The sequence below is a fragment of the Macaca fascicularis genome, chromosome 1 (assembly GCF_037993035.2).
Source record: "Macaca fascicularis isolate 582-1 chromosome 1, T2T-MFA8v1.1".
NCBI lineage: Eukaryota > Metazoa > Chordata > Mammalia > Primates > Cercopithecidae > Macaca > Macaca fascicularis.
The window spans coordinates 199,296,887-199,540,679 of NC_088375.1; the positions used below are offsets into that span (position 1 = coordinate 199,296,887).

A 243,793-nucleotide genomic window follows, 5' to 3' on the forward strand; every position below is an offset into this window, starting at 1 on the left:
TGAGGTATGGGCTAAGAACAAGGGAATGGGTTGAAAGTCTGCATAAGAACTAGGTCCCTTCCATAACATACACAGGGAGATAATGTCTTCCATATCTTGTCAAGAGTGGGAGGTTTTATCCTAGTTAAAAAGTGAACCAGGCCAGGCACAATGGCACATACCTGTAGTGCCAGCTAGGTGGGAGCGTGAGGTGGGAGAATGGCTTGAGCCTAGGAGCTTGAGACCAGCCTGGGAAACATAGTGAGACCTTGTTTCTAATTAAAAATAAATAAGGCCGGGCTTGGTGACTCACACCTGTAATTCCAGCACTTTGGGAGGCCAAGGTGGGAGGATCATGAGGTGAGGAGATAGAGACCATCTTGGCCAACAAGGTGAAACCCTGTCTCTACTAAAATACAAAATATTAGTCAGGTGTGTTGGCACGTGCCTTTAATCCCAGCTACTTGGGAGGCTGAGGCAGGGGAAATCACTTGAACCTGGGAGGCGGAGGTTGCAGTGAGCTGAGATCGCACCACTGCACTCCAGCCTGGCGACAGAGCAAGACTTTGTCTAAAAACTAACTAAATAAATAAATAGGCCAGGCGCAGTGGCTCACGCCTGTAATCCCAACACTTTGGGAGGCTAAGGTGGGTGGATCACATGAGGCCAGGAGTTTGAGATCAGTTTGGGCAACATGACAAAACCCCGCCTCTACTAGGAATACAAAAATTAGCTGAGCATGGTAGCACATTCCTGTAACCCCAGCTACTTGAGAGGCTGAGGCACGAGAATCGCTTGAACCCAGGAGGCAGAGGTTGCAGTGAGCCAAGATTGTGCCACTGCACTTTCGCCTGGGTGACAGAGTGAGACTCTGCATCAAGAAAGTAAAAAAAAATTAAAAATATATATTTAAAAACCCACCAAAGTTACTCAGGAGACTGAAGCAGGAGGATCACTTGAGACAGGGCATTCTAGAATGTGGCAAGTTATGATTGTGCCTGTGAATAGCCACTGCACTCCAGCCTGGGCAACTTAGCAACACCTCATCTATCTATCTATATATATATTTTTTAAGTGAACCAGGGATGCTTCAGTTCAGAAACACCAGGCACAGTGGAAAGCAGGAGACAGATGTCATAATGAAAACAGGTGTGTTAGGAGACAGTCTGAACAATAAGCCCCTAGGCTCATGAGACACAGTTTGTAGAATACTGATGGCCAGGTGAATACCCACCCTCTCAGGTGGAGACTAGAGGATTTTTTACTAGGGAAACTGAGTAAAGAAAAGATCTTTAGCCGGCCATGGTGGCTCACACCTACAATCCCAGCACTTTGGGAAGTCAAGGTGGGCAGATCATTTGAGGTCAGGAGTTTGAGACCAGCCTGGCCAACATAGTAAAACTACTCTACTTTCTACCAAAAATACAAAAATTAACCAGGTGTGGTGGTACACGCCTATAATCCCAGCTACTTGGGAGGCTGAGGCAGGAGAATCGCTTGAGCCCGGGAGGCAGAGGTTGCAGTGAGCGAGATGGCACCACTGCACTCCAGCCTGGGCGACAGAGCAAGACTCTGTCTTTAAAAAAAAAAAAAAAAGACCTGTAGATACTGAGAAAGAGATCAGACAAAATGGAGAGAAGAGAGAGCACAGAAATAATAGAAGAACATTTCTCAGAGGTAAAAGACATGAGTTTCTAGAACAAAAAGACTTACCCAAAGACCTACAAATATGATATATAAAAATATGCCCAAACCAAGTCTCATTTGCATGAAATTTTAGATGGACAAGGATGTAGATAAAATACTTAAAGTTTCCTTACAGAAAGGAGAGGGTGCACACAAAGGATAGCGTGGAATCAGGAATGGCAATGGACTTCTCAACAGCCGTCCTGGAGCAATGCCTTTAAAAGTCTAAAGAATTTCGGTCGGGCGCGGTGGCTCTTGCCTGTAATCCCAGCACTTTGGGAGGCTGAGGTGGGCCGATCACGAGGTCAGGAGATCTAGACCATCCTGGCTAACACAGTGAAACCCCATCTCTACTAAAAATACAAAAATAAGCTGGGCATGGTGATGCGTGCCTGTAGTCCCAGCTACTTGGGAGGCTGAGGCAGGAGAATCGCTTGCACCCAGGAGGTAGAGGTTGCAGTGAGCCAAGATTGCGCCACTGCACTCCAGCCTGGTGACAGAGCGAGACTCTGTCTCAAAAAAAAGAGAAGAATTCCTATACCATTCAAGTTATAAGTCAACTGTGAGGGTAGAATAAATAATTATCTGAAATACAAGTTATCAAGATTTTACTTCTCATGAATTCTTTTTTAAATTTTTGAGACAGTCTTGCTCTGTCGCCCAGGCTGGAGTGCAGTGGCCCAATCTTGGCTCATGGCAACCTCTGCCTCCCGGGTTCAAGCAATTCCTGTGTCTCAGCCTCCCAAGTACCTGGGACTACAGGCGCGTACCACCACACTTGGCTAATTTTTATATTTTTAGTGGAGATGGGGTTTCGCCATGTTGCCCAGTCTAGTCTCGAACTCCTGACTTCAAGTGATCCACCTGCCTCAGCATCCAAAAGTGCTGGGATTATAAGCATGAGCCACTGTGCCTGGCCCTTCTCATGCATTCTTTCTCAGGAAGCCAGGAAAGGACATGCCCTATCATACTGAGATAAGGATGTGCTTCACTAAAATGGAAGACTAAGCCAAGAAAGAAAAGATGTGTGGGATCCAGGAAAAGGGGACCCAACCCAGAAAAGTGACAAAGGGAATCCTCTGAACAACTTCTGTGCAGAAGGCCCAGAGGGAGATGGAAGGCTCCAGGTGTCCTTAGGGGAACAAAACGGGGCAATTAATAGATTGCCTGATGTGTTTCATCATGTGGAAATTAGCATTCAGAAGATTTTTACATTCTATTGAAGAGTTGGGGATGAATTCATGATAAAGATATGGAAAATTAAGAAAATGGCAGAAAGAAAAAAACAAGGTCATTAACATAAGGAAAAACAAAAAATCAGCACAAGAAAGATAATGGAAGATTAGTTTCAGCAGTAAATCATGTGTGTGAAATCAGTAAGGCCAACACCGAATATTGATTTGACAAAAAATTATAATGTAACTATATTGGAGTGGTGGAGAAAGGAGAGGAGTGGGAGTGGGGTGATATAAACTATTAAATTATTATCTTACATAATAAACTAAGAACAAGCATTATAAGCATATTATTTTGATATTCAGAGGTAAATACCAGTAGGCAGAGCTCAAATGGTTTTTGTTTTTTCTTTTTGTTTTTGAGACGGAGTCTCACTCTGTCACCTAGGCTGGAGTGCAGTGGTGTGATCTCAGCTCACTGCAACCTCTGCCTCCCGGGTTCAAGTGATTCTCCTACCTCAGCCTCCTGAGTAGCTGGGACTACAGGCATGTGCCACCACACCTGCTAGTTTTGTTTGTGTGTGTGTATTTTTAGTAGAGATAGGTTTCACCATGTTGGTTAGGCTGGTCTCGAACTCCTGACCTCAAATGATCTGCTCACAGCCTCCCAAAGTGCTGGGATTACCAGCATGAGCCACTACATCTGGCCTCAAATGTTTTTGGGGTTGCTTTGGGGAGTGAGACTTGATTAGGATATGAACTGCTGTTTTTGTAGCAAGACTTGTAGTACTAGTTTGCTTTTAAAAAAATGTACATGTATTGATTTTCTTAAAAAACAAAATGTAGCCTATTATTCAGATCTCCAGAATATTAAAACGCAAGAGTAGAATGTAGATTAAATGCAAACTCCAGGCCGGGCGCAGTGGCTCATGCCTGTAATCCCAAGACTTTGGGAGGCTGAGGTGGGCGGATCACCAGGTCAGGATGTCGAGACCATCCTGACTGACACAGTGAAACTCCGTCTCTACCAAAAATAAAAAAAAAATTAACCGGATGTGGTGGCAGGTGCCTGTAGTCCCAGCTACTCAGGAGGCTGAGGCAGGAGAATGGCGGGAACCCGGGAGGCGGAGCTTGCAGTGAGCCGAGATGGCGCCACTGTACTCTAGCCTGGGTGACAGAGCGAGACTCTGTCTCAAAATAAATAAATAAATAAATAAATAAATAAATAAATGCAAACTCCAATAGGTCAGGGAGTCTTGTCTGCTCACTGCTCTAGTATAGAAGTCACTCAAATAAATACACTGAGCACTCAATAAATGTTATCTACTATTGTTCTTTGTGTTTGTCTTCAGGGTACATCCCTTCATGCTGGAGCATCAGCATTGCTTCCTATCATGCATATGCATACATGTACACATATGCACACACATATGCAGGTAAGCCTCAGGGCGTATTCCTTCAACAAGTACTTGCTGAATGAATTAAGAATGATTCCACCAGGCAAGCATTGTTGCCTCATTTTGCAGATGAAATAAATGATGTCATATAGCCTATAAATGGAATAACCAACATTTTCAACCTTGGCCTTCAGACTCCAAGTCTTTTTTTTTTTTTTTTTTTTTTGAGACGGAGTCTTGCTCTGTCACCCAGGCTGGAGTGCAGTGGCCGGATCTCAGCTCACTGCAAGCTCCGCCTCCCGGGTTTACGCCATTCTCCTGCCTCAGCCTCCCGAGTAGCTGGGACTACAGGCGCCCGCCACCTCGCCCGGCTATTTTTTTGTATTTTTTAGTAGAGACGGGGTTTCACCGTGTTAGCCGGGATCGTCTCTCGATCTCCTGACCTCGTGATCCGCCCATCTCGGCCTCCCAAAGTGCTGGGATTACAGGCTTGAGCCACCGCGCCCGGCCCAGACTCCAAGTCTTATGTTCTTCCCTCAACAGCCAGCATCTGAAGAGTTGTAGAAGCACAGAGCTGAGAAATCACCTAGGTAGGCTGTGGATGACAAATGGCCCTCTTTGATTGGAAAAGAAGAGGGTTTGTGCACAGGAGAAGTGGGCGATGACTCTAGAGATGTGAATGCTTGTCGGATGGTGTAGGAGGGCTTTGAAGTGAAGTGAAGTGAATTATTCCAAAGCATCGGGGCCAGGTGCAGTGGCTCATACTGTAATCTGAGACATTTGGGAGGCCAAAGCAGGAGGATCACTTGAGGCCAGGAGTTCAATACCAGCCTGATATTTAACATAGGAAGACCCTGTCTCTACAAAAACATTTAAAAATTAGCCAGGTGTGGTGGTGTGCGCCTATAGCCCTAGCTACTTCAGAGGCTGAGGTGGGAGGATTGCTTGAGCCTAAGAGTTTGAGGCTGCAGTGAGCTGTGATTGTGCCACTGCACTCCAGCTGGGATGACAAAGCAAGACCCTGTCTCTTAAAAAAAAAAAAAAAAAAAAAAATTGACAAAACAAAAAACAATAACACAGCCTGTGGTGTCTGTCCATGGTGCTGACAGGAACCCCTATCCCATTTCTTCAGCATGGAGCCAAGCCCACTACATTCATCTGCCATCCCAGGCATCCTTAAACCCCATGGCATCTGTCCATGGTCTTGACCACAATCCTCATTTGCCACTACAGCTCTAGTGTTCTATATCAGAGCTTATAATTCTTAGTTACACTCTTTATGTATAGAGACTCAAGATAATGTTTCCCTCTGGGTGTGGCATCAGAGACCTTCAGTGGTCTTGCAATGCCTAACTCTGTCAAGGCTGAGGCCAAGCTCTGGTAACAGATGGCCTGACAAACTTGGGGCAGAAGGCCAGCCATCAGTAGACATGTCCAGGTCCCTGGGGAGAAGTCTGGCAAGATCAAGGCAGGAGATCAGGGTTAGTGCCAACTGGGCAGAGTTCTAGCCTTGGAGGGACAAGAGGGAAAACTAATGAAGGAAGCCTGCCATGTGGACTTGGTACAATTCGAGGTATTGGAAGAGGTCCTATTCTGGCAGGCACAAGAATGTCAGAACACTCCCCCGATACCATGTGCCAAGCTTAGAAAGAACCTCTATGTCCAGATGGACCTTGGTGGTCTGATGAATCTGAGCCTGTCTGGTTCCCTTGCTGTTACTTGACAGTTCACTCCCCCAAAGGCAACCCAAAACTATGGGCTGAGCTTCCTTGAAGGCAGAACTGCCCCAAGTCAGGGCAAACACTGAGGCTCTTGCTGTCACTTGTCTTCAGCATTCAAATGATGAAAAGAGAGGTGGAAGTGGAACCAGATGGGGGTCCCCAGAGCGGGTGCCTCTTGAAGACAATGGACAGTCCATTTCCAGCTAACATTTTTAGTTTCTACTATGTGGGATCCACAAGTCTCAGCCTCCCAAAGTGTTGGGATTACAGGTGTGAGCCACCATGCCTGACCTCAACAATCTACTGAGGAAGGTATTTTTAATCCCATACACATAGAGCAATTGGAGCCCAGAAAGGCAATGACTTGCCCAAGGTCACATGTTAAGTATGTGGCAGAGTCCCTGCTTTTTTCATCTTATGATGTAAGCACCGAGCTGGACCCTGCACCCACTCACTCACACGGGACCCTCCAAGAAGGCAGTGCCTTCCTGAAAGGCCATCTGTCCTTCTACCAGCTGCAACCAGCATGGCTGAATGAGGTGGGTACCATTTATGCCCCCACCTTTGGTTGGATGCAGCTAAAGTGGCTCTAAGCACCCATTAGTGCTGGGGTTTGGAGGAGGTCTGGAGACTTCAGGTGGCAGGGAGGGGGAGAAAACCTCTGTGGAGGGAAGAACCTGGTGGGAATGGGGGTGGGAGAGGCATGGATTCCTGCTGCTCCCAGAACGATTCTCACCTGCCAATCGATGGCTGGAGACTCACGCAAGTGCTAATCAGCTCCATTGACACACTCAGGCTGGGGCTACAGTCCATTTTCACATGGAATGGCAGATCGATTCCTCATTCTCTGCAGTCCACAACCAGCCTCATCAGGCCATCTGTCCTTGAGAGACTGAGAAGCTGGTTAACTCTCTGCACCTCTGGCCACCTGTGAGCTTTGCCCTTCTCTATATTCTCCTCCAGATACAATCTCACTCCCCAAACCGTTGCCAGGCAGAGCAGTACAGCGGAACTCCAGGCTGGGAGTCCAACAGGCCTGGGTTCCACTCTTAGATCAGCAGCTAATTGTGTGACTTTGGACCAGTCACTTCACCTCTTCTAACCTCAATTTTCTCAGCTGTGCAGCAGGGATACAAATGTCAGCTCTGCAGGGTTTCTGTGAGGACCCAATTATAGTTAGTGAATGTAACGTGGGGAAAAACTGCAAAATGTAATTAATATAAATCCCAGGCTGCTGCTCCTTGAATAGGTTCTTCCCCAAACCCAGCCCCCTACCTTTCACCTAAAGCCCTATTTTTGAGTTCTGACAATACTGGGAGTGCATTGCTGTTGACATAAATCTAGGAGAAGTTGTCTCCTCTCTCAGGTTATGTTAAATGACCAAAAACAGCTCTTGATCCCTTGTTTTCCTGATATGATCAGACCTTCTAGTGGGGACCTCCGAGTTCTGGAAACTGAGCTTAGAAGCAGCAGAAACCAGGTAGGCAGGAGCTGGACCCAGCTAACCCAGGTGGAGTGCCTGGTAAAAGGGTGTTTCTAGGGCTCTGGGTAAATTTCTAGTTTTACCTCCTACGCTCGGAAGTAAAATCCCATCCATATTGACACACATATACATTATATCATATATATCTACATACACCTATATATAATTCTTTTGAGACAGAATCTCCCTCTGTAGCCCAGGCCGGAGTGCAGTGGTGCGATCATAGCTCATTGCAGCCTTGAACTGGGCTCAAGTGACCCTCCAGCCTCAGTCTCCTGAAGAGGTAGGACTATAGGTGCATACCACCACACTCAAGTAAATTTTTTTTTTTTTTTTTGAGACAGGGTCTGTATCTGTCATCCAGCTGGAGTGCAGTGGCACGATCACAGCTCACTGCAGCCTTGACCTCCCCAGGCTCGGGTGATCCTCCCAGCTCAGGCCCTGAGTTAGCTAGGACTACAGACATGCACCACCATGACTGGCTACTTTTTTGTAGTGATGGGGTTTTGCTATGTTGCCCAGGCTGATCACAAACTCCTGGGCTCGAGTGATCTGCCGGCATTAGCCTCCTAAAGTGTTGGGATTACAGGTGTGAGCCTCAACAATTTTTTAAAATTTTTCATACAGGCAGAGTCCTGTCATGTTGTCCAGGCTGGTCTCAAACTCCTGGCCTCAAGTGAATCTCCCGCCTTGGCCTCCCAAAGTGTAAGGATTATAGGCAATAACTACCACGCTCAGCCCCATGTTCACATATATTTTGACAGTACTCATCAGTTTTATTTAATTTCAGAAAAGAAGACCACGTTCTAGAGATGCTCTTCACATTCTTCCCATACATATTCTCTGCCAGAAGGCAGCGCCTTCTTTCTTCCTCAATCCTATTCCCAGTCATAAGTGATTATATAGGAGTAGGAAACATTTGCCCAAGCTGGGCCAATCAGATTCTTTCTAACTTCATGTGCACTGTGGTAAAGAGGAACTAACCATTTGGAGGCAGCCATAGTAGTGCATGTGAAAACAGAGGAAGCCAGTTTACTGAGAGGAGACTGGAGCAGACGTGCAGATAAATGCAGAGGCAAGAACTCAGGAGGCCCTGAGAGAGCAATGTGGGGAGCTGCTCCATGATGACTTTCTAGTTCCAGAGCATATCAACTGTATTTCTTTGTCCCTGTGTTGGTCCACTATAAACAACCTTTTATAAAGCTGACTTGCAAGCATTTCTGCTCTGTTAGAGTCTAATAGCCAGACTCTAGCTAGAACAGACCCAGAGTGTGAAACTGCTCCTTTAATTTTTTTTTAAACTAGTATTAATATTGACATGTTAAGTGGACAATTACAAACACTGAATTAGAAGCTGTTTAGCCATGGAACAGGTCTTCTAAAGTGCTTCTGAATTAGTGTCTGCACTAATTCAGTGTGTCTGCATACTGCATCTACCCTGGGGTTAGATTGCCACTCATTTATTCATTTGAAAAAGTATTCAATAATAATACTTGATAGCAATTACTATGTTCCAGGTACCATACTATGTACTGAACATACAATGGGAGCAATATAGTCTGTGCTTATTTGCAGCTTGCTTTTTAATGGGCTAACCCTAAACACATTTAATTTAAACACATTAATCAAATGATTGAAACACATACATAATTGATATCTCCTAGGAAATGTTATACCTGCATTCACATATGAACTAACTCATTTAATGATTACATTATCCTATGGGGCAGATACTATTATCTTATCTTTTTTTACATATTAGAAAATTGGAGGACAGAGAAGTTAAGTAACCTGCCCAAGGTTACACAGTTGTTAAGTGGCAGAGCTGGGATTTGAACCTAGTCTGCTCGGTGCCATCACCCATACTTAACCATCACATCATACTCTCTCTCAGTACAAATGAATAACACTCTAAGGTCAAGGATGAATCTGAACCAATTCCTCTGTTCTCATGTAGGCCCATTTCCCCAGATGAGGGCCAGGAAGCTGAGCATATCCAGCCAGTTACTAAGAGTGACTGAAGGGAGCCGCATCAGCTACCTCTGGCGCTAGGACAATGCATGGAACTTGGGCCCAAGCTACTGGAAGGGAGCTCCAGTCAGTGCCCATCCTACCCTGAGCCCTGCACAGCCATCTGAACTCCCCAGACCTGCCAGATTTCTGAGGTCTTCAGAGAGATTCCTGGCAAGGGATGCCAGGTCTCATGGCTAGCTGTTTGGCAAATGCCTCCAAACACAGGGTTGCCCTGCCCAGGGCCTGCATCTCCTGACTGTACTTTGGGTTCTTTCTATTCCAGAGCATCCATAGGCAGCTGCTCTGATTCAGAAGTTTTCTCACATCCACGCCTGTCTCTTCGCCCCATTTCCTGACTGCATCATTGCTCACTGGGATGGTGCTAACAGCCTCTTCATGGGTCTGCTGGGGCCAAGTCTCTCTCCTTTGAATTCTTCTTTTTCACAACTGCTACAATGAACTTTCTAAAATACATGCCTATGTCCTGCTCTTGCTTTAAAAACAGTGGGTCCCCTTAAGATATTACCATTAGGGGAAACTGGGTGTGATACTGGAACTGTCAGGACTCCTTTGCAGTTTTTTATAAACCTAAACTTATCCCGAAATAAAAAGTTTGTTTAAAGAAGTAATGACTCACCATATCACTTACCCTGATACTCAGGATGCTGTGTCAAGCCCCCGCCCCCTGCTGCCTTTTCATCATTCCCTGAGGGTGTCATCCTGTAGGAAACCTCAATACCCATACATTGTTTGAAGTGCTTTTCATACCCTTAACCTGGTAGCCTGATGAGCCCCTAAACAGTTGTATTTATTTATCAGACATGAATAGAATTTTTAACTATGTATGAAGCACTTAACAAATAACTCATGTGATCTTTACAACCATCCCATAAGGGAGCTACTATTGTTAACTCATTATGCAGATGGGAGAATTAAGGCATGCACAAAGAAGTTCAGTAACCACACATGCCCCAAACCACACAAAGGTTGTATTCAAACCCAAGTAGTGTAGATCCAGACTCCACACTCTTAACGAGGACACTGTGCTTGCTGCCTTTTCAGCTTTCAGAGTTCAGCTTAAGTATCACCTCCCCTGGAAGCCTTCTTTGATTCATTTCCAGCAAAGTTACTGTCTTCTCCACTCTGAGATACCATATCCCTTTGTATATACATTCATTTATTCATTCAGATGCTCATTCATTCAATATTCATCAAAGCATATATACTGAGCTCTCACTATGTCGTATCATTTTTCTAGGCACTGGGAATCTACCCGTCTGCAATACTCCGTGTAATCCTATATTGGAATGATGTGTTGATCTCTCTCCCACTCTGGACTATTTCTTCAAGCTGTTAATCTTTGTAGCTCCTTTAGAATCTTGCACAGTACCTACCATGTGGTTTGTCCTCAGTAAATGCTTCACAGGAATAAATGAATAGTTATCAAGAATTGTGATGACAGTAATGATAATGTCAACCATTCAGATGAGTCTAGTGTGTGACTGGGACAGTGTGGGCTGTGAGCCAGGGGCCAGGTACATCATCAGAGTTGAGCCCTAGGCCAGGAGGCTCCTGTGGAGATGACAAGTGCCTTCTGCATGTAGCCCAAGCCATCTTTGTCACTGTGATTATATCTGCCATTAGTGTTGGTGTTATGCTGCAGTGTGACAGGTGCCAGCAGCAGACTGGCTTGTCACACTTCCTCATGGCAAGAGAGGCATCAGGGAGGCAAATGCTCCTAGAAGATGAGCAGCAAGGAGGACCAGACTCAGGCTGAGCTTTCTGCTGTGAGTCTCAGCAATCCGAACATCAGCTCTGGGTAGCTGAGGCCAGGGCACATTTGCATCTCTGAGGTTCAAAGCCCTAGATATATTAAGCATGGGATATGGAGAAATGGGATGCTATGGAGCAGGAGTCACCACATTAAAGGACCGTGAGCAAGAGGACTCATCAACTTTCATTGGATGAGAGCCTGAGTGCATGATGGGGTAGTTTGGGGTGGGCTCCATGGAAGTTGGGTTTGAGGTGAGAATGGAGGGGAACAGGTAAGGCAGAGCTTAACATGGTCCTGAATGCCTTCACAGTCCCATACCCTGGGAGGAGGCATCCTAGGCTTTCTCATTCTATATAATCTCTTTGGATACCAGAAGTCAGAAGACACAAATGATACTTCAGATGTTTGTGCAGAATCCTCTTACGTTCTCTATGACTTTTCCTGAAGGATTCCAGAAGTACGTATTCAATGATTATAGGTTTTCTATGTGACTGGAATTCTCTAAAAGTCAGGTCTATTTCCCTGCCTCTGGGCAAGTGGTTGAAACAATTATAGATGGCAAATAACAGTTGTTTGCCAGTGAGGTGCTTGGTGCAGTCAGTTTCAGACCGTACAACCAGTCTCCGATCATGGACCACTTCAGTTTTACTGGGTCTGCATTAGCTCCTGTGAGGCCTACAAGTGTTGTGTTTTTGGTCATCAGCAGAGGTGACTGCCCTGATCCCTGGGGATAATGCAAGGATTAGGAAGGTGCCATTTGTCTGAAAGCCCCTGGGATACTGGAGCCTGCTGCTGAAGACATCAGGCAGCCCTGATGCTTGCGTTTTAGGCCAACCACACACTCCAGGGATGAGGGGAGGCAAAGATGAGATATTCTAGGGAGAGATTTTACTTTCACGTGGAGAAGCTAAAGCCTAGTGTGCAGTGCAAGACCTAGCCGCAAAGTTTATCCAATCTCTAAGCCCCTGATTTTCAGTTAAACTTCTTTCTGAAAATTGGCTCCCTTCCAAAGCTTCCAAAGCTTCCAAACTTCTTTTTCCTGGGTCAGTACTGGGGAAGCAGGAGAGAGAGAATTTGAAATTAAAGAAGGTTATTTATTTATTTATTTTATTATTACTATTTTTTGAGATGGAGTCTCGCTCTGTCGCCCAGGCTGGAGTGCGATGGCCCGATCTCGGCTCACTGCAAGCTCCGCCTCCTGGGTTCACGCCATTCTCCTGCCTCAGCCTCCCGAGCAGCTGGGACTACAGGTGCCCGCCCCAACGCCCGGCTAATTTTTAAAATATTTTTAGTAGAGACGGGGGTTTCACCATATTAACCGGGATGGTCTCGATCTCCTGACCTTGTGATCTGCCCACCTCAGCCTCCCAAAGTGGTGGGATTACAGGTGTGAGTCACCGCGCCCCGCCTATTTATTTTTTTTGAAACGGAGTCTCCCTCTGTCGCCTAGGCTGGAGTGCAGTGGAGCGATCTCGGCTCACTGCAACTTCCGCCTCTCCAGGTTTAAGCAATTCTCTGCCTCAGCCTCCGGAGTAGCTGGGAGTACAGGCGCGTGACACCAAGCCCCGCTAATTTCTTCTATTTTTAGTAGAGACGGGGTTTCACCATCTTGATCTTGGCCAGGCTGGTCTTGAACTCCTGACCTCGTGATCCACCCACCTCAGCTTCCCAAAGTGCTGGGATTACAGGTGTGAACCACTGCGCCCAGCCTAAAGAAGGTAAAAAATTATCTGTTCTGGCTCTACTTCTCTAAGACTCTGCTTCTATCACCTCGAGGTACTCTGGGCTACAAAGGATATTGCCTTTCAGGGTACTCATTCCAAATCTGCACAATTTACTCATTTGTACTTTACTCTTTCTCCAGCTGCCCCCAAAACACCCTCACCCATCCCTGGCCGTCTCCTTTGCCCTGCTTCTCCAGTTGAGGCTTTGATGGGCTGCCTTCCCCTTTCCAGATGTTGGTTTGCTACTCTTCCTTCCATCTGGTCTGACCTCCCTCTGGCCCAACTTCTTCAGTGATGGACTTCCTTCTGATACAGACCTGGGACCTCCCACACTGATAGGTGGCTCTCATAGACAGTTCTTACCTGGCTTTGCTTGGCCCTTTGAATAACTATTGGATGGCTCTGGGGCTTGATCATCTTTGAAGGTGGTGAATAATAATAACATTTATTGAATGCCAACTGTATACCTATAGGAATGAGGCTTAGCACTTTAGTTTATCTCGTTTCATCCTTACAACCACTCTGTAAGGTAAGAACTACCATGATCATCTCCCATTTTATATCAAATGAAACTGAGACTCAAAAGTGTTGACTGGCCAGGTTTGGTGGCTCACACCTGTAATCCCCACACTTTGGGAGGCTGAGGCAGGAGGATGGCTTGAGCCCAGGAGTTCCAGACCAGCCTGAGCAACATAGTGAGACCTTGTCTCTACAAAGAATAAAAAAATTAGCCAGGTGTAGTGGCGCCCACCTGCAGTTCCAGCTACTTGGGAGGCTGAGGTGGGAGGATCCCTTGGGCCCTGGAGGTTGGACCTGTAATGAGCCCTGAATGCACCACTGCACTCCAGCCTGGGCGACAGAGTAAGACCTTGTCTCAAAAACAAACAAACAAACAAACAAAAAAAGGCCGGGCGCAGTGGCTCAAGCCTGTAATCCCAGCACTTTGGGAGGCCGAGACGGGCGGATCACGAGGTCAGGAGATCGAGAACATCCTGGCTAACCTGGTGAAACTCTGTCTCTACTAAAAAAATATAAAAAAAACCACTAGCCGGGCACGGTGGCGGGCGCCTGTAGTCCCAGCTACTCGGGAGGCTGAGGCAGGAGAATGGCGTAAACCCGGGAGGTGGAGCTTGCAGTGAGCTGAGATCCGGCCACTGCACTCCAGCCTGGGCAACAGAGCGAGACTCCGTCTCAAAAAAAAAAAAAACAAGTTGACCATCTTGGTGAAGGTTTCCCGGCTAGTAAGTGGTAGAGTCAGGACTCAAATTCAGGCTTCTTTTATTTCCAAATACAAGCTTGTAACTACCATGTTGCATTATTTATCCAAGTTGGAGGAACTGAGTTTTCTGGAACATGACAAACATCACTGGTGAGCATAGACCATTCCATGGACCATCAAGATATACGTGTTTGGAAGAAAGACTCCTTAGCCGATGCAGAAGGTTCTAAATAGAAATGTGATGAGGAAAGATGAATGTCCAGACTAAAGTAAAAGTAGATCCCATGAAGGACAAAGATGTGATAAAGGCGCTTTGTAGGAAAGGAGGAGGCTGGTCATTCATGCAGAAAAATGCCTGTAAAGAGGATTTTAAAATGCTGCATATGACTTTAGGTGTCTAATCATCCATAGAATATGGATGATAAAAAAATGAACTTATCATATTACCCAATCCGGGTGTACAAACAACCTCAGAGGTACCACGAAGACTTTGTAGAACGGGGCACCTCCCTTTAGCACGCAAGGCAGTGTTTTACGCAAAATGGGCCTCATAAGGCCAAAACCTTGAGAGATGGGGCCTGTTCCAGAGGGACAGCTAGTGTATGTCAGATGCAAAAGAGGAGGCAAGGGCAGCACTGAGAAGTGAAGCCAAGCACAACTAATGAATATCAGTGGTTCAACATCAAGAGCAGCTTCTGAATCAAAGGTAGGACCAAAGAGTAAAGCTAAAGTCACCGAGGGTCCAGTCAGAAGATGTCAAGTGACCCGGCTATCACTGGCTGAAGAAATGAGGCAGGAGAAATGGAAGCTTGAGGAGGAAGGGGATGGTCATTTAATTAACCATAATTCTGGCAAATGATGTCCTGCTAGCATGAGACTGCTTCCTGTCAAGCCGTGGACTGCTTTAAAAGTGCTGACTTGGGCCAGGCACGGTGGCTCACGCCTGTAATACCAGCACTTTGGGAGGCTGAGGCGGGTGGATCACAAAGTCAGGAGATCAAGACCATCCTGGCTAACACGGTGAAACACCGTCTCTACTAAAAAATACAAAAAATTAGCCAGGCATGGTGGCGGGCGCCTGTAGTCCCAGCTACTCGGGAGGCTGAGGCAGGAGAATGGTGTGAACCCAGGAGGCAGAGCTTGCAGTGAGCCAAGATCACGCCACTGCACTCCAGCCTGGGCGACAGAGTGAGATTCCGTCTCAAAAAAAAAAAAAAAAAAAAAAGTGCTGACTTGCACCTAGCAATGGAAAGATGTACCTTGTTCCAAATAAATGTATTTACTGGAAGGGATGGTGTATAAACCATATGACAAGAAAATATACCTCAGTAATGGGTGTGAACTTTACACAACACTCATGTGTAAGAAGTGGCACATTTTTCTACATTGTGTAAATATAATTTAAGCCCTCATATGTGCTGGTTAACAGGAAATTAAATTTCAGAAATATTTCTGAGGGCTGTCCCTCTCCCTAGGATTGATTATATAACAATTCTGAACAAAGAACACTGGCTTGGATTGGGTTCCCTAGAAGCAGAGTTTGAGACAGGGATTCTTGTTCAAGTGATTTACTAGGGGAGTAATTTCTGGAGGAAGGGTGTGGGAGATGCAGGATTGGACATGGAGTAAAATGTTTGCAAGAATGTGATCTCAGCTGATTCTACAAGAAATATCTGGAGCGCAAGCTGGACCATAAAATTAGTTCCCCAGTGAGGCAAGAGAGCCCGTCTTTTCTGTCCCTGTGTCAATTAGTTATTGGTCAAGGTGGGGTACAGCCTCCCAGGTGAGGGGAATGAGAATTTTCCAGAAGAAAGGGCAGTAGTGAGTGGTTGTCAATCAACACAACTGAAGGGTGGTGCACTGATAGATCCACTACAGTCCACACCCTGCACCTAGCAGCTTCACTTGCTTCTCACATTAAATTCACTTTGTCTAGGCATAGCTTCTCCTGCATCCTGGTTGGTCACAGTTTCTGAGAAAACTTACAAGAGGAGGGTTTATGGAATGAAATATAGCCTAGGCTGTTGCACTTGGTCCTGAGCTGTAACTGATAGTCATCATCTCCCTATTCTGCCATTTAGACTTTCCTGATGACTTGGCCCACACTCTCATTCTCATGTTGTCCCGGTCACCAGACCCTTGTCAGGCCATGGTTGCTAAAATTGCCCATTTATAGTTCAACCAGGCATGAGAATACCAAGAGATGTTCCAGCGGATCACCTGACTGCCAGACAGATTCCCTTCTGCCCTCGTTAGGCAGCAGCAGTCCTATCTCCTCATGAGGATTAGGGTTAATTACTCCTGCCAAATTGCTCATGCACTTTTACCTGTGCCCTCTGGATTTGCTTAAGCTTCATCCAAGATATATCACATCCATTTTATGATTGATTACAGCTGGGGCCACTTGACATTTATAAGTTGGTGAGTTTGTCAGAATCCAACTCAATACGGAAAGAAGAAGCTACATGGCCTTTTAATGTGCTATGGTCAGACACTCAGTTTCTACAGGATGATACGCCTTTGAAGTTTGAGGTACAATTCTTCCATTGTAAATTAATAGAACTTTCATCCGGCATTTTCCTCTACCAAAGATACTTCTAGTAACGTGTGATCAGCTAAGTCAAATGACCCAAGCAGCAAGGCTATTTATATTGCAGTCTGCTGCTGCTGCACAGCTCTTTCTTGCTCTGGGCACACTCAAAGCTGGCAGTCTTCCACATGTCAATAGATGAGACTACCACTCAATGTCCAAAACAAAAAACACAAAGCCTAATTTATTGCTCACATAAGTATATACTGGTCAGGCACAGTTTCCTCTAAGAAGAGCAGATTGCTAATCTTAGAGTTTGGGGAAAGCATGGAATTCAAGGACTAGTCAATTTTCAGAGGCATGAGTGGGTTGATATAATCTTTAGAAGTGTGGTTACTCAGGTGAGACAGTTCATTGGTTGACATTCAGAAGTATGTTCACTGGAATGAGTTATATCCTGACTGGCTTTTAGAAACAAGGAGTTGTCACTGAGTGGTTTGCTTGCAAAAAAAGTGTGGTCACTGATGTTTGTTGTTGATTGATTAAAAGGTTTTAAAACCAGTTCTGGTAATTACTTGTTATTAAGGGCATGGAATTCTCATTTATTGATTAGATGGGTTTAAAACAGATTCTGACTTGATACCATGGCCTCAGAAAACAGTCAGTCTTTCCATAAGAGTATAGGAATGTTTAACTTCTCGATTTTCCCTTTTGGTCTTCACTCAGCCAAGGCTTTCGGAAAGACCAACAAAAATTATCTAGATATTTACCATTATTGTTGATTTTCTCTGAAGATGAAGGTTCATTTGGAAAGGGCTAATTTTTAGTTCAAGTGTCAATCAACATGGTTTTATCCTGTTTTTGTCTTTGAGTCATATACTGAATCATCTGTCAGGGCAGCAGCTGTGTAGATGCAGATGACTCTAGACAACAGATATCAAGCAATGTGAGAAAATGACTGGAAATATAAGAAGAATCTGAAAGGCATTCTGGACACATGGCACAAGATTTTTCAAGCCTAAGAAAACATGTTTAAACAACTCCTTGAGTCTACCTTAGATAGCTAGGTTGTGTTTTCTTTTAGCTTATATGTAAATTGTTCCCTTTAACCTGGGCTGTTAATCTAAGTACAAAATGAAATCAGGGACTAGATTTTGTGCATCTATGATGTAATCTCTGAACCTCTTCATGAATTTGTTTTTCTACTATATAAGAGGTTCTTGCTTAAGGAATTTAGATATAGCAGCCTGTTAGCTGAGGATACGCTAAAGCATTTCCTTTCACTTCTACTATCTCCTTTACGGTAGGTCTCTACCTTTATCAACGGTAATTTCTTTGGGTAGCATCAAGCCATTAAACATACCAGCTCCCAGTTCATATATCTGCTCTCTTATTTTTAGCAATTTGACATGCCTAGAGAGGGTCACATTTCAGTAAGTTGAGTTGATTTGGCTTTCGGTCTAGGAATTGAATTCTACAAGAGCATGGACTACTGTATTGTAAGAGAATTAATATAGCCTAGAGGAAATATCATAAATGTATACCGTTTATTCCATGTGAATGCAAACTACTTCTCATTCTCCTTCTTGAATGATTAAGAAATAATGCATTATCAGATCAATAGCTGCAAACCACGTACCCAAGATTGTATGATTCTGCTCTAGTAATACCAAATCCAACACAGCAGATGTAATGGGGGGCTATTATTATTATTATTATTTGAGATGGAGTATCACTGTCTCCCAGGCTGGAGTGCAGTGGCGCAATCTCAGCTGACTGCAACCCCTGCCTCCCGGGTTCAAGCGATTCTCCTGCCGCAGCCTCCCAAGTAGCTGGGATTTACTGGCATGTACCACCAGACTCAGCCAATTTTTGTATTTTGAATAGAGATGAGGTTTCACCATGTTGGCCAGGCTGGTCTCAAACTCCTGATCTCAGGTGATCTGCCCGCCTTGGCCTCCCAAAGTGCTGGGATTACAGGCATGAGCCACCATGCCCAGCATGGGGCGGTATTATTTGTAATAATTCATCTAGTCTTTACATGCGGCAGATTGGTCAGTTAAATGGAGTTACGATGGGACAACCACCACTGAATCCTTCACATATTTGAGGATAGCATCAATTTCTGTTAATGCCCTAGTACAGTATTATTTTCTTTTTTTTTGTTTTTTAGTATTATTTTCGAAATAGTTTATTGAGATATAATTAACATACAATAATATGCACATAAAACATTTTGACATATGTATACACCTATGAAACCATAACCATAATCAAGATAATGAACATATCCATCACCATCCAAAAGTTCCTCATGTCTGTTGCATCCCTTCATCTGAACCCTCTCTTCCTCTTCCATCCCCTGGCAACCACGGATCTTCTTTCATTATAGATTATTTTGCATTTCTAGAATTTTATATAAATGAAATCATACAGTGATTTTTGTCTCTTTCCTTCACTCAGCATAAGTGAGGCTTATCCATATTGCTGTGTGCAATAGTTCATTCATTTTTATTGCTGAGTGGTATTCCATTGTATGGATACCACAATGTGTTATTCCGTTGATAGGCAAGACTCTCTTTCTCCGTCTTTTCCAGTTTTTTACTATTACAAATAAAGCTGTTAGGAACATTTATGTACAAGACTTTGTGTGTCTTTAAGTTTAAAGTGGGTATCTAGTAGACAACATATAGTTGGGTCTTCCTTTTTCACCTTATCTGAAAATTTCTGCCTTTCAATTGAGGTGTTTGGACCATTTATATTTATATGATCACTGGTATCACTGGATTTAAATCTACTATCTTGCTATTTGTTTTCTATATATATATATATATATATATTTTTTTTTTTTTTTTTTTTGGAGACGGAGTCTCACTCTGTCACCCAGGTTGGAGTGCAGTGGCATGATCTCAGCTCACTGCAACCTCCACCTCCCGGGTTCACGCCATTCTCCTGCCTCAGTCTCCCGAGTAGCTGGGATTACAGGCGTGCACCACCACACCTGGCTAATTTTTGGTATTTTTAGTAGAGATGGGGTTTCACTATGTTGATCAGAATGGTCTGGATCTCCTGATCTCGTGATCCGCCCACCTCGGCCTCCCAAAGTGCTGGGATTACAGGCGTGAGCCACCGCGCCCAGCCACTATTTGTTTTCTATTTGTCTCTTTTTTTTTTTTTTTGAGACAGAGTCTCGCTCTGTCACCCAGGCTGGAGTGCTGTGGTTGGATCTCAGCTCACTGCAAGCTCCGCCTCCCGGGTTCACGCCATTCTCCTGCCTCAGCCTCCTGAGTAGCTGGGACTACAGGCGCCCGCCACCTCACCCGGCTAGTTTTTTTGTATTTTTTTTTTAGTAGAGACAGGGTTTCACCGTGTTAGCCAGGATGGTCTCGATCTCCTGACCTCGTGATCCGCCCGTCTCGGCCTCCCAAAGTGCTGGGATTACAGGCTTGAGCCACCGCGCCCGGCCTCTATTTGTCTCTTATGCTTTTTCTTTTCTTCCTTTTTTGTCTTCTTTCAGATTGAGTATATTACTCTATTTTGTTTTCTGTTACCACATAAGCTATAACCCTTTGTAGTATTATTTTAGTATGTTTGGGGTTTATTGTATACATCTTTTACTGACTACTTTCAAGAAATGTTCTACTACTTTATGTACTGTATGAGAACTTTACAGCAGTTGTATTCCAATTCCTCCCCTCCTGGCCTTTGTGCTTTTGTCATTCTACATTTCACTTCGAAATACATTATAAATCCTATAATACATTTGTTCTGTTTTGTTTTGTCTGAGACCGAGTCTCACTCTGTTGCCCAGGCTGGAGTGCAGTGGCCTAATCTCGGCTCACTGCAAGCTCCGCCTTCTGGGTTCACACAATTCTCCTTCCTCAGCCTCCCGAGTAGCTGGGACTACAGGCGCCTGCCACCAAGCCCGCCTAATTTCTTTTTGTATTTATGGTAGAGACTGGGTTTCACTGTGTTAGCCAGGATGGTCTCGATCTCCTGACCTCGTGATCTGCCTGTTTCAGTCTCCCAAAGTGCTGGGATTACAGGTGTGAGCCACCACGCCTGGCCTACTTTTTGCTTTAAACAATTCTCTTAAAGACATCCAAATCTCTCTCTCCCCCTCCCTCTCTCCCTGTTCCCCTTTCATTGGAAACAGAGTCTTGCTCTGTCACCAAGGCTAGAGTACAGTAGCACAATCCTAGCTCACTGTAACCTCAAACCTCCTGCCTCAGCCTCCCAAGTAGTAGTAGCTAAGGCATGCACCACACCAGTTAATTTTTTTTTTTTTTTTTGGAAGTGTGATCTTGCTATGTTTTCAGGCTGGTCTTGAACTCCTGGCCTCAAGCAGTCCTTCTGCCTTGGCGTCCCCAAGTGGTGGGATTACAGTTTGAGCCACTGTGCCCAGTCTTCACTTTCTTTTTTTGAGATGGAGTCTCGCTTTGTCACCCAGGCTGGAGTGCAGTGGCGCGATCTCGGCTCACTGCAAGCTCCGCCTCCCGGGTTCACGCCATTCTACTGCCTCAGCCTTCGAGTAGCTGGGACTACAGGCGCGCACCACCACGGCCGGCTAATTTTTTGTTTTGTTTTTGTTTTTGGTTTTTTTTTTTTTTTTGAGACGGAGTCTCGCTCTGTCGCCCAGGCTGGAGTGCAGTGGTCGGATCTCAGCTCACTGCAAGCTCCGCCTCCCGGGTTCCCGCCATTCTCCTGCCTCAGCCTCCCGAGTAGCTGAGATTACAGGCGCCCGCCACCGCGCCCGGCTAGTTTTTTGTATTTTTTTTAGTAGAGACGGGGTTTCACCGTGTTAGCCAGGATGGCCTTGATCTCCTGACCTCGTGATCCGCCCGTCTGGGCCTCCCAAAATGCTGGGATTACAGGCTTGAGCCACCGCGCCCGGCCTTTTTTGTATTTTTTAGTACAGACGGGGTTTCACTGTGTTAGCCAGGATGGCCTTGATCTCCTGACCTCGTGATCCGCCCGTCTGGGCCTCCCAAAATGCTGGGATTACAGGCTTGAGCCACCGCGCCCGGCCTTTTTTGTATTTTTTAGTACAGACGGGGTTTCACTGTGTTAGCCAGGATGGTCTTGATCTCCTGACTTCGTGATCCGCCCACCTTGGCCTCCCAAAGTGCTGGGATTACAGGCGTGAGCCACCGCGCCCCGCCTGCTTTCTTTCTTTGATGAATTGATGGCACTCAGCAATAGCCACCCAATTCTTTGGTCCAGACAATTACTGTTTTTCTCATATTTCTCAAGTGTCCAAGAGTTTTTCAGTTACTGCATCCCTTTCCACCATAACCTATCCCAGTTAAACACAGGTGAAAGTCTGAGCTTTCACCTGCTGTAGCACTGTTACAGGAGGTCAGGAACTGTCAATATTCTTTCTACTGCCAGCATTGGTGTCCTCGTCATCTTCCAGCTGGTGAGTGATCTCACTCCAGAATCTCTTGGAGACTGCTTTCTATGATCACTTCTGGTGCCAAATGTTTTTTTAGTTTGAGTTCCCTAGAAATGAACCAGAATGAGGGTGCTAGTTCAAGTCATTAATTGTGGAAGAGCTCTCAGGAGAAGCGGAGTTAGGAAGCAAGATAGGGTAGGGGGAAAAAGTTAAGCAAGAACTTGGTCTTGGCTGGAGACCAGCTTTAGACTGATTCCACAGGGATACTCTTGAGGACAAACTGTATCCCACTTAAATTCAGGGAACTTATCTTTTATCCCTGTGTCAGTCGATCAGTCAATCACTGGCAAGGAGTGGGTATTGGCGAACAGCCTCCTATGCAAGGGGGACTCCTATTTGGCTGAGGGAAATTCCCTGAAGAAAAGGGTAGTTGTAAGTTGTTATCAACCAACATTTATAACAGCTGGGAAATGGGTGCCCAGGTAGGTGAAGGGACTATGGGCACTATGGGCAGGGCATCAACAGTATGCAGTACAGTAACTGTCCTGAATGTTAGGGATGCGCCTCTGATCTCCAGTCTACCCTTGTCCCAATCCTATTGTCTAAGCTCACATGGTCTTTTGAGGGTGAGCTACACTGATGCTTTTATCTCAAGCTTGGGCTTGGGAGTCTTGGCAAGGTTGGTAGCTTCCACATTATGGCCATGTTCCCCAACACTGCAGTCATTCTTCATCAAGTTTCTCCCAAACTCTCGCAGAATACTCATGGTACCAAACAGACCTGCATCTTTGTCCCATCTCAAGGGAAACACAAAGCAAACCTCTCTTCTGAATGCCTCTTTTATAAATAAGAAAACTGAGGCTCAGGGAGGCTAAATGAATTTTGCAACAAGGCTGAAAAAGGTAGAGCCGGGACCACACTTAGGTGTTGACTTAGAGGCCTTCCACTATATCAGGGAGGCAAACTATGGTCCATGAGCCAAGCCCATCTTCCCTCTTCCCCTACCTGTTTTTTAAGCAAAGTTTTATTGGAACACAGCCACGCTCTCTTGTCTATGTATTGTCTATGGCTGCTTTCACACTATAATGGCAGTTGTTAGTTGTTAGTAGTTGTTACAGAGAGAGTATGACCTGCAAAGTCAAAAATATTTGTTATCTGTAAATATTTTGGCTACATTATGCTGCTTCTGGGAACCTCCACAGACTTCTAATTCTAAGACTCAGTTATTCTAAGACTTTAGTTAGAGGAGGGATTCTTCCTCATACTTAGTGACACAGCACAAGGTAGGTCTTGAAAACCTACTTTCTTCTATACTAACAAGAAATTAGGGCAGCTCTAGTGCTACTTAGCTAAAGGAGATTTCAAAAAGTCCTGGGGAGAGCTGGATGTGGTGTCATGTGACTGTAGTATCAGCTACTTGGAAGGCTGAGGCAGGAGGATCACTTGAACCCAGGATTTTGTCTCAGAAAAAATAAAAATAAAAAAGCCTGGAAAGAAAGAGGGATGAATCAGCTTAAAAGATAGTCCTTAGGCTGGGCGCGGTGGCTCACGCCTGTAATCCCAGCACTTTGGGAGGCCGAGATGGGCGGATCACGAGGTCAGGAGATTGAGACCATCCTGGCTAGCACAGTGAAACCCCGTCTCTACTAAAAAATACAAAAAAATTAGCCGGGCGAGGTGGCGGGCGCCTGTAGTCCCAGCTACTCGGGAGGCTGAGGCAGGAGAATGGTGTGAACCTGGGAGGCAGAGCTTGCAGTGAGCTGAGATCCGGCCACTGTACTCCAGCCTGGGCGACAGAGCGAGACTCCGTCTCAAAAAAAAAAAAAAAAAAAAAAAAAAAAAAGATAGTCCTTAAAAAAAAATAATAAAAATACTGTGGATCTGCCAATTCAGAAATCTGCAGCGTTTGTGAATGAATGAATATTGGTATGTACAAAGGAAAGGTCTGGAAGGATACAGACATTTGGTGGGTGGTTACCTTTGATGGAAGCAAAGGTATTTAACTATTTCTTCTATATTGTTTGTGTATGTGTGTATATATAGTATAACTACGTACTTTTTGCAATTAAAAAAACACACAAACATACACAATGAGAGAGAGACCTACCCCCTCCAAGTGGTATTTAAGAAAAGAATCTTTCTAGAATGATGGATGCAGCTGTGTTCATAGTGGATGGTTGACTTAATGACCTCACTTGCCCCTGGCATTCATCCCATGATTAATAGGCTGCCTCAAACTCCTCAGGCTCTGTGTTCCTTTATGAGCAGGGAGCTGGAAGAATCATTCAGAATAAAGTAAGTATTACAATTTCTGCAGAGGCAAACGAATTGCATAGTTGTGTTTGGAGATACAATTGCAACTCTTTTCCCATTTCTCAATAAGCTAATATGAAGACTCAGTTGTAGATGTCAGAAACCCAATCAAGAAATATTTCACCTTTTTTTTCAGAATTGCTTCAAGATATAAAGGAATGGCTGGCTTTTTTTTTTTATTAGAAAAAATACAAATAATACATGAGCATTGTAAAAATTCAAACAATACTCATGTGTATAAAATAAAAAGTGAAAGTTCTCCCTTCAAATTACACTCACCAGGGTAATAACTGCATATAATTTGACACTAGAATACCTGTAAATAAGTATTTACAGGTATTTCCATTCATTTTCAAATATTCATCATTAAACAAAATGGCATCAGGCTACAGATAAAAAAGCATTTTTATTTTCACTTAATTTATCTTGGGCCATGGAATATATAGGTATATTTAGATTCATCTCATTCTTTTTATGGGTGAACAATATTCCACTGTGACTGTCCAATTTTTTTTTTTTTTTTTTTTTGAGACAGAGTTTTGCCCTTGTTGCCCAGGCTGGAGTGCAGTGGCGTGATCTCAGCTCACTGTAACCTCTGCCTCCTGGGTTCAAGCGATTCTCTTGCCTCAGCCTCCTGAGTACAGGCGCCTCCTTCACGCCCAGCTAATTTTTTGTGTTTAGTAGAGACCGGGTTTCACCATGTTGGTCAGGTTGGTCTCAGGTGATCCACCCACCTCGGCCTCCCAAAGTGGTGGGATTACAGGCATGAGCCACCACACCCAGCCCAACGTCTCCACTTTTAGACATGTAAGTTGGTCCTCTTTTGTGTTGTTTGTGTTGTAGTGCTGCAACACTAAATATCCTTTTTTTTTTTTTTTTTTTGAGATGGAGTCTTGCTCTGTTGCCCAGGCTGGAGTGTAATGGTGTGATCTTGGTTCACTGCAACCTCTGCCTCCTGGGTTCAAGCGATTCTCCTGCCTCAGTCTCCCCAGTAGCTGGGATTACAGGCGCATACCACCACGCCTAACTAATTTTTGTATTTTTAGTAGAGACGGGGTTTCACCATGTCAGCCAGGCTGGTCTTGAACTCCCGACCTTGTGATCCGCCTGCCTTGGCCTCCCAAAGTGCTAGGATTACAGGCGTGAGCCACTGTGCCCGGCAACACTGAATATCTCTGTACACAAATATTAGGACAGTGTGTACAAACATGTCTTCTGGACATATTCAAAAGGTTATGCACACTTAATTTTAACAGATATTAAAATTGTTCTCTATAAAAAGGTTGTACAACTTAGAACCTTACCCCTAATTTATACTTTCTCATTGTTTCTTATTTCACATTTTCCTAATTACCATCTAGGTTGAGGATATTTTCATATTTATTGGCCATTCGTGTTGCTTCTTTTGTGAATTGTTTTTCTTAAGTCTTTGGTCTTGTTTTTTTGAGACAGAGTCTCTCTCTGTTGCCCAGGCTGGAGTGCAGTGCTGCAATCTTGGCTTACTGCAACCTCCGCCTCCTGGGTTCAAACAATTCTCCTGCCTCAGCCTCCCGAGTAGTACAGGCGCCTGCCACCACGCCCAGCTAATTTTTTGTATTTTTAGTAGAGATGGGGTTTCACCATATTGGCCAGGCTGGTCTCGAACTCCCGACCTCTTGATCTGCCCGCCTCGGCCTCCCAAAGTGCTGGGACTACAGGCGTGAACCCCCGCGGCCTGCCGGGTCTTTTAAAAATGATATTGTCTCCCCCTGCCCCCCTCCCATTGGTTTGTAGGAATATCTTCTAAGTTATAGATATTAACTTTTTCCTTTTTTCTGTCTATAAGGTCCAAAATAGTAACTATTTCTACAATTGAAACATCCTCAACTTACATTTATTGTGGAGCATGAGAATGACTTTCACCACATAGAGACTTGTAATCTTATGTAGTCAAATCTGTCACGTCTTTTCTTATACTGCTTCTTGGTTCCCTGTCACACTTAGAAACACATCTCTTCCAAAAATTACAAAAAAATTTTTTACTTTTTCTTCCATGTTTATATCTTTTTTTTTTCTTTTTTTGAGACGGAGTTTTGCTTTTGTTGCCCAGGCTGGAGTGCAATGGCACGATGTCGGCTCACGGCAACCTCTGCCTCCCGGGTTCAAGTGATTCTCCTGCCTCAGCCTCCAGAGTAGCTGGGATTACAGGCGCCCGCCACCACGCCCCGCTAATTTTGTATTTTTAGTAGAGACGGAGGTTTCTCCATGTTGGTCAGGCTGGTCTCGAACTCCCGAGCTCAGGTGATCCGCCCGCCTTGGCTTCCCAAAGTGCTGGGATTACAGGCGTGAGCCACTGCGCCCAGCCGATTCTTACATCTTTAATCCAACCATATATTATTTTTGTGAAGGATGGAGGTAAGTCTCCCCTCAAGTTAATTTTTCTCCAATCTGGCTTGCAGGAAAGGGGTTTCTGGGGAGATTTTACTGAGCAACGTAGGGAAACGGCTGCCTGGCGACCTACCCCTTTTTGACACCCACACGTGCTCGGCACCTTACATACACTGCGTGATTTTATCCTAAAGCGAGTTTTAAAATCCCAGTGCGTAGACAGAGAAACTGGGCGTCACATAACGTAAGTGACCTGCACAGTCGGCGTCGGAGGAGACAAGCGCCGAGCTCAAGGAACCCGGCACCGCGCCCGCTTTCCAACCTCTCGCGACAGTTGTACGTCATTCGAGAGCGCCGTGGAAGTCGCGCAGCCGGCGTCGCGCCAATCTTCGCTAGTAGGTGCTGTCTCACCGGTGAGACCTGGAAGCCGGCGAGTCTCGCGCTTTGTCGGACCTGCAGCCCCTGGCCTCCCGCCACCATGGAGTACCTAATCGGTATCCAAGGCCCCGACTATGTCCTTGTCGCCTCCGACCGGGTGGCCGCCAGCAATATTGTCCAGATGAAGGACGGTGAGAGGAAGCAGGGGAGGCCCGGCCAGGCCTGGGGTGTCGGGGCGACCAGAGGGAGTTTGTCGGGGGTTGAATGTGTGCCAGGGAGGATCGAAGAGGTGGAAGCCGGCCTGGCCTGCCCATACTTACTTAATTAATTACTTTATTTTTTTCGAGATGGAGTTTCGCTCTTACTGCCCAGGCTCTAGTGCAATGGCACTATCTCGGCTCACCACAACCTCAGTCTCCCGGGTTCAAGCGATTCTCGTGCCGCAGCCTCCCGAGTAGCTGGTATTATAGGCATGCGCCACCACACCCGGCTAATTTTTGTATTATTAGTAGAGATGGGGGGGGTTTCTCTGTATTGGTCAGGCTGCTCTCGAACTCCCGACCTCAGGTGATCCCGCCGTCTCGGCCTCCCAAAGTGCTGGGATAACAGGCGTGAGCCGCTGTGCTTGGCCTTTTATTTATTTATTTATTTATTTTTTTTAAATTACGGAAGCAACAGGCAGACAAGTCTGGGGCCTTGGCATTTGCTCCTCCCGGGCTCCTAGGTCAGTGCTCTGCTCTGGCCTTCGCTAAATGCTTCTTGCTTGGTGAGAGTTGCCTAAAGGGAATCTGTTTATAAATGTTTAAGCGCCTGCCCAGAACCTGGCTCTCTAGATCCCCGAATCTCTTATAAAAGTTTCCTGTTGTCGCTAGTAATGAGGTTTGTTGGCGACATAAGGTGGGATCCTGGGGACAGTCAGACTGTGATACCAGAAGCTTGTCATTTTCTTTCCGCTGCCCGTATCTCCCGGTGGCTCCCGATTCTTCTTTTTCAGCTTTCCAGGGCAATGGCTGCCAGGTTTTCCTTATATTTAAGTAGTTAGTTAATGGAGTTAGGAGATTGGAGCCCTGTCATTTATTTGCCTTATGACTTTGATTAAGTTATTTCGCAGTGCCCAGATTTCCTCATCTTTAAGATTAGCAATACCAAACTCACAGACTTGTCGGGAGGATTGAGTAAATGAGTTATGCGCAAATCCTTCGCACTAGACAGGTACTTAATACTAAGCATACACAGGTGCCCAAACATTTGTCAAATGAACATTAAGTCATCTGAACCAGAGCTTAATACTTTTTCAACAGTAGCACGTCTTTGATCAATTAAGGAAAACAAACTTAGATTCTGCAGGAAAAACAACCAAAATCTTCTTAAAATTATGTATTGAGTAATTTACTGTAGAGAGACGGTATAGTACAGTAGTTAGGGGCAAAATATCTGGACTCACTGCATAGGTTGAACCCACGTTCTGCCTCATGTGACCTGAAGTAAGTTTCTCCAACTCCGTGCCCTAAAGCTAGCATCTATAAGGTGGTGATGTAATAGCACCTATCTTAAAAGGTTAATGAATTGATGTAAATCGCTTAACACAGCACCTGATACTTTATGAAATTCTATGATTAGTTTGTAGAAGTTTTGTTTGTAAGCTAGTCCTCCCAAAGGAGTGAATTTGTTTTGAGAGTAAATTTGTCCATTATTTTGAATACTGAGGTCTTTGACAAGCAAGTGATTTTAGCATTAAGTCATGTCTAGGTAGAACAATAATCATTACCTTTACAGGTCTTTTGTTTCATCCCAAAAATGTATGTGAAATCACATTGAAAAGAAGAACGTGCTTTAAGCCTACTTATGTACACAGTACTTTTAGTCATTATAGGGGATGCAGTATATTACTTATAACCCATAGAAGAGTCCAAGACATTAAGAAAACAAGGAAATAAATACTGCAAGATGATTTTATGTGGTAAAAGAAGTATTACTAGTTAGTATTAGGTTGGTTTTTAAATTAATGAGTTCAAGAGCAAATCCTAAGTAATAAAAGAATGATCACTATGGTATGGGAGAAAGACGAATTTGAGTTAGTTCTTGAAAAATAGTTGGAAATCATTGCACTCCACACATTCTGATTTTCCCTGTGGTCTTTCCTGGTATAAAAACATTTATAATATAAATTTTAGTATTGTATGATGACTTTATTTATTTTTGAGATGGAAGCTCGCTCTGTCACCCAGGCTGGAGTGCAATGGCGTGATCTTGGCTCACTGTGACCTCAGCCTCCTGGGTTCAAGCTATTCTCCTGCCTCAGCTTCCCGAGCAGCTGGGACTACAGGCACCCGCCACCACACCCGGCTAATTTTTTTGTCTTTTTTAGTAGAGACGGAGTTTCACCGGGTTAGCCAGGCTGGTCTCAAACTCCTGACCTCAGGTGATCCACCTGCCTTGACTTCCCAAAGTGCTGAGATTACAGGCATGAGCCACTGTGCCCGGCCGTATGATGACTTTTTTCTAATCATTCATTTAATGATGGAGCTTGTTTAGAGTAGGCAAGAATGCTGCAAAATAATAACCTTCTGGGACTCCTTTCTCCAAGTTTAAATGATAATACAACTTCTAATCAATTGTCCAGTATATCACTTTGTATAAACATTTTGATACTATAGAGTAGACATTTGCTGAGGACTGCCACCTTATTAAGCGGTAACAACTTGTGGTTTGCTTATGTGCTGCATTTCATGTCTCTTCTCTTGGCCTATGTAGAATTGCTTTTAAGTTACTCGGAGTACTCCAGCCCACACAGAATTCTGTCTTTTCTGAATTCTTATAGCATGTATGATCTGAGCTACATTATCTAACACTGAGTATCATAATATTGGACATGTATATAATTCATTAATTTTTCTCACTTGTGAGTTAGACAGGGGTAAGTGATGTTACTAACATTTCGCACATCTGGAAACTGGGGCTTAGAGAGGACAAGTAATTTGCTGAAGTTCAGAGTGCCAAGTCCACGTCATAACCAAGGTCTCTTGGATTCTAGTCCAGTTGGTTTTCCACAGTATGACATGCTAACGTTGTTCATTTTGTTGTCCATTTGTTTCATGTATGTGGATCTTGTAAGTTCCTTGTCAAGAATCAGAAATTCCCCAGAGCTACACAGGCAGTTTCCTGTACAACTCAGGGGTCTCTTAGTATCTATCTCTTGTGTTTTTATTAAATATGTTGCCTTCTGCGACTCATTGGTCATAGTGTTTAAAAAACATTTTTGGCCTTGTATTAAGCTAATTTTAAAATGGAACAGGTTACTGCCTAGATTTTTAGCCTTTCTTCTAAGTGTGACATAAGTTCTTTGTGAACAAGCTCCCCCCTCAAATAAAAATAGCTTTTTTCTTATTTTAATGATATTGCCAACTTACTGAATAATGTTTTCTTATAAAAGTGAGGCATATTAAGTATAGAAGTTTTAGGAAATACCGATAAGCAAAAAGAAGGGAACAAAAACTGCCCATACTCTTACCACTGGCAAGCACTTAGCATATACCCTTCTGCTCCTTTTTTTTTGCATAGATAATATAAGCGAACGTTTTTCTCTTACTAATAAGTTTGCAAACTAACAGTCTTTAATGTAACCTGTACAACAAATAAAAGTGTGTTTGTTCAGGAGTTTTGAGGCAATTTGGTGCTATCTACAGGTGCATTTTGTGTGTTTTTTCCCTCCAAGTCTAAGAAGCCGTATTACTGGTATCTACAACTCTGAAACACTTGTAAAGTATTTGACAGTAGCATTTTGTTCTTTAAATCCTATTAAAGGATTTTGACATTTCAGAAGCTTTCAAACAGGAAACATGTCTCCCAGGGAAGATTATTCAGCACTATTTGAAAAATGAAAAGTGAAAGTGAGAGTGAGATAGGAAGATTTAGGCCTTTTCTGAAGCTGCAGACTGAATGTGGAGTTTTCTACCTTAGGCAATAACTGTAACCTGAATATTTATCTATCTAATCTGAATGAGTCTGGTTCAGCTAGATAAGATTAGAGTATTAGGATTTTTGTGAGGTATTTTAAGTAGCTTACTGTCAAAATATTCACTAGAATTTTTGCTTTGGCAATCGTTTTAATTTTCTCTTTTTCTTTGGCAATGGAATTTGTTTACTTTTTAAAGTGATTAATATTCTCAGTTGATTTTCTATTCTTTCTTGAGATGGTTCCTTAATTTTAATTGTAGCATCAGTCCCTTTCATATATACTTTTGTGTGTGTATAAATATAATAACTAACATTTGTAGTTGTGGAAACATTTTAGGGCTTTGTTATCATGAGCCTAAAGATAATCGCCATTGGCTGGATTCCTTCAGTTTTTTTCTCTTCTGTTCCTTGCATTTCAAATGCTTTTCAATGCTTTAACTTGTATTTTTAATTGGTAGCTTTCATGTATATTCTTCAACTGAAATTGACACTACACAATATGCTGATGGTTTAACATGAAGAATGAAAGAGATAAATTGATACCATTACCTATTAAAATCTTCTAAAAGCAATGATTAGTGAAATTATTCAATATACAGTCGTCCCTTGGTATCTGTAGGGATTGTTTCCAGAACCCCTGCAGATACCCAAATCTATAGAAGCTTAAAGTTCCTTATATACATGGTATAGTATTTGCATATTACCTATGCAGATACTCCTGTGTACTTCAAATCATCTCTAGATTATTTATAATACTTAATATGACATAAATGCTATGTAAATAGTTGTTATACTGTATTGTTTAAGGAATAATGACCAGAAAAAAAGTCAGTACATGTTCAGGATAGATGCAAGCATCTATTTTTTTTTTTTTCTGAATACTTTTGATCCATAGGTGGTTGAATTGTGGATTCAGAATCCACGGATATGGAAGGCCAACTGTAGTAATTAATAAACCTGTTTATGGTTGCATAAATAATGACTGTCAATTTCTGTTAAGGCAGTTTCTAACAGTTTTTTTTTTTTTGAGCAGATCATGACAAGATGTTTAAGATGAGTGAAAAGATATTACTGCTGTGTGTGGGAGAGGCTGGAGACACTGTACAGTTTGCAGAATATATTCAGAAAAACGTGCAACTTTATAAGATGCGAAATGGTGGGTAAGACTTACGAGTTTTGGTTGGCATATTACTAGTTTACTAGGGCTGCCATTACAAAAGTCACAGACTGGGTGGCTTAAACAACAGAAATGTGTTTCTCACAGTTGTGGACGTTAGAAGTCAAAGATTAAGGTGTTGGCAGGGTTGATTTCTGAGGCCTGTCTCCTTGGCTTGCAGGTGGCCATCTTCTCCCTGTGTCTTCACATGATTTTTCCCTCTGTACTGTGTCCAGATTTCCTCTTCTAAGAATACCAGTCATATTGGATTAGGAACTCATTTTAATTTAATAACCTCTTAAGGATCCCTTCTCCAAATACAGTTATATTCTAAAGTACTAGGGATTAAGACTTCAACATATGAATTTCTGGAGGACAAAATTCAGCCTATCACAATTGGTTTGTCTTTAAATTTGAACTGAAAAACAATATTCTTTAAGACTTATGTGGTCATATTTTCATTTCTGTGTTTAAGAAGTTGTCCAGACCCTAAAGATTCTAATCCGTCATAAAAGATTTTCTACAAAAATCCTAGAGCAGAGAACTATTGTAACACTAATAGTTGGCAGTTATAACACCATCGGGCTGACGTGATGACTCACACCTGCAATCCCAGCAACTGGGGAGGCCAAGGTGGGAGGATCACTTGAGACCAGGAGTTTAAGACTAGCCTGAGCAATGTAGTGACACCTCATCTCTACAAAAAAAAAAAAATTTTTTTTTTTTTGAGATGGAGTTTTGCTCTCATTGTCCAGGCTGGAGTGCGATGGCACAATCTCAGCTCACTGCAACCTCTGCCTTCCAGGTTCAAGTAATCCTCCTGCCTCAGCCTCCCAAGTAGCTGGGATTACAGGCATGCGCCACCACACCTGGCTAATTTTGTATTTTTAGTAGAGACAGGGTTTCTCCATGTTGGTCAGGCTGGTCTCAAACTCCCAACCTCAGGTGATCCACCCACCTCGGCCTCCCCAAGTTCTGGGATTACAGGTGTGAGCCACCACGCCCAGCCTGCCACAAAAAAATTTTTAAAAATTAGCTGAGTGTGGTGGCATGCATCTGTAGTCCTAGCTACTCAGGAGGCTGAGGCAGGAAGATCGTTTGAGCCCACGAGGTCGAGGCTGCAGTGAGCTATGATTTTGCCACTGTACTCTGGGAGGCAGGAAGACTCTGTCTCTCAAAAACAATTTTTAAACCAACCAAAAAAAAAAACTAACACCCTCTTGGAGGTAGGGATGGTAGTATCAGACTTTTTAAGTGTTAGATATTTCAGAGGAGGCCGGGCGCGGTGGCTCAAGCCTGTAATCCCAGCACTTTGGGAGGCCGAGACGGGCGGATCACAAGGTCAGGGGATCGAGACCATCCTGGCTAACATGGTGAAACCCCGTCTCTACTAAAAATACAAAAAACTAGCCGGGCGAGGTGGCGGGCGCCTGTAGTCCCAGCTACTCGGGAGGCTGAGGCAGGAGAATGGCGTAAACCCGGGAGGCAGAGCTTGCAGTGAGCTGAGATCCGGCCACTGCACTCCAGCCTGGGCGACAGAGCGAGACTCCGTCTCAAAAAAAAAAAAAAAAAAAAAAAAAGATATTTCAGAGGATGTGGTTTGAGTTTAAAAGTATCTGAATCCGGCCAGGCACAGTGGCTAACAGCTGTAATCCCAGCACTTTGAGAGGCTGATACGGGAGGATCACTTGAGGTCAGGAGTTTGAGACCAGCCTAGGCAACAAAGCAAGACTCTGGCTCTATAAAAAATAAAAAAACTAGCTGGGTGCAGTGGTGCATCCCCATAGTCTCAGCTACTCAGGAAGCCGAAGTGGGAGGATCGCTTGAGCCCAGGAGTTCAAGGTCTCAGTGAGCCGTGATAGTGCCACTGCACTCCAGCCTGTGTGACAGAGTGAGACCCTGTCTCAAAACAAGCGAACAAAACAATCTGAATCTCAGCATTAAAAAACCTAAGTAAACCTTGGCTTTACTATTTTTTATGTGATAAGTCATTTATTTTCTCTGGGCCTTTATTTTCCTTATCTCTGAAATGAATTATAATACTAATGAATAATACATATGTAAATGTTCTGTAAACTTAAAGTATATTGTGTAACTAACTGTAAGTATTTACTGTGTCTCCAAAGGGTTCTACCTTACTCTCTGGTAGGTTTCCTTCTAGAGAGATAATTAGGACTTTTGTGAAGTATTTTGTGAGCTCTCTCTGGGGCTAATGAACTGTTATCCACTGGGAAAGCCTCCCTAGCAAACAATCCTAGCCACTAGGCCTCTGATCCAGGAACGTTTGTAGTGGTGGTCTGGCAGAGAAAACCTTGTTCAACTTACTTCACAGTTCAATAACAATGTTATACACTGCACTGGTATAATATGGAGCTTTGAAGGAACTTAATTTGAATATACTTGCATGTGTAAAATGACCAAAGATCTATTCACATGGTTTGGGCAGTGGATTTATCATTTGTATTCAATTCCATAAATATTTTTGAGGGCCTCTTCTATGGTAAACATTCTGCTTAATACTTCAGAGAATTCAAAGATGAATAAGGCTTAGTCCCGACATTCAGGAACATAAAGCACATGGTACTTACGTTTACTCAGGTTTAGAATATTTCAAGAATTCTGCTTTTTTTCCCCAGTGGTTCCACTTTTTGCCTGCATAACAAATGAGGCATGTCAGTAATGCTTCTGAAGTCCATTAGGTACTGTATTACTTCACTGGCTGTCCTGAGAGAGGAAGAGGAGTGAACAAGAGGAGCAAGAGTTGTTTGTTACTTGGGTTTTAGGGTCTAAAGTCAGTGCACAGAACAAAAACTGTATTTGGTTAAAATTGCCAAGTACAGTTTTGTGTATGTAACTGTATAGAGATTCTTATATAAGTTAAAGAACTGAACTAAAATAAGGGAAAGAAAGAGAAAATCTATATGCAGATAATCAGGCTTGACTTTTCTGCCTTTAGGATAATGGTTAGATCGTTAGAGATGTTTAAGGGGTTAGGTAAAGAATTGAATAGTATTCCCACTTGTCCAGGTTCCTTCTTTGTTTTTTTTTTTTTCTTTTTTGAGTCAGGGTCTCGTTCTATTGCTCAGATTGGAGTGCAGTGGCGCAGTCTCAGCCCACTGCAATTTCCAACTCCTGGGCTCAAGTGATTCTTGTGCCTCAGCCTCCTGAGTAGCTGGGATTACAGGCATGCACCACCATGCCTGGCTAATTTTTTGTATTTTAAGTAGAGATGGAGTTTCACTATGGTGGCCAGGCCGGTCTTAAACTCCTGTCCTCAAGTGATCCACCCACCTGGGCCTCCCAAAGTGCTCTGGGATTACAGGTGTGAGCCACTGTGCCTGGCCTCTTTTTTTTTTTTTATCTTTTTTATTATTATTTTTGTTGTTGTTGTTGTTGTTGTTGAGACAGGGTCTCACTCCTATTGCCTAGGCTGGAGTGCAGTGGCACAATCATGGCTCATTGCAGCCTCGACTTCCCAGGCTCAGGTGATCCTTCTACCTCAGCCTCCCAACTACCTGAGAAAACAGGTGTGTACCACCACCCCTGGCTAATTTTTATATTTTTAGTAGAGACGAGGTTTCACCATGTTGCCCAGAATGGTCTTAAACTCCTGGGCTCAAGTGATCTGCCTGCCTCAGCTTCCCCAAGTGCTGTGATTACAGGCATAAGCCACTGCGCCTGGCCAAGGGTTGCTTTCATTATGATTTAATACGCACTAATAGACCTGTGAGGATAAAGTACAATAATACATGTGAAAACACTCAGCATGGACCCTGAAACATAGTTGCTGCTCAATAAATATTTGTTAGGATTTTAATCTGAATCTCTTCTAATTTGACAGTGGTATTTAAAATGTCGTAAGCAATTACTTAACCACACTGCTGTGTGTCTTTCCGTACTGACATTTTCTGTGTGGGCCCACTGAGTTATGGATCATTCTTGTGCCTTTTGGCACTGGTCCCATTCTACAGGGGGATTAAGCTCCAAAGTGAATGCATTATTACATGCACATCTGATGCTGTTCCTCTGGATTGTACCTTTGTTGGTATGACAACATTTATTTTTGAAGTTTTAACACTTGAGATACTCTGTTTTTAAAAATATTGCAGAATGATGGAAATGTTCTTTTCCTGTGGCTTGTACTTTTGAAAGTCATGTTATACTTCTTAATAAAGTTACATTAAAATTCTTTTTTAATAAACTATGACTCAGAGGTAGTCCTAACTTCTAGCCTCTCTTTTCCCAATATCCTTTTTGTTCCTATTTTCATTTTTTTAGGGACAGGGTCTTGCTCTGTCACCCATGCTGGAGTGCAGTGGCACAATTATAACTCACTGCAGCATTGAACTCCTGGGCTCAATTGATCCTCCCCACTCAGCCTCCTGAGTAGCTGAGACTACAGGCAGATACCACCATGCCTAAAAATGAAAACAATTTTTTTTGAGATGGGGTCTCACTGTGTTGCCCAGGCTAGTCTCAAACTCCTGGGATCAAGCGATCCTCCTGCCTTGGCTTTCCGAAGCTCTAGGATTACAGGCATGAGCCACTGTGCCTGGCCCCCAGTATCCTTTTTAAAATAAACTTTTAAAAAATTGGCATCTAAGACATCTTTCTTTTTTTTCACTTCCTGTGTATTTGTGTCCCTTCTACAGTGGAAAACACAGTGTGTTGATGAATGAATCGTTTAAGAAAGACTGCTACAAGTTTCATTCCACTATAGAACTGGTTCTGTTTGTGGCCAAGAATTGCTGTCAGTACTAACCAGCTATTTCATAGCTGTTGCATGAGGAAAGGGACTAGAGTAGGATTGTACCCCTCAGTCTATATGCTTTGTTTACTCTGAGTGTACAAAAGATGGTGGGCTTTAGGAAAAAGGGTAGTGAATAATTTGGGGCACTGTTATTCCTTCTGCTTTAAGTATGACTCTTTATCTCTTCTACCAGGATATGAATTGTCTCCCACAGCAGCAGCTAACTTCACACGTCGAAACCTGGCTGACTGTCTTCGGAGTCGGGTAAGTAATATATCAGACATTGTTAGATAAGAGCAGAAAAATCCTTTGTGCTTCTTTTACATTCTCGTTATATATGAATAGTATTTTTGCTCTTTTTTGGCCTTCCAGAACCCTTCCTGTTGCTACTTGTTCATTCTTCAGTTCAACGTCTTTGTACACAGTTGTTATTAATAGTTACAGCCCAAAGGGCAAATATTCATTCCCAGAGAATTGGTTGGGACACACCAATATGAAGGCCAGTGATAACCTAACCTTTTTTTTTTTTTCCCCTAAAACTGTTTTTTAGAGCAGTGTTAGGTTCACAGCAAAATTGAGAAGAAGTATAAAGATTTCCCACATTCCTCCTCACCCACATGTGTAGCATTCCCCATTATCAGCATCTTCCACCAGGGTGGTACACTGTCACAAAGGATGAGCCTACATTGACGGTAATCACCCAGGTCCATAGTTTACATTAGGGTTTACTCTTGCTGTTGTGCATATTATGAGTTTGGACAAATGTGTAATGATAAGTATCTACCATTACAGGATACGGAGTATTTTTCACTGCCCTAAAAATCCTTTGTACTCTACTTATTCATCCTTCCCCATCCCTGCAACTCCTGACAACCACTCATCTTTTTACTTTCTCCATGGTTTTGCCTTTCCCATCATGTGATGTAGTTGGAATCATGGATTATGCAGCCTTTTCAGATTGGCTTCTTTTATTTGGTAATACACATTTAAGGTTCCCCTATGTCTTTTCATGGCTTGATAGCTCATTTCTTTTTAACACTGAAAAATACTTCATTGTCTAGATGTACTGCAGGTTATTTATCCATTCACCTGCTGAAGGACATCTTGGTTGCTTCCAAGTTTTGGCAATATGAGTAAAGCTACTGTACACATCCATGTGCAGGTTTTTGTTTGAACGTAAGTTTTTTTGCATAAATACCAAGGAGTGTGATTGCTGGATCATATAATAAGAGTACATTTAGTTTTTTCAAAGTATTTTTGTAGCAAACCATATTACTTAATAGCTGTGGCTGAAAGTCTCTATGTGTTAGTGAAAGCAGAACTTTGAAAATAATAATTCAGATGTTTTTTATTTTTATTTTTTTTGAGACGGAGTTTCACTCTGGTTGCCCAGGCTGGAGTGCAATGGCGCGATCTTGGCTCACCGCAACCTCTGCCTCCTGGGTTCAAGTGATTCTCCTGCCTCCATTTCCCGAGTAGCTGGGATTACAGGCATGCGCCACCACGCCCAGCTAATTTTGTATTTTTAGTAGAGAGGGGTTTCTCCATGTTGGTCAGGCTGGTCTCGAACTCCTAATCTCAGGTGATCTGCCCACCTTGGCCTCCCAAAGTGCTGGGATTATAGGTGTGAGCCACCGTGCCTGGCCAATAATGTGGATTTTTATCTTGAGATTATTTATCTGTGTTTCTCTTTTTTTCTTTTATTTCTTTCTTTCTTTTTTTTTTTTTTTTTTTTTGAGACAGGGTCTCACTCCAGTTGCCCAGGCTGGAGTGTAGTGGTGTGATCTCAGCTTACTGCAGCCTCAACTTCCCAGGCTCAGGTGTTTCTCCCACCTCAGCCTCCCAAGTAGCTGGGACTACAGGTGTGCACCACCACACCTGGCTAATGTTTTGTGTTTTTAATGGAGGCAGGATTTCACCATGTTGCCTAGGCTGGTCTTGAACTCCTTTACTCAAGCAGTCTGCTGGCCTTGGCCTTTTATAGTGCGGGGATTATAGGAATGAGCTGCTGTATCTGGTGTACTTACCTGTGTTTTTCTATGACTTTTTCCCAAAGCATACAGCATTGTTCCTCCTTGCTTATTCTAGCCTTGTTGCCATTCTAGAGCTGTCTCAATTTCATCAACAGCATGTTAAAAGATGCAACACTAAGTTAGGGATTGAATGCATTAAAGATTGTGTTGGATGTGCTAGGAAAGTTCATATGGTTGCTAAAGGTGTGCGTTATTCCCTTCCCACAGGGACTAAATAAATAGAGCCTTAATATGTGACCTTACCCCCTGTGCCTGTTTACTCATCTATGAAATGGAGATAACTTCCTAACCCCACAGGACTGCCAGGAAAATGAATGCTTGTAAATAATAATATTTAACATTCATATGACTTTTGCCCAAAGCATTTTGCTTAATAATTTAATCTACTCACTATTCCACTGAGAAAGATAGTAGTAGTTAATTCTCTATCACTGAGATGAAGTGAAAGGCATAAAGTGGCAAAGGGACTAGCTCCAGGTCACACAGCAGGTCAGACAAAGCTAAAATAATGGCGCCATAATTATTTGACTATTCTGCCTTTAGTTCTTCAGTAGTATTTCTAGAACACTGGTGCTATTCATGTTTTTATTATGGTTTGAGTTTTCATCTGTACTTGCTTAAAATAACAAGTTACTTTTTTAAAAGTTACTTACTACAGATCTATAAAGCAGTTTATTTTCTAGTGCCTAATAATCTTGGACTGATAATTTCTCAATAAATAGTACCTCTCAGTGCTAGCTTTGACCAAGAGCTTGTACGATCTGAGGGATCATGAAGTTTGAAGAGAAACTAGAGACATGTGGGATTGAGAGGAGGCAAATTTACATACATGGTTTTGACCTGGATGAAAGATCAGTAGTCTTTTCTTAGAAAAATAATAATAATAATAATATTTATTTATTTATTTATTTTTCTCTTCCAAGAAAATCATTGTCACCAAGTGGTCTTTTCTTCACTCCTCCTTAAGAAAAGAAAATGGGTCAGATACTAGCTTTTCTGTCACCCAGAAGTTCCTGTGGTGTTCAGCATTCTATGGTTTGCCATGTACAGTGTTCCTCTGACTTATCAGGTAGAACTGGAATAAGAATTCCAGCTTTGGGCACAATAAATACTGTGTCATAAATATTGCAGACATTAAGTGAATTAAGCTCCTTTTTGGAATTGAGATAAGAATAGCGATGTGCTTCATGCAAATGCAGTGAATCCGGTTTAATCTTCTCCTAGCAGAAATGTTTGATGTCTTAACAAATATCCCTTGTAGACAGTGACATGGGGCTCTGGTAAATATTGACTGCTTCTGCCTGAGCTTCTCCATTAGGTCCAATCTCTGCTCCCCCATCTCCTTATCAAAGTAGATTCTTAGTTCTAAAATATGGATTTATATTTTAGTCATTTTATTCTGGGAAGAGAGATGATAATTTGTCAGTGTTCCTAATAAGTGCAAAGTCACCAAATTTGGTATATTTACGTGGTCACACCAGTTGGCAGATGTGACTCATTTTGGGTCAGCCAGTTACCATGTATAACTTTTGTGTCTGTAGCTCAAATTGTTTGATTTCTAATTTGCTCTGTGTATGTGTGGTTGTTTGGTTGGGTGGACTTTTACTACCTCCGAGTATATAATGAATCTTGCATAAACTGGTTCATTAAGATGTAGGCAATTTAGCATTATGGTTAAGAGCATAGTCTCTGGAATTGGACTACCTGGGTTTGAATATTTGCTTACTGATTTACTAGCTGGATGCCTTTGGACAAATTCTAAGCTTAATTTCCCTGCTTACCAACTTCAAAAAGTTATTATGAAGATTAAATGAGATAATAATGCAAAGCTCTTACTTAGCACATATATAACTGATTAATCACTTTTGTTTTGAGACAGGATCTCACTCTGTCGTCTAGGCTGGAGTGCAGTGGTATGATCACAGCTCACTGCAGCCCCTTGACCTTGCAGGCCCAGATGATCCTCCCACCTCAGCCTCCCTGGCAGCTGGGACTATAGGTGCATGCCACTATGCCTGGCTACTTTTTTGTAGAGATGGGGTTTCTCCATGTTGCCAGGCTGGTCCCGAACTCCTGGGCTCAAGCAGTCCTCCCACTTCGGCTTCCCAAAGTGCTGGGATTGCAGATATGAGCCACCATGCCCAGCCACTTTTGTTTTTATGCTGTGATTGCTGTTTGGTGAATAAGTTAGTTTTTCATGAGGTATAATTTGTTGTGCTTTTTTTTTTTTTTTTTTTCTTGGAGATGGGTTCTCGCTCTGTCACCTAAGAGGTGGCACAATCACAGCTCACTGTAGCCTCAACCTTCTGGGCTCAAACACTATTCCCACTTCAGCCTCCCAAGTAGCTGGAACTACAGGCACAAAGCCACCAAGCTGGTATTGATAGGGAAAATAGAAGTAAAATAACATTGTACATATATTATGTGCTAGGATTTTTCTAGATCTACACAGTCCAGTATGGTAACCAACTAGCCATATGGGGCTATTTAAATTTAAGTTAATTAAAAGTAAATAAAATTTAAAATTCAGTTTCTGGAGGAAAATCTCCTGGTGGACTTTACCTGAATGCTAAATCAACTTTTATTTCTTAAAAAAAAAATTCTGTTCCTCAGTCACAGCCAAATTTCAGGTACCCAGTAGCCACAGCTGCTGTATTGAACATCACAGATATGGAACATATCCATCATCACAGAAGTTCTCTTGGACAGTGCTATTCTAAATACTTACATATGTATCTATTATTAAGTGTCCTTATTATGACACCATAAGATGTGTGTTATCCCCATTTTACTTACGAGGATGTTAAGTATTTCTCTTATATATGTTTCCAGAGCATATATATAGTATGTTAAAGGGTAAGTTAAGATTCCATCTTCAAATATCAAACTATTTCATGCTATCTTCTTTATTAATTAGTGGACTAATGTACCAATATGTTTGTGCATTTAGGGGAACATGAAATGTTCAGTTTTGTTAAAATGTCAAAATTGCACATAGTATTATATAGATAACTTATGAATATTTGTCCATTGTACGTTTTCAATAAGTGTTTGCTGAATAAGTGTCATGCAGCTAGGTCTACATATTCTGCTGAGAATGTTAATTATGCATTTATACACTGGAAGGAAATTCTTAATGAATGGAATACCGGAAGAAGTATTCTTAATAAATGGATGTTAATTCGTATAGGAATTAAAGGCATGAAATCATCAGAAGACGAAAAAAGACAGATGGGGGAAAAATTCAGAAGCCTTCATTTTAGTTGTTTATTTAAATGCATATGTACATTTAAGATGGTTTCTTCTTGTTGGTTAGACCCCGAAGAGCAGAAAAAGGGCTTATATTATGCTCAAGGCTTACTTGCTTAGGCCAGGCATAGTGGCTCATGCCTGTAATCCCAGCACTTTGGGAGGTCGAGATGGACAGATCACTTGAACCCAGGAGTTCAAGACCAGCCTGGCCAACATGGTGAAACCCCTGTCTACTAAAAATACAAATAATTAGCCAGACGTGGTGGCACACACCTGTAATCCCAGTTACTCAGGAGGCTGAGGCAGGAGAATGGCTTGAATGCAGAAGGTGGAGGTTGCAGTGAGCTGAGATCGTGCCACTGCACTCCAGCCTGGGTGACAGAGCAATACTCTGTCTCCAAAAAAAAAAAAAAGAAGGCTTGCTTTGCTCAAATTCTCCTTACAGTTTGACTAATGTCAGAGGATGAGGAGTTACGGAGCTGTTTCTTACTTAAAATGAATTATGTGTGGCATATTTGGTGTAGCCCATCTGAATGCCCTAAAATTATCTCCATTTAACAGATAGAGAGACAGGTATAAACCAGGCAAATCTGGTGTCCTTGGGAACGTGAAATTTTGTGGCAAGGCTTAGAGTAGGATGCTGGCCTCCATGATGTGTAATCTTCAGGTTTCACTGCCACACTGGCCAAAGAGTTTTCATATAACTTTTTCTGAAGTGTTTCATAAGCCTTTGGTAATTTATCTTTTTATCTATTTACTTGTAAATGCTTAGCAAGTAAACAGTAGAAATAATGAGTTGAAAAGATACCCAGCCTGGTGTTGTGGTTTTCAAACTTTATTCTTTGAAGCTGCTTCAGGATACTCACCAAAGAAGACCAGTGTGCAACGCTTTTTTTTTTTTTTTTTTTTTTGAGATGGAGTCTGACTCTGTTGCCCAGGCTGGAGTGCAGTGGCATGATCTCAGCACACTGCAACCTCCATCTCCCGAATTTAAGTGATTCTTCTGCCTCATCCTCCCAAAGAACTGGGACTACAGGCGCGCACCATCATGCCTGGCTAATTTGTGTATTTTTAGTAGAGACGGGGTTTCAACATATTGGCCAGGTTGGTCTTGAACTCCTGACCTCGTGATCCACCTGCCTCGGTCTCCCAAACCGCTGGGATTACAGGCATGAGCCACCGTGCCTGGTTTTTTGTTTTTTTTTTGTTTTTTTCTGAGACAGAGTCTTGCTCTCTCACCCAGTCTGGAATGCAGTGGTGCAATCTCTGCTCACTGCAACCTCCACCTCCTGAGTTCGAGCAATTCTCCTGCATCCGAGCAATTCTCCTGCGTCAGCCTCCTGAGTAGCTGGGATTACAAGCACGCATCACCATGCCTGGCTAATTTTTGTATTTTTAGTAGAGATGGGATTTCACCATGTTGACCAGGCTGGTCTCAAACTCCTGACCTCAAGTGATCTGCCCACCTCAGCCTCCCAAAGTGCTGGGATTACAGGCGTGAGCCACTGTACCCGGCCAGGAGTATATGAAGCAGAGCTAAAGTGCTCTGCTTCATATAGCTCAACTCAACTTTTATCTATTTGATAGATAGGAATTCTAGGTAAAGTTTTATTTGAAAAGGTGCTACCACTGTTCCCTTACCACCAAAGAGCCCTGCAACAGGAGGTTTAATACTAACTCTGCTGTGAGTTAATTGAAAACCTTGGGAGAAAGCAAGCATTTAATTGGATGGTTTTTAGGCTTTCTTCTAGCCCCCAAATAGCATGATTTAAAAATCTCATGTCAAGGCCATAACCAGACTTGAATTATTATTATTATTATTATTATTATTATTTTTAGTGAAAGGGAAAGAATATGTAGGAAAGGATTTCAGGTCTTAGTCATTTCCAGCTGTGACCGAAGCTTATCCCCACACTCTGGCCTTAATTCAAGGGTGTTTGATCTGATTAGTACTAGGCATGTATAGCGTGCTCCTGTCCTAGAAGAATCCTGTTGCTTTGAGCCTTCTATTCTGACCATGAGAATTATTCTTCTCACTCCTTAGGTGGCTGGCACAAAGACATCATCTGTTTATTGGTATCAGTGAGGTCATGTGAACAGATGGCCCAGGTGAAACCCTGACTTTGCAAGTCTTGTCCCCTGTACACTACCAACCGTTTGTTACATGTGATTGAAATATCACTAACAAGGGTAGTTTCACATGCTTTTTGGCACATGTGGTTAGCAGGATGTGACATGACGCAGCACTGCCTTCTCCCTCCATGTGCCGTCTCCCTTGAGGCCTCATCTTCTCTACTTGCCCCGGTCTCACCCATGCCGAGGCTTGCCTTCAGCTCACCTGCTCCAGATGGGCGGCACAGTGGGAGGACACTGGCAAAGGCAGATGTGTTTATTTTCCGGAGACAAAATGTTGTGCTGCTGCAGATGGCAGTGCCTTGGAGCAAGTGGCAGCCTTTGACACCGCTGCCACACAGCCTGGGCATCCTGACAGACAGAGCCAGCTTACTTTTGGTGATGGGGAAATTCAAAAATACAAAACAAAAACAAAAACCAAGATGTTCATTATGCAGCTCCTGGACTTTCAGTGCAAGCAGCAGACCTTTTAGCAAACCTTAGTCAGCTAGTGAGCTAACTGTGAATTTTCACTGTAGGCCAAGAGTTATATGTCCATTCATTACTTTTGTCTCCCAGCCTTAACAGGACATAAAGTTAAAAACTGGAAACAAATGATTACATTTAGATGAATATTCAGTTTGGTTCTGCAAAACATGTGTATCCCAGGTCACATCTCACAGAAGTCTCTTAGGATTGGGGGTGGCTCATGTTGGCCCCGTTGGAGATACTGCTGTTCTATTTTTGGTGGTCATTTTGATTATCCAAAGGCCCAGAGGCAGATGTGCCTTGAAGCTGAGGTGTCTCAATTAATATGACAACACTTTGTGCTTATAGTGTTTTTCTACTAGGAGGAGTAAGCATTCTGACAGCTGCCCTTTTAAGCAGTATGCTTATGTATTTGTTAAGGCTTGACTAAGTCCGTTAGGAAGACAAAAGGCTGGCTGTTGAATCATTACACTTACCAGGCTCCTAAAAAAAAAAATAACTTGGGAAGATTCTTTGAAAGTTACTGGCTTTATCAGAAAATTTTTTTTTTCTTTTTCCTTTTTTAATGTGCTGTTTTTCCCAGCCCTAGCTGATAGAGTTAGGAGTTTGCAGGTGTAAAGTCCTCCCCCTCCCCTTCCCTGTCTCTCTTCAGGGGGTTGTATGTGAGAAGGTGTTGCTTTCTCACTCAGAGAACATATATGTGCTACCCTGTTGGATGCCTGCTGCAAGCACAGAGAACCCCTGTTCTCATTGAATGGAATAAGCCTGTTGGATGGCTGGAATTTTGCAGCCCCATAATGCCAACTTTTCACTTAAAGCATCTATCCACAATGGGAATGAAGCAGTTTATGTGCTTGGTCTAGATTTGTATTCTTTTAAAACTCGTGTCTTAAAAATTTGTGGTTTCGGCCGGGCGCGGTGGCTCAAGCCTGTAATCCCAGCACTTTGGGAGGCCGAGACGGGCGGATCACGAGGTCAGGAGATCGAGACCATCCTGGCTAACACGGTGAAACCCCGTCTCTACTAAAAATACAAAAAACTAGCCGGGCGAGGTGGCGGGCGCCTCTAGTCCCAGCTACTCAGGAGGCTGAGGCAGGAGAATGGCGCAAACCCGGGAGGCGGAGCTTGCAGTGAGCTGAGATCCGGCCACTGCACTCCAGCCCGGGCTACAGAGCAAGACTCCGTCTCAAAAAAAAAAAAAAAAAAAAAAAAAAAAAATTTGTGGTTTCCTATTAAGGTTTGGTTTAAGCCTAAAGCAGGAGAGTGCTGTGTCTGCTTAGTAAGAATGTGCTTTTGCTTTTCAAATGTTTACTATTAGAAGTGCAGATTTACCCCCAACTTTTAAGATTGCTTTAAATCACTTTTATGGCCGGGTGCAGTGGCTCAAGCCTGTAATCCCAGCACTTTGGGAGGCCGAGACGGGTGGATCACGAGGTCAGGAGATCGAGACCATCCTGGCTAACACAGTGAAACCCCGTCTCTACTAAAAAATACCCAAAAAAACTAGCCAGGCGAGGTGGCGGGCGCCTGTAGTCCCAGCTACTCGGGAGGCTGAGGCAGGAGAATGGCGGGAACCCGGGAGGCGGAGCTTGCAGTGAGCTGAGATCCAGCCACTGCACTCCAGCCTGGGCGACAGAGCGAGACTCCGTCTCAAAAAAAAAAAAAAAAAATCACTTTTATGTGGGCATGCCCTCACACATACTCACAGATACAAACACATACAATATCCTGGCATCTTGGTGCCTCTTTTTACCTGCCCTGGCCCAAGATCATGTAGGAATATGAATTCAGGGGCTGATCCCAACAACCTCATGGGGCTTTCTTGACTCTCTCCCAAAAGAGTTAGCTAAAATAAAGGGCAGTGGGAAGGCTTTTCACAAGGGGAAAGGTTGATTTTTCTGTTTCTTGACCTGAGTTACATGTATATTTACTATGTTCATTAGCTATACCATGTATATTTTATGTGTTTTTTTTCTTCTTTTTGAGACATAGTCTCGCTTTGTCGCCCAGGCTGGAGTGCAGTGGTACTGTCTAGGCTCACTGCATCCTCTGCCTCCTGGGTTTAAGCAATTCTCCTGCCTCAGCCTCCTGAGTAGCTGGGACTACAGGCGCCCGCCACCACACCTGGCTAATTTTTGTATTTTTAGTAGAGATGGGGTTTCATCATGTTGGCCAGGCTCCTGACCTTGTGATCCACTCGCCTCGGCCTCCCAAAGTGCTGGGATTACAAGCATAAGCCACTGCGCTTGACCTATTTTATGCACTTTTATGTGTGTGTGTTATTTCGTAAAAAGGTATAAGAAAATGAAAAGGAAGACTAAAAGGGCAGGAAAGCATATTACTTTTTAACCTAAAAATAAAAAAAAGGGGGGCCAGCTTTACCATTACTTTTGAATGTAGACAACAGAGCAAATAGGATTAACTAGATTGGAAAGAAGAAAGGAGATAATAGTCTCTGAGTCTTTGTAAACTGAAATGATCCAGCAGAATTGTGGACTTCCTTTTCTGATGCTTCCTGATGGATGTGGTTTCTTACAGCCAGGATGTTCCATACCTGCTGATTTTCATTCAGCCCGTCTCCAGCCTGCCTTGTCCTTGGGGCTGAGGAAACAAAGGTGCACACCTCAATGTGGGCCTTCGGATGGGGAAATGGAGAAGTAAACTGTCAGTTGCACTGCAGAGTGACAAGTGCTGAGATAGCCATATACACGGGATACTCTGGGAGCACAGAGCCTAACCTGAGCCTCAAAGGACTTGCTGTCATGAAGGCAGAGATGAAACAAAAGGGCAAACTGAAAGCACAGACCAAGGTGTTTGAGAGTATTTTAGGTTAGGTTAACAGTAATTTGTTAACAATAGTCAGGGCAGGGATAAATACTTCTCTGGGCCTCCTCATAAGTTTATCTGTCATGGGATTCTGTGTACAAAATAGGACTCTACTGATTAAAAATAAACATAAATTTATTTATTTATTTATTTTATACTACATACATAAAATTGATAATCTAAAGTCAGCAGGGCACAGTGGCTCACACCTGTAATCCCAGCACTTTGGGAGGCCGAGGCAGGTGGATCACCTGAGGCCAGGAGTTCGAGACCAGCCTGGGCAACATGGTGAAATCCCATATCTACAAAAAATACAAAAATTAGCTGGGCATGGTGACAGGTGTCTGTAGTCCCAGGTACTCGGAAGGCCAAGGCAGGAGAATCGCTTGAACCCAGGAGGCAGAGGTTTTAATGAGCCAAGATTGAGCCACTGCACTCTAACCTGGGTGACAGAGTGAGACTCTGTCTCTAAATAAATAAATAAATACAAGCAGTGGGTCTTTCTGGAAGCCTGTTGGCTAAGAGGGGGTTAGCATGATCAGATGAGATTGGTAAGATCATTAGCTCGTTGGCTGTTCTTTGATGGAGCATTCGGGGAAAGAATGAAGGAAGTGGGGAGACCAATGAGGGGCCTCCATGTCAGTTAAAGCTGTAGCAGTAACTTTGGTTGGACCTGGGGTGCTAGTGGGGAACACTGTTCTAATAGAAGGGCTCCTCAATAGTCTTTTCCTCAGAATTTCCTTAGTACTCTATGGACATCTGAAAACATATACCATCATGTATAGTCCTAAATACTCTTTTCCAGAAGACCATATGATTTATTAGCTCAGAGAGATGAATCAGCTTTGATGTTTAGAATTCATAGATTAGATATTCGTGGATATGCTTAGCATGTACAACTTAATATATGCCTTATAGTGTGCAAGCCTGTAGCAAAGCATGGCTTCTGCATTTGAGGTTTTTAAAAACTGACTTAACGGTATATGGAATCTTAAATTTTCCTAGAAACTGCCAGCTCATGAAAAAAAGGAATTCAAGTGGCCTTGTTGCAAACATGGTGTTGGTTTTATCATTGCACAATCAGCAATTTTATTTTGATGTTATTTGGGGGGAAGCAGTATTTTTGATTAGCAAGTAAAATTAATGTAGAAAACAAATACTGTGTTAACTATTTGGTATAATAAGGCATCTGTGCCATGTTGCATTTCAACTCATTAAATTTCTAAACTTCTAATTACGATAAATTACAACTGTAGTAGGAAAACCAATCAAACTTGGAGTCATTGATAGCTTTAGAGAAGTAAAATTTATAGTAACTTTGCAATTACCGAGGAGACCTTTAAAATCTAATTTAGTTAAAAATTGAAATATACACAATATTTAAATTTTTTTGGTTGTAAAATTCACATTTATTGGGCACCTACTACTTAGCAAGTCTTCTTCCAGGAACTTTAACACAGATGAGTACCTTAATTCCTCACAGCTCTGTCAAGCAACAGTACTGTCCTCCACATTACAGATGGGGCACTCGAGGCTCCCAGTGGCCTATCTCAAGTAACACAACTGTAAGATGATAAAGCCACATTTGATTTTCATTGCTTTGTCACAAAAGTACATGCCTATCTTATATGACTTACGGCATTTAAAAGCAGAGTTTATCCAAGTAGTAATTTAAAAGATGTTTTTCTTTTAAAGTTTAAAATATTGGGTTGTAAATACAGTAACATTCCTGAGCTTAAGTTCAAGAACTCAACCATTATATGAGTTTTTACCAGTGTATTAAGCAAAAACATTTGAACATGAGCTAATTGTTATTAAAGGAAAACAAAGACAATTTTTATGTTTTTATTTTGGATTTGCCAGCATCAAACGGGTATACTAAATATACTTTCGGAGAATGACCTAAGGCAAGGAAGAAAAAAGGAAAAAATTGGTTAGACACTCTCATTTTCAGAACAGTATTTCTTTTATTTCATCTTGGTCCTCTGAAAATGAAAGGTTTACTTTGTTTGAGGCACACTTGCCTCCTTATTTCCCAATTTAGTATGAGAATTTATTAACGTGGGCCAGTTTGTTTTTTAGTGCTACAAAAAATAAATGCATTTGGAACAGGAGAGAACAAGAAAGTCAGGCGTTTAACTTTTTTTTGTGAAGCTCACTATAGTATTCTGATTTTGATCAGTTTACATTTGTACTTTTTTTCCATCACAAGATTAAGAGAAAATTGTTTTCAACTTCCAATTCCATACCTTCTCCACCCTGGGTGGCCACTGTAGATAACAAGACACTAACCGGCCCTGGGTTCTCTCTTGCATCTCTGCTTTTGCCACTCCAGCACTTTGCTAGTCTTCTCCCTTGAATGTACCAACATCCCCTACATGGCTAGCTCTTCAGTGCCAGTTAAACTCAGCATTTATCGGGAAGTTTTTTCTGTATTTGCTCCCCACTCTGCTCCCCCACCCCCCACCACATATGTCACCCTCAATTTCTTATGACAATGTAGGTATACCTTTGCCATAGTGTCCTGTTGTAATCGTTTTCTTTACTGTCTTCCATGCGCGAGTGTGAGAGTGTATGTGTTCATATGAATGAAACCTCTTCACTGGCTGGCTCTTCATTCGGTCTCATGACCTGGGTTATACACTGTTTTCTCTTCCCATCTGTCTTTGGACAGCTCTGCTTAAGCTCATTAGGTCCAATTTGAGCTCTTTTCATTTGCACTGCCACTGTCCCCCTTATCGAGAGTCCTAACTCTTCTTTCTCCCTCACCTCTTCTACTAGTTGCGAAGTTCCATCATTTCTACCTTCTAAATATATCTCATACTTCATTCCTCTCTCTCTGCCTCCTCTACTTTTTACTTAGTTTGATCCTCATCGTCTGTCTAGAGTAGACTATTGTAGATCCTCTAACCATCCCTGCTTCCTCTCAGTCTTAATCCCAGTCTATCTTCCATATAACTGTCAGTTACCATCCTAAAATGGCAATCTGTTTGTATTTCCTTTCTAAAACTCTTCTGTTAAAGAGAAGCAGGGAAAGTGGCTGGGACCGGTGGAATATCAATTTGAGACATCAGGGTTCCTTGGCACCAATTAACCAATGTGCTATGTCATGAAAAAAGGCTTGGATCAGCAGAGGGATGGAAGTGGCAAATTTTCACTGGCTGCTCTATGGTTTACATACTAATGTAAATATTCTTTAGTCTAGGAGGCCAATAACAGTATCATCCCAGTTTCTCTCTCTACTTCCTGCTGAAGTCACCTAATTCTCCAGGTGTATGTGTCGCATGTTCACCAGTATCCATACATTCCATATTCCTCTCTGTTTCTTTGTCTTCACATACACTGTTTCCTCTGTCTGGAGTCCTTCCTACCCACATCTACCTTGTGAGTGCCTTTCAGATCCAGACTCCCATCTTCATCATGTGGCACGATGCTTCTCATGTAATAAATGCTAAGTAAACATTTATTGAACTTATTCACATTCCAAATGTGGAAATGATGTTAGTTGGGGCATCTACCCATTTCATAATTATTCTATGTTGTGGTCCCAGGGAACTCATGGAATTTGGTTGAAACCTTTTATAAACTGCGTATTTTTTACTTAAGGCTAAAAGAGATTGAATCTACACATGGGTTTCCTTAAAAAGGAATATAGCCAAGAGGATTAAAGTCAGAGTACAAGGCCGGGCGTGGTGGGTCACACCTGTAATCCTAGCACTTTGGAAGGCCGAGGTGAATGGATCACTTGAGGTCAGGAGTTCGAGACCAGCCAGGCCATCATGGTGAAACCCCATCTCTACTAAAAATACAAAATTAGCTGGGTGTGGTGGCGGGTACCTGTTATCCCAGCTACTCCAGAGGCTGAGGCAGGAGAATCACTTGAACCCGGGAGGCAGAGGTTGCAGTCAGCCGAGATCGTGCCACTATACTCTAGCCTGGGCAACAGAACAAAACTGTCTCAAAACAACAACAACAAAAAAAGTATAAATGATTCCATATTGCTTAGGCATTAAGGATAGGTCGTTCTCCACCCAATTCCCCATCCATAGAACCATAGTCTTTTAGAGCTAGGAAAGGTACTAGGTCACAATAATTGGAAGTTGCTGAAATCTTTGAGATTTTTTTAAGTGTTTGAAATAGGGGATTCCAATTCACATATGAAGTCCTTCTTTAATTAAAATGGCAAAATGGAAATTGAGATTTTAAAATTACACCACCAAACCCACCCAAAAAAGATAGCTAGTGAATTTTGTTGGTTATTGCAAACAAAGTCTAGAGTTCAGAACATTGGTGTAAGAAATAACAATTGATTCATTTTGTTTATTAGTGAAATTGAAAAATTGGGGATTGGCAAAGCAGTTAAGGTGTTGGTAATCTATCATCATGGGTATTTATTGAACTACTACATAGTTTTAGACCCTGTAGAGGAGTCATAATTGTATGATATTAAATTTGCCCTTTTAAAACTTAAAATATTAGGCAGACATGGAGGCACCCACCTATAGTCCCAGCTACTTGGGAAGCTAAGGTAGAAGGATTCCCTTGAGCCCAGGAGTTTGAGGCTATAGTGTGCTATGACTGCGCCTGTGGATAGCCACTGCACTCACTTGAGCAAAATAGCAAGACCTTGTCTCCCAAAATAAACAAATAAAATCCTTAAAATGTTATTGGTCATATAAAGATGTGATAAGTGAAATAGAGAGCAATAGATGCTAGTATGCAAAATAGTGCATTCTGAAATATTTGAGTGTGTAACTGGCATTTACATACCAAATCGTATTTTTACACTAATTTCCATTTTGTGGAGGCAGCATGATTTCCTGGAAAAGCATATAGGACTTGCAGTTGGGAGGCCTGAATTCTGGACCTGACTCTTGATGCTAATTACCTGTGTGGTTTAGGGCAAGTTACTGTTTCCTCTTTGAAGTTTAATCCCCACATTTGTAAAAGGAATACTGGGTAAACTAGTTGAAGTTTTCTATCCCATCCAAGTCTGTAAACTGCATTTTCATGAAATCCTCTCAGTGCTAAAGATGGAATTTTAGGCAGTTTTGACAATCCCCTGGACTAAAAGAAATAGCAGATGTACTGTTCCTTTCAAAGTCCAGTCTCTGTTTAGTATATTTAGAAGTCTGTTTATGAAAACACTCATCTCTAGACAAACTCATTTGTCTCATTGGCGGTTCTGCATCTTCTTCCAAATTACTGACCTGCTAGGAATGAAGGTATGCCTCACTAACTGCTTAGCATTCCAAGGTGCAACACATCAAAAAAGAAATTGCACCATTCTCCAAAGCACCTCACTCATAGCAGTGTCGTCCCATTCAATTAGAGGTGGCAAAGGCTGGCCTGGCTCCAAAGGAAGACTGTCAATTCCTCTCTTTTTCTGTGTCCACGCTTGGCAGGATGCTTCCTCACGCCCACCTCTCTCCCCCTTGCTGTGACTTTAGCTTCCGCCAGATGTCACACCGCTGCTTGTCACCGCCCAGACTCTTGTCGCTGATTTTGTTGTTTCAGTGTATTTATCACAACTGTTCTCTTTAGCTGTAAAATTTATGGAATTTCACACTCTTAATTTTACTACAGTGTTTCTTTTTCATAAGAGAGGGAATATACAAGGAGTCATATGCACAAGAGTTGGAGGGAAGGAAACACTTCATCTAACTTAAGTAAAGTTTGCAGGTGTGCAGTGCACACCCCCACCCCCAAATATACAAGAGTCTAAAGTGGCACTGAGCTCAGTTCTGCAGGGCTCAGTTGCTCAGAGGTACTTAAGAAGTCTATTTCAGTCTCAGAAAGAAGTACATAAGAGATGTGCTTATTGGCCATTTCCCCTCTCTTCTTAAATTTGATCTTTTAGTAACCAATAAAAGTTGGACAATTTTATTGGCTCTCTGTAGCCTACTTCTTGATCTTACTATCTAGTCAAATCTGTTGATAATGCAGTCAAATCCTAAGAGTGGTGGTGGTAGTGTTGTGGTAATAGTCAATCTGCATTATTACAATTTATCAGGCATTGCACTGAGCACTTTACATGTATTTATCTAAACCTTACCACAACCTTATAATGATGGGTACTTTTATTATCCTTATTGTATAGATGAAGAAATCTCAAAATGACCTAAATGCACTTCACTGTGAAAAAATAAACTCATATCACATACTCATTAAAGGAGGAAAAGATACATTTGTGTAGTTTTGTCCTCACCCTACCCTCACTGCTTTCTATTAAGAGGCAAAATTTTGGTGGTACCTCATGCTAGAAGCTAAAATTCATTTTGAGTCCCAGGATGGTTCATTTAAAATACTTTCTTTGTATATCAAGTAGACGCAACTTTAAACATGTTGGTGTTTGCATTGCAGACCATCGATGGTGATTGCCAAGGCCTTTGGGTAGAGAGTATCTTAGCTAAATGTTTGAGTTCACTTGAATGAATGTTTGGATGTTTAGGTTAATTCAGTACTATATATAATGTTCAGTCTTAGCTTATGCTGTGGAAGAAGCCTAGTCTTGTATGTTGCAGTTCTTCCCCTCAGGGACCTCATAACTTTGTCTTACTACTTAGACTTACTATCTAAACAATTAGAGTAGTGGAGACAACCAAAGGCTAGATTATATCATGTACAGAATAGAGATTTCATTTTAAAAGATTCTTGGTGATCTTTGCAAAGGATTACTTTGTAAGAGATTCTTTGTAAAGAGGATCCCGGCCAGGCGCGGTGGCTCAAGCCTGTAATCCCAGCACTTTGGGAGGCCGAGACGGGCGGATCATGAGGTCAGGAGATCGAGACCATCCTGGCTGACACGGTGAAACCCCGTCTCTACTAAAAAATACAAAAAACTAGCCGGGCGAGGTGGCGGGCGCCTGTAGTCCCAGATACTCGGGAGGCTGAGGCAGGAGAATGGCGTGAACCCGGGATGTGGAGCTTGCAGTGAGCCGAGATCTGGCCACTGCACTCCAGCCTGGGCGGCAGAGCAAGACTCCGTCTCAAAAAAAAAAAAAAAAGAGGATCCCTGGCAGTGCTCTCATTATTGATTAATGTTTTCATTTCCCCAGAATAATTAGGCAAATCCTTAAGTATGTAATATTGATCATGGGGAACAAAGGGAACTGATGAAAAAGTGTCTAGAAAGTAGCTTTACCACTCAGGATAGACACATTTACAAGGGAAGAAATGACATGGTTACGGAGGGTTGACCATGAAGTAGGGATGCTCTAAGTGTCTAGTACAAATGCTTGTGACACTGAACAGCATTACCTTAGGGCCTCTGGAAAGAGTCCCAGGAATGAGAGAGGAGGAAACTCATTTACTGCTTTTCTACCATGTGTCAGGCACTGTGCTGGGCACTAACATCCCTCCATATCCCTTTATGAAGACACATAGGAATTTCCCTCATATCTCAGTGCCAGAAGTAATTGGGCTTCTCCTGATACTTGCGTTGTTTATAGAGTCTTTACTGTTTTGGGCATTATACTTATTATCCACATGCATTATCTTTTGGAATCCTCACTGTAGCAGCCCTTTGGTAGTAGGGATCATCCCGTGTTTTAAATGAGAAATTAAAATTCAGAGAGATTAAATGACTAACTTTTCTAAAGTCACAGTCCAACTCTTTCTTATTTATTTATGCTATTGGTCCCCTCTTTGTTCAGTTCTGAATGCCTGGCCTGTATCCTAAGCTTTTCTTTACTTAGCACCCTGTGTCTAGAGGGAGGTAGAAAGAGAAGAACCCAAGCCTAGCAAAAAGCAACAATAAATGTACATTCATGGAGATGCTGGCAGTTGACTTAAACTTGAACCACTTCTCAGAAGTAGCACTTACTGCTTTCTCACGTTTGTTTAGTGACTTTTCTTTTTATTTGGTAGAAATAGGGTCTTACTCTGTTGCCAGTCAGGCTGGAGTGCAGTGGGGGCATCATCGTTCACTGTATACTGGGGCTTAAGGATCCTCCTGCCTCTACCTCCCAAATAGCCACCTCACCTAGCTTTTTTTTTCCCCCATCGAGACAGGGTCTTGCCATCTTACCTACGCTGGTCTTGAACTCTTAGGCTCAAGCAGTCCTCCTACCCTGGCCTCCCAAAGTGCTGGGATTACAGGCGTGGGCCACTGTGCCCAGCCAAGCCAAAGATCTTTGGTGGAGCATTGTCAGAAGAATTTCACAAACTGCAAGTTGTTGCACAGATGTATTGATTTAATTAGTCTAGATAACACCATTTATTTATGCTTAAGCATCTCACACATGCAAAAGTTGATAATTCAAAGTCACACAATAATTTGTGAGTTATCTTCAATACCAGGAGTTGTAGCTTCTGAATACCAACTTTGGTAAGTGTACGTGTGCGTCAGATGCCTAAGCATGAGTAAATGATACTATATAGACCAGTTAAGTGATGCAGCTTACTTCTGGAATTCTGTTGACATCCTTTTTCATCTAAAATTTTCTGGTAGTGGATTTTAAATAACATTTATTGTTCTAAACAATTGAATCTCATAGTATGGACAAGATCTTCATTGAAGACAAAACATCTGGGTTCTGCTTGTTAAGGCCTCTGAGTATCTGGGGGAATACTTAATATACCATTGCAACTTGATGAAATTGTCTTGGCTAACTATACAGCGAGTGTTCTGGCTAGTTAGTAGAGAAGAGTAGAGTTTATCCTCTTAGCAAAAAGATTTAACTTACTTTGTGATAGGTAAAAGACTGTATTATTAATTATCTTGGGGAGGGAAACCAGTTTCTCTTTGCTATTCTGCCTCTCTTCCTCCCTCGTTCTGTCTTCTAATTTAAACTGTAAGAACACCAAGATATTCTATGTCTGCCAGATTTTGCAGTACTGTTTTCACACTTATATATAACTAATAGCATTGTTAAAATCTGGAGCTAATTAAAGCAGGTTTGTTGTTGTTTAAAGTGATAAGCTTTCAAAAACAGACTGGGATGTAGTTAATATTGTGGCCGGGCGCGGTGGCTCAAGCCTGTAATCCCAGCACTTTGGGAGGCCGAGACGGGCAGATCACGAGGTCAGGAAATTGAGACCATCCTGGCTAACACGGTGAAACCCCATCTCTACTAAAAAATACAAAAAAAAAACTAGCCGGGCGAGGTGGCGGGCGCCTGTAGTCCCAGCTACTCGGGAGGCTGAGGCAGGAGAATGGCGTAAACCCGGGAGGCGGAGCTTGCAGTGAGCTGAGATCCGGCCACTGCACCCCAGCCTGGGCGACAGAGCGAGACTCCCTCTCAAAAAAAAAAAAAAAAAAAAAAAAAAAAATATATATATATATATATATATATATAGTAGGACTTTTGGTAGCATCTTTTCTTCCAGAGTTTGGGATGCTTTACCATTATTATTTTTTCTCATTATATTCCCTAGAAGATAGAAAGGAGAAAGATTAATTAACCCAGTTTTACATGTTAAAAAAAACCCAGAAGCTCATAGGAATTAAGTTTTTTGCCTAAGGTCAGATTTACTAAGAAGGTACTCAGAATGCACAGAGAATTCCAGAGCTTGGCAGAGTGCAGCACACTACTCATTGGGAAATACGATAGGTAGATAATGATCTTCTCAGAAGTCTTGACTGCTGGTCAACTTATTTCTCTCTGGGACTACCCACTGTCTTATCACTAAAACAGAAACTTATTTGGAGGTGAGCACTACTCTGTAATCTCCAGGTGATGTTAGGAACCCTTCCTACTTAGCACAGCTGGCTTAGAATTCCAATTAAGTATATAACATGAGTTTCCTGCTAGGCACGATGGCTCAAGACTGTCATCCCAGCACTTTGGGAGGCCAAGGTGGAAGGATTGCTTGAGCCTAGAAGTTGAAGACCAGCCTGGGCAACATAGTGAGACCCCATCTCTCTTTTTATTTATTTATTTTTTTTATTTTGGAGATAGAGTCTTGCTCTATTGCCCAGGCTAGAGTGGTGCAATGGCACCATCTCAGCTCACTGCAGCCTCTGCCTCCCAGGTTCAAGTGATTCTCATGCCTCAGCCTCCAAAGTAGCTGGGATTACAGGCTCGTGCCACCATGCCTGGTTAATTTTTGTATTTTTAGTAGAGACAAGGTTTCACCACGTTGGCCAGGCGGGTCTCAAACTCCTAACCTCAAGTAAGCTGCCTGCCTCGGCCTCCCAAAATGCTGGGATTACAGGTGTGAGCCACCGTGCCCAGCCAAGACCTCATCTCTTAAAAAAATATAATAAATTAGCAGGGCATGGTGGTAGGTGCCTATAGTCCTAGCTGCCCAGGAGGCTGAGGTGGGAAATTCACCTGAGCCTAGGAGTTTGAGGCTGCAGTGAGCTATGATTGCACCACTGCACTCCAGCCTGGGCGACAGAAGAAAATCCTGTTACTCCCCTCCCAACTCCTCCCCCCAAAAAAAGCAAAAACCATGAGTTTTTTAAGGCTGCCAAGTGGCCGTGTTAATCAGTGTTCAAAGAATGTTAAATGCCACTTTTAGGACCATTAGCTGTTACACTTCATGCTTCATAATGAGGTGTCTCACTTACTGTGCGTTTAATTAAATACATACACAAATTTAGGGATGAGGACATATCCATGGGCAAGGCCTGCTTACTCCCCGCTGAAGTAAATGCAAGAGGAGAAACACATCCTGCAGAGAAAAAGAAAGCCATATAAAATCGAAGTCCCACCCCTGATGCCTGGGGGCATCAGACTGAATTTAACATGGTAAATGGCGCAGCTGGTGTAGAAAAAAATAATCATCCATTTGGAGATGAAGAGCAACGCAGACTCGGTCACGGTTCTCTATAAAACTCATGTTTTTAGATTTGCAGGTAATACAAAGAAAAGATACCTATAAATCCAAGTTATAATTTTTTTTATTGCTTTTTATTTGTCTCAAAATTACTTTTCAGTTAAGTCTGGTGATTTGACTTAAATATTTGAGACTTCCTATCCCTCCCACCCCATGAGTTGTTTCTTTTCTCTCTCTTTCTCTTGTTTTTTGAACCCAGGCTGGAGTTCAGTGGCACAATCACGGCTCACGGTAGCCTTGACCTCCTTGGCTCAAGTGATCCTCCCACCTTAGCCTCCTGAGTAGCTGGGACCACAGGTGTGCGCCATCATGCCCAGCTAATTTTTTAGTGTTTTGGTAGAAACAAAGTCCCACTATATTACCTAGGCTGGTCTCAAACTCCTGGGCTCAAGCAAGCCTGCCACCTCAGCTTCCCAAAGTGCTGGGATTATACCTCTGAGCTACTGCACCCAGCTATAAGTTGTTTTTTTAGTAGTGGGCATACAGTTTACCATTTGGGATTGGTCCAGATGCCCAGACTGAGTTTGTTTATTTCATTTGATGGGGTTGGAGCATCTGCTTTTTTCAGTCCGTGGCCTGGCACTCTCAGAATTGTTTATTGGTTTCAACAATTAGGAATGACAAAAGAGCACCTATGCTTTGCCTTTCCAGTGCTTAAAATTTTTTTTTTTTGTTTTAAATTTTTGTGCGTTCATAGTAAGTGTATATATTTATTGGGTATATGGGATATTTTGATACAGGCATAAAATGTGTCATAATCACATCAGGGTAAATGGGGTATCTCTCACCTCAATCATTCCTCCTTTGTGTGACAAACAATCCAATTATACTCTTTTAGTTATTTTAAAATATACAATTAAGCTATTATTAACTATAGTCACTCTGTTTTGCTATCAAATACTTTTGAAGAAGTGCTTTTATACAGGTTCTCATCCGTGGACTTTAAGAAGATGGCAGCTTTTTCATATACCTAAAGTGCTCCAAATGCCCTTCTGTTCGAAGAGAACAAGCCGATATCCCTTGGCCTGTTACCATACTCCAGGTCCTCTAGATTTCCCTACATTTTTACTTCATTGTGATTTACTCAGTTGCTGCTAATATTTTCTTTCTCATCAAGAGTCAGAATATTCTCATTTGCCATGGGAAGAGATGTTGGTGTTCTGTTTTAGTTATCACTTTACCGTATCTTTTCTTTGCAGACCCCATATCATGTGAACCTCCTCCTGGCTGGCTATGATGAGCATGAAGGGCCAGCGCTCTATTACATGGACTACCTTGCAGCCTTGGCCAAGGCCCCTTTTGCAGCCCATGGCTATGGTGCCTTCCTGACTCTCAGTATCCTAGACCGATACTACACACCGAGTAAGTATTAACACTATAGGGAGGGAGCAGTGGCAGAGCCCGGCCCTCAGCTGCTTCCCAGGTTTGTCCACCCTTGGAGTTGGGTGGCAGGGCTTGAATAGGATGGATCCTAAGAAGCACAAGCAGGTCCCCCTCTGGAAGCTGCACTCTTCTGTCAGTCTTCCAAAAGCTGATGTAAGTCCCATTTTTTGCCAGGCAAAATGAGATAGTATGTATCTCTAGAGCTGGGTTTTGTTTCGAAGGAGGTTTGGAATAGATGTCATAGTGAATAAAACATTTTTATTGGGTTCTAAAGTTCTTCAGTTCTAAGAGTTCAAGTTTTTTCACTTACTTTGCTTTGCCTAGATGCTTATTGGCATCTCAGTAAAGGATGAGTGGGTAAAGCAAGTAGCTGTATATTTGTTTTGAACTTGCGAGGATGAACAGGTCCCCAGCATGTCAGCTGAAGGTTTCTTTGCTTAAACATCAAAGCTTTCTAAGGCTACAAATCTGAACCTTCCCTTGGTTGTCACCCAATGGCTGCCCCCTCTTGAAAGAAAAAGCTGTCACTCTGCTTGTCCATAAAGCGTCAGCTTGGCAAAACTTCCGATACAGGGATGCTGTTTAAAAATTTTATTTTGTAATTGACAAATAATAATTGTACATATATTCATAGAGTACATCATGGTGTTTAAATACATGTAAACAGATCAGGGTAGTTGGTATATCGATCATCTCAAACATTTATCATTTTGTGTTGGGAACATTTAGTATCCTCCTTGTAGCTATTTGAAACTATATATTGTGAGCCATAGTCATTTTACAGTGGTATAGAACAGTACAGTACAGCTTATTCCTCTGTCTAGCCATAATTTTGTATCTTTTTTTTTTTTTGGTTTGAGACAGAGTCTCCCTCTGTCACCCAGGCTGGAGTGCAGTGGAGTGATCTCGGCTCACAGCAACCTCTGCCTCCCAGGTTCAAGTGATTCTCATACCTCAGCCTCCCAAGTAGCTGGGATTACAGGCATGTGCCACCACGCCTGTCTAGTTTTTGTATTTTTTGTAGAGACAGGGTTTCACCATGTTGGTCTGGCTGGTCTAGAACTCCTGACTTCAAGTGATCCACCTGCCTTGCCCTCCCAAAGTGTTGGAATTACAAGAGTGAGCCACTCTGCCCTGCCAATTTTGTATCTTTTAACAAATGTCCCCCATCCCTTGCAGAGGATTTCTCAGCCTCTAGTATCCTCTATTCTACTTTTTACTTCTATGAGATCAGCTTTTTTAGCTTCCACATATGAGTGAGAACGTGCAGTGTTTTAGCTTTGTTCCTGGCTTATTTCATTTAACAGAATATCCTCCAGTTCCATTCATATTGAATGACAGGATTTCCTTTTTTATGGATGAATAGTATTTCATGGTGTATATCTACCACATTTTCTGTATCCATTGATCTGTTCTCAGACACCTAGATTCCATATCTTGGCTATTGTGAATAGTGTTGCAGTAAACACTGGGGTGCAGTATTTCCCCAGTGATATAGTGATTTCATCCAATATAATGGTTTTCTTTCTTTTGGATAAATTCCCAGTTGTGGGATTGCCAGATCATATGGTAGTTCTATTTGTAGTTTTTTGAGGGACCAACATACTATTCTTCCTAGTGGCTATACTAGTTTGCATTCCCACCAACAGTGTGTAAAGAATTTCCTTTTCTCTACATTCTTGCCAGCATTTGTTATTTTTTGTCTTTTTGATAATAGCTATTCCTAACTGGGATGAGATGTTACCTCATTGTAGTTGTGATTTACATTTCTGTGATGATTAGTGATGTTGAGCATTTTTTTCCCATATATTTGTAGGCCATTTGTATGTCTTGTGAAATGTCTTTTGAGATCATACGCCCATTTTTTAATTGAATTTTTGTTCTCTACTGAGCTATTTCAGTTCCTTATATTTTCTGGATGTTAACTCCCTGTTGGATGAGTAGTTTGCATGTATTTTCTCCCATTCTATAGTTGCCTTTTCGCTCAATTGTTTCCTTTGCTATGCAGAAGCATTTTTTAGTTTGATATAATCCCATTTGTTTATTTTTGCTTTTATTGCCTGTGTTCATGAGATTATTCATAAAATCTTTTTCCAGATCAATGTCCTGAGGCTTTTCCCCTGTGTTTTCTTCTAGTTTTGGGTCTTAAATTGAGGTCTTTGATCCATTTTGAGTTGAATTTTGTATAGGGTAAGAGGTGAGGGTCTGGTTTTATTCTTCTGTGTATGGATATCCAGTTTTTCTAGCACCATTTATTGAAGAAACTGTCCTTTCCCCAATGAGTGTTCTTGGTACCTTCATCAAAAGTCAAATGTAGATATGTGGCTTAATTTCTTAATTTCTCTATTCTGTTTAATTGGTCTGTGTGTCTATTTTTATGCCAGTAGCATGCTGTTTTGGTTACTACAACTTTGTGGTATATTTTGAAGTGTGGTAGTGGTATCAACTACTAGATTTGTTCTTTTTGCTCAGGATTGCTTTAGCTATTCAGAGTCTTTTGTGGTTCCATACAAATCTTAGGATTTTTTTCCCTAATTCTGTGAGGCATGTCATTGGTGTTTTGATAGGGATTGCATTGAATATATAAATTTCTTTGGGTAGTGTTGTCATCTTAATAATATTAATTCTTCTGATCCATGAGCATGAGGTATATTTCCATTTCATTTGTATCCTCTTAAACTTACTTCATCAGTGTTTTATAGTTTTCGTTATAGAGGTCTTTTACCTCCTTGGTTAAATTTCTTCCTAGGTATTTTAGTTTCTTTGATTTTTGTATCTATTGTAAACGGGATTGCCTTCTTGATTTCTTTTTCAGCTAGTTTGTGTATAGAAACACTGGTTTTTGTATATTAATTTTGTATCCTGCAACTTTATGGAATTCATTTATCAGATGTAAGAGTTTTCTGGTAGGGTCTTTAGGTTTTTCTGTATAGAAGATCATGTCACCTGCAAATGGGGATATTTGACTTCCTGCTTTCCAATTTGGGTACTCTTTATTTCCTCCTCTTGCCTAAGTGCTCTGGTTAGGACTTCCCAGACACAGGGATGTGTTTGTGCTGAGTTCCATCTTCTGACCCCAATCCTAACCTCAACTTTAGCCTCTGTGGGCAATGGGTACTTTGGAATTCTTAGCTTTTACAGACTATAGATGAAGCACAGATAACCACTTCTCTCCTTACATTCCATTCTTCACTGTCAGTATCATAAGAATCTGGCATGTTCATTCTTCTTTGGTGCTGCCCTCTCGCTCAACCTTAGCCACACTAGAGCTCCAGGCCACATCCTGAAAAGAATTAGCCTGGCCTCCCAGTGACTTTCTTGATTTGGCATCTGTCAGTAATTCAGCTGATTTGCCCACCAAAATAACCACTAGCCACCCCTGAAGCCCGAGTGCATAACATGTCATCCCAGTTTGCCATGCCCACAGACAGTTCCTTTGGCTCCTGTTTTGGCAAAGTCTTAGCCCCATCCTATGAATTCTCTTCCCATTGTTAAACAGAGACCCAGCTGGGAAAACAAGGCTGAAATTCTGACCCTGTCCTCTCTTTCCCTGATTTGCAGCTGACTAGGGCAGATGGAATTGATTTAAACCCTGGACTATGGGGGAGTGAAAAGGGTGGGTTATGATAAAGAGAGACAGGCTGCTGGACTTCTTCAGAGGCGGGCCCTGGCCAGGGGAGGCAGAATTCCTTCATGCTTACCCTCAGTGTAGCAAATCAATTTGCAGTGGCTTGTAGCTGCTGGAGCACTGGGTCTGGGGCACCCCCAGCTGCATGTGGAGTAAGTTGGTTGCAGACTAGAAGGCAAAGCATTTTTTGCCTTTGCCGTTTGTGTGGCACTCAGGCCTGAAGAAGTCAGCTTTGATTAAGATTTGAAACTTCATCAAAAGCTGCTGAGAGTTGGATTTAATGACAGCACCGGAATGCTTGGTCTCTGTGTTCTCTTCCAGCTATCTCACGTGAGAGGGCAGTGGAGCTTCTTAGGAAATGTCTGGAGGAGGTGAGTAGTTCCCATGGGATCCTGAAAGGAATGTTTGTGTCTGTTTGCCAGTGTTGTTCCTGTTCCTCGGTTATATTTTTTCTGATTTTTGCCAGAAGGTGTAATACATACCCACTAACCAGATGTGAAGTTGCTACCAGGGATAGAGTTTGGTGTGGGTAGCAAGCTCATTTTTCTCTCACAGATTACCTCCTCAATGTCAGCTTTATAATTTAATTCTTTCTGGTTTATCCAAACCAGTGGTTCTCAAATTGTAGTGTGTATAAGTGTCACCTGGGAAACATGTTAAAACAGATTGCCATCTCTGCCCAACCCTCAATTCTGATTCCACTGTTCTGAGGTACAAACTGGGAAGCTCTGCTTTAACTGGCAATTGTAGGTGATTTTGCTGCAGGTGGTAGCAAAGTACAGGTTTGCATCAAGTACTGAGGCTGTACTTGAAGAACTTCTGCCCTAAACTTTTTTTAAATTTAAGACATAGTTTTGCTCTTGTTGCCCAGGCTGGAGTGCAGTGGCACGATTTCAGCTTACTGCAACCTCCGCCTCTGGGTTCAAGGAATTCTCTTGCCTTAGCCTTCTGAGTAGCAGGGATTACAGGTGCCCACCACCATACCCGGCTAATTTTTTGTATTTTTAGTAGCGACAGAGTTTCACCACGTTGGCCACTCCTGACCTCAGGTGATCCGCCTGCCTCAGCCTCCCAAAACGCTGGAATTACAGGCGTGAGCCGCCACCACGCCCGGCCCTGCCCTAGACTTTATACCTGCTGTGTTCTTGTGCCACCTGGAATTGCCGTACTGCCTGCTTCCTTAATAGTGCATGAGTCTTTGTAATCTGGAGAGAAAGCCTTCCCTAAGAATTCAGGAAGGCCATAGAAAGCAACTAGGAAGCTTTGGGCAGAAGGCGAGAGTAGACTTTGGTTTGTGAGGCCAAGATTACAGAACACACCCTTTCTAATATTTCTCCTTAGAGTCTAAGGCTTTGGGTATGGATGGAGGATGGGGAGGTCAAAAGCCAGCCACATTAGTTTTTTCATTCTTTTACTGTTCCTGTGGCTTAAGGATGAACTTGAACTCATGGTTTAGTAAGAGAGTAGAAAATTAAGAGCAGAAGCATTGGGAGTAATGTCAGTTTGCCTCTTACACAAGCCTTTTGGTTTCAGTCCACAGTGCCTACCCCATTCCCCCCTCCCTTTTTTTTTTTTAAAATGGGGTCTCGCTTTGTCACCAAGGCTGGAGTGGAGTGCAGTGGCACCATCATAGCTCGCTGCAGCCTGGACTTCTGGAACTCAAGCGATCCTCCCAAGTAGCTGAGACTACAGACAGGCACCACCACACCCACCTCATTATTTTGTTTTTAAGAGATGGGGTCTTGCTATGTTGCCTAGGCTGGTCTTGAACTCCTGGGCTCAAGATATTCTCCCACCTCAACCTCCCAATTACAGGCCTGAGCCACTGCTCCTGGCCTCTGCTTTGTTCTGAGGGCAATCACGTTTGGTTAGCTTATTATCTTGAGACATTTTAAGAGAGACATCTGTGTTTACCAGACTGATGGGTAACAGACTATGGGGAACAGAACACTGGATTGTCTCATTCTTTCATCAGCTGACTGACCAGAGACAGGCTTTTAGCGGCATCTCCCATTTCAGCCTCCCTGCCTCTCAGTGATCCTCCAGCTGCCGTTTGGTACCCTCTACCACTAGAGTACTCGTGCCCTACTGCCAGCTGCCTCCAATAGAATTTCAGTTCTACAAAAGCAGGGATTTTTGTTTGCTTGTATCCCCAGTGTCTAGAACAGAGCCTGGCACATAGTTAGTAATTATTTGTTGACTGATTTCCTCCATGTCTCTCTGCAGCTCCAGAAACGCTTCATCCTGAATCTGCCAACCTTCAGTGTTCGAATCATTGACAAAAATGGCATCCATGACCTGGACAACATTTCCTTCCCCAAACAGGGCTCCTAACATCATGCTCTCCCTCCCATTTGCCAACTTTTTTTGATGGGCTCCTTTATTTTTTTCTACTCTTTTCAGGTGCACTCTTGATAAATGGTTAATTCAGAATAAAGATGACTATGGATATAATTGAGCCCTCTGGTCCGGGTCTCAGTTTACCTAATATTACCTCAGAAAAGATATGGAGGGAAACTGATCTTTTTGCCAGGTCTGACTTTTCTTCCTGCTCCGCCCTCCGTTAACACCCAGCACCCTTTAGCAGCTGATGGCCGCACGTTCTACTCCACTCTTGGCTCCTTTCCAACTAGCTCTTTCATATATTTTACTTGCTAATATCTCCATTCTCTCTAAAGTAGTGGTTATGTTTGCCCTTAAACTTAAATTTTTTTAAATTAATTAATCTGAATGAATAATATATGCACTTAATAAAACATGCAAACAGTACAAAAACATGTAGTGAAAAATATTTCTTCCATAGCTGGGTGTGGTGGCTCATGCCTATAATCCCAGCACTTTGGGAGGCCGAGGCGGGCGGATCACGAGGTCAAGAGAACAAGACCATCCTGACCAACGTGGTAAAACCCTGTCTCTACTAAAAATACAAAAATTAGCCAGGTGTGGTGGCGCACACCCCTAGTCCCAGCTACTGGGGAGGCTGAGGCAGGAGAATCGCTTGAACTCGGGAGGCAGAGGTTGTAGTAAGCCTAGATTGTGCCACTGTACTCCAGCCTGGCAACAGAACGAGACTCCGTCTCAAAAAAAAAAAAAAAAAGAAAAATGTTTCTCCCATCCCTATAATCCAATCACCTGCTTCCGGCTTCCCTTCCGGGAGGAAACTTCAGCTACTAATTTCTTATGTTTTTTAAGAGGTACTCTTTTACTGTGTAATGTGTACATACATACAGACACATGCCCCCTTTAAATTTTTTAGATTTATTTATTTATTTAGAGACAGGGTCTTACTCTAGCCCAGGCTGGAGTGCTGTGGCGTAATCTTGGCTCACTATAACCTCCGCCTCCTGGGGCCAAGTGATCCTCCCATCTCAGCCTCCTGAGTAGCTGGGATTACAGGCGTACACCACCAATGCCCAGCTAGTTTTTATGTTTTTCATGGAGACAGGGTCTCACCATGTCATTCAGGTTGGTCTTGAACTCCTGGGCTCAAGCAGTCTGCCTGCCTTGGCTTCCCAGTGCTGGGATTACAGGCGTGGCCACTGTGCCCGGCTAAAAAGTATTTTTAATGTTCTACATATTCCTTATTTCACTTAACACTATATTAGAAATTGTTTTATATCAATACACATACATATGCTTTTTCTTGTTGAGAGTTGCATAATTTTCCATTAGATTGATGTATCATGGGCAGTTAACCAGATACCCGTTTTTCTCTTAGCCTACCTTTAGGGAACAATGTAGATGTTTTGTGGTTAAAGTCACTAAAACAGTGGTTCTTAACCAGATGTGTGTTTCAGAATGTTCACCTCACATTTCCAGTTGCTACTGATGCTGCCGGTCTAGGAACCACATGCCAAAACCATTTGGTCTCAGACTAGGATAAACCCTACTTTATCCAATTCTGTGCTCCTCTTAATACCATATACAGATAGGTTTTTGGTTTGTATGTGATGAAATGTGTCATCTAAGATACTACCTACTGATCCTAACGTTCATGTTAAAGTATTGGGTTAACATTAGATTTGGGTGTCTTATACACTGTTTAATACACCAATGGTAAATGCCTTATACCATAAGAAGAAAGCTAATTGTTGAGTAAATGGGAGAAAAGAGATGATTCACATCACTACAGTTGATTCAACCTCCAACACCACCAGGAATATGCATAGGTTTGAGCTTTTAGCTAGATTCCTAGGTGTAAGGCATCTATTTTAAAAGTGCCACAGGTGGCCGGGCACGGTGTCTCAAGCCTGTAATCCCAGCACTTTGGGAGGCCGAGGCAGGCGGATCACGAGGTCAGGAGATCGAGACTATCCTGGCTAACATGGTGAAACCCCCGTCTCTACTAAAAAAAATACAAAAAACTAGCCGGGCGAGGTGGCGGGTGCCTGTAGTCCCAGCTGCTCAGGAGGCTGAGGCAGGAGAATGGCGTGAACCCGGGAGGCGGAGCTTGCAGTGAGTGGAGATCACGCCACTGCACTCCAGCCTGGGCGATGGAGCGAGACTCCGTCTCAAAAAAAAAAAAAAAAAAAAATAGCGCCACAGGTGATTCTGATGCCCTACCCAGTGGAGTTCTGCTACTAAAGCCCAGGCTCTCCTGCTACATGATTTTCCCATCTGTACAATGATTGAAATAGCACCTATTCCATGTGGTAGATAGGAGAATTCCATGAGGTAATATAGGTAAACATTTAGTTCAGGGCCTGGCATGTGGTAAGTGCTCAGTAAGTGTATAATGATTGGTAAACTTGTTTTTCTGCATTCAGGCCTCACCAGGGATGACATACGGTTCTCTGCCTTTGAATATAAGTGTCCCCAGGGCAATCTCAGGCCAGCCTGCAAACCCATCCTGACTCTCAGTGTTGTTTTGCCAACCCGGATCTCTTTCCTGAGCTCCAAATCAACTCATTCCTAGATAGCTCACCCTCTAGATTTAGGGACATCGAACTCAGTATGTCTAAAACTGAGCCTTACCATCTGCCCCTCTCCAAACCTCCTCTATGACATTCCGTCTTAGAGAATTAGAGCCACCTGGTTTCCCAAGTGCCCAAGTCAAAAACCCAGGCATCATTTATTTTAATAAGTGTTTTATTTTGGAATAAATTTAGTTTTACAGAAAAATTGCAAAGATAATACAGGGTCCTTATACCCGTTATTCAGTTTCTATAATGTTAACAACTTCTGTATACCATGGTATATTTGTCAAAACTGAGAAACCAACATTGTTTGGTGTATTAGTATTACTAAGCTCCAGGCTTTATTCAGATTTTACCAGTTTTTCCACTAATTTTCTTTTGTTCTAGGATATAATCCAAGATGCAACATTGCATTTAGGTGGGCATCATTTTTATGCCATTCTTTATCTGCTGTCTCTACATGGCCACCAAGTTCTGGCATTTCTACATCCTAAATCTTTTAATTTTATTACAATTTTTTATTGTTGTTTTTCAGAGACAGAGTCTTGCTCCATCACCCAGGCTGGAGTGCAGTAACACGATCATAGCTTACTGCAGCCTTGAACTCCTGGACTCAAGTGAACCTCTTAACCCCAACCTCCCAACTAGCTGGGACTAGAGGTGTGCACCACCATACCCAGCTAATTTTGTAAAAATTTTTTGTAGAGACAGGGTCTCACTATGTTGCCTAGGCTGGTCTTGAACTCTTGGCCTCAAGTGATCCTCCCACCTTGGTCTGCCAAAGCACTGGGATTACAGGTGTGAGCCACTGCACCCAGCCTAAATCTTTATAAATCTCCATCCCCATTACTCTGGTTCACCCCGTATCGTTTCTTAGACTATTTAACAGCCTCCTAACTTTACTCTACTTTTAATCTCTTCCCTCTCCAGGTCTCTCTCCATACTTTAAAAAACTAGTTTCACCATCCATTCCCATTCCTCTCTACCCTTAAAACTTTCTGGTGGTTTTCCATGACTTAAGAGACTAAAGCCCAATTATTTGGTTTGACATGCTAGGCATTCCATAATCCTCTCCTAATGTAACTCCCCACTTTCCTTTCCCTCTTTTACACCTCATAAAGCCTCTGTTCCAACTAAATTTACATGGCCTTGGTCATTCACTCATGACTTCACACATATATATACCTACTACAAGAAGGGTAAGCACTGCTTTGTGGAATTTTTCTTACGGAGGAGGGTGTGTGTGTGTAGTCATGACATAGTGTGGTCTGGTAACTTCTGTTTTCTTCCGCTGGATTTTAGTTTTTAAAATGCCAGCTGTGTCCTAAATCAATTTGTCCTAAATCAATTTCCTGAAGTTTAAAAAACACAGGGAATATACCCATTCTTTAACACTCCTGGCCAAACACTGTTCAGAATGGAGTTCTGATTAGCTCCCATCTGCTTTCAGGTGATTAATACACAGAAAAACAAATTATTCCTTCCCAGGCTTGGGGTGGGAGGGGGGATAGGTTGGAGAAGAGAGCAGCTGTTTTGCCTCAGGGTAGGGAAGCTCAGCCCTACTAGAGAGGGGATGGGAAGGCAGGAACCTTTGAGAGATGGAAGAGGCCACTGAAATGGCCCAAGAGCTTGGTGTTGGTAGCTGAGCAGCCACGCTAGGTCTGCCCTGCCTGGATCCCAGAGTCCTTTCATTTCTGTTCCTCTCGGCCTTTTGACAAAAGCAGCAGCAGTGCCCGAGCAAGAGAAAGACGCGCATTCTTGGGTTCTCTCTAAATGTCTACTGCTTGCTTACTCCGGTGTGTGAATTATGAGTTAGTGTGTTTGGGATAAATGTCTACTGCTTGCTTACTCCAGTGTGTGAATTATGAGTTAGTGTGTTTGGGAGGAGAAACCTGCAGCTTGCCTTCACTTACCTTCCTTCATGGGATGGAATGTTTTCAAAGACTGAACTTTTCATATTTATTCTGGAATACTATGATCCTTTAAGAGAAAGTAGGAAAGTCTTTAAACTCCAAATTGGAATGCTTACCCAGTCTAAACACTCTCCATTTAATTCACAACTACTTGTTTGCAAAAGAAAGAAGACATGTAAACAATCTGTATCTTTATTTTTTATTTTTTAATTTAATTTTATTATTATTATTATTATTTTTTTTTTTTTTTTTTTTTGAGACAGAATCTCGCTTTGTCACCCAGGCTGGAGTGCAATGGCACGATCTTGGCTCACTGTAGACTCTGCCTCCTGGGTTCAAGAAATTCTCCTGCCTCAGCCTCCCGAGTAGCTGGGATTACAGGCGTGCGACACCACACCCAGCTAATTTTTGTATTTTTGTAGAGACAGGGTTTCACCATGTTGGCCAGGATGGTCTTGGAACTCCTGACCTCAAATGATCTGTCTGCCTCAGCCTCCCAAAGTGCTGAGATTACAGGTGTGAGCCACTGCACTGAGACCCTGTGTAAACTTTAATCGTCATCTACTTTTCCTTAGGGCTAAAGCCAGTTAGAAGCTAAAACGTGATTTATTTTGCCGTGGGGAAAAGAAAAACAACTTAATGGGAAGAATCAAATGCTGAGACCTCATTAGAAGCTGCTTAGGCCACTTAGTGTCCATACTGTACTGCTTCCTCTGCACTGTTAACTGTCCTGACCATATGCTGGCTTAGCAGAGCCTGGGGGCACAAGGGCCTGGGAGGACCTGCTTCCCCTTGCCTGTGAACCCTTCTGTAGATGGCCATGTGATGCAGTGGAAACGAAGGGAGGGTCGGATCACACACATGCGTGATCGCTTGCTTAGCGACTTTGGGTGAGTTGCTTTGATCTACAACTTGCTTGTTTCTAAAATAGGACTTATTGAGGACTACATGGACCTTTCCTTAGGGAAAGTTGTCCAGCCCATGAAAAGTTTTTGATAAACTAATTTCTTCTGGGTATTTATAACCTTTTATTGATGTGTTACTATATTCCAGGCATTATATAGAAGTGCTGTATATCTTATTTAATCCCCTCAACTTCCCATAGTCTAAGATGATTTTAGAGGCAGGATGCCTCTTGCCAGGCCCTAGGCTTCAGTTAAAGCAGAGCATACTTCAGCCTTCCCCCACATTCCTTTCTCTTCCTTTCTGCAGAAAGGAATGCATAACCCAGATAGGGATACCCGGGAAAGGCGCTGAGCCTCTTTGTTAAAATGAGGAAAAGCAAATATTAGGTGTTAAAGTCATGCCAGCCCCAAATGGAGACTTTCTTCTTGATGTATCCAGAAGGACTGATTGAAAGGGACTGGAGAAAGGCAGAACTTCCTCCCGCATGATTCAGAATTCTTCAGTGCCACATCTGGATTCTGCCTTGAGGTATCAGCACCACCTAACATCCTGCTGGGGGGGTACATACCAGGGGACCCGAAGCTCAGGGTGGCACACCCAGTGAGTGGCAGGGCCAGGGTTAAAACGTGTCAAGGGTCTCCATGCATTTAGCATGAGGGACAGGCCCCCAGAGGAGGCCCCACTGTGTCCAGCTTTCACTGGACACGTACGGGTGCGTTGAGGCACTGCAGCTTCTTGGGAAAAGAAGTCACATCTTTGGACCCTTATCCTGAGAGATGATGCCTAGACCCTATGTTTCTAGCACAATCTTCACTCACAAAGCACCCCAACATCTCCCTGACAGCACACTTGAAAAGACAAGGGGACAGCAATCCAGGCAAACAATGTGAATGCAATGGCCCTGGGGCATAAAACAAAGTGGTAGTTTGAGGAACAGAGAGGAAACCAATGTGGCTGGAGCAAAGTGAGTGATGAAGAGAGTAGTTTAAGATGAGGCTGGAGAACGAGGCAAAGTCAGATCATTGCTGGACTTGACTTTGAAGGTGTACCAGAGAAAATAGACCGATTGGGAGACTTGTGTAGTAGTCCAGAGAACTAGGGTGTTGGCAGAGAAGAAAGATGATGGACTCAGAATCCATAGGTCTTTCTGAAGGATTGAGTATAGAGAAAGAACCAAATAGGACTCCCCAGTTTCTGGCTTGAGCAGCTGGGTAGAAGGTGGTACCATCTACTGTGATGGGATGTTCTGGAAGAGGTCACGATTTGAGTACTTGAGTCATGTGCTCCATTTTGGACATGAGTTTGAGATGCCTATTAGCCAAACTGGCAGACATGAGGCAGACAGTTGTACCTCTAAGTCTGGAGTTCAGGCAGCAGCCTGGGCTGAAGATAAACATTCAGGAATTGGCAGTATTTAGATATTGAAAGACATGGGATTGAATGAGACCAATCTAAGGAGACAGTATAGATAGAGAGGGACCTGAGGAAAGCCAACATTTAGAGGTCAAATAGAGAAGTAGTCAGCTAAGAAGACAGAATTGGGACCAGTGAGGTCACAGGAAACCAGCAGTTAGGAGCCACAGAGGAAACAGAGTTGCAGAAAAGAGCAAGTGGTCAGCCGTATCCACTGACTGCTGCTGTTAAATCCAGAAAAAAAGGCCTTGAGATTTGACGTTGTGATGACCATGCTGAGTGGACGTCAGCAGACTGGTCGGGAAAACAGATTGAAGAGGAAATTAGAGGTGAAGAAATGGAGGTAGAGGTGTAGCAATCTTTCAAGAACTTTAACTGCAAAGGAAATAGAGAAATGGAGAAAGGATTTATGTTTTGTAAGGTAAGAGATCCTAGAACATTTGTACTCTGGGGGGTGATCCAGTAATGATCCCGTAGAGAGGGAGACACTGACGATACAGGACACAAAAGATGATTGAAGAGTGAAATCCTCAAAACGAGAGTTGGATGAGCTTTGGCCTGACAGACACACACAGTCACCAGCATTCCCACTGACACATACACATCAGCACCAACGGGCATGGTAACAAATCTGTACCCCCAATAGCCAAACCGACAGATGCACCCACCAGCCCACCAAGTCCCAGGAATACACATACAGTATTCACTTGACACACACACACATACAGACACGGCAACTAACAGCCACACTGACATGTCAGACCAACATCTGTACCTCCTCTCACACAGAGGGGCCCCCAGTCCCCTCCATCCCCTTAGGGGTCCCTTCCCACCCTACCCTCTGCCCAATTCCCAGGCCCTTCCTCTCCCCAGTGACATTGCCCTCTTTGGAGGCAAATCCAGGCCTGGGCTAAAGAAGGACAGGGAGGGCTTCATATCCAATGAAAGGTTTTATTAAGAGAATGAGAGATGGGGAGATGGGGAGGTACATCAACTGCAGGGGCAAAAGAACCACAAATACAAGATCCCAGCGACAACCACAGGGCACCTGACACACCTTTCTTCCCTCCCAACCCACCCACAGCCCTTTGTGAGCAAAAACACCCTCTCCCTTCTGGTCCAGCTGGCCATATCAGTGCATGGCCAGAAAACAGTGAAATGAATCCCCAACTCACTGGGATAAGTAAGTTGCACTGGACATTTTTAAATTTCAAATTTAATTACAACATACATAAATAAATAGGACAGACAGCAACAGGACTGTGATGAGCAGCCTGGATTCAAGTTCTGCAATTTGTGCTTTATCTTCTTTGTTCCTTGAGGACCCCTCCTGCCCACTTCTTTCCAAGAGTAGGAGGGGTACAAAGAGTCCACTGGGGCCTCCTCCTTCCAGCACCCCTTTTCTGGGGGTAGGAGACTCTGGAATGAGGGGCACCAACTCCTCAGTAGCACCTCTGATTTATCAATTTCCCTTCTGCCACCAGTGAAAAACACAAAGGCTTTGGCCTCTAGAAGCACCCACGGCCACCCAGGCACCCTAATGGAAAGGGCTCTGCCCCATGAGCCAGACCTTTTCATGTCAATTTTCTGTTCAAACCCTTCTCAACCATCAAAGGTCAGAAAATTGCACACATGAGACAAATACCTGGGCCCTTAACTTAGCAACACACCACCACAGAGAGGCCACCCTCCCTTACTCCAAGCCAGATCCCCGACTCTGGGATCTCTGGATGAATGTTCTCTTTCTGGCCTGACTCTAATCCCACCTTTCAGTCCTTTCAGGCCCACCCCCAGGAGCTAAGTGCCTGTTTCAGGGCCTGGGAGCCCCTTAGGGATGGGGTGGGAGAAGCAGTTACTTCCGATGCTTGGCATCTTTCTCCGAAGCCTTGGTTTCACCGTGCCCACTGCCCACACTGCTTAGAAACATCTTGTCCAGCCCCTTGAGTGACTCCAACAAGTAGTTCTGGAAGGCAGTGAGGGCAGCACAGATGGCAGGCCCACCGAAGCCATGGGTGATGAGGCTAAAGTGTGTCAAGCAGCTCTGCACTCCGGGCTCCAGGATGAGTGCCGGGCGGCTGTTGCCCAGCGGTGAGCGGTCCTGAGCCATCAAGTCTGCAAACTCCTTGCAGATCTGCCTGGTAGGAGAAGGAGGGCCAGAGGTTGGAGGACAAAAGTCTGAGCCCAGAGAAGGACCTACTACATGCTAGGCATTTTACAGACATTAGCCACACTATTGCTGACTCTCCCAACAGTCTGCAAAATGATGAACATACTGTTTTTCACAGAAAAGGTAACTAAGGTTCAGAGAAGTCATGTGACTAGCCCAGTATCACACAGCTAATAAACAACACACGTCGATTACCCTATAATCTTTCTTTTTTGGATGTCCGGCCCACATTCAAAGTGCAGCTCAGCTACTTACTACCTTATATAGGAAACTTTCCTTGATTCCCTCTCCCACCCCAAACACCCAATGCTTCACAGAACTTTGTCTTTGAAGCTCTTAGGAAACAATCCAGAATCTGCCGGAAATAATAACTAGCAGTGAATATAATTGAAGCCTGGATGCTGTGCCAAGCACACTGTCTGCATCATCTTACTTAATCTTCACAAACAAGTCTATACTATTATTATCCCCATCATATGGACAAGAAAACTGGTTTCAGACAGGTTGGATGACCTGTCAAGGTGACCAAGCTGGGATCTGAACCTAGCTCTAGTTTGCAGCCATTCATTATTCATTCCTTTGTGCATCCTGTGTATGGCTCAGGCAAGAGGATCACTCATCATTCATCTTCGTGTCACCATGAAAGCCAGCCAGTATCTTACACAGGACTGAGGCCCACGAAGTGCTTGATGAGTGAGCTGATTAGTGAGCACGTGAGCCCCACCCTAGGTATGTTTCTCCAGTGACAGTATGAGCAGCCTCAGAGGTCTCTCCATTTGGCAGTCCCAGGAGTCTGTGCTTCCTCTTCTGCCTTGGGGACTTGAGGAAAGCCTCAAAGGCAGGACGGTGGAGTTGTCAGTTTGAAGGACTGCGTTAGGTGGGAGGACTGGATGTTCCAAGCTGGAAACAGGCAAACCCAAGGATGTGAGGACAGGGTTGCCAGGAGTGGGTGGAGTTTGTGTGGGCCAGACTGTGGGGCCCTCAAAAGAGTCTGAACTTTAGCCTACCAATTGGTAGTTCTCAGATTTCTCTCTCTCTTTTCCTTTTTTTAAATTTTTTTGAGATAAGGTCTTGCTCTGTCACCCAGGCTGGAGTGCAGTGGCACGATCCCAGCTCACTGCAGTCTCAACCTCAGCCTCCCGAGTAGCTGGGACTACAGGTGCGCACAATCACTCCTGGCTAATATTTTTAGTGCAGATGGGGTTTTGCCAAGTTGCCCAGGCTGGCCTTGAACTCCTGGGCTCAAGCAATCTGATCACCTCAGCTTCCCAAAGTGCTGGGATTACAGGCATAAGTCACTGCACCCAGCCTCTCTCTCTTTCTTTCTTTCTCTATCCCCCTCCTCTCTCTGTCTTTTCTTGCAGTGGGACTGCCAAAGTGTGAATGCTTACGTTCCCCAGAATTCATATGTTGAAATACTACCCCCCTAGGTGATAGTATTAGGAGGTGAGGCCTTTAGGAGGTGATTAGGTCATGGAGGTGGAGCCATCATGAATGGGATTAATGCCCTTATTATAAAAGAAGTCAGAGAGAAACCCATTCTCCCTTCTACAATGTGAGGCCACACAGCAAGGTGCTGTCTATGAGCCAGAAAGCAGGCCCTCACCCAACACGGAATCTGCCTTGACCTTGAATTTCCCAGCCTCCAGGACTACGAAAAATAAATTTCTCTTGCTGGCCGGACGCGGTGGCTCACACCTGTAATCCAAGCACTCAGGGAGCCTGAGGCGGTGGATCACCTGAGGTCAGGAGTTCAAGACCAGTCTGGCCAACATGGTGAAACCTCTACTAAAAATACAAAAATTAACCAGATGTGGCGGTAGGCACCTGTGATCCCAGCTACTCAGGAGGCTCAGGCAGGAGAATTGCTTGAACCCAGGAGCCGGAAGTTGCAGTGGGCTGAGATTGCACCACTGCGCTCCAGCCTGGGCAACAGAACAAGATTCTGTCTCAATAAATAAATAAATAAATAAAAATTTCTGTTGTTTATAAGCACCCAGTTTATGGTATTTTGTTATAGCTGTCCAAATAGACTAAGATAAGAACTCTTTTGGAAGAACTAAATCTTTTGCCTTTTTTTTTTTGAGACTGTCTCACTATGTCATGCAGGCTAGAGTGCATTGATGCAATCATGGCTTACTGCAGTCTCGACGTCCCAGACTCAGGTGATCCTCTCATCTCAGCCTCCCAAGTAGCTGGGACTACAGGAGTGCACCACCACACCTAGCCAATTGTTGTATTTTTAGTAGAGACCAGGTTTCACCATGTTGCCCAGGCTAGTCTCCAATTCCTGGGCTCAAGCAATCCGCCAGCCTCAGCCTCTCAAAGTGCTGGGATTACAGATGTGAGCCACCTTGCCTGGCCTGAAAAACTAAATCTTACCGCCAGGCACGGTGGTTCACGCCTGTAATTCCAGAACTTTGGGAGGCCAAGGCGGGTGGATCACCTGAGGCCAGGAGTTCCAGACCAGCCTGGCCAACATGGTGAAACCCCGTCTCTACTTAAAATACAAAAAATTAGCTGGTCCTGGTGGCAGGGGCCTATGATCCCAGCTACTGAGGAGGCTAAGGCAGGAGAATTGCTTGAACCCGGGAGGCGGAGGTTGCAGTGAGCTGAGATCGCACCATTGCACTCCAGTCTGGGAAACAAGAGTGAAACTCCATCTCAAAAAACAAAAACAGGCCAGGTGCGGTGGCTCGAGCCTGTAATCCCAGCACTTTCGGAGGCCAAGACGGGCGGATCACGAGGTCAGGAGATCGAGACCATCCTGGCTAACACGGTGAAACCCCGTCTCTACTAAAAAATACAAAAAACTAGCCGGGTGAGGTGGCGGGTGCCTGTAGTCCCAGCTACTCGGGAGGCTGAGGCAGGAGAATGGCCTAAACCCGGGAGGCGGAGCTTGCAGTGAGCCAAGATCCGGCCACTGCACTCCAGCCTGGGTGACAGAGCGAGACTCCGTCTCAAAACAAAAACAAAAACAAAAACAAAACTAAATCTTAATGGAATGCTAGTTTGTTAAACAGGCCCTGAGGTGCCCTCGCAGACCTAGTTTGAAAATCAATGCAGCGGGAACCGTTGAAGATGCTTGTGCGGGGGAGCAGATACACGTGCAGGGAGGTTGGGACCAGGGAGACGCTAGGGTGAAGGTCTGGGAGTGAGATGAAGACCTGAGTAGAGGAGGCAGCATGTGAACGGTGGTGAGGGAGGCACAAAGGGACTTGCAGAGCAGTCAGGCGTGACTTGGTGGCCTGATGGACATCACTGGAGCAGAGGGTTGATGGGCAAGGCTAGAAGAGGGAGCCTCACACCTGCGATGGGGACTGGGGCTGGTGGTGTCCTGGGAGTGTATGTGGGTGTAGGACCCATGTGTGAGTCTGTGTGAGCCAGTATGTGACACCACTGTTCTTGATGCATGGAACCCAGATATGTTCACATGTAGTGTCCATGTGTGCTCCAGGAGCTTGTGAGGAGTGTTCATGTATGCCTGAGTATGATAACCATGATGCACAAATATTACCCATATGTGGCGCCCAAGTGTGCCCATGTGGCATGCACACATGTGCCCAGGATAGCCCAAGCAGGGAGCCTAGGTGCCCATGTGTGGTGCCACATGGGCCGCACATGCGTGTGTGTGCTCAGTGCTCATGTAAACAGCGGCGCGCAGGTACATGTGTGTGCTCACTGCTCACGTACACAGCGGCACGCAGGTGCGTGTGTGTGCTCACTGCTCACGTACACAGCGGCACGCAGGTGCGTGTGTGTGCTCAGCGCTCGTGTGCACAGCGGCGCGCAGGTGCGTGTGTGTGCTCACTGCTCACGTACACAGCGGCACGCAGGTGCGTGTGTGTGCTCACTGCTCGTGTACACAGCGGCGCGCAGGTGCGTGTGTGTGCTCAGCGCTCGTGTGCACAGCGGCGCGCAGGTACGTGTGTGTGCTCACTGCTCGTGTGCACAGCGGCGCGCAGGTGCGTGTGTGTGCTCACTGCTCGTGTGCACAGCGGCGCGCAGGTGCGTGTGTGTGCTCAGCGCTCGTGTGCACAGCGGCGCGCAGGTGCGTGTGTGTGCTCACTGCTCGTGTGCACAGCGGCGCGCAGGTGCGTGTGTGTGCTCACTGCTCGTGTGCACAGCGGCGCGCAGGTGCGTGTGTGTGCTCACTGCTCGTGTGCACAGCGGCGCGCAGGTGCGTGTGTGTGCTCACTGCTCGTGTGCACAGCGGCGCGCAGGTGCGTGTGTGTGCTCACTGCTCGTGTGCACAGCGGCGCGCAGGTGCGTGTGTGTGCTCACTGCTCGTGTGCACAGTGGCGTGCAGGTATGTGTGTGTGCTCAGTGCTCGTGTGCACAGTGGCACGCATGTATGTGTGTGCTCACTGCTGATGTACACAGTGGCATGCACATACTTGTGTGTGCCCACTGCCCGTGTACACAGTGGTGTCCATTGTGCCCATACATGTCTGTCTGTGCATGGCAGCCACGTGTGCCTGTGCGTGGTGCCCTCACTCACTTGGCGGCCAGCAGCATGCTCTTGCGGCTGTGCAGCTCCCCCGGGTCAGCATGCTGTCGGCACAGGTACTCGGCGGCTGCCTTAGCTGGGAACTCCGTCTCACAGACGTAACCGAAGTCTCGGGCCAGGTGCACGGCCTCTCCTGGGGGGAGGGGAGCTGTCACTACTGCCAGGTGTACCTCTGCGCCTGGAACACAGCTTTGAACCTCTGACCCCTTGGCCAGGAGGATCCTGCTCCATCCTGCCTCTGTAGATGCCCCCTCTGACTTTCCTTCCCAGCCCGGCTCCAGCCCCGATTCCATTGCCCTCCCTTGGGGCCATTAGGGTTGGGCTCTGAGCTCAGAGATGGGAGCTGGGCCCACCATGTATTCCAGAGGCACCAACCTCCAGGGGAGGGGGCTGTGACCCCCTTCATCACTTTACCACATCCAAACACTGGCTACTCCCCACTGACACACTCACACCCACACATCCACACCCACGCACACATACACGCACACTGCAAGGTCTCCATTGCACATGCATGCACACATGTACAAAGACTACACAAAGAAATCACAAACAAGCCTTCCACATGACAGAGAGCATGCACACAGATACTGCAACACTTACACGGATACACTCACCACTCAACACACCCTCCTGCATTAGAGACAGTCACACCAGACAACTCACTTGCCCTCACAGCCACTCCCATGCCCACCTTCAGGCCTCACTCACCTTCCACTAGCGAAGTCAGCAGCGTCACGTTGGCAGCCTTGCGACGGCCAGCTGGCAGGTTGAGTCCAATCTTCTCTAACCGTTCCCGCAAACACCGGCCCCCATTTTTGGACTTGGCCCTTGACATGCACAGAGAGAGACAGACGTACAACTGTGAAGACAAGAGAAACGCGTGGAGGCCAAGTCACCGCCAAAGGGCCTTGTTGCCTCCACCAGCCCCTGTTGAGGTTTGGGTCTGGTCCTGGGGATGCTCTGGGGTCTCTTTCAGCAAGGGCGCAACCTCTTCCTAATCTCCCATGGTTTTGCAGCCAAGACAGAGGTGGGGGGCCAGCACCCAGCTCCAGGAGCCCTTCAGTTCACTCTAGTCCTCTCAACAGCAGGGGCAGCCAGGGTGGGGCATCCTGGGATCTTTAGCACACCAGATGGCCACACACAGCTACCCGGGGATACACAGACCTATATGTAGAGACGCGCAGTGACATACAGAAAGAGAGACACATGGGGAGACACAGGTACAGCCACCTGGGGACTCACACACACACACACACGTGAAAGAAGAGAGACACGTAGAACCAGTAGAGACAGACATATGCAGAGACACAGACTCAGACACCTAGGGACACAGAGACACAGGATCACACCAAGTCAGGGTCCCAGGAACACAGGTACAGACACTCAGGGACTCACAGAGATCCGCCAAGATGCTACGAGTAAGGAGATATCCCCTATGGCTGCACAAATGCCACTCCCACACACCAGATGGCCAAACATCCATGTGACTAGCTCCAGATGCACAGGCAATCATACACACACACACACACACACACAGCAGGACACACTCTAGGCCACACATCCCACTAGAAGAAACACAGGATACTCACACTCATGGAAACACGCTCCTGGCCATCCGCTACTATAGACACATGCACACACACACACACGTCCACACCATCCTCAGACTCATCCAAGATCACGGCCCTGAAGCAGAAATACCCTTCCCAGGCACAAGGACATGCACAGAGAGAAAGAGACACAGGTCTAGGAAGACGAACCATGGACTACCATGCCCCACACCCCAAAACACACAGGGCCTATGCTGCTGCGCAGAATGGGCCTTGGGTCCTGGGGTTCACTTCCTGGAAGGGGGTTGAGGATGGCCCTCTCTCTTCCCCAGACCCAGTCTCGTCCTGACCAGTGTGGATGAGTTCTCCATCCCTTCTCTGTGCCCAGGCTTCTTTCTCTGCCCACTTCCCCACCCCAGACCCACAGACACGTGGCGGCCACCAAGGACCTGGGCCGGCCCCCATAGCATGCACAATCCAGAGTCCCCAGGGCCTCCCCTCCCAGGGAGACTGAGGCAGGGGGGCTAGGTGAGACTGGCCTCCTCTCTGATGCCCTGAGAAGGCCTGAAGAGGCCAGGGATCCAGCCAGGTGGGGAATCGAGGGCTGGCCTTCCTACCTGCGGAGGACACCCCCCAGGAGGGAGGCGTTGAGGCACTCAGGAGGTGAGAGTCGCCGCTGCACCTCCCCCACCGTCACTTTGTACTTGGACGTTGAGCTGAGCAGTGAAAGCCGGCCGGGCACAGAGCAGAAGACCTCACCAGGATTCGTGATGCCGCCCACCAGGCTGTCTTTGGCCAAGGAGAGGGCTGAGAGGCTGCTAGCTTTGGAGGGGATGGGCACTGTGGAGAAGAGCAGGGAGAGGGAAACACTGAGCCAGCGACCATCGCACACAGCCCCACTCGAGGGAGGGTCTGGTATCCTTGCTTTATGAAGGGAGAAACGGAGGCACGGTGAGATGAAAGTGACTCGTCCAAGTTCCCTCAACTGATGGATGTGAACTCGGAGACTGAGCTCCGAGCTGTCTGGTTCTTAAATCTGTGTCCCCCTCACTGAACCAAGCTGGTCCTATCTTAAACTCAAACAGCTCCAGCAGAATCTTGGTGTTTTAGCAGATGCCATCAGAGAGGGACTTGGATGTAAGGATATGAGTGTGAGCTGGAGGCAGGACCCCTGGGGCCCTGCAGCAGGGCCAAGCCAGGGCTGGGCAATCACAGGGAGTCCCCAGATTCCCTCTTCCCACCCGTGATTCCCACGTCTTTCCTCCCCACCCTCCCACCCCACCCCTGCATCAATGAGGGGCCTGGAGACTGTGGGCTCCACATCCCTGGGCCGGGGAGGTTATTGCGCTATTAATGCCTTCAGCCCTGGCCCTCTCTTCCTGCCAAGTCACTCTGCGAATGCTAAAGGAGACCAGGAGATAGGCCCTATACCCCCTCCCCAAACATTCCCTAATTATCTGCTAATTGTCTGAAGACCAGAGAAGGGAATTTGAGAAGTTAATTTTTTTCTTTTTTTTTCTTTTTTTTTTGAGATGGAGTCTAGCTGTCACCAGGCTGGAGTGCAGTGGTGTAATCTCAGCTTGCTGCTGCAACCTCCGCCTCCCAGGTTCAAGCAATTCTTCTGCCTCAGCCTCCTGAGTAGCTGGGACTATAGGTGCTCATCACCATGCCTGGCTAATTTCTGTATTTTTAGTAGTGATGGGGTTTCACCATATTGGCCAGGCTGGTCTCAAACTCCTGACCTCGTGATCCACCTACCTTGGCCTCCCAAAGTGCTGGGATTACAGGCATGAGCCACCACACCTGGCCAGAAGTTGATTTTCTAAAATTCACTTAGACATTATTGGCTATAAGAGAAAGGAAGTTCTTCCTGCAGTCTAACCTCCATCCTCTTGCTTAGCCTCGGGGGAAGGGAGAATATTGAAGCACTTGCTTCTTTAGCGGAATCTTTTGGCCCTCTCTTCCTTTAAGGAGGTGAGAGCCTTGGTAGACAAGGCCTCATGTGTGCATCAGGCTCGAGTGTGGAATCTGGGACTAACAGCTACTGAGCACTCACTGCTGTGAGGTCCCATAGATAAACCCACTCAGTCCTTGGAACAACCCACAAGGGGCTACCCTTATCACTATTCCCATTTTACAGATGAGGGGACTGATGTTCAGAGAGGTGAAGTAATATGCCTGAGATCACACAGCTGGTAGACGGAGAACCAGTAGCAAACCCAAGACTGCAGTCTCAAAGGCGGTGCTCTTAGCCTTCCAGCCTCTTGGCAATATTGGCTGAGCACTTGCATGCCAAGAATGGTGCCAGGCCTGAGGAATACAAAAGTAGGAAAGGCTAGCTTGATCCCAAGCCTGGCAGAACGTCTCGTCTCTCCCTCTCTGGATAAACCTCCCCACCCCAACCCAGCAGCCCAGCCAGAAACCTCTGTAATACCCTCTGCAACCCTCTCCCCCACCACATCATCCCATCCATCACCACATCCCGTCCATCACTACATCCCATACATCACTAGATCCTACAGCTTTCTTTTTTTTTTCTCCCACCCCTGCCCATCCTGTGACTTTCATTTCTTTATATGCCTTGGATGTGGCCACTCCTCTGCATGCTCACAGACACAGGTTCACTTCCCACGTGAATTTCTCCACAGACCTTGCTCTGGTCTCCCTGCTCCAGTCCAGAGGGATCTTTCCGTCTGGATGCATCATTCTGCAGCTGAAAACTCATCCTAAAACTCATTAGAGCCCGGTCAGTTCCCTGAGACTCAAATCCCAGCTCCAGAGCTGGACAAAATGTCACCTGTCAATGAGGGCCACGTGCTGAAAGTTCAAAGACATTAAAGTGGGACAGCAAGTAAGGAGCAGAAATGAACCCTGAACTCTCAGCACTGACTCCAAAGTTTACAGCTTTAACCATCATGTTACAATGGCCTCCTTCACCCTGCCTTGTGTTCTGGCTCTGCCTGCCCCTCTTGCTGAGTCCCCATTTGTCTGTTGGGCTCTAGACCCAAGCGACCAAGGGAAATATAATGTGAGCCACATGTATACATTTACATTTCCTAGTGTGCACCTTTTTTTTTTTTTTTTTTTGAGACAGGGTCTTGCTCTGTTGCCCAGGCTGGAGTACAGTGGTACAATCACAGTTCACTGCAACCACCACCTCCCAGACTCAAGCGATCCTCCCACCTTAACCTTCCAAGTTGCTGGGACTACAGGTGCGTGCCACCATGCCTGGGTAATTTTTGTGGGTTTCATAGAGATGGGGTTTCACCATGTCGCCCAGATTGGTCTTGAACTCCTAGACTCAAGCTATCCGCCCGCCTGCCTTGGCCTCCCAAAGTGCTGGAATTAAAGGGGTGAGCCACCAGGACTGGCCCACATTTTTAAACAGTAAAAAGAAACATGTGAGGTTAATTTTAATCAATATAATAGTAAATAATATGTAACATTTTAGTATATTTTGTTTATCCCAGTACATAAAAAATAGAATCATTTCAACATGTAATCAATATTTTTAAAATTATTAGTGAGATATTTTACATTGCTTGAAATTAGTTTTCAAAATTCAATGGACATTTTATGCTTAAGCATATCTAAATTCAGACTAGTCACATTTTGGGTGCTCAAGAGCTACACGTAGCTAGTGGCCACCTTGGTGGACAGCACAGCTCCAGGCTTCAAGGGAGGAGGGGCTCAACAGGTAACATAGTAAGTGGGCTGTGGGGGAGGTTGGCAGGCTGGAGGGGCACCTTATGCGAAGTCCTGCCAAGTAGGACACAGAGCTCCTGGTTTGTTTGTGGTTTTGTTTTGTTTTGCTGGTTTTTGAAACTAGGATTCTGGATTTTTATGTGAACTCTCTGGATTTTTAAGCATTGGCAATGATTCAAAGATTTAAAAACCCAGCACAGGCCAATGGAACGAGTGTAAAGTGCCTCCTGGGATGTGGTGACTCCCAGGCTGTGAGCTCTTTGAGCCCCACAGTGCTCCTTTGGTTCTCAGGGGTCCTTCTCCACTCTACTGAGTTTAGGCATCATCCCCTGTGCAGAGCTTCCCTCTCCTGCCCCCCAGCTCCCTCTCACCCCCATCCCTGGCCTTACCGCACTGAATCTTCCTGGTCTGTTTCCACGGCTGTCTTCCCTACCAAGAATGAGTGTGTCGAGGGCAGGGTCTTGGCACAGGTGGCCATGAGTGAATGTGAAATAAACTAATGATGCAAGGGCCCTGGGAACCCAAACTGAACTATACTGCATGTATTAAAAAATTATACCTCGAGCTTGACTTTAAACAAATAAAACTACAAATTGGGCCAGGCACAGTGGCTCACACCTGTAATCCCAGCACTTTGGGAGGCTGAGGTTTGCTTGAGCCCAGGAGTTCGAGACCAGCCTGGGTAATACAGTAAGACCTTGTCTCTACAAAAAATACAAAAATTAGCCAGGCATGGTTGCACACACCTGCAGTCCCAACTACTGTGGAGGCTGAGATAGGAGGATTGCTTGAGCCCAAGAGGCAGAGGTTGCAGTGAGCTGACCACACCAGCCTGGGTGACACAGTGAAACCCTGTCTCAAAAACAAAAACAAAACCAAAAACTTACAAATTGATAAATTAAAAATAAAAAGAAGGGCAAAGTAACTGTCTTCCCTCCCATCACCCCTCACCAGAAGTAGGGGTCGGAGAAACAGGATGAGCAGCCTTCTCCATCCGACTTCTATTAAAACCTAGGGCCTTGGCTGGCTGAGCATGGTAACTCACACCTGTAATCCCAACACTTTGGGAAACTGAGGCAGGAGGCTCACTTGAGCCCAGAAGTTCGAGACAAGCCTGGGCAACATAATGAGACCTCATCTCTACAAAAAAATTATTTTTTAAGTTAGCCAGGAAGGGTGGCATGTGCCCATAGTCCCAGCTGCTCGGGAGGCTGAGGCCACAGAATGATTGGGCGCGGTTTGAGGCAGCAGTGAGCTATGATTGCGCCACTGCACTCCAGTCTGGATGACAGAGCGAAACTCCATCTCAAAAAAATAAAAATAAAAAAGGGTGAATATACAAAAACTGTATGCCCTTGTGATAAATACAGCAATGAGGATGAGCTGGAGTGTGGAGGGATGTGGTAGCCTGCATATGGATATTTGCAAGTGCTTTCTCCTGTTGATGCCAGATTTATGCAAACATAGGTGCTGCTAGATATAAGGGCAGACATGACATTGCTCATGTGTTTGTGTATATGAGTGACAGACCTTGCTGCTTCCCCTACCTGTCCCTTTTTTTCTCAGAGCCTCTTCCCTTTTAAGTGGCAAGAGGAATGGAATCCACGGTTAGGGAAGCAGATGGGTCAGGGAAGGGGCAGTGATGGAGGCAGGAATTAAACTAGCACAGAAGGCAAAGCGGAGACACTAAAGTTTGTCTCCGACACGCACAGGACAGGATTCCCTGTGGTGACTCCTGAAGCTGAAGTGATCTAATGGTGTCCTGCTGGTCACAGATGCAGAAGCCATTAACACACACACAGACACACACACACATTCCTGCAGACACAAGAGCTCCCAGTTATTCAACCTGTCAGACAAGGCACTCTGTCCACAGGTGGTAGATATGGTCTGACTTCAGAACCTAGGGAAGTGTGCAACAGACTCTCCCAGAAGGCTTGTTAAAATTGCAAGTTTTTTCTAGAAAAAACATAGGAGGCCAGGCGTCGTGGCTCACACCTATAATCCCAGCACTTTGGGAGGCAAGGCGGGCAGATCATTTGAGGTCAGGAGTTTGAGACCAGTCTGGCTAACATGGCAAAACCCCATCTCTACTAAAAATACAAAAAACAACAACAACAACAACAGAAAACTTAGGAGAAAAATCTTCGCGACCTCAGGTTGGGCAAAGAGTTCCTAGATACAACACCAAAAGCAAGGCCCATAAAAGAAAATGATGGGGCCCGGCGCGGTGGCTCACGCCTCTAATCCCAGCACTTTGGGAGGCCGACCAAGGAGGGCGGATCACGAGGTCATGAGATCGAGACAATCCTGGTTAACATGGTGATACCCCATCTTTACTAAAATTACAAAAATTAGCTGGGCATGGTGGTGGGTGCCTGTAGTCCCAGCTACTCCGGAGGCTGAGGCAGGAGAATCGCTTGAACCTGGGAGGCGGAGGTTGCAATGAGCCGAGATCACGCCACTGCCCTCCACCTGGGCGACAGAGCGAGACTCCGTCTCAAAAAAACAAAAACGAAAACAAAAACAAACAAACAAAAAAGAAAATGATAGGCCGGGCATGGTGTCTGACTCCTGGAATCCCAGCACTTTGGGAGGCCGAGGCAGGCAATCACCTGAGGTCGGGAGTTTTGAACAGCTTGGCTAACATGGTGAAACCCTGTTTCTACTAAAAATACAAAAATTAGCCTAGCATGGTGGTGCTCACATGTAATCCCAGCTACTCTGGAGGCTGAGGCAGGAGAATCCCTTGAACCCAGGAGGTGGAGGTTGCAGTGAGCCAAGACAGCGCCACTGCACTCCAGCCTGGGCGACAGAGCGAGAGTGGGAAAGAAAGAGAGAAAGAGAGAAAGAGGAAGGAAGGAAGGAAGGAAGGAAGGAAGGAAGGAAGGAAGGAAGGAAGGAAGGAAGGAAGGAAGGAAGGAAAATGATGATAAATTGGACTTCATCAAAGTCTAAAACTTTTGCACCTCAAAAGATAGTATTAAGAAAATAGCATGGTGTGGTAGCATGAAGATGTAGTCCCAGTTACTTGACAGGCTCAGGCAGGGGGACCACTTGCATTCAGGAGTTCGAGGTTGCAGTGTGCTATGATCTTGCCTGTAAATAGCCACCAAACTCCAGCTTGGACAACATAGTGAGACCTATCTCTAAAAAAATGTTTAATTAAAAAAAAAAAAAAGAGGCTATGAGCAGTTGCTCACACCTGTAACCCCAGCACTTAGAGAGGCCAAGGCAGGAAGATCACTTGAGCCAGGACTTCGAGACCAGCCTGGGCAACGTAGCGGGACCCTGTTTCTATGAAAAAATAATAATAATAATAATTTTTTAAAATGTAAAACAAAATTAAAAATTTAAAAATAGAGAAGAAAAAGATAAGCCACAAACTGAAAGAAAATATTTTCAAATCATCTATCTGATAAAGGACTGTATTCAGAATATATTATATAAAGAACTCTTATAACTCAACAATAAGATAGCAACCTAAATAGAAAATGGTCCAAATATGTAAATAGACATTTCACTAAAAATGAGAGATGAATGGTTAATAAGTACATGAAAAAGTTCTTAACATTATTAGTCATTAGGAAAATGCAAATTAAAACTATACTGAGATACTACTTGATGGTTATAATAAAAAAGACAGGGGCCAGGCACAGTGGTTCATGCCTGTAATCCCAGCACTTTGGGAGGCCGAGGTGGATGGATCATGAGGTCAGGAGTTCGAGACCAGCCAGCCTGGCCAACATGGTGAAACCCCGTCTCTACTAAAAATACAAAAATTAGCCGGATGTGGTGGTGCGTGCCTGTAATCCTAGCTGCTGGGGAGACTGAGGCAGGAGAATCACTTGAACCCATGAGGCAGAAGTTGCAGTGAGCCAAGATTGTGCCACTGCACTCCAGCCTGGGTGACAGAGCGACACTCGGTCTCAAAACAATAAATAAAAAAGGCCAGGCGCGGTGGTTCATGCCTGTAATCCCAGCATTTTGGGAGGCCAAGGTGGGTGGGTCACCTGAGGTCAGGAGTTCAGGACCAGCCTGACCAACATGGAGAAACCCCCTCTCTACTAAAAATACAAAATTAGCCGGGCGTGGTGAAGCATGCCTGTAATCCCAGCTACTCGGGAGGCTGAGGCAGGAGAATCACTTGAACTCAGGAGGCAGAGGTTGCGGTGAGCTGAGAACGCATCATTGCACTCCAGCCTGGGCAGTGAAACTCCGTCTCCAAAAAAAAAAAAAAAAAAAAAGACAATTCTGAGTGTAGGATGTGGAAAAGTGGAACCCTCACACATTGCTGGTGAGAATGCAAAATAATACAGCCACTTTAGAAAACAGCTTGACAGTTTCTTAAAAATTAAACCTAAACCGACCATATAATCCAGCAATTCCACTCCTAGGAATTTACTCAAAAGCACTAAAAATATATGTCTACACTAAGGCATGTATGTGAATGTTCACAGCAACATTATTCAAGACAGCTAAAAAGTGGAAACAGCCCAAGTACCTGTCAACTGACCAACGGATAAACAAAATATGTTACACCCATACAATGGCATACTACGCAGCAAGAAAAAGAAACAAGCTGCTGATAATAGTTTGTTTCTTTTTATTGCTGCTTCTTTTACTTAGTATAATGTTTGGGGCGAGCCTCAAAAACATTATGCTAAGCAAAAGGAGCTTGATGCAAAAGTCTGCATATTTATATATTATATTTATAGAACATGTCCAGAATATGCAAATTTACGGACAGAAAGCAGATCAGTAGTGGCCTAAGGCTTGGGGTGAGAATGGGGATTAGCTACAAATGGGAACTTCTGGGAATGACAGAAATGCCTCAAAATGAATTGTGGTAATGGTTACACAACTCTACATTTACTAAAAATCATCAAATTAAATTCTTACAATGTGTAAATTTTAGGTATGTAAATTTTACCTCAATAAATCAGTTAAAAAATGCAAGCTCCAGGGCCATACTTCCAGGGTTCTCATGCAATCAATGTGGGGTGGTGCCCAAGAAATTTGCATTTTTAACAAGGATCTCCTGGGGGTCCTGATGCATGTGGTTGCTTACACTACACTTAGGGTACCACTGGTCCAAAGCTTGAAGGGGTTGGAGCAAGAGGAAGGTAGATGGGAGGGGAAGTGACCTGCTCCCCAGCCTACACTGGGGCATGACATGTGCAAATGTCCTCCCTAGAGTTTCCTCATCTCCCCTGCTGGGACCTGCTGACTACGTTTCCTTCTCATCAACTGCCGGAGGGTTTCTTTCTTTTTTTTTAAGACGGAGTTTTGCTCTTGTCGCACAGGCTGGAGTGCAATGGCGCGATCTTGGCTCACTGCAACCTCCGCCTCCTGGGTTCAAGCGATTTTCCTGTCTCAACCTCCTGAGTAGCTGGGACTACAGGTGTGTGTGCACCACCAATGCCCAGCTAATTTTTGTATTTTTAGTAGAGACGGGATTTCACCATGTTGGTCAGGCTGGTCTCAAACTCCTGACCTCAGGTGATCCACCTGCCTCGGCCTCCCAAAGTGCTGGGATTACAGGCATAAGCCACTGGGCCCGGCCCAGGGTTTCTTTTAAATATAATTTCTATCCTTCACTCCCGTGCTCCAAGATTGTCCATAGCTCCCACCGTTTTCAGGTAAAGTCCAAACTCTATCTGCACATTTTTAAAGTTGCTTTCTGGGGCAGACAGTAGCCTGGGAGGCAAGTGAGAAAGGGTTGTGGAAGTGCAAGTTCAGATTCTGTAAATTTTTGATATTTTGTTTATCATGGATTTTTACACTATTTTCATTTAAAAAGCCAAGCGTGGTGGCTCATGCCTATAATCCCAGCACTTTGGGAGGCTGAAGTGAGCAGGTCACTTGAGGTCAGGAGTTCGAGACCAACCTGGCCAATATGGTGAAACCCCACCTCTACTAAAAATAAAAAAATTAGCTGGGCGTGGTGGCGGGTACCTGTAATCCCAGCTATTTGGGAGGCTGAGGTACAAGAATCTGGGAGGCAGAGGTTGCAGTGAGCTGAGATCGTGGTGCTCCACCCCAACCTGGGCGAGAAAGTAAAACTGTGTCTCAAAAAAAATAAATAAATAAATATTTTTTTGAGACAGAGTTTCGCTCTTGTTGTCCAGGCTGGAGTGCAATGGCATGATCTTGGCTCACTGCAACCTCCACCCCTTGGGTTCAAGTGATTCTCCTGCCTCAGCCTCCGGAGTAACTGGGATTACAGGTGCCTGCCACCCTACCCAGCTAATTTTTGTATTTTCAGTACAGACGGGGTTTCACCATATCGGCCAGGCTGGTCTTGAATCCCAGACCTCAGGTAATCCACCCACCTCAGCCTCCCAAAGTGCTGGGATTACAGCAGGGTGTGAGCCACCATGCTGCCCAGCCTTTTTTTTTTTTTTTTTTTTTTTTTTGAGATAGTCTCACTCTGTTGCCCAGGCTGGAGTGCAAAGGCATGATCTCGGCTCACTGCAACCTCTGCCTCCTGGGTCAAGCAATTCTCCTGCCTCAGCCTCCGGAGTAGCTGGGATTACAGGTGCCTGCCACCCTACCCAGCTAATTTTTGTATTTTTAGTAGAGACGGGGTTTCACCATGTTGGCTAGGCTGGTCTCGAACTCTTGACCTCAAGTGATCCAGCCTCCGAAAGTACTGGGATTACAGGTATGAGCCACGGTGCCTGGCCTATTTATCTTGATTACTGAGTTTTTTGGCACCCTCTCAAATTCTGTCCCAGAGGTCAGTATCTCACTCATCTCACCCATATCCTGGCTGCTTAGAGATTCTCTGGGAGGTGGAGACCCTCCCCAGCTTCCTCCTCCTTCTCCAGGGCCAAAGACAGCAGGGAAGAGGGCTACTGTTTACATCAGCTCCTGTCCTAGAGATCCCCTGAGATTGGACAGCTGAGCCTGAGGAGCGGGATTCCTCACCCTCAAGTAGGTAACCACCCACTCTCCTGCAGAGGGAATGAGGGATCCATCTCAGTTCTCATCCTTGACCACTCCCCTCCAGCTCTGATTGTATAGCCTGAAACCCACACACGGTTTGTAACTTTTTTTTTTTTTTTGGAGACAGAATCTCGCTCTGTGGCCAGGCTGGAGTGCAGTGACGCGATCTTGGCTCACCGCAATCTCCGCCTCCCGGGTTCAAGCGATTCTCCTGGCTCAGCCTCCCGAGTAGCTGGGACCATAGGCGTGCACCACCTTGCCCGGCTAATTTGTTTGTAACCTTTTTAACCTGTCTGGCTTTTCCACAGGGAGGGCATTTGCACATGCAGTGTCCTGTGTGATGAAAGTAGCCCTTTTTACACACCCCCTCTTTCAGTGCACTCAGACTTCAAAACCCATTGCTCGTTCATTCAACAAACATCCACTAAGCACCTCCTGAGCCCGGTTCAACTGTCTCTCATCTAGGTGCTCACCTAACCTCGGGCACTCACCGCGCCTCCTCTGAGCTCTTTCCGCGGCCCGTACAGCCCCTGCTCACTGCCCTTCTCGGCTGGAAAATATTCTTGTTAAGTTCCGTCTCCCCACCAGTCCTGCTTGCTTTCTGTGTCTCTGGGATAAGTTGCAAAACTGGAGGTGACAAATGTGGGCAGGAAATGGAGGGCTCCCTTATTTGCCTAGGGTCAGCCTCAGTCCCGCCATCTCCTGCCCAATATCGCGGGTGCAACTGGCGGGCGACCCGGAAGTGTGTGGTAAGAAGCCGGGGCTTCGCCTGGCCGCCCCTCCCGGACACTCGCCTGCAGTCAGCGAAGCTTTTGCAGCCCAAGTCTGGGCCCTGCGTGCTCCTGGCGGCACTGGCCGAGTCGAAGCCCGAGAACCCCCACTGCGGGGATGTGAAGGCCGCTTCTGGGGTGGGGCTGAGGCTGCAGCTGCCTCCCTTTAGCACCAAGTACCCCAACCTTCAGCGACACAGCCGCCCCTCCCGCCCAGGCTGAGGGCACTGCAGGGATCCGACGCTTCTGGTGGCCAAAGAGCGACTTTCTCTGATTCCAGGGCCCTGGCGGGGCAGGCTCCAGTACCGCACTCGGCGGACGCCGAAGGTCTGTGGGACAGGACAGGGGTTCCGCGTGCTGTCGGAAGGGCAGAGGACGAAGGAGGGCGCTAATTCACTCCCCACGGGGCTGGCGGCGACTCCGAGTCCCGCAGTGACCGAGGAGGGCCAAGGTGAAAACTGCCGGGGGCGCCGAGGGCGGGTGTGGGGAGGGGCGGCTCCAGGGAGCAAGGAGCCCACGGGCCTCGCCGCCTGCCCTAGGTCGCCCGCCCACGCTTCCCCCTGGGTCACGACCTCCGGATCCAGCTGTGCCCGGTTGATGCCCCTTCCCCTTTGCTGCAGCGCCGCGGGCTGTAACTCGACGTCTAGGCTGAGGCGTCCAGGGCGCAGTCTCCGCTCAGGTCGCCGGCGCTCCACTCGCTCCACTCTGCCCCACTCCCGCTGGCGCTGGGGTCCCGCTGGCGCTGGGGTCCCGCTGGCGCTGGGGTCCCGCTGGCGCTGGGGTCCCGCTGGCGCTGGGGTCCCGCGGTTGGGCACGCTAGTCGGCGCGGCCCCGCCCGGCCCCGCTCCAGGGAGCCAGCGCGCCGCACCCGGGATGTTCGGACTCTCCTTGTGTTCTTTGCACTGCTTTGGAGGATTTCGGCTCACCCCCAGGATGTAGTAGTCTTGTTTGAGAGAAACTGGCCCTGGGAAGGCCTCACATCCAGTCTCCTGTCTCGGCTTTGGACCGGGTTCCGGGTTAAAGTGCTCAGAGCACCAGCTGATCCTTCTACCCTTGCGCAGGGCGGAGATCCCCAAGCACCTTTCTAAAATGCAGGGTCTTAGCCTTTCTCAGGGAGTCAGTGAACCTAGACTCCTAGTCTCTTGAGCCCAAGCGTGCGTAGGGAACTGGGGACCACCACCATGCTCATATTTCTGGTGGCCAGGAAGTCCAGGCAGGCTTTTGCCCACTGCAGACGGATCTCTTTCTTCAGGGGTCAAGAAAGGCGCTGTCCAGTAAGCCAACCAGGCCCCACCAGCAGAGGCGCGCTGCAGCCCGCTTCCTAGTGTCTTTCCCAAGCCCCCAGTTCCAAGAGACACAGGACACAGCCCCAATTCCACCCCCCCCAACTTCCTGCCCTGTTGCCTCATCTTCCCCCCTACACACTCCAGGCCATCCAGCCAACCCCCAGCTCCTGGTAACTCAGCCCCAGCTCCTGGAAGTCCAGCCCCAGCCCTGCCACCACCACTTCCACCCTGGCCTCCCCTGAGAACAAGTGGAGGGCAAATAGAGCCCAGGCTTGAATTCACTCGTTTGAAAAACAACTCGAGCCAAATCCTTTGGGAGCAGTGCCTGCCTGGAGCACCGCAGGCTCATGTGCATCTCTGAATTCTTTCCCGCACCTGCCCCAAAGGTAAGGAGGCTGCTGCCCAATGCCTGGGTCCCTCTGAGTCTCTGCTCCTTTCTGGCTGTCCCTCTCTTTTTGTCTGTCTCTCACCTTCCCCTGGCATGGCCAGAACTTGGTCCTCAGGCCAGAAAAGGTCCCTGGATTTTACTAATGCCAGGAGTCACACAAATACTCCTGTATATACACAGAGAGGGCCCTCGCATGCTTGGAAATCCTCAGATTACCAAAGAACAAAGTGCAGGACACAACAGAGATACTGCACACATTGAGATCCCCACATGCAGAGAAATGCAACCAGCACACAGAGACACACCTCACAAACACATTCACAGAAACAGACACACACTCCAAGAAATACTAGGACACCCATGAAGGGAACATTTCGGACACGCAGGGGACCCTGAACTCACATAGACACAGACACCCAGGAGCAGGTAGGCCCTGACTCAGGTGCATACACCCTAACACACAGTATTCACACACCAGCTCCCCTAAGTCTAAATGCTGCAAGAGACTCCCACAGAAAGAAAATTCCCCCAGAGGCCTCCAAGGCCCTGCCGGGAAGGAAGGGGAAGGAAAGGGAAGAAAGTGCCTGCCAGGCTCCGAAATGCTAAGGCTCTGTAAAGTGAAAATCATTTCCCCAGCTCCGTGGGAACAGCACTTCCATTCCCACCTTTTAGGGAAACAGGGAAGTGGTTTAACTTGTTCCGCAAATCAACTCCAGATCCACAAGAGTGCCCTCCTCCTTGGCGGGGAGAGGCCAGGCTCCCAGTGCTGCAGCCCAGTGAAGGCTGACCCGCTCAGGCCCACCCCAGGCCGCAGGGTGCTGGGCAAACTCACCAAGCCCGCACCTCTGCCTAACCGCTGGCTGGGCCAGGAAGACTGCCTGGTGGACACCCAGCCTGGCGACACATAGGAGGCATGGCCGGTGAAGAAAATGGATCTATGCACCCAGGGCCTGCACCATCTTGCCCGGCTCTGCCCTGACAGATACACACCATTCCTTACCTTTCTTGATCACGGACTGGTCTAGAAGGCTCATTCCCAGCTCATCCGTCGCCTGCAAATAGCAGAGGGTGGCGGTGAGGGCGCATAGGCCTCGCGCCCTAGGCGCCCATGGTTTCCCAAGCCCCTGCCACCCCAGGCCCCTGTCTTCTCCCTGCAATGCGCACCACCTTCGCTTGGGGCGGCGACAGGCAGGCCCAGGAATCGCCATGTCCAGGCACGGAGCTGGAGCCCTGGGCATCTCACCGTGCAATGCAAAAAGGAAATTTTGAACCTTAGACTGGTAACTACTATGTCTCTCTTCGCCCCAGGTGCAGGCTGCCCCATGGATGCCATACGTGGCTCAACGGCCCAGCGGGGAGAAAAGAAGTGATTCGGTCCCTGCTGAGGGTTGCTGCCACCCAGGCACTGCTGGCGGACTCAGTGCCAGACAGCCTTGATGGCCAGGCAATGTCTAACGCAGGAGGTGGGACGCATCCTCGGAGTCACCAGTGAGATGTGGCGAGCTGGGAGAAAAGTCGGGTTCCTGCATTTGTCACCTTCTGCCTCCAGCCATGGTAGTAAACCACCGCGGCCAGTCCCAACCAATCCCGGAACCCTCAGGTCTCACCTGCAGGTCCTCCAGACCGGGGGCCGCCGCCAGCCCCGGAAGGCCGAGCGGCGCGTCTGCCAGGCCGTGCGCGCCGTCAACCAGGCTGTGCAGGAGCCGGGGCACAGCGGCGGCGTAGTCACGGCGCGGGTCAAGGCCCAGGGCGCGGGCGGGCGGTGCCAGCAAGCCGGGTGGCTCCTCGTGGGCGCGGGCGGCTGCGCGGGGCGCTGTCCAAGCGGCCTGAGGAGGCTGCGGCTGCGCCAGGGGCGCCAGGCCGCCATACGGGTCCCCTGCCAGGTGGGGAAAGGCTGCGGCTGCGTCGGGCGCCTGACCGTAGGGCAGCGGTGGCTGCGGGTAGGGCGGCGGGAAGTAGGGCGGCTGGAAGTCGGCGGCAGCTGCGGCGGCTGGCGTGTGGCAGAGCGGGGGCGCCGGCCCGTAGGCCGCCTGGGGCAGAGACGACAGGCGGGCCCCGCCGGCCGCTGCGCCCAGCGCGTCGGGGCGCTCCTGAGGAAGGAGAGGTGTGCGTTAGGTGATCCACTGGCAGCTGAAAGGACCCCAGCCCGCAAGGCTCCTCCTCAGCTCGGGAGGGTCCAGCCGCCGTCCCTCCCGCTTCCTAGGGCCGGAGGTTTATTTCCCAGCCACCCGCGAGCGCAGGAGCCTCAGGCTGGGGACAGCGGTCACTTGCGCATAGCGTTCTCAGCTGACGGAGTCCCTACGGCCCCCTCCCTCTGAGATTTCGTTGGCGCGGGGCAGGAGGGTTGGAAAGTCCAGCACTCAGGCGCCCCGATCCCCCGGCCGAGTATGTCCCGGGCCCGAGACTACTCACCATGGCAGAGTAGGTGTGCACCAGCATGGGGTGGTGAGTGCGGGGCGCGAGGCGTGGCGGTAGCCGAGCCCTAGCCCGACGGCGAGCGCTGCGGGTAGAGGCGCGGGGAGCCCGCACAGCCGGCGGGGGTCACGGTGCGGTAGCCGGGTGCGACCCAGCCGGGATCCTAGTGTGCGTGGGGTCCTCAGCGGTGGCCGTTCCGGTGCGGGTCCATGGAGGCAGGACGGACGGGCACTGATCGCACTTGGAAAAGTCGGTCAACGGGTGCCCAGCGCCCGCCCTTCCTCCTCTGAGCGTAGCCTGCTCCATGCACTCCAGTTATAGTGGCGGGGGCGCGCCGGGCCTCCGGGGGCGCGCATTAAAGGGACAAGCTATGGCAGTTCTCTCCCTTTACCCCAGTGGCCGCCAAAGGGGAGGCAATGGCTTTGGCGGGATTGGGTAGGGTGAGTGGGGGGCGTGAATTCAGCCCACGTTGATCTGAGCCACCTTCTGGGCTCGCAGCTCGCAGCTGCAGTGAAACAGAAAGATTCGAGGCTGGGACGCAAGGGCCCTACATTTGTTCGGCTCTATCGCATCCTTACCTTTAAGCAAAGCACTATTCTTCGCTGACCTCAGCTTCCTCGGTAAAATAGGTATCAATCCTTTCTCTAAGCACCTCAAGAGACTTTGGATGAGGTGGGCAATCGGGAACGTGGAATAAGTTTGTGAGCTGCAGACTCAAGCCTATCTGCTCATGCGCACAGGTGTGCCTGTGTGTGTTTGTGTGTAGGGGGTCTACCATCACAGTCTCTCCTGAATGGTTCTGGATCAAAATCCCCCGAAGGCGCCCACTTCACTCAGGCTTCCTGGGCTGAAAAATTCCAAGGCCAAACCAGGCTCTGAGGGAGTTGGAGACACAAGCTGGCCAGACAGAGAGAGACTTACTTGGGATGGATTTGGGTATGAGCTCCACCTGACCAGGGGCCAAGATATTTCTGAAGCCCCAGGCGACCTGGGCTGATTGAGTGTGGGCATGAGATACCCAGAGACTGTTGAGTGACTGTGTGTAACTGACTAGCATGGATGCCGTGTGATTGTTACGCTAACATGCACAGGCTACATGTTTGTGTGTTACCATGGCAGGCACTCCCTGGCTGTCAAGCAAGTTCCAGTCTTTATAGTCACTCACTCTTTCTTTCTCCCCAAACCCAACCCTCCCCTCCTGAGAAGCAGAGACAGGGATTAAAGATGGACAAATGAGAGGCATGCTAAGGAGAACGGGAATTAAGAAGCAGAAGGAAGATGTTTCTGAAAGCAAGAAGACGTGCAGACCAGGGCGAAGTAGAAATCATCACAGCAGACTTAGTACAGAATGTGCCAGCCTCTGCGCAAAGTGCTTCACGAATATTGGGTTATTTAACACTCACAGCAGCTCTAGGAAAGAGATACCCATATCATCCCCATTTTCAGGGGAGGGGTGAGGCATGGAGAGGTTAAATGGCTTGCCCAAGGTCAAGCAGCTAAGTGGCAGAGCTGGGGTAACCTGGCCTTGGCCCCTCTCTGCTCAGAATCACTATTCTCTACTGCCTCAGACTCAGGGGCTTGGATTTAGTCCCGACTCTGGCTGACTGTGTGATCCTTGCTACGTCCCGTTTCCTCTGTGATCTCAGTTTCTGCAACTTTGACAACACCAATAAAAAAGCAGGGGAAGGCAGAGAAGACTAGTTTTTTTAAGGTCCTTTTTTGTGAAGTAGTAAATGAGAAGATTAAGGCAAAATTATTGATATAGAAGAAGCGGTGATAGTGACACCATTAACTCGTGGAATGTATGGTTCTTTTATTTTTTTTTAGGCGGAGTTTCACTGTTGTTGCCCAGGCTGGAGTGCAATGGCACGATCTCGGCTCACCACAACCTCCGCCTCCCAGGCTCAAGCAATTCTCCTGCCTCAGCCTCCCTAGTAGCTGGGATTATAGGCATGCGCCACCACGCCCAGCTAATTTTGTATTTTTAGTAGAGACGGGGTTTCTCCATGTTGGTCAGGCTAGTCTCGAACTCCCGACCTCAGGTGATCCACCCGCCTCGGCCTCCCAAAGTGCTGGGATTACAGGCGTGAGCCACTGCACCCGGCCTGGAATGTATGGTTCTAAGTGGGTATCCCAGAAGGCGCATGGCAGGTGCAGAGCTCAGGGCTGGATGATCTCAGCCTGGGGAGCGGTGGGGAAAGAAGGAGGCTAGAAGCCAAGGATTCATCATTAAGAACTTTCCGAAGTCTGGAACCACCAGCGAGGGTGGTGGATGAAGCAGAATTGGGAAGCTCTGCAACTTTCCTGCCCAAGATGGGTCAGAGATCAGGAGTGTGTGTATCTATATATGAGGGAGTCTGTGGCAACACCCTCTTCCTCCCTCTCTCAGCCCCAGCCACATGGCATCAGAAGTCAAGCTCCAGGACAGGTGTCAGTGCGTGAATAGAAGTTGGTGGACTGACTCCTTTGGGAGAAGTCTAGGAGCAGCAAAGGAGATGATGCCTGTGCCCAGCTGCAGGGATGCCCCTGCTCTCACCAGAAGCTTGGGAAGGCCAGAGTGACGGGATGTGCTGCCTGTCTGTGGCTTCCTTGGGTTTCCCCAATCTACTTCCTACAGCTTTGATAGCCCCTTCTTGCCTCATTCTCCTCCTCTGACCATTTCTGTCTTCTCTTCTGTTTCTCTTTCACCTACATGCTTCAGGTCAGTAACTCTTTCTCAGAGCGGAGAAGCTTCTGCTTTTTCTTCCTATCTGTGCTCTTCATGAGTGAGCTCATCCCCTCTCAAGTCCTTTTTTTTTTTTAATACAGAGTCTTACTCTGTTGCCTGGGCTGGAATGCAGTGGTGCACTCTTGGCTCACTGCAACCTCCACCTCCCGGGTTCGAGCAATTCTCATGCCTCAGTTGCCTGAGTAACTGGGATTACAGGGGCCCACCACCATGCCCGGCTAATTTTTGTATTTTTAGTAGAGACAGGGTTTCACCGTGTTGGCCAGGCTGGTCTCGAACTCCTGACCTCAAGTGATTGCCCGCCTCAGCCTCCCTAAGTGCTGAGATTACAGGCATGAGCCTTCATGCCCGGCCCAAGTCTTTAATAACTACCTGTCTGCTGTTTTCTCCCAACTGTGTTATCTCTGGCCTGGATCACTAGTGAGGGATCCAGACCCATAGACACAGTCGCCAGCTGTATATTTTCTCCAGACATCTCATTGCAGATTGCAGCCATTTGAAATTTTCCAAGTCCAACACTGAACTCAACATCTCCTCCACCATCCCCACCACCAACCCCAACCTGCTTCTCCTCCTTTGCTCTGTAGTTTCATAAATGACACCACCCTCCTTCAAGTTCAAAACTTGCTAGTCATCCCAGAAAAGCCTAGGACCTTTCCTTAACCCCCACCAGCTAATCCTTATGGAGTGTTGCCATTTCTAACCCTTAGACATCCACTCACAGAAGGTATGTAGTGGAGAATTGAGGCAGGTATCCCAAAGGGCACAATGCACCCCTGTCTCAGCACCTTATGCTACCTTACTCTTACTCATAGACCAGTGGCTCTCAAAGTGAGAGTCCAGGAGTTTGAGACCAGCCTGGGCAACACAGCCAAATTGTGGTTCCTGGACCAGCATCACCAACAATATCTGGGAGCTTGCTAGAAGTCCCAGTTCTTGGATCCCACTCATGACCTTCTGAGTCAGTAACTCTGGGGTGGAGCCCAGCAACCTGTGTTATTAATAAGTCCTTAAGGTGACGCAGAGGCACACTGAAGTTTGAGAACCACTATCTAGGCCATTGCAATAACTCTCTAACTGATCTCCTGACTTTATTCGTATCTCTTCTGATCCATTTCCAACTCCATTCAGCAACAAGAGTGACTGGACCATGTTACCTCCCTACTAAAAACTTCCCTAGGGTTCCCCATGACCCATCTTCTGGGAAAAAAAAGAGTTCAAACATTCTAATGAGCATTCCAGACTCTGCAGTTGTGACTTTCTTTTCCTCTTTCAGGAACTGCTTCACAGGATTAAAGGAGAAACAGAAAATGTATCTAGCGCTATGCTTGGTGCATGGCAGGTAATCAATTAATGCTTATTAAATACTGTAAATGATAAACAAATCAATGGATGATGTTATGAATTCATTGGCCTATTAAGGGATCCTTTAGGAAGGCTCTACGTGAACACGATCCTGGGTAGCTACACATAGAGCCCGGGTATAATCTGAAGAGATCATCTGATAAATGAGTGATTTTGATTATGGCTACTGGGGAGAGGGATATTCTCCATGGTTTGCTGCTGCTTTGAGGCTCCCTGAAACGTCACAGTCCCATGATTTCAGACTCTGGGAACTACTTTTTTTTTTTTTTTTTGAGACGGAGTCTCGCTCTGTCACCCAGGCTGGAGTGCAGTGGCCGGACCTCAGCTCACTGCAAGCTCCGCCTCCCGGGTTTACACCATTCTCCTGCCTCAGCCTCCCAAGTAGCTGGGACTACAAGCGCCCGCCACCTCGCCCGGCTAGTTTTTTGTATTTTTTAGTAGAGACGGGGTTTCACCGTGTTAGCCAGGATGGTCTCGATCTCCTGACCTCGTGATCCGCCCGTCTCGGCCTCCCAAAGTGCTGGGATTACAGGCTTGAGCCACCGCGCCCGGCGGGAACTACTTCTTTCAGCACCAAGGGACTCCTCACTCTCTGGGGCATGGAGGTGGAGATTTCTGGTTGTCTGCTCCCTGGGACACATGCACACATGTGGAGGCCTGGGGTGCAGTGGGGTACACATGCAGACAGCCTTGGGAACATGGGGCACACAACTTGCACACATTCATGGGAAACACAAGTACACATGGGGCAGAGGGCACATATTGACAAGCACACATAGGAACATGGGACATATATTGACATTTAGGGTTGCATGCTCAAACATACGTGGACTCCCATTTTTCACACTTGGCATACTGCTCTTCTCCAAGGCTCCCTCTCTTTTCAAAAAGTGAGCTTGCATTTGGATTTTATGTTAAGAAAAAACTCCGATCTGCCTCCTTTATTGTTGACACAGTCACCCTCATCCTCCCAGCCTTTGATCACCTCCTGCTCCAGGCCGGGCTGAGTGTTTGCAGGTTGGGGAAATCTGGCACGAGGAGATGCCAAGGCGCCACCTCGTGGTTAGATCTCACAGCTGCAGCTCAGATCTCCCTTTTCCCCACTCCGCTGAAATACCAAGAGCAAGCCAGAACTCTGACCATACCTCATTTAAGCACAGAACTCTGTCTGCCTTGCATTAGGAAGCTTTTCAGGGTTTGACTTCTCCACTGTGGGAGGGATAGCACCCTGACAGTAGGGACCATGGGTGGCTGTCACTTTCTTTGGGACCTTTCTCTTTTCACTTCCCCAGATGATCTCAGTCCCTCCCATGACTTTAGGGACCCTCTATACTGACAGCTCCCAAATCTGTCACTCGCCCAGACTCTCTCTGAGCTCCAGACCATAGAAAGCAACTACCCATTGGGTATTCCATGAGCAGCACAAATTTGCCATTTACCAAGCTGAGTTGTCTGTGGTATGTACAAATCTATTTCTGTCCCAGTGTTCCCAGTGACAGTGAATGCCCCATTATCCACTCAGTCTCCCAGATCAGGAATCTGGGAGTCATCCTTGGTTCTACCCGCCCTTTTCTTTACCCCTCTTCACTTCCAATTAATCACCAAGGCCTGTTAACTACTACCTACATCTTCTCCAACCTCATTGCCACTGGCTTAGTTCAGACTTAGCACCTCCTCTCTGAGCTCCCTGGCTCAGCCATTCCTCTTGCAGTACATCATCTTCCCAAAATGCAAACGGGATCACATTCAATCTGCTAACAAATCTGCAGTCTGGTCAGGGATGGTAGCTCATGCCTACAATCCCAGCACTTTGGGAGGCTGAGGCAGAAGGATTGCTTGAGGCCATGAGTTTTGAGATCAGGCTGGGCAACAGAGTGAGACCCTGTTTCTAAACAAAACAAAACAAAACAAAACAAAACAAAACAAAACTGCAGTTTGATCTCTCAGCATGATTCCATGTCTAAGCTTCTAAGCACAGCATAGTAGGATCTGGTCCATGCCTGCTGGTTCAACCTCATCTTCCACCGCTCCACATTTCACACTCTATACACCGCGGAATGAGAAACTACTCGCAGTTCTCAAGCTTGCATGCCTTCATACCTGTTCCTTTTCGTGTCTGCCCGGCAAGCCCCTCCTCACCCTGAAGTCTCAGAGCACATAGTTACTGTAAGCTTTCCTGTAATTGTTTGGCCAGTCTGAGGGGCTCTCATGCTCCAGCCACACTGTGTTTGTACCTACATAGAACCTACATAGAAGCCACTGCTTACACTTTTTTTTTTTTTTTTTTGAGACAGGATCTCACACTATCTTCCAGGCTGGAATGCAGTGGTGTGATCATAGCTCACTATAACTTCAAACCCCTGGGCTCGAGATCCTCTCGCCTCAGTCTCGGGAGTGGCAGGGACTACAGGCACAAGGCACCATGCCTGGCTAATTGTCTTTCTTTTGTAGAGATGGGGTCTCACTACGTTGCCCAGGCTGATCTTGAATTCCTGGGCTCAAGTGATCCTCCTACCTCAGACTCCCAAAGTACTGGGATTACAGGTGTTAGCTACCACACCCAGCCTCTATGTCTTTTTCATATTTACCCCAGAGAATACATGCTAAGAAGATGGCTTTCAGTACATCCAGTCAATAAATAAATATTCCTGTCTATGCATAGCCAACCACAGGTGGACGCATAGGCTATGCTCAGCACGTGCTTATAGGTTTGAGGGCCTAGGTGGAGGAGTTTGCAGGGGGTATGGGTCTGGGGTCTGTCTGGCTCCAACCCCACAGCTTTAGCTCAGGACTGGTGAAGTACCCATAGTGGGTACCTGGCTCAGCTCCGGCTGAAGCTCACAGGCCCTCTGGCTTCTCATTTGGCATAGAGGATCAACAGCTGGTAACCCAAAAGCTACATTTGGCCTGCATGTTTTGTTGGGTCAGTAGTTATTTAATTAAAGATAGTTACTGACATTCAAAAGTTGGGTTTCACATAAAAATTAGGATTTCTGGGCCGGGCGCAGTGGCTCTCACCCGTAATCCCAGCATTTTGGGAGGCTGAGGCAGCTGGATCACAAGGTCAGGAGTTCAAAACCAGCCTGGCCAAGATGGTGAAGCCCCGTCTCTACTAAAAATACAAAAATTAGCTGGGCACAGTGGCAGCTGCCTGTAATCCCAGCTACTCGGGAGGCTGAGGCAGGAGAATTGCTTGAACCCAGGCGGCAGAGGGTGCAGTGAGCCAAGATCGTGACACTGCACTTCAGCCTGGGAGACAGAGTGAGACGCCATCTCAATTAAAAAAAAAAGATTAGGATTTCTGATTTCTTTAAAAATGGGAGGATATGGCAGGGCCACTTGGCAGCAAGCCAGTGACATAGAGGGTGGTGCAGTGCTTCATCTGTACTTGAGAGCACCAGAGCCCCCACGAGGCCTGGCCACGTCAACATGAGTTTGGCAAACTGCTGTACAAGTGAAAGATGTGGGCTGGGAGTTGGACGGCCTGTGTGGAGTCCTGGCTCTGGCACCGACTAGCGGCAACACCTTGAGCCAATCACTTACCCATGCCAAAGTTGCTCTGTCTGTAAAATCAGAACCCTTCAGAGGATTCTTGGAAGGGCTGAATGAGGTAAGACTCGTGATGTGTTTAGCAGGGCGTGTGTTCAGCACCTGGTAGCTGTGAACTGATGGAGCCTGGAAGGGAGAGGGCAGGTGCAGGGCAGACCACGCAGGAGGCTTCTCGTCACCAATGAACATTTATTGAGTGTCCACATGTGCACAGCTTTGAACTTGGCGATCACAGAACGCACTGGGGGAGGGGAGGGGGGAGGGAAGGAAGGGATCAAGTGTGTGTAGGGGGGTCCCCCTGGGTTCATAAGAAAGGTAGTCCCTGCTGGAGCCGCCAGTCGCGTCTCTGCAGAGAGGAGTCATAGCAGGGGTGGGAGTTAAAGCCAGGCACCACGGTGGCAGTGGGGTGCAATCACTGGGGAAACATGCGGATTCTGGGAAGTGTCCCTCCTGTTCCTGGCTCCAGCCAGGCGAGATGGCACGAGGGGGACAGGAATCAGATGCTCAGGTGTCAAAGCAGGGATAAGGACAGGCAAAATAAATAACCCCCCAACCCCCATCGTCACTCTGCTGCAACACGACACAAAGGTTTAAAGATCTGGGCCCAAGGACTCCTGGGTCCCTTCAAGCAAGCTCTGGTGGAAGGAGGTTTCCCCACCCCCCACCAGGTCTGTCTGCCCCAGGTTGCCCTAGAATGGGGGCAGTTCAGACCCTGGGTCACTGAAGTTGATAGGAAGAACTGCGATGTCAATGGCCTAAGCCTGCTGTCTGCCCAAAGGAGCCAAGGGCAAGAGCCAAAGGGCCAATTTAAAGGACGTGGACCTGGGGGGCCAGAGGAGGCACCACAGCCGAGGGGAGCCCACGCCCTGGCCGGCAGGGCACATGGGCTGAGGCAGTCTGCTCCTGCCAGCCCTGTCCTACCCTGGAGCCTCCCTCCCGCAGGGGAGCCAGACATCGGGCACAATGACACCTAGTGCCCCCTCCCTGGGGGCTGCTCCAACCTTCCCCGGCCTGGCGGGGACAACCACGTTGATTTCCAAGCCGATCCCTGCCCCCATGGGGGCCTGAGGGGCGGAACGCAGTTCCTTACACTTGAGGGTGGGCACCATGCCCTTGCCCTCAGAAAAGCCAGAAAGCTGGGGTGTTTTAGGGGGGAAGTCTGGGGAGGGGGGGGCCAGTTTGGGGGCTTCAGGGAAGATGCCTCCTCCCTCCTTCCCTCGCTGCCCAACCCCGGGTCTGTCCCCGGTGGACACCCCTCAGGGCTCTGATAGGCACTGCTCCAAGGCGGCCATGCGGTAGTGGCTGGCCGTCTCCTCACCCGCCTGCAGCCTCATGGCCTCCCGGCACAGCCGGTTGGCCCGCGCCAACTCCACCAGGACACCCTGATAGGCGGCCACCATCTCGGGCTTGACAGAGTTGGGGCTGACACTGCCTAGCAGCTGGAGCAGCTCCTGGGGCCAGCGGGAGCGCAGGGCAGCAGGGGCCAGCCAGGGCAGCAGCGGCACACAGCCAGTGAAGGCCTGCATGCCCAGGAACCAGAGCTCCTGCAGGTCAGCCCAGATGCCCTCATACTCAGGGGACAGGGCTAGCACTGCCTGGTCTGAGCCCGGGGTGGCCCGCGCCACGTGGGACTGCGATAGGAAGAGGATGGCAGCTGCGAAGAACCCTCGGGATGCTGGTGTTCCCTGAAGAGCTGCAAGGTACAGAGGGAGCGGGGTGTGAATCGGACAGGCCAGCTGCTGTGCCAGACCCTTCCCTAGCCCTCTGTGTAGACACATACATAAGCCAGGGCACAGCCTGGAATCAGACTGCCTGCGTTCAAACCCTGCCTTAGATGCTCACTGTGTGACCTTGGGTAATTAACCTTTCTGGGTCTCTTGTAACATGGGCCAATAGTGCTCGTCATAGAAATTTGTTGTGAGAATTAAATGTGATCATGTTGGTACACTCAACCACCAAGACCTCTACTGGCACAGGAGGTGGGGGTGAGCCACAGGGTCAGATGGGAGAGAGAGCCCCTCAGGGATCTGGACACAGAGTCAGACTCAGGTTAAGGGGGTTGCACCAGTTTGATCCTTGGGCCAGAAGAGGGCGCCATAGAGGAACATGAGCAAGTGACCCTGCTTTGCTTACGGGCTGTTCAGGGGGTGACCCTCACACTGCAGGTGCTCTCAGCCTAACCTGGTGGTATCTGAGGGTGAGCCAGAACTGGGACCATGAAATTAGGGGCTGTGGAGAGGCAGGCTGGGACTGAGAGTGCAGAGTGGGCTCCTGGTGTACAGGGATGTGCACCCCTTCCCATGGCTGGGTACCCTGCTGGGATCCCCACCAAAGGAACACAGAGGCAGTGGAGGGTATGGGCACGTTACACCCTGTTCCCAGGCATCTGCTCAGCTCCTCCAACCTGACAGATGGGGCACAGGGAACAGGCAGGGACAGAGGGACCCAAGCAGACACCCACGGCCAAAGTGGGAGACACAGAGGGCTGTCGGGGGCTGGAGGGGACGTCCCTCCCCCTGCAAACAGCCAGAGTGAGGCAGAGCTAGAGAGAAGGTGTGCATAGAAGGACACCAAGTGCTGACGCCTGTCACTGACGGGGGTGAGGTGCCGAGCAGAGCAGAGAAAAACATCAATGGAAGGAAGTCAGGTTTCTGACTCAAGGCCTGGGTGGGGGCGGCTCCACCTTAAAAACACTGGATTCAGATTCCTCTGGCTGCCAGGGATTCCAGGTGCCTATGCCTGTGCCTGTGAGCAGGTCTGTACTTAACACCCACCAGACCTTGCCTTAAAAGTCTTCAGAAGAAAGAGAATGTTAGCATTTTGGGAAGAACGGTGGGGGTGGGGGATGGAGATACACTGCAAAGATTTCCTCTTGCTTAGAGAATTCTGCAAAACCATCTTCTGAAAATGATGACTTTTGCCCCAAACACAGGAGGTCCACCCAGGTATTCCATTAGGACTGGATCCGCAGTTCTTACCTGGAGAGGTGCTAAGGAGCCGGGCCATGAGAAGCCCCAGGGTGGCCACGTTAGCAGCCAGAAGCAGCCTTCCCTGTTGCTGCACTAGTGCTGGTAGCGATGTCATCAGGGTGTTCATAAGAGATGTGAAGCAGGCATCACGCCTGGAAAAGAAAGCGGGGAAGGATGGAGGTAGGTGGGGGTCTAGTACAGCCAAATCAAGCCCTTGGCAAGAAATTAGGCAGCAGGGTGAAGAATTAACTTTGGGCCCCAAACATAGCATCTGGGGGGCAGAGATTGGAGCAGGCAGACATGCTGAGATAGTACCTGGGGGTTCCAGATATGCCGAATCCTTGTGCGGGGCTGGCTATGCCTACTCTGAGACCCCCATTCTAGCACTAACAAATCCATGGGCATGGGGGGCAAAGTAGGAGACTGAGAACTGACGCAATTGGGCAGCCCCCTTTGCCTCCTCCGGCCTCCTCCCCGACCTCTCCCGAGCCCCTCACTTGATCAGCCCCGGTGCGGTGACCACGAGGTTGAGGAAGATGTGGCAGCAGGTCTGCAGGCCAATCTCCACGCTGTCGGGCAGCACCGAGGTGTCGTGGCCAGGGGATGTGAGCTCCCACTGCTGCAGGAAATACTTGCACAGAAGCGAGGGGGCACCTTCCTTGATCAGGATCTCCCGGGGCCCATCTTCGACGGTCAGGTGGCACCAGCCAGGCAGGAGGAGCCTGGGGATGTGGAAGGGACAGATGTGTATGGGATTGGGAGAGGTAAAGGCACATAGATTCCCTTTTTAGGGCACCTTGCCTAAGAGAAATGGAAGTAGGGGAGAAAGACACATCCTCGCAGGTACCACAGAAAATGCACAAGCTTCAGAGTCGCACAACCCAGGACCGAACTTGGGCTCTGCCACAAAGTGTGACTGTGGGCAAGTGACTTGAATCTCTATGAGCCTCAGTTTCCTAATCTTTCATATGTGAACGAGACTTCTGTTAGATTTACCACGTGGACCAAATGAGATCATTTTGGTAAAGGGTATAGCAAAATACCTGGCTCGTAGTAGGTGCTCAATAAGTATAAGTTCTCTTTTAACTGAGAAATCTGGGGTTGGCAAGTGACACCTGGCAGCCGAGGAGTCCTGTGGGAACAAGCCCCCCAAAACAGAAATAACCCTAAGGGAAATCTCATGGCCCAATCAGGAAGCCTGGCACAACTCAGCTTGTGGGGAGGGGTGTCCTTGTATTACGCTTTTCTGTAGAATGATCTAGCTGGACAGACTGTAACTACAGACTCACCGGAGAGCGTCTCCTGGCCAGGTGGGCCCTGGGGTGGTGGGGGAGATGGCCAGGTTGGCCACCTGCTGGGAAAGGTCATTGGCCTCCTCGGCCTCCTCGTAGAGGGTCTTGGCATAGCGGACGAGGAAGGGCAGCAGCTGGCACACCTCCTTACGCAAGGATGAGGTCTCCTCGGCCAGCCAGGCACCCAGGATCCGCACCGAGGCAAACACAAAGGGCTCCTTCTGCTTCTCTGACCCCACCTGTTGCCACAGGACCCCCTTGAGATGGAGCAGGACCAGAGACCCTCCCTGCCTTGCCAGAGGCCAGCCAGCTAGAAATAATACAATTGGAAGGGAATTCTGGCCTGTGAGCCTTTCAAAGGCAGGCCCCAACCCTTATTCTGTCCCATGAACCCAGCACCTAGCATGTGGTAGAGACACACACGAGGGCCTGGCACAGAGTGAGCCAGGCCCTCCACGCATATCTGCTGAGTGAACTGGGCCTGAGTGAATTGAGTGACATGCCCCCGTACTCACTGAGGCTCCAGTCACATCTCCCTATCTCCCTACCTCTGAAGTGTCTCAAGGCTAGAAGGAAAATTCACAGGTCAAAAGCTAAGTTAAATGCCCTTTACAGCAGCTCTGACGTACGGCGGGAGGGCAGGTTCCTGGCTACCGTGTAACTGCTCCCAATGGTGGGAATGAGGGGATGCTCTCTTTTGGGCTAAGTCAGAAAAAAGACATGAGCTTAGTGTGGTGCATGGAGTATATGGCTGGTGAGCTCGGTGGCTGGAGCAGGCCATTGAAGATACCAGAGTCATGAGTGAATCCCTGTGGGACAGGACAGCTGGCCTCTCAGGCAGGGAGGCAGGAGGGGACGCAGGGGAGGCAGGCGAACTGATCTAGCCGGACCTCTGCAGAGGCCAGGAACCAAGCAGCCCTGCTTCTCTTCCCTGCACCACTAGAAGTCCGGGTGTGTGCGTGTACAGAACAATGCTACGGAGTGAGCAGAACAGACTGCTTCAATCTTGTGTGCATGTGTTGGGGAGAGGTGTGTGGCGTGTAGTGTGTGTGTATCGGGGGGAGCGTTTGAGTGGGAGGTTACTGTGTTGTGTGTGTGTGTGTGTGTGTGTACTGTGATGTGAGTGCACATATGGTGTGTGGTATGGTGCTTGTGTAGAGGGAGGGAGAGAGGGAGGTTGGGCCGCACGCTACTCCCTGGAGTGCTGGCTACAGGATCAGCTTGTGTGGACATGCAGCTTCGCTGTCTCCCCATTATTCTCCTCCCCCTTGCCTCCCAGCTCCAGCACTGGCTCCCCCCATACTGGGCCCCCTCTGTGGGTCAGCGCACCCTCACCTGCAGCAGGTAGTGGATAACAGCCCCTATGGCCTCCTTCATGACGCTCACGAGCTGCACCTTCTGTGGCTCCTTAAGCAGTGACTGCTCACAGCGAGTGCATTCCTGGATCCCCAACTCCATGAGGGCATAGCAGGCGGTCACCACATCCTCTTTCACCTCCGTGCCCGTCTCCTCCAGTGCCAGCCGCACTTCCACGCACGCCAGATTCACCAGCAGGGCCAGGAACTTGCTCCCGGAGCTGCCCGCCGGGATCCAGTCGGAGCCGCAGGCGTGTGCCAGGCGGGCTGCCAGCTTCAGTGCAGGGTTGCGCTGCCAGGAGCTTAGCTTGCTTCCCAGGATGCGTGCCAGCCCGGCCTGCAGATCCCGGTAGCATTCAGGGGGCACGGTCGTCGGGGGCAAAAAGAGGGGCAGCAGCTGGCAGAGCTCAAACTTGCTGGCATCCTCAGCTTTCTGGAAATCCTCACTGAGGCCCCGCAACACGGCCAGCAGATCGGGCTCCGCCTCCTTCCAGCACTGTGTCTCGGCAGCAGCCAGCAGCCCCACCAGGAGTGCCAGGGCCTGGTCAAAGCCATAGCCATGCCCCAGGTATGCCTGGCACAGGGCAGACACGGTGCCACCAGCAATGAGGTGCCGAGGCCCTCTGGGGGTGCCTGCTACAGCCGTCAGGCACTGGTAGGTGTCATCAATCATGGAGCGGCGGGCAGCATCGTCCGGGTCCCCCCGGGCTGTGAGGAAGGTGCTAAGAATGGGAATCTTGTTCAGGACTTGGGGATGGGCGGCCAGTTCGGGGTCACTGCAGAAGCAGGCCAGCAGGGCCACGCCCAAAGCCCGCAGAACATGGTCAGGGCAGCCATCCGGCGCCTCCTTGCTGGTCAGGAGACGATTGGGGAAGGTGAAGCCGACAGCATCGAAGATCCGCCGCCGAGTTTTGGCATCTATGTCACCTGCTTTGACTGCCTTGGTCACCTATAGGGGGTATGTGCTATCATCAGGATAAAAGGAAGAAGTGGCAAAGACGGTCCCTCCCCTGCACCCCGGGGCACTGAGGACTAACAGGATAAGGTTATGCAACAGGACTCATCTGGAGTCATTTCATCCAGCTCCTTCTTTCTCCTTTGAGGCAGATAAATATGACCTCTGGGATCCCTCTCATCTGTGACTGTCCCATGGAAGTGAGGTCTAGTCTTCCTCAACCATTCATTTGAGCATTTCAACACCTGGCCAGTTGAGAAGTTCTTCCTGATGTCTAAATGCCCACAACCTGGGATGGAAGGGGCTTAGAACTCAGTGTTTAAGATCCCCCAAGGATTTAGGGTCCTTCCTTAATTGCTCCCTCCAGAGAAGTCCCTGATCCATTTCTGCCACCTTCTCCGGGGAAGTGGCTCCTGTGTCTCGCCGTTCCGCCTGTCAAAACATTTCCCCTTACATTTCACCTAAACACCTCCTCTGCTGCAGTGTGAGCCCTTGACTCCAGAGCCTTCTCCTTGTTGCCATGGCAAACAAGCAGCGGCTGTACTCCCTCCTCCCTTCACCCCCCACACACAACCCCCCCTTCCTAGCACTGCAGCTTCTGCTCTGCTGTCCCCAGCTTGGGTTCCTCCAAAAAGGCTAAGCCCCGAACTAGCTCCCATTCCTTAACCTACCTACTGCCATCCTGGCCATCCCCTAGGACCCCTCCCCAGACACTTCCAGCCCTGCTACTCTCTCCAGGCCCGGAACAACCATCCCCAGCCCTCAAGTACTCTGCACTAGTTACTACCTGCTGCTGTTACCCTATGAGTCAGCTCCCATCTGCTCTGGGACGCCCCAGAAAACAGACCCAGGCAGCCTCCTCCAAGGCCCCTAGTGCCACAGCCCTATTCAGTCCCATTCTCCCCTTTGCCCCCATTCTCAGGGGGAGCAAGAAAGAGCACAAAGGTAGGGGTCTTGGGCCTTTTTGGTGCCTCCAGGGTTGCTAGCACTACCTACATATCCTTGGGGACTCACTGACCCCATTCCTTGGGGGCCCAACCACCCAGCCCTTCCCACCTCCCAATTTTCAGCCAGCTCCTTACTAGCAGCAGGGCTGCAAACTGCTCGCTGTCATTCTTGGCCTCACGGAGGGCTCCCAGGTAGCGCTCCAGGGTGGGGTTTCGGCCCTCTGCCTGGTTCAGAGCTGGCTCGCAATCCGAGGCCATGATGCCCGCCTTGCCCAACTGTGAACACAAGAGGGACTGAGCATCCCTCTGCAGAGGAGGGACGGGGGTGGGGTGGGGGTGAGAGTGGAGGATGGAGGGAGGGAGGGATTAGCACAGAGGGAGGGGAGGAGAGGATCTGGAGGGATGGGCTCCTCAGGACTGACCTCCCCTGGGGAAGCCCCTTGAAGGGGCTGGATCTGCAAACCCTTAGGGATAAAGAAGGGACCCTGGTCCAAGGTCACCTCCAGAAAGCGGGAAAGAAGGACCATGCATGCTGCTGCTCAGCTGGACAGCTCTCCTCACCAGTCTCCTGGGGGTGGGCGGGGGCTGGCCCCACTGCTCAGCTGTCCCCCTGGCACCAGAGGCTGGGTTTTATCTCCCTCCACAGGGACACAGAGGGAGTGAGTGGTGAGGACAGACAGGGAGGAATGGAGACATACATGGTTGAAGTTCGATTATCCGGACTCAGGCTGACATGGGAGAAAAGGATACCCTAGGCTTCCTTTCCCCTCCCTTCTTCAGAGGCAGAGATACGCTTCAGAAGTGAGAATACAAGGTGTTCACCAGGCAAGGCTTGGAGGCCCCTCTGGGGACCCCACCCCTCCAGCCAGGGCTCTCAGTCGCCCCCGCAGGCTCCTTGCCTCCTCTCCTTTCCCTCCCTCGGGTAGAGGCTGCAGCAGCAGCGGCAGCAGCGGCAGCAGCAGAATTAACCCCTTGCGCTCCCTCTTCTCGCCCTCCCCGTCCCGCTACCAGCCTGTGGATGCCGGCAGGGGCTGGAGAAGCAAGAGGGGGTCCCGGATAGTTCCCAGGACAACGGAGAATCCAAAAGCCGGATAATCGAAGCGGGGCTGCTGAGATGGGGAGATGAGAAAGGGAGCAGGGTTCCTGGCGGTCACCACCTGTCCCGCCGCAGCCAGGTCACAACACGACATTGATGAAGTCACGACAGGGCGGCGATGAGATCACACTTCACGATGGCGCGGTGATGTCACGGAGAGATCACGTCAAAATCACGACATGGGAGACAGCCCCCAAAGATGACAGGGCAAATTAAAAAAAAAAAAAGATATATATTGAAAAGGGCTGTGACAAAATGGAGTCTCGACAGAGCACGATGGTGTCGCGATATGGCGCGATGGAGTCGCGATAGGGTCCCCGGGGTGTGTCGGCATCGATCAGCGCCGGCTCGGAGAGGCCCCGGCTGGGATGCAGGGGAGGGCCCGAAGGGGGCTGAGCTCACCAGGCTGCGGCCCCGAGCGGCGAAGTCTTCTCCCAGCGCGATGCTCCGGGAGCCTCGGGCCGCTGCTCACGCCGCGTTGCCCACTCCTGGCTCCAGGCTGCTGCAGCTCCACCCCCACCCCCGCACCGCTCTCGACCAATCCGCGGCTGCTTCACTCCGCGCTCTGGCCAATGGCAAGTCAGGGCGCTAAGCCGTAGGGGGTGCCGCCGTTGCCGCCATCTTGCTTGTGGGTATTGCCAGAGTCTGGGGCCTGGGGCTCGCGCGAAGGAGGCAAGGTGCAGACTGCCTCTGGAAAGCGGGCGGCGAGAGACTGGGGGCCCCGATTCCTTCGCTTGTGCGTAGTTTTACACGCCCAGCACTGCCCCTCCTCCCCCTTGGGCTCGCGGCCGGCATTGCGCTTCCCGGGGGAGGGGCGGGAGGGCTTGGTTAGCATGGAGAGTGTGTTTCCGGGTCGGTCCCGGGGAGGTGGGAGGAGGCGGCGTTTCCGGCCGCCGTCGCTGTCCAGGGAGGCTGAGGCGAGAGGTAGCTGTCCGGGTGGGGAGCCCGCACTACCTTCTTCCTCTTCCTCCTCCTCCGGGTGAGGGGAGCGAAGGTTGGGGTTCCCCGAGCCCATGGACCAGGAGGAGGCGGAGGCCACCGAGAGCCGGGGCCGCGCAATGTGGCCCTGAGCCCCGGTAGGTGGCCGGGGGCGGCTGGCTGCCAGGCCGAGGACCATGGGCTCAGGGGAGGGGCAAGCGGGACGGGCGATGCCAGCGGGTGCGCTGGCCGGATGTTGGGTCCGGAGGTGGCGCCCCTGGCTCGGCCAGGGCAGCCAGCTGCTTCTGGCCTTGCAGGTGCGCAGCTTGGGTCCCAGGCTGAACCCCGCCTCTCTCGGGCCCGGGCCTAGTCATGCAGCTCCCTCTATCCCCTGACAGCCAGGCAGACAGCCAGGGTTCGGGACGCTGCCGTCCTTCTTCCACCTTCGACCTCTGCAGCCTAGCTTTTAGTTGCTGTCTCTGATGTTTGGTCTCCCCACAGAGATAGAAAGTTGATACAGAATAAAGAGGGGACGGGGTTGAGCACGATGTGTCCATTATAATGTGAAACCTGCCTCATCCAGGATTATGAAAATTATGCCCTACAGAGGGTCCTGTAGTGGCTGCAGTGAGCACAAAGGTGAAATGAAGGAAGTCAAAATTGATAACCTCTGGCGGGATTCCAGGAACGCTTTGGCTTCTGGTCTCATAGTGGTTGTGTCCAACTGACAGTAGTTGCAGTTAGTGAAGAACATCAGCTGACTCTCCTTGTGCTTTCTTCTGTGATTAACAGACTGAAAACTAGGAACAAATTGGAAAGACGACCTCCCAGAACAATCTGTTCATTTTTCCAGCTATTTGGAAAACAATGTCTGCAAATATAAGCAAAGCTATTCATGGCAGCCGGTGCTGTAACTTTCCCAAATATCTGAGACTTTTTAAAAAAGAGCTTTATTCTCGATTACTCATACCAACTGAATAGGCTGTTTCAGACGTGCTCCGTCGTTGTTCAAACATATCTTATCGCTGTGTACATAAATGGAGTTCCACGTATGTAGTTGACAGACTGAACTATGATACGTCCCCCATCAACCTGAAGTATTAAGTAAACATTACCCCCTGCTCTGTCTGAACAGCTGCTGCAACAGAGAGTGCTTTTATTTTGGGTGTACTTGTAACGCCCTAAATGCCAGAACTATTGTGAGCTTTTCTAGATTTTCATTTGTCAAGTATTGTGGGGGTGTGTGTTCTCTCCCTGGGTTGTTACCCTTTGATTCAATAACAAACAATTTGGATCTTGGTGACGTGTTGTTGTTCTTGCCTTTGGTCAGCAAGCCTTTAACTGGACCCTAGCAGTGATTTGTGCTCTTAGGCAATTACAGGTTTCAGAGGAATGACTGGTTAGGAGTTCAAATGAAATTAACTCTGCCTTTCTCTTATGCAGGATTTGTTAGACTTTGCACTTCTAATCAGCTTGTTAGTCCAATGGTGTTTATTACTCCATTTTTCAAAAGCTATTCATTTCTTTTCTGCTTCTCCCACCTACCTGTCAGGCTATTGATGACAGCTGTTGAGTCACCTTGAGTTTTAAATCCTTTTGTGGTAGGCAGAAATGTGTTGGGTAAGATTCATACACACACATACACACACACATGCATACTCACTCGTTCCGTCTTGGGAAACTAGAGAAGTTGCTGGATGTACTTTCTAACTTAGGCTCCATTTCATAATCTCTTGAACATGTCTCTGGCCCACACACCTCCTTTCTGCCCCCTGCTCCCTGAAATACAACTACAAAACAACTAGAAATAGGAATGGATGGAAGTGAATGAGAACGATGAAGTCCTTCAGATGCGTGTGGTTCTGCGAAAGCCTTTTCTTGGGTGGGCTGCACCTTAGTTTTGCAGCTGTGTGTATGTCTGTGTCTGTTTCCTCGTATTAGTCAGCATTGGTATCCAGCCCAGGCAGTGCTGATGATCTCCTTGTATACTGGCCATGGATAGGAATTAGGGGTTGCCAGCCTGTCATTTGCTGGATGTAGATGACAGGTACATAGTTGGACAGAAGTTTTTGAATTGCTTCTTCAGAACTCAGTCAACCCTCATAATGTTGCCAGTGTTTACATACTAATTTAGACAATATAGCAAAGCTTTATAAGAGGGAAGAAATTTATGGTAAATGAGTTTTTCTGCTGGAAGAGACCTAAATCATCCAGCCCCTAGATTCTGGTGTAGCCAGCGTAGTGCCTGACATAAATATTTGTTGAATGCAGGGATTGGGGTGGATAGCATTGAGGTGTAAATTGAATAGATTTTGATGATAATAGTGGTGGGCGGGGACAGTAGCAGACTGGAGAGTGCATGCCCTGCCTAAAGACATTTGTGTTCAGAAATTTTAAAAATACTAGGCCAGACATAACCCTCAGGTTCCTTTACCTCTGAGGGTGCAACCTCTTCTCCTCAAAAGTAAGAAAGTGTGTTTGGTCAAAGTCACAAAGCTGTTAGTAACAGAACTGCAACTAAAACTCAGATCTTCTTGTCTGTGGGCTGTTGCTCTTTCCATTCTACCACATAGGTGATTTACTGTTAGATTTAAAAAAAAAAAAGGAATATAAAGTCAATTTTCAGTGGATTCATTTCACATCCCTTGCTGTGTTGTTATCGTGCTAATTATAGACTACCTCAAAGCCCAAGTTTAAAATGTATAGGCAGGGTTGAGCCGTTAAAGACAAACTTGAAAGTTTTCTTTCCCCTAATCTGTCACATTCTCTAGCATTCCACATTTCCAGGAATTAATTATTAATTACTTGGCATGTAATTTCTTCTCTTTCTGTCCTTCTAGTGTACTGGTTCTGCCTGTCTGGAAGGCCATGGAGAAGCGGCTGGGAGTCAAGCCAAATCCTGCTTCCTGGATTTTATCAGGATGTTATTGGCAGACATCTGCGAAGTGGTTGAGAAGCCTGTACCTGTTTTATACTTGCTTTTGCTTCAGTGTTCTGTGGTTGTCAACAGGTACCATTTTCTTTATAGATTTAAGTTTTTTTTTTTTTAAGAAAAGAGCACTTTGTGTGAGTCCCTCAGTTCATTTTAAGGACTATTAGGAGGCAGAAAAGCAATCTGCTAATTGACAGAAATGGTCATCCTTTTGGTGAATACTCAGTCTGTTGGGTTTATTTATTTGTTTTGTTTTGGAACCAGAATTTAAACTGGATTCTTTTTCATAAGGGAGAATTGGCACAACCGTTTTAAGACTTGATAAAAGTTTATTAAAAATAAAAAGTTTTCAAAGTTGGACAGATCTGGGCCCTGGAACTGGATATTTCCATGTAATGACTGTAAAACCTTGAGCAAATTACCTGTTATCTTTGAGGAAGGGTCATATCTACCTCATAGTTTGATTTGAGGGATAGTATAATTAAAGCACGTAGCACAGCACTCAGCATGGGTGCTTAGTCTTGCTATTGCCCAGGCTGGTCTTGAACTTCCTTTCCTTTCCTAAAGGAATCTACACTTATGGGAAAAATGCGTTCCTTACTTTTTCCATAGAAAGGGGCTATGTTGATAGATTTCATAGACTATGCTTTCCTCCTAGAGGTTATTTCACGAGGGTAAAGCATCTTGCCAGGAATCAGTGCCAAGAACACTAAATTTCAAAGGAGAAAGCTCCTTCCTTCCTTCCTTTCTTCCTTCCTTCCTTCCTTTCTTCCTTCCTTCTTTTGTTGATATTATTGCTTTCATAGTATGAGTGTGAGAAAACAGCAATTTGAGAAAGATTTCTGAGTATGCTGCCATTATGCCATTATGACCAAAAACCTTCTGCTGTAGTGACCACCGTCTGGGATAACCAGCCTTTTCCCCTTATAATTACAAAGATTTCTGTTGCTTTCCTAAGGGAGTTGGTGGTCATGATTTTGAAACCGTAGTAATTATTGTATCTAGCAATTTCAGGAACATTAGCTTTGGGGTTTTTGTTGTCTTGCAGTGGTGGTTGATGATTACATAATTCTAGCAGTGGAAGTTGCACTTGACAGAAAGCTGATTTACATGTTTTTTTTTTTTTTTTTTAACCCCAGATGATGCTTTGCTGGGACAGCTGACTATTTCAGGTCAACGTTTTATATAAGATCGATAGAATTAAATAAGGAATTGATTTAGCACCATCAGAGTAGGGAAAAAATCACTTTTTTTAAAAAAAGAGATGGCTTCTTGTTGCCCAGGCTGGAGTACAATGGTGCGACCATAGCTGCCTGCAGCCTCAAACTCCTGGGCTCAGGCTATCCTCTTGCCTCAGCCTCCAGGCATGAGCTAGTATGCCTGGCAAATTTATTTTTATTTTTATTTTTGAGACAGTGTCACTCCATCACTTAGGCTGGAGTGCAGTGGCATAATCTCGGCTCACTGCAAACTCTGCCTCCCGGGTTCAAGCAATTCTCCTGCCTCAGCCTCCTGAGTAGCTGGAATTACAGGCACACACCACCACACCCGGCTAATTTTTATATTTTATAATTTTTATATTTTAGTAGAGATAGGGTTTGCCACGTTGGCCACGCTGGTCTCAAACTCCTGACCTCAAGAGATCTGCATGCCTCAGCTTCCCAAAGTGCTGAGATTACAGGCGTGAGCCACTGCACCCATCTGCCTGGCTAATTTTTACATTTTTTTTAGAGATGGGGTCTTGCTATTTTGCCCAGGTTGGTCTCAAACTCCTGGCTTCAGTCAATCCTCCAACCTTGGCCTACTGAATAGCTGGGATTGCAGGCACCAACCACCATGCCTGGTGTAAATTTACATTTTTTGAAGCACACCTACCACATACCAGACTCCTAATTATAAACATTACATACCTTCTCTCATTTAATCTTCATGATAACCCTAAAACAGATAGTTTTCTTCTCATTTTATAGATAAGGAAATTGAGGCCTAGAGAGGCAAAATGACTTGACCAAGGTTACATAGCAAGAACATGATGGAGCTAGGATTCTAAACCCAGGTTTGTCCACTGTAGAGCTCATACTCTTTCTCTTCTGGTACTCTGCCTTCCGACCACAGGTGATGTTTTGGAGGACCAAAGGCATTTTTTTTTTTTTTTTGAAACGGAGTCTTACTCTGCTGCCAGGCTGGAGTACAGTGGCGCTATCTCTGCTCACTGCAACCTCCACTTCCCGGGTTCAAGTGATTCTCCTGCCTCAGCTTCCCGAGTAGCTGGGACTACAGGTGCCCGCCACCACACCCAGCTAACTTTTGTATCTTTAGTAGAGACGGGGTTTCACCATGTTGGCCAGGATGGTCTCCATCTTTTGACCTCATGATCTGCCCGCCTCAGCCTTCCAAAGTGCTGAGATTACAGGCATGAGCCACCACACCCGGCAGCAATTTTTTTTTTTTACCCAGTACCATGGTAAGCAGCTTGTTATTTGAGAGATTCAAAGTACAGAGGATGAAGAAGCAATTCCAAGTCTTTCTGTGCTTTCCAATCTAGCACTTGCTTAAACACAGCATTGTAGGCTCATTGTACAAGTCTTTAGTAACCTTGAGCTTGGTGCTTAAAAGCAGCACCCTAATTAAGTATAGAAGTGCAAAAGTGGTGGTGTTAGGAGTAGTTCTGGGGGGGATTAGGTTATGCCAGATCTATTTTAGAAAAATTTGGAGCTTTTACCATGGAAATTAAAAGATCAAGAGCCATGTATGTTCAAATATATGTTCAAATTGAGGGAACATGCAAGCAACATGTGACAGACATATTTGTTATATACTTTGATTTAATTGGAGCTCCTTCCCATTTTTTTTTTTTAAAGGAATATCCTAATAGAAAAAATAAATAGGGCTGGGCGTGTTGGCTCATGCCTGTAATCCCAGCACCTTGGGAGGCTGAGGTAGGTGGATCACCTGAGGTTAGGAGTTCAAGACCAGCCTGACCAACATGGTGAAACCCTGTCTCTACTAAAAATACAAAAAATTAGCCAGGCTTGATGGTGTGCACATGTAATCCCAGCTACTCAGGAGGCTGAGGCAGGAGAATTGCTAGAACCCAGGAGGTGGAGGTTGCAATGAGCCATAACTGCACCACAGCACTCCAGCCTGGCCAACAGAGCAAGACTCCATCTAAAAAAAAAAAGAAAAAAAGAAAAAATAAAAGGCATAAACAGAGTGCCATAAATAAGAAATTAAAATGAGCATATTTAAAATGTTCATTCTCATTACCAATCAAAACTACAGATTAAAATGAAATATCCTTTTAAATCTGTCATATTGATGAAGATTAAAGTAAAAATACCTAGTGCTGCCAAGGGGTGATGTGGTTGTCCTCATATAGTGCCAACGAGTTTGAACAGAGAACTTCTTGGCATAAATATCAAGAGCCCTAAAAGAAATTCATATTTTTGACTCAATTCTTCATTTAAGAATTTATCTGAAGGATACATTTAGATAGTTGTGAATGAGAGCGCTCATCAACACTCATTTATTCTGTGCTGCAAAATATTGCTAAAACCTGCTTGATTATAGGAGAGTGGTGGAATCTTTGCATCTCCACATGGTGGGATATTATCGAGTCTTAAAATTCATATTTTAAAAGAAAAGCTGGTGTGGTGGCACACGTCTCTAGTCCCAGCTACTCAGGGGGCCAAGATGGGAGGATTGCTTCAGCCTAAGAGTTTGAGACCAGTCGGCAACATAGTGAGGCCCTGTCTCTTTAGAATTAAAAAATGTTTAATAATTGTAAAAAAAAAAAGTACACGGGAAAATGCTCCTAATATTAAATGATAAAATCAAGTTATGCAACTACATATTCAACATGGTGTCAATTTTGTGAAAAGAAGAAAAAGTTATGTAATAGAAAACCGTCTGAAACAAGATGTACAACTAAATATTTATGTATTTTTTTGACTAGAGGAATTATTATCTCTTTATATTTTTCTGTGTTTTCCAGGCCTTCCTTTGGTATACTTGTATACCTTTTTATATAAGGGGGAAAACAACCTACTTGAAAAAGCAACAACAAAATAATAACAGCAAAAACCTATCCGTGGGAGCCTGAGTCAGTATTTCTCTTCTCATGAGTTTACTCAGTGTTTACCTGAGTGTTTACTTTTTTTCCAGATAAAATACATTCTTGATTCCTGCTGTTATTTAGCTCATGGATTATTTCTGAAAAACTAACCAAATTAAGGCAGCTCTGCAGTTATCCTTCACTCCCGTTTCCCACTTAGGAGTTTGCTCCATCTTTGGTAGAGCCCCAGGCAACGGGTTTTTTTTGTTGTTTTGTTTTTGTTTTTTTTTTTTTGAGACAGAGTCTCGCTCTGTTGCCCAGGCTGGAGTGCAGTGGCCGGATCTCAGCTCACTGCAAGCTCCGCCTCCCAGGTTTACACCATTCTCCTGCCTCAGCCTCCCGAGTAGCTGGGACTACAGGCGCCCGCCAACTCGCCCGGCTAGTTTTTTGTATTTTTTAGTAGAGACGGGGTTTCACCGTGTTAGCCAGGATGGTCTCGATCTCCTGACCTCGTGATCCTCCCGTCTCGGCCTCCCAAAGTGCTGGGATTACAGGCTTGAGCCACCGCGCCTGGCCCCCTACAACTGTTGACTTATACATGGTGAGCTTTTGTATTTCCACTTTTGGGTTCAGTGCTGAGGCCCTACTGTTAGAAAACATTGATTATTGGAAGCATCAATTACAATTTGATAAAAGATGGTCTATCTGTCTTTTCCTTGTGTGCCATTGAATGGCTATTTTTCTGTTTAATTTTATTGTTAAGTGGCTTGAAAAATAGCATTTTGGACCTGGGGATTCTCATCTGGAGACAAATAGGAAGTGATCTCAGGAGTTTGGAAATTCCTACAATAGATTATCAGCTTCTTGAGAGCAGACATGTTGCCTCTTTTAGTTTTGCTGGGTATTCTTAGCGGGTACCAAGGGCTTGGCGCATAGTAGATGCATAAAATATTTGTTGACTGAATAATAAATTACCAATAAGGGAATTGTTCCTTGAGAATTAAGCTTGAACAACAACACAATCAGAGCAGAGGTATGGAAAGGCACTTTAAGGAGACACAATAATTTGGGACCAATTTTGTTGGTCCCAGAGCACTTTAAGGAGACACTTTGGGACCAACAAAATTGACAAAAATCTTAACAAGTATGTTAACACACACAAAGAAAGAATGTATACATCTGAAGAATTATGTGTGCATGTTTGTGGGGGATGCAAGGACCTAATTGGCCCTAGAAATCTAAAACAAGGAGAATCACTGAAGTTAATGTCCTTAGGCCCAAAGCTAACAACTGGCTGTGAAAACTTGTACTGACATTTCCCTACCTCTGGGAAGGAGATTATGCAGTTAGTTAATATGTATTTTGAGTACAGAGAAATATTATTCAATTCAGAACCATTTTTTGAGAACTTACTAGGAGTCTGCTTCTAGGCTAGGCACCAGGATAATAAAGATTAGTACAGTACAGTCCTTTCCCTGGAATAACTACTAGTGGCAAGTGAAAAGGTAGAGGTCAGGTGCATTGGTTTATCCTAGCACTTTGAGAGGCTGAGGCAGGAGGATCACCCGAGGCCAGGAATTCAAGACTAGCCTGGACAACATAATTAGACCTCATCTCTACACAAATAAAAAATAAAAATTAGCCGGGTGTGGTGGTGGGCACCTGTAGTCCTAGCTACTCGAGAGGCTGAGATGAGAGGATCACCTGAGCCCAGGAGTTCAAGACTGCAGTGAGCTATGATCATGTCACTGTAGTCCAGTGTGGGGATAGAGGGAGACCCTGTCTCTCAAAAAAAAAAAAAAAAAAAAAAAAAAAAGAGCACCCACAGAGTGCTACTGGAACCATAGGAGAAGCATTTAGCTTGGAGGCAAAGAGGGTGCTCTAAGGAGTTCTTTCTAGAGAAGCTGATGCCTGAACAGAGTTGTGAAGGTTGAATTTGAAGGATTCAAAGGGTATTCCCATGCAATGGGAATGCAAGAGCAAAGGCACAAAAGTGAAATAGCATGGTATATAGAAGAAACTCCACAAGCAATTTAGCACTACTGGAATATAAAGAGCAAAGCTGGTTTGGCAGCTCCAGAAGAGGTAGGTCTTGGCTAGGTCACATACGAGATCCTTTGTGACTTAGCATGAAGCTTCATGCTAAGAAGCTTCAGTTTTAATCTTTTTAGGTAGATGGTCTATAAATTTTTTTCATGATGCACTTTAATCCATTGAAAAATTGAGAGTGTACCCCTGTATATATATTTATACATTATAACATGTAACTTTGTACTGATAATGTCTTATGTATATGTAAGAGATGCCAAAAACAAAATTTTAAAGGGATCGACAGAAGCAAATATGAAGAAGTCTAATATTTTCTTTTCATGCCCCAGGGATTTGTCTTGTGCACCTCTTAAGGCAAACACTATAATACTTTAATACTAGTATTAAATATAAAACTGTATTAATACTGTATTAAATATACTATAATACTGGTAAATTTCTGGATAATTTTCGCAGTAGTGTAGAAGAATGATAATTGTCGAGATGCAGGTGAATGGAAAAGGGAGGAGGTCAGGATTAGAGGTTAGGGTATCCGTTAGGATGTTAATCAAATAGTCCAGGAGAAAGTTGATGAGTCTCTGTCTTCAAGGAACCTCTCAGTAATTTCACTCAATATAAATAAGTAGAGGTAGTCCTAAAGAGATGGGTAGAATTTAGGTGTTCTGTAGTAAAGAGATTAGAGGAATTTTTTTTTTTTTTTTTTTTTTGAGACAGAGTCACACTCTGTGGCCCAGGCTGGACTGCAGTGGTACGATCTCAGCTCACTGCAACCTCAGCCTCCTGGGTTCAAGCAATTCTTGTGCCCCAGCCTTCCGAGTTGCTGGGACTACAGGGGTACACCACCACACCTGGCTAAGTTTTGTATTTTTAGTAGAGATGGGGTTTTGCCATGTTGGCCAGGCTGGTGTCAAACTCCTGGCCTTGAGCAATCTACCCACCTTGGCTTCCCAGAGTGCTGGGATTACAGGTGTGAGCCACTGCACCTGGCCAAGAAGTTTTTAAAAATTGAGATATAGCACTGTCTAATTCCAGAACTTTTTCTCACCCCTAGAAGAAGCCCTGTACCCATTAGCAGTCACCCCCTATCCTCTCCTCCCCCAGCTGCTAGAAACCACAAATCTGCTTTCTGACTCTATGGATTTGCCTATTCTGGACATTTCATAAATGGAATCTTACAATACATGGCCTTTTGCATCTGGTTTATTTCATTTAGCATAATATTTCCAAGGTTCATCCATATCCTAGGAGGTATCAGTACTTGGTTTCTTTTTATGGCTGAATAATATTCTGTTTTATGGATGTGCGACATTTTGTTTATCCATTCATCAGTTGATGGACATTGGGTTTTTTCTACTTTTTGGCTATTATGAACAATGTTGCTCTTAACATTTACGTATACATTTTTGTGTGAACATATGTTTTTAATTTTCTTGGGTATCTGTATATATAGATAAATACATGTATTTATATATAAATAGTGCAATTGCTGGATCATGTATATATATGTATTACATATATATGCAATTCCACTCCATTATATATGTACCAATTACACTATATTAAAATATATATTCTATATATACATTTATATATAATAAATGTATATATAATCATAAACATATAATATGTGTATATTATATATGTATATATTACATATAAATAGAATTGCTGGATCATATATATTACATATGATCATATATATTACATATATTACATATCACATATATATAACACATATATACATATCACACATGTATATTACATACATATCACACATATATTACATATATATGATCCAGCAATTCCACTATTTATATATGGTATATGTAATAAAATATATATGATCCAGCAATTCCACTATTTATGTATGTATATAATTTTATATATAAAATTTCACATATATATTTATATATAGGAGTGGAATTGCTGGATGATATGGTAACTCTTGGTTTAACTTTTTTGAGAAACTGTTTTCTACAGCAGCTGCACCATTTTATATTTCCACCAGTAATGTATGGGGGTTCCAGTATCTCTGCATCCTTGCCAACACTTGTTATTGTTCATCTTTTTTATTATAGTAGAAAAGGTGTTGAAGGTTAGAAAAATCAAGGAAAGCTTCATGGAGGAAATGGAACTTGGCTTGGGCCTAATACATATTCAGTTTATAGATGGACAGACTGACACAGTAAGAGACAAGGACTAGGGAAACAACTAGAAGGGTATAGATTTCTTCATTATTTTGTTCATTTTTAAAATTACTTACCCAGTCAATAAATATTTATTGAGGCAGGCACTGTTCTTCGTGAAAGATTGCTGTCCAGTTCCCTGATTTGATCTTTGCAGTCAGTGAAGCTTTCTGAAAGAGTAGACCACATTTGCTGTTTCCATTCTCCCACCTTTGTCTTCTGAATTCAGTAAGGTCTGGCTTCTGCCCAAACCTTGGCTTTTGCCAGGGTAACTATTGACCTTCCTAGTTGGACACCTTTACTTCTTACCTTACTTAACATCTCTGCTGCATTTGACACCTTTGATTACCTTCTTGAGACCATTTCCTCACTTGCCTTGAGTTATACCATGCTTTGTTTTGTCCTCCTCCTAGCCAATGCATGGCACTCTCTAATTATTTTTCCCCCACTGCCTTCTCTCCCTTACGTCTTTTGTTTGTCAGGATTCTGTTTCAACCCTTTTTTGTCCCACTTGTGCTTTCCCTGGGCAGTCTCATTCTTTTCCTCACTTGTAACCTATGTGCTCACTACTTCCAAATTTATAACTATTCCTGAGCTCCAGACCACTTAGCCATCTGTGTCGCACATCTCCAGCCAAGATGTCTCACGGCTGCCTCTAACTTAGTATAGTGAAACTGAACCTGTGATCTTTTACCCCCCTTTCTTCTCCTTTATTCCCTATAACCATGAAAAGACCATCTCTAGCCATATTCTGAGGTAGAAATCCCTGAGTCGTTTTTTTTTTTTTTTTCAAGGCTGAGTCTTGCTCTGTTGCCCAGGCTGGAGCACAGTAGCGTGATCTTGGCTCACTGCAACCTCTGCCTCTCAGGTTCAAGTGATTTTCCTGCCTCAACCTCCTGAGTAACTGGGATTACAGGCACCTGCCACCACGCCCGGCTAATTTTTGTATTTTTACTACAGACAGGGTTTCACCATGTTGGCCAGGCTGGTCTCAAACTCCTGATCTCAAATGATCCACCCGCCTCACCCTCCCTAAGTTCTGGGGTTACAGGTGTGAGCCACCGCGCCCGGTCACCTGAGTCATTCTCTGTTACTTTCTCTCCTTCACATGCATGTCACAGTTCATCTGACATTTCTATGTAGAAGGCTCCATTTCTCTGCATATGGCATTACCATTCTGCCTGATGTATTCCAATTCAGGTAAACATAAGCTCCTTTCTCACGCTTTCCCTGAGACCCCTGGTGTGGACTTCTGTAATGTTCTCATAATGTCTATGCATCTCTCTCTGATTATACCATGTTATACTCTGTGTGGCCTTAGGCTTTGTGAGGAGAGGTTCAGAGTAGGTTTTGCTCTAGAGTATAGTCCTTACTCCTAAGGTGAGGCCTTTCTAGTGTCTCTGCTGGTGTATGGCATTAATGTGATTACTTCACTCTTCACTCTGGCAGGGCCAGAGTTCCAGCATGCTCCTCTTGCCCCCCTAGAGGGCACTACTTGACCTCTAGTGAGTCTTCCTCTCAGCCCTGTAGCATCTACCATCTAATTAATAAACATCATGTGGTCTTGCCTCATGCCTTTATAGTCCAGCCACGGACTGGCAGGGAACCCTCCCACTGGACTTCTGGGGCCCCCTTTCTTCACAGCTCCTTCCTCTCAAATTCTCACTCCTCACCTCCTAGCCAAATTCACATGTCTACTTCCTGGGCTCAGTGAGACCCATGTGTTCTGTTTGGGTTCCAGCTTCCTATGTCATGGTTGGGAAATTGTCCCTTAATATACAGCTGGGCAGTTATGGTTTCACTTCAGGTTTCCCTTCTCAGGATTGCAACCTTGCCCTGCCTGTTATTGCCTGACTAAAAACAGTTGGATTGTATCTTCTGTCCAGTTTTGTAGTTGTTTACGGCAGGACGGGGAGTCTGATATCAACTACTCCATTATGGCTTTGAGCAGAAGTCTGCTTTGATTAGTTGTTTATGTGTGTGTCTACTCCATGAAACTATTTTACTCATAGTTCCATCTCTAGCATCTAGCACTATACCTGCTGTAGGTATATACATGTTATATACACCTTGGAATATACATGAATATACATGGAACATCATTCTTTTCTGCTCTGTTTTTCAACCTCAGCGTGTTAAGTGGGCACTTCACTCCCTAGGAGGGAACAAGTTTTGGGGAGTAATTTTTGCTATATCCTCTGCCTTTTCTCTTACTCACTCTAGGAGTGGCAGGGTGATGTTTCTGATTGATGAGATTAGAAAATAATTCTATTGTATGAAGTGGCCAGTCTTCAGGATTTTTTTTTTTTTTTTTTTTGAGACGGAGTCTCCGTCTGTCGCCCAGGCTGGAGTGCAGTGGCACAATCTCGGCTCACTGCAACTTCCACCTCCCGGGATCAAGCGATTCTCTTGCCTCAGACTCCTGAGTAGCTGGGACTACAGGTGCATGCTGCCATGCCTGCCTAATTTTTTGTATTTTTAGTAGAAACGGGGATTCACTGTGTTGCCCAGGCTGGTCTCAAACTCCTGAGCTCAGGCAGTCTGCCCGCCTCGGCCTCCCAAAGTGCTAGGATTATAGGCGTGGGCCACCACACCTGGCCCAGTCTTCAGGATTTTTATATCTTCTCCCACTGCCATGCTGTAGCTGGTCTGCCCATGCCAGGTCAGCCTGCATTTTGTCCAGTTAGGTAAGTTTAATTCAGTATAGGAAAGTATAATAAAGGCTGTTTGTGGTTACACATCTCAGCCATGTTCTCCAGTCATCCTTATCACTGACTATAAAGATAATATTTTGATCTTCATCTGCACCTAACTGCCATGCTTCATATTTTAATTATTCCCAGACTCTGGGTGGGAGAGATTAATTATCACCCTCAACCTCTACAGAGACTGCAGATGGGACAAAAACACCTCCTATCTTAGCAAGAGGTCTCTTTACCACTAGTTGCCTTTTTTTTTGTTCTCATACCTGCCTGTATTCCTGAACCCATGTAAGTGTCCCTGGCAGGCAAAGGTACCTGTGGGCCTTGCCCTCACTTGCCTCCTTTGCCCTTACTTTGAGGGCTGTAGCCTCTGTTGTACCAGTCAGAGCCAGTGGTGTCTTTTTCCTTTAAGAGAATGATATACTTTGAACATGCATTGGTCTTTATCTTCAGGGGAAAAGCATTTTCAGGAGACTTTTTAGGTGGCATTATATCTCTGCTCTTCATGTATCTGTTGGGCACCCAAACTGAGGCAGATGACTAATGGAATATATCTTACAGCAATGAGTCTTCAACAGGAACTTTCTCCTGCCAAATTGTCCTATATTCTTAACTACATTGCAGTACAGGAAGGTAATAAATTATTAATCCTAAATCTGTCTCCTCAGATTGTAGGATAATGACTTGAGTACATGGCAGTTGGGGGAAAGTAGAATTTTCTGGCTGTTAACACAAACCATGCAAGGTTTTTGATTCTAAAATTCAGCTAGCATTGAGCAAGTCTATGGGATCTTGGGATCTTGTTATATCACGATTTAATTGACATAAGTAAGGCCAATCAGAACTTGCTAAAGTTGGTATCTCTCTCAGTGAAATTAAATCATTGTGTCTTGCTTAAACACTTCAGTGAAAGATAATCATCGTAAATCCTACTGTCTTGGAAAACTATAATTTTGGTGGGTTCTTTTTGCCCTTTGGAAGACCTGTGCAAATATAAACTTCTCCATTTGTGTGACAGAATGAAGAGGGATGAGAAAATTAGCATAATTGGGTAGTAAACCCAACTCAGTTTAAAAACTATCTTAAATTTTATTCTCCTCAGGAATTCCTCAAGGGAGGAAATAATAAAACAGCAGAGGAGTTTATAAAAACAAACAACAATTGCAGGGCCGAAGCATAGCCTTTTGGCTTATTTTGGAGATTTTATAAAAATCTCAGTAATTGGAACAGCTTCTAATTCAAGGCATTGTGTGGAACTGGCAGGAACACCGTCAAGAACTATGTGTGTGGTTAGTGTTTGGACACTTTTTAATTTTTTTAAAGCCTCAACTCTTCCCTGTGGACACCTATTTTCAGATGAACAGTAGTGAAGGGTTTGGGTCAAAATGGATAGCTCTTGATTTGAGGACCTGCCTTTTGAACTTTCTTCTGATCTTTCTTCTAGCAGCTTTCCTGAGAAAAGCCCATTTGGTTAAGATCCTGTAGCCACTTTTGACTCCAGATAGTACTGGATAAGTTCCAGAGAGAAGTTGTGAGAATTGGTCTTGACCATCTGCCTTTTCATCAACTGAGCAAGAGATAGGAGACAGAGTGGCCAAGGGTGTGGAGCATGGGCTTGGGTGTCAGACAAGTCTCAGTCCTGGTTTTATTATGTACTGGGTGCTGGTACTGAAACCTTTCCATCAGGTTCTTCATCTATAAAATGGAAATGACAGTACCTCTTAACAGGATTGTGAGTATTAAATAAAATATTCATGCAAAGGGCTTAGCCTACTCCCAGGTGCATAAATAAAACTCAGCAAATGTTAGCAATAACATAAAAGTTTAATATGGTTAAATTCTTGTCTAATCGCCAGATGACCCAGCAGGCAGGAGGGTTGAGTTCTCTGCTGGCTTCTTAAACCTCTGTCCAGTGGGAGCTTTGTCTGCACATTATTAAGTATGCGGTAGGCAGCTGGCCTTTCTGTATTGTTAGGGAAAGTAGGCCTCTATTCATGTAGCTTTACAGGTCTGAGATTAATTGAAGCCCATGACAGAATGAGTTGTATTATGAATTTTCCGTGATTGTAATATGCCACTGAGGAGCATGATGGGCCACTTGTTTCTTCCCCCAGCTAAGGAAACATTTCCTCTGAAAGAGGACTCTGTTCTGCTGCCATGACTCCACCTTGCTCTCTGCCCTAGTTTACTTCCCCCCATACTGATATGTGCCCATGCTTGGCAAGGCCTTGTGCTAGGCCAGGTTGGCTCTGTCTTTGGTCAGGACAGTGTTTTGGCTGGGGCTGATTGAACAACACTTTTGGGTTTTGGGTTAGAAGTAGCTTGTAGGCTGGGCACGGTGGCTGACGCCTATAATCCCAGCACTTTGGGAGGCCGAGGCAGGTGAATCACCTGAGGTCAGGAGTTCAAAACCAGCCTGGCCAACATGGTGAAACCCCATCTCTACTAAAAATACAAAAATTAGCGAGGTATGGTGGTGCATATCTGTAGTCCCAGCTACTCAGGAGGCTGAGGCAGGAGAATCACTTGAACCCAGGAGGCAGATGTTGTGGTGAGCCAAGATTGCACCATCGGACTCCAGCTTGGGTGACAGAGTTAGATTCCGTCTCAAAACAACAGCAACAACAACAACAAAACAAAACAAAACAAAAAAGACGTAGCTTACAGAGTTTGTCCTGTGCTTCCTTCCTGCCAAACATATTTATCAGGTGCCTGCTATCCTAGGCATTAGAAATGCAGTGGTAAGACCAGGTGCAGTGACTCATGCTTGTAATCCCAGCAGTTTGGGAGGCTGAGGCAGGTGGATCGTTTGAGGCCAGGAGTTTGAGAACAGTCTGGATAACATAGTGAGACCCTGTAACAAAAACATAATAAAAAGTTAGCTGTGCTTGATGGTGTGCATCTGTGGTCCCAGCTAGCTGAGAGGCTGAGGTAAGAGGATTGCTTGAGCCCAGGAAGTCGAGGCTGCAGTGAGCCATGATCATGCTATTGCACTCCAGCTCGGGCAACAGTAACTGTCTCAAGAAAAAAAGGAAACTAAGTACATTGGTGAGCAGGACAGATATGGTTTCTGCTCTTATGAAGCTTGCAGTCTGTTAATACCTTTGCCATTCTTAGGGAACAGAAATTCCCTTTGAGAGGGATGGCATTGCTGACATCAAGATTCCCTTCCAGGAGTTTGAGGCTTCCCTAGGGTCCCAAGGTAATGCCATGACAATAGAGACCTAGTCTTCCTTGCAGAATCCTGGGAATGTAGGAGACCAGACAATTTGATGTCTCAAGCTGGTCTTAATGGAATAACCTTCTGCCAAGAATTATGTAGGTGAAGTTCCTGTCCACGAGATGGTATATCTCCAGTTTTCCTTTCTATCCAGTGCTCTCTGTCACCTTTAATAATCCACATTTCCTGAATAAGCAGTTAGAGAGGTTATTTGGAAATGTGGAAAGAGTGCTATAGCTGTAGCCTTTGCCTCCAAGTTGGAACTGTGTTCCTGTGGTGATTTCATGGGCGTTAGATACACCCAGCCCATCAGCACTTGAAAGTCTTATCTGCATTAGGGTGCTCCTGCCCTTGGCATCAAGTTTGTTACTCAGGATCTCAGGTGAACCATTTCAATGCTTAGCATGAAGCAAGCACCAATTATATAAATCTTGAACTTCCCTGGCCAATCACAAAAGGAAACTGTAAAATGCCCTAAGAAGAGAAAGAATTATGAATGTCCCTGAATGGTGAGTTAGCCATCACAGACATTGTCCAAGGGGAAACAGAAACAGGGAGGAATGCCAGCCAAGGCCTATCTGGAACTCTACCCACTTCAGACTCTGCCCCTAAAGATGGGTGCCCAGTGTGTCTCACTTCAGTTCCCCTTTTTAAACTCTCCCAGCAGATGACAGGATTTTTAGGAATGCTCTCTTTCTTCCAACTGGCTTAACATTATGTTTTGATTCTAATCCAGCAGCACATTTGAGTTTGAAATAAATGTGTGCTTATGAATTCTTTCACTTTTAGTTAATAAGGGGAATGACTAATATTATCAGACCTGGGAGATGGAGTGGGGGGTAATATTGATTCAGTTTCACTTCTGTAGCCTTCATTTCAGATTCAGGTTCACAATTTCAAGAGGACTGCCATCCTGCCTGTTAAGAAATGGCTCCTCTATTTTTGTTTGTTTGTTTGTTTGTTTTTGATACAGCTCAATGTTTATTGTCCTTAACTGAGGGCAACCTGAGTCAGCTGGAGGCTTATGGAAGTGGGGTGGCTAGAGTGAATGAATCTTAATCAGAATAAATGAAGCAGCCTTGTAGAGAAAAGCTGAAGAGCCATCTTCCATCTCAGAAAGTTGAGTAATCTGCATCCTGCTGGGTCAGTCTGTGGCATCTGGCCTGAAGCAAGCAGCCCCATATGCTGAAGCAGTGCCAAGCTGTCTTCTACCTGTGCATTCTACTTCATCAGTTTCTAACTGCTTGGTTTTCAAAATTGCTGTCAGCTGTGCTCCCCAGGGTATACTTATAAGCTGCACTCTGACATTTCTCACAATGGACTTTTCAAATAACAGCGAGTTTTCCTGTTACCCTTCTGTGAAAGGTTAAAGGGAGGAGTTGGCCTCTGAGCTCAGGTCTGCAGACCTGGAGCAGGGTTATTTGCTCATGATGTTCAAGGCAGAAACAAAAGTTTTCTGGCCTATCCCTGGAGACTTTCTTTGACAAGCGTACCATCCTTTCCGTTCCCAAGCTGTTTTGATTGAGCTGTTTCGCCTCCACTCTTTTGTATTTCATGTGGGGGTTGCTACCTTGGCAGCATGGCTGCCTCTGTCAGTGGAGAGGAAGTGGTGGAGAGTGAAGGCCGTATGTGTACGATATGTTTCCAGGGCTTTCCTGTGTCCGTGTAGGGAGTGTATGTGTGTCAAAGAGAGAGACACTGAGGAACATTTGGGTGTTCTTATTTCCCTGCCTAGAATTAATACCATTTTTGAAGCAGCAAAGAAATGTTGCCATTGTACAGATGAGGATAAGGAAACACCAGTTTCTGTGCAGTTAGAGATAGTCCATAGTAGATAATTTGGCAGTCAGGAGTGTTGACCAATTTGCCCAAATTTTTATTTCTGTCAGTAGAATGTATGACTTACAATTAACTTGAAAATGGAGGTATAAGAAAAAAATGCATGTAAAAACATGTCAGAAAAATGAAATCTATTAAAAGCCACATGATTGCAATAAATAAACCAAACAATATGAAATTATCTGAATGTCAGTGCCACATTATGGTGTTGACTTAGATTACATTCTTCTAATATTTGTGGTCTCTGGCTCTTTAAATGTGTTGTCTCACATTCAGTGCCTTAAAATAAGCTAACTGCATTTTTTTTTTCTTTTTTTTGGAGACAGAGTCTCACTCTGTTGGCCAGGCTGGAGTGTAGTGGCATGATCTCAGCTCACTGCAGCCTCTATCTCCCAAGTGCAAGCGATTCTCCTGCCTCAGCCTCCCGAGTAGCTGGGACTACAGGTGCGCGCTACCGTGCCTGGCTGATTTTTGTAGTTATAGTAGAGATGGGGTTTCACTGTGTTGGCCAGAGTGGTTTCGAACTCCTAACCTCAGGCAATCCACCAGCCTCGGCTTCCCAAAGTGCTGGAATTATAGGTGTGAGCCACTGTGCCCGGACTGTGTTTTTGATACCTTCTCTAGGATGCTTAATTCACATTATTAATGATAATTAGTATCTAGGTATTATGTATATACTATAGATACACACATTTCAGGTCAACAAATAATGTTCCAGGCTAAATAAAACCCAGTTCCTGCCATCAGAGAGGTCACACTATGGAGGCAGAGATAGATGTAGAAACATAAAGAAGCATAATCAATTCCAAGATGTGCTGTGGGAACACAAAGAATGGGGCAGAGAATAGCTGAACCCTGTTCTATATAGCAGGCTGGTAAGACATGGTATATTCTAATCCCTTTGAACCTCCTCCTCCCAGATTCATTTGAAGTGGCTTGTAACCCGCAGAGCTCTTTTCAGTTTTTTATCTTAGAGGGAGGGATAGAGGGAAGAGTATGTACAGCTCTGTAAGTCTAGAGAATAAGAGCCCTAAGAAAATTATTTCTGTACAGATACAGATTGGCTTTGATTTAATTTAAATAAACCGGCTCTCAAAAATTCTAAGAATACTAACTACTCACACAGTTTTGCTTTCATTTACACACAGATGAGAAAGCATCTGTAGTTCTGCATTTTATTTGCTATAAGCAAAAAGTGGTTCGAGATATTTAAGTATCTGAAGCTTGGTTGTATTGAGTCCTCACATGTCCCAGTTCAGCCCACTGCAGTTTTTTTTTTTTTTTTTTTTTTTTTTTTTTTTTATGGCACTTACATAATGCTCCAAAAAGAGAGAGTTTCAATGGATGAATTGATATAAACTTTTCCTCTATTGGCCATATCTGCTGAAATAACACTTCATGGCTAGCTATATTATTTCCTTACTTCCTCCCAAGCCTACTCTTCTGTTTAATTTACATATTTCTGCTGCGGCCCTCTAAATGACCTTCTCTTTGAAAGCAACAAAACAAGCCAGAAAAAGAAAAGAAAAGAAAAGAAAAAACCTTCCCCAAAAAAACAAAATAGTGCTCTGATTCAGGGTTCTTTGTGTGGGTTTCCAAGGGAGGTTGGTATGATTGTGCTGAATGCAAAAAATTTATCAGCCGGTAATAACTGCAATGAGAGATGGCAATCAACTGCAGGTTCTCAACAATACCATCTACAAGTGGGCTAGGGAATTGCTAGATTCACAACATCATATCTAGGTGCTTTTCTTTTTAGAAAAACAATTCTTTCTTTTTAGAACCACTTTTATGTATAGGCCAAACTTTATCTGTTATAATTTAATACCTGTGCTTTTTGAAGTACAAAGACAGTATTACATAGAGAGGTGTGGGCTCCTTCAAGCTGTGGCTTGGAGGCGTGCTCTCCTTGCTGACAGCATTCTCCAGAGTCTTTTAGTCATAAGGTGGTGGGAGAAAAAGTGAAGCAGGAGATTCTGAGTACATCATATGCAGCAGTGTAACCCCCTAGTTACAGTTTTTTTTTTTTTAAGTGCATAGCTTCATCATTTGCCTTCAATCTGCCTTTAAATATTATAAAGCCCTTGATGACTGGATTGTTTCTGAACAGGTGACTTTATGGTAGGAGAGCTATTTTCAGCTACACCAGTGATTTGATTAATACTTGGCTGTGAAAAATGCCTTTGGGCTAAACCTTGGCAGATGGGTCTTTTGAAATGGACTAGCACCTGTATCCAATTAATGCAAACTTTTGATTTATTAAGTTGTTTTAGGTAGAAGTTAAAGGCATTAGAATTGTGATAGAGTGGTTTCCCTGTTTTCACCTCCGTGACCAGAACTTTGAGGTATCTTTTTCTGTTTTTCCCTTTTCATCATTACTCAGGACAAGGGAAGGTGAATGGATCTAGATGTCATCAATGATGCATGACTCTTTGCCTAGGTGAACTGGGAAGCTATTCTCCACTGTTGCTTTGTTCAGAAATTTTCATGGTGAAGGCTTGTGTCACCTTGGAGTGAAGTTGAATGGTCTGAAATAGATAGCTCAGGGGGCTAAAATTTGGTTGGTCCTTTCATGAAGAAAGATTTCTTTGAGATTTGAAAGGATTTTCTAGTTTAGAGTTTAGACAGGAAAGGCTGTTTCCCAGCTGGTTATGTTGTTCAGTTACCTCTTTTTTATCCACTTTGCTTTTCTTCAGTTTCTTTCTTTGCACATCTCTCGTATTTCCTATTCAGTGCACTCCCCAATTTAATTGGAAAAGCTCATTCTAATTTCTTAGTGAACCAGGAACTTTACTTTTCTCTCTTGCCTCTTCCTTCTTTCAGCCAAGGAAATTAATTAACATCAAGAATCTGATTCAAATGACTTTAACTCAAGATATTCCATATTGGAGCTGACATCTTTTCCTTGACTTTGTTAATATAGAAAAAATCCCACAAATTTTTTAAAATATTGGGTGAACTTTTAAATATAACAAAAAAACTCCTTGAATGTCTACTAGGTGCTAAGCATCTTTCTGGGCCTACACATACAATATATAATCCCAGCACTTAAAGAGGGCGGAGTGTGTGAGGTAGACAAACAAATATGATGTGGTGAGAGAAATGCTATGATAGAGGTATGTGTGGGATGCACAGAAGAGAGGCATCTTGGGGTGAAGGTTTCATGGGAGAAGCCTTCCTGGAAAAAGTGGTGGCTGAACTAAAATGAAGTATAATAACAACAACAAAAATAATGGCAACTAATACATACTGAGCTTTTTAATACTATATGCCAGGCTGGTGTTAAATACTTTGCATATATTTTCTCCTTTATATCTTTAATAACTCTGTAGGGTAGGTACTGTTAAAATTATTCCTGTTTTACACGTGAACAAAACAAGGAATTTGACCCGAGATGACACAGTTAGGAAGTGACTGGGTTGAGATTCAAATGCAGGAATCTCAGCTTTAGGAACTAAAGCTTTAACCACAGATTTTTGGGGTGGGGGCCAAAATATAGATGAGAGCAATTGTGGAATAGGGCTGTTGATCTTGATAGGGGATTTTCTTTGAAAACAAATTTCAACTGAATTTTATGAGGGCCATGTATGAACATGACCTTGGGGAATGAATTTATTTTCTCACCTAGACTAAATGAGGGTGGTTTTCATATTTTCTTTAGCCTGTGAAGTATAGGTATTCTGTTTTAAGTAGGTAGAGCAAAAGGACTTTCCCCTACTCTTTTGCTTATGAATATTGCCCTCTTCTAGGGAGACGTTCTGGTACTGGGTACTGTTATTCTTTTTTGTTTTTTTTTTTTTTTGAGACAGAGTCTTGTTGTGTCATCCAGGCTAGAGTGCAGTGGTGCAATCTTGGCTCACTGCAACCTCTGTCTCCTGGGTTCAAGCGATTCTCCTGTCTCAGCCTCCTGAGTAGCTGGGATTACAGGCGTGCACCACCACGCCCAGCTGATTTTTTGACCGCCATGTTGGTCAGGCTGGTCTCGAACTCCTGACCTTGTGATTGTTATTCTTTTTTATTTTTATTTTTTTGAGACGGAGTCTCGCTATGTCACCCGGGCTGGAGTGTGGTGACCCAGTCTTGGCTCGCTGCAAGTTCTGCTTTGCAGGTTTACGCCATTCTCCTGCCTCAGCCTCCTGAGTAGCTGGGACTTCAGGCACCTGCCACCATGCCTGGCTAATTTTTTGTATTTTTAGTAGAGACGGGGTTTCACCGCATTAGCCAGAATGGTCTCGATCTCCTGACCTCGTGATCTGCACACCTCGGCCTCCCAAAGTGCTGGGATTACAGGCATGAGCCACCGCGCCCAGCCGCTGATTGTTACTCTTTTCCACAGTTTGTCACAATCCAGTATCTTTGAGACTTTTTAGTGACAGTCTTATAGGAAAAGACTTGCTGTTTTAAGCATTCTTAACCAGCAAGGTGCTGCAAGATTCAGGTTTTGTGATTGAGTCCTTGGAAGCTTGTTTTCCACCTAGCAGATGATCAAGAGTTAATGTGAATAGTAGCTGATATGTATCTGTTGGGCAGCTAGTTCCATGAGGAGTTTGTCTTTGTTCAGAATGATCTTTAGGAAAAATGGAAACACCACAGTGAAGGGAAAGAAGTCAGAATACGTACACAAAGCCTATTAATTCTTGTGTAACAGTTAGTGTAGTTTCAGCAAATCATCTACACCATACATTTAAAAAACTGTACTCTTAACAAAGCTAGGCATATAGCAAAGGCAGTGAATAGTAATTATTTTCAAAGGACTGCTTTGTGAGGCAGCTGCCACCTTTCAATCCAACCTGTGTGTAGTTGAGGAAAAAAATGTTACCCCTTTTGAAAAGGAGGAGAGAGGGCAATGGTTATTACCCTGGCTTTTTTCAAACTTCATAATACCTGATTGTGTCCTTCAAAGGATTTAGTTACCTCCTCTGCCTTGTTTCTGAATGTGCTAACCCCTGCAGGTAGAACTGATGTGGAGAGTAAGGTGGAACCATTTCTTTTGGTATTTGTTTATTAGTGGGTATGCAGGTGACAGACATGCTGACAGTCAAAAGGAAGGTGGAAGGTGTTCCCTGAGGAGGTTTGTTTTTGAGTGGTTCCTGTGAATTGTTTTTGGGATTGATAATGTGCCTGCTTATCTCATTTTCGTGTGGCAGCCATCTTGGCTGAGACCCATTGCTTCTGAGAGAATGCATACTTTTGATGATAGCTGTAGGAAGGCAGATGGTGTAGAGTCATAGTTCAATTACTGAGTAAAGAAACACATTTAAGGCTGTGCCTTTCTCCTTGATAATAGTTCATGTATAGGTGTAATTATCAAGGGAAAGCTTTGAATGAAGTCTTGACCATATTAGAAAATGGCAAGATTTCAAGAAAATAATTTTAGCTTCAATGACTGTAAATATTAATTGCAAATTTTGTCTGCAAAATACTCTAACCATGTATTTTTTTCTGCAGTGAAAACTCCACCCAAGAGAAGAATTTATCGACTGCTTTTTTTTTCTTTTTTGAATTAATACTGGTAACTCATTCTCTCTACTCTTATTTCCACCATCACAGCCTTTCCTTTGGGATAGTTTGATGAATTTGGTTAGAATGTACATTTCTGGACACTTTAACAGTAAGATTCCTGAAACAGGGTATGTTCTGTCTCTGGTCCCTACTTGATTGCTAACCAGGGCAGTTTCCAAGTTTGCTTGAGAAGCCAAGCTTGTTACCTGAGATTTAAGAATGCCAGAGGCAACAGCACTTTCTTTAAATACTTCCAGAGTTGTTCACAGCTTTCTAAAAGTATTTAATGAATTTCTTTCTGGCAATAATTCATATATCCTGTAGACTTTTCCACTCTGCTACTTGGAATTATGAAACCTGGTCTAGATTTTGTGCCAGATATATTAGAATTCTGTCTTTTGAGAGGTGGTGATGTAAGTAAGCATTGCTAGTTCCAGAGCCTCCTGTTTTGGGGATCCTCCAGGTAATACATATGGGAGCCCTGCTTTCTCTGCTTTGCTATGATTTTAGAAAGAGGGGGATTGGCTTTGCTCCACTGTTCTCACCCTGGGTAAGCTTTCTACATGCTCCTACCAACAGTGCGTTCCAGACTTTCCCAGAGGATTTTCAGTCTAAGGTTCTACCAACTGTAAGCCATTTTTTGTAAGGATTTAATATTGCTTTTGCCTGGGCCCTGGGAGCAGAGCCAGGGTATGGCAGCGTGGGCAGGGAGAGGAACTGATCTAAAATTGGAGTATATTTTCATCTTACCTTTTATCCCAGTTACTTCTAGAATCCAATATTGACTCTACTAATGCCTTTCTGCTTCCTCCCTTCATGAACTCTTTGTCCCAAGAGTATCAACAATGAAAATTTAATCTTAGGTTAAATTATTCTTCAAAGGTTAACTATCTGGTAAATGATGGACCTAGAACTGAAACTAGAATCGTTTAAGACGTTCACTGTCTTTTAACCACCTAAGACAAAGAAGTATGATTCAGGGAATAGATGAAAAAGAACTGTTGTTTTCTTTTCATATATTTATTGTTGAACACATGATGTAACAACATTAAATAACATTTAATTTTTAAAAACTCAGTCAAAATCCCACGAATTAAACATGTGAACTGAGAGATCAGAGTACCTCTTCCTTTTTTTTTTGAGACAGAGTCTCACTCTGTCACCCAGGCTGGAGTGTAGTGGCACAGTCTTGATCACTGCAACCTCTGCCTCCTGTGTTCAATGATTCTCCTGCCTCAGCTACTGCTACTCGGTGCCTACCACCACGCCCAGCTAATTTTTGTATTTTTAGTAGAGATGGGGTTTCACCATGTTGGTCAGGCTAGTCTCGAACTCCTGACCTCAAGTGATCCACCTACCTCGGCCTCCCAAAGTGCTGGGATTACAGGTCTGAGCCACTGCGCCAGGCCTACCTCTTCCTCTTTTTTTTTTTTTTTTTTTTTTGAGAGGGAGTCTCGCTCTGTCACCCAGGCTGGAGTGCGGTGACGCGATCTCGGCTCACTGCAAGCTCTGCCTCCTGGGTTCACGCCATTCTCCTGCCTCAGCCTCCCGAGTAGCTGGGACTACAGGCGCCCGCCACCTCACCCGGCTAGTTTTTTGTATTTTTTAGCAGAGACGGGGTTTCACCGTGTTAGCCAGGATGGTCTCGATTTCCTGACCTCGTGATCCGCCCGTCTCGGCCCCCAAAGTGCTGGGATTACAGGCTTGAGCCACCGCGCCCGGCCCTACCTCTTCCTCTTATTGGAAACCATTGAGATTAGTTTTATTAGCAACACTATAGCCGGCTAACCTCCCCTAGGCCTCACATTTCTTTTATAGGAGCTAGCTTTTCCTAGGCCTCACATTTTTTACTTGTAGTCATTGTCAAAGATATAAGGGCCTGAGTCTTTCAAGATGACCGACTAGAGGTGTAGAATTCAGTAGAGAAGTGACAGAAAACACATGAGACATTGAGGGAGAGGGAAGCGAGGTGGACAACCCAGCCAAGATTGACTGGGAGCCAGAGGGGCTTCCCAGTGTGGAGAAAATCAGTGAGCAATCCCCAGCAGTCCACATTCTCACCATCTTCTGTAATCCTAGCCACGGGAGAGTGCTTTGACCGTTGTGGGCCCTGATACTGGCAGAGGGAGCTCCCTGGAGCCTGTGTGATGTCATTGCTCCAGAGAGGGAACTCACACTGAGTCCCATGCATCCCCCAGGTCCCTAGTGGGACACAGCACCATTTTGAGAGTCCAGCCCTCACCAAAGTGTATCCTGCTCTGGGGCCCAACAGCCCCTGCCTCTCTACATCCCTGGAGCCCCCCTGACATTCCGTCGCATCTGCCTAGAGGTCTCTAGCAGCAAGAAACTGGTTGGGTCCAGAGGAACCGCAGGGTCCACACAGTGTCCTGCATACCAGGGAAAGGGCAGTGCAGTGTATCAGGGAGGCTGCTCCCAGGACAAAGGGTGCCAAAGTGCAAGCTCCGCAGAGTATGAAACCTGCCTGCCTGGGGCCACCGCCACTAACAGCAGCCCCATCCCCTTCAGCAACAGGCTGCCATATACTTTCTTGTGCCATGAGGACATGATCTCCTTGCCAGCTGCTACAGTCACTGCTGCTGCCGGAAGCTGAAGCTTATGTTCCCCAGAGCCTGAAACCTACCTGCCTGGGGTGACTATTACAGATAGCAGCCCTGCCTCCCCCTTGTCTCCCACAAGTAGGGCTGCTGCACACTTTCACGTACCCTGAGGACAGCCTTTCCCTGCCCACTGCTGCTGCTGTTGCCATGCCAATCAAGTATGCTGCCCACTGACAACTGTAGCCTAAGCCACTGAGGAAATCACAGATGCCACTGATGGTGTTTGTGGCTGAAGAAATCATATGGAGACTACACTGCTGCAAACATCCAGAATCAAAGCCAAAGTGCCCTATCCAACCAACACTGTAGATACATCTGTAAGAAAAAATCTTCCCCTGTGAAAGCCAATTCAAAAAATTAGAAGTGACTGTTACACTTGATACACAGTTATCAACAAAAGGACTCAAGAAAAATGAAAAGGCAAGGAAATATGGTATCTCCAAAAGAACACAATAATTCTTCAATAACAAACTCCAGTGAAAAATTTATGAACTGCCTGAAAATTCAAAATAATGATATTAAAGAGGCTCAGTGATATGCATGGGAACACAGATACACAAAACAAAGAAATCAGAAAAACAATTTAGGATATGAACGAGAAATTCACCAAAGAGATAGCATAAAAAAGAACCAAACAAAAATCCTAGAACTGAAGAACTAAGTGAATGAAATAAAAAATACAATTGAGATTTTTAGCAATAAACTAGATGATAAAGCAGAAGAAAGAATTTCAGAACTTGGGCTGGGTGCAGTGGTTCATGGCTGTAATTCCAGCATTTTGGGAGGCTGAAGCAAGCAGATCGCTTGAGTCCAGGAGTTGGATGGGCAATATAGTGAAGCCCTGACTTAAAAAAAAAAAAAAAAAACCTGGGCATGGTGGTGGTGCATGCCTGTAGTCCCAGCTATTCAGGAGGCTGAGGTGGGAGGATTGCTTGAACCTGTGAGACTGAGGTTGCAGTGAACTGTGATCGTGCCACTGCACTCCAGCCTGAGTGACAATGAGACCCTGTCTCAAAAAAAAAAAATAATTTCAGAACTTGAAGACAGGTCTTTTAAAATAACCCAGTTAGATAAAATAAAAAGAAAAAGAAAAAAGAAAGCTGTTGTGACATATGGGATACCATAAAGTGACCAAAAATCTGAATCTTGGATATATATCCCAGAAGGTGAAGAGAAGTTTAATGGCATAGAAAACTGATTAAACAAAATAGCTTTAAACTTCCTAAATTTAAGAAGAGATTTAGACATCCAGATACAGGAAGCTCAGAGATTCCCAAATAAATACAACCCACAAAGATCTCCTTGGCACATGATAGTCAAACTGTCAAAAGTGAAGACAAAAAGAATTCTAAACACAGCAAGAGAAAAGCATCTACTCACATATAAAGGAATCCTGATCAGACTAACAGCAGATTTCTCAGCAGAAACCTGGCAAGCCAGGAGGGAATGAGATGATATATTCAAAGTGCTGAAGGAAAAAAACAAACCTGCCAGTTAAGGATACTATACCTAGTGAAGTTATCCTTCATAAATGAAGGAGAAATGAAGACTTTCCCAGACAGGAAAAAACAGATAATTAATCACCACTAAACCAGTCCTACAAGAAAAGATTAAGGGAGTCCTACATTTGGAAGTGAAAGAATAATATCTACCATCGTGAAAACTCGTGAAAGTATACAACTAACTAGTAGAGCAAGCACACAGATGAGAAAGAGAAAGGACTCACTCATTTTATCTTCAAACAATAACAATAAGAAAGGAACAAAAGATATGAAAATAACCAGAAGGCGATTAACAAAATGACAGTAGTAAGTTCTCACATATCAATAATCTTGAATGTAAACAGATTAAAATTTCCACTTAAAGGATATGGACTGGGCCAGTCATGTGGGTGCATTCTTTTAGTCCCAGTACTTTGGGAGGCCAAGATGGGAAGAATTTCTTGAGCCTGGGAGTTTGAGACCAGCCTGGGCAACATAGTGAGACCTCATCTCTACCAAATAACAGCAACAATAACGACGACGACAACAACAGACTGTCAGAATAGATAAGAAAACTTGACCCAACTATATGCTGTGTACAAGAAACTCACTTTACTTGTAAAGATAACTATAGACTGAAAGTAAAGGGATGGAAAAAAAATACTCCATGCAAATGGAAACCAAAGGTGAGCCGGAATAGCTTTACTTGTATCAGGTAAAACATACGTTAAGTCAAAACCAGTAAAAAGAAGGTCATTATATAATGATAAAAGGATCCATTCAGCAATAGGGTATAACAATTCTAAATGTATATACAGCCAACACCAGAGCACTCAAACGTATGAAGCAAATATTACAACTAAAGAGAGAGGTAGACTAATACAATAATAGTTGGGAACTTCAACACCCCCTTCTCAGCAATAGACAGATTATCTTAACAGAAAAATCAACAAAAAACATTGGATTTTAACTCTGCTTTAGACCAAATGGATCTCACATTTACAGAACATTTCCTCTAACAACTGCAAAATACACATTCCCATCAACACATGGAACATTCTGCAGGATAGACCGTATGTTAGACCACAAAACCTCAACAAATTTAAAAAAATCAAAATCATATTAAGTATCTTCTCAGACCACAATTGAGTAAAACAAATCCATAACAAGAGAAACTTTAGAAACTATAGAAATACATGGAAATTAAACAACATGCACCGGAGTGACCATTGGATCAATGAAAAAATTAAGAAGAAATAAATTTCTTGAAACATTTTGGGAGGCTGAGTCAGGAGGATCACTGGAGACCAGGAGTTCAAGACGAGTCTGGACAACATAGTGAGACCTTGTCTCTACAAAATAATTAGCCAGGTATGGTGGTGCATGCATGTAGTCCTAGCTACTCAGGAGGCTGAGACAAGAGAATCACTTGAGCCCAGGTGTTTGAAGTAGCAGTGAGCCATGATTGTGCCACTTTGCTCCACCTGGGTGACAGAGTTAGACCCTGTCTCTAAAAAGAAAAAAAGAAAAAAAATTTCTTAAATGTAAATGGAAAGAAACATACCAAAACCTATGGGTTACAGCAAAAGCAGTGCTAAGAGGGAAGTTTACAGCAATAAACACCTACATCAAAAAAGTAGAAAGATTTGAAATAACCTAATGATGGACCTTAAGGAACTAGAAAAGCAAGGACAAACCAAACCCAAAATTAGTAGAAGGAAAGAAATAATAAAGATCCGAGCAGAAATAACAAAATAGAGACTAAAAAAATAAAAAAAATGAATGAAATGAAAAGTTGGTTTAATGAGAAGATAAACAAAGTCAATAAACCACTAGCTAGACTAACCAAGAAAAAAAGAAGAGTCAAAATCAGGAATGAAAAGGAGACCTTACAACTGATATCACAGAAATGCAAAAGATATCAGAGACTACTATGAACATGAACTATACATGAACAAACAGGAAAACCTAGAGGAAACTGATGAATCCCTGGATACACAAAACCTACCAAAATTGAATAAGGAAGAAATGGAAGACCTGAAGAGACCAATAATAAGTCACAAGATTGAATCAATAATAAAAAATCTCTCAACCAAAAAAGCCTAGGACCTGATGGCTTTGCTGTCAAATTCTACCAAACTAATAAGCAAGAACTAATACCAGTTCTTCTCAAACTAGTCCAAGAAATAGAAGAGGCAGAAACTGTCTCTAATTCATAGAATTCTTCATAATTCTCTGAAGCCAGCATTACCCTGATACCAAAACTAGGCAGAAACACACACAAAAAAACTGCAGGCCAGTATCCCCAATAAACATAGATGCAGATATCTTCAACATAATATTAGCAAAACAAATTCAACAGCACATCAAGAAAATACATCATGATCAAGTGGGATTTATCCCAGGGATGCAAAGATGGTTCAACAAATGCAAATCAATAAAATTATACATCACGTCAACATGATGGAGGACAAAAACCATATGATTATCTCAGTAGAGAAAAAGCAACTGATAAAATTCAACAACCTTTGTTTCCAGAAGTGCTTTTGAAAGCATAAAATTCAGTATCCCTTCATGATAAAAATGCCCAACAAATTAGGCATAGAAGGAACAGCCTCAACCTCCTGGGCTTAAGCAGTTCTTCCACCTCAGCCTCCTGAGTAGCTGGGACTATAGGTGCATGCTGCCACACCTGAATAATTTTTTAAATTTTTTGCAGAGACAGGATCTTGCTATATTGATTGTCCAGGCTGGTCTTTAACTCCTGGCCTCATGTGACCCTCCTGCAGTCTTTCCACCTTGACCTCCCAAAGTGTTGAGATTATAGGCATGATCCACTGTACCCAGCCTCTAAAATTTTTGTGGAACCACAAAGACCCCTAATAATCAAAGCAATTTGAACAAAAAGAATAAAGCTGGAGGCATCATACTACCTGACTTCAAAATATATTATAGGCTGGACACAGTGGCTCATGCCTGAGCAACTTAGTGAGACTTCATCTCTACAAAAAATTTTAAAAATTAGACAGGGATGATGGTATGCATCTGTGGTCCCAGCTATTTGGGAGGCTGAGGCAGGAGGATTGTTTAAGCCCAGGAGGTTGAGGCTGCAGTGAGCTAAGATTGGACCACTACACTCCAGCCTGGGCAACAAAGTGAGATCCTGTCTCTAAAAACCCACAAACATATATATATACACACATACACATATGTACATATATACATATATGTGAGTTTTTAATATATACATGTATATGTATATAAAATTCTAGTAACCAAAACAACAGACAGCATGGTATTGGTATAAAAACAGACAGACACATAGAGTAATGGAACAGAACAGAGAACTCAGAAATAAACCCACGTATTAACAGCCAATTGATTTTTGACAGAGGTGCCAAGGACACACATTGGGGAAAGGATATCTTGTTCGACAAATGGTGCTGGGAAAACTGGACATTTATACACAGAAGAATGAAACTAGAGCCCCTGCCTCTCATCATATACAAAAATCAACTCAAAATGGATTAAAGACTTAAATATGAGACCTAGAACTATAAAACTGCTGGGAAGAAACATAGGGGAAACACTCTAGCATATTGGTCTAGGCAAAGATTTTATGGCTAAGACCCTACAGGCACAGGCTACAAAACCAAAAATAGACAAATGGGATTATATTAAGCTAAAAAGCTTCTGCACAGCAAATGAAACAACAAAGTGAAGAGAGAACCCGTTGAATGGGAAAAAATATTTGCAAAATATCTGTCTTGTGACAAGGGACTAGTATCCATAATACACAGTGAATTCAAACAACTCAATAGCAAAAAAAACCTACACAGCCCCATTAAAAAGTGGGCAAAGGCCGGGCACGGTGGCTCACGCCTGTAATCCCAGCACTTTGGGAGGCCGAGGTGGGTGGATCACAAGGTCAGGAGATCGAGACCACGGTGAAACCCTGTCTATACTAAAAATACAAAAAATGAGCCAGGCGCGGTGGTGGGCGCCTGTAGTCCCAGCTACTCGGGAGGCTGAGGCAGGAGAATGGCGTGAACCCAGGAGGCGGAGCTTGCAGTGAGCCAAGATCGCGCCACTGCACTCCAGCTTGGGCGAGAGAGCGAGACTCCGTCTCAAAAAAAAAAAAAAAAAAAAAAAAGTGGGCAAAGGATCTACATATCCAGACATAAAAATGACTAACAGATATGTGAAAAAATGTTCAACATCACTAATTATTAGCGAAAGGAAAATCAAAACCACAATGAGATATCATCTTACCCCAGTTAAAATGGCTGTTATCAAAAAGGCGAAAAACAACAGATGCTGGCGAGTATGTGGAAAAAAGAGAACTCTCATATGCTATTGGAGGGAATGTTAAGTAGTACAGCCATTATATAAAACAGAATGGAGATTTCTTAACAAACTAAAGATAGAACTACTATATGATCCAGCAATCCCACTACTGAGTATTATTTATCTAAAGGAAAGAAAATTGGTATATTAAAGGGATACATGCACTCCCATGTTTATTGCAGGACTGTTCAAAATAGCAAAGATATGGAATTAACCTAAGTGTCTATCAACAGATGAATGGATAAATAAAATGTCACATATTTATGCAGTGGAACATACTATTTGGCCTTAGAATGAAATCGTGTATTTTACAGCAACACAGATGGAACTAGAGGTCATTATTTTTTATTTATTTATTTATTTATTTATTTTTGAGATGGAGTCTCATTCTGTCACCCAGGCTGGAGTGCAGTGGCCGGATCTCAGCTCACTGCAAGCTCCGCCCCCCGGTTCACGCCATTCTCCTGCGTCAACCCCGCGCGTAACTGGGACTACAGGCGCCCGCCACCTCGCCCGGCTAGTTTTTTTTTTTTTTTTGTATCTTTTAGTAGAGACGGGGTTTCACCGTGTTAGCCAGGATGGTCTCGATCTCCTGACCTCGTGATCCACCCGTCTCGGCCTCCCAAAGTGCTGGGATTACAGGCTTGAGCCACCGCGCCTGGCCACAAGGTCATTATTTTAAGTGAAATAAGCCAGACGGAGACAAATATTGCATATACTTAATCAAATGGGGGAGCTAAAAAAGTTGATCTCATGAAGATAGGAAGTAGAATGATAATTACCCAAAGCTGGGAAGGATGTGGTTGTAGGACAAGTGAGGGGATGAGGAGAGGTTGATTAATGGGTATATACACACAGCTAGATAGAAGGAACAAATTCTAATGTTCCATTGTAGAGTAAGGTGACTATATTTAACAACAATGTGTTGTATATTTAAAAATAACTAGAAGTGAGGCCTTGAAATGTTCTTAACACATAGAAATGATAAATGCTTGTGGTGATGGATATCCTAAATACCTTGACTTGGTCACTATACATTCTATGCATGTAACAAATACAGGTATCCCATAAATATGTACAAACTTTATCAATAAAACATTTTTTAAAAAGATGTGCTTCTGATCATCTTTCTTTTCCTAGGCTCTACTCCCTTAAGATAAGGCAAAGGATCCAGTTTGTCAGATAAATTGCAGAAGTCAGAGATCTCACCCAGTACTAAGTTCTAGTGATTATTTAGGAATAAAACAGTCAAGAGGTACAGTCAAGTAGGGAGAATTGGGGACATTTTGTATGACTCCCCAAGTTCTTTCTTCCCTCATTGAACATGTTCACTTGGGCCTATAGTAATGGATGAGGTCTCTAACAGAGGCTTCCAGGGTCGCCTGACAAAACTTGGACAGTGTTTGGGTTATGAAACATTTCTTTTTTATACTGTGATACTTGTATAGCTTATGCGACATTCTTGAGGGAACCATGGACACAAAGAAGGCATTTTCAGTACAAACCAGTCTTACAACTTTCTCCCCTGCTTTTATCTCCTATTTCAAAGGTCTAGATTTTACCAGAGCTGCTAGCAACAACCAGGGAATATAATTTTTTGTTATTTTTTCTTTGACCTAGTAATCCCTGTTAGTCCCCGTGACTATTTCCCCGAGTCTAAATATGTTTCCACCAAGTTCAATTGGTAAGACTTGCCCCATGATTTGCCTCAGAGCTTTTTGCCATTTTATACCAAGGACGAATAGGTAGTCATCCTGTCATTAGTTCCTCTTAGTTTTCCATCCTCTTCTTTTTCTTGCTATAAAGTGCCTTAACCATTATGATTTGTCAGTCTCATTTGACATTCTTGTGTAACTTGGTGCTTTTTGACTCACTTGCACTTAACTCTCCTTCCCCTCCCAACTTTTAAAATGTGACTAGAATCCATTGAGTTAATAAACCCCATCTATACTTAGACTTGTTAGTTAAGAGATTAGATAGAATATTTTGAGACTGGCTTTCTCTTAGAAAAAGACACTGGTTTTCCTCTGGCCTGCAGGCCATGGCCATTCATTCTCTCATATTCCGTGTATCTCTGAGTTGGGAGGTAGGGTTAATGTCTTTAACACTCTTCACTGTCACTTCTTGAATATTCCTCCTCCACTTTCATGCAAAAACTTCTGCTCTTTGAGGTTTATACCACTTTCTACCCATAATCATTACTCATCTACCAACCCTCATTTACCACCCTCATTTATTGCAGCATATGGGCCTCATCTTCTTTCAGAGTCCCATCGTCAACTTGGATGTCTTCAGTATGACCCACCTGATACCTGGGTACCTGGTTTCCTGACATTTTTGTTCATTCATTCTTTCAAAACCTCATTCATATACACACATGCATTTATTTATGCATTTGTTGAAAAAGATTTTTTGAGCACCTACAATGTAATATTCCAAACTCTATGCTAGAATTAGAGATGCAAGGGTAAAAGAATAAGAGAAGACAGAAAACCAAACGTGGTCCTGGAAGTTACAGTGTAGTGAGGGACAAAGACATGGAGCCAATGGTTGTTGAGCTGAAACCTCATGTGAGGAGTTAACTGGATGGAGAAAGGAGTCAAGAGAGTTCTAGGTAGAGGAGGCAGCATGTCAAAGGCACAGTAAGGGGAGGGAGAATGGTCCATTTCAGGGATTGAAGAAGGCTGGATTGGAACATAGGGAAGGAGGGAATGTGTGATACAAGCTGGAGCCAGAAAGGTAGGTAGGGTCCAAACCATACAAGATCTTTTTTTTTTTTTTTGAGATGGAGTTTCACTGTGTTGCCAGGCTGGAGTGCAGTGGTGCGATCTCAGCTCACTGCAACCTCCGCCTCCTGGGTTCAAGCGATTCTCCTGCCTCAACCTCCCAAGTAGCTGGGACTATAGGTGTGTGCCACCAAACCCAGCTAATTTTTGTATTTTTAGTAGAGATGGAGTTTCACCATGTTGGCCAGGATGGTCTCGATCTCTTGATCTCTTGATCCACCCACCTTGGCCTCCCAAAGTGCTGGGATTACAGGCATGAGCCACAGTGCCTGGCCCATACAAGATCTTTTTAAGTTATGTTAAAGATTTTGGTTTTCATTCTAAGAGGCCTGGGAAGCCATTGAAAATTTTGTTTAAAATTTTAAAACTTACTTTTCAAAAGAAAATAATACAGGTACATTATATAGATTCAAAAGATATAAAAGGATAGGCTGGGCACAGTGGCTCATGCCTGTAATCCCAGCACTTTGAGAGGCCAAGGAAGGCGGATCACAAGGTCAGGAGTTCGAGACCAGCCTGACCAACATGGTGAAACCCTGTCTCTACTAAAAATACAGAAATTAGCCAGGCGTGGTGGTGTGCACCTGTAATCCCAGCTACTTAAGAGGCTGAGGCAGGAGAATCGCTTGAATCTGGGAGGTGGACATTGCAGTGAGCCGAGATAGTGCCACTGCCCTCCAGCCTGGGTGATAGTGAGACTCTGTCTCAAAAATAAATAAATAAACAAATAAACATGTAAATGGATAAAGAACAAATAAGTCTCCTACTTTCATCTTCAGTCACCTAGCTTCCCCTCCTAAAATTTCATGAATATTCTTCCAAAAATAGCCTATATATGCATATATATATATATTCTCCCCCCCAACAAATTGTAGCATGCTATACATACTGCTCTGAACCTTTTTCCTCCCCACATAATGTATCCTGGATTTCATTCTATGTTAGAACTGTACAGAGTGGCCTTATTTATTTCAGCAGTTGCATGGATCTTCCTTCTTTCCTTCATTTATTTATTTATTTATTTTTAAATTTAATTTTTTTTTAAGACAGAGTCTCACTCTGTCACCCAGGCTGGAGTGCAGTGGCGTGATCTCAGCTCACTGCAAACTCCACCTCCCAGGTTCACGCCATTATCCTGCCTCAGCCTCCCAGGTAGCCGGGACTATAGGCACCCACCACCACTCCCGGCTAATTTTTTGTATATTTTAGTAGAGACGGGGTTTCACCGTGTTAGCCAGGATGGTCTCGATCTCCTGATCTCGTGATCCACCCATCTCCCACAGTGCTGGGATTACAGGCATGAGCCACCATGCCCAGCCTATTTAATTAATTAATTAATTAATTTTTTTAAAGGTGTGCACTTTTATTCAACTGGTCTCAAGTCAGTGTACAGGTAAGCCCTGGCTGCCTCCACCCACTCCCAGGGAGACCAAAAGCCTTCAGACATCTCAAGTTGGGGGACAAAAAAGAGGGGGCATGAAGGCTCATCATTCAAAATAAAACAAAATAAAAAAGTATTAAGGCGAAGATTTAAAAATTTTTGCATTACATAATTTACACGAAAGCAATGTTATCACCTCCCCTGTGTGGACTCGGGAGAGGACTGGGCCATTCTCCTTAGAGAGAAGTGGGGTGGCTTTTAGGAGGGCAGGGGACTTCCTGTAACAATGCATCTCATATGTGGAATGACTATTAAAAAAGAAAGAACAATGTACAATCAAAGTCCTCGGCCACGTTGTAGAACTTTGGGGGATGCTCGCTCCAACTGACTGCTGTCACCTTCACTGTTCCAGTTTTTAAATCCTGAGTCAAGCCAAAAAAAACCAAAACAAAACAAAACAAAAAAAACCAAATAAAGCTATGCCAATCTCATCTTGTTTTCTGTGCAAGTTAGGTTTTGTCACGAAAGGGTGTAACGCAACTAAGTCACAGTCCGCTTAGAAGCATTTGCGGTGGACGATGGAGGGGCCAGACTCATCATACTCCTGCTTGCTGATCCACATCTGCTGGAAGGTGGACAGCGAGGCCAGGATGGAGCCGCCCATCCACACAGAATACTTGCGCTCAGGAGGAGCAATGATCTTGATCTTCATCGTGCTGGGCACCAGGGCAGTAATCTCCTTCTGCATCCTGTTGGCAATGCCAGGGCACATGGTGGTGCCATCAGACAGCACTGTGTTGGCGTACAGGTCTTTACCGATGTCCACACTTCATGATGGAGTTGAAGATAGTTTCGTGGATGCCACAGGATTCCATGCCCAGGAAGGAAGGCTGGAAGAGAGCCTCAGGGCAGCGGAACCGCTCGTTGCCAATGGTGATGACCTGGCCATCGGGCAGCTCGTAGCTCTTCTCCAGGGAGGAGCTGGAAGCCACTATGGCCATCTCCTGCTTGAAGTCCAGGGCGACGTAGCACAGCTTCTCCTTGATATCATGCATGATTTCCCACTCGGCCATGGTGGTGAAGCTGTAGCTGCGCTCAGTGAGGAGCTTCATGAGGTAGTCAGGTCCCTGCCAGCCAGGTCCAGACACAGGATGGTGTGGGGGAGGGCATACCCCTCATAGATGGGCACAGTGTGGGTGACCCTGTCACCGGAGTCCATCATGATGCCAGTGGTACGGCCAGAGGCGTACAGGGACAGCACAGCCTGGATGGCCACGTACATGGCTGGGGTGTTGAAGGTCTCAAACATGATCTGGGTCATCTTCTCGCTGTTGGCCTTGGGGTTTAGGCGGGCCTCGGTCAGCAGCATGGGGTGCTCCTCAGGAGCCACACGCAGCTCATTGTAGAAGGTGTGGTGCCAGATCTTCTCCATGTTGTCCCAGTTGGTGACGATGCTGTGCTCGATGGGGTACTTCAGGGTGAGGATGCCTCTGTTGCTCTGGGCCTCGTCGCCCAACATATGAATCCTTCTGACCCATGCCCACCATCATGCCCTGGTGCCTGGGGTGCCCCACGATGGAGGGGAAGACGGCCCGGGGGGCATCATCGCCCGCAAAGCCGGCCTTGCACATGCCGGAGCCGTTGTCCACAACGAGCATGGCGATATCATCATCCATGGTGAGCTGGCGGCAGGTGTGGACAGGCGGTGGAGCGGCGAAGGCGAGGCTCTGTGTTTGTGGGGCGGACGCGATCTCAGCGGTCTATTTATTTTTTATTTATTTTTTTGAGACAGAGTCTCACTCTTTCTCTCAGGCTGGAGTATAATGGTGCAATCTCGGCTCACTGCAACCTCTGTCTTCCGGGTTCAAGTGATTCTCTTGCCTCAGCCTCCTCCAGTTGCTGGGATTATAGGCGTGCACCACCATGCCCAGCTAACTTTTTGTATTTTTAGTAGAGACGGAGTTTCCCTATGTTGGCCAAGCTGGTCTTGAACTCCTGACCTCAAATGATCCACCCGCCTCAGCCTCCCAAAGTGCTGGGATTATAGGAGTGAGCCACTGCGCCCAGCCTTCTATGGTTTATTTAACCAGTTATCAACTGATGACTGTTTAAGCTGTTTCCAATTATTTTCTAACTCAAACATTATGCCGTGAATATTTTTGATATTGTGTCACATGGTGCTAGTTTATTTGTACAATAAAATTCCAAGTTTAGCTACCTTTATTTTATATAGGCTGAATTTCTTTTCTTCAGAGCATTTATATGAGTTTCCAATCCTATATATTTATTGTCTTTTAATCTCTGTCTCCCCCATCTAAGTTATAAACTCTACCAAAGTAATGCCCAGCATGCAGCAGGTGCTCAAAAATACTTGTTAAATGGATGAATGAATAAGAAGATAAGGATGATAGCTAGGAGGGAAGTAGGGTTGCTTCAATTTTGAAAAGAATGGAGTTCATTGAGGTTGCTCATGCTTGAGGCCGGAGAACCACTAGAGGGCAGGAGTTCAAGACCAGCCTAGGCAACATAGTGAGACCTCATCTCTACAAAAAAATAAAAACATAAAAAAATAACTGGGTGTAGTGGCACACATGTGTAGACCCAGATATTTGGGAGGCTAAAGTGGGAGGATTGAACCTAGGAGTTTGAGGCTGCATTGAGCTGTGATTGCACCATGATAGGATGAGACCCTGTCTTAAAGGAAAAAAAAGAGGCTGGGTACAGTGGCTCACGCCTATAATCCTAGCACTGTGGGAGGCTGAGGCGGGCGGATCATGAGTTCAGGAGTTTGAGACCAGCCTGGCCGATATGGTGAAACCCCATCTCTACTAAAAATATAAAAATTAGCCAGGTGTGGTGGCGCACGCCTGTAGTCCCAGCTGCTTGGGAGGCTGAGGCAGAAGAATCGCTTGAACCTGGGTGGCAGAGGTTGCAGTGAGCCAAGATTGTGCCACTGCACTCCAGCCTGCGTGACAGAGTGAGACTCCGTCTCAAAAAAAAAAAAAAAAAAAGATGATTTGAGGGTGACTACTGTAGGAAATGAAATAAATAATGAAGGTAGAAACTCGCAGAATAGCCAGGAAGCCCACTGCTGATAAGAATGGAGACCATTAGGGTGAGATCAGTCTGTGAGGTTGGATTATCTTTTTTCCCAGCTCTCAGAACAGATTCATCCATGATTGCCGTTTTCCCAGATAGCTAGGGCAAAGGAATGGAGAATATCAGTACTGGAGAAGTTGAAGTGATGGACTCTAGAATTGGCGCTGCATAAGGACAGATATGAAGATGAATCTGAAACATATCTTCTCTTTCTTTTCCTGAATAATCTTATCTATGCTCATAGTTTTAGTTTCCTATGGGAAGAAAGAGAGAGCAAAGTTCTTCTTTAAAAGAACTTTGAAAAGATATCTTTTCACTGGTCTGGTTTGAGCACGTAGATCCTGGTCTGGAGACTGATAAGAGATGAGTCTGGAGACAGAGGTCAGGCCATGCTACACAGAATTTTGAAGGCCACTGTGTGAGGTTCAGGAAGGTCTCCTAAGCACCGTATAATCAAGGTCTGCTCTGTTAAGTGGTTTTACTTTTATTTCTTGTAACAGGAAGATAAAGAATTAGGGTGTTTTAATTGTCACTGAAAGGCAGCAGGGAAGCAGCCTGGGCTGGAAATGTGGATCCACATTTGAGAGCAGTGGAAGTTTATATAGAATTAGAAGCCATCATATGGTTGAAGTTATATAGGGGGGAAAAAAAAACTATAGTTCACTGTGCTGAATCACTTTTATTTTTTAAAAACAGATATAGCTTACAATCACTTTTAATTCTTAGCATGTTCTTTCTAAGCCTCTGGGCCTTTGTTTGAGTATTCTAGTTTCTACCTCCTACCTGTATTGATTTATTTTCCTCTCAAAATTTCACGTTCCCAAGGACACCAGATTTGCCTGGTTTATACCTGTCTATCTGTTAAATGGAGATAATTTTAGGGCATTCAGATGGGCTATACCAAATATGCCACATAATTCATTTTAAGTAAGAAATAGCCCCATAACTCATCATCCTCTGACATTAGTCAAACTGTAAGGAGAATTTGAGCAAGCAAGCCTTTTTTTTTTTTTTTTTTTTTTTTGCTCTGTCACCCGGGCTGGAGTGCAATGGCACGATCATGGTTCACTGCAACCTCTGCCTCCTGGGTTCAAGCAATTCTCCTGCCTCAGCCTCCCGAGTAGCTGGGATTACAGGTGCCCACCACCATGCCCGGCTAATTTTTGTGTTTTTAGTAGAGACAAGGTTTCACCATGTTGGCCAGGCTGGTCTCAAACTCCTACCCTCAAGTAATCTGCCCGCCTCGGCCTCCCAAAATGCTGGGATTACAGGCGTGAGCCACTGCCCGGCCAATTTTTAACTTTTATTTTAGGTTCGGGGCACATCTGAAGGTTTGTTATATAAGTAAACTCATGTCACAGGGGTTTGTTATACAGATTATTTCATCACCTAGGTATTAAGCCTAGTACCCAATAGTTATTTTTTCCTGCTCCTCTCCCTCCTCTCACCCTCTACCCTCAAGTAGATTCCAGAGTCTGTTATTCCCTTCTTTGTGTTCTTGAGTTCTCATCATTTAGCTCCCACTTATAAGTGAGAACATGGAGTATTTGGTTTTCTGTTCCTGCGTAGTTTGCTAAAGATAATAGCCTCCAGGTCTATCCGTGTTCCTGCAAAAGATATAATCTCTTTTTTTTATGGCTGCATAGTATTCCGTGTTGCATTTGTACCACATTTTCTTTATCCAATCTGTCATTGATGAACATTTAGGTTGATTCCATGTCTTTGCTATTGTGAATAGTGCTGTAATGAACATTCACATGCATGTGTCTTATGGTAGAACGATTTCTGTTCCTTTGGGTGTGTACCCAGTAATAGGATTGTTGAGCTGATGGTAGTTCTGCTTTTAGTTCTTTGAGGAATTGCATACTGCTTTCCACAATGGTTGAACTAATTTATACTCCCACCAGTGTATAAATGTTCCTTTTCTCCGCAATCTTGCCAGCATCTGTTATTTTTTGGCTTTTTGATAATAGCCATTCTGACTGGTGTGAGATAGTATCTCACTGTGGTTTTGATTTGCATTTCTCTAATGATCAGTGATATTGAACGTTTTAAAATATTCTTGTTGGTTGCCTTTATGTCTTCTTTTGAAAAGTGTGTGTTCATGTCCTTTGCCCACTTTTTATTGAGGTGGTTTTTTTCTTGTAAATTTGTTTAAGTTCCTTATAAATGCTGGATATTAGACTTTTGTTAGATGCATAGTTTGCAAATATTTTCTCCCATTCTGTAGATTGTTTCTTTACTCTGTTGATAGTTTCTTTTGCTGTGCAGAAGCTCTTAAGTTTAATTAGATCCCATTTCTCAATTTTGGCTTTTGTCGTGATTGCTTTTGGTGTCTTTGTCATGAAATCTTTGTTTCTATGTTCCTAGGGCGGTATTGCCTAGGTTGTCATTGTCTTCCAGGGTTTTTATAGTTTTGGGTTTTACATTTAGGTCTTTAATCCATCTTGATTTGATTTTTGCGTATGGTATAAGGAAGGGGTCCAGCTTTAATCTTTTGCATATGGCTAGCCAGTTGTCCTAGCACCATTTATTGAGTAAGCTGTCTTTTCCTTATTGCTTGTTTTTGTCAGCTTTGTCAAAACTTAGATGTTCGTAGGTGTGTGGCTTTGTTTCTGGCTTTGTTTCTGGCCTCTCTATTTTGTTCCATTGGTCTATGTGCCAATTTTTGTACCATTACCATGCTGTTTTGGTTGCTGTAGCCCTGTAGTATAGTTAGAAGTCGGGTAACCTGGTGCCACCAGCACTGGTCTTTTGGCTTAGCATTGTCTGGGCTATTTGGGCTCTTTTTTGGTTCCATAATGAATTTTAAAATAGTTTTTTTTTTCTAGTTCTGTGAAGAATGTCATTGATAGTTTGATAGGAATGGCATTGAGTCTGTAAATTGATTTGGCTAGTATGACCATTTTAATGATATTGATTCTTCCTGTTCATGAGCATGGCATGTTTTTACATTTATTTGTGTCTTCTTTGATTTTTTTCAGCAGTGTTTTATAATTTTCATTGTAGAGATCTTTCTCCTCTCTCTCTGGAATACATGTATTCCTAGGTATTTTATTCTTTTTGTGGCAATTGCAAATGGGATTGCCTTCCTGATTTGGCTCTTGGCTTGGGTGTTGTTGGTGTGTAGGAATGCTAGTGATTTTTGTACACTGATTTTGTCTCCTGAAACTTTGCTGAAGTTGTTTATCAGTTGAAGGAGCTTTTGGGCCAAGACTATGGGGTTTTCTAGATATAGAATCATGTTGAATGCAAACAGGAGTAGTTGGACTTCCTCTCCTCCTATTTGGATGCCCTTTCTTTCTCTTGCCTGATTGCTATGGCTAGGATTTCTAATACTGTGTTGAATAAGATTGGTAAAAGAGGGAATCCTGGTCTTGTGCTGGTTTTCAAAGGGAATACTTCCAGCTTTTGCCCATTCAGTATGATGTTTGTTGGTTGTGGGTTTGTCATAAATGGTTCTTATTACTTTGAGTTATGTTCCTTCCATATCTAGTTTATTGAGAGTTTTTAACATGAAGGGATGCTGAATTTTATAGAAAGCCTTTTCTGTACCTATTGAGATAATCATGTGGTTTTTGTCTTTAGTTCTTTTTATGTGATGAATCACATTTATTGATTTGTGTATGTTGACCCAAACTTGCTTCCTGGGGATGAAGCCCACTTGATTCTTGATTGTGGTGGAATAGCTTTTTGATGTGCTGCTGGATTCAGTTTGCAAGTATTTTGTTGAGGATTTTTGCATTGATATTCACCAAGGATATTGGCCTGAGGTTTTCTTTCTTAGTTGTGTCTTTGCCCAGTTTTGGTATCAGGATGATGCTGGCCTCATAGATTGAGCTGGGGAGAAGTTCCTCCTCTTCAATTTTTTGGAATAGTTTTAGTAGGAAGGTACCAGCTCTTCTTTGTACGTCTCGTAGAATTCAGCTGTGAATCCATCTGGTCTTGGGCTTTTTTTGGTTGGTAGGCTATTTATTACTGATTCAGTTTTAGAGCTCATTATTGGTCTGTTCAGCGAATCAGTTTCTTCTTGGTTCAATCTTGGGAGGGTGTATGTGTCCAGGAATTTATCCATCTCTTCCAGGTTTTCTAGTTTGTATGCATAGAAGTGTTCATAGTAGCTTCTGATGGTTATTTTTATTTCTGTGGGGTCAGTGATAACATCCTCTTCATCATTTCTAATTGTGTTTATTTGGATATCCTCTCTTTTTCTTCTTTATTAGTTAGTGGCCTATCTTATTAAATTTTTCAAAAAACCAACTCCTGGATTTGTTGATCTTTTGAATGTTTTTTTTGTGTCTTGGTTTCCTTCAATTCAGCTCCAATTTTGGTTATTTCTTGTCTTCTACTAGGTTTGGGTTTGATTTGTTCTTGCTTCTCTTCAGTTGTGATGTTAGGTTATTAATTTGAGATCTTTCTAACCTTTTGATGTGGGTATTTAGTGCTATGAACTTCCCTTTTAACACTGCCTTAGCTGTGTCCCAAAGATTCTGGTATGTTGTATCTTTGTTCTCATTAGTTTCAAATAACTTCTTGATTTCTGCCTTAATTTCATTATTTACCCAAAAGTCATTCAGGAGCATGTTGTTTAATTTTCATGTAATTGCATGGTTTTGAGTGATTTTCTTAGTTTTGACTTCTGTTTTCATTGTGTTGTGGTCTAAGAGTGTTTTCATTGTGTTGTGGTCTAAGAGGGTGTTTGGTATAATTTTGGTTCTTTCCTTTTTTTTTTTTTTTTTTGGAGACGGAGTTTCACTCTTTTTGCCCAGGCTGGAGTGCAATGGCACAATCTCGGCTCACTGCAACCTCTGCCTCCCAGGTTCAAGGAATTCTCCTGTCTCAGCCTCCCGAGTAGCTGGGATTACAGGTGTGTGCCACCATGCCTGGCTAATTTTGTATTTTTAATAGAGACAGGGTTTCACCATGTTGGCCAGGCTGGCCTCGAACTCCTGACCTCAGGTGATCTGCCCTCCTCGGCCTCCCAAAGTGTTGGGATTACAGGTGTGAGCCACCACGCCTGGCCTTAATTTTGGTTCTTTTGCATTTGCTGAGGATTATTTTATATCCAATTATGTGGTCAATTTTAGAGTATGCCATTTGTCTATGAGAGGAATGTATATTCTCTTGTTTTTGGTTGAAGAGTTCTGTAGAGGTCTGTTGGATCCCTTTGATCCAATGTTGAGGTCAGGTCCTGAATATCTTTATTAATTTTCTGCCTCAATGATCTGTCTAATACTATCAGTGGAGTGTTTACTTCTTCCACTATTATTGTGTGGGAGTCTACGTTTCTTTGTAGGTTGCTAAGAACTTGCTCTATGAATCTGGGTGCTCCTGTGTTGGGTCCATAGATATTTAGGTTGGTTAGGTTTTCTTGTTGAATTGAACCCTTTACCATTTTGTAATGCCTTTCTTTGTCTTTTTTGATCTTTGTTGGTTTAAAATATCTGTTTTGTCTGAAATTAGGATTGCAACTCCTACTTTTTTTGGTTTTCCATTTGCTTGGTAGACTTTCCTCCATCCCTTTATTTTGAGCCAATGAGTGTCATGTGTCCCTCATCCTTATCGGTAAGAAGAGAGAAAACAGAATGCCACTGGGTCTTGCGATCTCAGCTCACTGCAAGCTCCACCTCTCGGGTTCACGCTGTTCTCCTGCCTCAGCCTCCCAAGTAGCTGGGACTACAGGCGCCCGCCACCACGCCTGGCTAATTTTTTGTATTTTTTTAGTAGAGACGGGGTTTCACCTTGTTAGCCAGGATGGTCTTGATCTCCTGACCTTGTGATCCGCCCGTCTTGGCCTCCCGAAGTGCTGGGATTACAGGCTTGAGCCACCGCGCCCGGCCTGTAAGTGTTTTTTATCCCTAGCATCGATCATACTTTCTAACACAGTAAATGTCTGTTGATTTCGTATATGTTTACTTTCATCTGTTGCCCATTTATAGACATTTTGGTTGTTAACCCGACTATGTGTGCACTTTTATATTTAGCTTTTTACTCTTAGGGTTACATTGTAAACAATTTTCCATCTTGCTACCTGGTCTTTATAATGATCTTTTAATGATAGTTGTTAAGTTGCTATGCCATAATTCACCTAACCATTACCCCAGGAAGAACTAATAGAATAGAATATACAAAGGTAAATGGCCTGCCTTGTTAATGAATTCTCAACTACAGGAGGTAATTTAAAAGACTGGAAAATACTTTGAATTGTTTTAGAGGGGATTTTAGCTCCAGATGGGAAATGAACTAAATATATTTTAAAAATCTTTCTTTCCCTGAAATTTGGGAATTCTCCTATGTTTTGTGGCCTCTGTAAGTGAATGTGAACCTTGTGTGTTTGAGTATATAAATTTCAAAATGTTAAAGACATCACTCTCACAAATATAAAGGAAATGTTTGTCCGAGATTTAACTCATGAATGAGGGAATCAGTGGGCAATAAAACTGCTTTTGAGAAACACAAATTTATGTTGTCAGTCAGGAAAAGAATGATGAAATAAGTTTGTAAATTAGATGTGAAATATTAATATCTTACAGAGCACTGAAACTAAGACATTGGAAGTTATGTATATTATTTTTGTTTTGTTTTATTTTTTTGAGACAGGATCTTACTGTCTCCCAGGCTGGAGTGTGATGGCATCATCATAGCTTAATGCAGCCAGTATCTCCCAAGCTCAAGCAATCCTATTGCCTCAGCCTCCTGAGTAGCTGGGACTGCAAGTGCACACCGCCACACCTGGCTGATTTTTTAAGTTTTTGGTAAAGACGAGGTCTTGCTATGTTGCCCGGGCTGGTCTCAAACTTCTGAGCTCAAACAATTCTCCTGTCTCAGCTTTCCAAAGTGTATGGGAGTGAGCCATCATGTGCATCCAGAGGTTATATTTTATACAGGACAGAAAAAAATATATATATGTATATGATATATATATATAAATCAAAATCATTTATAACATCAATATTCTATACATTAACATCTAAATTTAGGCTCTACTCAGTAGTAAATAGTGAATCAAACAAAGGTACATTCTCTTAGACTAGAGGTTGGCAAGCTTTTTCTTAAAGGGCCAGATAGTAAATATTTTAGGCTTTGTGGGCTGTAAGTTGTATTACAACTACTTAACTCTGCCATGGTAGAGCAAAGGCAACTATAGATAACACATACATAAATGAGTTCCAATAAAAAATTTATTTACAAAAACAGGCAGCAGTCTAAATTGGTCCCTGGTCTATATGCCCCCTGGTTTATTGCATCTGTAGTAATATCCCTTCTTTCATTCTTTTTTTTTTTTTGAGATGGAGTCTCATCCTGTTACCCAGGCTGGAGTACAGTGGTGTGATCTCGGCTTACTGCAACCTCCACCTCCTGGGTTCAAGCGATTCTCCTGCCTCAGCCTCCCAAGTAGCTGGAATTACAGGCACACACCACCATGCCCACTTAATTTTTGTATTTTTAGTAGAGGTGGGGTTTCACCATATTGGCCAGGCTCGTCTTGAACTCCTGACCTCAAGTGATCTGCCTGCCTTGGCCTCCCAAAGGCTGGGATGACAGGCATGAGCCACTGCACCTGGCCCCTTCTTTCATTCTTGATTCTGGTAACTTGACCGCTCCTTTTTTTTTCCTGTGGTCAGTCGGACTAGAGCTTTATCAGCTTTACTGATCTTTTGAACAACCAGATTTTTGTTTCATTGATTTTTCTCTATTGTTTTTCGTTTGATTACTCTTATCTTTATCATTTCTTTCCTTTACTTACTTTGGGGTTTACTTTACTCTTTTTTTTCCCAGATTTTATGATGGAAGCAAAGATCATTGAATTTTTTTTTTTTTTTTGGTCAAAGTTTGTCTTTTATTTTTCCAGATCTTTTTATTTTATTTTATTTATTTTTTCGAGACAGAGTCTTGCTCTATTGCCCAGGCTGGAGTGCAGTGGCATGATCTTGGCTCACTGCAACCTCCCCCTCCCGTTTCCAGCAATTCTCCTGCCTCAACCTCCTGAGTAGCTGGGATTACAGATGTGCACCACCACACCTGGCTACTTTTTGTATTTTTGGTAGAGATGGAGTTTTACCATGTTGGACAGGCTGGTCTTGAACTCCTAACCTCAAGTGATCCATCCACCTCAGCCTCCCAAAGTGCTGGGATTACAGGCATGAGCCACCACACCTAGCTTAGATCTTTTTGAATCCAGGTAATATATGTAGACAAACAAAAATAGCTTCATTGTTAAAAATATAAATAAGAACATAATATATAGATTTTCTGCAACTTGTGTTTTTCACTTAAGTCATCAAGGGGGATATTTCTATGACTATATAAAATTCTATGCCATTTCTTTCAAATGGTACATAGTATTCTATAGTAACTATTTCCATATTGACAGACATTTAGATTCTTCAGCTATTTCACTAATAGAAACCATATTATGGTGAACATTCTTACAAGTGAGAAGGTTTCTAGATAGAGGTGCACTTATTAAATATCTCCTCTTTGATGTCAGAAGAAATAAACTACTTTTGCATGTTTACCACACTAACTACATTTCATGACTCATTCTTTTTAAAATTTTTAATTTTTATCTTTTATAGAGATGGGGTCTCACTGTGTTGCCCAGTCTGGGCTTGAACTCCTGGGCTCAAGTAGTCCTCCCACCTCATCTTACCAAAGTCCTGGTATTGTAGGCATGAGCCACCATGCCTGGCTTGATTACTTTGTTATAAATTTTCTTATGTTGTTTAAGGGCTGAACTTTGGGAAAAAGCTTCCCACATTCCTTACATTCATAAGATGGATTTTCTGATTTTCAGCAAGGCCTTGGCTGTACCTGAAAGCTTTCCCATATTTCTTATAGTGAAAGGTTTTTTGTTTTTTTTGTTGTTTTCCCCCCAGTATGAATTCCTTGATGTGCAGTAAGAGTTGAGCTCTTTGTAAAGGCTTTCCTACAGTCATTGTCCTGATAGGGTTTATTTCCACTATGAGTTTTCTGATGCCCAGCAAAGGAGATTTGCCCAGCACATCTTTCTATACCTGAGAAATATTTCACATTTAATATGGTGATAGAGTTTCTCTCCTGTGTGAAATCTTTGATGACTAATAAGAGTCAAACTGTTACTAAAGGCTTTTCTGTATTTATTACACCAATGTACTTTTTCACAAAGATGGTTTTTCTGCTGCTCCAACACAGTTGAGTTATCTCTGAAAGCTTTCCCACATTCCTTACATTTAAAAGGCTTTTCTCAGCCAGGCGTGGTGACTCACACCTGTAATCCCAACACTTTGGGAAGCGAAGGTCCGGGGATTGCTTGAGCCTAGGAGTTCAAGAGCAGCCTGGGCAACACAGGGAGACCCCATCTCTGACAAAAAGTTAAAAAAATTAGCTAGACATGGTGATGCTCACCTGTAGTCCTAGCATCTTGGGAGGCTGAGGCAGGAGGATCGCTTGAGCCCGAAGGTCAAGGCTGCACTGAGCTGTGATGTGCCACTGCACTCCAGCCTGGGCAATAGAATGGGACCCTGTCTCTAAATAAATAAATGTGTGTTTCTAAAAGGCTTATCTCTACTGTGTTTTCTCTCCTGATGAGTAAGGACTGCCTTCTGAACAAAGTTTCCCACAGTCATGTTTGTAGAGTTCCTGACTGTGTGAATTCTCTGATGACTTGAAAGGACAGTTTTGGCTACGCGTGGTGGCTCACGCCTTGCTCTGCAGTGACAGAGACTCCCTCTCAAAAAAAAAAAAAAAAAAAAAAAAAAAAAAAAGCCGGGCGCGGTGGCTCACGCCTGTAATCCCAGCACTTTGGGAGGCCGAGGCAGGCAGATCACAAGATCAGGAGATCGAGACCATCCTGGCTAACACGGTGAAACCCCGTCTCTACTAAAAATACAAAAAATTAGCCTGGCGTGGTGGTGCGTGCCTGTAGTCCCAGCTACTCGGAGGCTGAGGCAGGAGAATGGCCTGAACCCAGGAGGCGGAGCTTGCAATGAGCCGAGATCGTGCCACTGCACTCCAGCCTGGGCGACAAAGCGAGACTCCGTCTCAAAAAAAAAAAAAGAAAGGACAGTTTTTTTCTGAAAGCTTTTTCACATTTATTGCATTTATGGTATTTCTCTCTAGAATAAATTCTCTGATGATTAGTAAATGTTGAGTGCTTGAGGAATTTGCCACATTCAATACATCTATAAAGTTGCTCGCCTATGTGAGTTTATGATGATTTGAAAGGGGTGATAGTGGGATAGTCTGCTCATAAAGACTATTCCACATTCTTTATATTTATGTGGTTTCTCACTAGTATGATTGCTCTGGTGGCTAAAAAGAGGAAGAGTTGTATTCAAATTGTACTTTCCCACATTCTTTGCATTTATAGCACTGCGTCTCTGTGGAGCCTCCTCCCTCTCAATCCAGGCCTCTTTCTATCATGATGCTTTTTGTTTGCTCTTGCAGAACGTCAGAGTATTTTGCTTTAGAGTTAAGATCTTTGTTTCAAACCAGTTCTCTGGGACTGCAGAGGTACCTGACGCAATTCTGACGCCTCCATCCAGGCTCTACTCCTTGCTGCAGTTGGATGATTAGTTTTGGTTTGAAAGAGAGAAGCCCACAGACATAAGATTCCCATAGTTTCCAGCATCACATGGCTGTACACATCCTGTTAAGTGTATTAGGGTATCCCCATTCAACCTGGGTACAGGCCACAGCCACATCCCCAGATGTCAGTGGTCCCTGGATCTGGGCCATCTGTCTCCTGAACTGTCTCCCAGATAAAAGCAGAGAACCCTGTGTATGCTAATAGTTCTGGAGGCTAGAAATCCAAAATCAAGGTGTTAGAAGGGTTGATATCTTTGGAGACTGGAGGTAGAATTCCTTCCTTGCCTCCCCCTAGCTTCTAGTGGTCTCTGTCAATCCTTGGCTTTCCTTGGCTTGCAGCTGTATTACTCCAGTCTCTGCCTCTGTCATCACATGTCATTTTCTCCATGTGTCTCTCTAAATCATTGATTTTATAGACTTTTCTTCTATGAAATAAGCATTTAAAATTATGAATGTCCCTCTAGACATTGCTTTAACTGCATCTCACAAATTTTTATATATTGTGTTATTTTCATTCAGTTCAAAATATTTTCTAATTTCCCTTATGCAATTTCAACCTATACCTTGGTAAATCAGTGTTCAGCCAAAACTGAAGGTGACTACTGTTCAGATTTCTGGAGCTCTTTCACTGTGTAGCTTCCTCCTTTCTGGTACTTTGTTAAAACATTCTAGCTACCAGTCACCCTGAACTCTGTCCACCCAATTTAGCAGCTGTCCTATTATGCTTGCCTTCTCCTCACCTGTGCCACAGTCTGGAGCATGCCTCCAGCAGAAAGCCAAGGGATTCATAGAGCTCACCTGGTTTGTTTCCTTTCTCTCAGAGATCACAGGCCTGCACTGTATGTTGTCCAGTGTCTAAAAACAGTAGCTTTATATATTTTGTCTAGTTTTCTAGTTACTCATGGTGGGAAGGCAAGCCCCATAGCAATTCCTTCTTCAAGAGCAGAAGTGGAAGTTGCATTGCATTTTTAAAAATTAAATAATATATCAACTTACAAAAAAGTACAGATAGTTTTCATCTGTGTTGACCTCTTAAGTATGAGAAAATTATTATGAGAAGAATGAGGGAAAGTTGATATAAAGGTAAAAAATAGTAGTTACTGATCTAACAATTTGATTTCAACAAAGTCTATTCCCTCAGTTAGCTATTACCAAGATTCTTACTATTGGTGCCTGTGTGGAAAGGTGAATAAAAATGAGGGGGTATTTCTGTATCTCTTGGTAGCTTAATTTTTTTTTTCGTGGTTGCTATTTCTTCATCTTTTTTAAAGGAAGTTCTGTTTTCTGTGGCCTTCTAAATTGCCTGGTCTGGTGGTAGGTTGGTGCCAGTGCTGGCTTCCATAGTGCTCCTGACTCAATAGTCTAGAAGCTTGCCTTTATCTTCCTTTTCTCTTTCAGTTGATTAGTTTCCACATTTAGTCTGTTGGATATTTAGTAAGTGTTCTGTGGGCATCAGATTGGCTTTGGCTGATTGTCAGTTGCTTTCGTTAGAGCTCTTTTCAGTTGTGTGTACATGCAGACATGATTATCCATATCTTCAGTGTTTTGATTCTATTGCGTATTTTTTCTATGTAATTTTAACATATATTTTATGTTATAACCCCAGGCCCAGGACTAGGGTAAGGAGAGAGGTGCCCAGAGCGCAGAATTTAAAGAGACACTCACTATGAAGGTCCTGTGAGCCAACCCTGCACTGGAATGACTCTGAAAGTGAGCACCTCCTTAAATGTTGTGCCTGAGGCACCTCTCTTGCCTCACCCTGGCTCTGTTTCTATATATTCCTGACAATAACTGGTAATAGACACCTATAGAGCCAGTACTTTAAAATGAACTCACATAATCACTTTCATTTAGAACAAGTTTTGACTTCATCTAAGAAAACAGAGGTGAGATACTATTTCAGAAAAATCAATGCCATACCTGAAATAATTAAAACAGTCCAAAGTTTATCCATAAGCAGCATTAGCCAGAATTTTGGACTATATTATCTAGGTTACCCATAGCATGTCACTGTTGTGCTTATGTTCCATTATTTCTTATCATGACATGACTTGTCATTAGGAAGTTCTTTCTAGCAGAATTGCTCTCGTGTTTAAAATTTTTGGTAATCTTGACTACTACTCTGGCTGATACTATGATATGCAAAACCATTTGACTTTGGCAAATGATTGGTTAAAGAATGAATGTGCCTATAACCTGCATGAGGTTCAGAGTACTCAGTCTGTGTTGCTGGCAATTTGCTGGGGAAAATATTCCACTTGTTCAGCTGCCTGTTCTTCTGGTCCCACAGTTCTCACACTGTCCCTGAGAAATACCTTGGAGGTCAGTGGGAGATCATCAGGTATTGGGACTCTGCCCCTTTCCTCCCGACTTGCCACTTCCCTGCATATGCTTCCATCAGAATACCTCTTTTTTTTTTTTTTTCCTGTTTATGAACTGAAATTCTGTGTAAAGGGTCTCCATGGCAGGAACTCATTGAGAAAGAGAACCATTAATGAATGTGGAGCAGTATTTCTAGAACCTAAAATATCCGAAGACAAAAAACACTCTCTTTCACTTTCTTTGCTCCACTCACTAGATGGCTTTCTCACCCTCTTAAAAACTTGTCTTCGAAATAGCCTCAAATGTTAGTACTCAGGGCTCTTTATGGAGCACTAGTCTCTGTTTTTATTTCATCTGAAAATGTTTTCATTCTTTGTTTTTAGATGCCAGTGAGAGCAGGTGCCAGCAGGGGAAGACACAATTTGGAGTTGGCCTGAGATCTGGGGGAGAAAATCACCTCTGGCTTCTTGAAGGAACCCCCTCTCTCCAGTCATGTTGGGCTGCCTGCTGCCAGGACTCTGCCTGCCATGTCTTTTGGTGGCTAGAAGGGATGTGCATTCAGGCAGACTGCAGCAGGCCCCAGAGCTGCCGGGCTTTTAGGACACACTCCTCCAATTCCATGCTGGTGTTTTTAAAAAAATTCCACACTGCAGATGATTTGGGCTTTCTACCTGAAGATGATGTACCACATCTTCTGGGGCTAGGTTGGAACTGGGCATCTTGGAGGCACAGCCCACCCAGAGCTGCACTCAGACCTGCTGTATCTTCCAGTGACCAGCAGAGCTTAATCAGGAAGCTTCAGAAGAGAGGTAGTTCCAGTGAAGTAGTTACACCTATAGTGACACAGCATTCTAAAGTGAATGACTCCAGCGAATTAGGTGGTCTGACTACCAGTGGCTCTGCAGAGGTAAGCATGCTATGAATAAGGAGCAGAGAAATGGTTAAATCTGCTCTTATATTTGGTATACATGAACAATGAAGTTGATGCTTGCGGGCAGTACTCATAGGCTGAGGAGTGTATATGTAAAGCTGCTTGGTGTCAGCTTCGTTGGTGCTGCCCAGATGTACGAAGGGTAATTTGACCCTAGAGATGTTCATTCTATGTAGGTCTGACCATTGTTTTGGTAAATGCAGAAAGCTGCTCATTATCTAGTCTAAGCTGGTTCTTGGCTACAGGTAAGTATAGTTGTGTGGCTGTTAGTATCCAGCAACCATTCTGCAGTGTTTTCTGCCAGATTGCAAAACAGTTGATTGATGTGGTTACAGTCAAGTTCTCCTCCTCCATCTCTCGGCTGTAAACACATTCTTTATGAGGTAGTATTTATTCCAGTCAGAATTAACCATGCCTGGTACCACAGATGAAGATCTGACCTGCTGGGCTGTGGAGCAGGATGTGGCCATTAGCCAAGAGGTCTCTGAAGTGAATTCTCACCAAGCTGTATATGCCAAGGGAGCTACCACCAGTAGAGTTTATTCTGTTTATTATGTTTCTTCATTGTTGATCTCCTTGAGAAAATGATTAAAAGGAATGACTCATTCTCTGCTCAGTCTTCCTTGATTGCTGTGACTTATTTTCGTATTTGTTTTGTCCTAGTTGTCTCTATCAAGTTGAAGCCAGAGTGGGCTACCACATGCCAGGCACTCTGTGTACTAATTGTTGCACTGTGTCATTTTGTTTAATTTTCATAGCAATATTTCCAAGTAGGTATTATTAGCCCTGTTTACCTGGTGAGAAAACTGAGGCCCAGAGAGGTTAAACAATTTGCCAGTGATCATGCATCATAGCTAGAATTGGAACCCAGATTTAATAATAAGAAAAAAACTTTTTAGTGAAATATTATAGAACAATCCTAGATTTAATATGCCCATAAACATTTATGGATACCTACTGTCAATGTCAGGTACTTTTCTAAGCCTTAGAGATACAAAGGTAAATAAGAATGGTTCATGCCCTCAGGGAGTTTATAATCTAGTGGAGACTGATACATGAAGATAGGTATTACAGTGGTGTGTAATTATTCCTTTAACATACTTATGTACACAATACAGTAAGAACACAAAGAAGTGATTCACTTGAGCAGGCAAGTGGTGTGTATGTGCAGGTAAGACTTCTTAGAGATTTTTAACATTTCTGGAAGGATGTGTAGGATTGTACTGGGGCGGGGTTAATGATGGTAAAAATCCATTCTGGACAGAGCCACAGTGTCTGTAAAGGCTCAGTCATAGTCATTGTGCATTTACTTGCAAGGTACTATACTAAGCTGGGTACTCAGGATATTACAATAAATAAGATGAATATGATTTCTGCCATAACAAGGCTTATACTCTGGCAAGGAATATTACATTTCTAATAATTAAATAATTATAAGCTTGATACGGGTAACGAGAGGGTAAATACAGAGTGCTGTGAAAGCATCCAACAGGCACCTAAAACAACTAAGGTGTCAGGATAGGCCACTTTAAAGAAGGAAAGTTCAAGCTGAGATTTGAAGTAGGAATTAGGAAAAGAAACAGGGAAAAAGAATATTTCAGGCAGAGGAAATAACAATTTCAAAATGTGTTAGGTGCCCTAGAGTATGGCAAGCTCAAGAAATTGAGAGAGACTGGCCTTGCTGGGCAAACGGAGAAAGAGAGCTGGTGGTGAAAGAGAAGTCTTGAGAGGTATGCAGAACCTTGAGGCCTTATTAAAATAATTGATTTTTATCTGAAGATCAGTGGGAAGTCATTAGGGAGTTTTAAGTAGGGAATGACATAATTGGATAGTGGCTATGTGGTGAATAGACTGGAAAGGGCGAGAATATACAGTTGACCCTTGAACAGTGTGGGGAACGGGATGCCAACCCCTTGTGCAGTTGAAAATTTGCATAAACTTCTGAATCCCCCAAAATGTAGCTACTGAAAGCCTACTGTTGACTGGAAGCCTTACCAACAAGATAAGCAATCGATTAGAACATATTGTGTATGTCATATGCATTATATACTGTATTCTTAAACTAGAGAAAAGAAAATGTTATTAAGAAAATCGGCTGGTTGCGGTGGCTCATGCCTGTAATCCCAGCACTTTGGGGGGCCAAGGCGGGCGGATCACGAGGTCAGGAGATCAAGACCATCCTGGCTAACACGGTGAAACCTCATCTTTACTAAAAATACAAAAAATTAGCTGGGCGTGGTGGCAGGCGCCTGTAGTCCCAGCTACTCGGGAGGCTGAGGCAGGAGAATGGCGTGAACCTGGGAGGTGGAGCTTGCAGTGAGCCGAGATTGAGCCACTGCGCTCCAGCCTGGGCAACAGAGTGAGACTCTGTCTCAAAAAAAAAGAAAAGAAAATCATAGGGGGCCGGCATGGCAGCTTATGCCTGTAATGTCAGCATTGGGGTAGGCTGAGGCAGGTGTATCACTTGAGGTCAGGAGTTCAAGACTAGCCTGGCCAACATGGTGAAACCCCGTCTCTACTAAAAATACAAAAATTAGCCAGGCGAGGTGGCACACACCTGTAATCCCAGCTACTTGGGAGGCTGAGGCATGAGAATTGCTTGAACGCAGGCGGTGGAGGTTGCAGTGAGCTGAGATTGCACCACTACACTCCAGACTGGGTGACAGAGCAAGACTCTGTCTCAAAAAAAAAAAAAAAAAAAGGCCGGGCACGGTGGCTCAAACCTGTAATCCCAGCACTTTGGGAGGCCGAGACGGGTGGATCACGAGGTCAGGAGATCGAGACCATCCTGGCTAACACAGTGAAACCCCGTCTCTACTAAAAAATACAAAAAAACTAGCTGGGCGAGGTGGCGGGCGCCTGTAGTCCCAGCTACTCGGGAGGCTGAGGCAGGAGAATGGCCTGAACTCGGGAGGCGGAGCTTGCAGTGAGCTGAGATCCGGCCACTGCACTCCAGCAAGGGGGACAGAGTGAGACTCCGTCTCAAAAAAAAAAAAAAAAGAAAGAAAAAGAAAATCCCAAGGGAAAATATATTTAGTATTCATTAAGTGGAAGTGGATCATCTTACAGGCATCCTTGTTGTCTTCACGTTGAGTAGGCTGAGGAAGAGGAGTAGTTGGTCTTACTGTCTCGGGTGGCAGATTCACAAGAAAATTCACACATAAGTGGACCTGCGCAGCTCAAGCCTGTATTGTTTAAGGGCCAACTGTATGTGGCCTAGTAAAATAGGAGGCTCTTCAGGCAAGAGAACCATTGTACTAAAAAGAGATTAAAGACAGGAAAAGGGATAAATAACGAATAATCCCTTAGAGCTGTAGTTCTCAAACTTTAGCATGCATCAGACTCACTTGGAGGCCTTGTTAAAAATAAATTGGTCTTTGTTTCTTGCTCTGAGGAGATGGAAATAAAAAAGATTGCTGGGCCCCAACTCCACAGTTTCTGACTCAGTAGGTCTGGAGTGTGTTCTGAGAATTTTCATTTCCAAAAAGTTCCTGGAGTGTGCCAATGCTGCTGCCCAGGGACCATGCTTTGAGAACCACTGCCTTATAGGGCAGGAGGGTTAGAATACTGAGCACAGAGTACAATATTAGTCTTAATCAGGATACCTCCTTCGCTGTGACAGAGAGAAAGGATTGGGTAGGACACAGCTAGGGTGGGTTTATATACTGAGTAGAAGGAAATTGTTGTAGTTCTCATCTCATTCCTGTTTATTCTTAAGTGTGATAGATCATTTATGAAGAGTAGAAACAGAGGTAGGTGAGATTGGGGTGAGTGGGTCATAGACAGGAAAATCAGAGGTTTAGGGAGTGGGGTAAAGATCTAAAATAGCCATTGTGAAGGATAGAAGATGGCAAACTAGGTAAGGAAATAGAAAGATTGCTGGGTAGCCTTGAAGATGGAGACCATGCATTTATAACTGTGGTGCTGATCTTTACAGTTGTGTGATTCTCCTCAGTAGCTCTCAGGAGCTCTGTCAAGAAAAGCCTGATAATTTGATTCATTCAAGATAGGAACTTTGCTAGGTAGTTTGTACAGAAGGAAAATGAGGTATGGAAATTGAGGCTGTTGTAAAAAGAGTGGATGAGAGATAGTAGGACAAAGTATAGAAAGAGGCAAGGATAGGAAGGTGCTACAGAAGTAGACAAGTTTTGCATTTAGAGGTTACCATGATGGGAAGCACATGTAGGAGGAATGGGTAATTGTGAGTGCTGGAAGGATAGGAGGTGGTGGTCAGAGTATGTAATATTTGAATTTAAGATTTTGGAGGTGGAGAAGTTCTGATGGTGGAATCTAGGGTGAGCTGTCGAAGAGGGTTGCTGGGTTAGAGTGGAGAAGAAGCTTATTGGAGGCAAGGAGCTCAAAGAACCAAGCAAGCTCAAAGAACATGTTAAATGAGTTACCCCTGTGGACATTGAGGTAGTCTTTAATGATGATGATGGTGACCATGATGATGATGATGATGATAGCAGCATTAACTGTTGTTTACTGAGTGTTTACTGTATGCCAGGTACCATTCAGAACCCTTTACATGTATTAACTCTTAATCTATACAACAAATGCTGTGAATTACTATTACTGTTACTTTTTTTTTTTTTTGAGACGGAGTCTCACTCTGTTGCCAGGCTGGAGTGCAGTGGCGTGATCTCTGCTCACTGCAACCTCTGCCTCCCGGGTTCAAGTGATTTTACTGCCTCAGCCTCCCTAGTAGCTGGTACCACAGGGGCGTGCCAGCACACCCAGCATTTTTTTTGTATTTTTAGTAGAGATGGGTTTCACCATGTTGGCCAGGATGGTCTCGATCTCCTGACCTCGTGATCCGCCTGCCTCTGCCTCCCAGCGTGCTGGGATTACAGGCATGAGCCACTGCGCCCGCCTGTTCCTGTTTTATAAATGAGGAAATTCAGGAAAAAAAAGTTAAGGAACATGACCAAGGCAACACAGCTAGGTATATGGTAGAACCAAGATTTGAATCTAGGCAGTCTGATTCTGTTTGGACTCAGTCCTTTTTTTTTTTTTTTTTTTTGAGACAGTTTTGCTCTTATTGCCCAGGCTGGAGTGCAATGGCGCGATCTTGGCTCACTGCAACCTCTGCCTCCTGGGTTGAAGCGATTCTCCTGTCTCAGCCTCCTGAGTAGCTGGTACTACAGGCATGTGCCATCATGCCCAGATAATTTTTTGTATTTTTAGTATAGACAGGGTTTTTCCATGTTGGTCAGGCTGGTATTGAACTCCTGACCTCAGGTGATCTGCCTGCCTCGGCTTCGCAAAGTGCTGGGATTGCAAGCGTGAGCCACCACACCTGGCCTGTCATCTTAACTTTCTTACTGTTCAGGTAAGACTTGGGATGAGGAGGACTTTTGAAAGCCAGATGTCAAAGTCATTGGTAAAATAGGAAGAGTGACGAGTTAGTTGGGAGATTCTAGCTGCAATGAGAGTTGAAGTGGCAGCAAGATGGCAAAGGAGAAGAGGATTTTACAGGGAGGTAGAAGAATATTGGTTTGCAGAGGACATCGGGAAGGGGCAGCAAAGAAAATAGCTCCAGCATACTATAGGATAATTATGGCCAGTGAAATTAGAAATGGACCAGTAAAGTTAGAAATATGGTAGATTTAGATCTGACAGTCTCCTGGAGGATGATGAAAATTCAAACTTGGGTCTTACAGAATTCAGGTGTATGCTGGAAGGAAGATCCTGAGGATGTGTTGGCTATAGAGAGTTCTTTCTTCTAGTTTACCATCAGTGGGCAGTGGCAAGAAGTTGCTGCTAGTGAATAGGATTTCAAGACCTTTGTGGTCTAATATGGAGAGTGGGTAGACATGAGGGAAGGAATGTTGAATTTGAACTATGAACCCCAGGAGTGGGAGTGGGCTTTTGCTGCATGCAGTGTTGCATGGAGGTATTACAAAGTTTGGCATTACATATTGAGAACTGCAAGTATTGCTAAAAAAAAAAAAAAAAAAAAGAAGAAAAATGGGGCAAAGTGAAATCTTCAGATCCAGATAAGTTATATTTGACCTATATCAGGCTTAGGAGCTAGCTTCTTACCCTGAGGGCCATGTATAGCTCTGGAAAGGTGGTAAGATTGCCTTGTGCATTTAGAATTGCCTTGGCATTTCTTTTCGGAGAGAACTTGGGAGTTCAAACTTCTGCTTAATGCACTAGGGAAGGGAAGAGAAAAGTATGCACTGCAGATCTCATTCTAATTAGGGATGACTGGCTAGCAGCACCAGTTTCTAGTTTGTGCTGTTTTCACTAAGGTAGGTCAAGCAGCTCTGCATTCAAAGTGGAGAGAAATTATATCATAAATTGCTTTTGTCTTGCCTGAAATGCCTGCAGAGCTGCAAAGGCATTTGGATTGTCAGTCTGCATTTTTCACTTTTTTGGAAACATACATATATTGAATCCAAAGGCAGATGTTGTGGACCTTTTGCAATTCCAAAAGTAGAAAGGAATGTCATCAATTTATTCCCCTTTCTCAGCTTAAAGAGGGACAAGCCTGTCCTGCTTAGTTTAGGTATTGCACCCTTTCTGCACCATGAACCTCTGAATTGTTTGCAGGAGGAGCACAGAGGCTTGTTGACTGGGTCCTGGAATGTGTACAGTATAAGCAGTCCAGCCAATTAATTGTGTACATTATAAGAACATGTACAGTTTAAGCAGTTCTGACAATTAATTGCTGCCAATCCTGCTATGTGGCAGAGAAAAAAGTGCTTTATTTGAGTGCAGGAAATGAAAGTCCACTTAGGTATCCCTGCGTGTAAGGTTTGGCTTTAGGAAGACTGAAGTGTTCCCTCTAACAGCATCAGCTCCCTGTTTCCAGTCAATAATCACACACGGCATTTTGACCCTTAGCAAGCCAGTGGCTTTCTGTGAAACAAATAAATGACTTAGAGGATAAATGAGCCAACCACCCAGATAGCCATCTGCTGCCTTCTTTTACTGAGAACTCTTGTGCTGGCTCCATGTAAGGCCTGAGCTTACCTCTTATCAGAAGATAGAGTGTGGGGTGTGGGCAGCAACAGAGGGATAACCTTATGAAACTGATGACAGAAACCTAAGCAGTGCAGTTTCCCTTCATGTTTTGTTGTTGTTTTGGGTTTGTTTTTCAGGTTTTTTTTTTTTTTTTTTTCTACTTGTTTGTTTGTTTTTGTTGTGTTAGTTCTTGGACCACAACACCCTTTCCTTATTTTTTTTCCCTTCATGACTACCCATTTTCTCCTCTAATCTCCTAATAGTTCTGATTCTTTAATCTACTTATCTAGCTTTTGCTGTGTACAGTGAGTTTGAAATTGTGTTTATTGGCTACTTTGTAAGCTAATTTATTGTCTTAATTCATTCAGGCTGCTGTAACAGAATACCATAAACTGGGTGGTTTATAAACAACAGAAATTTATTTCTCACTGTTGCTTGGAGGCTGGGAAATCCCAACTGAAGGTGCTGGCCGATTTGGTGTCTAGTGAGGGGCCAGTCTGCATAGACACTGCATTCTAGCTATGTTCTCACATGGTGGAAGAGGAAGACAAACTCTCTCTGGTCCATTTTCTAAGAGCCCTAATCACATTCACAAGGGCTCCAACTTCATGACCTAATTACCTTCCAAAGGCCCTGCCTCCTAATACCATCACTAGGGGGGTTAGCTAGATTTCAACATACGAATTTTGGGAGAACACAAACATTCAGTCTGTAGCACTTACAAAGCAAGAGTTGGTGGGGATTTTGGTGTGGGTCCCTTAACAACTCCTTACTAACTGGCAGAACTTGACCATCTCTTGTTAACACCGCAGGTGTCATCCCTCTCTTTCCCATTTAGTGGATGGTCTTATTTTCTGTAAGGAGACTCTCAGAAGACTAACTTTTAATTAATTTCTATAAAGATAAACCCTGTCATATTCTCTAGTCTCAGCTTTAGTTGCTGAGAATTGGGATGTGGTGTGTCATTAGACCCCACTGGCTTTGCTACTGCAGGAAGACATTCCTTTCCATTGGTAGGATTTTTATTAGTGACAGTGGTGGGTTTTTATTTCAATATCATTGTGTCTCAAATCAAAATGTGTTGAAAGCTGAATTTTTATAAATTGTTATTTAATATTAAGTAGATACTAGGATAGCATGTGCCTTACCAAGGAGGACCCCTATATGGATTGTGATTATGTGACCAGGTAAGTGTGAACATCCTGTGTGTGGCCTTACAGACTCCTACTTAAAATGGAATAGATGGTGATGGAGAGTTTTGTTTTGTTATCTTTAATTATGACATTAATTGCTGGGCCTGGCTTACTTAATTTGGAGAGGGTGGCCTCAGAGTGGAGGCAAGGAGAAAGGAAGAAGGAAGAGGAGAAGAGAATTGGAGAGATGGAGAAAGAGAATATGAATCGAAACCTTTCATCATTATCAATAAGACTTCTTGAAGAAGAAACAGATGTATCCACCTGGGCAGTGATTATATGACATATGGTTTGTTCAGAATTGGTTTAGTTTTTATGATTTCTATCCAGTGCTAGAAAAAATTGCTCAAGGAAATTCCACCCAACCCTTTATTATCCCCTAAACATTTTTAGTATTACTTCATAGTTTCTTTTTTTATTTTATTTTATTTTTTAAAGATGGAGTTTCGCTCTTATTGCCCAGGCTGGAGTGCAGTGTTGCAATCTTGGCTCACTGCAACCTCTGCCTCCTGGGTTCCAGTGATTCTCCTGCCTCAGCCTCCCGAGTAGGTGGGATTACAGGCACCCGCCATCATACCCAGCTAATTTTTTGTATTTTTGTAGATACAGGGTTTCATCATGTTGGCCAGGCTGGTCTTGAACTCCTGACCATAGGTGATCCACCCGCCTTGGCCTCCCAAAGTGCTTGGATTACAGGTGTGAGCCACCACGCCCAGCCTACTTCATAGTTTCTCAAATAAAATAATTTGTTCCATATCTGCTGTTTCTGTTTCCTTAAAAATACAGTACATAATTTTAAAAAAATGATAAACAGGCTTTTTCTTTAAAACAAATTATTTTAATAAATGAAAATCTGTCTGCCTAACTTTAAAATAGTCACACTGTTCTTCTACTTCTGGGAATCTGTCTAAAGCAATAGTTTCTAAATAAAACTTTGCACACAATGGTGAGATGATACTTATTTTATGAAAAAAATGAAAGCAGTCTGTCTAATGAGGGGAAAATGGACATTGTGCAACCGTTATAAATATGCTTTTGGGTGCATGAATGGCTCTTTTGTTACTCCTTTCTCCTTTCCACTCCACCCACATGGAATACTTGTTCTTCTGTGGGCGCCATACTTTTAGAAAGCAGCTTTTTTGAAGTATAATTGTCATATCATAAACTGTGCATGCTTAAAGTATACAATTTGGTTAGTTTATTTATATCTGTCTCTATAAAACCATCACTATAAAAAGATAATGAATATATGTATCAACTCCAACATTTCTTCTGCCCCTTAGTAATCTGTCCTTCTCACCCCTTCCTGTAGGAAATTGATCTGCTTTTAGTCATTATAGATTGTCTGTAATTTTTATATAAATTGAATCATATATTACACACATATTTCTTTTTAACAACTTTATTGAGGTATAATTTATATAAGAAAACATTCCTTTTAAGCATATGATTCAGTGGTTTTAGTAAATACTTAGAGTTGTAAATCATTATTACAATCCAGTTTGATAACGTTTCTTTTTTTTTCCCTTTTTCCTGCAGTACAGTTGGATAACATTTCTGTCACCCCCAAAACTTCCCTTGTCCCTGTTTATCCAAAAGTTCCCGTGTGCCATCCCTATTCCCACCCCCAGTCCTAGGCATCCATTGATCTGCTGTCTTTATAAATTTGCATTTTCTAGACTTTGCATTAATATGGAATCATGGAATATGTAGTCTTTTGTGTTTAGCTGCTTTTACTTAGCATAATGTTTTTATGTCCATTCATGTCATAACATATGCTGGTAGCTGCTTTTTTTTTTTTTATTTTTGAGACACAGTCTCACTCTGTTGCTCAGGCTGGAGTGCAGTGGCGCTATTTCTGCTGTCCACAACCTCGACCTCCAGGGTTCAAGTGATTCTTGTGCCTCAGCCTACCAAGTAGCTGGGACTACAGGCATGCGCCACCATGCCCAGCTAATTTTTGTATTTTTTTAAGTAGAGACGGGTTTTCACCATGTTGGCCAGGCTGGTCTCAAACTCCTGACCTCAGGTGATCTGTCCACCTCGGCCTCCCAAAGTGGTGGGATTACAGACATGAGCCACTGCACCCAGCCTGTAGTAGCTGGCTTTTAAACATTCCTAAGTTGTATTCTATTGTATAGATATAATTTGTTTATCCATTTACCTGTTAATGGATATTGGATTGCTTCCAGATTTTGGTTATTACAGATTAAGACGCTAGGAACATTTGTGTACAAGTCTTTGTATAGCATATACTTTAATTTCTCCTGGGTAAATATGTGGGAGTGGAACAGCTGGGTTATATTGTATGTTTTATTTTATTTTTTATTTTTTTGAGACAGAGTCTCGCTGTGTCACCTAGGCTGGAGTGCGCTGTCACCATCTTGGCTCACTGCAACTTCTGCTTCCTGATTTAAGAGATTCTTTTACCTCAGTCTCCCAAGTAGCTGGGATTACAGGCACCTGCCACCATCCCCAGCTAATTTTTGTATTTTTAGTAGAGACAGGGTTTCACCATGTTGGCCAGGCTGGTCTCAAACCCCTGACCTCAGTGATCTACCCATTTTGGCCTCCCAAAGTGTTGGGATTACGGGCGTGAGCCACTGCACCCTGCCTATATTGTATGGGTATATTTAACTTTTTATCAAACTGCCCAAGTGTTTTTCAAAGTGATTGTACCATTTTACGTTTCTGTGAGTAATGTATCAAATTTCCAGTTGCTCCACATTCTTGCCAGCACTTGGTATGGCAAATCTTTTTAATTTTATACATTGTAATAGGTGTTTAATTGAGTCTCATTGTGGTTTTGGTTTGCATTTTCCTAATGACTAATGATGTTGAATATTTTTTGTGTGCTTATTTGCCATTCATTTTTTTTGGTAAAGTGTTAATATTTTTCCCCATTTTAAAAAAGTGGCAAAAATTATCTGGGTGTGGTGGTGTACACTTGTAGTCCCAGTTATTCAGGAGGCTGAGGCAGGAGAATTGCTTGAGCCTGGGAGGTTGAAGCTGCAGTAAGCTTTGATCATGCCACTACACTCTAGCCTGGGTGACAGAGTGAGACCCTATCTGAAAAAAAAAAAAAAAAAAAAAAACTGTGTTGTTTTCTTACATATATATTTTCTGCATACAAGCTCTTTCTCAGATATGTGATTTGCAAATATTCTCTCCCAGTCTGTAACTTATTTTTTCATTCTCTTAGCAGTGTCTTTCAAAGAGCAGATCTTAATTTTGATGAAGTCTGGTTTATTAATATTTCTTTTATGGATTGTGTTTTTGGTGTTGTAGCTGAGAAAGATTTTCTTCTAAGTTTTCTTCTGAAAGATTCATAATTTTATTTATTTTTTAATTTTTGAGGCAGAGTCTCACCTGGGCTGGAGTGCAGTGACATGATCTTGGCTCACTGCAACCTCCCTCTCCCAGGTTCAAGCGATTCTTCTGCCTTAGCCTTCCAAGTAGCTGAGACTACAGGTGTGCACCACCATGCCTGGATAATTTGTGTATTTTTAGTAGAGATGGGGTTTCACCATGTTGGTCAGGCTGGTCTCAAACTCCTGACCTCAGGTGATCCGCCTGCCTCAGCCTCTCAAAGTGCTGGGATTACAGGCATGAGCCACTGTGCCCAGCTATAAAAGTTTAATAATTTTAGGTTTTACATTTAGGTCTAGGGTTATTTCTTACGTTGTGAGAGCTATGGATAGATTTTTTTTTTTTTTTGGGCATATGAATATCCAGTTGTTTTAGGACATTTTTTCCATCCTTTCTACACTGAATTGCCATTTTACCTTTGTTGAAAATCAATTAAGCATATGTTTATAGGTCTACTTCTCTATACGATTTGGTCTCATTTATCTGTTTGCCTATATTGACATGAGTTCCACACTGTCTTGATAACTATAGCTTTCTTTTTTGAGACAGGGTCTCATTGTGGTTGCTCAGTTGGAGTGCAGTGGTACAGTCTTGGCCCACTGCAGCCTTGACCTTCCGTGCTCAGGTGAATCTCCCACTTCAGCCTCCCAAGTAGCTACGACTATAGGCATGTACCACTATGCCTGCTAGTTTCTTTGTTTTTGTTTTTCCCTTTATTATTTTAGTGGAGATGGGGTTTCACCATGTTGCCCAGGCTGGTCTCGAACTCCTGGACTCAAGCAATCCACCTACCTCAGCCTCCCAAGCTGCTGGGATTATAGGAGTGAGCCACCACGCCTGGCCTAACTCTAGCTTTGTAATATATGTTTATTTTATTTTTTATTTTTATTTTTATTTATTTATTTTCAGATGGAGTCTTGCACTGTTGCCCTGCTGGACTGCAATGGCGCAATCTTGGCTCACTGCAACCTCCGCCTCCCAGGTTCAAGCGATTCTCTTGCCTTAGCCTCCCGAGTAGCTGAGATTATAGGCGCCCACCACCACGCCCAGCTAATTTTTTGTATTTTTTAGTAGAGACGGAGTTTCATTATGTTGGCCAGGCTGATCTTGAACTTCTGACCTCATGATCCATCCACCTCGGCCTCCCGTGCTGGGATTATAGGTGTGAGCCATTGAGCCCAGCTGTAATATATGTTTAAATCAGATGATGTTTAAAAACTTTGTTCTTGATCAAAATTGCCCATTTTAGGTTTTTTGCATGTCCATATAAATTTTAGAATTATCTTGTCAGTTTCTTTTTAAAAAGGCTTCTGGAGGCCAGGCGCGGTGGCTCACACCTGTAATCCCAGCACTTTGGGAGGCCAAGGCGGGTGGATCATGAGGTCAGGAGATCGAGACCATCCTGGCTAACACGGTGAAACCCCTTCTCTACTAAATATACAAAAAAATTAGCCGGGCGTGGTAACAGGCACCTGTAGTTCCAGCTACTCAGGAGGCTGAGGCAGGAGAATGGCGTGAACCCAGGAGGCGGAGCTTCCAGTGAGCCGAGATCCGGCCACTGCACTCCAGCCTGGGGGACAGAGCAAGACTCCGCCTCAAAAAAAAAAAAAAAAAGTCTTCTGGAATTTTCACTGGGATTGTATTGGGAGTGTAGATCAATTTGGAGAAACTCATCAGCCTAATAATAATGTTGCATTTTCAGACCCATGAGCACAGTGTATCTCTCCATTTAATTAAATAATCTATCCTTTTTCTCAGTGATGTGATGTAGTTTTGGTGTACAGATCTTTTTGTTTGTTTGTTTGAGATAGGGTCTCACTTTGTCACCCAGGCTGGAGTGCAGTGGTGTGATCTTGGCTCTCTGCAGCCTTGACCTCCTGGGCTCAAGTGATCCTCCTGCCTCAGCCCCCCAACTAGCTGGGACTACAAGTGTGTGCTGCCACATCTGGCTAATTTTTTGTAGAGTTATTTCTTCACCATGTTGCCCAGGCTGGTCTCCAGCTCCTGAGTTTAAGCGATCCACCTGCCTCAGCCTCCCAAAGTGCTAGGATTACAGATAAATCTGATGAAAGATGTGCAAGAAAAATATGTATACCAGCTGGGCATTGGTGTATGGATCTTGCACTCTTTTGTCAGGTTTATCTGTAATTCTAAAAAAAATCTAAAAATGTGCAAGATCTGTACACTGACTCCCAGCTAGTGTACAGATCTTGCACGTCTTTATTTTTATTTTTTTGCACCTCCTCCTCCAACAGAGATCTTACACGTCTTTTGTCAGATTTATCCATATTTCATTAAAAAGTTTTTAGTGGGTACATAGTAGGTGTATGTATTTGTGTATTTCTTATATTTGATGCTGTTATACTTGATGTTTTTAAAGAACTCAGTGATTGTTGCTGGTATATAGAAATACAATTACTTTTTGTATATTGGTCTTGTATCTTGTAATCTTGCTAAACTTACTTATTCATTCTGTTAGCATCTTTTTATAAATTCCATAGGATTTTCTCTCTATATAATCATATTGTCTATAAATAAAGACAGCTTTACTTCTTCTCCAACCTGGATGCCTCTTATTTCTTTTTCTTGCCTTATTGCCCTGGCTAGAACTTCCACTACAATGTTTTTTATGTATTTTCTTTTTGTAGAGATGGGCTCTTGCTTTGTTGTCCAGGCTGTGTGGAACTCCTGGCTTCAAGCAATCTTCCTGCCTTAGCCTCTCAAAGTGCTGGGATTACAGGTGTAAGCTGCCATGCTGGGCCTCCAATGCAATGTTGAATTGAAGTGGTGAAAGTCTACATGTTAGCTGTAGGTTTTTTGAAAGCTACAAGTCTGTAAGTCAGCTATAAGTCTGATGTTAGCTGTAGGTTTTTTGAAGATACCTTTCATCAAGTGTAGGGAATTTCTTTCTATTCCTAGTTTGATGTGAGTTTTTATCAGGAATAGTTGATGGATTTTATCAAATGCTTTTTCTGCATCTATTGAGATTTTTTTTTTTGTTTTTAGTATGTTAATATGGTGAATAATATGATTGATTTCAAATGTTAAACCAACCTTACATTCCTGGAGTAAACCCCGCTTTGTCATGATATTATTATTATTTATTTATTTATTATTTTTTGAGATGAAGTGTCACTCTGTCACCCAGGCTGGAATGCAGTGACTTGATCTTGGCTCACTGCAACCTCCGCCTCCAGGGTTCAAGCGATTCTCCTGCCTCAGTCTCCTGAGTAGCTGAGACTGCAGGCGCGTGCCACCATGCTTGGCTAATTTTTATATTTTTAGTAGAGACGGGGTTTCAGCATATTGGTCAGGCTGGTCTTGAACTCCTGACCTCGTGATCCACCCACCTTGGCTTCCCAAAGTGCTGGGATTACAGACGTGAGCCACCGCGTCCGGCCTGATCATGATATTATTATTTTGATATATTTTTATATTTGATTTATCAAATTTTTGTCATGAAGTTTTACATCTGTTTATTGACTGGCCTCATAGAATGAGTTGAGAAATTTTTCCTTTTCTTCAGTTTTCTGGAGGTTTTGTGCAATTGGTATTATTTATTCCTTAAATGTTAAATACAATTCTCCAGTGAACCATCTGTACTTAGAATTTTCTTTGTGAAAAGTTTTAAACTAGAAATTCCAAGCCTGTAATCCCAGCACTTTGGGAGGCCGAGACGGGTGGATCACGAGGTCAGGAGATCAAGACCATCCTGGCTAACACGGTGAAACCCCTTCTCTACTAAAAAGTACAAAGAAAACCAGCTGGGCGAGGTGGCGGGCGCCTGTAGTCCCAGCTACTCGGGAGGCTGAGGCAGGAGAATGGCGTGAACCCAGGAGGCGGAGCTTCCAGTGAGCTGAGATCCGGCCACTGCACTCCAGCCTGGACGACAGAGCGAGACTCCATCTCAAAAAAAAAAAAAAAAAAAAAAAAAAAAAAATTCAATTTATGTGATAGATACATTGTTATGTAGGCTGTCTCTTTCTTCTTGAGTGAGCTTTGGCAGATTGTGTCTTTCAAGAAATTTGTGCATTTCATCCCATTAGTCAAATTTATTCGCATGAAGTTCATTATAGTCTCTTACTGTCCTTTTAACATCTATAGAACCTTTAGTTATATCGTCTGTCTCGTTCCTGATACTGGTAATTTGTGTCTTCTTGTCTCTTGCTCTGGCTCTTGCTCTCTCATTTCTCCTGATTAGATTGGTTAGTGTTTCTCAAAGAACCATGTTTGGTTTTATTCATTTTTCTCTATTGTTTTTCTGTTTTCTATTTTACTGATTTCTGCGCTAATCCTTTTTTTTTTTTTGTTAATATTACATTTAATATTTTCCCTGTTTAAACAAATCTAAGTTGACAGGTTCATTTTTTTGCTTTCAGTGCTTTAAAGATATCATGTCAATGTCTTCTAGCTTGCATTGTTTCAGGTGATATATCTGCTCTAGTTTTTATCTTGTTTCACATATATGATATTTCTTTCTTCTCTGACTGCTTACATAATTTTCTCCTTACCAGTTTTAAGTGATTTGATTATGTTATTCTATGGCGTAATTTTATGTTTCATGTGGTTGGGGCTTGTTGAACTTTAATCTGGATTAGAATGTGGGTTTATAGTTTTCTTCAAATTTGGGAAATTATTGATGATTATTCAAATATTTTTCTGTCCCTCTCCCTTTGGGACCTCTAATTAATTTTTTTTGTTGTTGTTGTTAAAAAAAAAAAGAGAGAGAGAGTCTTGCTCTGTTCCCGAGGCTGGAGTGCAGTGGCACAATCTCCATTCACTGCAACCTCTGCCTGTTGGGTTCAAGTGATTCTCGTGCCTCAGCCTCCTCATTAGCTAGGACTACAGGCATGCACTACCACACCTGGCTACTTTTTGTATTTTTAGTAGAGATGGGGTTTCACCATGTTGGCCAGGTTGGTCTCAAACTCCTGGCTGCAAATGATCCATCTACCTTGGTCTCCCAAAAATGCTGGGATTACAGGTGTGAGCCACCGTGCCCGGCTGATTTCTGCACTAAACTTTATTATTGTATTTCTTTGGCTTAATTTGGATTTCATTTGCCCTTTTTAGTTTCTTAGAATGTAATTTTATTTTATTTTTCTTAGAATGTAATTTGAAGTCATTAGTTTGAGACTTCTCTCTTTTCTAATGTAGACATTTTTAGTGCTATAAATTTTCCTCTAAGTATTGCCTTTAGCTATATCACACAAATTTTGATATTTTGTGTTACAGTTTTATTCAGTTCAAAATACTGTTTAATTTCCATTTTGACTACTCCTTTGACTCTTGGGTTATTTAGAAGTGTGTTATGTGGTTTCCAAATATTTGGGAGAATTTTCTACATATTGTTATATTATTCATTGGTAATTTAATCCCATTGTAGCCAGAGAACATTGTATGACTTGAATCCTTTTGAATTTATTGGCACCTGTTTTATGGCTCATAATATGGTCTATCCTGGTAAATGTCCCATGTGCAGTTGAATATGTATTCTGTTGTTGGGTGAATATAAATGTTAGTTAGGTCAAATTTGTTAATGTTGTTCAATCTTCAACATTTCTTACTTATTTTCTGTCTCCTTCCATCAGTTATTTAGAGAGTGGTGATGAAATATCATAATTATAGATATATCTGTTTCTCCTCATTGTTTGATCAGCTTTTGCTTGACGTATTTTGAAGTTTATTATTAGATGTGTAAATGTTTAGGATTGTTATTCCTCTTGATGAATTGACTCCTTCGTCATTATGATACAATTCCCTTTATCTTTGGTAACATTGTTTTCTCTGAAATCTATTTTGTCTGATATTAATATAGCTACTTCAGCTACTTTTGATTAGTGTTAACATAATATATCTTCTTCCATCCTTTAACTTTTAACCTATCTGTGTCTTTACATTTAAAGTCAATTTCTAATAGGCTGCATATAGATGGATTGCTTTTTATCCAGTCTGACAATCTCTGCTGATTAATTGGAGTTAGACCACTTACATTTAATGTGATTATTATTATTGTCACTATTTTGAGACAGAGTCTCACTCTGTTACCCAGGCTGGAGTGCAGTAGCACAACCATGGCTCACTGTATCCTTGACCTCCTGGACTCAAGCTATCCTCCCACCTCAGCCTCTTGAGTAGCTGGGACTGCAGGAGTGTACCAGTATGCCCTGCTAATTTTAAAATTTTTTATAAAGACAAGGTTTCACAACGTTGCCCAGGCTGGTCTCAAACTCCTGGGCTCAATCAATCTTCCCATCTCAGCTTCCCAAAGTGCTGGGATTACAGGTATCAGCTACCATGCCTGGCGTAAGGGCCATCATTCTGCCTAGCACAACTAATAAGCCAACAAAGAAGGTAAAATTGAATGTGAAAAATACTCCATTAATTCAGACAAGATCAGGTATGTTTAGGGTGGTGTGGCCATAGACTGAAAAACAATTAATTCAAAGGAAGGCATAAACTTAAGGAAAATGGACAAAGAACATATTGGACAAATAGCAAATACTAAGTTGGTAGATTTGAACCCAGTCACATCAATAATCACATTAGGCTGGGCTCAGTGTCTTACACCTATAATCCCAGCACTTTAGGAGGCGAAGGTGGGAAGATCACTTGAGCACAGGAGTTTGAGACCAGTCTGGGCAACATAGTGAGACTCCCATCTCTATAAAAAAATAAGCCAAATGTGGTGGTGATGGCATATGCGTGTGGTCTTATCTACTCAGGAGGCTGAGGCAGGAGGACCACTTGGGCCTGCAGTGAGCTGTAATTGTACCACTGCATCCAGCCTGGGCAACACAGCGAGACCCTGTCTCAAAAACAAAAAACAAACAAAAAAGAATAACGGCCCCTAAAGATGTCAGCATAATAATCTCAGGAACCTGTGAATCTGTTAAATAACATGGCAAAAAGGAATTAAGGTTTCAGATGGAATCAAGGCTGCTAATAAGGTGACCTCAAAATAGGAAGATTATCCTGCATTTTTCCTGTAGGCCCAGTGTAAACACAAAGCTCCTTAAAGTGGAAGAAGAAGATGTCACTATGGCAGAAAGACACAGACACATGAAACTGCTTCCTCTGCGGATGGGGGAGGGGACCATGAGCCAAGGAAGGTGGCTGGCTTCTAAAAACTAAAAAATACAAGGAAACAGGTTCTTCCCTAAATCATCCAGAAGGGAATATGGCCCTGTCAACCCCTCGATTTTAGCCCTGTGAGATCTGTGTTGGATTCCTATTCTACGGAAGTATAAGATAATACATTTGTGTTGTTTAAGCCACTAAGTTTGTGGTAATTCGTTACAACAGTGATAAAAATTTAATACAACTATAGTTCTTTGTTGTGTAGTTCTAGTGGTTACTGTTGAGTTTATAGTATACATCTTTAACCTATAAAGAACTACCTTAAATTATATTATTTCACCTTCATCTTTGAAAAATATTTTCCCTGTTTAAACAAATCTAAGTCGACAGGTTTATTTTTTTGCTTTCAGTACTTTAAAGATATCATGTCAATGTCTTCTAGCTTGCATTGTTTCAGGTGATATATCTGCTCTAGTTTTTATCTTTGTTCCACATATATGATGTTTCTTTTTTCTCTGGCTGCTTATATACTTTTCTCTTTACCACTGTTTTAAGCGATTTGATTATTTTATTCTATGGAGTAATTTTATGTTTCATGTGGTTGGGGCTTGTTGAACTTTAATCTGGATTAGAATGTGGGTTTATAGTTTTCTTCAAATTTGGGAAATTATTGATGATTATTCAAATATTTTTCTGTCCCTCTACCTTTGGGACCTCTAGTTACAAGCATATTTGGCCACTTGAATTTATTTCACAGTTTGCTGATGCCCCATTCATTTATTTTCAGCTTTTTTTGTCTCTGTTTCATTTTGAATAGTTTCTATTGAGATTATTTAAGGTTACTAATCTTTTCTTCTGCATTGTTTAATCTGCCATTAAATTCTTACAGTATTGCATTAGTCTGTTCTCACATTGCTATAAAGAACTATGTGAGACTGGGTAATTTATGAAGCAAAGAGGTTTAGTTGACTCACAGTTGTGCAGGCTGGACAGGAAGCATGGCTGGGAAGCCTCAGGAAACTTACAGTAATGGTGGAAGTCAAAGGGGAAGCAGGCACAGCCTTCACATGGTGGAGCAGGAAAGAGAGAGAGTCAAGTGGGAAGTGCTACACACTTATAAACCATCAGAGCTCATTAGAACTCACTATCATGAGAACAGGAAGGGGAAATCCACCCTCATGATCCAATCACCTCCCATTATGTTCTTCCCCCAACACTGGGAATTACAATTCAACATGAGATTTGGGTGGGACACAGAGCCAAAACATATCAAGTGTATTTTCTTTAATATCAAACATTGTAATATTTATCTTAAAAGTTTGATATGAAGTCTTTTTTATGTCTTATATCTCTACTTAATATATTCAACCTTTCCTATAACATCTTAAACATAGAAATATAATCATAATACTTATTTTAATATCCCTATCTACCAGTTCTGTCATCTCTATAATTTCTGGATCAGTTTTAATTGATTTACTTTTTTTTTCTCATTATAGTATTTATTTTCCTGCTTCTTTGCATGTCTGGTTATTTCGGATTAAGTGCTAGACATTGTAAATTTTACCTACTGGGGTTTTGGATATTTTTGTATCACTATAAGTGTTCTTGAACTTTGTTCTGGGTGGTGGTTAAATTATTTGCAAACAGTGATACTTTTGAGCCTTGCTTTTAAGCTTTGTCATGTGAGTCCAGAGCTGCATTTAGTCTAGGGTTAATTTTTCTACCCTACTAAAGCAAGACTTTTATTAGTATTTTAACTGATGCCCTGTGAATTACAAAGTTTTCCAATCTAGCTTTTTGGAAGAGGTACTATTTCTTATCCATCTAAACTTGAGTACTTTTCTCTGTAATCGAGAGAACTACAGGGCAGCCTGGGCAACATGGCAAAACCTCATCTCTGCAAAAAGTACAAAAAGCTACTTGGGGGGCTTAGGTAGGAGGATTACTTCAGCCTGGGAGGTCGAGGCTGCAGTGAGCCAAGGTCATGTCACCGCACTCCAACCTGGGTGATAGAGTGAGACCCTGTCTTAGAAACAAACAAAAGCCAGGCATGGTGGCTCATGCCTGTTATCCCAGCACTTTGGGAGGCTGAGGCGGGAGGATCACTTAAGGTCAGGAGTTTGAGACCAACCTGGCCAACATGGTAAAACCCTTTTCTCTACTCAAAATACAAAAATTAGCTGGGCACAATGGCAGGAGCCTGTGATCTCAGCTACTTGCGAGGCTGAGGCAGGAGAATCACTTGAACCTGGGAGGCAGAGGTTACAGTTAGTGGAGATTGTACCACTGCACCCCAGCCTGGGTGACAGAGTAAGACTCCATCTCAAAAAAAACCCCAAACAGACAAAACAAAACAAAGAATACAGGTTAGTTTTTTCCCTGGCCCTGTGCGGTTTCTTCTTATATATCTGATTATCAGTACTCCCTTGAGTACTTAATGGAGTCTCCTTCAGATTTTCAGAGTTCTGTCTCTGTATAGCACTCTTCTTTCCCAGACTTCCAGCTCAGTTCTTCAACTCTAAAGACTACTGGTCTGTGCTTGGATTTCTTCTTCCTGTGCCATGGCCCAGAAACATTTTCTAGACAGTAAGCTGGGGCAGTCATAGGGTTCACCTTACTTGTTTTTCATTTCTTAGGGATCACTGTTTTTTATCACCTGATGTCTGGTGTCTTGAAAGCCATTGTTTAATATATTTTGTCTGGTTTCTAAATTTTTTTCAGAAGGATAAATCTTCTTGCTGTTACTTCATCTCGATTGGAACAGAAAGTCCACCATGTTTTTTTTGTTTTTGTTTTTGTTTTGTTTTTTTACCTTGTGGCATTCACCTACCTAACTACTACTTAGTCTTCAAGACTCTTCCCAGGCTTTACTTCTTTTTGAAAGCCTTCTCTAATATTTACTTCCCAAGTTTGGACCCAGATCCTCTCCTCAATATTTGCATAATACTCAACTCTATCATTAAATTTTCAGTCTCAGAACTTGATGCTCATTGTTCAAACTCGATACATGCAAATATGTCCTTGATCTTGTCCCCTTGCATCTTTAGCTACCATTCATTTGTCTCTCTTCCTTTTTATCTAGAAATATCAAAGGTATTCTACACTTGCTCTCTCTTCTTTATTCACTTACATCTAATCCTCAGCCCTGTGGTATTTGGTTTCCACTGAAGCTTGCCAGGGTCACCAGTGACTTCACAGTTGCCGATTGCAGTGTATTCTTTTCAGTCTTTATTTGATTGGCCCTGTCTGCATTATTTCATACTGGTTGCAATTGTCCCTTCTTTCTTGTGGGAACCACACATTCCTGGTCCTTTTCCTTCTTCCTGACAATTCCTTCTTGGTCAATTTTGTTGGTCATTTTATCATCTTACAGCCTTTGTATTCCTAAATGTTCTATTTTTGATTACTATTTCTTTTATTTACATGTTCTTCCTGTCATAGTTCATCCACTCCCATGGCTTTAGGAGCATGATTCCAAGTCTTAGTTTCTGTTTGAATTTCCCAGAGGTATTTTAGCCTCAGTTTGTCTAAAACATAACTTTCCTGTAATTTCCTTAAAGTTGCTCTTCTATAGTCTATTTCATTTTTGACACTACTGTAGTCAGTCCGTCACTCAGGCTAGAAACATGGGTGTCATCTCAGACTCTTCCCCAAACCCCAGATCTATTACAGCTCCACAAATATTAGATTCTTAATATTTTAAAATCCATCCCACAGGGGGAATTTCCAGTAATGGTGGCAGAGTGAAGTGGTCTCTGAAACCTTCCCACAGATAATATTAGAAAATCTGTAAAAAATGTATTAAAAGGAACTGGAAAGGTTCCAAAAGCAGATAGAAGCTAGAGGAGTGCTTACTTTTGAAAAATGGCAACTGGGAGTGATAAGAATCGTGAATTTGCAGCTTAAAAAAAATTTGCCTGAGGGCATTCAACAACTCCCACAGTAGAGGAAAGTGGCAGTGGAAAACTCCAGCCTTACTTTCTTATGGTGGCAGAAACAGAGTTCGTGATAGAAAAAGCTTCTGAAAATTTAGCAGGAGGGCTTGAAAGTAAGAAAACCACAGAAAAGGGTGAACCTCATAACCTGACTGTAAACTCTGCTAAAATCCCTGGATGTACCTCTAAACTACACCTGCGTGGGCAGACTCCATGAGGCCTGGTGAATAAAAGGCAGAGATTAGGGAGGTAGAGTTTTGTCTTTGAAAGACAGAATCTACACAAGGTGAACTTCATGAGTTTGCTTCTTTTTTAAATTGAATGCATTCTCCAACCATGGGGAATCAGGTGGCAGATATGTGAAATTTTATGGACTTGAGGTATCAGTGGACATAATCTTAAGGCTGAAAATTAGGGAGGAATCCCCAGAAACAAAGAAAGTACAATGAGAACAGGCCCCAAATCTGAGTAAAATCTCTGGCCAAATTCTTGGTCAATCATCAGTTACACAGGCAGACCTGTAGTGGCCAGGCTGGGTGCGGTGCCTTATGCCTGTAATCCCAGCACTTTGGGAGGCTGAGCTACGTGGATCACTTGAGGCCAGGAGTTAGAGACCAGCCTGGCCAACATGGTGAAACCCCGTCTCAACTAAAAATATAAAAATTGGCTGGGTGTGGTGGTGCACGCCTGTAATTCCAGCCGCTAGGGAGACTGAGGCATGAGAATCACTCGAACCCAGGAGGCAGAGGTTGTAGTGAGCTGAGGTCACACCATTGTACTCTACCCTGGGCGACAGAGCAAGACTGTCTAAAAATAAAGTAACATAAAAGCTGTAAGAACTACACAGAGATATCAGTTGTGGAACACTGTAAGGAGCAAAGTCTACAGTTTAGTTCAAAGAAGTTATTTGTCTACTAGGAAACCACCCCCCTGCCAATAATCCCAAGGAAAATATAGTAGAATCCAGAGCCACTGCATGTATCAGAATGTCCAACATTAAACCAAAAATTACCAGACAAGCACAGGAACAGGAAAGGGTGATCTATACTCAGGGAAAAAAGGCAGTCAATAGAGAGTGGCTCCAAGTTGACTCAGATGTTGGAGTTAGTAGTCAGGCTTCAAAGTAGCTATCATATGTATGTTCACATAATTAAAGGAAAATGTTTGCTTTGTTTTTGTTTTTTTGGGTCTCATTCTGTTGCCCAGGCTAGAGTGCAGTAGTACTGTCTTGGCTTACTGCAGCCTCAAACTCATGGACTTAAGCGATCCTGCCACCCCAGCTTCCTATGTAGCTAGGCCTACAGGGGTGTGCCACCACTCCCAGCTAATTACAATATATATGTATATATATATATATATATTTTTTTTTTTTTAGAAATGGGGTCTTGCTATGTTGTACAGGCTGGTCTTGAACTTCTGGCCTTGAGCAATCCTCCCAACTCGGCCTCCCAGTGTGCTAGGATTACAGGTGTGTGCTACTGTATTGGGCCAGAAAATAGTTTCAGTGAATAAACAGATGAGGAATTTCAAAAAAGAAATGTTAACAATGGGAAAATAGAAACAAGAGGGCTTACAAAACGGCAGCAAGAAGGGATCTGTAGTTTTCGTGTAAAAAACAAGTATAAAACTGGGCAAAATTGTTAAAACCAAATATTTTTAACATATCTAGAAATAAAATAGAAGCAGAAACAAATTGAGAAAAATTTATTCTTTTTTTTTTTTTTTTTTGAGACAGGGTCTTACTCTGTCATCCAGGTTGGTGTGATCATGGCTTACTGCAGCCTTGACTTCCCAGGCACCAACCACCTGAGCCTCCCAAGTAGCTGGGAGTACAAGTGTATACCACCACACCCAGCTAACTTTTTCTATTTTTTGTAGACACAGGGTCTCACTATGTTGCCTAGGTTCTTGAAAAACTCCTGGGTTCAATCGATCCTCCTGCCTCGGCATGTCAAAGCGCTGGCTTGAGCCACCACACCCCAGCCTAAGAATTTATTCTTGAAAGGCTAGTAATACTTTGAGTAGGTACAGTGAGAGTCTGTGGTCTTCTTGGAGTGTTTCCCATCTGTCCTTACCTCTGTTACTCAGCTCTGGTGACAAGAATTGTAGTTTTACAAGTGTGTGGCTCAACATGAAAACTAGCATCTTAAGGAGCCAGAGTGCAGTGGCACATGCCTGTAATTTCAGCTACAAGGGAGGCTGCGGTGGGAGGACTGCTTGAGCTCAGGAGTTCCAACCAGCTTGGAACTCAACATAGTGAGACCCCATCTCAACTGAAAAGGAAAAGAAACAAAAAAGCAAAAAAAAAAAAAAAAAAAACACTAGCAAATTTTCTGCCAGAGGGGGTAGACTTAATGTGGGACAGGTGAAAACTCACAGCTTTGCCAACTAAAAGTGGCAAACTTGGTTGAGAATGAATGGAGAGAATCCACAGCTTTGCTAGCTGAAGGTTGCAGTGCCTGTTGGAGTAGCTGAAGGTTGCAGTGCCTGTTGGAGTAGGTGGTGGACCTGCCAGAAACTAAATGGGAAGATCTTGAAAATAACAGAGCCATAGAAGGGCTAAGATAAGCTCTCCGCATATCTTTGAGAAGTTACCTGCGTGTGCAGGAGGGACCCAAGGGAACCCAATAAAAAGTAAAAATTAAGGGGGACTTGAGAACTGGCTGTAACTTTGAATGCATTCCTCAGGCAGTACACAGATAGATTGACAGATGGCAAAACTTTATGGATTTGAGGTCTATGAACACCCCCTGCCCAGATCATTGTCTGACTACTAAACGATGCAGGCACAGGCCGCCCTAGAAAGCCAGGCTAAAATAAAAATAAGAAAACAAAAACTGAGCAGAGCATCAGTGGCAACATACTATGGGAGAATTAGATTCTGCAGTTTAAGTACAGGCAAGTTATTAAAAACAATCAACAGCCCATCAGATAAATAAAACAATCGATAGCTACTCCAGTAGATTATCTGAAACCTCTAGTTTTCAACCAGATATTATGAGACATGCAAGGAAAAATCAGGAAGGTGCGGCCCATGCTCAGTGGAAAAAAGTCATTAATAGAAATGATTTCTAAATAGACCTAGCTATGAGATTTGGCAGAGACTTCAAAGCAGCTGTTAAAAAATATGATTAAAAAATTAAATCGTGTTCAAAGGTTTAAAGGAAAATGAGATCACAGTTACTTAACAAATAGGGAAGTGGCTCTAACCACTTTTGGTCAACATTGTAGTAGAGGTCCTAGCCAATTATAATGCAAGAAGAAGAAATGAAAGAAATAGAGATTGGGAGTGAAGAAGCAAAACTGCCTTTGTTCACAGATGATTGGATTATTTCTAGAAAATTCTAAAGAATCTACATAAAAGCCACTGTTAAGTAAATTAGCAAGATTGTAGGATATAAGGTCAATATACAGAAATCACTTGTGTTTCTGTATTAGCAATGAATAATTGGGAATTGAAGTTTTATTATTTATTTATTTTAGAGATGGGGTCCCACTATGTTGCCTAGGCTAGCCTTGAACTTCTGGGTTCAAGCAGTCCTCCCTCAGCCTCTCAAATAGCTGGAACTCTAGGTGTGCGCCACCATACCTAGCTTGAAGTTTTAAAAAATGTGTAACACCCGAAGCCATGAAATACTTAGGCATAAACTTAACAAAATATGTGCAAAAACTATATACTGAAAACTACAAAACTCTGCTGAGAGAATTTGAGAAATAAGTAAATGAAGAGAAATAAGTAAATGAAGAAATTTGAGAAATAAGTAAATGATGTAATGGGTTGACTGATGTCCTCCCCTCGCCCCCTCAGCATGTGACCTTATTTGGGAATAGGGTCTTGGCAGATGTAATTAATTGAGAATCTCCAGGTGAAATCATCCTGTATTTAGGGTGGGCCCTTAATACAATGACTGGTGTCTTTATACAAGAGATAGGAAAGGGAGCTTTGGGTCCATCTACACAGACACAGAAGAAGGCCGCATGAAGAGTAGAGTTATGTTGCTACAAGCCAAGGAATGCTAAGAGCCTCTGGGAGCTAGAAGAGGCAAAGAAAGATTCTCCTCTAGGGCCTTCAGAGGCAGTATGGCCTGCCAACACCTTGGTTTCAGACTTCTGGCCTCCAGAACTGTGAGAGAATGAATTTCTATTGTTTTAAGCCACAAAGTTTACAGTAATTCATTATGGCGGCTCTAGGAAACAAATATAACCATGTTATACAGATTGGGATCTAGAAAGATCAAAATGATTTTGAAAAAGAACAACAAAGTTGGAGGACTTAAACTATCTAGCTAGAAGACTTACTATATAGCCACAGTAATCAAGACAGTGGTGCTGGTATAAAACTAGACTAAGTTAATGGAACATTATAGAGTCCAGAAATAGACCCACATATATATGGTCAATTGATGTGCCAGTGCAGTTCAGTGGGGAAGGGATAATCTTTTCAACAAATAGTGCTAGAACAGTTAGATAATGATATGTAAAAACGTGAACCTTGACCCTTACCTCTATAGGAAAATCAACTCAAAACAGATCATAGATCTAAATTTAAGACTAAAAGCTATAAAACTTATGGAAGAGGACACAGGAGAACGTTTTTGTGATCTTGGTTTGGCAAAGATTTCTTAGCCATGTCACTGAAAGCATGAACTGTAAAAGAAACAAATGATAAATTGGAGCTTATCAAAATTACGAATTTTTGTTAATGAAAAACTAACACTAACAAAATGAAAAAGCAAGGTACAGACTGAGAAAACATTTGCAAATTATGTGTCTGACAAAGGACTCATTTATAGAAATAAATGAGCTTTTGTAACTTGATCAGAAAACTAGTAACCCATTTTAAAAAGCAGGCAAAAGATTTGAACGTAGTTCACCAAAGAGGTTATACAGGTGTCTGATAAATACATAAAAAGATGTTCAACATCACTAATCACTAGGAAAATGTAAATTACGACCACAGTGAGATGCCACTACATACCTCTAGAATGGCTAAAATTAAAAAGATTTCCACACCAAATTCTGTCAAGGTTGTATGATAATTGAAATACACTGGTGGTGGTACTAAACAAATTATAGTATATTTATAAGGCAGAAAACTACTTAGCAATGCTAAGGAATGAATTATTGATACACAAAACATTTTGCATATATAACATTTTGTGTATATTTTGTTATTCATACAAAATAATTTTGCTGAGTGAGATAAGCCAGACTACTCCCCTCAAAAAAAAAGGGTGGGTACTTTGTGATTCCATTTATAGAACCTTCTAGGAAATGCAAACTATGGAAACAGAAAGCAGGCTGGGTGCAGTGGCTCACGCCTATAATCCCAGCACTTAGGGAGGCCGAGGCGAGTGGATCACGAGGTCAGGAGATTGAGACCACCCTGGCCAACATGGTGAAACTCCGTCTCGACTAAAAATACAAAAAATTAGCTGGGCGTGGTGGCGGGCACCTGTAGTCCCAGCTACTCGGGAGGCTGAGGCAGGAGAATGGTGTGAACCTGGGAAGTGGAGCTTGCAGGGAGCTGAGATTGTGCCACTGCACTCCAGCCTGGGCAACAGAGCGAGACTCCATTTCAGAAACAAAAGAAACAGAAAGCAGAGAATGGTTGCTTAGGGCGGGGAGGACAAGGCATTACAAAGGAGCATGAGGAATCTTTGGAAGCTAATGCATATCCTGATGCATTAGCTTTAGCTTGATTGTACTGATGGTTTCAAATGTGTATACGTACATCAAAATTTATCAAATTGTACAGTTTATGTATGTTCAATTTATTATATGTCAGTTATACCTTAATAAAGCTTTAAAAAGGGGGGGGTGAAAATTTGGATAAACTTTACTTCTTTGCCTCTTCAAAGAAAAAAATGGTCAATAAGCACATGAAAATATGTTCAATGTTATTAGTCATCAGGAAAGTCATCAGTGATATATTACTGTATAACCACTAGAATGACAAAAAATAAAAAGACCAGGACTACCAAGTGTTGGTGAAGTTGTGGAGCAACTGGAACTCTTGTATGTTGCTGGTAGAAATATAAAATGTACAGCCACTTTGGGTAACGGCTCATAGTTTCTTACAAAGTTCTTACAAAGTATATGTTCTTACAAACATATACTTATGTATAACCAGCAATTCTCCTAAGTATTTACCTAAGATAAATTAAAACACATGTTTACGGAAACATGTATACTTAAACATTCATAGCAGCTTTTATAACTAAGAACAGAAAACAACTTAAAATCCTATCAGTAGATAAATGTAAAACAAATTTTTGTGTGTTTCTATAATGGAAAACTACTCAGTAATAAAAAAGAATGTACTACTGATATGCACAATATCATGAATGAGTTTCAAAAACATGTTGAGTGAAAGCCAGAAACAAGTAGTATGTATATGCTTCCTTTTATGTGAAATACAAGAAAACCCAAACTAATCTCACTTTGACAACAAACAAATCAGTGATTGCCTGAGCCTAGAGATGGAGACAGGGATTTATTATAAAGGGGCACAAATGAATTTTGGGGACCGATAGAAATGTTCTCTCTCTTAATTGTGGTTACATGGGTATATATATTTGTCAAAACATTGACCTTATGTACTTGAAATGTGTGTAGTTTATTTTATGTGAGTTATATTTCAACCAATTTGATTTTTTTTTTTTTTTTTCTTTGAGACAGCCTCACTCTGTCACCTGGGCTGAGGTGCAGTGGCATGATATCTGCTCACTGCAGCCTCTGCCTCCTCTCAGGTTCATTCTTGTGCCTCAGCCTCCCGAGTAGCTGGGACTACAGGCATGTACCACCATGCCCAGCTAAATTTTGTATTTTTAGTAGAGACGGGGTTTCATCATGTTGGTCAGGCTGATCTCAAACTCCTGACCTCAAATGTTCCACCCGCCATGGCCTCCCAAAGTGCTGGGATTACAGGTGTGAGACACCACACCAGGCTGAATATGATTTTTAAAAAATCCATACCACCACCCTTGTTTGGCCACTCATTATTTCTCATTTGGATGAAAGCAGTACTCTTCTAAGTGATATTCCCGCTATTGCCTTACTTCTTCAAACCCATATGCTAAGAAATGACTTGTAAGACAGAAACTTGAGCTTGTTACTTCCTTGCATACACCCTTAAATTGCTTACCATTACTTAGTTTCTTAAAATAACATTTAATGCTTTTTTCCATCTGGTCCTTGCCTCTGTCTTTCCAGCTCATCTTCTATTACTTTTGCCTCTCACTTTGCTTATGGCTGTCAGTTCCCAAGACAGACTATGTTAATTTCATGTCTTGTGCCTATACTCATTCTCTGTCCTCTGCCTTTTGTCTAATAAACAATTGTTTATCCTCTAAAACTCAGCTTAGGGCTCTTCTCCTTCAGGAAGCCTTTTTCTTTAATAATAATAATAAAAAAAATCATTCTTTTCCATACCCTTTCTCCCTCAGAGATGGATTAAGTAATTTTAGCTTGTGTGTGTGTGTGTGGTTTTTTTTTTTTTTTGGCTCATCATAAACATTTATCGGTATATTTACTTTTTTTTTCTTTTTGAGACAAGGTCTCGTTCTGTCACCCAAGCTAGAGTATGGTGACATGATCACGGTTTACTGCAGCCTTGGCCTCCCAGGCTCAAGCGATTCTCCCACCTCATCCTCCCAAGTAGCTGGGATCACAGGCATGGCCACCATGCCCAGCTAATTTTTTATGTTTTGTAGAGACAGGGTCTTGCCATATTGCCAAGGCTGGTCTTGAACTCCTGGGTTCAAGTGGTTTCCTCTCTTGGCCTCCCAAAGTGTTGGGAGTACAGGCGTGAGCCCCCATGCCTAGCTGGTATATTTACTATTTTGACTTATTATGCTTTCAGTTCTCTCTCCCCTACTGTTGAGCACAATGATTAGTTTTATTTATATTTTGGATCCATAAGGGCTATTTCATAATAGGTACTCAATAAGTATTTGTAGAAAGATTGAATAGAAATGTTAACAGGGTAAAAGTATACATTGTTTTGCTTTTCCAGCACACTTAGAATGCAGAAAATTACTATTTTGTTTTAAACAAAACTCTTTGGCTAGGAAAAAAACTCAGAAGATTTATCTCAACATTTAACACCACTTTTATGTGGGTGGTAAGATTAATTTCTTTAATATTTTTGACATTTTTGCATTTTTCAAGAAAACATTTAATATACTATTGTTTCATGAGACATAACTTGAAAAAATTGTGTAACTTTTACCTACTCAAATTAATATTTTTTATTTCTTTAGGTCCACAAGGCAATTACAATTTCCAGTCCCCTAACCACAGACCTGACTGCAGAGCTGTCTGGTGGGCCAAAGAACACATCAATGCATCCTGAAATATCAGAGGGTCTTGCTACTATGCCCAGCACTCAGCAAGCGAAAAGTTCTGAGAAAACCCAGATTGCTGTCCCCCAGCCAGTGGCTCCCTCCTACAGTTATGCTACCCCTACCCCCCAGGCCTCTTTCCAGAGCACCTCAGCACCATACCCAGGTAAGGACCTTTGCTCTTGGAGATAGAAGGGGAAAGTAGAACATTTGATCAAAGTATTCCCTTTTAGAGGAAAGAAGGGAGGCATAACTAGAATACTGTGTGTTAGAGAAAAAACAATTCTGTGAGTACCCCTGCAGTTATGGACTGGGGGCTCTAGAGCCTTTCCTCAGCAGGCCTCCAGCTTATGGAAGTTTACGAGGCTAATTTTCACAGATCCAGATTCTACTCTGACTTAAAGGCACACGATTCAATTAAGTATAATGTTCAAGTGATCAATCAGAGCCTGCTGGGAAGAAAGATTTGCATCAGTGTACTTGCTTACCTTCTGAAAGTCTGGTTGTAGGTCTCTCATTTTTATGGCATCTTTATTTTTATTTTTATTTATTTTTAAAACTTAACTTTTGTGGGTATATAGTAGTTGTATACATATATGGGATACATGAGATGTTTTAATGCAGACATGCAATGTGTAATAATCACATCATGTAAAATGAAGTATCCATCCCTTCAAGCCTTTATCCTTTGTGTTACAAACAATCCAGTTATATTCTTTTAGTTATTTTAAAATGTGCAATTAAAATATTATTGACTATAGTCACCCTGTTGTGCTATCAAATACTAGGTCTTATTTGTTCTTTCTAGCTTTTGTTTTGTACTCATTAACCACCACCCCCTTACCCCCACACTCTACCCTTCCCAGCCTCTGTAACCATCCATCTATCTAACCATTACTTTCTATCTCCATGAGTTAAGTTGTTTTGATTTTTAGATTCCACAAATAAGTGAGAACAAGCAGTGTTTGTCTGTGCCTGGCTTATTCGCTTAACATAATGACCTCTAGTTCCATCCATGTTGTTGTAAATGACAAGATTTCATTCTTTTTTATGGCTGAGTAGTACTCCATTGTATATAAGCACCACATTTTCTTTATTCATTCATCTGTTGATGGGCACTTAGGTTGCTTCCAAAGTTTGGCTGTTGTGAACAGTGCTGCAAACATGGGAGTGCAGATACCTCTTCAATACACTGATTTCCTTTCTTTTGGGTATAGACCCAGCAGTGGGATTACTGAATCATATGGTAGCTCTATTTTTATTTTTTTGAGGAACCTCCAAACTGTTCTCCGTAGTGGTTGTACTAATTTACATTCCCACCAATAGTGTACGACGGTTCCCTTTTCTCCACATCCTCACCAGCATTTGTTATTGCCTGTTTTTTGTATATAAGCCATTTTAACTGGGGTAAGATGATATCTCATTGTAGTTTTTATTTGCATTTCTCTGATGATCAGTGATGTTGAGAACCTTTTCATATGCCTGTTTGCCATTTGTATGTCTTCTTTTGAGAAATCTCTATTCAAATCTTTTGCCCATTTTTAAATTGGATTATTAAATTTTTTTCCTGTGGAATTGTTTGAGCTCCTTCTATATTCTGGTTATTAATCCCTTGTCAAATGGGGAGTTTGCAGATATTTTCTCCCATTCTGTGGGTTGTCTCTTCACTTTGTTGATTGTTTCCTTTTCTGTGCAGAAGCTTTTTAACTTGATGTGATCCCGTTTGTCCATTTTCGCTTTGGTTGCGTGTCCTTGTGGGGTATTACTCAAGAAATTTTTTTTGCTCAGACCAGTGTCCTGGAGAAGCATCTTTATTTTTAAAGCCATTAATAAGAAGTAGATTTATACATAGTGTATAAATAAATCTGTGCTTCACAGGTGCTGTTCTAAGGTATTAGGAAGAATTGGTTAATCAAGAAGTTGGTCTTTATCTCCTGAAAAAGTCAAGAGGGTAAAATTAAAGTCAGTGAAAATGAATTTTTGCCAGTTTTTAATTTTCCAGTGTGTCCTCTGATAGTCATAGAACATGAAATTTTGGGGGTTCAATCCTGAGGCACCAAAGTAATTTTTGTATCCAGTCGAGATGCCTGTAATTTTTGGTGTAATTGTGAAGGGTTTGGGTTGGACTGTATTGAATAGCCATTTTTTGGTTCATTATACTTTCTCTGAGTATCATGTTTCTTTCTTTTCTTTTTTTTGAAAGTCACTTCAGAGAGTTCTTATTCCATCTCCTGGGGCATCCAAATGCTGAAGCTTCCATTAAGGATGGTTTCATTTCTCCCCAAGTGCAATGTTCCCATGCAGAGGCAGATAAATCTCAAGTTTCATATTTGTCTAGGAAGCCCTTCTCGCCTCCCAGGCTTGAAATATGAGTGGACTAGCCTATTGTTTGCTTTAAGCTCTCCTAGTTTCGAAGTCTCATAGCAAATGAACATTTATGGTCAGAGAAATAAGATTTATATAATCAGTGGCTTTCAATGGTCTGCAAAGATTTTTGGTTGAGGGGAGGGAGTGATGCTACTGAAATCTGGTGGGTATTGGTCAGTGATACTGTTAAACACCTTACAGTGCTCAGGACGTTTCCCTCCATGATAAAGAATTACCTGGTCCAAAATATCAGGAGTGCTGAGCTTGAGAAACTGACATATGTGCAATAGCTGGTGAATAGTATAAAGACAGTATATAGCTCTTTGCTGACTTGAGTGTTCCAGAAATGCTAGCATACTTCAAGATTAGATCAGTTTGAACTGAAATGGTCTGTGAAGATTTCTTGGAGAGGAGACAGGCTTTAAGCAAGAAACAAAATGCTGTATTTAGAATAAAGCAAGGCAAACACCCCAATTGAAAGAAATAACTTTAGCAAAGTCCCTGAGAGTAGACCATGGCTTTGTGGAACACAAGAGAGAAAATCAATATAACTAGAGGCAAAATAGATAGGAAGGATAAGACAGTGAGATCAGATGATGGTTCTTTAATGGCAGGTTGGAAGTTTGGCCTTAAATATGATATAGGAGGAGGAGTCTTAAATAGAAGAGTAACATGGTGGGTGAGTATTTTGGAAAGACTAATGGTGTTGGTTGTTTTAGGAAGACAGAATAGATTGGAGTGGAGAGAGCTAGCAGAGGGAAGATAAAATAAGATTCTTGGAATAAGCAAGCCGGGCGTGGTGGTGCATGCCTGTAGTCCCAGCTACTTGGGAGGCTGAGGTGGGAAGATCACTTGAGTCCAGGAATTTGAGGCTGCAGTGAGCTATGATTACACCACTGCACTCTATCCTGAGCAACAGAGTGAGACCCTGACTCAAAAAGAAAAAAAAAAAAAAAAAAATTCTTGGAATAATCTAGTGTGAACAATGAATCTTGTAGCAATTGGAATGGAAAGAAAGTAAGGCAGATTTGTGACCATTTGCCTTCCCTTCTAGTAACTTTATATATGTATCTTATTAGAAAGTTATTTGTTAGCATAAAGGTGATACTTGAAACAGAATTTGACTCTGTGGAATGTAGTACCTAAGGAGGGCTTAGGGACAGACTGTAGTAAAAATACAATGGAGGAAAAGAGAGAAGGAGAAAAAATAGAATAATATGGTATTATGATAACCAAGAGTTTTAAGATGGAGGCAGTTAGCAGTAGTAGAAGCCACTGAGATGTGAGATGAAGAATGAGGGTATTATGGTACAGCTATTAGATTTACTAAGAAGTAGTTTTGAAAGATCCTTTTCAATGGAAAAGGGGGGACAGAATCAAATTTCAAGCAATTAGAGAGTAGAAGAAAGGTTAGTAATTGATGGCAGTAGCTGAAAATTGATTGTGAAATGAGTTTGATCACAAAAGAAGAAGAGAAATAAGACAGTCTGGATCTATTTCTTATCTCTGGTATATTTACTTTGTTTCCAGTTATAAAGGAACTGGTGGTATCTGCTGGAGAGAGTGTCCAGATAACCCTGCCTAAGAATGAAGTTCAATTAAATGCATATGTTCTCCAAGAACCACTTAAAGGTAAACATCCCCTTACGTTTGGATAACTGTTTTTGTTTTTAAAAGAGATAGAGTCTTGCTGTGTTGTCCAGGCTGGTCTCAAACTCCTGAGCTCAGGAGATCCTCCCACCTTAGCCTTCCTAATAGCTGGAACTACAGGCATACACTGCCACTCCTGGCCCTTATCTTTTTCCCTCCTCTGACTTCCTGTCAGGAAAATATATATATATTTTTTAAGTTACAAATTTATATTAGCAGTCATCTTGAATAACTTCTTTCCAAGTTCTACATCTGCTATTTACTGGTTGTTTGGCCAAAATAAATGGATTAATCTGAGTCTCAGTTTCTTTCTCTTAAAATGGATATAATACAACCTAATAAATATGTTCTGTATTAATTAGCATCAGCTATATGCTAGGCACTAAACTGGCAACTTATCTACTATCTCATTTTGCCTTTAAAGTAATCTTATGAGGTAGGAATTATTACCCCCATTTTACTGAGAAAGAAACGGAAATTAAGAGAAGTCATTTACTTAGATTCACACAGATAATGACTGGCTCAGCTGGGATTTGAACCCAAGCTTGACATCAAAGCCTATGATCTCAGACCCTACATTATCTAGTACCTCTCATATTCCATAAATATTTGTGTATACTCGAGTGATATCCTGTCCTCACAGGACTGTTGTAAGAACCATTGTTTCCCATAGTGAGACCCTGTCCCTGGGGAAAAAAAAGATAAGCCTAATATGATATACAAAATTCAGGTATATAAAATATCTAAATTAGGGGTGATTACTTCATTATTTAAGAAAACTTTTGTAATATGAACATTCCTTTCACCTTTGAAGTATATGTTAATATACCCAAGTTTGACTTACAAACATATATGGGTTCTCTTAAGACTATTTATGACATGAGTGGTACATACTTTGATGGAAATTGAGTGAGTTGGGTTTGTGTTATTCTCATTGAAAGGTTAGTCAGGTAGAATGTCCTTCCCTATTTAGGATGGGGGGTACACATATCTTCAATACAGTATTCTTCATTTCTAGGCCTAATACCAAATAGTATATTAATGCAAAAACTACTTTTCCAGAAGCAAAATGCCCTGTCTGTTCTATATTTCTGCTCTCAAATTGAGGTTTCCTTATCAATTCATTTCACATTCCTCTAGAGAAGCCTTTTCCTTTCTTCCTCTGGTGACAAGTTAAGGTGAATGGGTTTAGTGGCCTTTGAAGTTGGAGGTGAGGGACTGCCCTGAGCTGTTGATTACTTCCATTCTTTTGTGAAAGACATGCTTGCCTCTACTGTATTTTCTTTCCTAACCCATATTTGCATGTACATTTCTGTGGGTTACTATCATCTTGTAGATTGGTGTTTCAAAACACATTAGTTTAGAAATAGATTCTTTGGCCAGGCACGGTGGCTCATACTTGTAATCCTGGCACTTTGGGAGGCTGAGGTAGGTGGATCACCTGAGGTCAGGAGTTCAAGACCAGCCTGGCCAACATGGCAAAACCCCATCTCTACCAAAAATACAAAAAAATTAGCTGGGTGTGGTGGCAGGCGCCTATAATCCCAGCTACTTGAGAGGCTGAGGCAGGAGAATCACTTGAACCCAGGAGGCGGAGGTTGCAGTGAGCCAAGATTGTGCCATTGCACTCCAGCCTAGGTAACAGAGCAAGACTCTGTCTCAAAAAAAAAAAAAAAAAAAAAAAAAAAGGGCTGGGCGCAGTGGCTCATGCCTGTAATCCCAGCACTTTGGGAGGCCGAGGTGGGCAGATCACCTGAGGTCAGGAGTTCAAGACCAGCCTGGTCAACATGGTGAAACCCCATCTCTACTCTATAAAAATACTAAAAATTAGCCAGGCGTGGTGGCGGGCACCTGTAATCCCAGCTACTGGGAAGGCTGAGGCACGAGAATCTCTTGAACCCTGGAGGCGGAGGTTGCAGTGAGCCGAGATCACGCCACTGCACTCCAGCCTGGGTGACAGAGAGAGACTCCATCTCAAAAAAAAAAGGAAATAGATTATTTTCTCCTGTCCTCTCCCCAGGTTCTCCCACCTTTACTGGATATATGAGATGGATGGTTTCAAACTTTCAAAGGTTGGGGGTGATGAGGCAGGACCAATTCTGCATGCTCTTTATCCCTCTCCTGCTCTATGGCAGCCCATTAGGATCCCTCCAGGTCCAGTTTCAAAACCACTGTCCAACTGGGCATGGTGGCTCAGGCCTGTAATCCCAGCACTTTGGGAGGCTGAGGCAGGCAGATCACTTGAGGTCAGGAGTTTGAGAACAGCTTGGCGAACATGGTGAAACTCTGTTTATGCTAAAAATACAAAAATTAGCCAGACGTGGTGATGCGTGCCTGTAATCCTAGCCACTTGGGAGGCTGAGGCAGGAGGATCACTTGAATCTGGGAGACAGAGGTTGCAGTGAGCTGAGATCAAGCCAGTGCACTCCAGCCTGGGCAACAGCAAGACTCCATCTCAGTCAATCAGTCAGTCAGTCAACAAAACAAACGAATGACTGTCCTCAGTCACTGCAACCAGCACTCTTTCTAACAGAGTTACACTCAGTTGTTCCTACCTTTGAATATATTTCTGCCTGCGAGGCATAATTCATCCCCTGAGCTTTTCTGTCCTAGGAATATTGTCCTGTTTTGAAATTTATGTTGCTAGCCTTAGCTATTATAAAATTATCTGTTCCCAAACTGTTTTCTATGTGGAAAAGAATTTCCAGCTACAGTTGGAAGAAATGTCTCTGAGTACAAGTCCTGCTTGTGCTGCTGCTTTCCTTCTCCTCTCGTAACCTGACTACTACATACTATATACATTTGTGAGAGCTGTTGGCGCTGACAACTGGCCAAAAAAATTCTTGTTTTGGAGGAGGAAGGAAGGAAGGAAGATCTTGTCTCCCAGGTGTATAAAATAAAATTGGTCTTCAGATGAAGGATATATTGGAATTAGGTTCTGTGTACTGATTTTAACACTTGAACTCATGAAATAAGAAAAAGATGACCTCTCTCTGCTAAGGTTTTTTTCTTTCCCCCTTTTTCTTTTTTATTTTTGGTTAGTAATTTAAACTAAACCTTCCAACCAAAGCCCTCCCTTCCCTAGCCAGAAATGTGTTTTGATCCAAAAAATGTAAGACAACTTTTTCTGGGGAGGGATGCCATTTAGATAGAATTCTACCCTTGCCCTACCTAGTGATATAGTCTGACCTGCAAATGGGGACCATTTAATGCTTCATTTGATTTTAATTAATTTCATTGGGCCTGTTTTAAATGGGCCATCCCCTACCATCTTCTGCAGTGTGTTATTTAGCTCAGCAGGAATGAAGTAGCTCTTTTAACTCGCCAGGGTGTGATGACCTCAGTGAGATGAGCATTGTTAGCACTCTGTAAAAAGCTATTTTTGAACCACGTTATTTAGAAGTCATTGCTGTTCTTTGTTGCAAAAGAAGTTTTGCAAGAAAATGGCCTTTGTTCCCAGTGAGTTCATCTATAATGGTTGGTAGGACATGTATTTTCAGTGGTAGGCCACACCATGAGCAACCTGCTATTTTTCAGGGAGGATTGGCCCTGAGAGGGTGGTTATAGGGCAGTAATAAGCATTGTTGGGAAAGAGTTGGAAGAAGCCCTAACTGTAGCTGAGTCAGCAGAATTTGCTCTTTCTTTGAGCAGATGGTTTGGTTTCCCTACAGGCTTTGGGGTGAAATCTTAAAAACTAAAGCCTCGTCAAGATCAGAAGAGATTTGTTATTGGCAGGCTCTGTGGCTGTCCTCTTTGTGTGTAGGTGTGTGTTTTCATGATTTTTGTAACTGCCCTTCTATAGGAGAAACCTACACCTACGACTGGCAGCTGATTACTCATCCTAGAGACTACAGTGGAGAAATGGAAGGGAAACATTCCCAGATCCTCAAACTATCGAAGGTGAATTTGCCTCCTTTCACTTGCAGGGCTAAGGTAGAGGAGTTGACTATTTTCTAAAATGAATATCATATGATTTTCTGTCTACACTTAAGTTGTAAACAGTCTTTTAGAAATGAATCCTCTAAAAATCTGACTGGCTGACATCCAGTATTTGTTAGTGTATGATTCTCAAAGTTTCATTTATGGTAAGAAGACTGTACCAGCATGGTAGTGGTGGCTGAAAATATACACTAAACAGCTTTTAAGGCTAACTTAAGGATTTTAGAATTTGGGATGAGCTAGGTTATTTGTGGCCACATGACTGCATACATTGACTCAGCCTTTGTGGGATTCAGTATAGGTTTGGGGATTTTTGGTTTGTTTTTTGTTTGTTTGTTTGTTTGTTTTTTGAGACAGGGTCTTGCTCTGTCACCTAGGCTGAACTGCAGTGGTGTGATCACAGCTCACTGCAGTCTTGACTTCCCAGGCTCAAGCAATCCTCCCACCTCAGCCTCCTGAGTAGCTGGGACTTCAGGGTCATGCCGTTATACTCGGCTAATTTTTGTATTTTTTGTAGAGACAGAGTCTCGTCATACTGCCCAGGCTGGTCTCGAACTCCTGGCCTCAAGCAGTCCTCCCATCTCAGCCTTCCAAAATGCTGGGATTACAGGCGTGAGCCACCATGCCCAGCCTAAGTACAGTTATTGACAGCTCTAAAATGTTTGTATTTGGCTGGGCGCAGTGGCTCCCACCTGTAATCCAAGCACTTTGAGAGGCTGAGGTGGAGTGGGAGGACTGCTTGAGACCATGAGTTTGAGACAAGACTGGGAAACGTGGTGAGACCTTGTCTCTACAAAAAATAAAAAATTAGCTGGGTGTGGTGGTTCATACCTGTAGTCCCAGTTGGTCAGGACGTAGAGGTGGGAGGATCACTAAAACCCAGGAGTTTAAGGCTGCAGTGAGCTATGATCATACCACTGCCTTAAAGCCCAGGTGACCAAGTGAGATCCTTTCTCTAAGAAAAAAGTTTGTATTCTTTGACGCAGCAGAGTCATTTAGTCTTTCATTCTACATCTATTCATTGTACACTGGTTATGTGGCAGGTACTGGGGATTTACCAGTGAATTAGTCATAATTTTAATGTTCAAGAACAATAGAGTCTAGTAGGTGATACTGATAGGAAGCAGGTAGTTATAACAGGTGGCACACTAGGTCAGTGCAGAGGATCATTGAAGCCCTGGAAAGGTAGAGTGGATTTCTTAGAGTGACTGACTTACTAAGTAAAGGGTGAAGGGATAATACCTCAAGCAGAAGAAGCAACATGTCCACTGGGCCAAAAATGAGAGAGAAAATGTGGAGAAAAGGGAATTTATATGTGGTTCTAAGTTGGAAAGATGCAGGGGTCAGATGGAGCAAAAGCTTTATATGCCAGATTAAGGACTTTGAATCTTATCCAGAAGGAATATAGAGCCCTTGAAAGGCTTTAAGCAAGAGAAACACATGTTTAGATCTTCAGATTAGAAAAATCACCTGACTACAGACTGGAGGAGATAAGACTCAAACTATAGAGGTCAGTGAGGAATCTGTTGAAAAATTTAAGTGTAAAATGATAGTAGCCTGAGTAAAAGAACTAAATAAGTAAAATTGAAAACCACCAGCCTGGACAACATGATGAAACTCTAGCTCCACAAAAAATGTAAAAATTAGTTGGGTGTGGTGGCATGTGCCTGTGGTCCCAGCTACTCAGGAGGCTGAGGTGGGAGGATCATTTGAACCCAGGAGGTGGAGGTTGCAGTGAGCCATGACCATGCCACTGCACTGCAGCCTGGCAACAAAGTGAGACTATGTCTCAAAAAATAAAAATAAAAACCACTTATTGAATTCATACCATGTGCCATACCCAGTGCTGATTATCTTATACACTTATTTCTTTTAATCTTCATAACAATCCCAGGATGCAGATATTACTATCTTTTTTACAAATGACAAAACTAAAAACTGGAGAAATGAAGTGATGTGGCCAAAGTCCACAAAGGTATTAAATGGTAGGTCTGAACTGGAGCTTTCCATCTCTAAAGGCCATACCTTTATTTATTTATTTATTTATTATTATTATTTTTTTCCGAGACGGAGTCTCGCTCTGTCTCCCAGGCTGGAGTGCAGTGACCGGATCTCAACTCACTGCAAGCTCCACCTCCCGGGTTTATGCCATTCTCCTGCCTCAGCCTCCCGAGTAGCTGGGACTACAGGCGCCCGCCACCTTGCCCGGCTAGTTTTTTGTATTTTTTAGCAGAGATGGAGTTTCACCATGTTAGCCAGGATGGTCTCAATCTCCTGACCTCGTGATCCGCCCGTCTCGGCCTCCCAAAGTGCTGGGATTACAGGCTTGAGCCACCGCGCCCGGCCAGGCCATACCTTTAATAATTGTGCTTTGACAGGTGGTTAAGAACTAAGGTGATAGCAGTGTGGATGGAGACAAGTGAGTAGATTGGAAAAATAATATGGAGTTTGACTTGATAAAATTTGATGATTGATGAACTGGTTGGGGATGTTGGGGAAGAGAAGTCTAGGATAATTCTAGCTTTTTGGCTTAGATACCTGGGTGGATGTTCATTGAAATGAGGAGCACAGAAGGTGGAGCAAGTTTTAGGGAGAAGTTTGCAGATTATTAATTCATTTTTGAACAGAGTGAGTTTGAGGTACCCGTGAGACATCTGAATTGAGTTGTCCAGTTAGTAGCTGGTGGAGAGGGACTGGAGGTCAGAAGACAAGTCTGGGCTGGAGAGATATATTTGCATATCAACCTCAAATAGATGATTTGTGAAGCCACAGCAACAGACAAAATCAACCAGGGAGAGTGTGCAGAGTGAAGAAATAAGCAGGCTGAGGTTGGAATCTTGGGAACACCCATCATTTAAGGGATGGAGGGTAGAGGAAACTGAAAGAAATGAAGCGTGGGCACAGAAGTGAAAGCCAAGAGGAAGAGTATTATAAGGAGGAAGTAGCCAAAGATGCTACTTGTGGCTCAATTAGTATTTACCCCCCCAAAAAAATACTTCAAAAGAAAAAGAAAAAAAATGTGCCTGGAAGATGTTCATTACAACATTAGTCATAATAGTAAAAATTTGGAAACAACCCAAGTGTCCAACAGTTTGAAAGGCTTATGTGAAATTTGACACACTTATTCATGTACTGCTCTGTGGTCGTTAAAATAAATATTAAAAAGATTGTGGCCGGGTGCGGTGGCTCAAGCTTGTAATCCCAGCACTTTGAGAGGCCGAGGTGGGTGGATCACCTGAGGTCAGGAGCTCAAGACCAGCCTGGCCAACATGGCGAAACCCCGTCTCTACTAAAAATGTAAAAATTAGCTGGGAATGGTGGCGCATGCCTGTAGTCCCAACTACTCGGGAGGCTGAGGCATGAGAATCACTTGAACCCAGGAGGGAGCAGTTGCAGTGAGCCAAGATTGCATCATTGCTTTCCAGCCTGGATGACAGGGTGAGACTCTGTCTCAAAAAAAAAAAAAAAGACTATATTATAGTAGGGAAGGTGTTCATGCTAAATGAATGGAAGAAAGAACAATAGAAAGTTTGATACCTCAATTGTAGCTAGAACTTTGAATATCACTAAAATATGAGCTCCTTGAAGATAGAGATCTTACCTTATTCATATCCAAACCACAAGCCTAGGACAATGACTGGTACATGATTTGGCTTCAGTAAATGTTTGTTAAACGAATGAGCCGTACACAACTATTATTTTAATATGTGGTCAAGGATTAGAAGGAAATGGAGAAATTTGATAAGTTGATGTGTTATGATAGTGATATACTGGGTACTTTTTTGTTTTTTTTCTTTTATATTAAGTTTATAAATTAGTAAAAACCAGGAGGGAAAAATATTCAGATATTTGGGAACTATTTAGTATCTTTACAAAATGTTTTTCTTTGAAGTGATGATTATTTTAATTTCGTAACTCTGTGGAGTGGGATATTTGGGCCCTTAATGTTCTTCTGAAAAGAAAATGGGAGTACAGAGATATTTGAAATCCCCTCTGTTGTTCTAGAGTCAGCTAGTCATAAGATTCACATTAAAAGTTGTTTTTTTTTTCTTTTTTCTTTTTTTTTCAGTTCATTGTTTATCTCTTCAGCTAGTTTACTTTTTCTTGCTGGAGTGCAGTGACATGATCTTGGCTCACTGCAACCTCCATCTCTCGGGCTCAAGCCATCCTTTCACCTCAGCCTACTAAGTAGCTGGGACTACAGGTGTGTGCCACCACACCTGGCTAATTTTTATATTTTTGGTAGAGATGGGGTTTTGGCATATTGCCCAGGCTGGTCTTGAACTCATGGACTCAAGTGATCCACCCGCCTCCTCCCAAATTGCTAGGATTATAGGCTAGTTGACTTTTTCCATTTTGGAAACAGGGGAAGGAAAGAGTGAAAGATTCAGCTTGGGAAAGTTCAAATATATCTTATTTTAAATGTAATTCCTATTCTTTGTGATTGTCTAAGAGATCTTCTCTCACTTCTGCAGCTCACTCCAGGCCTCTATGAATTCAAAGTGATTGTAGAGGGTCAAAATGCCCATGGGGAAGGCTATGTGAACGTGACAGTCAAGCCAGGTATGTTTTCAGCCCTGACTGTGTCTCCCTTCCTCCCTCTGCAGGACTCCTGAGGAGACAGAGATTTGCTTAGGAGGGTTTTGATTCCCATTTTTTTGGTAACATATTTATTCAGCAATTCCTAGTTCAGTGTGGTAAACAGTTATAATAGCAAAATACAGACTTTGTTCCAACAGTGCTGTAGTTGGAATGCTGAGCTGGACACATGGCCCACAAGTAAGTTATGGCCTAAGCAATAACTTACTTACCGAGAACTACTTCTTCAAGTGGGCCATGCTGAGAGAGGACCGTGTGTTGTAATTAACAGACACAGGGAAGCCAAAAGCCTAGGAGAAGCTTGCAGAAGGAGAACCAGCCAAGTGACCAGCTCTTTCTGATCTCTTTCCAGAGATGTGGGTCTTTGTACACAGAGTTCCTCATTTAAACACTACCAGTCTCTTTCACCTTGGTAACAAAATCCTGTCATTCTTTTAAAATGAACCACTGTAGGTAGATCACAGTGCAGTAGGAAGGAATCTTATTTTCCATTTTCAGAGAAATTTAAGAGAAGTTGGACAGTTGTATTAGTGCATTTTCATGGTGCTGATAAAGACATACCCGAGACAGACTGGGCAATTTACAGAAGAAAGAGGTTTAATGGACTTACAGTTCCACGTGGCTGGCAAGGCCTCACAATCATGACAGAAGGCAAGGAGGAGCAAGTCATGTCTTATGTAGATGACAGCAGGCAAAAAGAGAGCTTGTGCAGGGAAACTCTCATTTTTAAAACCATCAAATCTCATGAGACTCATTCAGTATCACAAGAACAGCACAGGAAAGACCCGCCCCCATAATTCAATCACCAGTTCCTCCCATGACGTGGGAATTGTGGGAGTTACAATTCAAGATGAGATTTAGGTGGAGACACAGCCAGACCATATCAACAGTATATTTGGTAAATATACAGCATAAATTCTCAATGCTCTTTTCTTTGTTGGTAATAGATTTTCTTTTCATTCCTTGAACTTTGTAGCCAAGATAATCCTTTCACCTTCTTAAAAATGTGATCAGCATCAAGACCATTTGATCATTTTGCAAACAAAAGGCCATGGGATTTGTAGCACACAGTCATTTGGGTGGACCAGAGTGGTTTGTGACCTTCCCATCACTTAACCCATAGCTAGTTCACATACAGGGAACTCTAGGATGGTTGAGAAGCCACCCATCAGCTTTTCAGCACAGTCTGTGCCAAGGGACGGTTTGATTGCCAAGGCCTTTATTGCCCAAAGCTTATTTGTTGTCTGCCTGTAGTCAAGCTTGGCTGAAAGGAGTAACTTGCTGCTGTAGTACTTTTCATCAACTAGACAGCATGTGAGCATTGAAAGAATACACAGGGCATGGTCTTAGGAATGATCAGATTTGGAAGAGGCTTTTATACTCCCAAGTGTCTTATGTTAGAATGGCAGTCTGGTCTTGTGACTCTCCTGTGTGGTGATGATTCAGTCATTAATTATGTAATGCAGGGGTCCCCAACCGCCAGGCCATGGACCACTACCAGTCCCTGGCCTGTTAGGAACTGGGCTGCACAGTAGGAGATAAATGGCAGGTGAGTGAGTGCTGCTGCCAGAGCTCTGCCTCCTGTCAGATCAGTGATGGCACTAGATTCTCACAGGAGGATGAACCCTATTGTGAACTGCACATGCAAGGGATCTAGGTTGTACACTCCTTTGAGGATCTAATCTCTGATGGTCTGAGGTGGAAGTTTCATCCCCAAACCATGCACTGCACTCCAACCCCCAACCCCCACCCCCATTCATGGAAAAATTGTCTTCCACAAAACTGGTCCCTGGTGCCAAAAAAGTTAGGGACCAGTAATGTATGGAATGGAAATTGATTTATAATCCTCTCAGATACATCCTGCTCCTCCTGTAATTTCTGAAGCCCCTTTCCGAATTTCTTTTGGGTCACTTTCTTGCAGAGCCCCGTAAGAATCAGCCTCCCGTTGCTATCGTGTCACCTCAGTTCCAGGAGATCTCTTTGCCAACCACTTCTACAGTCATTGATGGCAGTCGTGAGTACTTGTCTAAGTATGATGTTTTAGAAGAACATTCACCGTGTACTCTGGTAGAAAACTCTAGTAGAAGATTTGGGGCCAGCTATGTCTGCGATCTGTTTAGGCCAGTCATGTTGACCGTGTTAGGGGAAGGCCAACCATCTGAAGCAACTGACTGAAAAGCAACACACCAGACAGGCCTTCTTTAAAATCCCCATGTAGCCTATTTGAAGTAATATTTCCACTTTGAAATGGTAAGAAACTGAAATTATGCATGTAGTTAGCATGATTTTAGTTGAAACTCACTGGTTTTCATATTTGCTTAGTTGGAGTTGCCTTTTTCATTCATAGAACCAAAGTTCCTTCCAATCATAGCAAGACAAGTAACTGGGAGGCCTGACTGAGGAGCTTTTACCCAGCCATCACTTGCCTAGCAAGATTCTCATCAGCCTCCTCCTGGAGACACTCACAGAATGCACTCCACACCCTGGTCTGGCTCCTTAACATTTTACTCTTCAGAGTAGTGTCATCCAGTGAGTGACCTGAGAGGATTTTTGGGTGTTTGCCCTTAATCGTGGCTGTATGGTGCAAGAGGTTGCAGACCTATCTTCTCACCAGTATTTGCTTTTTCGTTTTGTTTTGTTTTGTTTTGATTTTTTGAGACCAGTTAAGGTCCTTTACCCTGACTATCTTGGCACCACTGATGGTTTTTGGCAGAGGCAGTCACAGCTTTAGTAGAGGACCCTCTAACAAGGTTAAGCATTTGATGTTGATGGTGCTGGCAAGAAGAGGAGGCTAGGAGGATGATTGTAGGCCAAGAGGGAAGAGAGAGGACAGGAAGCAGCCCTTGTGATACAGAGTGGTAGAAAGGGCTCACGTTGTACTGTTTTATTTTACAGTTTTGAATAGGTGAAAGTTAAATAATATGCAAATGTATACAGTGAAAAGAATCATACTATCCATGTCTCCTAACTGTCCAGTTTTCCTCCAGACAACCAATGGTATTATTATTTTATGTATCCTTTTAGAGATATTTTACACATATATAAGAAAATCCATATATAGTCCTTCTGTCTTGTGTTTACACAAATGAAAGCACATTATATGTGCTGTTATGTGTGATGCTTGTTTTTGTATGTTGGAAAATTTTTCCTTTATTTTGAGACAGAGTTTCGCTCCTCTTGTCCAGGCTGGAGTGCAATGGCATAATCTTGGCTCACCGCAACCTCTACCTCCCAGGTTCAAGCGATTCTCCTACCTCAGCCTCCTGAGTAGCTGGGATTACAGGTGCACACCGCCACGCCTGGCTAATTTTGTATTTTTAGTAGAGACGGGGTTTCTTCATGTTGGTCAGGCTGGTCTCGATCTCCTGACCTCAGGTGATCCGCCCACCTCGGCCTCCCGAAGTGCTGGGATTACAAGCGTAAGCCACCATACCTGGCCTGGAGAATTTTTCTAAATCAACACATAAGATAGTTATTCCTTTTTTTAAAAAATAGTTAAGTAGCATTCCATCGTATAGATGTATAATTTCATTGTACGAGTTCTTACTTGTTTTCAATCAATTTCTATTGATGACCATTTAGATTACTCTCATTCTTTTGCTATTACAAACAATGTTACCATGAATAATCTTGTAAACATGATGTTTAACACATGTACATTTGCAGGATAAATTCATAGAAGAATTGCAGGGGCAGAGATAAATGTTGCCAAATTGCTCATTATAAAAGTTGTGTCAGTTTATGTTTATACCATGACTAATGAGAGGTCATCTTTCTCCACGCCTTTACCAATATAATGTGTTATGAAATTTTGGTCTTTACCAACTTGATAAGTTAAAAAAAAATGCTGTCTCAAGTGTAAATTTAATTTGCATTTCTTTTAAACGAGGTTGGGTATTTTTGCATGTGTTTAAGAATTATTGATTTTCCTTTCTTCATGCAGTAGTATTTTAACCAAAGGTTGCCTGTGTTGGAGTCCTTGGAAAGCTACGCAGTGGAATATACATAGAGAGGCAGAATAACCCAGTATTCCTAGGGAAGAAACGTTCTGGAGAGATAGTCTGTAATTTCATGAAGTTTTCCTAGCTTCAGATCTCTGGGTAGTTGTCCTGGTTTGTGTAAACTGGATAAGTGCTAAGACCAAGCGTTCTCATGTTGTAACTGATGTTTCTTTATGGTCAAGAAAGCACTGATGATGATAAAATCGTTCAGTACCATTGGGAAGAACTTAAGGGGCCTCTGAGAGAAGAGAAGATTTCTGAAGATACAGCCATATTAAAACTAAGTAAACTTGTTCCTGGGAACTACACTTTCAGGTAAATTAGGATTCAGCTTCAAGTTTACTATAGGCCTTTTTTTTTTTTTCATCTCATGGGTTTTACATTCTTATATGAGTAACTTTGACAAATATCAAATTCACTGTGAAATTGGTTGATAATACAGCTTTTGGTCCCACTGGTTCTCTGAGCCCTATGGTGATTGTGATTACAACAATGGTAACTTTCTAGGGCAAAGGTTCTTGTACAGTAGATCAGGATCTGCCACAGTTAATCTTTCTCAAGCAGGTCTCCAAAAATTTTTTTTAGGGTTTCTGTTGTTAAATGAAAAGGCCCATCTTCCTTTGCCTTTTCTCAGGCAAAATCTGAAGGAACCTACTCTCATTTTTTTTTTCCCTTTGGAACATGCTTCCTCAGCTTACGATACTTGATAATCTTTACATTTGACTAGTGGTTTTCATTCTCTGTTGGGATTTTTGGGGAATTTGATAGAAAGAAAGTACTTTTGGGGAGCTGGTATTGATATTCTAGAGTGATTACTAAAGCTTTGAAGCTGATTCTAGAGTAATCCTCCTTATATTTGCATAATTCTTTGTGTGTTAAAAAGCACTTGTATTAATATATGAGTATCATACAAACATGATCGATAGCTGATACTGTCTTCCTCTGACAGCTAAGAAAAATGAGGCTTCTCTGAGGTCTCACAGCTGGAACTTAAATGCAGATTTTCTAACCCTGAAGTCAGAGTTCATTCTACTTCACTCCTTGACTTGATCCATGTATTTTGTTCATACTTCCTTTAATTCCCTTCTTAATCTGTTCAAGTTTTACCCATCCTTAAGAACCTCCTCAGTTTCCAGGAGGTTCTCTGAGATCCCTCCAAACAGGAGAGAATATGGCTCTCCTCTTTCCCTGTTGCACTCAGGGCCTCTGTGTGACATTTACCATAGTGTGACAGTTTATTCATATGTATCTGTCTTCCCATGAATCTGAGATGAACCAAATTTTTAGATGGTGCCAGGGACACAGAAATGAGTATCCTAGCACAATACCTACCATATAAATCAATATGCAACTTCTGACTTAGCAGGATTTCCATCGATTCAACACTTCAGGTGAATGAAAAGTAGCTGCCAGTACAACAAGATTGGAGCCTTCTACTTTGCTTAAAATGGAAATTTGAGCTGGTTTTCACCTTAGATTTCTAATGTAGGAATTTTTCTATTTACAGAATTCAGCTTGGGCCAGGTTGATCCTTTTAAAAAATAGTAACAATGATAGCTGATATTTCTTGAACATTTACTATGTGCTAAATACTATTCTGAGCTCTTTGCTGGCAGTATTGCATTTAATTCTTATAACAGGTATTATGGTTATCCTCATTTTACAGATTAGGACATTTTGGCACAAAGAGGTTAAGTAACTTGCCCGAGGTCACAAAAACAGTCTAACTCTGGAGTCTAAGCTTTTAACCACAGGTTAACCTACAGGTTTTTTAGTGGATGGGGTATGAGAGTGGTTTTTTTTTTTTTCCTAGCCCTCATTTAAAAAAAAAAATCTATGAAATGGTATGATTGGATTTGATTAGCATTAAGGTTAGTAATTCACTCACCTTTTCATCTCTTACTTTTACATGGCAGTAGCCTTGTTTCCTTAGCCCTGTAGTCAGCTGCTGTTTGGTTTCAGGATCTTCGCAGGCAAGCCAGGAGCTGTTTGAGGTGAAAGAGAAAATGGGCAGCTGCCATTTTGCTATCTGTCTATAAGGTGCTTTTGTCTTGACATAGGAGATGAATGGCATATGTTAAAAACAAAAAACAGGCCAGGTGCAGTGGCTCACGCCTGTAATCCCAGCACTTTGGGAGGCCGAGGCGGGCTGATCACGAAGTCAGGAGATTGAGACCAGCCTGGCTAACACGGTGAAACCCCGTCTCTACTAAAAATACAAAAAAATTGGCTGGGCATGGTGGCAGGTGCCTGTAGTCCCAGCTACTTGGGAGGTTGAGGCAGGAGAATGGCGTGAACCCGGGAGGCGGAGCTTGCAGTGAGCCGAGATCGCGCCCCTGCACTCCAGCCTGGGCGACAGAGCGAGACTCCATCTCAAAAAAAAAAAAACCAAAAACCAAAAACCCCCAAACCTGTGAAAACAACAGAGAAACTAGGAAAAGAGGCAAAACTTCTGTAAATGTTTCTTTTTCAGATATCTGCTGATTGGTGCATGTTTGTGTGTCTGAGGTGTTTGTGCTTTTTTCCTAAAGGCTGTAATACCAAAAATCCCCTTCACATCATAGGTAAAAGGTGAGACTGCAGGATAAAACCTCAATGGTGTCTGGCCCTGTCTGTGGCTGGTGTTGAGATTTAAACAAACTATATGTCTTTTCTACGCTTTTCCTCTTTCTGTCAGCAAAATGGAAAGATCCCAAACCTCCTTGCTTGCTTATGCTCACATTTTGAGGTGGCATGAGAAGCTTTAGGCTGTTCAGCTGGAAGGCATTATTTAGGTAAAAGCCTGCTCTTATAAATGAGCATTTTTTTTTTCGTTTTGCAAATCCTGTGTCTCACTGGCACAAATTGTGGGACTGTTGCGTAGGAGAATTCATTTTCATTTCAAGCTCCTGCCTTACTGGAGCCAGCCCTCCTGGTTCGTCCCGCAGGCTGTCTGCCTAGGATGTCCATCCTTGTGATATGTACACAGCTGGAACAGGATGATGGGAAAACAGCCTGCCACAGACAGAGCTTGCACTACATAGTGTAGGAAATAGGGACCAAGAATTACCTCTTCTTAAGATTTGGCTTCTGAGCTTTGGAATCAGAGAACTGGGCTTGTATCTTGGCTCACTGTATAGCCCTTGGGTGGGTTACTTAGCCTCTCTAAGCCTCTTATAAAAGTGGGATTAGTGATGCCTACTCTATATGGTTGTTATGAGGGCCATATCAGACAATGCTTATAAAGGTCTCAGGACATAGATGCATGCAGGCAGCAGTAGAACAAAATGGGACTGGAGACATATTGCCTGGATTCAGAACCTGATTCCACTGCTTTTAAGCTGTATGACCTTGGGCAAGTTATATTCCTCCCTCCCTCCCTCCTTCCCTCTTTCCCTCCTTCCTTCCCTCCTTCCTTCCCTCCCTCCTTCCCTCCTTCCTTCCCTCCCACCTTCCTTCCCTCCTTCCCTCCTTCCCTCCTTCCCTCCTTCCCTCCTTCCCTCCTTCCTTCCTTCCTTCCTTCCTTGCTTCCTTCCATTTTTTGTATGAAGTTTCCCTCTGTCGCCCAGGCTGGAATGCAGTGATGCAATCACAGCTCACTGCAACATCTGCCTCCCGGGTTCAAGCAATTCTCCTGCCTCAGCCTCCCAAATAGCTGGATTACAGGCCTGTACCACCATGCCTGGCTAATTTTTGTATTTTTAATAGAGATGGAGTTTCACCATGTTGGCCAGGCTGGTCTCAAACTCCCAACCTCAGGTGATCCGCATGCCTTGGCCTCCCAAAATGCTGGGATTAAAGGTGTGTGCCAACGTACCTGGCCTCTCTGCCTTTCTCCTCATGTATGTGAGGAGTAAAATGAGGATAATACTTTATAGAGTTGTTGTGAGGATTTAATGAGATATAAAGAACTTGGAACAGTGCCTAGCACATCATAAAACTTCAGTCAGTGTTAGCGTCTAGTAGTACTTTCTGCTTTTCCAATAGGAATGAGTAAGAATAGGTAACCTTGCCACATTGGTATTTCTTAGCCTTAATTTTCAGTCTTCTAATGTGTATTCCTCTTTCCTTAAACCCATCCCTGATCACACTCCTCTCTCTGCCCTGATAGCTTGACTGTAGTAGACTCTGATGGAGCTACCAACTCTACTACTGCAAACCTGACAGTGAACAAAGCTGTGGATTACCCCCCTGTGGCCAACGCAGGCCCCAACCAAGTGATCACCCTGCCCCAAAACTCCATCACCCTCTTTGGGAACCAGAGCACTGATGATCATGGCATCACCAGCTATGAGTGGTCACTCAGCCCAAGCAGCAAAGGGAAAGTGGTGGAGATGCAGGTAGGAGGGGATGGTTCCTATTTTTTTTCTTGCCCAAGAGAAGTAGAGCTGCTGGACTGCATTTTTAGAAACCGCCAAACAAACTGAGAAAGCTTTAGGGGCCTTTGATTAATGTGATGGCAAAAATCTTTATCTTGGCTGGGTGTGGTGGCTCACGCCTGTAATCCCAGTACTGTGGGAAGCTGAGGCGGGCGGATCATGAGGTCAGGAGTTCAAGACCAGCCTGGCCAACATTGTGAAACCCTGTCTCTACTAAAGATACAAAAAGTTAGCTGAGCGTGGTGGCGTGCGCCTGTAATCCCAGCTACTTGGGAGGCTGAGGCAGGAGAATCCCTTGAACCTAGGAGGCGGAGGTTGCAGTGAGCCGAGATCACGCCATTGCACTCCAGCCTGGGTGACAGAGCAAGACTCCATCTCAAAAAAAAAAAAAAAAAAAAAAAAGATTTTTATCTTAAATGTTTAGTATTAGAGGAAAACGCTGAGAAATGTTAGTTGTTCTGGATGACTCCAGAGAGTAGTCATCTTCAAACTATTTAGAAGCTACAAGGGTGTAAATCTTAGTGAGCTCTGTAACAAGTTAGAGTAGATTGACTAGATGGTGAGTATTTTCCTCTATAGATGCTTAAGAAGAGAGACTAGATCTGTCACCAGGCAGGTAACATGAAGAAAGAAAACTGGATGGTGGCTGTGCTGAACTGGAGAGCTTAAGCCCTGACTAAAGGAGTCATCTGCTCTTCAGGTCCAGCTGGTTGTTGCCACATGGAGGGATGGTCCCAACATTGCTTGATAGCCCAGCTTTTCAAGAGAAGAAAGAAATTGAGACCTTCATGTGAAAATTTCCAACATGAAAGACACTACAGGCCAAACAAAATGTTTGCAAGCTGGATTCAGCCCGTGGGCTACTAGTTTTTGCCCACTGCTCCACAGGAAGTTCCTGCATTGGAAGTTTGCCCAAAATTATTTACAATGTCCCGATACTCAAGGTTCTATATTTCTAGATTGAAGACCTCACTTAAAGCCTCCGTTTTGCCTGGCTTTTGTCTAAATGTTGTGTTAGGTTGTTGCAGAACCTGTACAGACCTGAAGGAGACAGTATGGTGTTCTATAGCATCTTGAGCTGCTGCCGTGTTTCACTGAGACAGCTTTGTCAGGAGCACTGTGCAGCCTCAGTAGGAAGAGGATCTTTTTAAACAGTGTTTTAAAATCTGGGTCATTTATTGTATGTTCACAGTATTCTTTCTGGTTTGAGTCGCAGAGACTGGCCTTGGTAATCTCTGCACATTTCCCGATACCTCTCTGCTGAGAGTTCTGGCTTTATTTGAAACGCTGCTGTGTCAGAGAGCGTTGTTTCCTTGAAGAGGGAAACCCTTAGCAAGGTGCCTCATGATATCTGACTCCACATTCACTCATGTGCTGAACTGGGACGTAACAGCCCAGTACCATCTTAGGTCTTAGGTTTAGAAAACTGAATCGTTTTTACCAGAGTAGGAATTATTGTGTGATGTTGTGATTCTGGGAGTCTACTTTTCCACTTCTGTATTTGTATTTGTAGGGTGTTAGAACACCAGCCTTACAGCTCTCTGCAATGCAAGAAGGAGACTACACTTACCAACTCACAGTGACTGACACAATAGGACAGCAGGCCACTGCTCAAGTGACTGTTATTGTGCAGCCTGGTAAGCTCCAGCCTTGTGGTTCAGGCTCTTCTATTGGTGGGTCCATTTAACCTTGGGAGAAAAGAGGGTTGAGTTCTGAGGTGTATGAGGATAGAAGCAGAAGGCACCGATCCATAGAGCCTCTGGTGACTTCTAGTTTCTCTTCCCCTTGTGCTTTCTTCATAGCTAGAGATGAAGGATAGTTCCCAGCCTCAGCTTGTGCCCTTTCCTTGGCTAGTTGTTGGTACCTTCAAGGAGACCTAGGAGATAGAGTTTATGCCATCCCAAATCCTATGGTTGGTACAAAAGTAATTGCGGTTTTTGCCATTCACTTCAATGGCAATTACTTTTGCACCAAAACCCAATACCACATCCTCTGAGGGCCTGCTTAAAACTCACTTCCTCAGGACAGTCCTGTCTTGTCACTCAAATCCTTTCATTTGAACTCCCTTAGCATTAGAGTTCAAATTTAGTATGGCGTTATAACTTCATTATGTTCTACTATGTTTCTGTCAGAATTGCTTGATATGTTTCAGTCTTATATTCTTTATTGTGTGCTCCCTACAGTAACCACATCTCCCACAGTATCTGACAGTTCTGTGGCCTGAGAGGCAGAGTCCATGGCTTCCAGAACATATGTCCCAATTGGTTCCTCTCCTTTCCCACCTGGACTGGCTGCTTTTGACCTCTAACTCTTTGTCTTCCAGAAAACAACAAGCCTCCTCAGGCAGATGCAGGCCCAGATAAAGAGCTGACCCTTCCTGTGGATAGCACAACCCTGGATGGCAGCAAGAGCTCAGATGATCAGAAAATTATCTCTTATCTCTGGGAAAAAACACAGTGAGTATTGACACAAAATCCTTATTTTTGCAAAGCCTCTGGACCTTGGAAGAGCAAGGTTTCATTTGCTATTATGAGTTGAATTGCTCTTATTGGCTTATCCAGTGGGGTGACTGAGGAAGAAATGTTTGCAATTCCAAACTTCAACTCCAAGAAAATGATATTATAAATAATTTTTGTAAGAAAAGAAGAATGCTTGCCATCAGCTAGTCTCCAGGTAGTACTGTGTGATCCTGGTGCTTTTGCAGGTACAATCCATCTGCTAAAATGCAGAGTTTAATTACACTTGAGAGGCAGGATGGAAGGGGTAATGGAGCAGAAAAATACTGTTGCTCAGAATTAACTGGGTAAGGCTGGCACGGGGGATGGGGCAGAACAGCTATTAAGAGAAATTGAAAATACATCTATAAAATGAAAGCATTACTCTGTTATTGTTTTCTTGAAGACACCATTTACCAATTAAATTAACCAGAGGCCAAAGGCAGTAATCAAAATAATTCTAATTACACTGAAATTACCTAACTGAACCATTCTTAGTTCCTATAGTTTCTTTCAGCTCCATTAAACCATAACTAATGCAATTGAAATTATATGCAGGATCCCACAAGTAGCAAAATATTCTAAGAGTTAAAAGTATTCTCTGTTTCCAAAGGTAGCAACCATAGGACAGCCTGGGTTTTTTGGTTTTGTGTCTATTTGTTTGTTTGATTGTTTGTTTATTTGTTTGTTTGACAAAGGTATTGGAGATGAGTGGAAAAGAGCTTTAATTTGACTATACAAATGACTTGCTTTTTATATTGCTGAGTTGGAATCTAGAAATTATTTCCCTCAGCTCTTGTTTTTATCTTTTGTAGAACATAATCTTACCCAGCCCAGGGTGTTTTTAATTATAATTGTTTATTGAAGATATGGCTGATAGACCTTTTAGCTGAGTTTTATTAGTGTTTACAGCAGAGATAATGCTTAGCAAAGCTTCTTGAAGGACACTGTGCTTCAGGGGGAGCTACCAGGATCAGAGGCTATAACTTTAAAAGGCAAAACAAAGTAAATCCTGGATGTCTGCAGATTTCTCTGGCTGTCCTGTAGTTTTCAAGAAAGCTCTGGGGCATTTTGATCCTTGAGCAGAGGGCTCTCTGGCTGTGTGGCACAGAGCTCCCTTGGCTGCTGCAGGCAACTCTTTGAGGTGACAAGGGGGAAGAAGGGATATGGGGTGTCCTGGGTGCTTGATGGCCCTTGTCCAGGAGCTGGAGGGAACTTTGCTTATAGAGTTGCTATGAACAAGATGGTTTTGTCCTGAGAGTTCCTCTGCAGTCTTGCCCCATTTCCTTTCCTTGACTTTTCATCAGGAGGGATTTGGGCAGTGATTAAGAAATGTATTTTGCTTCCTTGCTGGCAAGAGCCAAACCAACTGCTGGGCCAGAAATGCTTTTTACAAACATCACTCTTAAATCATTCTTTTGATCAGAGACTTACTCAGAGAACTTTCTTCCTTTTACAAACTAGAACGGTAAAGAGTTCAAGTGTTCTAGAAGTTCATATAAAGGATAAGGCTAGAGGTGTTTGAAAGCTATTTGAATTTTCTGACCAGCAGGCAGCCTGTATTTTGAGGCCAAATGATACTTTGTCCAATTGAAATATTGTTAAACATGTCTTGTCAAGGTCTGGATAACAACAGTTCGTGTCTTTGCTGAGGCAGTCGTCTCTTCTTGCTAAGTTAGGGACGGGACAGCAGCAGACAGGTACGACTCCACCCTCTGGTTTCTTTTTGCAGGGGACCTGATGGGGTGCAGCTCGAGAATGCTAACAGCAGTGTTGCCACTGTCACTGGGCTGCAAGTGGGGACATATGTGTTCACCTTGACTGTCAAAGATGAGAGGAACCTGCAGAGCCAGAGCTCTGTGAATGTCATTGTCAAAGAAGGTACCTCTCTGCCTCCAGTTTGTGTAGCAGCCTCTTTGGGTCAGATAGCTGAAGAATTTGTCCTGTCATGTTTGGGTGCAGAAATTGATTAGAGACAGCAAGAGGTGGGGAAGAGGGTTGGGGTGAGGGCACCTGTTATTTTCTTTTCTAAAACAGCCTTTAATTGGACTGTAAGGTGAATTTTAACTTCCCTCCCTCCTCCTGCTTATATCTTCCCTTCCCTCCCCTCCCCTTACTTTCTTTTCAATCCTCCCTCCTTCCCTCCTTACTTTCTTTCTCAGTTGAATAGGGAAAGAATTAAGGGTTCTATTCTTTGCATTTTTATTTTGCCCCTGCATTGCTGAGACCTCGGCCGTGACTCCTGTTAGCTACAGTGACACCTACTGTCAGGCCTGAGAATGACGGCTGCGCTGCAGCTCACTATGCTTGCCCTGAGCCTTTGAACTGAGGCCAGCCAGAGGCCTTGCTCTAGTTTACAGGCACGGTGACCAGTGAGGGCTGTGGAAGAGGGCCCTAAGTTGATAGCAGGAAAAACCATCAGATATGCAGACCTCCAGACACAAGATATCAAGCTGAGTAAATACTGCATAGACATCTGAATATACAAAGCTTCATGTGGGGCTCCACATAAGAGAGGGAGCTCTTTGTTTTCTCCTGTGAAGTTCCAAGGAAGGGGTCCAAAAAGATATTCAGAGAATAACATTTTAAGATATTGTGAAGGAGAATTTGCAAGATCAACTAGGTGAAACCTAAACTCCAAGGTTTTAAGCCAGTTTGGGCCATTATTTCTGATCATGGCATACCTCCAAAGCAGAGAAATGGATTCCATTTGGAAAGGCTGCTGGGAGACTACGGGAGGAAAGCACATTCGCCCCCTCTGTTGTACAGTGTTAGGAGAACATTTCTCTGGGTAGGACTGGAACCTCAGGACTGCAGCGCTGGTAACTTTCATCTACATTGTTGGTTGGTGGCAGGGACAGGCACTTAAAAAGGTTCTCCAGTTAAGACACTCTTGATGTTTTAATTTCCCCATAAGCATGATGAAGAAACATTTCTTCTTTTCCAGAATGTCACATTATTTCAATGATTTCTCTTTGATTAGAAATAAACAAACCACCTATAGCCAAGATAACTGGGAATGTGGTGATTACCTTACCCACGAGCACAGCAGAGCTGGATGGCTCTAAGTCTTCAGATGACAAGGGAATAGTCAGCTACCTCTGGACTCGAGATGAGGGGAGCCCAGCAGCAGGGGTAAGTGCGCTAGGAGCTGGAGAGCTACACAGGAGTGGGGAGGAGGAGCCACGCATTCTAGTATATGCTTTAATCAAGTGGCCCCTTATATCAAACCCAGATTGTTCTCTGAAATCCAGGGAGGTTAAGTGACTTGCTTAGGGTCATTCTGTAAGCTAGTATAGCACAGAATGGGTTTCCCTCCCCTGATCCTAGCAGCTGTAGGCTGCAATGCTGTTCCAGATCAGGAACTGCCCAAGGTTGAAACAGTTCAGCCCTGAAGGGCCTAGTTATGGGGAAAGCAGCAACTGACTCCGGGAAAGGAATGGCATTTTGTTCTGTAACATAGCCATGTTGTTCAACCCTACAGGAGGTGTTAAATCATTCTGACCATCACCCTATCCTTTTTCTTTCGAACCTGGTCGAGGGGACCTACACGTTTCACCTGAAAGTGACCGATGCAAAGGGTGAGAGTGACACAGACCGGACCACTGTGGAGGTGAAACCTGGTGAGTTCATTTAGTGATGAGGCTGAGTAGAATTACTGAATCAGGCGATCAAGGCCTCTATCCTGAGACCCCCTTCCCCCATCATGGACAGAGCCAGATGGCATGTCCGGCTTTAAAAATAATCTAGAAACCCCAAGCTGAAAAATCCATAGAGACCGTCTGTTCCAACAATACCTCCCACCCATGCAGAAATACAGACCTCCCCCTATTCATCTCAGATGGAGAAACAAACTCAGAGAGGGCAGGACTTGCTCAGTGTCACACAGCAGTTGTGTCAGAGCCAGGCCTTTGTGCTCCTAGTCCAGCACTTTCTCCTCTCCTCGTGACTGATGAGAGAGGGCTCAGGGTGCTTGGGAATCTGAGCATGAGAATAGCTTGAGTCATGATGTCTCATCAGCATCCAGATGCAGAAAACAATTTATTTTTATAAGTTGAGCCTCAGGCCTTATGTGACAATCCAGGGAAGGTAAAGTAATAGTGCTCTTTACATTTTTCAGCTTTGCAGAAATAAAAATTTTCTTCTTAAATAGAACCTTGTTTTTGTTTTGCTTTGAGGTTAATTTGGTGATAGGGAGGCACTGAGTGTGGAGGTGGGATAGAGCTTTATAAATTCCAGAGCTTCTGATGAAATGATGTTAACTTTAAACCTACTCTTTATTATCTAGGCCAACCTCATATATGGATGTTTTAGACAGGAAGGGATCTTGGGAGGTCTTCCAGTCCTTGTCCTGCCTCTAGGAAGGACAGTAGCTGAGACACTGAAATCTCTTCTGTGTTTGAAGTCAGATCACAGATAGTCTACTAATTATGCAAATTATACATCAGAACAGACAAGTGGTGCATTCAAGTATGTAAATAAGGCATTCCAAACAATCAGTTTGAAATTCCAAATGTAGAACATCTTTAGGACATATTCAAAAGTAAAACATGATAGCCTCACCGTTTTAGAGTTATACAAAGATAGTGCAGCTGTGATGTGGCTCTAAGGAAATCCTTGTGTCTTGGCTGACTGGATTTTCTTTTGTTAACTGTATTTAAACCTGGAGGGACAGATGCATTCCCATTATTGAGGAGATTGTTGAGATGGACACTTTTCCTCCCATTGTTGTGCAAAAAATACAGCGAGGCACTGAAAATCAGATGTGAGTCAGGAGAGATTGCTTGATACCCCCACTTGGCCTGGATTGCTCAGCACCGCCAGTTGCACAGAGGCTTTTAAAACAAATGTTTAAGTGTTTCTCTCTTCCCCAATTCCATCATTACTCTCCACCCCTCACTGCATCACTGCTTCAGCCTTGTCCCCAGCACATGTGTGGGAATTCTCAGGATGGTATAGAGACCAGGAGTGCTTTAGAAGCTTTCTAAGCCAGCCCCAGATTGCCCGATCAGGAATTCACTATTGTCCCTTTCCATCTGAAGGACATCTGAATGCTCTCACTCCTTTCTCTCCTGTGCCAAAGCAAATGCACAGTGGCAGGTCTGTGTTTACTCTCCTACTTCTAAAGCCATGACTGATCCACATGCTTTCCAGATCCCAGGAAAAACAACCTGGTGGAGATCATCTTGGATATCAACGTCAGTCAGCTAACTGAGAGGCTGAAGGGGATGTTCATCCGCCAGATTGGGGTCCTCCTGGGGGTGCTGGATTCCGACATCATTGTGCAAAAGATTCAGCCGTACACGGAGCAGAGGTAGCTGGGCAATGAATGGGGGGAGCAAAGGAAAGACCAGGGGACCCCGGACTTCTTGAATGAGCTGAGAAATAGTGTGGCTAGATAGAGGAGGGTGGGCTTTCTGACCAGAAACACTCATGATGCCTTTTCTTCAATAGACTTCTGTCTTCTGGTGCAGATGACATGTGCTGTACTAGACACTTCAGCAGGGCTCCAGGGTGTAGGAGGTCCACTATTTTGACAACCACAGTCTAAGAGAGGAGATTAGTAAATATGGAACATTAGTACAGGGTGGGTTTGATACAACAAGTGGCACTGTGGAACACTGTGGCAAGGACAATGAGTTCTTCTAGGAGAGTTGGGGCAGGGGTAATCCAAAGATTTTTCTAGAAGGAGGAAAGCTTCAACCTGGGCAATATAACGAGACCCCACTTCTACAGAATATTTAAAAATTAGCCAGGTGCAGTGTGGTGAGCCTGTAGTCCAAGCTATTTGGGAAGCTGAGGCAGAAGAATTACTTGAGCCCAGGAGTTTGAGGCTGCAGTGAGCTCTGGTCACACCACTGTACACCAGTCTGGAAGACAGAGTGAGACTGTCTCAAGAAAAAAAAAAAAAAAAAAAGGAAAAGGAAACTTGTATTGACCAGGTGTGGGAGGATGGGGAGGAGATTCAGAACAGGGGAACAGCATTGAGCAATGGCCCTATGGTATGAAAAGTGTACAGTTTCTTCCAGAAGAAGTCACTTGGTTCAAGCTTAGTGGCCCCAGGATGTGGTAGAAGACAAGACTGGCAGTGGAGACTGAGAACAGTTATATGCAAGCTGAGGATTTTAGTTTTAATAGTTTGGGTAGGCAGATCCAAGCTGGTTTGTTTTATGTGTGTGAAGTTTTTGTTTTGTTTTTAAAAGCAAGGAAATTCCATAATTTGATTTTTTTTTAAAGAAAGATCAGTAGTGTGGAAGCTAGACTAAAACAGGGAGAGATCAAAGGCTGGGAGACCAATCAGGAAGCTTCTGGACTAGTCCAGTAAAAAGGTAATAAAACCTGAATTAAGATAGTAGAAGAAGAGGAGAAGAAATTAAAAGAAATTCAGTGGTAATTCAACAGGACTTGGCCCTTTAGGAATGAAGGTGAGTGAGATATCAATGTGAGGCTTTTGGTTTGGATGTCTGGATAGATGGTTCAGGTCAGATTGGGAAGCAGGTGGAACCAGTTTGGATGATTGAATTTGGGGTGTCTTATGGGCTGCGTCAGGAGATGTTCCGTCAGCTAGCCACAAGTAAAGGCTGGAACTTGTGGAAGGAAGAGCCCGAGATAGGAGTTACTGCATACAGGCAGGAGCCAAAGCCACGAGAAGGGGTGAGTCTCACTAGGAGAGATCTAAGATGGATGAGGACACAACTCTGAAGGGCATCATTATGAAAGAAGAGGTAGCAAAAGAAACTAAGAAACAGCAATTAGGTGGGAGGAAAACCGAATGAGAGTGGTCTGCTGGAAGTTAAGGGGTGATCTGGCAGAAGGGGTGCTCCGAAAGGATTCTGATGCTACAGGGGTGGAGGTGTGGTGAGAACACAAAATAGGCCTATGGGTTTGTGATTAGTAAATCAGCACAACTATAGTGAGAGCGTTTTACTTGGATGTTGGGGGCAGAGGACAGATTTCATGGTTAGAGGATACAGAGATGGTCAGTATAACACCTTTTTGAGGAAGTTGGTGCTGAAAATAATATGGGCGGTAGGATTGAAAGAATATCTTTTAAAAAATTTTTTTCGTTGTAGTCCTTGTGGAACATGAACATCTTTTTAAAATAGGAAATTTGTGAGCATTTGTGTAGACCGAGATGAAAAGGAGATAGTGGAGATAGGAGATGGGTAATAAATGGAGGCAGATCTGGGGGACCAGCCGAGTTGGAAACATGAGGTGAGAGCAGTGGTTCCCAACTCCAGCCAGTGGTTCCCAACTCCAGCCACACAGTAGAATCTTGTGGAGGTTGTCTGAACATACCCTGCCCAAGCCTTAGCCCCAGAGATGATAGTTCAGATGATGGTCTGGAGTGGGGCCTGGGTACCTGGAATGGAAAAGCACCCCAGGTGAATTTAATCTACAGTCAGGGCTCACTAGGTCAGAGACAGCATGATTAGGGATGAGTATACTCAGCAGCCTGGGAGTAGGAACAGGGCACATGGCTGCTTGATTGATCCAAGTTGGTGGGAATTGGCTGGCAAGCAGTGGAAAGATGTTAGCAAGAGTGCTGGTAAGAGCGCTGTTGACAGGGTTGCTCAGATTCACCAGCACTGCATATGGGGCATGAACAAGAGAGAAGCTTCTGGGTTTCGCTGAGCTTCTGGCTTGGACTGGACTGACTTAGTTAAGGAATTCAGGAAGAACATGTGATCGGAAGAAAATAGTATTTTACAGTGGGAAAGAATATGGCCCTTATATTAGACCCAGCTTCTGACCCCTGCCCCACTAGTGTTAGCTCTGTGACAGTGGGAAAGTTACTTCACCTCTCTGAACCTGTTTTACTATCTGTGAAAATACTAGTACCTATTTATAGGATTGTTATGAGGATTAAATAAGTTAATGTTTGTATAGTCCCTAACACATAGTGTTTAATGGTTAGGAGTTGATTTTGAGACTTGTTGAATTTGAGGCATCTGTTGAAGCTCTGGGGTAGATATTCACACAAGTATTTGCAGATATAGACTGGTCACTCAGGAGAGATGTGGGGAAAAGAGATAAAGATCTGAGGGTTATTGATATATAGACCGAAATTGAAACTGTAAGCATGAATTAGTTAACTGGGAGAAGATAATGGGCAATGAACCACACATCCTTTCTGGCAAAGGTTTTTTTGTTTGTTTGTTTCCGGAATTGATAATGCCCCATTGTTGATGCCACTGTGCAGCAAGCTTTTAGAAAGTCTGCGGCAGCACTTCTCAGACTTTTATGTCATGCATGCCTAGAAAATTATACCATTTATAGGGCATCTTGGGATAAACAGAGAAGGCTGCTTGTACTGGAAGCAACTGGTCCAGGGCCTCAAGGATGCCCAGGTCCCACCCAGCCACACTGCATGCTGAGGGGATCAATATCTTGGTCACACCTGTAAACCAGTGTGACCCACTGATTTAGAAGGTTCTAATTGTAAAACTCACATGGAGCTCAAGAGGCAGGCTACTAAAAATTAAGGCTAAAGCATAGAACAGCCTTGGTACTACCCAGATGTGAGTTCACATGTGGCCTATCTTAGAAATTGACAGTCAGCAAACAGATTCTGGGCATGGAGTAGTATAATTTCATAGTTGTCATCGTAATTGTTTTGGCTATGTTGTGACCTATGGATAAGCTTTGATGCTGTCCAACAATTTACATTAACAAAGCATTGTGGTTTGTCTTTCAAGTAAACCAGTCACAAACCCAGCAGTCTTAGCTGGAAAAAGGCAGACAGCAGGGATGTAGCTATACCAGATCCCCATTTGTCTCATCCTCCAGTTAAATGGAGGGTATAGGTCTTGCTGGAGGAATGGGTTCTTTTGTTAGCTGGGGCAGCTTAGGGCATTTTAAAAAGAACAGACTTTGTAGTCAGACATAACAGGATTGGGATCCGGCTCTGCCATAATCAACTGTGTGACCTTGGGCAAGTTACTTAACCCCTCTTATAGAGCCCCAGTGTTGTTCTCTGTAAAATGGAGATGAGCCTGATAACACCTTTCTCACTGGCTTGTAGTGACAGAATGCATGTAATACTTAGCACAGTGTCTGTCGCAAACAGAAGGTACTTAGGAGATGGTAGCTGTTGCTGCAGGTGTGGATCGCCTCAGCTCATTAGTACTGTTGCATGTCTCTGCAGCACCAAAATGGTATTTTTTGTTCAAAACGAGCCTCCCCACCAGATCTTCAAAGGCCATGAGGTGGCAGCGATGCTCAAGAGTGAGCTGCGGAAACAAAAGGCAGACTTTTTGATATTCAGAGCCCTGGAAATCAACACTGTCAGTGAGTAATTCTGGGAAGTTGGGAGCAAGAGCCTACCCAGTGCCTGCAGCTCACCTGTTGGTCCTTTCTGTCCTTGGCCTTCGTCTCCTTTTCTCTGGGAAGATGGAGATAATCGTTTTCTTGCACTACCATTATCATGAAAGAGTCCTGATTCATCACTGGGGATTCGTAACTTGGGGCCCATGGACCCCTGAGATCGAGTTCAGAAGGCTGTGAGCTTGAGTGGGGAAAAATCACATCTTTGTTTTCACTAACCTCTAACTGAAACTCACTGTTTCCTTTAATGATAAATGTAGGCAATAAACTACAGTAGTATCAACAGAACCTGTGGCTTTGAGGCAACAGAAATCACAAATAATTTCCTATCACGTTACATGATGTCATTTTTACTTATCACTACTTTGAAATTATGATAGTGTTTAAACCCACTTCTAGCTCTTGTTATTTAATGCTTATTTATTTGTTTATTTTGAGACGGAGTCTTGCTCTGTCACCCAGGCTGCAGTGCAGTGGTGCAATCTCAGCTCACTGCAACCTCCGCCTCCTAGGTTCAAGTGATTTCCTGCCTCAGCCTCCCAAATAGCTGGGATTACAGGCATGCGCCACCACGCCCAGCTAATTTTTATAGAGACGGGGTTTCACCATATTGCCCAGGTTGGTCTCGAACTCCTGACCTCAAGTGATCTGCCCGCCTCAGCCTCCCAAAGTGCTGGGATTATAGGCATGAGCTACCATGCCCCACCCGTCTTCTTAAATATTTCAAAAATATGTTTAATATAATTATTGCTTCCCTTTGAAGTACTATATGTATTTTATTTTTGCAATTCTGAGAAGGGGATGTGTGGGACATAAAAGATTAAGAATTGCTGATATAGACAAACAACAAGTGAAAACAGACTGGAAGTGTCTTTGTAGTGGCCCTCCTGACTGCTCTAGTTCTGTCCAGTCGAGATGAGAAAGGCAGGCACCATGCCCAAGGTGGGTCTCGGGGACATTTCACCACACAGCATTAATCTGGGGTGCTTTGGTGCTCTCATGGGCTCTAGGTGCTGCTTGTCACCCCTGGCTGACTCTTGTTGACTTTTTTCCCTTTGCTGCCACTCTCAGCATGTCAGCTGAACTGTTCTGACCATGGCCACTGTGACTCGTTCACCAAACGCTGTATCTGTGACCCTTTTTGGATGGAGAATTTCATCAAGGTGCAGCTGAGGGATGGAGACAGCAACTGTGGTGAGTTTTCTATGTGGCACAGTGCCAGCCTGTTTGGCACTGAATGTGGTTCTTCGCTGAGTGGGTGGGTGTTGGTGTTTCTGAAGCAGATGAGCAGGCAAGGAGAAGAACTTTGTGTATTTTCTGTTTGCAGAGGACTTTTACTTCCTTCCTCCACACTTGCTCAAGGTTAGAGGAAAGCCCTGAAGCAGTCGTGTAAGAAGGACCAGGCTTAACTCAGATCAAATGCCAGTTACAGCCTAAATCCCACTAGCTGAAAAGCCTCCTGTCTTTTGGAGTGCCTCCATGCTGTAGCCTAATGGAAGCCCTCGTTTCCCTCTTAAAGCTCTTTTCAGCCTGCACCACTGCTGCAGGGTCTCAGGGCTTGCGTGGAGCAGGGACTGGAAAGCAGGGACATTTCAAAAGGTTTAAAGCTTCAGCTGCCCTTAACTCCAAGGTCTCACCTTCCTGGGGAGCCCTGGGGCATTCTTGTCTCCAGAGTGAAGCCACACCTGCCCAAGCTGGGAGCAGCCCAGACCTCCCTCCCAGCCTCTCCCTCCACAGCCCTCACCGTTTTGATTTTCTTGGCAGAGTGGAGCGTGTTATATGTTATCATTGCTACCTTTGTCATTGTTGTTGCCTTGGGAATCCTGTCTTGGACTGTGATCTGTTGTTGTAAGAGGTAAGATGGATTTTCCTTTGAAATTCATTCGGGCTTCTTGTCATACATTCGTTCCTCAGAGAGGTATTTGGCACCTTCCACGTGGAAGGACTGGGCTGGGTCCTCAGTCAGCGTCAGAGAGTTCTGACCCAGCTAAGGCATGCATAGGCAGCTTTCCTCACCCTGAGACTCTTCTGAGGGCGGAGGCACACTCCTTCAGTGAGTGGCAGCCACTGCCGTGATCTGGAACCTGGGAAACATGGCTGGGCGGGAGCAGGGCAAGGTGGGGAGGTGAGTGTGAGGGCCGAGGTAGAGACCTGGATCACATCTGTAAGGTGTGTTTTCTTTAATGCACCCCAGCGTAGCCTCACCAGCATAGCCCGCGCGTTTTTAATTCTGCCTTCCTTTCTAGTTGGGATTCATGAGTGTGCGTGTTTCCACACAGGTATGCACTTAGGCTAGCCAGGCTCAAGCGTCCTGTGTTTTTTCATTTGAGTCTTCCTATTGAGTCTTCTAAGATGGAATGGTTACATTTATGTTTTCATTATTAATAATACTATTTCTGTGTATACTGTGTGCCATAATATTTTTATAGGTAATACCGTTTTTAATACACATAACCTTTTCCCATTTTACAGATAAAAAAACTTAGGCTCAGGAAAGGTACATCACTGTCTGAGGACCAGTTAATAGTGACAGAGCTGAGATTCAACTTGCAGTATAACCTCTTCTAAAACTTAGAACTAAAGAAATGTTAAAAAATTCCCACCAGTCTAAGACAACCACCATTACCAACTTTGTTAGTGTAATGCCTCTCTCCTCCCACACCCTTCAAGCAGAGGATTTTGTTTTCTTTATGTTTTTAACCAATCTGTCCTTCATTGCCCCTGTGGGATGGCGAGTCCATGCCAAGGTGGGCATAGCTCCCTTGCCCTTCTCCAGAATCGATGAGGAACATTTGAGGAACAAATCACAGTTGCCACCTTTCCTGGCTGAGAAGTGAGGAGAGGACACCCCTCCCAGTAGGTGCCCCACCAAGACAGGGCCCCGCATGCACATCTGACTCTCATCCTCATCCTCCCAGAGAACCTCTTTCCTGAGCAGGGGTGGGGGTTGTGTTTTTTAGGCAAAAAGGAAAACCCAAGAGGAAAAGCAAGTACAAGATCCTGGATGCCACGGATCAGGAAAGCCTGGAGCTGAAGCCAACCTCGCGAGCAGGTAGAGGCCCTGGGCGCCGGAGCTGCTAGGTCTGTGCACTCTCCTGTGGAAGGCTGCTGTCACTAGCCCCTCCTGAGTGTATCACTAACAGTTCACTGTGCTTGCAAAGCATTTTGTTCCCTTTTGCCTGATGAAGACTGAGGGTCAGATTTGCCCTGAGATGCACGGGGCAGAATGCCTCCAGGACCCACTTTGCGTGCTACTTCCGCTTGGCGCGGGGGCTGGGCCTCTTGTTTTCCTTTGCCTGGGCATTCTCCTCGTGTTTCCCACCTGGGGTTCCGCTTTCCCAACTGTCCCAGGTAGTCAGGGTCAGGGACCTTGGACTTGTGTCTTACTGCTGACCAGTCTGTCCTTTATGGGCGGAGATGAGACCTAGGCCCGTGTCTGCCAGCTGACCACCTTTCAGCCAGCTTTGTTCTCCTGTCTTCCTATCTTTATTATTTGGCAAGTCCACAGCTTCTGTCAGTGTCTTAGGGTAGATAGGAGGGCGTTTTCCCTGCACAAATACTAAGATGACTTTGACCTATGGCACTGGGAGATTAGGGCAGGTAATCTGCGAGCCTCTTCTCTTCTGCTGCCTTCCTCGGCTGGGCTGGGTCACCTGGCGAGGGTTTCGCTCATCACGGATGCCATGGGACAGGTATCATTGGTTTATGAGAGCCGGACTCTCTATAAAGCGATTCCTAAACACTCTGCAAATAGAACTATTTTTATGTAAAGCATTTCTTAAACACCTTCCATGCATAAAGCTTTGTGTTAGGGAGAGGCGTGGGGGTACAGACAGTCATCAGACACAGGCTGTGCCCTCAGTCTAGTGAGGGAGAAAAGACACAGCAGCAGAAGAGAACAGGCTCGCAGCAGTCTGGACCCCGCACCAAGCAGCTCGATCCCCAGCACTGCCAAGGTGGAGGCTGGTGGTGGTGGGGCTTGAAATGAGCCCAGGAAACTAGAGCAGTGAGGGTAGGCGGAGTATTTCACCCAGGAACATTGAGAATGAGGGCCTGGAGGTGAAATGTGCAAAACCCACCCCTCACGCCGCAGCCGAGGTTTTTTATCATGTTACTCTGATCATGTTTTTCACCCCTTGGCATTCTTCAGTGACTTTCTATTTCTAGCACAAAAAGCTAGAACTTTTGATCTGGTAGATGTGGCCTTTGTGAGCTTACATCAGTTTGTTTTTCTAGAATCTCTTTGCTGATCTCCCTCTTTTCTAAACAAGTTCTGCTGGTTCATCCAGTAATCTCTTTCTTTTTTTAAAATGTGGAGACAAGGTCTTGCTCTGTCACCCAGGCTGGAGTGCAGTGGTATAGTCATAGCTCACTGCAACCTCCAACTCCTGGGCTCAGGTGGTCCTCCTGCTTCAGCCTCCCAAAGCAGCTAGGACTACAGGGATGCACCGCCGTACCCAGCCCTAGAAAGCTCTTTCTTATCCCTCCCTTAACCTCCTCAGGTTGTGCTCCCCTTTCTCCACATACCTAGGTCAGCGTTTCTCTTGCTGCCTCATGATGAGTTACGTTTGCCTGTCTCCCCACCCATCAGTGAAATCCCTGAGGGCAGGGGCTGTGTCTCATTCATCTGTTGATATGGAGCAGGACCACTGTGTGCCAGGCCCTGTGCCAGACACTGCTTATATTGTGGTGAATCAAATGGACAGACTCCACTCTTGTGTAGCTTATGTCAGACAGACATTAAGCAAACTCACAAATACATAAAATATGCTCATAAAAGGCCTTTATGAAGAAAAACACTTAAGCCGAGACCTGGATAAGTGGGAGCTAGCCAGATAAAGCTGCAGGAAGTAGCATTCCAGGCAAAGGAACAAAACTGGTGCAGACCCAGCTGCTGGAAGGAGCAGAGAGCATTTGAGGAGGTAGAAGGTGGTGACATGCTGGACAGGTTCACCCTCCCACGGAGTAAGGGGTGAGCGACCCAAGGCTCAATGGATGAGGAGGGGCCCTGCTGAGGGCTCCTCTTGAGCACACTGGGGGGCCACTGATAGCTTTTTAAGGGGGTGAATGGTGGGATTTGGTTTACATTTATTATTATTTGAGAGAGAGTCTCACTCTTATCACCCAGGCAGGAGTGCAGTGGTGCGATCAAGGCCCACTGCATTCTTGGCCTCCAGGGCTCAGGTGATCCTTCCACCTCAGCTTCCCAAGTAGCTGGGACCACAGCGTGCGCCACCATCCCCAGCTTTTTTTTGTATTTTTGGTAGAGACAGGATTTCGTCATGTTGCCTAGGCTGTTCTTGAACTCCTGGGCTTACGTAATCTGCCTGCCTTGGCCTCCCAAAGTGCTGGGATTACAGGTGTGAGCCATGGCACCCATCTTGATTTCTATTTTAAAAGACAACGGTGAGCTGGGCGTGGTGGTGGGCGCCTGTAATCCCAGCCACTCGAGAGGCTAAGGCAGGAGAATCGCTAGAACCCGGGGGTGTGGAGGTTTCCGTGAGCCAAGATCACTCCAACCTGGGCAATAAAGTGAGACTCTGTCTAAAAATAAAAAAAAGAAAAAGAAAACGGTGGCTGACAGATGCAGGGGTTGGAGAGGGAAAGGCTGGCTGAAAGGAAGTTAGAATGTCCTTGGGGTTGAGAGGCAGATAGATTCTAGATACATTTTTGAGGAGACTTGATGAGGTTAGCGGTCTGTTGGCCGAGGGGTGTGGGAGAAGGGAGAAAGGAAGGATGGCTCATAGCTTCAGCAGTGAGCCCCTGTGGGTCGGGTGGTGGTGGTATCCCTGAGATGGGAGAGACTGGAGAAGAAATGTTGGAGGAGATCAAGTGTTTGGTTCAAGACGGTTATGAGTGGAGTCGAGGAAATGAGAATGAAAGATTGACAAGTCCCAAATTGTGAAAGTTTCACTGTCAGCCTGCAGAGTTAAACATTTATCCTGGTGATGCTGGGAAGCAGAGTCTTGAATGTGCTGGTTTAGGAAAATCAGTCTGGTGACGGCATGTAATAATTGAAGGGGAGTGGCTACAAGTGGGGAGACCAGCAAGGAGATTTTTGGTCCAAGGAGGAGCTGACAGTGGTTCACACAGCGTGATGTCAGTGGATTATAGCTAGGCCTGGCAAGGTCAGGGCTGACTTCCAACCTGAGAGATGGAGAATGATAGTGCTGTTGACAGAATAGAACCTCTGATGCAGTGACTGGGTAAGAGAAGATGAATTAAATGGAACTCAGCAGAAGAGTCAGACCTGGAACTGTAGAAATAGGAATCTCCCACCTGCTGGCGAGGATCAGCACCACAAAGGGTCACATCCCTTATGGGGGAACGTCGAGGGACAAAAGAAGAGGCCTAGGGTTGAGGAGCCCGAGGAGGGAGGAGAGGATTCATTAGGGGACAGCCATCGGTGTTTGCTGCTGCAGAGGCCAAAGAATCAGAATCGATGATAGCACCAGAGGAGCTCCTGGCCCATCAGAGAACTGCAGTAGAGTGGGCAGTGACAGTGGAAGTGGAAGCGCAGGCGATTTAGGAAGTGAAGTGAGGAGATGAAGGCCCTGAATATTTAAAAATCCTTTTAGAAGCTGAGCAGTGAAAGCTAGAGAAGCAGGATGGCAGGCAGAGGGCAAGGGCCTCCTCTTCCCCAGAGAGGGGCTCATGGGCAGATCTGCGGGTGGTGATGTCGAAGGCAGGTAGAGGCGTGGCGCGTTGGAGAGGTGCTTCCTGACTGAGGAGGAAGGAGGGAGAAGGGGAGAGAGGAGAGAAAGGGAGCCATGGAGTTCAGATGCCTCGTCTGAGGCAGGAGGGGAGAAACACGGGGTAATGGCCCGGAGAAGGGCTGTGCTGCAGAGGCGAGACTGGATGGGAGCCTGAGCTCAGCACAGCGGACATCTTAGGGAGAGGGGAGAGCCACAGGGTGTTCCAGTGGCATCTAGGTGACCAGAACCAACAATGTGCGACCAGGTGAGGGCAGCAGGGCTGGTCTCTTGTGGGCAATGTCTACCGAAGGGAGCTGGGAGAGCCCGCTCAGGTTCGGTGTGGGTCTGAGCAGGCCAGAAGCACTGGTTCTTGTTCTGAGCTCAGTGGGTTAGCAGGTCCAGCCTAGAGTCGAGTCACTAGGACGACGAGGAGAATGGGATTCAAGACCATATGGTGTCAGGTATGGAACTGAAGTTTAACTGGAAGAAGGGTAAATTGAGTGGGCGTGTGGCGGGGAAAGAGGATGTGTGTGCGCGGGAGCCTGGACGGACAGTTTGCCGGGAGAGAGCTTAGGCTGAGGATGAGCAGTAACTGAGGAAGGAGAGCAGTCCCACCTGGGTAAGTGTAGGGCTGCCCCCTCAGGAGGCCCCCTTTACATTCAGCAGCTATGGCTTTGTTTTGTTTTGTTTTTGTTTTTTGTTATTCTATTGACTTTTTTTCTAAAACTTTCTATTGAAGTATATTAGGTTGAACCTAGGCTCCTGTCCTCACTGCTATAGCCAGAGGGGCTTTGGGAAGGAGGCAACTGTGAATGGGTGGGTATTTCAAGGGGCGAGGCAGGGCCTTTGGAGGACCTGGGCCCTTCTCTGGGCCCTTTCCACTGTCCCTACCACACTGGAGATGCCCTGGCTGTCAGTGTTCTTCTGTGGCCCTGCTGCTCCGCTGCCCGAAGACTCAGTAGGAGAGGTGGCTGTGCAGTCAAGACCCAGAACTGTAACCCTGACACTGACGCGGGGGAGGAAGCTCCCTGCCCAAGCCCCAGAGCACGTGGCACAGGCACAGCTGCACATGGGCAAGGTCCTCAGGCGCATGTGGTCCTGAATGACAGGCACATCAGGGTCTGGATGCCCTCAGCCTGGAGAGCTCAGGGCACTCCCAGCCTTAAGTCATGTGTGGCTAGGAAGGGCTGAATGGCTGGGAGTCCTCTCAGGACACTTTCAATATGGGAGGGAGATCTGGATCATTCTCCCTGGAGTAGGGAGAATGGTTATTGGATGATGAGATTGTGGTGCTGCCTGGGTCAAACACACCTCACCAGACTGGTTACCTTTTTTAGAAAGGGGGGAGGTTAGCTCCTGGGCGTGGGCATTCCCAGGACCCAGAACACTGCTGAGGGGGTGCCACCTGTTGGCAGCTCCCACTTCTAGTCCTACTGTCTCAGCCTGCTGTTTGCTTTCTCTGGAGTTTTTGCACCAGCCAGAGGGCAGCCATCTTGCTGTTGGAGCTCTTCTTATCCGACCACATTTCATGTCTGTGGTGTCTCTACATCTGTAGGGATAAGTAGTGAAGGGACTACCGTGGCTTGCAGAATCGCAAGTGTCTTCTTCAGCCCCAGGTGTTTCCTACAGTTCTTGCTTTTTGTGTTCTGGTGGGTTTGGCTGCTTGGGACAGCTTCTGAGAGTCCCCATTTCAGTCATGCTCTCCCAGCAGGAGACCTCTCCAAGCATGCACCTGCTCTGCCACCCTAGCATCCGTGAAGCCAGAGCAGACAAGAGCCCACAGAGCAAATGTCTCCATGGACTGCAACTGTACTCCTGCTGTGCCAGGACTCAGCCGCCCTGCTGAGCTAGGACACAGCTAAAAGCTCATTCTCCAGATCCTGAGTTCTTTGTGCTTTCTTGCCTACCATGTCACTCCATCCACAGAGGGAGATGATAAAATATTCCAAATTTGAAAGGTAAAGAAGAGAGAGTATCACTAGGTGGCCTGAACCAAAGCTCATGGATACTGGAGATGAAGAACCAGCAGGAGACCCCAGGTGTGCTCTCATCCATACTCTGTGACACCCCTTAGTGGACTGTTCCAGCCAGTTGGGCCCGGGAGAAGGACTAGGGAAGCTTCCTTCCATCTGCACCTCCCAGCCTGGAGAGGAGCCTGTGACTTGCCCTCTTCCTTGGCTCCTCAGGCTGGGGTAAGGTGTGGGGGTGGCTCCAGCCTGGAGGCCAGTCTTCTGACGCTGGGTTCCTTGTTTTCCCTGTAGGCATCAAACAGAAAGGCCTGGTGCTAAGTAGCAGCCTGATGCACTCCGAGTCAGAGCTGGACAGCGACGACGCCATCTTCACGTGGCCAGACCGAGAGAAGGGCAAACTCCTGCATGGTCAGAATGGCTCTGTACCCAACGGGCAGACCCCTCTGAAGGCCAGGAGCCCGCGGGAGGAGATCCTGTAGCCACCTGGTCTGTCTCCTCAGGGCAGGGCCCAGCACACGGCCTGGCCAGTCCTCCTACCTCCCGAGTCTGCGCGCAGCTGCTGTCCCAGCCTCTGCTGGTCATTTCGCCCTGACAGCCCCAACCAGAACCCCTGGAACTTGAATCCAGAGACGTCCTCCAGGAACCCCTGAACAAAGCTGTGAATGAAGAGGTTTCCTCTTTAAACCTGTCTGGTGGGCCCCCAGATATCCTCACCTCAGGGCCTTTTTTTTGCGAACTCCTCCCCTCCCCCGAGGGCAGACCCAGCCAGCTCCTGGCCTCTGCAGCAACCTGGTGGGCAGGTCACTGTGCCCGGAGTGCTGCAGGGCAGGGCCTGCTGCGCTGCCCGCACACCTGAGTGCAAAAGCAAGCACTGTGGGCATGGTGTTTCCTTTTCTGGGGTACAGTACGCCCTTTCGCTGGGCAAAGAGGAAGTGGCACCCCTCCCCTCACCACAGATGCTGAGATGGTAGCATAGAAATGATATCTGGCCCCCCTTAACACTGGAGCCCCACTCCCTTCTCCCACCCGGCCCAAGATTAAGGGAGGATTGACTGTGTCAGGGATGGTGGGTGGCCTCTCTTGCTGCCAGGGCCCTTGTCAGAGCAGCCAGGCTGGACAGACAGCCTCCCTCTCCATCTGACCGGCACCTGCTGCTTTGGGGCTCAGGCCACCACTCCCTGTCCCCAGAGGAGACAGCCCCAGATGGACTGGAATGTTGTGGCATGACAGCGCGTGTGTGCGACGGCCCCACCGTGCTCCCCTCTCTGTCCCTCCATCTGTGTGTTTTCTGTGTCCCTTGCATGTGTGCGTGTTAGAGTGAGCGCATATGCATCAACTCATTGGGCTCTTGGCTGCTCAAAAGGCAACTTTGACTTGGAAAGACTTTCAGCTCCTTGGAACCAAGACTTCCTGAGTCCCTCTGGCCCTCGCCCTGTTCCACCGTGGTTATCTGGGTATTGGGGAATGGAAACTTTGAGGGAGCAACTTTTTAAAGAGACACTACAATTTCTACTACTGCACTACTGTCCGTTGTGGGATGATTAAACATGGTATTTAATTGTGCACTCTGTCTGCTGGCTGTGCTGTTTCACGCTACATCTCGGACCTATGCACAGCTCCCACCCCCTGGGCAGCCCTCTGAGGTCATGGCTCTGGCAAGGAAGTTTTAGGCCTGGCATCAGCACATGTAAGCAGTGGTGCTGGGCCCTGCCTGCCACTGGTGGTGCGAGTGCACCACCCCAGTATCCCTGCTGGCTTTAAGGGAGGAGGGTTGATGTCCCTTCTTCCCATATCTTTTGTTAACACAAAAATGATCATGTCCACCTGTGAGCAAGCTGGGGGGACACAGAATGTCCTAAAGTCCAGGCTGTGGCTTTAGAAATTTTGACCACTCATCTTCCCTTTGGGGTTCCCAAATAGTAGAGGTTGGCCACATGCCTCCCAGTGGGTTGACTGTACCTAGTTCAGAGAGCACTTTGCTGGGCATGTGGCTTGGGAGGGCTGGTGCACAGCCTAGCACTCCAAGGCAGGGAGGAGAGAAGCACCACTGAGCTCATGCTCCCTCCAAGGCCCTGGGCACAAAACCCTGCTGCAGGAGGGCAGCAGTGGCTGTTTTTACAGATCGAGAGCTGAGGCATAGTGAGATGAAGTAACTTAATCTACACAGATGCTGACAGAGGAGAACTCAGGCCCGGCAGAGCCTGCTCGCTCTGCAGCAGTGTCTCCAACCTCAGCACAAGAGGCTTCTTCAAACAGGTTGCTGGGTTTCTAATTCAGTAGGTCTGGGGAAGGGGGAGGACATAAGAATTTGCCCTTCTAACAGGTTCCCAGGAGATGCTGATGTGCTGGTCCTGGGCCTCCCTTTAGAACATCTGGCCTAGAAGCGCATAGTCAATGCCACATGAATAGGAGCCAGCACATGTCCCATCCTGAGTGAGGATGAAAGAAGTAAGTTCAGAAAAGGGAGGACTTGAATCTGCCAAGGTGTGTCTTCTAAGCTAAGGGCACAGGTTCGCTCAGCTGACGGGTGGAGGTGGGGGGCAGTGTTGCAGCCCAAACACAGCCACAGCAGACAGGCTCTGTGGAGCGGAGGGCACTCCAGAGAATGGCCAGATGAAAAACAGTTGGTCTGCATACAGTGGAAGCCATTGGCAGCTTGGGCAACAGAACAATGGCGCTGGGTATAGGCCAGACTGCACAGAATAGCTGGGTGGGAGGCAATAAGGCCTTGGTGAGGTTGGTGCATCAGGAAGAGCTTCAAAGGATTCAGGAAGGAACCACAGGACCCGACCACTTACTGGCTTTGTAGTAAAAAAGGGAGGCTTCCCTCTTCCTCTGGGCCTCTTTTCTCCATCTTTTTTATCTCAGCTACAACCCACTGAAGGATATATATATATATATATATATATATATATATATATTTTTTTTTTTTTTTTTTTTTTTTTTAGCTGGAGTTTTGCTCTTAAATGGGAAGCTGAATATCCTGGAAACACTGGCAATCATTATTTTTTCTTTCTTTTTTTTTTGAGACAAAGAGTCTTGCTCTGTTGCCCGGGCTGGAGTGCAGTGGCGTGATCTCAGCTCACTGCAAGCTCTACCTCCTGGATTCAAGCAGTTCTCCTGCCTCAGCCTCCCCAGTAGCTGGGATTATAGGCATGCACCACCACACCCGGCTAATTTTTGCATTTTTAGTAGAGATGGGGTTTCACCATGTTGGCCAGGCTGGTCTTGAACTCCTGACCTCAGGTGATCCACCCGCCTCGGCCTCCCAAAGTGCTGGGATTACAGGCCAATCATGATTTTTCTTGGCATTTATTAGTTGGTTAAAGCATTAAAAGAGAGTGCCGGCCGGGCGCGGTGGCTCAAGCCTGTAATCCCAGCACTTTGGGAGGCCGAGACGGGCGGATCACGAGGTCAGGAGATCGAGACCATCCTGGCTAACACGGTGAAACCCCGTCTCTACTAAAAAATACAAAAAAGTAGCCGGGTGAGGTGGCAGGCGCCTGTAGTCCCAGCTACTCGGGAGGCTGAGGCAGGAGAATGGCGTAAACCTGGGAGGCGGAGCTTGCAGTGAGCTGAGATCCGGCCACTGCACCCCAGCCTGGGCGGCAGAGCAAAACTCCGTCTCAAAAAAAAAAAAAAAAAAAAGAGAGTGCCATCCTGTTGGAGTAGTTGAAGCTTTTCCCCAGGTAATGCCCCTAGTGGATCCTAGGAGCCTAGAATCCTCTCCCTCTGAAACCTGGGGCTCTCTATGGGGGTTGTTGACGACTTCTGTGCTTTCAGCCACTGGGCAGCACTCAGCCTTTTGTCCCCAACCCGCTTGCAAGTTCATGAGGCTAGACGTATAACTTCCGTTTTGTCACACTCTTACCTCTAACACAGCAC

General features: G+C 44.2%; 5 protein-coding genes across 40 annotated transcripts; 2 read left to right on the top strand and 3 right to left on the bottom strand.

Annotated features, from left to right (window-relative positions):
- Positions 1 to 27,170: 27,170 nt before the first annotated feature.
- On the top strand, positions 27,171 to 65,983 carry PSMB2 (proteasome 20S subunit beta 2). The gene is made up of 6 exons (XM_005543997.3): positions 27,171 to 27,345; positions 32,145 to 32,267; positions 37,211 to 37,281; positions 59,714 to 59,876; positions 63,847 to 63,896; positions 65,752 to 65,983. Exons 1-6 carry the CDS (start codon positions 27,255 to 27,257, stop codon positions 65,857 to 65,859), a joined length of 606 nt encoding a protein of 201 aa, XP_005544054.1. The 5' UTR covers positions 27,171 to 27,254; the 3' UTR covers positions 65,860 to 65,983.
- Positions 65,984 to 73,610: 7,627 nt separating this feature from the next.
- Positions 73,611 to 96,706, bottom strand: TFAP2E (transcription factor AP-2 epsilon). Its single transcript, XM_015438500.4, has 7 exons — positions 96,416 to 96,706; positions 95,611 to 96,093; positions 95,004 to 95,055; positions 81,521 to 81,743; positions 80,062 to 80,180; positions 79,342 to 79,483; positions 73,611 to 74,808 (listed from the first exon to the last, which is right to left on the bottom strand). The coding sequence occupies exons 1-7, from the start codon at positions 96,440 to 96,442 to the stop codon at positions 74,526 to 74,528; spliced, it is 1,329 nt and encodes a 442-aa protein (XP_015293986.2). The 5' UTR covers positions 96,443 to 96,706; the 3' UTR covers positions 73,611 to 74,525.
- A 7,529-nt stretch (positions 96,707 to 104,235) lies between these two features.
- NCDN (neurochondrin) lies at positions 104,236 to 113,162 on the bottom strand. Of its 4 annotated transcripts, none has more exons than XM_074012526.1 (8): positions 113,077 to 113,162; positions 112,736 to 112,803; positions 111,714 to 111,854; positions 109,657 to 110,625; positions 108,319 to 108,560; positions 107,527 to 107,751; positions 107,039 to 107,181; positions 104,236 to 105,753 (listed from the first exon to the last, which is right to left on the bottom strand). In XM_074012526.1, the coding sequence occupies exons 2-8, from the start codon at positions 112,766 to 112,768 to the stop codon at positions 105,317 to 105,319; spliced, it is 2,190 nt and encodes a 729-aa protein (XP_073868627.1). In that variant the 5' UTR covers positions 112,769 to 112,803; positions 113,077 to 113,162; the 3' UTR covers positions 104,236 to 105,316. The 4 variants fall into 4 exon arrangements, with proteins under 4 accessions (XP_073868627.1, XP_073868632.1, XP_073868629.1 ...); XM_074012531.1 differs by having other exon boundaries at positions 112,277 to 112,803; XM_074012528.1 differs by lacking the exon at positions 112,736 to 112,803.
- A 136-nt stretch (positions 113,163 to 113,298) lies between these two features.
- KIAA0319L (KIAA0319 like) lies at positions 113,299 to 241,473 on the top strand. Of its 33 annotated transcripts, none has more exons than XM_065525240.1 (21): positions 113,299 to 113,410; positions 116,433 to 116,602; positions 167,063 to 167,586; positions 198,427 to 198,673; positions 202,405 to 202,506; positions 206,327 to 206,424; positions 210,939 to 211,026; positions 212,984 to 213,076; positions 215,246 to 215,378; positions 219,154 to 219,382; positions 220,935 to 221,058; positions 221,745 to 221,877; positions 223,649 to 223,797; positions 224,900 to 225,051; positions 225,401 to 225,539; positions 227,071 to 227,230; positions 231,065 to 231,207; positions 232,315 to 232,437; positions 233,008 to 233,098; positions 234,204 to 234,295; positions 240,200 to 241,473. In XM_065525240.1, exons 2-21 carry the CDS (start codon positions 116,461 to 116,463, stop codon positions 240,385 to 240,387), a joined length of 3,150 nt encoding a protein of 1,049 aa, XP_065381312.1. In that variant the 5' UTR covers positions 113,299 to 113,410; positions 116,433 to 116,460; the 3' UTR covers positions 240,388 to 241,473. The 33 variants fall into 33 exon arrangements, 14 of the variants coding, with proteins under 14 accessions (XP_065381312.1, XP_073868614.1, XP_073868621.1 ...); XR_012422715.1 differs by lacking the exon at positions 113,299 to 113,410 and adding an exon at positions 113,557 to 113,750 and having other exon boundaries at positions 233,008 to 234,099; XR_012422714.1 differs by lacking the exon at positions 113,299 to 113,410 and adding an exon at positions 113,557 to 113,653 and having other exon boundaries at positions 233,008 to 234,099.
- On the bottom strand, positions 150,651 to 152,365 carry LOC102118153 (actin, cytoplasmic 1-like). Its single transcript, XM_074012532.1, is given in 4 exon segments — positions 150,651 to 151,513; positions 151,515 to 151,812; positions 151,815 to 152,202; positions 152,204 to 152,365. Coding segments are annotated over 4 exon segments (1,116 nt in total). The 3' UTR covers positions 150,651 to 151,245.
- Positions 241,474 to 243,793: the final 2,320 nt, after the last annotated feature.

What these genes read in the sequence shown, in the direction of transcription:
- TFAP2E (XM_015438500.4), bottom strand. Translation starts at nt 96,442, where the DNA reads ATGCTGGTGCACACCTACTCTGCCATG. An exon ending in TGCACACCTACTCTGCCATG is followed by an intron (nt 96,094 to 96,415) that starts GTGAGTAGTCTC and finishes CTCCTTCCTCAG; the next exon opens with GAGCGCCCCGACGCGCTGGG. An exon ending in AGCATGCTGCTGGCCGCCAA is followed by an intron (nt 74,809 to 79,341) that starts GTGAGTGAGGGC and finishes TTCTCCTACCAG; the next exon opens with GCAGATCTGCAAGGAGTTTG.
- NCDN (XM_074012526.1), bottom strand. Translation starts at nt 112,768, where the DNA reads ATGTCGTGTTGTGACCTGGCTGCGGCGGGACAG. An exon ending in ACCTGGCTGCGGCGGGACAG is followed by an intron (nt 111,855 to 112,735) that starts GTGGTGACCGCC and finishes TTGTGTTCACAG; the next exon opens with TTGGGCAAGGCGGGCATCAT. An exon ending in AGTTTGCAGCCCTGCTGCTA is followed by an intron (nt 110,626 to 111,713) that starts GTAAGGAGCTGG and finishes TACCCCCTATAG; the next exon opens with GTGACCAAGGCAGTCAAAGC.
- PSMB2 (XM_005543997.3), top strand. Translation starts at nt 27,255, where the DNA reads ATGGAGTACCTAATCGGTATCCAAGGCCCCGACTATGTCCTTGTCGCC. An exon ending in TATTGTCCAGATGAAGGACG is followed by an intron (nt 27,346 to 32,144) that starts GTGAGAGGAAGC and finishes TTTTTTGAGCAG; the next exon opens with ATCATGACAAGATGTTTAAG. An exon ending in AGACCGATACTACACACCGA is followed by an intron (nt 59,877 to 63,846) that starts GTAAGTATTAAC and finishes GTTCTCTTCCAG; the next exon opens with CTATCTCACGTGAGAGGGCA.
- KIAA0319L (XM_065525240.1), top strand. Translation starts at nt 116,461, where the DNA reads ATGGAGAAGCGGCTGGGAGTCAAGCCAAATCCTGCTTCCTGGATTTTA. An exon ending in CTACCAGTGGCTCTGCAGAG is followed by an intron (nt 167,587 to 198,426) that starts GTAAGCATGCTA and finishes TTATTTCTTTAG; the next exon opens with GTCCACAAGGCAATTACAAT. An exon ending in TATCTCTGGGAAAAAACACA is followed by an intron (nt 221,878 to 223,648) that starts GTGAGTATTGAC and finishes TTCTTTTTGCAG; the next exon opens with GGGACCTGATGGGGTGCAGC.